The sequence below is a fragment of the Dromiciops gliroides genome, chromosome 4 (assembly GCF_019393635.1).
Source record: "Dromiciops gliroides isolate mDroGli1 chromosome 4, mDroGli1.pri, whole genome shotgun sequence".
NCBI lineage: Eukaryota > Metazoa > Chordata > Mammalia > Microbiotheria > Microbiotheriidae > Dromiciops > Dromiciops gliroides.
The window spans coordinates 214,900,802-215,189,159 of record NC_057864.1 but is presented as its reverse complement, the minus strand read 5'-3'; the positions used below and the strand labels follow the sequence as shown (position 1 = coordinate 215,189,159).

General features: G+C 44.1%; 1 protein-coding gene across 2 annotated transcripts; it reads left to right on the top strand.

The window, feature by feature from the left end:
* Nucleotides 1–83,625: 83,625 nt before the first annotated feature.
* BAHCC1 (BAH domain and coiled-coil containing 1) lies at nt 83,626–237,945 on the top strand. Of its 2 annotated transcripts, XM_043963686.1 has the most exons (27): nt 83,626–83,812; nt 160,356–160,535; nt 183,521–183,643; nt 186,324–188,063; nt 188,690–188,798; nt 191,757–191,965; nt 192,983–193,141; nt 193,911–194,104; nt 194,417–194,783; nt 196,991–197,866; nt 210,186–210,385; nt 210,776–210,912; nt 212,508–212,636; nt 220,657–220,768; nt 224,362–224,626; nt 226,451–226,645; nt 227,154–227,467; nt 227,910–228,017; nt 228,713–228,842; nt 229,300–229,414; nt 230,015–230,090; nt 230,523–230,631; nt 232,709–232,828; nt 233,226–233,399; nt 234,002–235,191; nt 235,776–236,012; nt 236,790–237,945. In XM_043963686.1, the coding sequence occupies exons 1-27, from the start codon at nt 83,626–83,628 to the stop codon at nt 236,994–236,996; spliced, it is 7,962 nt and encodes a 2,653-aa protein (XP_043819621.1). In that variant the 3' UTR covers nt 236,997–237,945. The 2 variants fall into 2 exon arrangements, with proteins under 2 accessions (XP_043819621.1, XP_043819622.1); XM_043963687.1 differs by lacking the exon at nt 192,983–193,141.
* The last annotated feature ends 50,413 nt before the right edge of the window (nt 237,946–288,358 follow it).

Below are 288,358 nucleotides of genomic sequence, written 5' to 3'. Positions count from 1 at the left end.
GTTGGGGTTTTTTGCATTAGATGGGGTGGTAGCTTTAAAGGAAAAAATGGAACTTTAGAAACTTAGAGTCTTTGGGGAGAAGAAAAGGAAGTTGGCTGAGAGGGAATTGGATGGAGAGACCTTAGGATCTATTTGCAGGAGGATGGCCCTGGCCCATCCCACCCGGGAGCCAGAGCAAGGTATCTCTTCAGAAACCCCCAGGCCTATTGTTAAACTTTCTGAGACCAGAGTATTTTTTTTCCAGCAGACTGTGGCAAACAACAACACCACCACCAACAACAGTAAAAATGAGAAACCCAGCGGCTGTAATTCTGGAGAAACAGCTGCTGTCGTTATCAGCCTTGAGGAAAAAACAAGGTCAGGAACACGGAGGGTTTAATTTAACACACACACATTCATAATCACGCTCATTCTCACTCAGCCCCAACATAACAACTTACAATTTTACATGCTCTTTCACACTCATGCTTTTGTAGCCCTAGCTCACACTCCAAACTCTGGAAGCTATGGGCTCCAAGAAGAACAGAAAGACCACGTGGGGGGGGGGGGAGACAGAGACAGAGACAGAGACAGAGAGACAGAGACAGAGACAGAGAGAGACAGAGAGATTGACTGTGGAAAGGGTACGAAGACTTGATCCCCTCCCCCTCTCGTTTTTCCTCTCCACCTCCACACCCCAGAGCCTTCCAGGCGACCTCAAGAATAGGATTGTGCAGAAGGCCCCTGAGGAGCTCAATGACCCAATCTGGGAGACTAGCTGGGGTCGCAGCCGTTTACAAGTGAATCGCAGGAAGCTGAGATCTGAAAATAAAATCCTGGAGGATGAGGGGGGAGGAGGAGCTAGACTGTGGTAGAAGACAGGGGACAGGACTTCGGTAGTTGGGATATGGGAACCGGGGTGAGGGGAGTCGGCAGAAGGACTACATACACTGCCAGGCATATAGGTACAATAGAGATATCCCTGGATTTGGGGTCAGAGGACCTAGATTCGAATTCTGACTTTAGTACTCCGCTTGTATCGCTGTGGCCCATTAACCTCTCTGAGCTTCAGTTTACTTATCCAGTTAAAAAAGCGGGGAGGCACTGAGCGAGATGACTTCTAAAGTCCCTTCTAGCTCTAAATCTACAAAGATCTCGATTTGTCCCCGCGCCCCAATCTCCCTCCAAACCCCCCCCCCTCCGGCTTTCCAGGGTTAAATCTGCCAGCAGCAAGGCACCAAAGAAACGGGAGATGGGGGAGAAGAAAGGGGGGAGGTGAAGCCGCCACTCTCCGAAGAACAGAGGACTATTTTAATGAGAAGCGACAGCCAAGCGCTTCGGTGCGAGCAGCGGGGAGAGGGGGAAGAGGCCTAGGCACCAGGGCCCTCTCCTTTGCCCCCGGTCTTGTCTCATTTTCCGTATTGTCACCGCTCCTCCCTCCGCCTTGAGTTTTGTTTGGTTTCCTGCAGGTAGACTTCCGAAAACCCGACGAATCTGGCCGGGGTCTGTGGCCTCCAGCCCCTTACCTTGCAGGCTCTTTTCCCCCTTACAGACTGAATTTCTGTAAGTGGCAGCGCACGCAGGCTTGTGTGGGTAGCAGAACTAATACGAAAGAGACGGCTGATCCAAAAGACCTCGTACTGAATGCACCGGGGCCTTAGCCGACCCACACCTAGTGGTTCCACCGCTGTCCGATCCATCCCTTGTTGGAGTCTCTCCAAGTCCTCAAGATGAGAAGGCAAAGCTTTCGTCCGGGCGCTCGTGACCAGGATAGATGCCCAGGACCTTGCCGTTAGGGGAGAAGCATATGCGCATAAACCCCAGGGGTTCCAACGTACACCCGCAGAGCCTGCTGGTTTCTACTAGTGTAGAAACTCCTTAGGGGTAGGGACCAAGTGTCGCATTCTGTAGCCTCGCTGCTACTTATTTTGTAGTACAATTTAATCCTTGTTCCTAGACCAAGTGAGAGTTTCTTTGCCTGGAAGGGGATGGGGATGGAGGTAAGCAACTTTGACCACTGAGGCACATCCGGAGAGCTGGCAACTTGCGTATTACCCGGGACACCAACAGCTCCTCTTCCCCTCCCTTTTGGGAAGAAGAGCAACCACCCGGAGATTACGATCCCTCGAACACAGCAAGCACTTAATAAATAAGTATCCGTTGAAGAAAGGAAGGGAGGACGGGGCTCTGGCTTATGTTTTCTCTCTTCGTTTTAGAAATTGGGTCGAGGGGAAATATGAACTACTTGTATCCTGGTGATTTGGGCCTTGGAAGGTGTGTGCTTGGAGACGTGAAGGTTAAGGATTGGGGTGGGGGGAGATTTGAGAAAACGCTACATTTCTACTCGGAACATTAGTGAAGAAAAATACCCCTTTGCCCATTTCTGCCGCATCTGAAGTGGAAGGGGTAGTCTACCCTTAACCATCTCAGTCCATCAGGCAGCAAAGGAAAGAAGGGGTCCAAGACGTGGGATGCTAGGAAGTGAAATAACTGAGTCGGTAGCTCCCCCTCCAAGGGTCAACAAAGGCTCTCTTCTTTCCAACCTACTCCCTGAAATAGAGATTGTACTGGAGAAATCAGGGAGATCTCTCTTTTTTTTTTTCCCTTTTCGCCCTCAACCAAATACATTGGGACAGTTTCCTGCAACTGGGCTGGAATGAAGCCCACGGGGAGCAAGTAAGGGGAGGGGGAGGAGCACTGGTTATAGCTAGTTCCCCAATCCCCAGAAGACCCAGAGCCCTTGCTAATAAAAGAGGGAAGTTCTCTCAATCCCTCCACTTCCTACCCTCCTTTCCTGCCTCCTTAGAAGAGGGGGTGTTCAAATTCCCTAGCCAATCACAAAGATTATTAGCGTTTCCGAAACGGGGGGGGGGAGGGAAGATGAGGAGAGGGAAGGGGGAGAAAAAGAGAGGGTTGAGTCCCTGCTTTATTTTACTTTTAAAATTATATATCTTCACGTCACAATCGTTTTTTGTTAAGACCACAAACATCCAATTTGGCTTGGCATAATAAAATCAGCCGGAGCTCCCTTAAACGGAGCCATTCTGGTGAATTAAGTTGTGAAATCTAATCTATTATATCCATAAAGGAGAATGCTTTCATTGTAAATTCAGGTTATAAAGAAACTATACCTGTGCAGTCAGCCTACCTTTCAGATTCGCTACTTGATGGCTTATCAAATTACTTCAAAATGCTGCCTCCCCTTTCTGTATCTCAATGGAACAAAAATTAAATGTGGCAATATTTTTTTTAACAGCAGGGAAAGGTCAGAAATGGGCACAACATAAGGAGAATAGTTTTAAAAAGAAAGATTCTCCCGTCCTCATTTTTCTTCTTCAGTGCTCTAGTTGGGGGACGGTAAAAGTGATTTTCCTAATTAATTTGCTTAGAAAAATAATAACTGTAAACCTGGCCTAGACTTTAAGACTTCCTCCTCCTGAATAGCTGGAGACAGAGTATGTGTATGGTGGAGGGGGGGCCGTGTGGAAATGTACTAAATGGTCATTTCTAAGGCACCTTCCTTCACTAACATTCTTAGTTTGGAATGTCCAAGTAATACAGAGACATGAGATTTGGTAGCCCTCCAACCTCTTCCTTGTCCATTCTTGTGCTCACAATTAGATAGGCAATATAGACAAGGCAAGATGTATGTATCCCTCTGTGTGTGTGTGTGTGTGTGTGTGTGTGTGTGTGTATACTTGTGCACAATAAGACATACAGAGACATACACAGAAGCACACACAGAGAGACTTGGTCTATTAGCACACCCATCACTCTCCACGCTCAGTCCAGGATATTCATCGAACTGGAAAGCTTTCTCCCTTACATTGAATCCATGCGGGATTCAATGCCTGCCCTCCTCCCCATGAGAAATCACCCTTCTATAAGATTAACAACTTCCCAGGGAAACTGAGTCATGGGGGGTCGTGACCATTGGAGACCTTCTGGGTATAATGGAAAATGGAAAATATTTGTTTAAAAATTGATTACAATTAACTGCTCTCCAGCGCTCTCTCTCCCTCCCTCCCTCCCCATATTTTGGGAAAGAGGAATGGATCTGAAGAGAACCTCAATTCAACTCCGTTTCTCCCCTAAAAGAATTAACTCAAATAACTAATTATTCATTCGAATACCTTTCAGAATACACTTGCTTGAAAAGGACTTAGGGATTGGAGAGATGGCTTAAATTAGGATCGTTGGAAAGCCTTTTCCTTCACCCTCAGAAAAGCTAAAGGTTGGGGCAGAGCTGGTCGATAAGTTTCGAAATTCAAAGGGGATGGGACAGAACATGAAGACAAAAGCCTGGAAAAAGATTTATGAGGCGCCGGGCGAGTGTCCTGGCCCCAGTCTCTCTTTTCAGTCCGCTGTTCTCTCTTCTAATCTTTGATTTCCATCTAATTATTTTTTCCTGCTGCTTCTAACTCACTGTCTTGAAAGCAAAACAAAGGAAGAGGGGTGTGGGGACAAGACAGGCCTCGGGAGAGAGGGAAGCAGGGAGCCTCCCCACCCACTCCTCCCCCCCCCCAAAAGCTCACACACAGAAGGCAGAAATCCCTTCAAACTCCTTTAACAAACCCTAACCCATACTCTAACTTCTCCCCCTCCCGATCTCCCCCCCCCCCGGGAAAAAAGCATTCGGGATTTTGGCTAGGCTAAGAAATTTCGGGCAACAAAAGTAATTGGCTCCAATATGGGATTTTCTGAACAGGATGGTGGGGGAAAGGGAATGTTCTCCCTTCCCTTATTCAGTTCAAGTCGAGTGGGACAAAAGGCGAGGGTCTCGGCCTGATACCACGGGCTGGAAAACTTCGGGCAAGCATGAAGAACGTGGGGCCCAGCCAAAAAGGAACGGGCACAATGGAAAAATCCATCCGAGCCCTAGGAAGAGTTGGAGGGAGCTAAAAGTCAACGCTTAGGAAAAGTGAGGGGGCTACTAGACACATATACCATATACAACTAGACACAGAGAACGGCGATGCCGGGATCGCCAAAGTGTCTTAGCCTGGATGCAGGTGGACGGAAGGGGGAAAGTTTCCAAAGAAGGGAAGGTGCGTGGGGAAATCGTTCTGTCTTCTTCTGTGTAGCCCGAGGACCGGGGGGTAAACCCTTAAACTGTCTAAAAACATTAAAAGTGTAAAGGGCATATGGGATGGGGCTCGATCCCAGAATAAAGCCACTCAATTGCTATTCCTGCGGCGACTCCCGCCCCCCCCCCAAAGTCCTCAAAGCGCACTGCGCGTTTGAATTTTTTTTCATCTATGTTCTTTAAAGAAAAAAAGAAAAAGAAAGCTCCAAATGAAAAATGTTTAAAGTGGTCACCGTCCATAAGTCAACTAAAAATAGGGATAATTAGAGAGTGGGGAATTCGGGGAAACATAAATCTTCGGCGCCTTTTTCCAAAGGAAGCTGACGCTTTCTGGCTGGTTTGGTTTTATTTTGAGGGAGAAATAAATTTTCCTTGGTTTAGGCTGGGGAGTCCAGGGTCGCTGAGTGAGCCTAGACAGCTTGAAGAAGATTTTTTAAGGCGAAAAAAAATTTTGATTGTCTTAAAACACACACACACACACACACAGAGAGAGAGAGAGAGAGAAAGAGAGAGAGAGAGAGAGAGAGAGAGAGAGAGAGAGAGAGAGAGAGAGAGAGAGAGAGAGAGAGAGAGAGAGAGAGATTTCCTGGGACGTTGAAACCGAAACTTGGAGTTCTCCCGCCTCAGAAAAATTCCTTCCCTCCTCTAGGGAAGGCGACGATGGAACTGCTTTCCGGGGAAGGGGGAGGCAAAAGTCCCCCAGAAAAGCAGCCCTGGATCTTCTCTCGGCCTGCCGCGGTCTGGGCTGCTTTCTCTGGCCGGCCAGTCACCGCAGGCAAAGAAGGCGCCAAGGGCAGTACTCAGGCACACAAGCACCATGCAGTCTGCATTAGGGATTTACGTGTTTCTTACACTCACACACGCACACACACCCTCTCCGCTCCACCACGTTAAAAAAAAATGGAGCAAAAATATTACGGAAGGTTGTTGTAGCATCCAGGACGTTTCAGGGGACAAACTTCTTTGGCTCTCTTTTTCCAAATTTGCCTCCATTGGAGGCAATTCCCAACCCTCATTCTATCGCTTCCTCTGCTGGGCTCAGACCCTTTGTTCTGCTTAATTTATGGGACGGATGAAGAAGGAGCCAAAGTCCCCCCCCCCCCCGCATCACCAAATATCCCTCATTTTTCTGTTTAGATATATTCATTTCACCCGAAGGGAACTTACGGGAAGAGAGCTGGGGTTGCAAATTCCCAGCTAAGTAAAGCCTTTCTCCTCTCCTACTTATACCGAACAGAAAATTTTCAAATAAAAGCAAATTGAATGCAAGATTAAATTATTAACTAAGATTAGAAAGTGGAGAAATCTTTTTCCCATCCGTAACTTTGGGAAGAGGAATGGTAAGTTCTCTTTTAAAATAGCTTAACATAAAATGAACTTCCCCTTCTCTTTCTATATTTCGCTTATTTTCAAGAGGTAGCCCTTTCAAAAGATTGTTGGGAAATTTAAACACACACACACACACATACACACACACACACACACACACACCATAATTAAATTTAGGAGATTTCCTTTCTCTTAAAAGAAAAATTGGTGGGGTTTTTGTTGGTAGCGTGTGGGGGAGGGGAAGGCGACTCTGGGGTGGGGAAAGAAAGGATGATTAGCCGCCAGAGAAATACTCCACGAGAGAATGGATGAAGCTAGCTGGGGAGCTGCGCCTTTTCTTTCCACATTGCAATACCAAGTTCCCTGGGATTCAGGGAAGAATTCTCCTCCAACCAGTTTTGACCGAATCTTGGCCGGTTTGGAGAAAGGAAGGGAGATGTGTTTCTCGGAAAAGAAAGCGTGCTAAGTGCACGGGCTTGGAATTTGGGGGAAGTCTGGTCAAGGCAGCAGTTTCTGCCGCTGGAAGCCGGAGGGTACGAGAGGGAGATTCACTCCAAGCGTGGCATCTCTTTCTCTCTCTTTTCTCTCTCTCTCTCTCTCTCTCTCTCTCTCTCTCTCTCTCTCTCTCTCTCTCTCTCTCTCTCTCTCACACACACACACACACACACACACACACACACACACACACACACACACACACAGCCGGAGGGTACGGGAAGGAAATTCATTCCAAGCATGGCATCCCTCTCTCTCATACACACACACACACACACACACACACACACACACACACACACACACCCGCGCCCCCGGCCCCAGCATGCATTTGGAGTTTGAATAAGGTCTGTATCGCGGGGCTGCGAAGCTGGAACCAGCCTATAACTCAGCTCCCACAGTGGCTTAATTGCTTCCGATCCCCAACCCCGAGTAAAGACACGTTTACAAGAAAACCACTTACACACCAGCGGCGATTTTATTCTCCCTTTTCTTTTGGAGAGAAAATTAAAAAAAATAATAATAATAATGAAAACCGCACGTACCTGGCAACTCTCCTGAGCCTCTGACCCTTCTGAGCTTCCGAAAGCTACAGAGAAGGAATTTACGACCCCCACTCCACCCCCATCCCATCTCTCCCCCACGCCAAGCTGCATCCATGCGTTCTGCAACAACCGAGACCATCCCGCTTGTGCTGGTTCTCCTTGGCTGACCTTTTTTTTGGGGGGGGGGGAGGGAATCACATCCTTTTGCCACTGAGGAAAAAAAATCCCCTTCTCATCACTTAAAAAAAAAGCCATAAGGAGGATGTAGAGGGGTGGTCCCGATTCCACACGGCGCTGTCCGCAGGTCAAGCACAGCTTGCCTTGGAGGAGTCTGCTCTAGTCCCGTCTCCCGGGCCTTGCCCGTTCTTTCCTTCAGTTCTCTCCCTCCTTGCTCTGCTTTTGCACCTCTGCTCGACTCCCGGCTCTATTGTACCTCTGGGAAGTCACCAGGTATATAGTCAAAATAGCCCATCCTGCAGCTGCGAGTATAGCTCTAAGGCCTCAGGAAAAGTTGGAGGGGTGGGGATGGGGGTTCTCAGCCAAGGGACTTGGGGAACCCCCAAGAAAGAAATTTGCAAAAAAAAGCTGCCTTTGCCCAGTTCCTCCATCTGCCAGCGGCGAGGTCTGTAGAATCCAGTGACGCAAGAGGGGTGGCCCAGGCACCCCCTTCGCGGTGCCCATAGCCTTCGGGAGTTGCCAGCGTCTTTTCCATGCTCTTCCTAGCCGCAGCCTGCTTTAGGGGCCCAGCAGGTAGCGGCTCCGCACAAATTGGGAGCTGCTGCTTACGCCACCACCACTAGCTCTCTCCGGATCCTACCCGGAGCGGCCGAAATGCAAAGCCCCAGGCGCTGCCTCCTCCGGCAGCTTTCTGCTCCAGGTCTCACCCCCGGGGAAAGAGGAGACGAGAGTAAGAGCAGGCGGAGAAAAGGGGGTGGCGGCGGCCACGGATTCAGTCTGGGAGTACCCCAGGCGAGAGGTAGAAGGGGAGGGGAGGGAGGAAGGCATGGGGGTGGTGGCGGGAGACAAGGGGGGGGGGCGGAGGCGGGAAGGCTGCGGGGTTGGGGGAAGGGAGGGCTCGGCTTCTTCGGTCTCGCCTTTCCCACGCGGGCAAATTTAGTCAATGGAAGTACTTCGCCACGCCTCTTTTAAGGAGGTGGAACCTACCCCCCCCCCCCCCATGACCAAAAAAAAAAAAAATCCCAATTCAATCCATGCAGTTAGTGTCCACCGTCCGCATTGCTTTAGGGACGTTAGCGCATAGTCTCCAGATGTTGTCAGAGCCCTCCATTCACCCCATCCCCCATTGATTAGCCGGTATTGACTAAATAATCTGCAAGCGGTGCTGTTTCTCAGCCTGTAACATGCCAAGAGCCACCTTAAATCTGGCGAAACAAAAAATAAAAACCTCCCTTCCCCCCAAGATGAACAGCACCTCCCCCTCCTCCCCAGCCCAATTTCATTTCTCACACACTCAGGTTCCTCAGCCAATCGGCGGGTAGACCCTGCTCCCTGAAAGTCTCTCCCTTTGTTTGTGCCTGGAGCCCCAGCCTATGAGAACCAGGAAAGATCCAGACCTCGCTACAATCTCCTCCAAGGGGTGGGCCCAATCGCACTGTCTGTGGCGAGAGCTTGTTGCCCATGCAAAGCTTTGGCCACAATTTTGACTTTTTTTCTCCAGCTTCCTCCCATTCGCCGTTTCAGTTTAATACAAGAAGAGCTACAATACGACCATCACACTATATGCGTTGTCTTTCTGCCTGGAGGTTATTTGAACACACCCCCAAGCTGACTCTCTTAGAGTTGAAGGAGGATAGGAAGTAGGGGTGATTCATAGCTTTAATTTTTTTTTCTTTGCCTCAAGGAGGGAGACGGGGGGGGGGGGCCGGGAGGAAACTCACTAAGGAAAAACTGTCTCAGCTTTCTTTCTGGTTTCTAAATTTCCAACTTTCCCATCCGAATTGTAGAAGATTCTTCCAGAAGAGGAGCCAAACTAAAATACCAGAAGGAAAGCTCTTTGTTTATCTCCAACATAAATTAGAATAATTTAATTAATAACACTATCATCTCCCAATCTCACTATCAGAGAATAATTTAATTAAGAACACTATCATCTCTCAATTGATTTGAGATCAATAACTCTATGCCCTGCTTTTTCTACACCACAGTGTCTGTCAATATTTCAAGGATCTCTAGTTTTAATTCTCTTTTTAGTTTTGGATACATAGACATGTATATGTGTTTGTATATTTATATACTTGCCTTCAAGTAAGTAGTGGGATTCTCACAAAGTCAAAAAATTATTAACCTTAGTATTCCAAAAAAGTAGCCAGATGAAAATAGAATTCTAATTAGATGACACCTAAGTTACCCCCAAATCACACCTTTTTTATACTGCTAGGTAGCAGATGGAAACTTGGTGGTGATTCATAGTATATAGGAAAGCAGGAAAATCACTCAATCAGGAGTCAGAAAACTCCCTCCTCCCAGTTCTGTACTATTTAGTTGTGTGATCTTGGGAGAGTCATTTGACCTTTGGGGGCTCTCTTTTTTCATTTGTAGAAAACAAAATAACATTCTAGTATTCTGTAATTAATAATTGATAATAATAATAACTCGTGATTATATAGTGTTTTAATGTTTGCAAGGGACTTTATGAACACTAACTCATTTGATCCTTACAATAACCCTGTGAGATAGGTGCTATCATTGCCCTCGTTAATAAGGATAACTGGTATGGATTGAGAGACTCCCAACTCAATTCACTTTAGCCAGTTCTTTGAAGTTTACATCCAATCCTCCAGAGCAGAAATAGGTCCCTTATCTAGAATAGTTGTCTCCCCACCTCCATACCAAACAATATAAGCTACTTGAGGGATGAGAATGTTTCCTTTTTGTCTTAGTGTTGCTAGCACTTACAACAGTGCCTGGCCTATATAATAATAGGAACTTAAGAAATGCTTATTTTGAGTTATACTGAGATGAAAGAAATGGTTCCAGAGAAATCTGAAAGACTTTGTATGAATTAATACAGAATGAAGAAGCAATTTATACAAAACCATCGATATTGTAAAGACAAGCAACTTTAAACAGACTAGGAACACAACACAATGACCAACCACATTTCCAGAGGACTGGAATGTGAAACATGCTACTCATATGTACAAGTCTCCATGACCTCACTTGGAGCGGTTTGCCATTTCCTTCTCCAGCTCATTTCACAGATGAGGAAACTGAAATAAACAGGGTTACATGACTTGCCCAGGGTTACACAGCTAGTAAGTATCTGATATTTGAACTCATGAAGATAAGTCTTTCCGTTTCCGATTCTGATGCGACCGACCAGTTCCCAGTCCAGTGCTCTATCCACTTCACCACCTGGCTGTCCCACTCACCTCCTGATAGGTGATGAACTCAGAGTACAGACTGAGTCATAATCTTTTCTATATGGCCAATGCAGAAGTTGGTTCTGTTCAACTATCCATGTTTGTAATGGGAGTTTTGTTTTTTCTTGCTTTCTCAATTGGGGGAAGAGAGAGAAGTGGCTATGCACTGAATGCAGATCTGAAAATTTTTTTAATTAAATTTTTAAAAAGAAATTCTTATTGATTGATTTTTAGTGACCTTCCACCTCCAAGTAGCTGGCCAGTAACCCTTTCAAAGTTGTAAGCACTTTGATCAGAAAAGCTCCCTCCCTGGGACAGAATTCCCAACCTCCCATTAGCAACCTAAGTCAGTCTTCACAATTTTAGATGACTGAGTGAAGTTTCTAGATGCCTTCCTCAGAACCCCACTCTTTTTATCCCCCCCCATTTCCACAAATAAAGAATACAGTTTTATTTCTCAGCCCACCAAGCACATTCCCAGCATATTCCAAAGCTCTCACAATTTTGGCCCTGGAAAAATCTTAAGGCTGGCTAGAGAATTCAGTAACTTTTCCAGCATCCCTGGGTTCTTTCATTTCTGTCCAAAAGACATGAAGCCTGGGGGCAGCTAGATGGCACAGTGGATAAGCACCGACCCTGGATTCAGGAGTACCTGAGTTCAAATCCGGCCTCAGACACTTACTAGCTGTGTGACCCTGGGCAAGTCACTTAACCCCAATTGCCTCACTCCCCCCACCAAAAAATAAAAAATAAAATCTAAAGACATGAAGCCTGAATATCCTGAGGGTGGGGGGAAGCAGCCAAGAGGGTGTCCAGTGTTTCCCTCTTCCCTCTTAGGTGAAGGAGGAAAATAGGACTGAAAGCTACTAGATGCAAAGTCCTACCACTCCTTGCCCTGGGGAAACTCTCAAAGACACATTGCTATCCCTTCCTTCTCCCAGAGAGTAGAGACTGAATGTGGATGGAGAAAGATCTTGAACATTCCCATGTATTTGCTTTTCAGGCTTCATCTTCAAACAGGACAGCTCAGATGTCACAGGAGTTTACCTTTTGGCTGCTCCAGCTTCTGTCGAGGAGTTTCAAATATGGCAGCCACTGTCTTTAGGAAGAGAGATTAGGGTAGCTAGGTGGCAAAGTGGATAGAACACCAGCCCTGGAGTCAGGTGGACCTGAGTTCAAATCCGACTTCAGACACTTGACACTTACTAGTTGTGTGACCTTGGGCAAGTCACTTAACCCTCATTGCCCAATGAAAAAAAAATTTAAAGAAAGAAAAGAAAGAGAGATTAGATGTATTTTGGATGGCTCCAAAGTGTAGAACCAGGTCCAGTAAGAAATTTCAGAGACAGATTCTGGGTCTACAAGGATTTCTTTAGAAGGGAGAGGGTTCCCCTTCAAGTGGAAGTAGCCTGTCCAAGTGGACAAGTGTCAGGGATATGAGAGAGGGAATTCCCATTTAGGCATTTTGTTAGACTAGATTAGATCCCTTCCAATAAAGGTGTGTGATTCTGTGAATTATATTCATTAGAATTGAGGCTCATATTTATTACTCAACCCAAAAGTGGGGTGGGGGTAGAGTGGAATGGAAGAGAATCATAGGGAACATCAGGGTCATTTGAAAAACCAAGAGAAAATATATACAAAGAAATGGTCGTCAAGAAAATACCCAGGAGTTTGGCTTTACCAGCAGACTGACTTGTATCCAAATTGCCTCAGGTTAGCCTTCCATCTTCAGGTTTCTCTCTGAATCTTCTCTGGAGCCTGGGAATTCCACAGGAGGCATGTGTGTGTGTGTGTGTGTGTGTGTGTGTGTGTGTGTGTTGGGGTTTGGGGGAGGGTAAAGGAGAGTAGACCAGGAGTCCAAGTGTAAACAGGGTTGAAGGTCAGGAAGAGGGCTGAGTAATGTGCAGGAAGAACAGCTGAAAGCTATTGGAGTAAAGGGATTTTGAGATAAGAATTGCAGAGCAGATGTGGGTCAGTGACCAACAGAGGAAGCCAATCAAGTGAGGCCTGCTTGGGCTGACGGCTGCTTTCTATTACAGAGGGATCCCAGCCACAGGGAAGTTCATTGCTTACTCAGCAAAAATGGGAGCAAAGGGTTCAGGAGTGCATTTGGAGAGAAGGCAAGCTAGAGATTTTCTTTGGGGCACTGCTAACCCAGTCAGGGTGGGATTCTCTCAGAGGGCAATAGGACCCCCAGAGCCCTTGGAGGTCCTGCTCCTCAATTTACCCTTTCTTTACCTTGAAACATGAATAAGAATTTTTGGGATATGAGTAGAGCTCATGAATGGGAATTTTACCTAAGTAGGTAGACTAGATTCTGAGTGATGAAAACAGAACATGGATTCTCAGAGTGTTGGGGTTTTGGAAGGGGTACAGCATATCTAAACACATCAATTAACTAATAAGTTTACTCTTCATCCGCTATTCTACTAAGGACTAAAAATACAGAAATCAAAAAAGAGGAATGATTTTTCCCCTTCAAGGAGCTCATATCTGGGGCAGAAGTGGGTGGGAGACAACACGTAGACAGGCATACAATAAATTATAGTAGGCCACATCAGACTCTTATCTGATCACAATCTGTTGCAACTCTACCTGTCCTTCTGCCCTGCACACACAAACCCTGTTCTTTGTCCTCATGGTAACTTGCAATCCCTTGACCCTATAAGTCTTTCCCAAGCCATCACCCCCTACACTGGCCACACTTTCTTTCTATAGGCTACACCATCCACTTCTCTTGAATTTTTTTGTCTTTTTGTCCTATTGCTGATCTTGCCCTGCCAAGCCTCAGCCCTGAATCACTTCCACCATTGCTACCTTCTCATCTGCTGACAAAGCTAGAGAAAATCAGAAAATGATGCTGACTGCATCGACTACAAATTTAACAATGTAACAATAATATGTTCAACTGGGCCCTCACCACAGTAAGGCAATCCTTTTGTTCCTCCTTACTATCCCACTCACCAAATCAACTTTTCCAAATTTTTTCATCTCTCCTCAAATCTCTTATGACCTCTCTTCCCACCACCTTCTCACCTGAGGATCACATTCATATTTCACTGAAAAAAAAATTTGAGGTCATTTGCCAAGAGCACCCTCTTCTCCCTTTCTCCTCAAATGCCTTCTGCCACAGTCTCCATATTCACTCCTGTTTCACATAAAGAGGTGGCTTTTTTTTTTCTTTGACTAGGGAAACTCTTCTACTTTTATAATGATCACATTCTGTCATGTCTTCTTGAACAGATTACTCCTATCCCTTTCACTTATCACCAATCACTCATTACCTACTGACTACTTCCCTGAGGTCTATAAACATGCCCATATCTCCCCCATCCTTAAAAAACTCTCACTTGATCCATCCATCCCTACCATCTCATATCTTTCCTGCCTTTGGTGGCTAAATTCTTTGAGAAGGTCATCTGTAATAGGTGCCTGCATTTCCTTTCCTCTCACTCTCTTTTTAATTCTCTTAATTCAATAGAAACTGCTTTGCCCAAAATTACTAATGATCTCTTAATTGGCAAATCCAGTGGCCTCTTCTTAATCTGCATCCTTCTTTACCTTTCTGCAGCCTTTGACATTCTTGGTCACCCTCTTCTTGATACTCTCCTCTCTCTAGGTTTTCAGGACACTACTCTTTTTCTGGGTCTCTTCCTATTTGTCCAAATGCTTCTTCTCAATCTTCTTTGTTGGATTTTCCTTCATTCAGGTCATGCCTGATTGTGGGTGTCCCACAGGGCTCTATCATGGGCCCCTGGGCCATCACCAGTCATCTTGATTTATGTCTTTCCATTATACTCAAATGACTCTGGAGGAGAGAGTAAGAATGATGACTTTGCCCATCTCTTCTTTACTTAAATTCAATTCACTCACAAGTCAGGACATCACCCTTGTGATGTCATTGGTTCTCTTTAAGAATGAAGGACAATCTCTTTTTTTTTTGGTGAGGCAGTTTTGGGTTAAGTGACTTGCCCAGGGTCACACAGCTAGTAAGTGTTAAGTGTCTAAGGCCGGATTTGAACTCAGATCCTCCTGAATCCAGGGCCAGTGCTCTATCCACTTTGCCACCTAGCTGCCCCGACAATCTCTACATGTAACTGGAAAATAATAAAATACTTTTATTTTAAAAATTTAAAAAAACAATGAAGGACAAACAATAACAACAATATCATGGACCCATTTCTCTTCTCCCACTATACTATTTCACTTGATAATCTCATCTGCTGCAGTGGATTCAGTTATTATGACCATGCTGATGATCCTCAAATCTACTCATCCAGCCCTAATCTCTCTCCAGACTTACAATATCATATCTCCAAATGCTTACTGGACATTCCAAACTAGATGTCCCATAAACATCTTAAAATCAACATACACTAAACTAAACTAGTTATCTTTTTCCCAAAACCCCTCCCTTCTTCCTAACTTCTCTGTTACTGTCAAGGAGTCCATTATTTTCCCAGGCTGGCAATATAGGTGTCATCTCAAATTCCTCACTGTCTCTCACCTTTCATATCTAATCCATTGCCTATCAATTTTACCTTCATAACATCTCCCATATACATCCCTTTTCCTCCTCTGACACTGCTACCACCCTGATGGAAGAGGAAAGAGGAAGGAATCAAGCATTTATTAAACATCTATTCTGTGCCAAGCACTATACTAAGCACTTTACAAATATTATTTCATTTGTCTCTCAACAACCTTGTGAGGAAGGTGCTATTATGAAGTAGGTTCTATTTTACACTTGAGGAAACTGAGGCAGACAGAGGTTAAGTGACTTGCCCAGAGTTACACAACTAGTAAGTGTCTGAGAATGGATTTGAACCCAGTTCTAATAAAAAAAGATTTGAGGTTTTTTTGATAATCAAAGTAGAACATATACAGGTGATGTTGAAATGAAAAACGTTCTTGCATATTTGTGAGGTAGAGTAGAGGTCATGGGAGTTAAAGAGACTGAGGAATTGGGAGATTAGGATGTTATGAGGGGAGAAAAACATTTATGCTGCTGTCCCCTAGTATGAGAAGTAATTAACTTGAAAGCAGTCCAATAGAAATTTAGGTTTAGACCAGCATCTCACACCATATACTATAATAAGCTCCAAATGAATTGATGACCTAGATATAAAAGGTCATTTTATAACAAAATTAATGGGGGGCAGCCAGGTGGTGCAGTGGATAGAGCACCGGTCCTGGAGTCAGGAGTACCTGAGTTCAAATCTGGCTTCAGACACTTCACACATACTAGCTGTGTGACCCTGGGCAAGTCACTTAACCCCCATTGCCTCACTAAAAAAAATAAAAAACAAAAACAAAAACAAAAACAAAATTAATGGAATTGTTTCCTAGTACCATGTGTGGAATCAGTGACAGGCACATTACTCCATTGCACAGTTTTAACTTCTGCCATTTTCTCAATAGTAAGCTGCCTTTAAGAGACTGAACTTGAATCTTTTGAAATTACCATCTTGCTTCTTGGTGTGTATCACTTTTCACAGTCCATCAACCATCTGTTCTCTTCCCCAGCAGACAAATGAGGCAGAGAAGACTGGTTCAATGAAGCAAGGTTCATATTCACTGCTGGCATACTGTTTAGTAACAGTCCCAAATTTTAGCTATATTGCTATTTGTTTGTAATCCAGTTCACTGAATTTTACGTATTGTACTCACTCTTTTTTTAAGGTATCACCATGGCTTCAGTGTTATGTGATCCTTAGGACAAGGCACCTACATCTACATTAGTCTTTCCTGCCTGGGAGTATATGTTAAAGTCTTGGTTGGCTGGAGTTGTTGTGTGGCTGTAGGAAAACTCCTTAACACATCCTTAATAGCTATCTATCATATTCTAGGTCCTTTGTGACTGAACCATTGGAAGAGAGGAAGGAGAACTGGCTTGGAGACTCCCTTCCTTACACTGGTTACATTCTTGGTCTTTTGTGACTACATTATTTGAAATGGGAAGGGAACTTTCTCCCTTAACTCAAGTGGTGAGCATGGGAAGAGAATTTTAAATGAAGAAAGTGGTAGGGGAAGTAGACCAACTTTGGAGAGAGCATCAAATGATGAGGTAAGAAGCCAGACTGCAGAGAGTTAAAAGAGTGAGAGGCAGAAAAGTGGAAGCCTTGATTGTAGGCAGTCTTCTGACAGAGCTGAGCTAGTAAAGGGAAGAGAGGTATAGATAGAATGATAGCATGGGGATGCATCAGTTGAGCATTTTTTTTAAATATGGGGGAGACATGTATATTTGTAAGCAGCAGAGAAGCAACCAATAGACATGGAGAGATTGCAGATTACTGAGTAGTTATGAGAGAGGGGCTGGAGAAGACATTTATACATATAAATAGATTTGCCTGGCTAAAGAGAAGGGTCACCTCATTATGTGAGATAGGGGTGAAAGAAGAGATAGTTGAGGAAGGCTGAGATGAGATGAGGCAGAAGAAAGAAGAGGGAGCTCTGGAACAATGGTCTCAATTTTTTTCAGTGAGTTTGAGGCAAAGTTCTCAGCTGAGAAGGTGGCAGGTGGGAGAGCCATGGGAGGTTTGAAGAAGGATGAAGAGGTTTGAAAAAGCCACTGTGGTGAGTGGAACAGTAAATTGATTAGGGAGGTATAAAAAGATTACCTTGCCACAATGAGGGCATTATATCGGACCCAATGGGAACTAAAGAACTCTGGGCAAGGCAATGACCAACCATGATACAGCTCTTGAGGACCACGGATGAAATGTACTTCCTATCAAGTGACAGAGAGGTGATGGAATAAAAGTGAAGAATCTGTCGCATTTTTAAACCTAAGGTAATGTGTGGGATTGTTTTGCTACACTACGCTTATTACCTACTAGGGAGGATTTTTTTTTTTAATTTGAGAAGAGGGAATTGAGGAAGAGGGGAGTAAAGATAATGATTAAAGAAAATAAGATCTTCAATGGAGCATTAAAAATGGTACACAGAAGAGGAAAGAAGGAGGTTCAAAGGAAAACACAGATAAGCAAGAGAGTTTTGGAATTCATGTGTTGGATGTATTATAAACTTTTAAAAACAAGCTGCATAGGGGGCAGCTAGGTGGTGCAGTGGATAAAGCACTGGCCCTGGATTCAGGAGGACCTGAGTTCAAATCTGGTCTCGGATACTCGACACTTACAAGCTGTGTGACCCCGGGCAAATCACTTAACCCTCATTGCCCTGCAAAAAAAAAGACATTAAAAAACCCAAGCTGCATAGAATGGTGCTTCACTTTTTAATGTACAATCCTCTTTTTCTATTCTTTGAATGTAAAAATGTTCGTGCCTGTGATTAGTCAAGTTCAGAATAAGAAAAAGTGGATTTTTAAAAGTAAGCATTTATTAAGCATCTACTATGCATCAGTTACTGGCCTAGACCCAGTGTTGTCAGCTCACTTAATCTCTGGGATCCTCAGTTTCTTCAACTGTAAAACTAGGGGGTTAGGCTAAGGCCCCTTCCATCTCCACATTTATAATCCTAAGAGCCCATGAAATGCCAGGCTGAGGAGTTTGTATGAGGATAAAGATGGAGCTAAATGAAAGTCAGTTAACTTTAACCTAATGCAAGTCTGAACAAAGTGAACTGTTTTGGATTTGGGGGCTTTTTTTCAGGGTTGGGCTTTGGAGGGAGGTGGGAAACAATAAGTATATATATATGTATATATATATATATATTTTTTTTTTTTTTTGCGGGGCAATGGGGGTTAAGTGACTTGCCCAGGGTCACACAACTAGTAAGTATCAAGTGTCTGAGGCCGGATTTGAACTCAGGTACTCCTGAATCCAGGGCCAGTGCTCTATCCACTGCGCCACCTAGCTGCCCCAAACAATAAGTATATTAATTGCAAACAGATGCTATTTTGAGTATTCCTCTAGTTTAGTGTTCTTCCTTGTGAGTCACAGAATTGGAGTTGACTGGGACTCAGTGGTAAGGGGGCTGAGGCACTAAGAACCACTGTGTTGCCACAAAACCAAACCAAAGATCAGAGAGGATTCTAGTGAGCTCAGGAGCCTGGAAAACTCTTTACAAACCAGATTCAAGCTCAGAGTTTGGGCTCTAGTTTTGTTGGAGGCAATGACCCAAGTCTCTCCTGGTCACCAAAATATGGGAGGGGTATCTTAAAACGACATCATATTAGAATTGGTGAATTGGCTGGAGAGGGGTAGAGTGGTGTGAAATGGTGCTGTTCTTAGTTTGAGAAAACCTAGGTCCAGATACCAGATTGACATTCAAGCTTTGTATATCACCTAGACAAACCACCTTTCTGAGTCTCAGTTTCTTTACTGGAAAAATAGGAATAATAATATTTGTCTCATCTACCTTATAGGTTGTGAAGGAAGTGTTTTATAAAGCTTTAAGTGGTGGGAGGGAGGGAGAGAATTTGGAACTCAAAAATTTTTTAATGATTGTTAAAAAATGTACATGTAATTGGGAAATGTTTAATGAAATAAATAAAACAATTGATAAAGTTTTGAGTGCTGTAAAAATGTGTATTGTTGTTATCTAGGTGTAAAAAGGAGTATTTCACAGCTCCCAATCCCAATTAATGTAACCAACAAAATGTTCTAAGCCCTAATAACTTTATCAGGTGAAAAAGCCTCTTTGAGTTACAGAATCAATCAATCAAGTGTGTAAATTAGGTGTGAATAATTCCTAGACACCTCTATTCAGTGTACAGATCAAAGGTAAGGTAGGTTTGAAGAATTAAAGTACTTCAAGCCACTGGATGAAATCAAATGACAAAATTTATTGGGATTGATAGAAAGAATTAGACATAGTTATGGGCCAGAAATGGAGATTCCAGCCAGAGCATTCCAATAATCGCTTCAAGAGTAAGCTTTGGAAGGGTTTGGAGGAGCCAGAAGCTTGCATCCATAGCCAGAAGGCAGCAAAGGGGAAGAGGGGTGAACACTCCCTACTCCCACTCCGATTGATCTGTTGTTGGAGAGAATGGACCTGTAACAATCAGTCCATCCATGTGGAAGCTGAGAAAGAGAACAGATGAGACACAAAGAAAAAAGGCATGACGGTCAAGGGAGCAATAAGAATTGCAGTTTTGGGACTCTGCTAGGTACCCTGTGGATCCAACAAAGAGATGCTCCAACCCCACCACCACTACAGAGAGAAACAGAGAGAGACAAAGATTTCATGAGGAGTCCAGGAAGGAAGAAAAGGACTTTTATCCAACCAGAAATTATGAGTTACCACTTTGTCACATATGCTCTCTAAGCTTGAGCCCATTTCCCCCTAGATCCTGTGCCACATGTGTGCTGGTAAATATTTGACAACCAGATTTCTTAGGTGAATGGTACACTGAGCCTGGAGTCAGGAAGAAGTGAGTTCAAATCTGACCTCAGATAAGCTGTGTATCCCTGGGAAAGTCATTAACCCTTTGCCTCAGGAAATGGCTATCTTTGCCAAGTAAACCCCAAATGAGGTCATGAAGAGTCAGACATGACTGAACAACAATTTTTTTTAAAGCACATGCTTTTAAGTTAAATCTACTGTATTAACATGTTCTCCTTCACTTTCTTCAGCCTGCCATCTATACTTGTCCTGATGTATATCTTGCCACTGGACCCAGATGGCTCTGGAAGAAAGAGTGAGGCTGGTGACTTTGCACAGCCCTCCCTCACTTCAATCCAATTCACTGCAGGTCATGGCATCACCTCCCAATGTCTTGGAGAATGAAGGACAAACAACAACAATGTTAACACATTCTCTTCACTTTCTTCAGTCTAGACAATCAACAAAACAATAAATCAATCCTGGATTTGTAGCTTTGGTTACATTTGTAGTGTTACTTAAGTGTGAATGCTTACACTGAAAATTTAGCAGATGCAAGGCTAGAAAGTCCTGTCCTTAGAAGTCAGAGGCCAGAGGTGTCCGAATAGCAGTGTACACTAATGTTTCTGAGTGGACCCCAACCAGATGGAAATGTACGGGGAAGATCTTTAACAAAATAAGTAAAAATATGACAGAACACATATAAAGTTAATATGAGGTTTTCTTAAGCACAGGCAGGGCTTGCAGGGATGCTTATTTAAGGTTTGTGTCCCCCTTTCTATTTGAATTTGACACAGGCCGAGCCCCTTGTTTTGTTTTTGTTTTTTTTTTTAGTGAGGCAATTGGGGTTAAGTGACTTGCCCAGGGTCACACAGCTAGTAAGTGTTAAGTGTCTGAGGCTGGATTTGAACTCAGGTACTCCTGACTCCAGGGCTAGTGCTCTATCCACTGCGCCACCTAGCTGCCCCTTACGAGTCCCTTGTTTTACAGATAAACTAAGACCAGGGAGAGAAGTGAAATGACTTCAAGATTATAAAACCTTGCTGTTGTTGTTCAGTTGTGTCTGATTCTGTGTCCCCAGTTTAGGTTTTTCTTGGCAAAAATACTGGAGAGGTTTGCCATTTCCTTCTCCAGCTCATTTTACAGATGAGGAAAATGAGGCAAACAGGGTTAAGTGATTTGCCCAGGGTCACACAGCTAGTAAGTGTCTGAGGCCAGAATTGAACTCAGGAAGATGAGCCTTCCTGATTCCAGGCCCATTGCTATATCCACTGTACCAACTAGCTGTCCATCATAGCCAGCCAAGAACAAAACTGGGACTAGAGCCCATAGCTCCTGACTTCTAGACCAATGTTCTTTAGACTCAGTTTGGGCAACAGGCCTAATAATTGTTTTCGACTTGGAAAGGGGTCGTCCTGTAGAGAAAGCAGTGGAAGTGCTGGAGTGGAAAGAATGCTAGCTTTGGGAATTTGGGTCAGAACCCAGGTTCTGCCAGTTATTAGTTATATAACCTTGGACAAGTCACTAAACCTATATGGGTCTCTATTTCCTCACCTGTAAAATGGGTAGGTAGGGGGCAGCTAGGTGGCACAGTGGATAGAGCACCAGCCTTGGAATCAGGAGGACCTGAGTTCAAATCCAGCCTCAGACACTTAACACTTAGCTGTGTGACCCTGGGCAAGTCACTTAACCCCAATTGCCTCACTAAAAATAAAATAAATAAAATGGGTGGGGGGAAGTGTGGAGGGAGAAGGATAATGGCCTTAGATGTTTTGTTAAGGTCTCTTCCAGCTCTTCGTCTGTGAAACCTGTGATTCTCTGATCAATCCAGCGGGGAAGTGCTGTGTGCACTCAGGATCATTTGTCTGATGAGTTTGTCAGCACTCCAGTTTATGAAACTCACTTCCTGTTCCAGTTCAATTGCCAACATAACCACAGGCAGGCTAATGGCATGTTCATCATCACACCTGGGGAGGTGGCTCTGGAGAACCTGTCCTCACCTCACCTGAATGAGCTGTCAGAGGAGCCAGACACCTTGACAGGCAGAAAGAGCTAGAGGTGGTTCATCCGCCTGGGAGTTTCAGGAGGCTTCCTTTCGGGAAGTGCCCCTTCAAAACAAGAGTCGAGATGGTGGCAGGTCAGACTCCAAGGTCATGATTATATTGACTGGATAAGGAGGTGCTGGGCTCTGTGATTCTTAGCACCTGTCCAGCTCCTTGGCTTCTCTTTCTGTCTTCACTTCCAGGCATGCGCACATGTACTCCGACTCAGAAATGGCCACACACACATATGCACATACTAGCTCTAGATAATATGATCCATTTTACAAGCCAGGATTTTAAAGCAGGCTGGTTTTTAAAATTGCTTTTGGCGGGGGGGAGGGGGGGAATGGGTAATAATGATAATAACAACTCATATTTACATAGTACTCTGAGGTTTATGATATTTTCTCATTTTTTTTGCCTCATAATAACCCAAGGAGAGAGATTCTATAATTATCCCCATTTTATAGAGAGACACTGAGAAATTAGGTGAATTGCCTGGTGTTTGAGGAAGGATTTGAACTCATGTCTTTTTCTGACTTCAGGTCTTGAACTCTGAGGTTCCTCGGAGCTTTAGTATTTTTATGTTTTTCTCAAGGTGTATAAGGAGTGAGCAAGTCTCACAGATCCGGGACTACTGGGGGCAAGGAGAACAGGGAGGAATAAAGAGTGATGGAAGAAAGAAGACTGGGAATAATACCAACTACTTTCCTTTGAGGCTAGTTCTCTATATGCCCACAAATAGAGTGGAGAAATGGTATGAATAATCCCAATGTCTGTTGTTTGGCTTTGAAATGAATTAGATCCAATTTCTGTACATCAGCTGTCTCCCTCATTATGTTTGGCTCAGGATGATGTTAAGATGAGTTTGCATTTCCTCAAGTATACACCATCTTACTTATGGAGAGGCCAAAAGTGTCCTGACTTATGGTGAGAACTGATACTTTTTACAACCTGTCTGTCTGTGCTTTCCAAAATCCTTCAATATTCCTGTGATCCATCTATGATCTTATTTTTCACTCACCATTTCCCTAGTGAGGTGAGTAGCTAGCTAGGCATTATCACCCCTGTTTTTATAGATGGGGAAATCAGTAAATGAAGAAGGTAAGTGATTTGCCTCCTAAAATGACACACCTAAAATTATAGTTAGACCTGAAATTACAATACAGGTTTCTGAATGCCAGACACAGAATGCTCACTATCAGGACAAACCATCTTCTCTCTCTTTTTTTTTTAAATTCAGCACCTTGTGCCATCAAGTTGGTGCCTTGATCCCCCTATCTGAATTGGAACTGGCAGGTGGCATCCCCAAAGGGGTGGTTACAGACAAAGGGCTGTAGAGGGTGACACTGTAGATTACTGTTCTTAATGTGTAGGAGGGAGGGGCAGCTAAGTGGCTCAGTGGATAAAGCACAGGCCCTGGATTCAGGAGGACCTGAGTTCAAATCCAAACTCAGACACTTGACACTTACTAGCTGTGTGACCCTGGGCAAGTCATTTAACCCTCATTGCCTCACCAAAACCAAAACAAACAAACAATAATGTGTAGGAGGGGAGGGGAAGAGAATTAGCATTTATATAGTATCCAATGTGTGCTAGCCCCTATGATATTTGCTTTTTGCAAATATTATCTCATTTGATCCTCACAACAACTCTTTGAAATAGGTGCTATTATTTTACCCTTTCACAGTTGAGGAAACTGAGGCCAACAGATTAAATGACTTACTCCAGGTCACACAGCTAATAAGTGTCTGAGGCCAAATTTGAACTTGAATCTTCCTGATTCTGGGCCTAACATTCTATCCACTGCATTACCAACTGCCTTTATTGTACATCACAAGCCCCCACTAGTGTCTTTCCAATTAACAATCAGCAAGTAGTCTAAGTTCTTAGCAAAGACATTTATTCAAATGGCCAGTAGTCAAACAAATTTCTCCTCTGCCCCAAAAATCTGGGACACCATTTCAAAAAATATATACATAGAGTCATTCTGTGTGGGGTGGGGGGGGGGAGAGTGGGCACAAACTTGCTGTACAATGGCAGTGAGGAACTTCTGTAGGGAACACAGATAGCCAAAGCAACTCCCAACTCTGGAACAGTAGGGACCTCAATGTCCTTTCTTTCTCCAGAAAATCTTTATGAACTTCACTGTGCAGCATGGCACCAGTGATGGATAAGTCGCTCAATTGCTCAGCTTGGTTGTCTCCTTACAGGGCACAGAGGTCTTTGCTGAATGTGTAGATATATTGGATTGCCTTGGCCTGCTCTTTGATAAGCAGCTTCAGTCTCCAACACCTCTAGCCTCTGGCTCAGCGGGATGCTGCTGTGTTCCTTTTGTTGGAGGAGTTATAGTGCTCTTTTCAGGTGAAGTGCTACTGTGCATTTTCAGAAAGGGCAGTGACTCATAGTTTAGGATTGTCAGAGCCTTTCCTCTCTGACTCCCTCAAGGTCTTAGCTCTGAGGGTTATGACCTCCCAGAAAGGAAGTGGTAGAGGTATAGCTTCTCCTATTTGACAACCTGTTTGACGGCTCTTCCTGGTTCAGAGCTGGGTTATCTCTGTGACAGACTCCCCTCTTTGTTAGGATGACTAGCCGGTTCCATTTCCCAGATTCCTGTTGGGGCCTTATGCAAATAAGTGGCTATGGAGCTAGATCAATGCTCTGGAAGAAGTTCATTGTCCTCACTAGGCTTTTCATAGGACAAATAAATCATTTATTAAAGGAAATACTATGTGCAAAACATAGTGCTGGGACCCCAAATAGAAAAAATAAGACAACTCTTCCCTCAAGGAGCTCACATTCTTTTTTTTTTTTTTTAGTGAGGCAATTGGGGTTAAGTGACTTGCCCAGGGTCACACAGCTAGTAAGTGTTGTAAGTGTTAAGTGTCTGAGGCCAGATTTGAACTCAGGTACTCCTGACTCCAGGGCCGGTGCTCTATCCACTAGGAGCTCACATTCTAACGTGGGAGATGACACATATGGAAGGTTTCAGCTGCAAGTCAGTTGGAAAACCTCCATAGTACTGAGGGGGCAGCAGCAAAGTAGTCATTAATGCCTAGTCTTTATGTCCTGATGTTGAAGCATTTGGTAGTGGGGGCAGCTAGGTGGTGCAGTGGATAAAGCATTGACTCTGAATTCAGGAGGACCTGAGTTCAAATCTGGCCTTAGACACTTGACACTTACTGTGTGACCCTGGGCAAGTCACTTAACCCTCGTTGCCCTGAAAAGGGAAAAAAAGAAGCATTTGGTAGTGCCAAAGACTTTGGTGGTGGTGGTGAGACTTTTTTCTGAGTCTTCAGTAACTGTGACCATAGCTCCTGTAGGAGCAGTTGCCAGGCTGCATCTCTACAGGTACCAGAATGATAACTGAGTGCACTGGGCTAGAAGCATTGCTGTTCCCAAGGCTCCTGGGCTGAGGATCCTGTCCTGTCCCAATCAGAGTGGGAGGGGAGAGATGGTTCAAGTGGTGCCAGTATTGATTCTGACTTGCCTAGCCCCACACCACCCTCTGTCTGTTCCTCTGGGTGCTTCCCTGCTTCAGCTAGGCTGGCTCGATTGTCCTGTTAGTGTCAGTTGGTGGAGATCATTGGCTCCTTCTCCATGGATGTTGCTTCCTTCCCAGTGATGTCTGGGAGAGCTGAGCTGGAATCTAAAATGCTGGTCTGAGACCTGTCCTAAGGCTCTAGCTTTCTTGGTCCCGGGCTGTCCCCATCCAGGTTTAAGGGATTAAATGCAATTAGGATATTCAAAATCTCAGACCCCTTCTAAGGTATGGCATACTTAATTTATACCATAAAGGGCCTTATCTTCACATTTCATTTTTTCTGTCTTTGCCCGTCTAGCCCTTCAACTTTGTTAAAATCTATTAGGGACAGGGGCAGCTAGGTGGTGCAGTGGATAGAGCACCAGCCCTGGAGTCAGGAGGACCTGAGTTCAAATCCGGCCTCAGACACTTAACACTTACTAGCTGTGTGACCCTAGGCAAGTCACTTAACCCCAATTGCCTCACCAAAATAAAAAATCAAATAGGGGCACATACTTTTAGAACATTTAAAGGACCAACAGTCACATGTAAAATACCTTCGGGTTCTAGGCTATTTCTTGAACCCACTCTTAGTTGGTAAAAAAAAAACCACCTAGCATCTGAACAATTTATAACTAACGGGCTTTTTAGCCTGAAGTGGAATTGTACAAATATTGGGGTCCCTCCTTCCAACTTGATTTTATTGAGACCCCTGGCATTGAAAGTGAATTCTCAGAGCTAGATGTAATTCCCAGATAGAAGGGAACTGAAAGTGGCAAGGATAATAAAAAAAATGGAAATAATGTTGGAAGCTAGGTAGCAAAATGGAGAGAGTACTGGGCTTGGAATCAGGAAGACTCAACTTCATGAGTTCAAATCTGGCCTCAGACACTTACTACCTGTGGGACCTGGGGTAAATTGTCAGTTTCGCTCTCTTTTCCAGAGTCATCAAAGTCAGTAGAACCAGGAGAATGATATATGCCAAGACTATAATAATGTGTAATCCCAGTCCAAAGTCCATTGATATGGGGTTCCCCCTTCATTGGTGGAGAGCAATGCCCTGGGCCTGCATCATTTGTCAAGGGAAGTTAGAGCAGAAGAGAGGAGAGGTCTGCTCTCATTCTTGGGAGTCTCTTTAGGTGTCTTCAGCCTTTGGGGCTTCAGGCACCTCTGACTTCTAGCTTGGAGGAAAGAAGATAAAAGATGCCAACCTCACTTTGGGTAGGTGAAGGAAAAGAAGACTCTAACACATCCCTGTGCCCATCTTGCTTCCCTAGAGACTTTAGGATGAAATCCAGGACTTTCTTTCTTGCTTAAGCTGAGTTACATAGCTCCCAATGGGAGAGCTCCTTCACTCTCCATTGGTAGATATTCTTCTGTGTGTACTTTCTCTGACTTCTGTTTTGCTAGCAATTTGGATAAATGGGTTTCTTGGCTAATTGCTATTTGTGTTCACTGTGGGACTGGTATTTGGTGGAAAAGAAGAACTTTGGATATAAAGCTTGGGAGTCTTCCTTCCCTCAGTAGTAAAACAGTGATCTGAAATTAGCATGAACCTGAAAAATCACATCCCCTAGACTAACAATCTTTAAGGGAGCACTTCTGGCCTGGTATCCCCTCCCTCTGAGGAGAGCAGAGAGGTGGTCTCTGACCCCAACGTCCTGCTTTCCCTCCTGGCAGGAATTAGAGAAGGGGGGTGGGGGGCAGAGAAGAGGCTAGAGATGTCTATTCTGCTTTTCTTCCAGTCACACTATGACACTCCGCCATGCCACATGTAGAGGATAGATATGACTACAAATGTAAAGGAAAAACAGCATTAAATATAGAAGCAGAATTCTGATTCTTTTTTAAAAAGAATTCTGATTCTTTGCAATAATGAAACACCTTGTTCCTCTTAGTAGAAGGGTAGGGAGATGAAGAATGTGGGAGACACCATTGGATGAAGTCCCTGGTTGTTTGCTTTAAAAAAAAAAGTTTAACACTTCTGTTGTTGTTACAAGGAAAGTTTTAGGAGTGGTAGCTGGTGGAGTTTCAAGAAAACAAAAAACGACAATAAGACATTTAAAAAAAGTGGAGGTGGGAGAAAAAGGGCATGAAGCCTTAACTTCTTTGGACCTCAGTTTCCTTATCTGTCATAGGAGGGGTCAGATGAGATGACCCTGAGGGTCATCTCAACTCTAAGTCTAGAGTCCTGTTTCCTTCTATCACTGTATCTGAGAACAAAGTGGCTGACTCCTGGCAACATATATCGGGGCTTGAAGTAAACCTCCCTCCTCTGTTCTCTCCTCTTTTTCCCTTTATCCATGGCTACCACAATCCTTTCCTTTACCTCAATAGTTCCTGTTCTTTTTCACTCCTTTCTTCCTCACCCAGCTCACACTCATCATGATCTTCTCCCATTCATCCTCAAGAATGATGTAATAGGATAGGGAACCAGTAGGGCTGGGTCCCAGGCCTTTACTCTACCACTAATTTGCTGTGCAGCTTTGGTCAAATTACTGAAACATCTTTGGACCTCAGTTTCCTCCCCTTCAAAATGAAGATAACAATATGTGCCTTACTCTCTCACAGTCATCCTGGGAATAAAAAAGGAAGGTTGTTGGCATTCATGACTTCTCTGCAGCATTGAACTCTGTTGATCACCTTTTCCCCATGAACTCTCTTTCCTCTCTGAATTTTCATTATACTTCTCCTTCCTGATTTTCCTCCCGTCTGATTGTTCCTTCTCAGTCTCCTTTGTTGGTTCTTTATCTGTCATACACAATAACCATTGGTGTCCCCAACACTCTTTCTTAAGTGAACTCTTTTCTTTCTTTAAAAAAGTATTTAATTTTATATTTAACATCTCTCTTTTTCACTGCCTCCCTTCTCCATATTGAACAATTTTTAAAAATCCTCACAACAAACACAAACAGCAAAACAAATCTCCACACTGGTCATGCCCTAAAATTCATGTCTCATTCTGGATTTTAAATCCATTATCTCTCTGGTAGGAGTTTAGAGGTGTGATTCATACTCATTGGTGGTTTATGATTGCATTATTCAAAGTTCTAAAGTCTCTCAAAGTAGTTTTTCTCTATGATGTTGTTGTCACTGTATAAATTATTCTCTTAGATCTGCTCACTTCATTTTGCATTGTCCCACAGAGGTCTTCCCATTTTCCTTTGGAACTACCTATGTCATCATTTCTAATGGCACAATAACATTCCATTCCATTCATAAACCACAATTGTTTATTCCCCAATAAGTAGATACCCCTTTAGTTTCAACTTTTTTACTTCTACAAAAAGAACTGCTATAAATATACATATTTTTCAACATATTGGTCTTTCCCCTTTTTTCTTTTATCTCTTTGCAGGTATCACCTAATAGTGGTATAGTTGTACCAAAGAATTTCATAACTTTGAGGGCATAATTCCAAATTATTTTCCAGAAGAACTGGACCAACAAACGATTCCACCAACAATACACTAGCGTGCCTGTTTTCTCCCAGCTCCTCCAATACTTGTCATTTTCCTCTGTTGTTATCTTTGTCAATCTGATGATTATGAAGGAATCTCAGGGTTGTTTTAGTTTTAATTTCTCTAATTATTTATGATTTTGAGCCCTTTTTTGTAAAAGTTATTGACAACTTAGATTTCTTCCTTTGAGAACTGCCTTTCATACCCTTTTGGAATCTAATGAGGATCTTGACCTCTCTTTGATAGTGTCACTCATTCTCTTCTCCTTGATACTTCCATCATCCTCAGCTGTCAAAATGATCTTCCCAAAGTCCAGGTTTAACCATGTCACCCTTCCCACTCAAACCCTAATGGCTCCCCATCACTTCCAGGATCAAACATAAAATCCTCTATTTAGCATTCAGAACTTTTCATGACCTGCCCCCTTCCACCTTGCCATCTTTCATCTTTTTTTATTTCTTTCTTTTTTTTGTGGGGCAATGAGGGTTAAATGACTTGCCCAGGGTCACACAGCTAGTAAGTGTCAAGTGTCTGATGCCGGGTTTGAACTCAGGTACTCCTGAATCCAGGGCCCGTGCTTTATTCACTGCGCCACCTAGCTGCCCCTTGCCATCTTTCATCTTACACCTCACAGTACACTCTGATCTCAGGCACTGCACTCCTTTTTGTTTCTAAAAACAAGATAGTCTTCTCCTGACTCTGGGCATTTTCACAGGCTATCCCCTATTCCTGAAATACTCTCTTTCCATATCTCTACTTCCTGGTTTCCCAAAATTTCAGGAAGTCCCAACTAAAATTTCACTTTCTATGGGAAGCCCTTCCCTGCCATGATTATTTCCAATTTATCCTTTATATACCTTGTTTGTACATAGTTGTTAGTATGTTGTCTCCCACATTAGAATGTGAAGTCCTTGAGAGCAGGGACTGACTTTTGCCATTTTTGTGTGTGTGTATCCCCAAGGCTTAGCACAATCCTTGGTACTTAGGAGGCACTTACTAAATGTATATCATAGCATGTAATAATCTCATCAGCACGATGAACCTATAAATCCATGGGTTCAATTATAATTTCTATGCATATAATTGGTAGATTTCTATATCTAGCCCTACTCTCTCTCCTGAGCTATAGCCATGCATTACTGATTTCCTTTAGGACATCTTGAAGTGGCTGTCCTGTAGGCATCCAAAACTCATTATGTCCAAAACAGAACTCACTATCCTTTCTCCTAAATTCTTACTGTTAAGGACACCACCATTCTCTCAGTTACCCAGACTATTCTTGACTCTTCACTTTCATTCATTCCATGCAGCCAATATGTTGCCAAATCTTATTGTTTTGAAGGAAAGAAGGAAGGAAGAAAAGAAGGGGGAAAGGAAGGAAGGAAGATGTGGGAAAAGTGGAAGGAAGGAAGGGAAAGGAAGGGATGGGAAGAAAGAAAGGAAGAATGAAAGAAAAGAAGGAAGGAAGGAAGGAAGAAAAAAGAAAGAAAAAGAAAGAGAAAGAAAGAAGGAAAGAAAGAAAAAGGGAGGGAAAAAGAAGGAAGAAGGAAGGAAGGAGAAAGAGAAAGGAATGAAGAGGTGGGAGGAAGGGAAAGAAGGGAGGAAGAAAGGGAGGAAGGAAAGAAAGAAGGAAGGAAAGAAGGAAGGAAGGAAGGAAGGAAGGAAGGAAGGAAGGAAGGAAGGAAGGAAGGAAGGAAGGAGGATTTATTAAGTATCTACTATGTGCTAGGTACTATGCTAAGTGTTTTACCAATGTTATCTCATTTGATCCTCACAAAACTGAGACAGAGGTTAAGTGCCTTGCTCAGCATCATATAGCTAGTAAGTATCTGAGGTCAGATTTGAACTGAGATATACCTTTCTCCAGACGCAGTACTCTATCCACCTAGCTGCCTCAGATACCTTCACATCTCTTGTACATGGCTCCTTTTCTCCTCTCACCCAGCCAGCACCCTAGCTCAGGCACTGATCTCTTGCCTAGATTATTGCCAGGCCCTTTTGCCTGAATTATTGCAATAGCCTTCTAACTGGTTTCCTTCCCTCTTTAATCCAACCTCCCCTCAGCTTCCAAGGTGTTTTTTTTTCTAAAGGGTAGATTTGATCACATCACTGCTGCTCCTTCTTGCTCCTGATAACCTTCAGGATCAGAGGTAAACTGCTGGGGCATTTAAACCTCTCCACACCTGACCTCTTCCTTCTTTCCCAGGCTTTTATCTTCCCGTTCACATATTCTGTGATCCAGTTACACTGGTCTTGCTTGCTGCTCCTCACATGTGTAACTACTTCCCCCAACTCTGTGTATTTTCACTGACTATCCTCTCCTCCCCAACTCAGAATGTTCCTCTCCAGAGGAGGCTGAGGTAGTTAGATCTCTTAAACTTGAGAATTCCGAGCTGCAGGCAGGGTTTGCAGTTCAGGTACCCACACTAAATTCAGTATCAATATGGGAAGCCCCTGGAAGCAGAAGTCATCAAGCTGCCTGGGAAGGGGCCAACCATTTCAATAAAGAAACAGAACAGGTCAAAACTCTTATCAACACGAGTGGCCCCTTCATTTACAGCGTGGTCAAGATAGGGAGACTCAGTCTTTAAAGGAAGGACAGAGAGGTAAGAGGGAAGTCATCTGACAGTCAGCATCCCCAGGACTAAAAAAGGCCAGGACAGAAGCATCTTTATTATAGAAGCTCAGGGTAAGACAACCCCTGTCTAAGCTATGCAGTGTTCAAGGACTCAGAATTCTGCTTTTCCTTCCCTGTTAAATAAATGCAAGTTTCCTTTCAGGACCCTGAGACTTAAACTCCATTTCAAGAAACATTTATTAAGTACATAAGTGCAAGACACTGTGCTAAAGGCTGGGAATACATAGGAGAAAAAAATCATCTCTGCCTAGAATAGATCAACAAAAATTCATTAGGTCTCTACTTATGTGCCAGGCATTGTATTAGGTGCTGGGGATATAAAGACAAGAATGAAGTCGTTCTTGCCCGCAGTGAGTTTATGTATATAAATAAATATAAACAAGATCAATTTCAGATACTAAGGATAGAGTGTCACACGTGAGGTAGAGTGAGAAAGCTCTCTATTTTTTTCCCCTGAGTACAGAAAGGAGAATAATGTATAATCAGGTTGGAAAGGATTGTCAAAGCACTTTAAAAGCCAAACAGAGGGTTTTGCATTTTGTTCTAGCAGCAATGGGGAACCATTAGAGTTTATTGCTTAGGGGAATGACATGGTCAGACCTACACTTTAGGAAAATCAGTTTGGCAGCAATGTGGAGGATAGATTGGAGAAGGGAAATTTTTGAGGTATGGAGAACTATTAGGAAGCTGTTATAATAGAACAAGCAAGAATGAAGAGACCCTGAATGATGGCTGCATGAGAAGAAAGAAGTGAAGAGACGTGAGAGATTTTTCTGTGGGTAAAAACAATATTTGGCAACTCATTAGACATTCAGGGTGAAGGAGAAAGAACAAAGAGTCGACCATAATGTCAGCATTGTCAACCTGGGTACCTGGAAGGATAGTGGTGATCTTAAGAGGAATAAGACAGTTTCCTAGAGGAGTGGGCTTGGGAGGAAAGATAAATTTGGGGACATTTTGAGTTTGAGGTGCTTATGGAACATCATCCTGTTGGGAATATCCAATGGGCGACTGGAGATGTAGGTCTGGAGCTCAGAAGAAAACCTACAGTCATCTTCACAGTCATAATAAACCCACGGGAGCTTAGGAGACAGCAAGAGAGAGTCTAGAGAGAGAAAAGAAGACGGCTCAACATAGAATGTTGGGGAACACCCACACTTAGGGGCTTATACTACAAAGACTGCATGATAGAGGATCTGGCTTGAAATCCTGGCTCTGTCACTTACCACCTTTCTGATCCTTGGGTAAATCACTTTCCTCTCTGGGCTGTGGCTTCCCTAACTGTAAAAGGAAGGAGTTAGACTAGATATACTCTTAAGACTTTCTCAAGCTTTATAATTCTTAATTGTTGGAGCTATCCAGGAGTGAAGTGGTGACTTCATTTCAAATAACATTTAAAAGCCCTCATAGTAGGTGTTGTGCTAGGTACTGGGAATATAAAGACAAAGACCAAACAGTTCCTTTCTTTCAGGAAGTTTACATTCTATGGGAAGAGCTCATAATTCTATCGGAGCAAATAGTCTATGTCAAAGAAAGGTTGAATGAGCACTTGAGTTTCATTTTTGCAAGAATGTGATTTGAGTATGACTTGCACAGGATGCCTTCTGATTCTGAAAATCTTTGATTCTGTGACTTCTGAGTGAAATGAAAGATTCAATTATTTTTCTCTAGGGAGGCAATATATGAGTTCAAGTCATCTGATCTACAGTGGCCTCCAAACTTTTTTAATCATGCACGTCTATCAGTAAAAAAAAAGTTTTTGAGCATAGATCCCACTAAATGTATGTTTATTTGGAAATTATGTTCATGTGCTAATATTAACATATTACATACATTATAAAACATGCCGCAAACCAGACATTTTAAAGGGTAATATGAACATTAAATTTTTTTAAATGATTAATGATCCAGAAAATTTGCCACCACTAATACTATCTTTATTGATAACAATGTGATTAATTATGCTATATTACTGTTTAAAAATTTGGATTAATGTTTTGTGATACAATGATTCAAAGGTCTGGTTCTAAGTCCAGTTTGTTTTTATTGTTGTTGTTCAATCATTGTTGTTCAATGTTTGTCATAACTGAAAAATATATCTTGCCAATGTATAGATGGCTGCATTTACTAAATCAGGGTACTCATTTTTCAATACCATGCAGAAGTTATGCAAAACTTTTTGTAGAAATTCCACTAGTCGATTTCCATCTTTTCTGATATCAGCCAGTTGGTCTTGCAAACAAATGACAAGGTTGCATTTTTACATTCTAAGCAAATTGGTTAAAAACCCACTGGAGCTCTTCAAAGATTTTTGAACAGGTAAGAAAATTTTATGTACAAATTTTCTAAGGGTACAAGAATAGAATTTAGATGACACATCATTTTAAGCAACTGAAGCTTGGTGTTCAACTATCTCGGTAATTTTGAAAGATCCAAGAACTCTGATCAATGCAACAACCAACCAACATTCCAAGGGACTGAAGACAAATCCTGCTACTAGACTCAAAATGCAGAATGAGACAAATATTTTTGGAAATGACTAAGGTAGAAAGTCATATTGTTTGACTATACATATTTGTCCCAAGGATTTTGTTTTTCTTTTTCTTTTTTCTTAATGGGAGTAGGTGGGGAGGGAAATGTGGAAGGAAGAGAAAATCAATTTGTGTTCATTTAAAAATTCAAGTTAATTTAAGAATAAATTTAGGGGCGGCTAGGTGGCGCAGTGGATAGAGCACCGGCCCTGGAGTCAGGAGTACCTGAGTTCAAATCCCGCCTCAGACACTTAATACTTACTAGCTGTGTGACCCTGGGCAAGTCACTTAACCCCAATTGCCTCACTGAAAAAAAAAAAAAAAAAAAAAAAAGAATAAATTTAATGGGGCAACTAGGTGGTGCAGTGGATAGAGCACCGGCCCTGGAGTCAGGAGTACCTGAGTTCAAATTTGGCCTCAGACACTTAACACTTACTAGCTGTGTGACCCTAGGCAAGTCACTTAACCCCAATTGCCTGACCTAAAAAAAAAAAAAAAGAATAAATTTAACATGACAGTAAAAAAATCTTACTAAATATGATAGCCTCATACTATCATTGGCTAATATTTCCCGGTACAACATATACCTTGGGTGAGGTTCTTTATTAACAATAGGGGATGGAAACTCATATTTCGAATAATCTTGATAATTTCAGATGTTGGGGGCTGACTTCTTGTTAGATTTAGATTAAATTTAGATTAAATTGTCCTTTTGGCCTCATAATGTGACTGATTAAGAGTTTGTAATAAGAATAGGAGAAATGTCAGCCTTGGAATTTTCTTATTGTTTGCTTACTTTTATTTTTTTATATTCACAGGGCTTAGCACAGTGTGGGTCACATAGTGGGTGTTTAATAAGTATTGATTGATTGTTGGTATTATCTTCAATTTCTAGCTTTTCTTTTTTCTCCCTGTCCTTTTAAAAATATTTCAATTTTTTATTCAACATTTTTTTTCAATATTTAGTTTTTTAAAATGACTAAAGATACTCTTTACTAAAGATACTCTGACTCTTTCTTCCTGCTTCTTTTCCGTAACCAGGAGAGCTATGCTAGCAGGAATAGCACCTCCAGTAGGGACAGATCCGCCATTGCCCATGAGACTAACAATGTTTGCATTGAATGAGACCTTTGCAAATAAACTAGGTCAGAAAAGTTCAACATTTACACCTGCTGGTTTTTTTTTTAATGTTTTTTTTTTTTAGTGAGGCAATTGGGGTTAAGTGACTTGCCCAGGGTCACACAGCTAGTAAGTATTAAGTGTCTGAGGCCAGATTTGAACTCAGGTACTCCTGACTCCAAGGCCGGTGCTCTATCCACTGTGCCACCTAGCTGCCCCTACACCTGCTGTTTTAATAAACACCCTAATTTTATTCTCCATGACCAGGATCTGATTGCTTTGAAGGTAGTGGGAGAAGCAGATGCAGGTGAGTTCAGCAGTAGAGATTGTACAGTGAGGCAATTCCTTCTAGCAGTGCTAGTAGTTGGGGTGAGGGTTCACTCCAATTTAACATTAGCTCCAAAAGAAGGAGCCAACATGTTATGATCAACTGAAGAAAGCCTCAGAAATATTTTTTAATAAATGGATGATTAAAGCATTTATGCACTGCCTATTATGTTCAAGCATACACTTGTGCTAAGCACTGGGGGTACAAATAGAAAAGTCAAGACAGTCTCTGCCCTCAAGGAGACCACATTTTAATGGGGAAACCACACAGATGGAAGGTTTTAGGAGCAAGTTAGATGGAAGAGGTCCCATGGTCCTTAGGCTACAAAGACAAAGCAGATGTTAATGCTGTTAATGCCTATTCTTTTCTCTCTTTCTTTTTTCAGGGCAATGAGGGTTAAGTGACTTGCCCAGGGTCACACAGCTAGTAAGTGTGTCAAGTGTCTGAGGGCGAATTTGAACTCAGGTCCTCCTGAATCCAGGGCCGGTGCTTTATCCACTTTCACACCTAGCTGCTGGACTCTAATGCCTATTCTTTAATGCCCTTACCACTGTTGAAATCATATCAGTTTCTGATGTTAAGCCACTTGACAAGAACTTTTGTGGCATAAACTTTCCTTTCTGGGTCTTCAGTAGCTATTACTGGATTATAGTAATGTTATTGCCTAGATTTCTCTCCTGTATCCCCTTTCCTCCTCTTTCCAGAGAAGCATCATTTATAACAAGCAATTTCTTTCTTTCTTTCTTTTTTTGGCAGGGCAATGAGGGTTAAATGACTTGCCCAGGGTCATACAACTAGTAAGTGTCAAGTGTCTGAGGCTGGATTTGAACTCAGGTCCTCCTGACTCCAGGGCCAATGCTCTATCCACTGCACCACCTAGTTGCCCCCAGCAATTTCTTTTAAAAAAGTAAAGAATTGGGGGCAGCTAGGTGGCGCAGTGGATAGAGCACTGGCCCTGGAGTCAAGAGTACCTGAGTTCAAATCCAGCCTCAGACACTTAACACTTACTAGCTGTGTGACCCTGGGCAAGTCACTTAACCCCAAATGCCTCACTAAAAAAAATAAATAAATAAATAAATAAAGTAAAGAATTTCAGCAAAACCTATCAGTACATCAAAAGAAAAAAATCTGACATTTTCTGTGTCATAAGTACCGTGGGTCCACTATCCCTGCAAGGGCTCTAGGTGTTATGGGGGGGTTAGTTAGTGTCCCTCTCTTTTCTAATGCTATCGGTACCAGTTTCTATTCTGTTATGCCATCCCCACATGGTTAGCTGCCAGTGATTAGCACCCCAGTCCCCTTTAACCAATGAACTCCAATTAGATTTTTTTTTTTTGCAGGGCAGTGAGGGTTAAGTGACTTGCCCAGGGTCACACAGCTAGTAAGTGTCAAGTGTCTGAGGCCGGACTTGAACTCAGGTTCTCCTGAGTCCAGGGCTGGTGCTTTATCCACTGCACCACCTAGCTGCCCCTCCAATTAGATCTTACAAAGGGATATAGCAAGACCACAATACAAATATTTCCCCCAAATGCCTGGAGGACACCATTTTCCTCTATATCACCACAGTCTCTGCGGAGAGGGGGCTCAGACCTAACATGATTCCTATATAGCATCGGTCTTACCAAGTTCACATTCAATCACTAGATGAACAATTATTGCTAGATAAGCACCTGTCTCAATTATTGATGGGGAGGGTACTGAAGCTGGTTCCTCCCTCCTGGAGATGTCAGAGCTGTACTGGCTGCAAAGTTAGACAAGGGCTTGACTCCTGATGGTTTGTTGTCCTGATCTTTTCAAACTCATAAGGTGGTAGCAGCCTTATGAGAATAGATACCAAGGCAAAGAACCAAGGTCCATATTCATGGGACTCTCCCCTTATACTACTGGCCCTCCCCTCACTAGAACTCTGATGGATAAGAAGAATTCAGACTAAGAGAAGAGGCAAGTTCTAGTCAACTAATGCCTTTTAAATACACTTCACTTCTAGGTCTAACTGTCACAGCAAATCAAAAGGTCTCATCTTCATTGCATGATAATCAGACCAGAACCAGTTACACGATGTCTATCCCTCCTTCAAAATCCACATGAGAATTATATCAGAGATATTTCTGGATGTGCTCATTGGCCAGTTCCCCATTAGATATTCAAAGTTCTTATGCAGTTTTTGTGGATTAAATAAAGGGATGTGAACTCAGTGATGCTGTAGTTGTGTTGTATTTAGAATTGTTTGGATGATAAGACCCAAAGAATAGGCTTCCCTGACTTCCTTTAAGTCCCAGCTAAAACCTCACCTTTTGTAGGAAGCCTTTCCCAATCCTTCTTAATTCTAGTACCTTTCCTCTGTTGATTATTTCCAATTTAGCTTGTGTAACCTATATCTTATTTGTACATATTTGTTTGCAGATTGTCTCCCCCATGAAACTGTAAGCTTGTTGGGAGCAAAAACTTTTTTACCTTTCTTTGTATCCCCAACACTTAGCTCAGTGCCTGCCAGATAGACTTCTGTGGGAGAATAGTGTTTATAACCATTTATTCCTTAAGGAAGTGTCCACTGATCACCTACTAGGAGGGAAGGAAATAAACACATGTTAAGAGCATACCTACTATGTGCAAGGCACCATGCCAAGCGCTTTACAAATATTATCCCACAACAACACTGGAAGGTAGGTGTCACCATTATCCACATTTTACAGATGAGGAAACTGAAGCAGAAGCCAAGTGTCTTGCCCAGGGTCATACAGCTAATAAGTATCTGAAGTCAGATTCAAACTCGGGTCTTCCTGACTATATATAGGTCCAGCACCCTAACCATTTAGCTGCTATCTACCTACAATATATGAGAAAGATAGCTGGCACATAGTCTTTAATAAATGTGTATTGATTTGACTGACTAACTAAACATGGAGGAAGGTCTCTAGTGGAGTGCCATAGGCACCTACCACCCTGAATTATTTTAATATTTTGTTCAATGAGTTGGATGAAGCTATAGACATCATTCTTTTCAGATTTTCAGATGAAAGAAAACTTACTGGAATGGATAGCATGTTCCAATAGAGTGAAAATTACTGGGACAGCCAGGTGGTGCAGTGGATAAAGCACCGGCCCTGGATTCAGGAGGACCTGAGTTCAAATCCAGCCTTAGACACTTGACACTTACTAGTTGTGTGACCCTGGGAAAGTCACTTAGCCCTCATTGCCCTGCAAAAAAAAACCCAAAATGACACGAAAGAAAGAAAGGAAGGAAGGAAGAAAATTACCTAAAGATTTGTGGAGGCTAAAACAATGGGCTTACTCAAATGATACTGGGCTATCCACCATGGTTCTGCTGCCCTGGCCCCTCTCAGGGACAAGACTTCATTAAGACCGTTCTTTCCTTGTATTTGGAGATAACCTATTGACACTGTGCTTTAAAATCACAAGACACTTACTTCATATTTGCTCCAGCTTACTCATTCCCTAATCTCTAGGACTCAGAGTCCACCTGTTGAGGCAGAGACTCTCTTCTCTTCTTCCATTGCCTGCTATATCCCATTCTCAACCACCCTAAGACTCCTTTTCCCCATTCTCTTTCTTCCTCTTTTCTTTCTTTTTATTGTGCTTTGTGGAATTTCTGCTCTTCCAATTTTCTTGGATTGATGAAAATGAGTCTCTCTTCTGCAACCTTGGCCACCTTCTCTAAGACTCCAACAAAGAACTAGGAAGAAGAGTAAGTATCTTCTTTGATTTTTCACTGCTACTTTAAAATGTGCCCTCTATTGCTATCACTCAGTAACCTCTTTGCTGTTTACTACAACAGTCTCTATCTTCCTGCCCAGATCCTTGTTGTCGCTGTCTACCAGCTTCCAAGCCAATTTCCTTTCTTTGTTGAAAAATTCAACAGCAGCCTCATGACCATCTTTTACACACCAATTACTGTTCTCATATTCTTCCTTAGCCATCAACCATAACAAAGAAGGTATAGATGATGATCCAGGCCTCTGTGATCACGACTTCTTATCATTCCATCTCTCCCTTTGTCTTCTAATCCTTTGTCTTCCTCTGCTTGGTGCCCTCCAGTTCCTCCACCTCTCCTTGTTCTCCCGGTTTATCAGCTCTGCTCTGCCCTCATTTTTCTCCCTCAATAGCCTTGAGCCTAGATTTGACCTCTTCAAGTATACACTGTTTTCTAACCTTGAAACATTTCTGTTTTTATCCTGTGATCGCAAATGACTTACTAAACTTGAACCCTGGGTTATACCATTCAACTTCCCCACTCCTGTTTGTGTGCCTCTGAATAACACAAGAGTCATTGCATACTTTACATGCAAGTCCACTGGATTTCAGACCCACAATATTGATGCAAACCAGTTAGGACTACCTGGCCTCTCCCCGAATGCCCACCAAACATTATCATAGAAACAGTGGAGGACTATAGTGCATAGAAACTTTCTGGAGTAGACTGTGCATGGGTCCATAGAAAAACTCCAGGTTTCTAGGTCTGGGGGTAGTTTTTTTTGCAGGGCAGTGAGGGTTAAGTGACCTGCCCAGCATCACACAATTAGTAAGTCAAGTGTCTGAGGACGGATTTGAACTCAGGTCCTCCTGAATCCAGCATTGGTGCTTTATCCACTACACCACCTAGCTGCCCCAGTCTGGGGGTATTGAAAACAATTTTCACCTGTGGTTTTGGGGACCATTTTTCAGCAAGATGGAGAAAGGGAGTAAAAGAGAACCACTATGGCATTCTGTGCTTGACTCACTGTGCAGCAAGGAATGAAGTAGGGTGTCCTGCCCTGCCTGACCCTATGAGCAGGGAAAATTTGTAATAAGCACAAGACAAGAGTTTAGTGTGAACTGGGAGTGGATTATAATCAGGTGGAGGAAGCAGATTGTAGGTGAGGCCAGTAGAGAAGCAAGGTCCTGATTGGACTGCTGGATAAAGTGGAGGGCATCCCAAGCCTAGGACCTGATCAGGACAAGCCTATGGCACCAGGTAAGACTGAATGAAGTCCAGCTCCCAACTCATTTCCTTCTTGTTTCCTACAGCGCAATGCTGGGGCAATTTCCAAGCAACATTTGAATTTCAACCAGACTGACTGGAAGAGGGGATGGGGAAAGAGTGGAGATTCAACCCCAACTGCAAACCTGTTGTATCCTGCATTGCATTAATGATTATCTGTGCAATTAAGTTAACCCACCATTAATATTGATTTGACTAATCTTGTGAGTTTGGGGGTTGGATTTGGGAGAGAGGAGCTAGTCCATGGGGAAATGGGAGCTCAGTCCAATTAAAGAGAGTGAGAATTTTTTGTATTTTGGTTATTTTTGTGTGAACTCCAGAGTATACCAGCTAGACTGCCTTTGAATTCAGACAGAGAGGGATAACAAGCCTAAAGTCTATGGTAGGGTAGTAGCACAGTTGTCCCTGAGTTCACATTCTGGCATGCTTTCTAGTCTAGAGTCAGATGACACCCTGTTAGCACCCCCAATCCTGATACATCATTGAGGTTCATCTTGTATCTGAGACCCTGATTTCCAATGTACACCAAAACCTTAATCCCTATTGGGTGCCCCATACATCTTTGGGGCTCATCTGAGTTTGATTTTTTTTACTATCCTGCTTGTTCTTAGTGTGACTACATTGGATCTACATTTGGTATACCCTATGTATTCAGAGGTCCACCAGGAAAGTTTTGGGCACCCAATGGGCTTTGAAGACTTACGGGAAGATATATTGCGGATATCCTGAATAGCTCCACTTGGGATCTGAGGACATGGGTCAAGATCCAGGTTCTGATATTTACCACCTGTGTGACTTTGACTAAGTTACTTTTCATCTTTGATCATCAGTCTCCTCATCTGAAAAATGAAGGGAAATTTGTAAGATGCCTCTAACTTTCCTTCTAGCCCTAAAATACGATCCTATCATACAGATTCAGTACAGAAGTATGTTAATGAATTAAAAGTCATTTTTAGTCAGCACATAAACTCTATGTCAATGGAGACTGGAAAGGTGCTTGAAATTTGGTGTCTTTGAAAGATGACTGGATTTGCAGTCAGAAGACCTGGTTCAAATCCTGACTCACCACTGGGCAAAAAACCCTGACAATGAAGATGTTGGCTGGTGGCAAAGACCCAAGAATTTGGAGTTCTTCCTAGCTTGAGAAGAGAGGAAACAAATTCAAGATCAGTCCTCAGAAGGGAAAGCATATGTTTTTCACCTACAGGCTTTAGCAGGGGTTTTGCAGAATACAGAAGAAAGAAAGAAGAAAAGAGAAGGAAGAGGTGCAATCAATCATACCATCAAAATGTTAAGCCAAGGTCTAGCACATTTGTGGTTCCCTTCCTTGAGACCATGAGAAACCTCTACCTTAATGAACAAGGAGAGAGGTGTGTGACTAAGTTGTTTTTATTCTAGAATACCAAGTATATCAGTATTCATTTGAAAGGAACCAGCTATCCCTATCTCACTCCTGCCATATTTCTGCTCAATTGCGTTTTTAAAAAATTCTGTAAAAGAATACATTTCTTAGATGTAACATTATTTCTCTTAAACCCCCATGGGTGGCCCTATCCTTAAATTATCTGATCTCCTTTTGGAATATGAGAGCAAAAATGGAAACCACACAGAAAGGTGGCCTTTCTACCCCAGGGCCAATAGCTCAATTAACTCAGCTAACTACCTCTCTTTCTTTGGGCATCAAGGTAGCTCCATGGATAGAGAGCCAGGCCTAGAGTAAGGAAGACTCATCTTCATGAGTTCAAATCTGGCCTCAGATACTTCCTAGATATGTGACTCTGGGTGAGTCACTTCACCCTGTTTGCCTCAGTTTCCTCATCTGTAAAATGAGCTGGTGAAAGAAATCACTCCCTAGGATCTTTGCCAACAAAATCCACACAGCTGAAATGACTTAACAACAACAAACTAGTCATTTCCTACCTACACTTTTTTTTTTTTTGCGGGGCAATGGGGGTTAAGTGACTTGCCCAGGGTCACACAGCTAGTAAGTGTCAAGTGTCTCAGGCTGGATTTGAACTCAGGTACTCCTGAATCCAGGGCCGGTGCTTTATCCACTGTGCCACCTAGCTGCCCCCTACCTACACTTTTAAGTGCAGAATTGTTACAAACATGGGCCAATTTTTCTAAATCTGCCCCATAGACAGGAGCCTACACATGCCTATGTATGACCATAAGCAACTCACTGAACCTCTCTGAGCCTCTATTTCCTTATACATAAAATGAAAGCATTGGATTAGATAATGAGTAAGGTGCCTTCTACCTCCATGTGTATGCTCCTAAATGATTGGAGCTAGGGATATAAAAATAATAAATAATATAGTCTCTACCTTCAAATAGTTCATTGTCTAATAAAATGAAGAGATTATTTCTGCTTTTAGGGAAAATCTTCTTTCATTCTTTTAAAAAATGTTAAATTTTATTTGTGATATATAATTATATTTTATACATATATCAAACATAGATATAATATACACAAAGACACATATATGACATATGTAATATAAATTCTCTACATTATTACATTTAGATATACCTAGATATATTCTAATATATATAACTTAGTATTTTAATTCCTTAAATAACTGTTTTATAAATAACAAATACATATCAATTTATATAAATAATTTATATGACAAATCTGTTTAAATATATTTATTATATAAATAATACCTAAATAACTCATAAATTCACAACATATATATGTGTGTGTATGTTTGTATAAATACATATATACCTCCTGTGCCCCTCCCCAACCTTTCCTCTCATTCTTGTTCAAGCTAATAATTTGCTTACAAAATCTTTCTTCAAGAATTAAACTTCATGGGGCAGCTAGGTGGTGCAGTGGATAAAGCACCAACCCTGGATTCAGGAGGACCTGAGTTCAAATACGGCCTCAGACACTTGACACTTACTAGCTGTGTGACCCTGAGTAAGTCACTTAACCCTCATTGCTCTGCAAAAAATAACTAAAATCCCCCAAAAAACCAAAAAATGAAACAAGAATGAAACTTCAGCTACTGGTTCAAATTTGTTTCGAATTCCACATTACTAAGCACTAAATTAAATGAGATTTTAAGTGACTTAGATCTTTATTTTATACCCATTAGAGTCAGGACCTCTGGGTTCCTTTCCCACTTATAAAGACAAAAATAGGTGACCTTATCTAAAACACCTTATTTCTCTGCTTTATCACCCATTTTTCAGCCTCTACCAGTTCTTTTTCTGGATGTGGAGAGCATTTTCTAACAGGAATTCTTTGGAATTGTCTTGAATCATTGTATTGCTGAGAAGAGCTAAGTCATTCATAATTGATCATTACATAATGTTGCTGATACTGTTTTCACTAAATTTTCACTGAAATTTAGCATTTCCTTTCCTTAAGAATGTATACAGGGGCAGTTAGGTGGCACAGTGGATAGAGCACCGGCCCTGGAGTCAGGAGGACCTGAGTTCAAATCCGGCCCCAGACACTTAACACTTACTAGCTCTGTGACCTTAAGCAAGTCACTTAACTCCAATTGCCTCATCAAAAAAAAAAAAAAAGAATGTATGCAGGACTCTGAGTTACCACCCGAAACCTATCAGATTAGCTAATATGACAAAGAAGGAAAATAATAAATGTTGGAGAAGCTGTGGAAAAATTGGAACACTAATGCATTGTTGGTGGAGCTGTGAACTGATCCAACCATTCTGGAGAGCAATTTGGAATTATGCCCAAAGGGCTATAAAGCTGTGCATACCCTTTGAACCAGCAATACCACTTTTGGGTCTTTTCCCCAAAGAGATCATGGAAAGGGGAGAGGGACCCACATGTACAAAAATATTTATAGCTGCTCTTTTTGTGGTGACAAGGAATTGGATAAAGCACTGGCCCTGGATTCAGGAGTACCTGAGTTCAAATCCGGCCTCAGACACTTGACACTTGCTAGCTGTGTGACCCTGGGCAAGTCACTTGACCCCCATTGCCCCGCCAAAAGAAAAAGTTTAAAAAAAAGAAAGAAACGATGAGCAGGAGGAGTTCAGAGAAACCTGGAGGGTCTTACGTGGGCTGATGATGAGTGAGATGAGCAGAACCAGAAGAACATTGTACACAGTATCATCAACATTGTGTGTTGATCTACTGTGATGGACTATATTCTTCTCACCAGTGCAACGATACAGAAGAGTTCCAGGGAACTCATGATAGAAGAGGATCTCCAAATCCAGGAAAAAAAACACTGGAGTATAGATGCTGAATGAATGGTGCTGTTGTTTTTCTATTTTGAGGTTTTTCATCATTGCTCTGATTTTTCTCTTATAATATGACTAATGCAGAAATATGTTTAATGTTATTATACACACACACACACGCACACACACACATACACACACACACACACACACACACACACACATATATATATATATATAAAACATATCAGATTACCTGCTGTCTAGGGGAGGGGGGGAGGGGAGGAGGGAGAAAATCTGAAATTGGAAAGCTTGTATAAACAAAAGTTGAGAACTATCTTTACATGTAACAGGAAAAAAATAAAATACTTTATTTAAAAAAAAAGAATGTATGCAGGGGGGCAGCTAGATGGCGCAGTGGTAAAGCACCAGCCCTGAATTCAGGAGGACTTGAGTTCAAATCCGGCCTCAGATACTTGATACTTACTAGCTGTGTGACCCTGGGCAAGTCACTTAACCCTCATTGCCCTGCAAAAAAAAAAAAAAAAAAAAAAGAATGCATGCAGGGGGGCAGCTAGGTGGCACAGTGGATAAAGCACTGGCCCTGGATTCAAGAGGACTTGAGTTCAAGTCCGGCATCAGACACTTAACACTAGCTGTGTGGCCTTGGGCAAGTCACTTAACCCTCATTGCCCCACCAAAAAAAAAAAAAAGAAAGAAAAAATAATAATGTGTGCAACAAAACTTATTCTGAAAAGGTTCTATCAACTTCTCCAGATTGCTAAAAGAGGCCTCACAAAAAAAAAAAAAGGTTATGAATCCCTCATTGATAGAGATTGAGGGGATCTCTCTCCAGAAATAGTTTTCTCAAAGTCTCTGGAAGTCTCATGATTCTTTGACTCACAAACTTTGACTAAAAACAGACTATAGGAACTGAGCTGTCTCATTGTCATAAAAAAATGCAGCAGACTCTGGCTCAGAGTCTGTCCTTATAGCACCATAGACTCATAGACTGGGAAGAGGAAGAGTCTAGTCTCTTCATTGTATAGATGAGGAAAATGAGGCCTTGACTTACCTGAGATCGCACAGTTCTTAAGTGTCTGGGGCCAGATTTGAACCCAGCTCTTTTTACTCCAATTCCAGTGCTCTGTCTAATACACTGCCGTGTTGCCCCCTCATTGCTGAGGAGCCTGTGATGACCACTGAGAAGACACAAAAAATGCTCATAGGAAGGAGGGATCTTGTACAGAGATCTATGCCCAAGTATGCAGCACACACATTATGTGTGGAGACTGGGGAACCTCAGCCATATATATATATATATATATATATGTATGTATGTGTGTATGTGTGTATGTATGTATGTATGTATATACACACACCTATACAATACACATAATATATATATATGTATGTATGTGTGTATATGTGTGTGTGTGCATAAATTCATGGGCAGACCCAAGTGTATTGTACATACTAAGGGTTCCTATGTGGATTTGGGTACCTAAATGAACAGGTGATATCTCTAAGACTTTGAGTTTCAGAGTAAGGAGTTTCCTTATCAGGTAGCTCATTATGCCATTGAAATCACAGCTTAGTTCTCTGCCCCCAAAAATGTGTGTTTGTGGGTATGTATATGTATATATGCATGTGTGCACACACATACACACACACATATATATACATACACATGCACATACATATATGTGTATGTATGTATTCAACAAACTAATTCAACATTTATTAGGTATCTCCAGTGGACAAGATTCTTTATTAAGGATTCTTAACCTAGGATCAGGTCTATGAAATTATTTTTTAAAAATATTTTGATAACTGTATTTTAACATTGGTTTCCTTTGAAATCCTTTATATTTTATTTTCTACATTTAAAAACATTATTCTAAGAAAGGATCTGTAGGTTTCATCAAATTGTCAAATGGGTCCATGACATAAAAAAAGATTAAGAATCCAGGTTTATGCACAAGATATGTATGTGTGTGTACCTGTGTGTGAGTGCTTATGCATGTAGGTGTGTACCTGATGGGGACTGAAGGAAGGAGGAAAGAAATATTTATGTACATACATATAAGCATTGACAATGGACAGGATAGTCTCTATAGAACCTCTGGACTCTCCATAGCAGCTGAGGTTTAAAATATATTGTTAACAGGAAACCTTGACTGTGCACGTGTGTGTATGCATGTGTCTGTGTGTGTGTGGGAAACCAACCCCTCCTCCCCACTGCCCTTTCCCTAAAGTACAGTGATTGATTTTGATAATTCTTTCCTTCTCCAGCCCAGGGCTGAAGGAATTATCTTGCCTTTCCATAGACATCCCACTTAAACCTTTGAACTTTGTACTTGGGTTTTTATTAATAATGTAAATCACCAAACAAAAGGGAGAGAGGTAAGCAGGGGAGCAAGGCTACAGGAGCTCTGCCTGCTTTGGAGTTGGGGTTGGGTGTGGAGATGGGAGTGGAGTAGTTGGGATGAAAGGGGTGGGGAAGGGACCTTTCTCCAGTCTTGCCATTCACTGCACATCCTCACTCTATTCTATTGGGTTCCCTTTACCCCATTTATTCTTCAAGGATCTTGAGCATGTATATAGAGGATTACATATGAATAGAAAAAAATCATTTCTCCTATTTTATTCTTTCCCCCATTAACCTCCATTCTACACAATCCTCAGCTAATTTTTTTTCTACTCACTTCCCATCCTTGCTCTCTGTCTCTTCATGCATAGTGCAGTGTCTTTCACATGGTGGGTACTTAAAAATTTGGTTTAAAGATAAAAAATGGAATTCTTCACTCCTACCTTCTGGAAGGTATTCAAAGTTCAGCATGGCTTCTAAGACAGTAATTTAACTTGGGGTCCGTGAACTTTTTTTTAACATTCTGATAGCTATATTTCAATATAATTGGTTTCCTTTTAAGTCCTTTGTATTTTATTTTGTGAATTTAAGGGATCCAACAGATTTCACCAGAATGCCAAAGGGGTCCGTGATACAAAAAGTTCAAGAACCCCTCTTCTAAGACCTAAAGGGGACCTCAAGTTAATACCTCACTTTGTCAGGCATTTAATAAGTGGGGGGTAGAGTTTAATAAAGCCAGCTAGAGTGATGATCCTGGAACAATACACATGATTTCTGATTTTCCTGCCCCCTCCCCAGCTTACCAGTTGTAAGCTGGGCCATCACCAGTCATCTTGATTTCTGCCTTGGCAAGCCACTAGACTCCAATGACTGGAAGACAGAGGCTGATGACTTTGGGCAACTTAATCCAATTCAATCTCAAATCAAGACAAAACCCTGGTGATGTAATTAGTCCTCTTAGGGAAAAAAGAATAAACAACAACAAGCAATTGTGAATCTAGATAGAACAAATCCTGGGGTGCAGGGAAGCCAGGTCTGGGGCATCCCTGAAGTTTACTTCTATAGATTCCCCAAAAGAATCCATAATTTCACTCCAATTGACTTTAGAATTGAAGTAAGGGACTCAAAATAAGTAGGCAAGGGGCAGCTAGGTGGCACAGTGGATAAAGTACCGGCCCTGGATTCAGGAGTACCTGAGTTCAAATCCCGATCCAGACACTTGACACTTACTAGCTGTGTGACCCTGGGGAAGTCACTTAACCCTCATTGCCCCACTTAAAATTAAAAAAAAAATTTTTTTAAAAGTAGGCAAATCATTGCAGTCCTAGACCCTGGGACAAAGTTTCCAGGGCTGAGTGCCCTGTCACGTTCCTCAAACTCAATCACCTCCATTTCCCCATCCCCTAGGTTTGTATGACAAGCACCTGCCAGAAAATTGTATAAAGTCACATTATAGACAGTTCATGGACAAATGCTGAAGTGCTTCCTGGGGGTCAGTTTGTGCATACAGTCATCTATGTCCCAGGTTTTTTGGGATACTCCTAATTTTATTAAAAATTTTCATATAAACAAATTAAAAACAATTAACCTTAGATCATGTTTATATGCAATAGTCTGAAAATATGGTCATCTAGTTCCCCTTCTTTACACAGATGTCCAGAGAAGGGATCCGGTCAAACTGCTGCCTAACCCCTTTTGAGTGCTGCTAGTTCAGAATGGGTCCTAATGAGGGTGTGGCCAGTGGAGAGCTTCATTAGCTAAATCTACTGATGAAACAAACTAGACCTGGAGATTGAGGTAGAGAAAAGGAAAAGGAAGACAGGATCTTAAGGCTTAACGCTACAAGGGACATTTAGAGCCCATGTAGTTCAGCCTCCTTATTTTACAAATGAGGAAACTGAGGCTTAGAGAAATTAATTTATTTATCTATATTCACACAGATATAGGACAGTTAGTCAGCACAGTGGAAAGAGCACCAACCCTGGAGTCAGGAGGACCTGAGTTCAAATTTGACCTTAAATACTTACTACCTGTGTGATCCTAGGCAAGTCACTTAACCCTAATTGCCTCCTCCCTTCACCCCCCAATAAATAAATAAATTTACAAAGGTAGCAGGTAGCAAAGCTGGGGTTCAAATTCAGATCTTTGGACTCCAAATTCAGTTTCTTTTCAAGGAGTTTACAACCTCATAAGAGAGTGAGGCATGTTGAAACACAAACCTTCCCCAATATCTAATACTTCCCAAAACATGAAAAGTGCTTCCTTCCCATATACTATGCTCACCCCCACCTTAACTCACACTGTATCCCCGTTGAATTTCTATTTTACCTTCTACTTCTAGAATATCAGGACAATTTTCCCTGACAATTTCCTGGAAGATGAGGTCTAAGCTCTTTCCTTGATCATGGTTTTCAGGTAGTCTAATAATTTTCAAATTATCTCTCCTGGATCTATTTTCCAGGTCAGCTGTTTTTCCAAAGAGATATTTCACATTTCCTTCTATTTTTTTTATTCATTTGGATTTGTTTTATTGTGTTTTGATTTCTCATGAAGTCATTAACTTCTATTTGCTCAATCCTAATTTTTAAGCAATTATTTTCTTCAGAGAGGTTTTGTACCTCCTTTTCCATTTGGCCAATTTGGCTTTTTAAGCTGTTGACTTTTTTTTTCATGACCCTCCTATATCACTCTCATTTCTCTTTCCGTTTTTCCTCTACCTCTCTTTTTTTATTTTTTATTTTTTTTTATTTTTAATGTATAAGGTATTTTATTTTTTCCGTTACATGTAAAGATAGTTCTCAACTTTTGTTTATACAAGCTTTACAATTTCAGATTTTTCTCCCTCCCTCCCCTCCCTCCCCCCCTCCCCTAGACAGCAGGTAATCTGATATAGGTTATATCTATATATCTCTATACATATAGATATAGATATAGATATAGATATATACACATAATAACATTAATCCTATTTCTGCATTAATCCTGTTACAAGAGAAAAAATCAGAGCAGTGATGCAAAACCTCAAAATAGGAAAAAAAACACAACAGCACCCAAAACAAAAGAAATAATATGGTTCAATCAGCATCTATACTCCACAGTTCTTTCTTTCTTTTTTTTTCTTGGATTTGGAGATCCTCTTCTATCATGAGTTCCCTGGAACTCTTCTGTACCATTGCATTGGTGAGAAGAATATAGTCCATCACAGTAGATCAACACTCAATGTTGATGATACTGTGTACAATGTTCTTCTGGTTCTGCTCATCTCACTCATCATCAGCTCATGTAAGACCCTCCAGGTTTCTCTGAACTCTTCCTGCTCATCATTTCTTACAGCACAATAGTATTCCATTGTATTCATATACCACAACTTGTCCAGCCATTCTCCAATTGATGGGCACCCCCTCAACTTCCAATTCCTTGCTACCACGTCCTCTACCTCTCTTATTTATCTTCAAATTCTTTTGTGAGTGCCTCTATGGCCTGAGACCAATTCATATTTTTCTTGGAAACTTTGGATGTAGGAGCCCTAAGGTTGCTATCCTCTTCTGAGGGTACACCTCGATCTGCCTTGTCACTAAAGAAACTTTCTATGGTCCTCACCTTTCTCTGCCTGCTCATCTTGCCTATCTTTTATTTGACTTTTAATTCCTTAGAGTGGGGCACTGTTTCCAGGCTTCACTGTCCCAAGCTTCAGGGGGTCCCAAGTAGTATGATTTAAGGAGGGGCAGATTCTTCATTTGCCTGGCCTGTTCCCTGGTCTGTAGATAACCCTAGGCCAACTTACTAATTAACCAGACAACAAAACTTTGTGTGCTGTGGTTGTTAGCTCTGACAGGAGCCTGTACTCTTCCCCACCTGGGCCACCACCACTCAAGCCTATTTCCTGGTTCCCAGCAGGGGTGAAAAACCCAAGCTCTGCCTCAGTGACAGCAGAGACCCCTGTAATCTCCCCCTGCCAACTGCTCAACCCTCTCGCTAGACTGTGAGCTTAGTTCCAGATGACTGGTGCTGTAGCTGATTCAGAGGCTCTGGGGGTCTCTTTCCCTGGCTCGGCCTTCCTGGGACTGGATCTGTGTCAGTGTGACCATGGGGTTGGGCTCCACTTCTGCCCCAGCACAGCAGCATCCACATGCCAGCCTTCTAAGCCGTCTTTGGCTGGAAAATTATCTCAGCACGTTCTTTTGTGGGTTTTGCTGCTCCAGGAATTGTCCTATAACATTATTTGGAGGATTTTTTGGAGCAATAATGTTGTGAGTTCTGAAAGCTTACTGCCTTTCCTACACCATCCACACTGTATTCCCTTACCTGTAATGCCCATACTTCTTTACATTTATCCAAAGGTTATTATAGTTTAATCAATGGTTCAGTCTATGTTTACTGTGAAGCCTTTCCTTCCAGATAACTATGGATCGAACTCCTTTTGTATAGTGGAATAGGACACCTAAGGATCTAGAAGGGTTTTTGTCTCCTAAGAAGTTAAATAATAGGAGATATAACTTTTCTAGGTAGACAATTGGGTTGGCTTTTAGTTGTAGAAACTGTTTGTTGACTGAAAGCTGGACTAGGAGTCATGCCACTCTCTAGGTATGTGACCATTGGCAAGTTATTTCTTCCTTATAGTCTTCGGCTTCCTTACCAGTGTATTATTACCATCAGTACTCTATCCCCCAATCTGAGCTAACACTGGTACTGTCAGACTAGATCCTCACCCAGTAGGCTATAACTTTGAATTCTGGGGTTTACCCTGTGGGTGACTCTTGTCTCAAAGTGTGCTTTCCCATTAACAATCAGCCAGTAGGACCAATTAACTTTTTTTTTCTTTTGCAGGGCAATGGGGGTTAAGTGACTTGCTCAAGGTCACGCAGGTAGTAAGTGTCAAATGTCTGAGGCTGGATTTGAACTCAGGTCTTCCTGAATCCAGGGTGAGTGATTTGTCCACTGCTACCTAGCTGCCCCCCAGTTAACTTTTTATTAAAAAAAACACATTTACTCACATAGTATAGCAACAGCAGCAGTTGCAATTCAACTCCCCGAAAACTTGGGGTACACTGTCCCACAAATTGTAGGGGTTTTTATTTCATTTTTGAAGAGGACCAATGACATCACACTGGTGCTATCTTGACTTGCATGTGAATTGGATTTAAGTAAGACAGAATTGCACAAAGTTGTCAGCCTCACTCTCTCTTCCTGAGTCATCAAAGTTCAGTGGCAGGCCAAAAGTCAAGATGACTGCTAATGGCCCTGGATGCAGTGGATGCCTTTGGCATCTTAGATGTCTGACCAAGCTCTAAAGAGCTCCATAGCACCTGCTTCAGCTGCTTTCATGGCCATTGGAACAAATTGTTCTCATCTACCCATTCTACTGGGGGGCAAGTGTTTGTATGCTTGAAGTAGACATCTCCCTAACTCACCTGTCAGTTGCCCTCAACCTGATTTAGTACATTTACTGAGATGGTCTTACTTGAGTGTGGCCACTGCTTATGCTACAGTGAGTCTAATGGGGTACAAATTAAAAGTATAAGGGGGCAGCTAGGTGGTGCAGTGGATAGAGCACCGGCTCTGGAGTCAGGAGGACCTGAGTTCAAATCTAGCCTCAGACACTTGACACTTACTAGCTGTGTGATCCTGGGCAAGTCACTTAATCCCAATTGCCTCACCGAAAAAAGAAGAAAAAAAGTACAAGGAACACTGGTAGGCATGCCAACTCAACACAGGGAAAGAAAGTACTATATGACCTTTCTTTGTAGAATCCTCAAAACATTCACTGTGGGGCAACAAAAATCTCAGCTGTAGGGTCTACCATTTCCCGGAGCAAAAAGCTTGGTCTTCTGTTGCCAACTCAAATCCTCATATACATTTATTCCTCTGGATGCCAGCATATAAGCAGAAGTCATTTACAATAGAGAGTGGACATTTTTTAAAAATCCTTTCCCTCCTTGATCCTTGTGGACTCAAGGAAAAAGGAGGGGATAGAATTCAGCAGCTGAATCCTTCCTCCAAAGCTGCATGACTTAGATTAGATCCAGCTTGCTTTTTATCTAGGAACCTGGATGCTCTTTTTAGCCAATCATTCAAAATTCCCCATATTAGTCAGTCACTTTCATCCAATGGTCAACTCTCTGTAATGTCATCAGGTTGATTAAGAGTTTTTTTTTCACATGTTGTTATTGGTTGTTTAGGTCAGTGGTATCAAATTCATCTAGAAAGGGGGGTCCCAAGGAAATCCATAGGGATCCCTGCAGGCTGAATATTGACTTAATTTTAAAATGTGATATTATCTATGGCTTATTATATTTTTATTTATTTTGTTAAACATTTCTCAATAACATTTTAGTCTGATTTAGGCTACAGTTGGAGTGTTGTGGATTGCATGTCCTGGGGGTACTTGTGTCTGACACTTCTGGTTTAAATGAACTCCTTTGTGAACCATATGAGATTATTTAGGAAACTCTTCAATTTAATCAGTGATTGCTCTACCTCCTTTCAAATCCTTTACATTTGTCCCAAGAAAAGGTTCATAATTGAGGAAGGGAGATGCTACATCCAGAAAGGACTGTGATATAAAAACAAAAGAAAATTAACTAAAAACCCCAGATCTTTTTCATACAAACTGTACTTAAGCCAATTCTCCCCCAGCCTGTACTGGTGCAGTTATTATTTTTTTTAGTGAGGCAATTGGGGTTAAGTGACTTGCCCAGGGTCACACAGCTAGTAAGTGTTAAGTGTCTGAGGCCGGATTTGAACTCAGGTACCCCTGACTCCAGGGCCGGTGCTGTTTTTATTTTTTTAAAAGCTAAATTCAAGACCTTTCTTTTATTCTCTTTAAATTCTACCTGATTTCAGTCTATTAGACTGCTAACCTATTTTTGAGAGTAACTTTTCTGACACTTCCTGCTTAAAACCCCACAGGTTACCGTGGGTATTGGACCTCAATTTTACAGTACATATTCATCTAGCTAGGTGGCACAGCAGATAGAGTGCCAGACCTGAAGTCAGGAAGACTCAAATCTGGCCTCAGATATTTACTAGCTGTGTAACCCTGAGCAAGTCACTTCACCCTGTTTGCCTCAGTTTCCCCATCTGTAAAATGAGCTGGAGAAGGAAATGGCAAACCAATCAAGTAGCTTTGCCAAGAAAATCCCAAATGGGCTCATGAAGAGTTGGATATGACTCAACAACAACACCTTTGAGTGACCCATCTTAGTTAGGCAAATTGAACTGATTGAGTCAGGAATTCTCATTTTTCTTTCTTCTCTTAGCTATAGTATCTAGTTACCTTCAATCCCCACCCCCTTTCAGTGATCTCTTTCCTCCTTCTTATGACTCTTACCAAGTCTGACTAACCAATATGTGAACGGTCCCATGGTAAAGTAGAAGGAGGATTAGATTTGAAATCAAAAGAATTCATTTCAAACCCCACCTCTGTCACTTTCTACCCATTTGACGATAGGCAAGTCATTTAGCCTGATGACCCAATGGATAGAGCAGTAGACCTGGAGTCAGGAACAACTGAATTCAAATACAGTCTTTTTTTTTTTTTTTTAGTGAGGCAATTAGGGTTAAGTGACTTGCCCAGGGTCATACAGCTAGTAAATGTTAAGTGTCTGAGGCCAGATTAGAACTCAGGTACTCCTGACTCCAGGGCCAGTGCTCTATCCACTGCGCCATCTAGCTGCCCCCAAATCCAGTCTTAAACACTCACTAACTCTCTGACCTTGGACAAATCACTTAAATTCTCTCTTCCTCAACTCCCTCATCTGTAAAATGGGAATAATATTAGCACCTGCCTCCCAGAGTTGTTATGAGGATCAAATGAAACTTTTCAAACAAAGTGCTATGTAAATGCTAGTTATTCTAATTGTTAATAATAAATTGAGGGGTTTGGACCAGATGGCTTCTAAGGTCCTTATCAATCTAAAATTGTGAACTTTGCTGAGAGGTAATTTTGTTTTGTTTTGTTATTTAACCCAGAGAAGGAGTTGGTTGCTGCACTGAGGAATATGAAGTTTCTTATAAATATCACAGCTAAACTAGAGGTAGGAAAATTGTCCAGTGGGTGATAGCACTAGTTCTGTAACTAGAAGACTTTGGTTCTCTACTGCCTCTCCTATCTACTCTTTGACCTTTGGACAAGACATTATGCAACTCTAATGGTCTCAGTTTCCTTATCTGTAAAATGAGAGCACTAGACCAAATTATTCTCCAAGATTTCTTCCTCACAGAGCTATAGCTAGCTATAATTGAACTTAGATGAAGAGAAACCTTTGGGAGTTAGTTGTCTGGCCTGGAAACTTTAAAACTAATCATAACAATAAAGGCCAATATGCAAAACGAAATGAAGAACTCATTTTTCCCTGCCTCTGGATTTCAGGCCTGGGTTGCTATGAAATGTTTAAAAATAAGCTAGACTTAAAATAGGCTCCATCTTTCTTCTGGTTTAATAGGGGGATGAAGCATGTAATCCCAGGCGACCACATGATGAAGCATGGAATGGCGGTCACTTGGGGGAGACCCAGAAGGTAAAAGGTTTTGTACAAGGTTAAGTCAAGAAATCTGTTGCATTTTTTGGATATCTTTAATTGTTGGTTTTTCCTTATAACTGGCCTGTCTTCATATATAGATCCTGTTTATTGGTCTATGCTTTATCTACCATACAGGATAAATCTAATCCTTCTTTTGATGGACACCTCTTTAAATATTTGAAGAAAGCTTTCATGACCCCCTCTCCCTATGTCCTACTCTTAAGTTTTCTCTGGATTAAACCTTTCCAGTTCTTTCAAATTTTCCTTTATTACCATCTAATGATTTCTTTTTTAAAAATCATAAAAGTATTTTATTATTTTCCAGTTATATGTAGAAAGAGTTTTCAACATTTGTTTATAAGATTTCTAGTTCCAAATTTTTCTCCCTCCCCCCTCCCCAAGACAGCAAGCAATCTGATATAGGTTATATATGTACAATCACATTAAACATATTTCTGCATTAGTCATGCTGTGAAAGAAGAATCAGAACAAAAGAGAACAACCTCAAAAAGGAAAAACAAAAAAAGTACAAACAGTATGGTTCAATTTGTATCTAGGTTGCACAGTTGTTTTATTCAGTATTTGGAGAGCATTTTCCATCATGAGTCCTTTGGAATTATCTTGGACCATTGTATTACTGAGAAGAGTCAAATCTATCACAGTTGATCGACACACAATGTTATTGATACTGTGTACAATGTTCTCCTGGTTCTGCTCATCTCACTCAGCATCAGTTCATGTAAGTCCTTCCAGGTTTCTCTGAAATCTGCCTGCTCATTGTTTCTTACAACACAATAGTATTCCATGACATTCATACACCATAACTTGTTCAGTCATTAGCCAGTTGATGGGTATCCCCTCAATTTCCAATTCCTTGCCACCACAAAAAGAGTAGGTATAAATATTTTTGTACATGTGGGTCCTTTTCCCTTTTTTATAATCTCTTTGGAATAAAGACCTAATAGTGGTATTGCTGGGTCAAGTTCACTGCTCCACCAACAATGCATTAGTATTCCAATTTTCCACAGCTTCTTCAACATCTATTATTTTCCTTTTTTGTCATATTAGCCAATTTGATAGGTGTCAGGTGGTACCTCAGAGTTGTTTTAATTTGCATTTCTCTAATCAATAGTGATTTAGAGCATGTCTTCATATGGCAATATATAGCTTTGATTTCTTCATCTGAAAACTGCCTGTTCATATCCTTTGACCATTTCTCAATCAGGGAATGACTTTCCTTCTTATAAATTTGATTTAGTTCCCTATTTATTTTAGAAATGACACCTTTAACAGAATTGTCTCCCAGCTTTCTGCCTCCCTTCTAATTTTGGCTGCATTGCTTCTGTTTGTACAAAACCTTTTTAATTTAATGTAATCAAAATAATCCATTTTGCATTTCATAATATTCTCTATCTCTTGTTTGGTCATAAACTGTTCTCCTTTCCATAAATCTGAGAGGTAAATTATTCCTTCCTCTCTTAATTTACCTATGGTATCACATTTTCTGTCTAAATCATGTACCCATTTTGATCTTATTTTAGTATAAGGTGTAAGATGTTGGTCTATGCCTAGTCCCTGACACATCATCTTCCAGTTTTCCCAGCAGTTTTTGTCAAATACTGAGTTCCTATCCCAGAAGCTGGAGTCTTTGGGTTTATCAAACAAATACTATACTTACTATAGTCATTTACTACTGTGTCTCCTGTGCCTAACCTATTCTATAGATCAACTACTCTATTTCTTAGCCAGTACCAAATAGTTTTGATGACTGCTGCTTTATAGTAAAGCTTCAGATTTGGTATGGCTAGCCCACCTTCCTGTGCATTGTTTCATTAGTTCCCTTGATATTCATGACCTTTTGTTCTTACAAATGAATTTTGTTATTATTTTTTCTAGCTCTATAATTTCTTAATTGCCCAGTCTAATGGTCTTTTTCTTCCCAGTTCTCATCCTTCTTGACCACCATCCTCTCAAACTTGATGCTTCATTCTCTCACCCTGACTCCTCACCCATACCTAATCTGTGGCCTTTGACACTGTTGATCAGTCTCTTCTCCTTGATATTCTCTTCTCTTTAGGTTTCCATGACAATGTTCTACTCCTCTTCCAGCTTTGCCTGACCCTTCCTACTCAGTCTTCTTTGATGGATCTTCATCCAAATTACTGCCAATAAAAACTGGATGCCAATCCTAGTAAATGGTAGTTGGTGGAGTTGTGAACTGATCCAACCATTTTGGAGAGTAATGGAACTATGTCCAAAGGGCTATCAAACTGTGCAAACCCTCTGATCCAGCAATACCATTGCTAGATTTATATCCCAAAGGCATCCCCCCAAAAGAAAAAAAAAGATCTATTTATACAAAATTATTTATAGCAGTTCTTTTTGTGGTGTCTAAGAACTGGAAATCAAAGGAATACCCATCAATTGGGGAATGGCTAAACAAGCTGTGGTATATGATGGTGATGGAATATTATTGTGCTATAAGAAATGACAAGCAGGATGAGTTCAGAAAGGCCTGGAAAGGCTTGTATGAACTGATGTATAGTGAAGTGAGCAGCATCAGGAGAATGTTGAGCACAGTGACAGCAATATTGTTTGATGAAGAACTGTGAATGACAATTATTCTCAGTAATACAATGATCCAAGATAATCCCAAAGCACTAAAGATAAAGCATAGAATCCAGCTCCAAAGAAGGAACTGATAATGATTAAACACGGACTGAAACATGCTATTTTTCACTTTCTTTCATTTTTTTCTTTTATTCAAATTTTCTTATGCAAAAATACTAATCATGTTTTAAATAATTGCATATGTATAACCTATATCTGATTGCTTACTACCTCCGGGAGGAGGGAGTAGGAGTGGGAAGGAGAGATAAAATTTAGAATTCAAAACTTTAAATAAAAATGTTTATTATTTAAAAAAAAAGAAAGAAAAAAAAACGCAAATTGCACCCAGTAACTGTGGATGTCCCATAGAGCTCTATCCTGGTCCCAGAAGATATTGATTCAATTACTTATCCAGCCCTAACCTCTCTTCTTCTTCTTCTTTTTTTTAGTGAGGCAATTGGGGTTAAATGACTTGCCCAGGGTCACACAGCTAGTAAGTGTTAAGTGTCTGAGGCTGTATTTGAACTCAGGTACTCCTGACTCCAGGGCCAGTGCTCTATCCACTGCGCCACCTAGCTGCCCCACTAGCCTCTCTTCTAACCTCCAGTTTTCTCATCTCCAATTGCCTATTGGTCATCTGAAACTGGATGTCATATAGAAATCTTAAATTTAACATATCCAAAACTAAACTCATTATCTCCTTCTCCTGCCACCAACCCTTCCAAACTTTGCTATTACTTTTCAGCTAACCACCATCCTCTCAAACTTGAAACCTAGGTATCGTCCTGGATGCTTCATTCTCTCACCCTGCCTCCTCACCCATACCCAATCTGTGGCCAAGGTCCCTTTCTCTCCAGTGACACTACCAATCATCATGACGCAGGCCTTCATCTCTTCATGCCTGAACTTTTGGTTGGCTACCCTAACTAGTCTTTTTCTACTCCAGTCCACCTTCCACTTAGGTATCAAACTGATCTTCCTAAAGTGTAAATCTGACCATGTCACCTCATCTATTCAATCAACTCCAGTGGCTCCCTATTACCTCAAGGATACCTATTTGGCATTCTGAGCCCTTCACAACCAGCTCTCCTGCCACTTTTTTCTGGGTTTATTACACTTTACTGACTCCCATGTCTTTTATGATGCTGGGACTTTGGACTCCTTGCTTCTTCTCAAACAAAACATCTCCAGACTCAATGGCATTTTTACTGGCTGTCTCTTGTCTGGAATTCTCTCACTCCTCATCTCTGCCTCCTCTCTTCCCTGGCTGCCTTCAAATCTCAGCTAAAACCCAACCTTCTATAAGAAGCCTTTTCTGATCCCCCTTAATACTTAATGCTTTTCTAATCCCTCTTAATTCTTAATCCCCCTTCCTTCTGTTCATTATATCCAATTTATTCTGTATATATTTTCTTTGTACATAGTTGTTTTCATGTTGTCTCCCCATTAGACTGTGAGCTCTTTGAGGGCAGGAACTGTGCCTTTCTTTGGATCCCTAGCATTTAGCACAGTACCTGGAACATAGGAACTCAATGACTGACCATTTTTACTTTCCTCTGCAGGAATTCTAGATTGTAAGTGATTCAAGCTTAAAACAGAGTAGGGCAAAAAACCAAAAACCAAAAAACCAAAAAAAAAAAAAAACAGAGTAGGGCTACAACCATGCTTGGCCAGCATTCTGTACTTGCAGATTAGCTTTTTCATGTCACACTAATGTTTCATATTGAGGTTATGATCACCTGAAAAACCCATTTTTTAAAAACGAAAAAGACCTCCTCTGCCCTATCCTAGTGCAATTGATTTTTAAAAACTAAATCCAGGACCTTACATTTATTCCCTTTAAATTTCATATTGTTTCAGCCTGCCAACATATTTCTGAATATTGATTCTGTCATTCAAAGTATTAGCTCTTCCTTTCAGCTTTGTGTAAACTACCAATTTCATAAGAATATTTCATACATCTTCATAAAAGTATGATAAAACTGTTGAACAGAACAGCGGTATAAGATAGAAGAAAGAGTATAGGACCAGGAGTTAGGATATCTCAGCTCTAGTCTTGGAATCTTTATTTACAAGAGTCTCAATTTCTTCATCTGTAAAATCAGATAATACCTTTGGGAGAATCAAATGAGATAATATTTGAAAAAGCATGCTAAATAAATGAAGCCAATGACAGAGTCCTGTAGCATTCCACTAAAGGATATGGGTAAAGTGGTTCAACCATCCAAGATTCCCAAATCTATTATCCAAACCACAATTTGTCATTGTCCATGGAATTCATAAAGAGCCTCTGTCAAATGCTCTCCTAGAAATCAGTAGACATATGATCTCTAATATTTTCCTTAATTTATCCATTTTAGTAACCCTTTCTAGAAAGGAAATGAGGTGATTTTGGTGTGGCTAGATATTAGTGAACCCATGCTAGTTCCTAAGTGATTGCCTCTTTTCTTTTTAAGTTGACAAAAGAAAAAAAATCTAATGATATACCCTAGTGCATACTTTTACTCAGAATCAAAATCAAACTTATATGATTGTAGTTTCCTGAATATATCTTTTTTTCCCTTTTTGAAATCTGGATACCAATTTCGACTAAAAGTACACCTTTGTCTGAAACAGTCAAATAGCCAAAGAAAAGGTTTTGTGACTTTTCATTGTCGTCGTCCTCATTATTACTCAGATTGTCAACGTGAGATGGAAAGTCAGGCCTGGATATTGAAATAACTTTAATTTATCTCTTGCGTCAGTGCTCTGCCGAACCCTGGTCCTGAGGGAAAAGAGACTTGATGGAGATCAGGAGAAGAAGAGGAAGAGGAAATTTTAGCAAGCTCAGTGAGATCACGGCCGAGAGCTCATGAGGGGGTGTGTGTGTGTGTGTGTGTGTGTGTGTGTGTGTGTGTGTGTGTGTGTGTGTGTGTGTGTTTGAACGCGCGCGCCCGTCGGTATCCCGCCCTAGTGAAGGACCGCTGGGTCCTGCGTCTCCTTCCCGGGCTCAGCGGTCTCCAGGCAGTGACCTTTCTGGCAACGAGGACAAAAGACTACTGGAGGGAGGCGGTGGGGAGGAGATAATGGAGGGAGGCAGAGACTGCGAGGGCCACAGCGGCGTGGCGCCTTTAAGAAAGTAAGACGGCGAACTCCAAGCTACGCCGGCTCTCTTGTCCCTGGTTCTGTGCCAGGAACCGCCGGGTGCAAAACGGGGAAGCGCCGTATAGTGATGTGCTGCCAGGCGAAGGTAAAGCAAGTCGGGTCGCGGGGCAGTAAAGCGCTGCTGCTGTTTGGCAAGCACTTCCAAGAGTGTCTCGTGTGGTCATTTTATCTATCATCCATCTATCCATCTATCTCTTTATTCTTGCAAGACAAGGATTTTGGGGGCAGGGCGGAGGGGACTTTTTGGGATGTTCTGGAGCCTCTGGGTCTCCGCCCCTGGCCCGATATGCGGGAATATGCGGAGTTCTCTGCAAAACCGAGTTTCCTCCAGGTACTGGAAGTTTTTTAGGGGGTTCCTGCTCTTCTACCCCATTCTCAAGCTTCTAGTCCTGAAGATTCGGGCAGGGGCCACTCGGTGCCGGAAAGCGTCCGTGCAATCAAAAGGGGATTGGGGGAAAGGCGGATCATTCCCTAGGGCTGGACTGGGGGTTGGGATAGTGGAAGGGAAAGAGGAGAGGGGGGCGGGATGCAATGGCTGCAGTTGGGCACGACACAGATAGCCGTTGTCTCTTTCTTCTTCGCCACATCTCTCCCGCGGCCCCCCCCCCCCCCAGCCCTAGGCTTTTTCTATAGGGTAGAGTGCTCTTCCCCACTTCTACGCTCTCACGTCCTCCACATTTCTCTTGGAATGGGTAGCGCGAAAAGGGAGCTGCAATTCCGCTTGAAAATATACGGAGAGATCATATGACGGCCACTTGGGGGCTAAAGCAAGGCGCACCCCTCCCCCCTTTTCTCCTGCCCCGCACCTCCCTTGAAAGGAAAAATGAATTAAGAAGGAATAACCTTGTGCTGCGAACTCAGCGATGTCTCTCTTCCTTCCCAGCTCCCCTCCCCCTAACTAACCCCCCACCAGAAAACGCAAGAAGAAATGGCGTAGAGGTGGAAAAGAGATTAGATTTCGCTTCTCTCTCATCAATTTTCTGTTTAATGTCACCGGGCCCCATTGTGGGAGAGGGAAGCACGTCACCCATGCCATAAATTTGTGGTTATGGAGCGCCTGGCCGCCTCCCCGCTCTAATGGAATGGGATTTACTCGGCGCTAGCAGGTAGGGGACGCAGGAGCCGCAGCCTCGGGAGGATTGAAATAAAAATAAAATAAAATCTCACATCTCGATTAAAAAAAAGTTATCTTTTCAAACCTCCAAATTCCCTGCTCGAGAGGAGATCCAGAGCAACTCCCACTTTACTTGGGAGAGGGGGTGGATCCTCCCTCCAGGACAAGTCTTCGAGGTGTTTGGTGCTGTGCAGCACCCCCTCCCCCCCGCCCCGACCCCGGATTCGGGTCCGGAGAGGCCATCTCCCCCGGGAGATTCCGCCAGGACCTTGATCCTCTGAGTGGACCGCCAATCCCGGTAGGTGGCTTTGATTTGAATTGGGGCGGCTTGGCATTTCTTCTTTCGTTCTCTGCCGCGTGGCCGCTCCTGCGATGTAGGGGGTTTTCCTTATGGAGATTGGGAGGGGGGGGTCTCCCCTCCGAGCTTTCTTCCCTCTCCACCACCTTCAACGTTCCTCCTCTCCAAGCCCTTCTCGCCCGAAGAAATACACACGGCCTTTCTTCCCCCTACCTCTGGGAAGACTGAAGCTGCATGGAACGCGGCGGTGGGGACCCGGAGCAGGGTTTCAGGCTCAGTTTTACACATACCCACAACCGGTTCAATGCAGGCGGAGATTGGCTCGCTTATTCTGAGCCTACTTTTAACTTTTCTCAAACCCCTTTCACCAGATCGAGTCCCTTCCAGAAAAAAAAAAGAAAAAAAAAAGATCACGCCCTCCATCTTCTCCCCCCCCCTCCACTTTCCTGCTCTTCTCCACCCCACCCTCCGATCTCGCTCCTGAAATTTTTTTTTACAGCCCAGCCCACGGACTTTATCCATCCTTCAGGGCTAGACTGTTCAGCTATCAAAGAGTTTTTCTTTTCACTAAACATGTTTGCTCCCTTCACACACTCTGGGTTTTGTTTTTGTTTTTATATAATATTACTGCCTTAGTTGTGCCTGTGGTTGTTTTTTATTTGTTTGGGGTTTTGCCCTCCTAACTCGTAAGTCCTTTGCTATAAAATATATATATATATATATATATATATATACATATATAAAGAGTATATATATGATATGCATATATATGTATAAAATATTTTCAGCTACTACATCCCAAGGGATGGAGAAATCCTCCAAATTTGTGCCTGGGCATCAGAAAGGTTTGGGGAATTAGTTCCTTGACCTAGTAAAGATTTTCCGTCTTTGCATTTCACACATTATAAATAATAATAACAATAAAGACAAAAAATGCGGGGTGAATAGACTTCGTGAGCTCTTTTCTCCTCCTGCCCCTCTCTTGCTTGCGGGCCTTGGATTGAAGGAAAGCTTTAAAATAATCTAGACTAGAAATTGGATCCATTTTCCTTCTATTTTAAACATGAAACCTTGGTCCCAAGGAATCGCAGCTTGACCTTACAGGTTCCTCGGTTCCTCTGCAATTTGGACCGGTGTCTGGACCAGATCTGGGTATATCTGTATATCTGTATATCAGAAACAAAACCAACCAGCGACGATTGAAACTGGGAATCCCGGTTCGTACCTTTCCTCCACCGCAGCCAAGCTGCACCATCCTCCCCTCCCCCCCTTCACCCCCTATGTCCTGCGGATTGCACGGGAGAGGGAAGGTTATGGGGGAATATCCTTTGGGGGGGGGAGTTTTCGCCCCGAGGGTAAATCTCTGCCCTCCTATCCCCACTGCTTAAAAAGAATTGCATTCATTTGGCAGCAAAGCTTGCTGAATTCGTATTGAGTGGAAAGTATATTTGCACTAGAGGAAGAAAATTCATTAAATGATTTTGAAGGTATCGACTTGGCTGTTTGCAAAAGAAGTCGTGACTGCCCTTCTTTGCCAGCTCCAAGGTTTCGGCTCAGAGGGGAAGAAGCCGGAGGTTTGCACTTACAGGCCCCAGTGGCCGCGCCAGCTCTGGCCCTGTCCTCTTTATCTGGGGGACTGAGAAAAAAAAAAGAGGCTGGGGGATGGGGTGGGAAGGTAGATAGGATGAGGGGTCCCCCGTATCCCATTCTCCCGGAGTAAAATAAATAGGTTTAAAATATGCAGCTGTTTCGCTAGTTCCGGTACCTACTGCTTATCAATTCTCCCCTTTCCCCTAGAGTTAGTTGGGTAGAAAACGCAAAAAAGAGGCTCAGAGATGAAGCGGGTTTGTCACTTAGTTGCTTTGGTTCAATCCAGTTATTAGTGCATTAGTTCTTAAAGGGGATAAAGGGAGAGGGGGCATTCTTCGCCATTCCATTCTCACACTCCCACACCCCCACCCCCGTCTCCAGAAGTTCAAAGGGCAGTTGGAGGTATTGGAAAATTGGGATATGAGGGGGAAAGAAAATCCTCCCCAAGCGGGACTGGCTCCGCGTCTGAAGTCTGATGTAAGAAAGGAGCGAGAGAGAGAGAGAGAGAGAGAGAGAGAGAGAGAGAGAGAGAGAGAGAGAGAGAGAGAGAGAGAGAGAGAGAGAGAGAGAGAGAGAGTGTGTATTTGCCGCCTGGAGCTCCGCAGCCAGGGAGGGGATGCAGCGAGATCCCGGGCTTGGCCTGGAAGCTCGCGCGCTGCTGCTAACTGGGCCCCCGGGGGTGGCTGCTTTTGCCCTCGCCGCGATACTTCCCCCACCGGAGCGGGAGTCCACAGGCGCCTGAGTTTCACAGCATGGCGGGGGTGGAAGGTGGAGGGTCCGCGTCTGGGGAGGCAGAATTCGGGGAGTCCGTGGGCGGGTGACGATTTTACAGAGAGGAAAGGAAAAAGGAAAAGTGTGTGTGTGTGTGTGTGCGTGTGTGTGTGTGCGTGTGTGTGTGAGTGTGCGTGCGTGCGTGCGTGCTGGCAGAGATAAGGAGCATGCTCGGCATGTGTTTGCTCGTGTGTCACATTTTGTGTATCAGAATCAAAAGTAAGGAACTCGCAGCGGACTTTTCTTTCTCTGGCCCAGAGCTCCAGTATTCTCTCCTCCCCGCCCCCGCCCCCGCAGTCCAATTCCCCCAGCTTTGCCCTCCGGGGTCGGGGTTGGCGAAGAGGCTGGGTCAGGTTGGGGAGAGACTGCGGCCAGGCTGGCTCCTCACGGTGGGGGATCCCGAGGGGGAGGGAACTTTTCCAATTCCTGGAAAAGGCGGGGGGTGGGGGTGTGATACGATGGAGTAGGAGGGGAAAAAGAAGTTTGCAGTGAGTTCTTCCAAATCTTGGAGGAAAGGAAAGAAGGAAGTGATGGGAGAGGGTGATATCTGGCACTTTCCTTTTTCTGCATTTCTCTTTCCTTCTCTGGGAGATTTAATCATCTTTTCCCCTTCACCTGATTGACAAAATGCGGGGCAGGGAGGGGGCCGGGACGGGGGGAAGGGGGGTGTAGCCGACAAGGAAGTGGTGCCAGGCAGGTATCTCTAGGGTCTGGGAATTGCTTGCTTTCCCTCTTCGATTCTTTCTTTTTCTTTCTCCCTTCTCCCTTTTTCTTTTCTTTTCTTTTTTTCTTTTCTGGGGCGGGATTCCCTGCTGTGACTCTTGTGTCACAGTGGTGTTGTGCAAGGAGAAGCTCTAACATAGCCCCAAGTACAACTTTCACCTATCAGTTCTGATATGGCCCTGGCTAAGAGGGAGGACTAGGCCTGGAGACCACTGGAAAAACAAAAACAAAAACAAAAAACAACGGAGACGTAACTCTACCAGGAAGCCAGAGGAAGCATGTTCCCTCTCTTTCCTAGCCAGTGATCAGTCATGTAGGTAGGTTTCTGAACCCTTAGGTGTAATATTAGAAAATCCTTGGGGGGAAATAATTTTGGCTCCTCCCCAAGGCCACCCTTCCCACCCCCACCCCCTTTTCCTAATTCCAGACACACGCTGACAGTGATACATAGTTTTACAAATAAGCTCCTAGTAAAGGGAGTGAAGCCTGCTGTCTTACTTGCCTCTAGTGTAGTTCTTTAACTGGGGATGAGGTTTACTAGAGAATTCAGGGAATGCCATTCTACTTTTCTTCTGGAAGATCTGAGACTTCTCTCTTTGGTAGCTTTGCCTAAAAATGGTTTTGTGTGGGGCAGCTTAGGTGACGCAGCGGATAAAACACCGGCCCTGGATTCAGGAGTACCAGAGTTGAAATCCGGCCTCAGACACTTGACACTAGCTGTGTGACCCCGGGCAAGTCACTTAACCCCCATCGCCCCGCAAAAAAAAAAAAAAATGGTTTTGTGTCTGTGGCTAACTGTCCTACTTCCTTATTTCGGCAACTGAAAATATTTAAAAGTCATGCCCTTCCCCTCAACAACACTCGTGGACCTATCAGTGGAATCAATGAAATCAAAGGAATATTTACAAAGTTAGCCGGCCTATTGCCTACCCTTTCTCAATTTGGGCAAGGAAACTAGGGATCAGTTACTGTTTTCTTCTTGAATCCACATTGGGTAAAAAAGCTTTAATTTTGCTCCTGTGGGAGGGGGATTAAGAAGGAATGGACCAATGCTTTTATAGGTACAGGGTCCTTTAGGTGTGGAAATTCCCGCTATTGTGTACAAAATCAGCAACTCTGAAGAGACTAAATGATTAGCCTATGGTCATACATATATCAGAGACTGGACTAGAACCCAGATCTTTCCAATTGTCATGATGCCACAATGCCTGTTAGTGAAAAGTGCATCTGTATTTTATATATATATATATATATATATATATATCCTGAGCAACTTTTTTTTTCTGCTGATGCAGGACATCTTTAATATTAGAGAGCTCCATCTTGTCCAGGATCACACAGCCATTATGTAAAAGAGGGGGGCTCGAACCCTATTCTTTCTGACAAGGAGGCCAGCTCTCTACTATTCTAGCATATGTGTGTGCACTCATGCACACATATGTCACACACACATATACCCTCCATTCTGTACATCCTACATACTGAATCTCAACTGGCCCCACTGGGGAAGAGAAGGCAAGGCAATGAGCCTATATTAAGTGCCATATATGTGCCAAGCACTGTGCTTATAAGTGCTTTACAAATATTATCTCCACAGCTGCATCGTCCCTTCAAAAAATACTTTTGCAGCTTCTAAGACTCTTTATTGATCTCTTGAAAACCTACTCTTCTACCCACCTCTAACCTCATCTTACCAGATACCACAGAGGACCAAGCCTTCTAAATTGGAGCAGGGATTGGCCCCTGAGGTTGTGGGAGACTATATGTTGGGGGCAGGGAGAGTGGAGTTATATCTGCCAGGACCAAGCATTGATTTCTTCTTTCCATTAGTGACCTCATTTGGATTGTACAAATTTGGATTGTACAATCTTCTTCTTCTTCCCCTTGGGAAGAAAGGGGAAATTTAACTGAGGGCCCTGGCTAGAATTGGGATGAAGGGGCAGTTTAGAGGGAATGAAGGTGGGAGGGGTGTTCCAGACCACCAGATTTTAATTTCTGCAGTCCCCAGCAGTCTGGACTCTGAAATTCTCTTCTCTTACTATCTTCCCACTTACCTTAATGCTTCTGTTAGTCTCCCTATGGTCCCTTTTCTTCCCCTTAATAACAACAATAACAATCATAATGACCCTAATTTTTTTTTTTGAAAAAAGTCAGTGTGGTACTGGAATGGATTTGTCTGTTTATTAAAATCACTTGAATTTAATCCAGATGGGTTTTCTCATTGATAACCTCCCACAACAAGCATACTGAATTATGCTGTCCCTGTGAATACACTGGGATGTATTTAGCTACAAATTAGGACCCCACATTTAACAAAGCATTATTCACTGAGCTGGGGAGGTGGAGAAAGCAGGCTTTTGATTTGGTTGGAGTGAACTAACAATAAAAATTAAAATTATGCATAATCCTTAGGGGGGAAAAAGGAGAAAATATACTTATCTGACTCCAAGTCTCCATCTCAATGCTATTCCTACAATTCCACCTCACCTCACAATCTTCTGTTTACACTGCCTTGATATGTATGCACAGTGTGTCTGTATTTATGTGTATATGGATCTGATTCTGTAAACCTTCAAAAGTATATCCTATATAAGTGTGTGTACAGGTCATGGGATGAATCCAACCCTGTTTCTCTCCTTCATCCTTAGCAGAGACCCCCGCTTTCAAGAGAAATGGAGCTTTTGATCCTAGAGAACCAATGCAGGGCTCTGGTGGTTGGGTAAGGAACCTCAGATAGAAAGTATAGCAGAAAGCCAGGTTCTAACCCAAGAACTTTCAGATTGAATGGAGGGAGTAAGGTAGAGGGAGGGCATTAACTGTGTTCTGTGTGAGGCTATAAATATGTGGGTTGGCACCCTTTTGGACTGATCCAAACTCCCTTGGTCGTCCCACAGCAACGTTCGTTTTTATTCTGTTCCTTGAGTCTATATTCCTCCCTGTTCTGTTGCCAGCAATTTCTCTCCCAGTCTAGCTTGTAACTCAAGTCTTGAGCAAGGGGCGAAAGACTGCAGAGAAACTCTCATCTCAGAGAAACCTCACTGAAGAGGTCTGTGGAGGCCTTAAGGCCTCTGCCTAAGGGCCTATCTTACCCTGGCAAGTAATGAAAGGATGAAGCTTCAGGCTCCGATCTATATGGAGTTGGATTGTTCATTAGGGCAACTGGAAGCTGAGATGTTTCCCTGGGGCAATTCATGAAAGGGACAGTTTCTCTTTTCTTTTGGCCTGTTGTAGCCTGCTACCTCAAGGGCAGGCAAGGGTCAAGGGTCACACTCTCCCTTCAGGGGCTTCTACTGATGGCATAGCTGAGATTTTTACCCCCTTTCTCTCCTCTGTTTTGGATAAACATGCTAAAACAGAATTTAAGCTATGTTGAGAACACTCGGGCGCGCGCGCGCACACACACACACACACACACACACACACACACACACACATCTACGACAGTTTGGAAAGAACCCTAGGAATTTACTGGGGACTTTTCACCTCTTCTCTCATAGGTGTGGCCTTAGATTCCTGAAGTTGTTCGTGGGCAGCACCTGAAACACGGACCTACCAAACCTTATCCTACCTGCCACATCCCCTCCAAACCTTTAGATATCTGGGAAAGCTTCATCTTTACTCATTGGGGTTCTCTGCTCTCTTTCTGCATAGTCTGCCCAGGCCTAAGCTTCTCTTTCCTTGGCAGTTCTACTTAGTACATATCAGAGAGATGATGGTCTGATGAATTATTGGAGACCTGGCCTCCAGCACACAGTTCTTACAACCCTGGTGAAAAGAGTAATATAATAAAAATGTATCCCAGGCATCAACAAGTTCACTGAGGATCTCTTCCTCACAAAACTTGGTTCCCTGTTGATTTCTGGTAGTGTCGGGAGAGGAAAGGCCTAGAACATGGGGGTGGGGGGAGAAGGGAGGCAGTATTACCAAAGGCTAAGTTCTGGGGATCCAAATTCTGTAGGTTGCCATTGGGCATTCGTTCAGGATTGTATTTCCTTTTTCCTTTTTTGTTTCTTTGTCCTTGTCCTATTTCACCTTGAAAGAATGCAAACTTCCAGAATCGTTCTTGGGGAAATTGTCCCTGATGGTTTCAGAAGAGCTATGGGTACCTGAGTTTCTCCTATCAGGGTCTAAGGAACAAGAAATGTCTGCTCCATCTCCTTCCTTGGATCTCTGCCCAACCAAAGCCCAAACCACAAGTCAAGTGTGTATATGGGGGGGGGGGAGTTCCTTTTCCCTTACCTTACTCCTTTCAAATTTGGGTTCATTGAATGCTTGTTGAAATGAGGTACTCCCAGGTGGCTGCGGAAGAGATAAGCGAAAGACCAGCAATGGCTTCTTTCTCTCGTCATCTAGCCTTCCCTAAGAAGAATTGAGTCATTTTTCGTAGTCAAGAAATTGTTTCTAATTTGCTCTTTGACTAATGGCTCTCTGAACAATGGAGAGGCACCAACAATCGCATTAGTCAAAGACACCCAACATACAATTACCCGAGCGTAGATTTGCATCTATCCGGCTCTATTAGGCGCTTATTTAGTGCATTGGGTTAATTCACAATTTTGTGTAACTCACAGGACACCCCCACCACCAACCATCCTTAGTGGTTGGTTTTGTCGGATATTATTTACTTCGTGTTCTCTAATGGCATGAGCATGCTTATGTGGCGGCCAGGCGCTCGCGGGGACTCCAGGGACTCGACAAAGAATCTCAGACTCGAGTGGAATGGATTGCACTCTTCTCAGACTCGATCTCCACTTCCCCTTCCTACTGGGGAACTCTCTCGAGTTCTGCCCCTTCCCATACTTCCATTCCCTCCTCACCCAACAAACCCTCTGGTAGTCTTTCCCCTACCCCGCTCCCCCCCCCTCACTCGTCGGGTGCTTCTCGAGTGGGAAGATGCTGGTGACCGGGCACACGTTCTCAAAGCGGAGCTCTACGCTTAGACTACCCAACAGTAGGGAATGTAGAGAGAAGTTGGAAGTTGTGTGTGTATGTCGGGAGTGGGGGACGGGGGTGGGGGGTGGGGGGGAGGTGTTGAAAGGGATGAATGCAGACAGTAGGTGGAGAACACTTGTGCTACCCCGCGGATTTCTTAGGGGAATGCATCAGTTACTGTGTCCTAGACGGAGGGAGGGCGTCTAACACGACTCTGAGTGGGACACTGTGGGTGGGTAAGGTGTTTGTGACTCAAGTAGTGTGTGTGACACTGTATGTGACAGTATTCATGAGCTCGTGTGTGCATGGAAAGTGTGCATGGCAGAGCCTGCACCAATGGGTTGTGAGGATGGATCGGTATGGCTGTGTATATCTGTCTGAGTGCATGACCGTTAATGTGAAGCGGTGAGGGGTTATCTGGCTCCTTTTCCCCGATCCATCTCCAGAACTGGAGGATGTAAGAAGACGGGACCCAATCGCAGGCCAATTCAGGGGAAAGAGAAGTTTTATATATCATGCGTCGATTTCCAGTTATATTAAGGAGGTTTGGGGGCATTAGGGTCGGCCTAGCTTTCACCGGGCTTCTGCTACCAGGGCCTTAAAAAAATAGCCGGACATCTAGCGAGCCTTGAGATATAAGGAACTCTTGAGCGTGTTCAGTCTGGTAGAGTATCGGATGTGAATGAGGTAGAAGAGAGGAAAAGAATAAAAGAGAGGAAAGAAGGCCCCAATAGAAGAGGAAGGTAGGATAAAGAGAGAAACGCATTTATATAGTTGCTTCTCTGGGTTTTCCGGGTTGGGAAGAATCGAACCTGCCCAGGCTTCTCTAGTAGCTGGAGCTGAACTGGGGAGAGGGGCTCCAGGAGTTGAATGCGGAAGGAGACTTCTCGGCGCCTTCCCTTTCATTTGTAAAAATGAGGGAGATAGCTCAGACCCAGACTCTCAAGTGTAAATATTTACCTCCCCTTATTATCTGCACCCTTTTCTTCCAATCCTTTTCCCCTACCTCCCCCATACACCTTTCTCTATAGAAGGCGAGAGTCTACAGATATCAACATCGTGTTCCTGTAAAATTAATAGCATTTGTTAGATTTGGACAGCAGAAGGGAGAAGGGGGAGGGGGGAGAAGAAAACAGGAAGGTTATCCCGATGCTGATAATATGACGGTCCAAACATATTCCTACCCAGAGCTTTTCTGGGCTAGCCCGACCCTAGCATCTCTCTGAGAGCGGAATAAAGTGATCTTATTTTGGTAGTACAGTGTACGGACCGCTTCTTCTGGGCTGGGCATCTGCCAGCAACCTCGCTGTATACAACAGGCCCTGTCTCCAGCTATTTGCTGTAACAACTGTTTTGAAACAATTTTTTTTAATCCCAGTTTTTTTTTTTAAGTGAGCAGAAGAGTTGGTGGAGGAGGAGGAAAAGAGGCGGAGGAAGAAAAGGAAGACAAGGGAGATAGAAGGGCTTGCAGTAAAGGGAAAAAAAATTAAAAGGCAGCAAGATCAATACAGGTTTTTCATCCTTTTCCCCATCCATGTCCATAAGCATTTCCCTTGAAGATTGGGAAGGAAAGAAACAAGTTTTTGTTTATTCGAAATGTATATGTGGGTGGGGAGGGGGTCTGGGGTTGGGGTAGTAGGAAAGAAAACCTGCTGTGTGTGTGTGTGTGTGTGTGTGTGTGTGTGTGTTTAAGGAGTTGGTCCTCCCCTGCCCCCAAGTAACTCTACAATTAAATTGGCTAGTATTGATCTTGCACTATATTCAAGAAGCGATCCCTTGAATTTTGGAGGGAACCCACAAATCCTATGGAAGCAGAATATTACCCGTGTGTATATCTTAGCCTTTGCAGGCCTCCGTGCCCCACCCCCCATGAGGTTTTCCCACTGCCCCTCGGGTCCTCAACCTCCTCCCCATCATCTCTTTTCCTTTGTGCTGTGTTTTCATTCCTCAATCCTCCTCCTTTGGTAGTTGGGGGCATTTTCTGGCCCCCTTATAGTCTTAAACCCGTGACTGGGGCACCGCTGGGTGGGGGCAGGGTCCATCAGCCACGCTCCAGGGCTCCTGGACAATTCTTTAAGCGCCCAGGCCCCTTCCCCCTAATTCCTAGGGGGCTGAGGGCTCCAAGAGCTCCTCCTGGCCCTTGGATGCTTTGCCTGTTCCAGGACCAAGGGGAGGGTCAGTTAGGCACCGGAAAAGCGAGGGGTTCCCAACCCCTCCCCTCCCTTCAAACAAAGGGCAGCAAAGAGAGGGACAGAGGCTTGAGCCCCACTTCCGGGAGCAAGCAAGGCCCAAAGTTCTTTTTCTTATAAGATTTTGATAATTTACTGAATTTTCTTAGCAGACAACACTAAAAACCCATCAGACTGGATTTCCCTCCCCCCCCCTCCCCACCACGGTTGTATTAGGTGGAGTTATTTTGTATGTCTTTCCGTTATGCTCCTCTCCTTTTAAAAAATTTAGTTTTATTTTAAAAAAATCAGACAACTTAACCTCAGTGATGGGGGGGGGGGAGAGGATGGATACGTTAACAAGAGCGGACTGAGTGGGAACTTGGATAATTAGGCTAGGAGAATAAGAGCAATAAAAAGGAGGGGGAAAGCAGATGTTTTAAGAAAAGGTCGAGTCCTTTCCGATCCTCAGTTCTGTGTCTCTCTTTACTAAAAAAAAAAAGACTAATTTGCGTGTGAAGTGCACATTGCCTAAAAGATGTTTGCTTTTAGAGCTGAGCAGCACCCATTTTTCTTCTGTTTCTAAAACCGAATGGGCATCTTTGGGATCGGATTCCTGATTTAGGTTTTCTGGTGGGGAGAGGAAGGCAGAAAGAGAAAAGAGAGGTGAAAAGCTCATGGAAAAGAGGAAAGGAGTATGGGATAAATTAGAAGGTTGGACTAGAGATGCAATACAATCTCACTACAGGGGCAGTTTCGGGTCTAGGACCCTAAACCCCGAGAAATCAGTGTATTGTGTAAAAAGATATTAGGTACATTTAGGGACCGGGTCCTGGAACTTCGATTCCTTCTCTGATTTCCTTTTTCACTGCAACAGTTTACATGGAATTTTTCCTGAACGACTTCGTGGACACGGATGGCCCTATGTGTGAAGAGAATCCGTTTGCAAACTGGAAAATGCAGGGGGTGGGGGGAGGGTAGTAGGATTGGGGATCTCTAGTTTTGCTCCGGAGACTTGATCAAGGTATTTAATGTATTTGTTCCCAGTCCTTCCAGGTTTTCTCTTGTCACTTTCTATAAAAGCATCTCTCCATGCTGCCTTGGCTGGAAGCAAGTTGCACGACTCTTTCCTCTCTCTAATCTCTCTCCGCTGCACCCGGGTCTGTAGCCTAGACAGACCCAGCCTAAGGGTGCAAAGCAGGCAAGGGGAGGGGGAGGAGAAGGAGGGAGTTGTCTCCAGCCTCTGATGCATTGATGTCAGTGAACCGAGCAACACCAAATCTCGGCCAGGGACCCGGGAATCAGGGCTTTATGAATGAACCTTTCCTGGATATTTCCGGGAACTGAGTGTGTGAGGCTATTCCCCACCCCCCACCCCCACCCCCGTCCACAGAAAAATACACTCGTTTGCAGATATGAATTTCTGGATACTCCATGAAATATTGAGATTTAGGGCAAGAGAATATTGCATTAAGACGGGGACATTGGTTGTCCCCTCCCCTCCCCCAACGTTCAATCCTTTAGGGTATGTCTTCTTTCTTCCACTTATTTCCTTTCGAATTTGAAATCCTCACCCTTCTTCCAAATTTCCATGTTTTGAGGCCAATTCACCCCTCCCCGAACCCCCGTGTTTTCTCGGGCTTGGCCTGGATTTTGCAGCTTCCTCTACCCTGGGGTCTCGGGCCTCGGTGCTCATCCCGTTACCCCGGTTAGACTGTGCCTTGCAGGACCTCATTCAATCATCTCCCAACCTAATGAATAGCCGTACGCTAATCGGATCTCGTGGGCGCTTTATGGGGATTTATTTATTCCGCATTTCCAATCCATCAGGCGATTTAGCACAAACACACAATAGCAAACACTACCCCCCGTCAAAAAAACCCCAAACAAACATATATTTAATCTGAAAGAGCCAAACTCTCCTGCCACTCGCGTTCAGAATTGCCAGTCCCGCGACCCACGGGCTACCTGGGGTTTTCCCTCTAATTTCTTCCCCTTCTCAGTCGCCGGAGCCGGGACTTTCTTAAACGCTAGTAAAACCCTCCGGCCATGAGGCGACCGCTTTGCTCTTGTGCGCTCTCTCCCTTTCTCCCTTTGCCCCAGCTCTATTGCCTCGGCTGGTATCCTTGACCGCCAGGGCATGAGGGGAGAGGTTGGGAGTGCTCGGTTGTCTCCTCTTGGAGTCCAGGTCTCCTATCTCATGCGCAACCCATCTTCCCCGCTCCCTGTCTCCCTTGGGATGTAGGAGAGGACCCACTCGATTGCAGTTCCTACTCTCCTTTCCAGTGTGTCCTACAACCCTTTCCCCACATTCTTCAGGGCTGGCAGAGGACAAATTTCGCTCCAATCCCCCTCCATCGCTGTACTCTTCTGGGTTTACTTCCCCGCCCCAGGGCTAGTTCGAACCCCTCGGGTTTAGCGTCCTGGGGGAGGGGGTAGACCCTGAAGCCGATGGGCTGAGATCTCCACTCACTGCATCCCAGTCTCCTTATATCCTCTCCTCTTCTTCCGAAGCCCCCGCATCCCCTGGGACTCCAGAGGGAAGGGGGAGGTTAAGCAGCAACCCCGCCATCCTGGATTTCTCCTTTCCCCAGTTTGGAAACTTCACCCCCTCCCGGTCCAGTCCTAGTCTCACGATTGAGGGGGAGTCCCCGGAGTCCCAGCCCGTACCCCAAGCCCTGGGCCCTCCCACATGGTTCTTCCTGCCCCCCCCCCAATTTTACGCGCTTAATAAAATAAATAAATATATAGAAATCAGTTTGTGGCGTTCAGCCTGCTTCCCCTTTCTGTCTCTGGATTCTCTTTGATCCGCTCGCTCTCTACTCCTCGGCTCTGGGGCCGGTGGGGGTCGACCCTCGGGGATCCTGGAAACCGTCCCTAACTTATCTCCTTTTATCCAGCGGCAAAGGGCCGCCTTGAAACCGCCGGGCCAGTAATTGCTTTTTTCAGGCAGCCCAGTGCGGACTGGACAACAGCCAATCAGCGCCCTGTTTACACTTGGTGATTGACAGCGGGCTGGCACATTGCCAACCAATCCCAAGCGTCCCAGAGGAGAAGGGAGGGGAGGAAAAGGAGCTAGGGACTGGGCGGGGGAGGGGGGGAGTAGGGTTGGAGAAGAAATCTGGAGAAGAAGAAAAAAAAAACCCTTGTGATTAACCCTTTTGTATCCAGACCTAATGAAAACTATTGGGACTTTCTATTGCGTGTGGGTGTATGTTGTCTAGCTTCTAATTTAAAAAAAAAATAATTTTTTTTTCCAGAGGGGGGAGCAGAGATTCTCAAGCAGAGAGAAGAGGAAATAATCCAGCTCTGTAAACTACTATTACCATTACTCCTCGAGAATCAACAGTGGGACTGGGAACCAAATACTAATTACTGTGCACCGTCCCAAAAGTCTTAGTGCGTTGCATTAATTTCAGGGGATATGAAGAAAGTTGTTTCTGATTAGGATAAAAAGAATTGTTCTGTAGGTTTTTTCCTGGGCATTTAGAAACACAATGCATGGTTTTTGCACATTAACAAAAGACCCCTCAAATTATCATAACACATTTTAGATCTTAATATTTTGGTTCTAGTTGAGAAAAGCATGATTTTCCCTCTTGGCAATTGCCAATTGCCTTGCGTTCTAAGAATTAGACTGGGGGTGGGGGGCAAATCTACCATCTGCCCGAAAAGGAATAAAATAATCTTATGTATGATCCAGGGGGGGTATAACCCTTTGGAGGCGGAGGTCCTCTATGGGAAAACTGGAGAGGAATGTAGGCCACATCGGACATAGGGCAAGGATGGAGGAGGAGAGGGAGTCAAGTGCAGGTCCTGCTTCTCAGTCTAGGGGTTAGCGTCCCTGGACGTGTGCCAGTACCTTCTTGGTAGAGAGAAGCTACCCTTCTGCAGTTGTTTCTTGCGTGACAGCCTTGGAACACAGCTCTGCTTTTAGTCCAGGCCTATCAATTCGCTGATTCACCAAAACAGCTTTACCTACTACACTCGCGCGCAAACACACACACACACACACACACACACACACACACACACACACACACGATTGCAAAGTTTGCATCTGTCTTAAAAGATGGTGTGGTTTCTTCTTTGAGTTTCCCATAGACCACCAGTTCAATATTTCGGCCGCCGTAAAAATGTGAAGACAAAAAAAAAATTTCAGGGTCCCTAGCCGCCTCCACGCTCACACATTTCCACCTCCTCCCTCTCGCTACTCCACATTCTCATTCAGCCAAGTACTGATCTGCGCAAAGAAGCTGCGCAGTTGCACCGCTTGAATTAGGCGCCATTGGGCTCAGTAGTAGCCCTGCTGCTCTCTGATTGGCAGCTCCTTGGCCTGGCGCCAGCCTATTGGGAGGCCTGTTTACGCCGAGTGAGTGGCACGAGCTTATTACAGTGGAGGGCTGCACAACCAATCAGCTAGCTGGCCCATCTTGGGTGAGTGGCACGAGCTTATTAGTATGCAGGGAGAGTTGCTTTCAGGACTGAGCTGCAGGGTTTGAGAGCCGCTCTGGATGGGCTTGCTCTATAGTCGTTGTTGTGGAAGCGGCGCATTTACAGTGCGACAGTCAGCACATTGAAAATACCAATAGGAATACAAAACAAAGTCACATTTACTGATTTAATTGTATTGCATTCAATTGTATCCAGGGAACAACCTTCAGTAAGTAATTGAAATTGCTTTCATTTTTAAAATTTTTTGTCTTTTTATTATTATTTTTCTTTGGGAATTAAATATTTTTTAAAAAAGGAGAAAGCCAGGGTTGTGATTTTAAAATATTTTCTTTTAAAATAATTCGTTATAATGTCGAACAGTTTTTTTATCGAGATGGAAGAAATATATTACATAATATATACACGTGTGTATATGTATATATAATATCGACAGCAAGCGATTTTTTTTTCCTCTCAAAAATCGTATCGATTTGTTTAAAATTCCCCCCACCCTGTACTGCGTCCTTGCTTTACTCCGAGCGATTGTTGCCTCGTTATACACCTTGAATTAAAAATAAAAAATAAAGAAAAAGGACAGTGTTTCGTTAGGCCACCGATGGTCCAGGGATAGAAGGCCGGGCTTATTTTTAATACCGACAGTAAATGGACCCCCAGATACCCTGGAAATTTGTGCCCACTATTAGTTGAACGAAAAAAAAATACCCTCCCTCCACCCCAACTTCTCTCTCCCTCCCCTCTTGCCACCTCCTCCCCACCCCCCACCCCCAGCAATCTCATCTTTTTGTGTTTTGCTGGCTACTACGATTACTAGGAAAAAGGTTCATTTTAAGACCTTTGCGGGCGAGGAAGGTGATTGTGAGGACTCTTAAGCTGCACTGTCTGGGGGAAGGCGAAGAGGGAACCACTGCTTCTCTTGGTAGCCGGTGCCTTATTTCTGAAGAAAGATTTCCATAGGAAGAGGGGGGGAAACTGCAGGAAAACTAGAAATGTACATTTCTACCATTGAGCGGGAAAAGGGAAGGGGTCAGGTTGGTTTTTATTTTTTAATTTTGGAGGAGGGGGTGGTCATTTTGTAATTTTTACTTTTCACTTGAGAAAGTCTGTAGGGCATTGTAAGTGATGCGAGGGGGAAGGTGCCGAACTCGAGCTGTGTTTTGGGGCTGAAATCTACACAGCTTTTAAATTATATCAGTTCTCCCCCCACCCTCCCTCCCCGTCTGAAACTGCAGCTGAAGCCTGGTAGCGCGAGCCCACGGCCTGGGGGTTTTCAAGCTGAGGATCCTAGGGAGAGAGGGGACGACTCGGCCTGCTGTGGTGATGGGGGGGGGGGGTCTATTTCTTGAGAAGGAAAGGAAAGCAGAGGGATAGTCTGTCTTTGCGTTTTTCATATTCTTTTGTTTTCTCTGGCTGCCTGCAGCTCCCGGGCTCCAAAGCCCCGCGCAGGGAGAAGATAGGGCGGCCGAGCTGCTTTTGCAATTCGCTGTGAGCGGGTTCTGGAGACTTGGATTCGCTCGGCCTCGGGGCTTTTAGGATAGGGGGAGTAGGACAGGAGGAGACCCGGGGAACAGCTTCTCCACACCAGGACAGGGGAAGTGCAGAAGACAGAACAAAGCATGCACCTACTTGGTGGCCTGGCCTCTTCTCCCGGGCGGTCGAGTGGTAGGTAGTGCAGGTAGCGGCCTGCTGCTCTGTCGGGCTGCCTCCACCAGCCCCACGTTAACTCTCCCTCTGCTGCTCTGCTTGCCTAGTATTCTGCGACCTTAAGAGCGGGCAGTTCAGGGCCGGGGACCCAAGTTGGGTGCACTCTTGGAGAAAGAAGCGGAGACACGCGAGAAGAATGGTCTTAATGAACCGGAGAAAGTGGTTTTTGGTTGCAAAAAATATATTTTTTTCTAATTTAAGCAACTATGTGTTTATTTTTTAAAAATCACAACCCGTGTTCTTAACTACAACCAGGCGCTGCTTGGTGACTTACAAGAAGGGAGTCGGGTTGTGACTCACAGATCAGCTAGGACCCGAGGGGCCCCTGAATGCTTCTCCGGAGCTCAGACACCAAACAACCATCACCTCTGGCGGCTGCTTGAGCCAAGCTCGGCTGGGCCCACGTTTTTCCGCTCTGCAGCCGCCAGACTCAGCCTTTGTGTTTTGTTTAATTTTTTTTCACTTTTAATCCATTTTTGGTGGCTTACTTAAGATATATTTTCTCATTTTGCTCTCCTTACAAAGACCCTTTCACAGAAATAGCTCATGCGCTTTCCTTTCTATTTCTTTTACAACCCCTTCGGGTTTTTATTCTCCCGTTTCTTTCTCGATTCACTCCAACCCGCTTGTCTGGAAAGTGTTACTGGGTTTGCTTCTTAATCGAGGTACTGCTCGCTCAATTCAAAGCTCTCAAGTCACCTTTCTCCGAATTTAGTAGAGACGGTTAGAAAGTAGGTGGCGGAAGGGAAGAACCCCTGGTTGGGCGCAGCTTAGGGTGGTGGATGGGCCGGAGACGCCAGCGCGGGCTTTTACCTCCGGAGCGAGGCCGGTTGCAGGCTTCTGGATTCGGGCGGGTGATAGAGTCGCTACGGCCTTGTGTCGGCCATCCCGGGGATCGGGGCCGCGGCTGCTAGTGTTGTTCTCCGTATCCTGCCCCAGGGGGAACCTGAAGTACCCTGGGGTTGAATGACTTTGAGCCTTAGCTCCCGGAAAGAATCCAAGGCTGGGGAAAGCGGCATCGTCTCGGGTAGGAAAAAATAAAAATGCGTAACGAAGTAATCTTAAACTTAAAGGTATTTACCCTCGATTTGCTTTAAGAAGGGAGTAACAGAACGGGAAAGAAGTGATCAACTCAGGTCACCAGACTCTCAATATTCCTGTACTTCTCTCCGATTTTTTTAGTCTGCCTGTCTCTCTCTCTGTGTGGGCTATACCATCTCTGCAACCTCTTCCATTCCAGTCTCGGATGTTTTGAAACTAGCGCTTTTCCTTTCTCACTCGATTTCTGCCTCTTGCTCACTCCAGGGTCTGCCCTGCAGCGGCCCCTCATCCTTCACTTCCTGCGTGGACATTTCGCTCCTAAGTCTCTGCAAGTAGGCCTACTCGCTTGGAGAGCCTCACTTCTCCAATTAGGGTTTTCAGATGTTCTTTTCCTTCTCTCTCCCCGCCTCCCCACTCCCAACCCCTTCCCCCCTACAAGCGCCTCGGAGGACTAGGAAATATTTGTTAGATCGAGGGAGATACCTCGGGCTCTCCACCGGGTAGGGGGAGGGGGGAGGGGAGCCCCTAGCCCCTTTGTGTGAAGTTGTTAAGACAAGAGAACTCATTGTGTAGTCCCCTTGTATTTACAATGCAAAAGCTCCTCGTGTAAATATGAAAAAGCTTATCAGCTGAGTAAATATGTATTCACTTAATACATTAAGTTTTCGGTTATAGATTAAATCAGACACAAAATTGCTTGCAAATAAGACATTGTAGAACTCAGAGCATTAAATATAGCGATTTTAAATGGTATTCACGAAATGAAAAACATCTTAATCACTTTGTTGTCACGGTGGGGTGGTAAAAAATACACACACACAACACCCCAAACCCATAAGGTTTTCTGTTATATTCACTATGAAGAATGTTGAGTTTATTATTGTCTCCTTTTGTTAGATGTGGTATTAAATATTAACACAATGCGATGAAGAAAGAAAAAATATACAAAAATGAACGAGTACTGAGAAAGAAAGCCTAGGAGGCGGGAATTTAACTTCCACATATAAATATATAATAATATGCATGTGTGTACACAATATAGCTTGTCTCTTCTCTTTGCCTCATCCGGGCTTCGGTAATCGATTCAGATTTTGTCTTAATGGGAGTGACTACGGTTCAACTTGAAAAGATGGAGGGGAGGAGGTGGAATAGAGAGGTTTGGGTTTTAAGAAAAAAAAAGATGGTGGTAGAGTAATTATTATACACTCCTCCTTAGACTTGAAATCAGGAGCAAGTGGCAGGAGAGAGGGGCCGGCTTGGCCCTAGACCCCTCTTTTCCCAGGTGTGGAAGGAAAGATTTGTTGTTGGTCTGGCGATGTGAAAAGTGGGCAGGAGCCAAAGGCCGGTGTGTGAGCTGCAGCGCCTGCAGCTTACATAACTGTTTGGTCTGAGTCTGGGTGCTCAACGCTCGTAGTGGGAATCCCCAGCCGAAATGCTAAGAGAAACGGCAAAGGCCGCTGGCTAAGGATTTTTTCTTTCCCCTTCATCTGTCTCTGGAAGGACCAAGACATTCCAGAAAAGAGATGCAGTTTTAACCTTCTCACCCAGCCCCACGCCGACTCTCACAGCTAGGGATTTTGAAGGGAGAAATTCAGTTGCTGGATGGTTCCTTCAAAAAGGCCAGTATCTGGTCCTTGGAACACTGCCCCCTCCCCCAATCCTCTGCTCCCCTAGATTCTTTTGGGGGAGAGAGACAACCTTTTATTTATTTAGTAGGAAAAAAATGAATTAAAATCATTTGCACTCAGATACACCCCAGCCTTTCACTAGGTCTCTGGGTCGTGGGCCCCTAGGTGCCAGAAAGAAAGGAGGTAGTTTGAGATGGATTGATCACTGCAGTTCTCACTAGGTAACCAGTGGGGGGTGGGGAGCAGGGAACGAATTTTGAGATTTGAGGGCTTTGGAAGCTTCACAGTTCAGGTGGGGTTACCAAAGGTGAGAGTATGGGGGGGGGAGAGAAGTAGGGGAGGTGACTGAGGGTATTCCTGGTTCAAAAGAATGGGGTACAAATCTGTTACGGTTGGGGAGTAGGCAGATGGAAGAAAAAGAGTCGGTTATTTTTTTAAGCAACCTCTTGAGTTACAATCAATAAAATTACTCGCTTAATTAGCATGGTTATTCGGTTAAGAGGGATGCAGTAAAAGTAGGACCTCTGAGAGAGGGGGGGGCTAAAAAACAAGTGTGAACAGAATTCCATTTTACTGGAGACACCTGGGGGGGGGGAGAGAGAGAGAGAGAGAGAGAGAGAGAGAGAGAGAGAGAGAGAGAGAGAGAGAGAGAGAGAGAGAGAGAGAGAGAGAGAGAGAGAGAGAGAATGGAGAAGAGAAGAAAGAAACAGCTTCATGGATTTGGGTTTTTATTGTCCAAGTGAGAAACATCTTCGAACCAGGGACGAGGAACCCAGGCTAGAGTGAGAAGGGAAAAAGAAAGGAGGAGGGGGTTGGAGAGAGGGATGACATTGTAGGATTTCATTAATTTATGAGAGAGTGTGTGTGTTCATTATCTGTATGATCTTTGTGTGGGTGTATGTCCCTGTGTGTCTGTGGGTCTGTGTGTCTCGATGGGCCACCTATATTGGTGTTTTCGTGTGTCCATCCATAGGAGTGATTCAGTGTCTGTCTCAGTGACTTTGTGTGTATGCACCTCGCCTCTCCCCACTAACTCCTCCCTCCATTCGGGTACCTCGATGCCCTGGACATCCAGTCTGACTGTCGGGTCACTTTGAAAAAGCCCGGGTTGGGAGGGGGCGCGGGGGCACCGCGGGAGGACCCCGGAGCCGGAATCACGGTGTCTTTCTCCTTCACTCCACAGGACTATGAGCCCCGATCGCAGGAACTGCACCTGGCCAGCCCGGGGAAGACCCCAGCCGGCTGACCCGCTGAAGGATTTAACCCCTAACTCCGGATCTCTTCTCCCGCTGCTTTGCCCGTTATTGTTATCATTTAATTATCAGTTTTGTTTGGTTTGGATTATTTTTAAAAAACAAGCCATTACTCTCACCGGGATCATCATTCCCTCTTCTCCCAGACACCGTTTCATCTCGGCTTCGGATTTAGTTTCTTTTTGCCCCTCTGCCTCTTCCCCCGGCGCTCCCGGCTGGCTGCAGCTGCAGCTGAAGCTGCGGCTCCGGGCTACTGCTCCCGCCGCTTAGATCTCGGCGGCCCGCGGAGGAGCCTTAGCGGCAGTGGGGGGAGGAGGAGGCGGAGCGGGGAGGGCGGCGGCGGCGGCGGCTGGCTAGGGGCCGGAGTCGCCGCTGCCGGGCTCCCGGCATGGATGGCGCGGACTTCGCTCCGCCGTCGCATCTGCTCTCGGAGCGCGGGAGCCTGGGCCACCGCAGCGCCGCCGCCGCCGCCGCCGCCTCGCGCCTAGCCCCGGCAGGCCCCGCAGTCCAGCACCCGGCTCACTTCCCTCCCGGCAAGTACTTCCAGTCGCCGCTGCCCATGGCCACGCACACAGGTCAGTGTCTTTCCTGCCTACCCAACCCCAGCCTCGGTGCAGGAGAGTAGGGAGAGGTCCTTCTTCCAGGTACTGGCACTCTGGGGAACTCCCGGACAGGAGGCCAAGGAGGCTGCCGGGGACCTCTGCCTGGAGGCTGCCACTGTGCCAGGGAGCTGGCTGCCCTGGATTCCTGGGTTCTCTCTCTCTCTCTTTCACGGAGAGTCTCTAAGGGATGTTTGGAGGAGCAAATAAAACCCGAAGGGTGGGTTTCGGGATGATCTAAATCATTTCTTCTTCTTTTTTTAATCTAGAAGACTGGTTTTATTTGATTTTATTTTTCCTATTTCGAGGATTTTATAGTTTGGGATTTGTCAACAAATGGCCGGCGGTTTCGGTGGCCTCCGCATTTTTTGGTCCAGCCGAATCTTGCTCTGTGCTCCACTGGCCCTGTTATCTGATTCTTCTCCCTACTATTACCAAGAAGAATAGAGTAGCCCTTTAGAGTCCGGGTACACTTGGGACTCAGAGGAGCAGCCGCAGAAGGAGCTAAAAATAAAGATTCCCTCCTACTTCTCCTCCTCCAAAAGAAAATAAATTCCGTTGAAACCTCTTTTCTGCATTAACATCTTTAAGATATTCTGGTGCTGGGACAAGGAGGCGCTTTCTGGTGGAACAAAACGGCTGTTCTTGGTTGGGGAAGGGGGGGGGAGGAGCAGCGTCGAACTCAGAGTGGCCTTTTCAGATTAGGGGCAGTTGTGTGCACAGGGTTAGTGTTAATAGGGGCTGCTGGTGTAAGACTAGAAAATCCTGTTTCTATATAAAGCCTTGAAGTGTCAGGGTGAGAATGGGTTTGCAGGGGATGCATTAGCTTTAACAAGTGCCTCTGGTATCCTGCTAAAGACATACAAAGCGTGGCTAGCAAAAGGGCCCGGGGAACTCACAGGCACCCTTTCAAAAAAAAAAAATCTGTTAGTTAAAGGGGTTTGGGGTTGCATGGGTTGGGAGGTGGGGGTAGAGGGAGGAGAGCATGACCCTCAGCGTCTAGGGATCTGTGGGGTCGTTGTGGCCCCAAAGACAGCTGGTTGGAGTGCGGTTATTCTGAGTGTGCTTCTGAGTGAAGACCTCTGCATTTAGTACTTTGGCAGAGTGTCGTGAATTTGTTAGAAAAGGGAGAAAACAGAGCTTTCCACTGGTTTTGGCTTTTGCTGTAAAGCTGGGTGTCGGTCCCTTGAGAATGTTAAAGGGAAGAAGGAGGAAGGGTGGGGGAGAAACTTGAAAACTTTGATTGGAAAAAAAAAATCAGAAGGCTTGATTTGATGAGCCTTGTGGAGTTCCTGAATTCACCTTCATCTACATTTGTGTGTGGCCCCTATGACTATTTTATTCCTGTCCTTGGGAAAGTAATCTCCGGACTAGTGAAGCTGGAGCTTCCTCCCTCTCCCCATGACTTATATTTAATTAAAAAAAAATAATGTCGAGGTAGAAAAAAAAGTGGTGGGAAAGTTTTGCTGTGGAGTTGTCATTATCTAACTATATATGTTGAAGACAGGGAATTAGATTACTGATGTGTCACCTCTTGTTGGGAAGAGATGCCTGTGGATCTGTAATCAGGTGGTTCAGCTCTTGGATCATGCAGGTTGGCTGGGCTTTGTTTACAGTTTGCTTTAAATATGACTCGTTCCCCCACCCCAGTTTTTAAAATTCGGCAGTAACAGTTATTATTGCTAGCTTGATGAACTGTGAATACTAATAAAATTATATCTGCTTTAATGGGATTACAATTAGTATGTGGATTAAAAAGGATAGCACAGACAAAGCTGGAAGGAAAGTTGTCAATTGGGAGTGCACTCAAAAAGAAGACTATACATTTCCTAAGAAGAAAAAACATACACACAAAATTGCATAATTACCAATGGGCTTTTAGCATTTATAACATGGTGAGATCCCCAAAAGTGCCCCTAACAAACACAGTGATCTTGACACTTTCAAACATGCTGTTTTATATAATTACAACCTATATCTACAGCCTTTTTCCATTCAAGTATTTCCCAATCCAAATTTGACCTCTTTTCTCTGATTTTTTCTTTTTTTTTTCTTTTCCCCTTTCCCTCCCTTTCTTTAAATGTAAACTGAGGAAGAGGAGGAAAAAAATTGGTCGTGCAAATTGTTGGTTTTATATCTTTTCCTCCATCTCTATTTTATTAAATGTCTCCCTACTCCCTTAATTCAAAATGCTCCTTAGGGGATCCTTAGGATTCGGTCAGCACACAGAAAGCAGCAGAACTTTGATCTCTAAACCTTTTCTGAACAGTTCTCTCTGAGCAGAGACCCCTCAAGCCCTAGGTGTCTAGGCCTCCCCAAACATTCTAGGTGACTAGAATTCCTCCCCAAACATTCCAGTGCCCTTTAGCCTGGGCAGGTAAAATTGAATTAGAAATGAGTGTTAAATAAATTATGGTTGGGATCTTGACACTGAGTATTTAATTATAATACAGAGACAGGCTGGGGACTGACCACAAGCTTAACAGCCTTCCCCTACAGATGAGGCTATGTGGGGATGGTGCCAATTTTTGAATGAGATCAGGTGATTAATGCCTCCCCAACTCCCTCTCACCTCCCATTCCCCTTCATATTCAATATCTCACAGCTTCCACTGGGTCTATGCTCAGCTTGAAACTCATCTTTTTGGTTCATTCAGAGCTGTAGAAAAATCTCCCAGGAAGATGAGAGCCAAGGGGTGGAGTGCGTTGGAAATTGAGCCTGCACCTTAGGTAACTGTGTATCTATTTCAGTGTACTAAATGTTTACCATTTGGTTATTTCCAAGCGCTCATTTTGAGTATAGACAGCAAAAGGATATTAAGAATGGGACAAGTCTAGGCTCTGCACTGCCCTAGCTATTTTGCTTTTTTTTACCCCACATGTTCTACTCTCTCTGTCCCCTCCCCCAACAAAAATCACCCCTCCCCATACATCTGGTTCCAGTGGAGCCAACCCAAGAGGTTTCCTCAGGGATAAGTTGAAGGCTTCAGAAAAGACCAAGAACCCATTTGATCTGAATTTTTGTCCTGGCCCTCCCTACTCATCCAGTCATCTCTTCTTTCCCTCACTAGCCCAATGGAAGGTTTCAGAGGGACAAAAACAACTAGAAGATATTTGTCTATTTAGAATTTTTGTGACAGGAAACATTGTCTGGTAAAAACCCTGAGCCTATGGAAACTGCAAACTGCCAGTATAGACAATTCCATTTTAAAGTGGTTGAAGACCATTATTTTAGTGTTAGATGAAAGTGAAAGTCATTATATCAGGTAGATAAACTTTTTAATAATCTAGACACATTACATTTGGAATAAAAAATAAAACCAATGAATCAATGTAAATGCCTCGGACTATTTCTAACAATGCAAGCAAGGTTGTCTGGATTTTTTTTTAAAAGAAAAAGGCATTTTCTCTTAAAAAACCCAACAACTATGCACTTTAATGGTAACATTTCTATAGCACTTTAAATGCAACTCTCTCATTTGATGCTCACTGCCACCCTTTCTGAATCAGGCAAGGCAAATGTTTATATTTTACCCCATCTTATTAACGAAGAAGCTGAAGGCCAATAGGGGAGTTGACTTGCCTCAGGTCAAGCCAAGGTAAGTAAGTAGCAGAACTGGGATAGAGGTATGTTAACTCCCAGTCACCCCTGTTCTTTCCACCATACTATCAAGGCCTCCAAAAACTCACTTGGTTGTTTTTCTTCTTTTTTTAGTTGATTGTTTGGATAATCCATTCTACAGACCTGTCCTTAGTATAGATCCTTTTTCTCTTTTCCTTCCACCAAATAAGAATGCCTGATAAATGAGAACAAGGCAAATTATACTATTCCTCTCCCTCATCCCCATTTATCCATTTGTAAGATGGGCATTAAGATCCATCTGAGGGAGATAGATTCTAGAGATCCTTCAAGAGAGCTGTATTTTCACAGCTGCCATTGTGTCCTGGTCAGTCAGTTAGATTCTGTCAAGCACTTGATTGGGTTCTTATTCTGTTTTGGAATTCTCTTGCTGTGGATTTCTCTCCCTAAGGAGAGAGCTGGTCTCTCTTTTGCATACAGTTTTTGGGTTGTTGTTGTTTTTTTTTAAATCAGCTGCCGGAGACCTTGATGGGGAAGTCAGGCTCAGAATGCTTTCCAATTGTTTTTTTTTCCTTAAAATGAAAGTGCTGATAGTTTTTATAATCGAGCTGTAGGATTTTATGGTAAAGTGCTGTTATAGTAACCTTGTCACAAAAAGGTTGCAATTAAAATGTATTGGTATCATTATTTTTAGTGCAGTGTTAGAATTTGTCTCTAATACAGATGGTCCGGAGTCAAAGCTGTGAAAGCAAGGCGGGTGGGGGGAGGGTGGGGGAAGAAAGAGAATCAACAATGAACCAACCCAAGATTTTTCATCAGCCCACTCTGCCTCAAGCAATTGGGATTTCCACATCATGCTGGATTATTTAGTCCAGAGAGATAGTTATATCTTAGGTAAAACTCCAAATATAAACATATACATTTACGTATACATATATATGTGTATTCCTTTATGGCCCTGTGGTTTATCTCTTCTGTCTTCCTTTCTGTCTACTTTTGTCTTCTCTTTCCTTCTTGGCTGAGGCCTAGGTTTTGGGCTTGTTTGGGAGCAGGAAGTGAGAACTTGGTAAGGATCTCAGAGGTTACCTAGTGTTACTACTAGTCAACACTTGAATGTTACCTACAATCTAGGGCAAGGAGTTCATCTCCACTTTGATTTCTATATTACAGATAGATGACTTTCTGATTCCTCCTCTTCCTCTCTCTTCCCTCCCCTTATCCTCCAGTCTCTTTTCTTTTTCGTTTCCTTTGGGTATAAATGACAATGGACGGGGAAGCCGGAAGCTTCCAAAGCTTGGGAGGGGGCTGGTGTCAGTGATTGGATCTCACACCAAAAGTCAAAATGTGGCATTCCTTTCCCCCCACCCTCCTGGGTTCTTTTTGGGGTAAACCAGGGTGGGAGAGATCCCTGAATGGTGAGAGAAATGGAAACTTCTCAAGTGCTAATAGAGCTTTCAGTAGATTGCGGTTCTCATAAAATTCTGTAAGAAAGATCATTTCCTGGTGTGAAAAGACCCTCATAGAGGCCCGCCCCTCTCTTCTTATGTGTTTTTTTAAGGAAAAAAAATAACATTTTAGTAAATACCTCATTAACTCTCTGACACGGAGGAGTGTTTCTGCAACAGTTACCAACATTAAATAGGTGTGAAAAGAGTTACTTTTCCAAAGGCTGCTTTCCCATAAGAATCCAACCATCTTTCTTTCTCAATGACAAGGAGCAAGAGACATCAAAGCAAATGCAGGGAAAACAGCAGGAACTGCCAGCCAGGAGCTCCGTGCCCTGAACTGCCAGGCAGAACATTGTTATGCAAGGCTTCGGTGGGTGTTCTCTCTCTCTCTGAAATCAAAGCTCATTTTTGAATGTGGTTTTTACCAGTGGGGATCGCACTGCCATCATATCTATTATTTCTATAAGGAGATGCCGAATTTTTTCTATAGGAATATCCAGGTCACGTGAATAATAAGGCAAATTAGGGAGAGAGGCTGAGAGAATCGCTGAGCAAATAGCACATCTCCCCTGGAAAAAAAAAAAAAGGTACACCAGTTATTCTTAGAAATCTCCTTCATCTTGCTGCGAGACAGGGGACAACACAACCAGCATAGGCAGGATGAAATGCATAGGAGGCTGTTAGAATAACATGTATTAAGCTAAAAATACCCCTCAGAAACACACATAAAAAAGCCAAATCCAACAACAGAATGAGCTAAAAATATTCCAGGCTTTGGCAAAGAGCACGGAGTTAAATAAATTAAGGAGTTAAAGAACCATTCATGGGAGTAAGTTGACTTCTCTCTTACTGGAACTTGGTTCAAGCTAATAAAATAATAATTTACTAGCCACCGAGCTTTTCATGAGTTTTTAAATTTACTTGGTGGGGTTTCTGGAGTTTGTCATTTCTTAGAGATTAGTAGGTTTGCGTTGGGTGTTGGGGTGGAAACAGAACACCACTTGGGGCCTGATTGAGAATCAGAATCCATTGTTAGTAGTTTCCCCTGGAACCAGGACAGCAGATTTTCCCCTCACCCCTCCATTTTGTGGGTGCCTGGGGTTGAAGGAGTAGAGGGGCTGGCCATAGAGGTAGAAGTAGCTTAAAGGTGAAGTTTTGGGGGAGGGAAGGAAGGAAAAGAAAGAATAAAAAGTAAAATGATTATTTTAATTTGATAAATGATGATGCACCTTTAAAAAAGTTTTAGCAAGTAAGATACACTTCAGCAAGTTGATAGCATGTACACTGTCAACTAACATGTCACTGGAGCAGCCCAGTAAACATAACTATGTGAATGTATGGTACTTTGGATTATCTCTCCCTGAAACCCCAGCATTTAATAGCTCTTTGCCCCTTTGAACAGGCTGGGCTAGTGGGGCAATGGGCCACTTCCCCAGTATTCATCATTCTTTCTCCTGCTTGACTTCCTTCTTTGATCCTCCCCCCACCCCATGCACACACCTTGGCTTCCAGAGAAAGGTTACAGTGATAGTGGCAGTAGAGGAAATGTGGCATTCCCCCCTCTCCAACCATACAGTTTATAGAATGTGATAGAAATGTGATGTTAGAAGGAGTTTAGTGATAATGATGGTCTGTCTGTGAGGAGTTCTCTGGGGTATGGTCACCCAACCAAATAAAAGCCATTGGTATGTGTGCCTACAATAAATGACCAATGCCATGCACTTAAACTCCTGTCCTGAGTTCTATGATCTCATGATTGGATGGCGTGTTTTGTTTTTTGGTTTTTTGGTCAGGCAAGAACACATCTTTTATAATTTTATTTTGTCCAAGAAAAGTCTTCGGTTAATATTTTTCAGCTAGTTCTCAGGGATTCTTAAATGCTCAGAGATCCTTAGACCCAAAGAGGTCTGTTCTGGCTAATCCTGCTGGATTTCTGCTTTGTCTTCTCATCTTGGTGTCTGTCCTACTCAGCAGCCTTTCAGAAAAGCCACTGAGGTTTCTGGGAATCTCCAAAAACAATAAAAACTACAGTTCCAGAATGCCTGTACTTGAACTCCAAGGTCCTGATGGGGATGGGATGGGGGTGCAGGGAGAGTTCATATTCCTTGGACTAGAAATGCCTAGTTAAAGAGTCCAGCTAGTGCCACCAGGGAAAACTGTTTGCTCTGAGCAAGGTGGTACTGATTGCTTTGTCTCAAGACTGTAGGATTCTTTCTATCCAATCCACTTGTACTAGCTGGATAGGCCATTTTGACTCTAGAACCACTTAATAACAACTTCAGTACCATATATTAATAGAAGCCACCATCAAATACAAAATGCTCCTTCCATCTCAGTATTTAAAGTAGTAATTGGAGACGACCCTTTCATACTCTTTATTTCTGTCCCCTAAGATACAACTACACAGTAACAAACATATAATGTATCTATATTTTATATATGTATATGTGTATGTGTGTATATATCTGTATATCTATATACACACACACACCCCCACATCTTCCAGTACTTACATATCCAAATGATGTGTTGTATTCTTCAAAGTAGTTGCCTTGGGAGGCTAGACACATCCCAAAGATGAAGGCTTTTGCTCAGATATTCATTGAATTCCTCCATGATAATTTCCTTTTGAGCCAGGTTTATAAGCCACCTTAGAAAAGCAGCTTCATTGCTTTATACTCACATCTCATTTCTGACTCAAATGCTATCACTCCATTTTGATAACTCCACTTAATTCACCAGACTTGACTCCCTATGATTTCTGGCTGTTTCCAAAATCAAATCTACCAAAATGAATTAAGAGTTTTCACCATAGAGGATATTCAAAAGGATGTGCCCTGGACTCAAGGCATTTCCCAGAGTGAAGTTCCAGACATGTGCTGAACAATGGCAGCATCCATGGAATAAGGTTCTAGGGTGACTACTTTGAAGGAAATAGTTCTCAGGTGGAGAGCTAAGGTGTATGATTAAATTTTTTTTAAAAATCTCATGATGGCCACATTGTAGAAAAGCTTCAATATGCAGATGAATCACCCTTTCCAAGCAAATGTAGTATTTACCTAGAACCCCATGTATCAAAGGAACATTTCCCCCCAAGACTTCCCTTGCCACCATTAACATCTCTGAACCTCATCTCTCCCAGTAAAAATGTGACATTAAAAACAAAAACACAACTGGAATAAATGTGTAGAAATAAAATAAAGCCTGGAGCTCAGCCTCTGAAAAGCTCCTGCAAGCGGGGGTCTGCTTACAAGCGCACGACTTCATGCTTAGCTCTAACTTTCTACCACTCTGACATTTTTATGAGATAATATACCATTTAGATGATGCAAGAATATTTGTCAGTGCATGGGGCCCCTCTCTTTGTTGTAATACATAATAATACTTTCTACCTTCCATTGCCCTGTAAGTAAACTGCTCTGGAAAATGTGTGCGTAAGGAGCTGATTGGAGCTGATCAGCCTGTACCTCTCATTGGTGGTGTAAGATAGTTCAGAGCCTCAGTCCCCCAGTTATTGTGGTAAATGCCGCACTGCAATCAAGCTTCTGGCCTATGAGAGTTTAGCCTTTAGTGTCAACTTGTGATGTGGACTCACATCAGTTGGCTATTGCTGCAGCTGTCCTGAAGGATTAAATTCCAGATTGGGATCAGCAGGAAGCATTTTTCATTCTGGCCTAGGGGAGGGTGGGGAGGAAGGGATAGACAGGTGGGTTGGTTTCCTCCCTGCCCCCCTTCCCCCTCCTTAGTCCTTCTGCCTATTTAATAAAGAGCCCATACTGTTTTCTTTACATTCTTAAGACACTTTACACTGGGGTTACCTCCCTCCCCCATGGCCAAAATGTTTCAGTCCCTTAATACTTAAGACTACATAAGCAGCCCATTTCATTTAACCTGGTGGGGGTGGGGGGGTGGGGGGGTGTTATGCAGGGGAGGTAGAGGATCAAGAGGCATGCAGTTAATTTGATTCATTCCTAAGTATTGATTGCATTTGACATCCAGTGCTAAGCAATGCAAAATGTCAGCTAGTCAATAAAGGTCAATCAAACTAATCAATAAACATTTGTTAAGCACCTACTATGTGCCTGGCTCTGTGTTAAGTTCTGGGAATGCAAAGAGGCAAAATAAAATTCCTACTCTTATAATTTTTTTCTAAGTGAGGCAGTTGGGGTTAAGTGACTTGCCCAGGGTCACACAGCTAGTAAGTGTCAGGTGTCTGAGACCGGATTTGAACTCAGGTACTCCTGACTCCAGGGCTGGTGCTCTATCTACTGCACCACCTAGCTGCCCCACAATCCCTATTCTTAAGGAACTCCTAGGAGAGACAAAATAAAAACAACTATGTACAAACAAGGTGTCTAAAGGATAAATCGAAGACAACCAATAGAAGGAAATTAGAATTAAGAGGGATCAGGAAAGGCTTCTTGTAGAAGGTGGGATTTTGGCTGGGACTTGAAGGAAGTCAGAAGGCAGAAATGAGGGAGTATAGTATTGTAGGCATGGGAGACAGCCAGTAAAAATGCATAGAGACAAGAGACAGTATCTTGTGTGAGGCACAGGAAAGAGACCAGTGTCACTGATCAAAGAATACATGGTGGGGAGAATAAGGTGTAATAAGCTTCTAAAGGTTTCTGGGAAAGGGGAGGAGAGGGTGACAAGTTGTAAATGACTTTGAATGCCAAATAGAAGATTTTATATTTTATCCTGGAGGTGATAGGATGTCACTGGAGTTTATTGAATAGTGGGTGATGAGGAAAGAGAATCCACCTCTGTTCTAGCACTTATCCTAAATTGCTTTTGTGGTTAATTAAATTGCCGTATGTATAAGTCTCAGCCCTCCAAGTAGAATGTAAGCTTTTCTAGGGCAGGCACCCATCTTCCATGGACCTGCCAGCACCCAGAATAGTGCCTCAGGGATATATGTTTGTTGAAGGAATTAACACATGTAGAAACTACATAGAAGGGCCTTATTGGACAGAGGAGATAAAAGATTAGAAAGATTAGAGATGGAAAGCATTAGGAGGAAGCAATGAATGAAGGCCTGGCAGAAGAACCTAAATTTGATCCAACAGGCAAAGAAAGTCACTGAAGGTCAATGAAAGCAGCATTTGAGGTTGATGATTTAAGCAGCCTTCTCCCAATTCATTTGTAGCAAGAAGGTACCAGAATCAGGGGAATCAGTTAGAGGGCTGTTGAAATGATCTGATCATGAGATGATGGGAGCCTAGAATATGGTAGTGCTAGTGAAATGTCAAGAAATGCAATGAATGAAGAGGTTGGATTTGGAAGACAAAAGGAACTGAAAATAAGGGCGAGATGGTGGGCTTTTTTACTAAATGGAGACCTTGTTTAGGTGAGGAGACAGTTCAGTTTCATATAAATCGATACATTTATTTAATAATGTGTAATTACTCAAATATGCCATCATATGAGAAGAGTGTGGGTGTATAAAATAACACCCCTACTGGACTTACCAGCAGCATGGATTGTGCTTTGACCATGTAAATGTAAAAACAATACATGCGTGTAAATATATGCACCCATGAAAACCATCTTATTATGGTTGTGCCATTGTGTATACATGCATACAGCTATATGGGCATGCATGTATGTATGAGCTTTGGATTGTTTTCTAGTAGTTAAGCTGGGTTTTGTTGATCCATCCTAAAACAAACTAGGGCAAAGTCAGGCTGGTCCAGTGATTCAGGTTTGGGGGTTAAAATGCAACATGCCACTTGTGGACCATAAAGAAAACTTTACTAACAATAGAAAATGAAAAGAATCCAACTTCTAAAAAGGATATATTCTCTTCCTGTCACCATGGCAATGAGTCTAGCTAAGTCATGAACTCAGGTATGTCCTCTGGTACCAATTTTCATTTGTCTGAGTCTTTTTATACTTCCGGTGGCAAGGAAGCCAAATGGATGCCCCTTCTCCTTAAGCTAACAGCCCAGACTCACAGGTCACTGGGTAGAGCTGCCAAAGAAAGACAGGGAGAAAGGGAGTAGGAATGAAAGGAAAAAGAAGAAAAAGTCTGGCCACACCAGCTCCTTCCCAAGGGCCCATCATCCATTTCCCTAGTCTAGCAGATATCAAAATATCTATCACCTGCTACTCTCTTTTCATTTCCATTGCCTTATCTTCTCATACTTATACTATGAAAAAAACTTTTACTGATACTTTTGATTTTTACATCACATTTTTAGACATGCCCCTCCTCTTTCCCCCTCCTAATTAAACCTTCCATTATATCAAAGAAAAACAGTTAAGCACCAACAATGGGTACAGAGACCATTTCTGACAGTATATTCAACATTCTTCCCTTGTAGTCCCCTACCTCTCTGACAAAATAATTGTAATCACCTTTTAGCTATTCTCTGCTTGTTAGTCTTTTTGCTCTCTGCAATCCTCCCAATATGCTGCCACCACTTTAATCTTCCTAAAGTATTGCTCTAGTTACATCATTCCATTCCTTAAAACCCTCCAACTCATTTAACTCCATTCCCCTCCCCCTGCTGTTACCTACTAAATAATATTCAAATTCATTAACCTGGAATTCAAAGCCATCTAAACTAAGTTTCAAAACTATCTAATATCATGACCTCCCACTACTCCTCTGCTGAACTCTCAGCTCTAACCAAACTGATCTAGTCATTGTACCCTGAAACTCGATCTCTACAGGTTCCTTCTAGGAGTAAAATTCAACGACATTTTCATCTTCCCTGCTCCTTGTGCTTTTGCTTCCAATCTTTCTTCTACCTGGAACATCTTACCCTTTATCTTCACCTATGGAAATCCTACCTACAATTGTATATTGTGGGAGCATTCATTTGGGACCATGATGCGTCAAAACAATTTATCAATAAAAACTGAAAAAGCAATTCCAACCACTTGAGGCCCAACCTAAATCTTTTTCAGAGCCCTTCTTAGATAGATTGGTTGTTGAATCACTTGTTGCTTTATGAGAAAGGTCATAGCCAATCACCTATCATCAGCTGCTGATTCTTCTTCAGTGCTGAAACCAAAGTCTAACCACAATTCTGCTCTCCCAAGGTGGCATTTATAAGTTTCTTCTCAAGATATCTTCTTTGCAGAATAAGAGTTAAACTCATTCTTCTCAAATGTTTCTTCAGACTATCTTTCTCCATGATGATTAACTCACTTCATCCTTGAAGAAAGGACCTTCTCCTTGTGCCTCATATAGAATCTCTCAGTTATGACAGTTAACTATTTCTACAGGAGAGTTAAGCTAACTGCCCAATGTTATATTTTCTCTTAAAGACACAATAACGGCATCTACATTTTTTTGTAGGGAAGGCCATTTACACTGGGGTTACCTCCCTCCCCCATGGCCAAAATGTTTCAGTCCCTTAAAAATCACTCAGTTTCATAGTCAACATTAATATGTATAATAAACACATTACAGTACAAATCATTACTAAGATATACATATATACAAACAGTGTAATACATATACATGTTTCAACAGTACATGCAAAAAGAAAAATGCAGCAGTAGCAATAATAATAAGTATATACAATAATGCATGGCATGTATTGATGTGACAAACTATAGAAATAAGTCATTGAAGAATAGGCAAGCCATACAAAAAACATAACAACATTAGTTGCAATGACAAAGCAACATTAGATATACTGCATCTTTTTGACATTTTATCTGTAATATGAGGGGCTTGGTCAGGTGACCTCTAAGGTTCTTTCCAGGTCTATTTCCTATGGTACTACAGTTATTCTATCCCATAAAACTAGGTTGTTTTGAAATGTAAAAAAAAAGATATTTACTCCTTTCTTTTTTCTCAAACCCTCTGGTCTCATAGGCTTCAATAACATTGAAGTTGCTGGCTTTACAATTTATTAACAAGGTAAAAAATATACAACAATATTTAAATATTTTAACATATCAGCTATGACACAAGACATATCACAGCCTTTAACTATTATCTGCAACTGCTAACTCCACAGACACTGAAACCAAGGTTCAAGAATTTAGGTCGCTCAGGATGGTAAATTCTCTTCAGGATATCCTCTTTACAGCATATCTTCTCCACAGCCCAGGTTAAACTTGGTTCTCTAAAAAGCCCTCTTCAGATTCACTCAGTCTCTTGGGCTTTTTCCTGGTGCCTTAGACCATTTCTCTCAAGCCATAATAATTAGGTCCTTTCACAATGACAATTAAACTTTCTCTCCCCTTAGAGTCTGCTCCCTTTTAAAGAAAAGTAACCATATTCATAATCTCTGTGGGAGGCAGTTGAAGCTGGGGGGTCTTATTTTTTCCCTGTGACCAATAATTTTTCAGTCCCTGAAAAATCATTTGGGGTGTATGTCAAATACATAGTAATAGTATATCCCCAAATATGTCAATACTTGGACTGTGTGCAAAGAGGGAGGGAAAGCATTGCAATATTAGTAGGAATAACATAGATATATAATAACAATACATGTATAATAGCATATGGGAATAAAAAACTATGTATTTATAAAATAGAAACAATAACCCATTGCATGATGAAACATGTAATTTATACAAATACATAAGAACATAGGTTGCAATTACATAGAAACATTAAATATAATTCATCAGGAACTACTTCTGGCTGTGTGACTAATCACCATTTCTCCTGCAACATTTTAAATTAGTTTAATCAGAGGTCAGATGGTTCTAGGTTTTTTTTTAACCTACTTACATTTTTGTATATATACCTGAACTTGTTGATGTTATAGACTATCATCTCTAAGTTTTATGGACTGTCTGTTTTCCCCAAGGGTCTCTATAGATAAGGTTCTACACAGGAAAGGTGTTTCTGGGCTTAGTTCCCACCCCCCACACCTCCTTTGTCTTAAATGGATCCTCTTCATTCATTTCTAGGCAACATTACTGGGGCTGGTAAAATGCTCAGCTTTTGGAGACTTCTATCACCAAATAGTTTATTGCCCACCAGGAGATGGATTTTATTTTTTTTGGGGGGGGACATCCACATCAGTTTTTGAAGCACTGTTATAGAGATGTGAATGGGTTTTGATCTGCAAAGTTAAGATAAAATCATAGACCTTTGGAAATATTTGCCAGACCCTGGGAGAAATTAGACCAGGAAGAAAGAGGAAAAAAGAATGGTAGAGTGGAAAGCTTGTCATATCTGGGGTCAAATCCTTGTTCTTCCACTTACAACCTGTGTGACTTTGGGAAGTGTTTTTACCTCTTTCCTGATATGTAAAAGGAGAAGGCTAAATTAAATGACTTCTAAGGTACTTTACATTTCTAAATTTATAATTTTATAACCTTGCATCAGAATCATGCTTCCTCTTCCTCAGTCCCCCTTTCATCTACAAACTCCTGTCTTTAAAATAAGGGCCATGACTTAACGTCTATTGCAAGCCCAGAGTCCCACTTAATTCTCCTGAAACCAATAGCACTGAGCTTCCCAGAGGACCCAGACTTGGGGCAAGTTTGTCCTTGCTATATTCTCTGCACATTCTGGTCATAACTAGGTGGCAGTTGCCTGACAAAATGTACAAATGCAGTCTTTCCTCTCCTCTCCTGGAAGTACTTTTAGGGGGTAGGGGATTGGAGAAACAATGGATCATAAAATTTCAAAGTGGAAGCAATCTTAAAGATTCTGTAGTCCAAACCTTTCATTTTACAGAGACGGGACATAAGACCCAGAAAGGTGAAGGATCTTGCATGCTGTAATATAGGTAATAAGCAGGAGACCCTAGATTAAAATTCAAGTTTTCTGGCTCCAGTTTCCCCCCCCATTAATCATACTATCTCAGGTCTCTTCCTTTCCTCAGAGCTGCTACTGGATAGATTATGAAAATGGCTTGTGGGGGGAAGGAGGATGTGGAGAAGCCTGGGATATCTCGTGATGTGGGTGGAGCAGGGAAGAGCAGGAAGGATGGAGCAGCATTCTTACTTGGTTTGATGAGAGCCAGAAAAGAGAGGCTGGAGAAGGGGGTGTGAGAGGAGGGAGTTTCCCATCCTCTTACTGCAAGAGGACCCCCCTCCACTCCACACCCCGCCAATGACTCTCTGTGTGGTTTTACCTGCTCAGCATCTCTGTCATTTCCAGAAGTCATAAGGTTGTGCATAGTTAGGGCTGTGTGTGACACACAGCTTGAGGCTGAGAATGAAGTTTACATTTTTGTATTAAACAATAAATAGGAAATGATAGTACACATCGAGAAAGTTACTAGTGAATAAGTGGTTGAGAGGGGGAAAGAGAAGCCAGAGGGAGAGAATTCAGCATCACTTCTCTTTCCTCCTCCAGTGAGAGCTACACTGGGATTTCCTCTGCTGGAAGAGCTTCCAGTGCAGCCTGTATAGAACCTGTTTGGGACCAAAAAGCTTTTTCATTACTAGAGCACAATGTCACCCAGCCAGGCCAGAGCTTCACCAAATACTATTCCATCCCACATGGTGACTTTTTCTCCTAGACGTCAATGCTCTAAGGAGTTTCTTTGTTGAGATTTGGGCTTCTGGAGGCTTAAGGTTTTTGCTTCACTCAGCATAAAACCCAAGGGCAGAGGAGCTTAGCAAGGATCTGGCACATTCCTATTTTAGCATTCATTCATTAACTCATTCATTCATTCATTTGTCAAAGATTTATTGCACATTCACTTTTGGCAAAGCACTGTGGAAAATACAAAGGTATTTAAGTCTCATCTTCAAGGAATTTACGATCTGCTAAGGACAATAAGACAGGTATACAAATAAGGACTAAGATGTCCTGAGAGGGGTACAAAGTGCTAAAAGGTTTGGGGGGGTGGGGGAGGGCTCATTTCTTGCTAGGGTAATGAGAGGGACTTTATGGAGGACATGACAATTGGAACTGGAATTTGAAGGATGAGTAGCATTTTTACAGGTGAAGACAGAGGGCTCACACCAAAGACTCAGAGATGGGGATGGGTAGCTATACTTATGAGGTATGGGTAAGGGAGTGGTAGAAGATAAAGTTGGAAATATAGATTGGGGCAAAAGGTTGAGGGTCTTGAATGCCAACCCCCCCAAAACTTGAACTTTCCCCCCCGGTAATATTTTATTCTGTAGGAGGAAAAGGGAATAGATCAAGAGGAGAAGAATTCAAGGATGGAGGCAAATTTAACCCAAAGAAGAGTAAAAGGTACCAATTTAGGACAGACAGGAAATGGTCAAAGATGTAGGAGAACAGCTAGGAGGATGTCTGGAAAAGCAAAGGGGAAATTTTTTTAAGAAGGAAGGGGTTGTTGTCAGTGTCAAAAGCTGCAAGGAGGTTCTGGAGAATGACGACTGAGAAAATCCATTGGATTTGTTAATTAAGAGGTCACTGGTGACCTTAGAGCAATTTCAGTAGAGTGATGAGGACAGAAACCAGATTTCAAGGAATGAGTGGGAGGTGATAAAAGGGAGGTAGTGAGTGTAAATTATTCTTTGTTGAAGTTTGACAGTGAAAAGAAAAAGGAAAGATTGGATGGTAGTCTGAAGATGTAAGGAAAAAATATTTTTTTTGTTTTCTTTTTTCCTTCCTTCCCCTTTTCCTTTCTCCCTCTCTCTTTTCCTTCCTTCCTTCCTTCTTTAGAGGCATGAGCATGTTGTGAGTTGAGGGAAAGGCGCCTGTATGAGAGAAAGTTAACAAGTAAGAAAGAGGGGATATCTATATTCCCTAACACAATACATAGTAAGAAAAAAAAGCTTGATATATCTTTGTCAGATTAATATGGAAATGATGGAGAAAGGTCCAGGTGGACATCCAAGATTTGCTATTTATTTAGCACTTTAAAGACCACCAGTGTGGTATATGCATTTTCTCTTTACAACAACCACATGAAGTAGGTGCCACAGGCACTATTATCCTCATTTTACATATGAGGAAACTGAGATTCAATTAATTTAAGTGACTTCCCATCATGACACAACTAGTGTCAAAAAAATCACAATCCAGATAGACTTAGTATTTAAACCTAGGTCTCTTCTGACTCTAAGTATATATTCTTTCCACTGTACTCTTTTTCCTAAGTCAGGATTTCCTAAGTCAGTGGAAAAAATATTGGATTTGGAGTCTTAAGGGCCTGGGTTCAAATTCTGTCTTTGATGCTATGTGATCTTGGACAAGTCACTTAACTTCTGGGTTTTAGTTTTCTTATCTATAAAATGTTGTGGGGAAAAACAAGCACCACTGGTGCTGAATCTGTAAATGGGTATGACCATTCTGAAAAGCAATTTGAAATTATGCAAAAAGAGGGTTAAATAGTCCATGCGCTTTGACCTAGTTACATCACTGCTAACACTATACCCAGAAGAGATCAAAGAAATAGGAAAAGGTCATATATATACAAAAATATTTATAGCAGTGGTGTGTGTGTTGACCAAAAAAAAAAATGGAAACTAAATGGATGATCCCAAAATTAAGAAATGGTTAAATAAATTGTAGCTTTATGAATGTGATAAAATACTATTATGCTGGAGGAAATGAGGAAGGTAGGTGATTTAAAAAAGAAATGAAAAAAAAAAAGAAATGAAAAGGGGTAGCTAGGTGGTGCAGTGGATAGGGCAACGGCCCTGCATTCAGGAGGACCTGAGTTCAAATCCGGCCTCAGACACTTGACACTTATAGCTGTGTGACCTTGGGCAAGTCACTTAACCCTCATTGCCCTGCAAAAACAAAAAAACAAACAAAAAAACCCAAAAAGAAATGGAAAGACTTAAATGAACTGATACAGTGTGAAGTGAACAGAACCAGAAGGATAATTTATAAGATCAATATAATACAAGTAAATTATTTTGAAGACTTTTATAAACTAATGAAGAATGAAATGAGCATAACCAGGAGGATTCTTTATACAACAACAACAACAAAGAGCTTTGGAAACTGTGAACAGTATAATCAATGAAATGACCACCCATGATTCCAAATAACCAATGATAAAACTTGCTATCTGTTTCCTGGTAGAGAGGTGATGGATTTAAAATCCAGAATGACCTGTATGTATATTTGTATACAGCCAGGGAAGGAATTTGTTTTGCTTGATTATATATATTTGCTATAAGAAATTTGGTTTTTCTTTTTTTCTTTTTCAGTGGGGAAGGCAGTGAGTAGGATGTGGGGGGTAGGCAGTGAGTATGATGTTAGGGGTAGGCAGTGGGTAGGATGTGGGGGGAGTAGGCAGTGGGTAGGATGTGGGGGGAGTAGGCAGTGGGTAGGAAGGGGAGAAAATAGACTTAGATTCATTAAAAACACTTTAAAAAATAGAGAGAGTAGGGAGGGGCTACAGATATAGAATGTTGAATGTACTTTCAGAAGAGGTCACGAGTGTCAGTTTTGCTTAATTCTACTCTGTTATAAGAGATATGTGGGAATAATCTGGAAATGTTTGCAACATAAAAACAAAGCACATCAATAAAAATTTAAAAAATAAAACAAGGAGATGGCTCTCTATGACCTTTAAGGTCCCTTATGGCCCAAATGATGATACAGACCTCAGAAACCCTTCTTCCTTTTGAGCCTCAGAGAGGCACCAGGGCCTAGTTGACAGTGTGCTGGTTTTGCAAGACTTAGGAAGATGAGGTGGATTTGCACTTCAGACACCAGCTATGTGACCCTAGGGAAGTCACTGAAACCTTTCAGGACATCAGTTTCCTGATCTATAAAATGAGGGGGTTGGACTTCATGACCCCTAAAGTCCCTTCCAGATCTAAATTTATGATCCTAATCAAGAGGATGGTTAGAGAAATAAGCTTTGTAAAGAAAGAGAGGCACTTCTTCCTAAGTCAGGAGAATCATAGACTCAGAAAGAAAGCCAGAGGATTTAGAGCTGACAAGGGCTTTAGAGACCACTTTAGAGACCAACCCTATCTTTTTACAGAGGTACAAACTGAGGGCCAGAGAAGGGGAAATGACTTGCCCAAAGTCACATGTAGCTAGGGAAGAGAGGACAAGTAAAGATATCATTATATACCTATGAGTGTATACTCTCCTCATACACACAAATACTGGGCATCCCAAAAGTCCTAGTGTAGTTTTAACTTTTTACTAGATTACATATACGAATATGTAAGCTTTAAACTTTAACATACACATTTGTAAATTTTAAAAATTAATGCGCTTTGTCTTTACATCACAGTTATTTCTGGAAACAAACAAACCCAAAAAAACCCAACCCTTCTGGCTATAGATCAAACCCTCCCTTGTAACAAGAAAAACAATGAAACCCAAAACCAAAAAACCACTCATTATAGAACTGCATTTGACAATGTATACAACACTGTGCCCTAGTAACACCCCACTTCTCTACTATAAGGGAAGCTGTATGCCTCATTATCTGTTTTTCAGCACCATCACTGTTTTTTCAGTTACTCAGAATCTGGCTTCTTTTTAGTGATCTTTTCACTTACATCTTTTAATCATTATCTATTTTCATTATGCTTATTTCTCTATGCAAAAGTTCATGTCTTCCAAAATTTCTGTTTTTGTTGTTGTTGTTCAGTCATTTCAGTTGTGTCCAATTCTTTGTGACCCAATTTGAGGTTTTCTTGGCATTTATTAGAGTGGTTTGCCATTTCCTTCTCCAGTTTGTTTTACAGATGAGGAAACTGAGGCAAATGGGGCTAAGTGAGTTGCCCAGGATCACTCAGCTAGTATGTTTCTGAGGCCTGATTTGAATTCAGGTCTTCTTGACTTCAGTCCCAGTGCTTTGTCCTTTCTTTTTGCTGTGTAATAATTTTCTTTTATGTTTATACAATACATTTCTTTCAGCCATTTCCCAATCAATAGACACCCACTTTATTCCTAGATATAGAGACATTTGAGGTAGAGAGTAAATGTTATTTCTAATATCATAGGATCATACATTTGGAGCTGGTTGAGGTTGTAGGAATCATCTTAATCCAACTCCCCTCATTTTACAGATGAAGAAACTTGAGAACCATTGAAAAGAAATGCTTTGTCTAAGGTCTTATTGAATTTAAATGTAGGTCTTATGATTTCAAAGTCAGTACTTTTCTTAGTAAAAATTGGAGGTGAGATAAATAATTCAACTAAAAATGAACAACAAGGAGGGCCCCACATGGGTTAGATAGTACGACCTTGGGTTCACTCAGTGTTGTCACACTGTCACTCCCCATTTTTGTTCAGCAGCCTGGGGTCATGAGTAGGGGATGGTGAGTTTAATTCATTCTGAAGATTGCCTGGAACATATTGGAGTTCAGGGCAGCTAAGTGGCACAGTGGATAGAATGTTAGGCCTGAAATCAGGAAGACTTATCTTTGTAAGTTCAAATCTGGCCTCAGACACTTACTAGCTGGGTGACCCTGGGCAAGTCATTTAAGCCTGTTTGCCTCAGTTTCTCATCTCTGAAATGAGCTGGAGAAGGAAATGACAAACCACTCTATTTTCTCTGCCAAGAAAATCCCAAATGGGGTCACAGAGAGTTGGACACAACTCAAAAATGGCTAAACAACAAACAACAACATAGGGACTCAAGGGGAAGAACTTTAAGGAGTACAGTGTTAAAATGACTGACCATGGGAGATAGTCTAGTAGAGAGATAAATGAAGCCTGAAGGAAGTTGATGGACCAGGAGAATAGAGAGAGGCAGAAGGCCCCATCCTGCCTACTCTTTGGCAGAGTAGGAGCTGTAAGAGTGAGCATGTGGAGAAGCTTAAAGATCATAGAAATCATAGTTCATAGGTACAGAGCAGGAAGGAAACTTCAAGATTATCCAGAACACTTTCTCATTTTATAAACGAGGAAACTGAGGCTCAGGAAGTTCACATGACTTACCTAATATCACGCAGCTCTGATATCAAACAATGCTTCTTCCACAATTTGATACCATCTTCTACAGGAATATAGATTTAGAACTAGAAGGCAGCTTTGAGGTTCTCTAGACCAGCTGATTAATTTTATAAAGTAACTTGGGGCCAATCAAGTTCAATGAGTTCCTCCAAGAACCCAAGTAGCAAGTGGCGCAGAGCTGGGGTTTGAACACAGGTCCTCTGACCACAATTCCAGGACTCTCTCTTTTGCTCCACTCAGTGTTAAGACAGTTCGTTTCAATTCAAGAAATATTTATTTATTACATGCCAGATGTTGTCCTATGTATGGGAGATACAGCTGTGCCATCCCAGCAAAGGACTATGTTTTGTCCTTCAGCAAGGGACCCAGATACATGCCAGCTTCTTAGGAAGTTCTCCCTTTCTTTTTTTTTTTTTTTAATCTTATTTTATTTTGTACTTAAAAATCACCAAATAAAATGAGCATTTCCACATATGAAGTAGAAGAGAAAAAGGATTGTACATGAAATTGCAAATCTTTATTATGTACAGATTGTTTTTCCTTTTAATGAAATAATAAATTCAACATGTAACTTTTAAAGTTGTCTGCTTGTCTGTTTCCTTCTGGCCTTCTTTCTGTACTGTGTGTTTTTAAAAATACTTCAATGACCCTCCCTTCTTCAACTTTTTTTTCATCGATGACCCTATTTCCATCTTCCCTCTCTCTTCTACCTCCTCCCATTGAAAAAATGAAAAAGAAAACCTAAATTAGGAAAAAAAATACACACGCACACACACACACACACACACACACACACACACACATACGTAGTCAAGCAAAACAAATTCCCACTTTATCCTCACCTGAAAATGTATTTGTTACTCTGCACTCTGTGCTGGAACTGTGGTTGGGCTTTATATTGGTCAAAGTTCTTAGGTCTTTCAAAATTGTTCTTTATTATTATTATTGTTGTTGTTATTATTAAATACATTTTCTCTTTCTGCTCATTTCACTATGCACTAGTTCATGCAAATCTTTCCAGGTTTCTCTAAAACCATCCCCTTCAACATTTTTTGTGTCAAAATAAGATTTTGCTCCATTACTATATCCTAACTTGTTTAGCCATCTCTCAATTGATTGGATGTGCTCCTTTCTGACAAAGGCCTGTGCCCTGTAATTTCTTTTTTTTTCTTTTTTTGGGGGAGCAGTGAGGGTTAAGTGACTTTCCCAGGGTCACACAGCTAGTAAGTGTCAAGTGTCTGAGGCCACATTTGAACTCAGGTCCTCCTGAATTCAGGGCCAGTGCTTTATCCACTGTGCCACCTAGCTGCCCTGTACCCTGTAATTTCATCAAGAGGATTGGGGGACTCAACCGATGAAGGATTCCCTTGATCAACTCTGATATACATGTGTGTATACATACGTATATATGTACATACATATATACACACATATACATGTACATAGCATGTGTATGTATATATGTGTGTATATATTTATTTGTGTTAGTTACCTATATATCTTGGATATCATATCCTTATTAGAGATATTTGATAGAAAAGTATTTTCCTCAATAGAAGCATCAAACGGCAATAACTTCTAACATTTGTATAGTGTTTTTAAGACTTGCAAAGTGCTTTATACACATCATCTCATTTGATAATCAACAATTGTGTTCTTTTCCTAGCTGTGTTCATTTTGTGCAAAAGTTGTACATAGTATTTGCCTATAATCCCATCTATTGGGAAGACTGGGCTGGTGGATTTCTTGAGCTCAGGAGTTATGAGATACAATGGGCTAATTGATTTAGTGTCTTCACTAAGTCTTGAACCAAAATACAGTGAACATTCAGGACATTTCTTGCCCCACCCCCTCCACTGGGTTGACTTATGAGAGATAAGCTAGCCCAGTTCAGAAACAGAGCAAGTCAGAGCTCCTGTGCCAGTTAGCAGTGGAATAGAACCCATGAATAGCTGTTGTACTTCCAGCCCAATCAATTTAGGGAAACCCGGTCTTAAAAGTTTTTCAATTTTATGTAATTCTAATTATCTATTTTATCTGTTGTAATTGCCTCTTTCCCTTATTTGGTCAAGAATTCTTCCATTATTTATAGTTAAAGCTTCCTGATCTGATTCTCTTCAAATGTTTTTAAGTGGTGTGAACTTTATTATTGAAATTGAGGATTCACTTTGAGTTTATTGTGGTGGGTGGTATAAGATACTGTTCAAAGCCTAATTTCTGCCAAACTTCTTTGTCGTTTTTTAAACAGTTCTTGTCAAGCATTTGATGTTTTCCAGTTTTTCAGACAGTGGCTGATTGAGTTCATTTGACGCAGTTAAATGGTATAGTAAATAGAATTCTGAGTTTGAATCCTGCCTCAAACTTTTATAGCTGTGTGGGCCTGGGTTAAATCAATTTCTTTCAGTCATAGTTTCCTTATCTGTAAATGGGGATAACAATAACTCACAGGGTTTTTGTAAAGATCAAATGAGCTCATTATTGTAAAGAGCTTTATAAACATTAAGGTATTATATATATGTTATTATTGTTGTTATAACTAATAATAGTAATTTCTTTTGATTCTTCTTCAGTTTATTCCATTGATTAGCTTTTCTACTTTTAGACAATCACCAAATAGTTTTGATGATGAATTCTGGAACTGCTATTCCCTTTCCATTCCCACTTTCCCCCCCCCCATTATTTCCTTTGAGATTCTAGATATTTTGTGCCTTCTTAAGAATTTTGTTATTATTTGTGTAGTATTATAAAGTATTCCCTTGGTAATTTGGCCTAGCACTAAATTTGCCAATTAATTTAAGTATTATTATTATTTTTATTATATTGGCACACACAGACCAGTCATTAACAGGGGTCTCAATTTAAGCTTTTTTCTTTTTTTTATAGTTTTGAGATACATATTTTATTTATAGGGGACAGCTAGGTGGCACAATGGATAAATCACCAGCCCTGAATTCAGGAGGACCTGAGTTCAAATGCGGCCTCAGACACTTGACACTTACTAGCTGTGTGACCCTGGGCAAGTCACTTAACTCTCATTGCCCTGCAAAAAAACCAAAACAAAACATTTTATTTACAACAGAATGAAAAGTTTTGCTACAAAGTCCAATGGAAGTAGTTGCTTACTGCACGTTGTGGGCAGGGGGCGCAGCAGCAGTCCATGACCATTAAAAAAAATTTTTTTAAAGGGTCACTTGGGGGCAGCTAGGTGGTGCAGTGGATAAAGAACTGGCCCTGGATTCAGGAGGACCTGAGTTCAAATCTGGCCTCAGACACTTGACACTTACTAGCTATGTGACCCTGGGCAAGTCACTTAACCTTCATTGCCCTGCCCCCCCCCCCAAAAGGGTCACTTGATTTCTTCCTGGATCAATCATAAAACTGAGAACCAAAATAAAAATCATTTTCCTGTACTTTCCAATCTCCAGTCCAATGTGTATATGTAGTTTACATTGCATAAACCTTAGTGACAGATCCTGCTCCCTAGGAAAACAATATTTACCTAATACTTACCCAGAGGACCTGCACAGGGAGGGAATAGAGAGACCCCAGTCCTTAAGTGTTTGGATTTGTGGCTTTTCTGTCTCCTGCTTAGCCTGCTGCTCCTTCTTTTCTTTCAGGTTTTCCTCAATAAGACACTTGCTGGAGGGGAGTGTCACAGTTTTTCTCCATGTCTTTTTTTTTCTAGGAAGTCCACATTTTCTCCTGAGACAACAATAAATGAACAAACATTTATTAAGTTCTTATTATGTGCCAGGCTGTGCACTAAGAGCCGTTGGATACAAAGGAGAAGCCAAAACTTGAGGGCAGAGAACTGCCCTCTAATTAGGAAGACAACACATATAAATCAGAACAGGCAATATACATACAGGGAAGGTGGAAGGTAACTTTAGAAGGGATGGCACTAGCAGTTGTTTTGGGGGGGGGGATTAGGAAGTCTCCTGGAAGAGGGAGCACTTGAGCTGGGTCTTAAAGGAGGACTGGGATGGGATGAGCATTCCAGGCATGAGGAAAAACAAAAACCAATTTGAAGGCACAGAGCCTGGAAATGGAGTTGGAAATATACGAAATCTACAAATGTATTTTCTAGTCTTTAAAAGGGAAATATACAAAGAGGCTAATATGGCTAGATCATGGAATATATGGAGGGTAGTACAATGTAAGAGCATTTCAGAAGGTAGAAAGGGGTCAGGTTGTGAAGAGCTTTAAATGCCAAAGGAATTTATTTTTGAGCCTGGAAGCAATAGGGAGCCAATAGAGTTTATTGGGTAGGAGCATGATGTGGTCAGAAATTCACTTGAGGAAAATTATTTTGGCCATTCTGGAGGTGGGATTGGAGTGAGGGGAGCATTGAAGCAAGGATCACAATTGGAATGCTATTAGAGTCGTCCAGGTGAGAGGTTATGAGGGCTTGAACCTGCGCAAACATGGTTGAGAGGTGTTTATAGAGAAATGTTACAAGATTCAGCAACTGGATATTTGGAGTGAGAGAAAGGAGTTGAGGATGGTGTTGAAAATTTGAATGTAAATGATCAGAAGGATGGTGGTGACCTCCGCAGAAACAGAGAAGTTTGGAAGAGAGGTGAGTTTTTTTGTGAGGGAAAGGTGAGTTCTGTTTTAGACGTGTTGAGTTTGAGATGCCTATGGGACATCCAGTTTGAGATATCTAACAGACAGTCAGTGATGTGGGACTGGGGTTCAGGAGATAAACTAGGGCTATATAAATAAATCTGAGAAATATCTTCATAGAAATGAACCATGAGAGCTTATGAGATCAATAAGTGAGATAGTATAGAAGAAGAGAAGATGACCCAGGTTAGAGCCTTGGAGGAAACCTGAGATTAATGTGCATGACATGATTGAAGATCCAGCAAAAGAGAATGAGAAAGAGCGGCCAGACACGGCTAGAACCAAGAAAACAAACGTCACGAAAACCTGGAGAAGAGAGAATATCCAGGAGGAGGAGATCAAGAGCGAGAGCTACAAAGAGGATCAGGAAGCTAGAAAGAGGATTGAGAAAAGGCTAAGAGATTTGGCAATCGAGAGATCGTTGGTAACTTTGGAGAAAGCAGTTTCAGTTGAATGATAAAGGCAGATTGCAGAGAGAGTTTAAAGGAGAGGAAGTGGAGGTATCTAGAGTAGACAGCTTTCTCAAAGAATGTATCTGAGAAGGGGAGGAGAGGTATAGAATGATAGCTATCAAGCAGGGATTTCTCAAGGATGAGAGCGGCATGGTGTGCTCATACACAGCAGTGAAAGGGACAGTAGACAGGGACAGACTGGAGAGTAGAGAGAGATTGGGGGAAAGATTGAGAGATTGGGTAGGCTCAAGCTTCTGGAGAAGGTGGGAGGAGAAGGGATCAAGTGTACATGTTGAGCAGGAGTTCTTAAACTTTTTGCCTGTTCTGTACCCCTTTGGCAGTCTGGTGAATCCTATGGAACCAGAGTCAAAAAACAGTATAATATTTTTAAATAAAAAAAAAATACATGGCGTTACATAGGAAACCAAAGACCAGTGAAAATAAAGGCATTATATTAGATTATAGTAATTACTTTTATTATATTAATTATATTTTCCCATCTTAAGTTGACAAACCTGAAATCTACCCACAGATCCTATAGATAACATTTTAAGAACTCCACCATAGAAGCTTTGGCCTTGGTAAACTGAAGGGCAACCTTATCATCAGACAATAGACTGAAGGAAGAGAGAGTAAAGGACAATGTCAGGGTGATGTGAGATGAGGATGAGGAGAGAAGAGGGAACTCTTGGCCGATAACCTCTATGTTTTCAATGAACTACAAGACAAGGACAGACCTCAGTAGGGATGGTGAGCGGAGAGGTGGGTCTTCTTTTGGGAGGCTTCAGGAAAGAAGAACAGGTTTGGAATAGCTTGTGTGGTGAGTGGGATAGGGACTCAATTAAGGAGGAGGAGTAACATTACTGTGTTGTAGTGAAAGCCTAGTTGAAATTAGCTAACATAAATTTGTAGCGGATCCAGACAGCAGTTTCATCATTTCCTCCAGTTTCATTCAGCAGCAGGTGAATAGGAGTAAAGGAAGCAGATGGTTAGAGTAACCCAGGATTGAGGTTTGGTGGGGCCATGATTGGTGATAGGACAAGGGAACAAGGGATTGAAGAGTAGAGGACTGTGTCAAGTTTGCAAATGTTTATACCTTTAATTATTTTCTCTTGTCCTATACTTGTACCACTAGTTCTTTGTAAACGAAAATTGGGAAAATGTGTCATCTTTGCTTTATATTTATTGAGAAAGTTTCTAGTATTTCTCCATTGCATATAATGCTAAAAGAGAAAAATTATGAGCCAGGTTTTGAAGTCATCAAGCAAGTGGGAAGTATGTTCCCCTAAAATACCCCAATCCAATCTTATAGGCATTTAAAAATTTTTAACTTTATTGATTTTTTCACTTTACTTTTATTTTCTAATTTAGTTTGCCACCACTCCCAGAGAGCCATCCCTTGTAACAAAGTAAAGAGTTCAGCAAAACTAACCAATGTATCAACCAGTTCTGTCCTTATATGCAGCTTGTGTTCCAAACCTATAGTTCCCCACTCCCTCTGTGAAGAAAGCAGGAAGGTGTATTCTCTTTTGTCTTCTTTGGGGCCACATTTAGTTTTCATAATTTCATAGAATTCAGTTTTGATTTTATTGTTGCTGTTTTTTCCATTTATATTCCCATAAGCATTTACTGAGTGCCTGCTGTGTTCTATGTACATGTGCTAGGGATATAAAGGGAAAAAAAAAGATGGCACCTTTTCCATCTGACTTGTAGCTGAAATCTTCCACAGTTGTGCTCACCTCCATGAGCTCCTTGAGAAGTATTGTCTTTTTCTACCTTTATCCGAACTACTTTGCACACAAGGGTTAACAAACTCTCACTAAATGTTCAATTCATAGGGGCAGCTAGATGGTGCAGTGGTTAAAGCACCGGCCCTGGATTCAGGATTACCTGAGTTCAAATCCGACCTCAGACACTTGACACATACTAGCTGTGTGACCCTGGGCAAGTCACTTAACCCCCATTGCCAGAAAAAAACACAACACAATAAATGTTCAATTCATTACTTCATTCAGCAACAAGCAACAACAATCAGGGGGTTGGGCTTCTATTATCTCTGCTTTGCCTCCCAGCCCTTACATTATATGATCTGTGACTCAGTCCATGGCATCCATCAATTAGTCCATAAAAGACACTTCTCAAGAACCTAGTTGTTGTGCAGCAAGGACACTGGATTTGGGAATTAGAGGTCTTGGATTTGCAACTTGGGGCAAGTCCCTTAACCTCTTTAGGTCCAATTTCCATTCAGTGGAGTTTCCTAATCAACCTCCTTACATATAAAAATGTTGGGTTAGACTTACTCATCTCTAAGATCCTTCCTTCTGAGCTCCAAAACCCATGATCCTACTATATGCTTAGCACACAGTCGGGGACTTGGAGACAAAACTGGTACACATCAAATACAATTTACTGTGTGGTATAGGGCTTGCTTTGGAAAAGCAAAATATGGGGGGGGCAGCTAGGTGGCGCAGTGGATAAAGCGCTGGTCCTGGATTCAGGGGGACCTGAGTTCAAATCCAGCCTCAGGCACTTGATACTTACTAGCTGTGTGACCCTGGGCAAGTCACTTATTCCTCATTGCCCCCACAAAAACAAAAAAAGAGAGAAATATGGATCTGGGATGGGAGGCCTCATGAAGGAGATATGATTTAGAAGATAATAGACTGGGCATTGAGGAAATCTTAGAGATCATAAGGTTGAATGGTCTCATTTTAAGTCCTAGAAGCTGAGGGCCCAATGACTTGCTCAGGTCCCACAGTGGCCGATCCTTATTCTTTGATGGACAGCTGGGGTTTATATAAGGAAAGGAAGGAGATTGGGCATGAATTGGGTGGGAAGAACTGAGGCAAGAAGGCAAGTTGGAGCATGAGGGCACAAGAGCAACAGGTAGGCCTGACAGTAAAGTGAGTAGATGTGGCTGATGGCAAGAGTGGGAGAGAATTTCTGGAGGCTAGAAGAGAATACTTGCCCCACTGGCATTATCTCCCTGATTCCCAAAATACTTAGTGGAAAAGAGAAGCTGGGATAACACAGTGAGTCAGTGAGTAAACACTGTGGATGGAGTGCTAATCCTACCCAGTAATGTGGCTTCTCAAAAATAAAAACAAAAAACTCTACAGATTGGATTTTGTAAATCTATATACTCCTATTGACTTAATTATTATTGTAAGATGAGGCGCTTTATCTCAGGTGACTCTAGGATGCTTCTCTTGAGATACCACTGCCCTCTTCACCCCCAGTTTATGTAAGAAATCACTACACACTTTCTCTCCCATTTATTAAGCTGTTTGTAAACCAGCATTTAAATATTCTAAGGGAAAAGTGAATTCCTTTATAATGATCACTCCCTAAGTTATCTATCTTGAATGTTAAGATTTTCAAGTTGAACATTATGGCATTTTGACCTTAGCACAGTATCTGACCTGACTATGGAGAAAGATATACATTCTAGTTGTTATAGCTGAAAGACTACTGGATTGGAGTCAGAAGACCACAGAATTAAGGCCAGAGGGGATTATAGAGGCCATAGCGTCCAACCCCTTCATTTCACAAATTTGGAAACTGAGGATCGCCCAGGATCACAAAGCTTGAAAGGAATCTGAGAATGGATTTGAACCCTGACTTCAAGTCCAGCATTATCTGAGTTCAGATTCTAGGTCAGATATTTTCTCAGTTGTAAAATGGAGACGATAATATACTATGTATCTCACAAGTTTGTAGTAAGCAAAGAGCTTTGAAAATTTAGAAACCTGAACTATTATTATTGTCATCTGTTTTTCTCAACATGCCTTGGCAGTCCTAGGAAAGAAAGGGAGTTAGCTAAATTGTGCATTTGGTAAGAAGCTTGCACTTATTCTCTCTCTCTCTCTCTCTGTCTCTCTCTGTCTCTCTCTCCCTCTCTCTCCCTCCCTCCCTCCATCTGAGATGATTCAATTAAATTCAGTAAACATTTATTTAGCAGCCTTCTAGGTACTCTGCTAGGTCCTGGGCATACAAAGATTTTTTTTTTTTTAATTAACTATCCTAGGGGCAGCTAGGTGGCCCAGTAGATAGAGCACGGGCCCTGGAGTCAGGAGGACCTGAGTTCAAATGTGGCCTCAGACACTTGACACTTACTAGCTGTGTGACCCTGGGCAAGTCACTTATCCTCAATTGCCACACACACACACAAAATACACACAAACAATTAACTATCCTAAAGGATTAAAGAGGGAAGGGGAGATCTGGTCAATGTGGTTTAGAAAAAAATTAAGGCGGAAATAATTGCTTTTGTCTGGGAATCTTCACGGGAAGGCTGCATGGAATTGGCGGTGCTTGGGGTAGCACTTAAAGAAAGGACAAAATTTCCACAAGCATTTATGAGGAGGGAATCTATTCTAGGCATGGAGTGCAGAGAGAACAGAACAAGCCAGGCAATAGCAAGCTGCTAGTAAAATCTGGCCAGCTATAAAGGAGAGAAGTATTATAATAATAGAAGGCTAGAATGATGCTGATCATGGTGATGGACCAGACACAGGGGAGTTAAAAGGACAGATCCTGGTGGACTAAAAGATGGCATAACTTTCAGATTTGGCCAGTGGTTGGTTTTGCTGACTTGCTCCCCCCTTTGATTCTTTATTACAAGTTATGGGGGGGCAGCTAGGTGGCGCAATGGATAAGGCACTAGCCTTGGATTCAGGAGGAACTGAGTTCAAACCCAGCCTCAGACACTTACTAGCTGTGTGACCCTGGGCAAGTCACTTAAACCCCATTGCCCTGCAAAAAAAAAAAAAAACAAAAACAAAAAAACAAAAAAACACACAAGTTATGGCTTTTTTTTTGGAGGGGGGGGGGGGCCAGGGCAGTGAGGGTTAAGTGACTTGCCCAGGGTCACACAGCTAGTAAGTGTCAAGTGTATGAGGCCGGATTTGAACTCAGGTCCTCCTGAATCCAGGGCCAGTGTTTTATCCACTGCGCCACCTAGCTTCCCCTAAATTATGGCTTTTTGGGTAAGGAACGGAGAAGGTACATATTTTGAAATGAAGGTTGTGTTAAAGTAAAAGATATCAATAGAGTGTTTAAATACCACCCCCCCCCAATAGATACCAGAAAGCAATGAAATAATTCATAAGATTCCAGACCTAGAGCCTTAGAAATCTTCTAGTCCAGGGGTAAATACCCTTTTACCCATGGCCCCTTTAGCAGTAAGTGTGGTGAAACCTAGGGACTCCTCAGGGGGGAAAAAAAACATTTTTAAACGCATAAAATAAAATACAACGGATTGTAAAGGAAACAAACTATATTGAAATACAGTTATCAATAATTTATTAAAAGTTTATAGACCCCAGATTAAGAGCTCCTGCTCTAAACCAACCATTGCACTTTCTAGATGGAGAAGTTGGAGCTCATAGAGGGGAAGTGATGTGTCCATAGTCACACAGGCCATAATTGGAGTAGATAGAAACCTGGTCTCTCGACCACCTGGCTCTAGACCCTGCTTGGGATTGATGTCCTGGGTCGTGAACCAGGCAGACTGTCAGAAGAGTGTACCATATTTATGAGGGCCTTAGGGCCTGAGTTTATTTGGCAGGTGGTCAGAACATTTATACTACCCATACATTCTGCTTTATTGCTTCTGGGGTTTGGGGAGACTTTGGATCTAGGTCTCTGACCCTGCTAGAAAGCAAAGGGTGGAAGAGTCATACCAACAGTTTGGGAGGGAGGTGGAGATCATTTGGGGAGAGGTGGTTAAGAGAGTTGAGAGGAAACAATGATAGGGTTAAGGGAGGGAGGAAATTGAATGTAAAGTTCTCTGAAAGTAGAAACTGTTTCCTTTTTTGTCCTTTGTATTCCTACTGCCTACCCTGGCATATAACAGACATTCAATAAAAGCATGTTGAGTTGAATTAAATGGTTGAAATATGGGTGATCAGTAGAATTATATATGGTTAGGTAAAGCCACTAATATCTACCCTGATAGCCCCCAAATCCCATGTCTGTCTTCCAACCCTTATTGTTTGGAACAGAAGGAGTGATGTCATTGGTGGAAGAGATATTGGAAGGATTAAGTAGACTTCCCTGTCTACCATGCCCTTGAAAGTGCACCTTATACAAATCATGGTGAACCTCAGTCTCTTTATCTGCAAAGTGGATGGGATGAGTACTTTCTAACCCCTCCCCACTGGAAGGAAAGTGATCACCTTCCCTGTCTCCCCTCAACTCCAAATGGCCTTTGTTTATAAGTCTTATGACATTTAACTTCATTCTGCCTTTTACTGTGGTTATTTATACATTCTTATCTCACCTACTAGACCATAAGATCCTTGAGGGTACAAAACATATGAGATAATATTTGAAAAGCGCCTTAGCACAGTGCCCGTCACATAGCAGACAATCAACGGATGCTTGTTCCCTTTCCTTTACCTCTTCCTATTCCCCTCATAACATGCCACCTGTTGTCTAGTGCAGGCCAGTAACCGATAAATATCAGTTGAATGGAATTGAACCGAATTGGGAGAATCGAGTTGATTAGTCAGCTCTCCCCACATTGGCTTGTCTTAAAAAAAAAAAAAATGCCCTGGTCAATTCAACCCAAAAGGCATTCATGGGCAAGGAAACCGAGTGAAACTATTTCCTAGGCCAACTTCTCTGTGCCCTCAAGCAGACTTTACAGCTTCTTTCAGTCAGTGATTCTTCAGTGAATGCAAACTCATTTTCATATCAGTCTAAGGAAAACAAAATTGGGAAGCTGAATTTGCATCAAAAGAAATCACAGCCAAGCCAAATAGAAAAGAAATTTTGGATTACACATGGGTTTGGATCATCTACCACTGTTCCCTTTCTAAGGCATAGAGTTAACAGGGAACAATACTATGACTCGGTTCTGTTTGGGTTTGTGGGGAATAAAAGCAACACTCTTTCCCCTCCACAAACACCCTCTCCAGAGGTCAAAGCAATCTAAATGTTAATGGATTTTAGATATGCTAATGTTTGACTGAGAAGGCAGTTAGTCCTAGGAGTATTAACTGGAACTCATCGCTAATCATTGCTAAAGGAAACCTAACATCTGAATGACCAAAATGGGTGGTAGAGTAATCTGGAGAACAAGGGAGAGTAGCAAGGGGTATTATCTTTCTTTCTCTTATGCTTGCCTAGATCTCACCTTTTACATTCTTTATCTTATTTGGCCTCTATAGCTATCCATCGAGGTCTCTCAGCTTTGAAGAATGAGGAAACTGAGACTCAGAAAGTTAGGTGACTTCACCAAGGGCTCCAAAGCAGTACGTGATGGAAATAGGACTTTAGCTCAGGTTTCCTGACTCAGTGTTCTTTCTCCTATACTGTGCCTTTAGTCAATTAGGAGAATTGGAGAAGCAGAATTGTAAAGAAACTACAGTATCTGGTTCAGAAAGCATGAATAGGACTAAGTAAAACAGTGGGAGATGGGAAGCTTCACTTGAACCTTTACTTTGGTCCTGATTTTAGAAAGGAAATATCTAGTTCAGAGAAGTTCTTCATGCAGAGACAGAAAGGGGTATGGGGGAAGAAGATCATCCTTGTAAGGGTCTGGGTGACTTAGAGGAGACAATTTGAGGATCTGAGATGCAAACATAAAAGATCTTCTACAGTGATTAGGAGGATTCTGGTTTGGTTTGGGGTGGAAGGCTACTACCTCAACCTGCATTTCTACTTGTGCCAGATGGATGGATGGTACCTTACATATAAGGTAGCTGAAGCCCTTGGAGGTTAAATGACTTACCAAAGGTCACACAGGTAGCAAGTATGTTTGTCTAGAATTTGTATATTTAGGCTATACTGGTAGGTCTCCACACATCTGAAAAGATGTATGGATTTAAACCCTAAATCATTCCATCAACAAGTTTTTATTAAATGTCCACTATCTGTCAGGCACTGTGCTAGATTCTGAGGTTACAAACATAAAAGTAAGACAGTCCTTGGACCCCAAGGAATTTTCTATTCTAATGGGGAAGTTTACAACACTGTGAGTCAGTGGTGTGGGTGGGGGAAAGTTTTTTGGTCTAGTAGTCACAGGGATTGTGAGTGGAGTCATAGAGAGGAGACTTTCACAACCTTCCCAGAAGCAGTGGCAGTATTGACTTTAAATATTTTACTTAGAGCAATAACAAGAAGTGGAAGGGTGGGGGAGAGTAAAGAATAGGGCAGGTAGGCCCTGATATCCTGGTGTATGGCTAGATGGGAGGCCAAGCACAGTCTGAGGCAAGCTAGATACAGTGGAGTAGTTGTGTGTGCCCTCACACATCCACCAGTCAGTACTGTACAGCCCTGAGGAGGACTGTGTGTTCCTGGATTGGGCTTGAGGTGGGAGATGGAGAGATCTGGCAGCAAGATGTCCCAGGGCACTGGCTTCTTTGAATCAAAGGTCCCCCAAGGGAGCTTTCTCATTGTGCATTGACCTGGGTCCTGTTGCTTCACCAGGTTTCTTGATTTTGAAAATGCCCAAGTGTCAGTTCACGGGAGGAGGTGTCATGCAGAGATCAGTGCCAGGAAGAAGGAGGAGGGGCAGTGTAGGTGAATGGGCAGGGAATCTGATTTGAAAAGGTTCACCTGGGACAGGTTCATTCCTCAAAAGCAGGAAAGTGCCTTGTCTTGTTATTGTTGTCTTGTGGAGGTAGGGTAGTGAGTCACCAAGCCAAGGTGATATCTCAAGATGAAATGGATACAGGGCTAAATTTTAAGTCTCGAGGAATGGATTCAAATCTTAGTGCTGCCGTTTATTACATTTGGGTCCATGGGCAAGTCACTTAACCTCTCTTCCATAAAAATAAAAGTGAGGGGACTTGACTGGATTACATTAAAGCTCTCTTTTCTCTCTAGATTTGATCCTCCCTGAGGCCTGTAGTCATTGCTACTAGCCAGGCAGAAGTTAGTGAATAGTTTGAGTTTGGTTCAGGCCTATGGTACGGCTAAAGCCTATCAAGTGTTCCCACCAAGTCTGGCCCCTGGGAGTGGGGGGGGGGGGAGAGGTGAACCGTCCCAGCTCAGAAATGGAGCAGGTCAAAGTTTCTGTGCTGATCAGCAGTGGGGTAAGGCTATGAGTGGCCACAACACAGTCTGGGCTAGACAGGAAGACCTGGCCTCAAAATCATTCCACCAGTCAATGATCTTATGATCGTCAAGATCTCTTCATAAATCTTGGGAGAGGACCCCCTTCATTCTGCACAGGAATTTTTGTGTTGGGATCAGTTCACCCCTTCTATATAATGAAGTTGTTGGACTATACCCTTCTTTAAAATGACACATACAGGGGCAGCTAGGTGGCGCAGGGGATAGAGCACCGGCCCTGGAATCAGGAGGACCTGAGTTCAAATCCGGCCTCAGACACTTAACACTTACTAGCTGTGTGACCCTGGGCAAGTCACTTAACCCCAATTGCCTCACTAAAAAAATAAAACAAAACAAAACAAAATGACACATACAAAAGGGGAAGGGGGAGCAGCCCATGGGATCATAGATTTAGAGCTGGAGAGGAACTTAAAAGTTATATAGCCCACCCCACCCCCTTTTTTTATACAGAGAAAGAAACTGAAGCCTAGAGAAGTTAAATCACTTGCCCAAGGTCGCACAAGTAGTGAGTAGGTGAGTCAGGATTCTAACCCAGGGCCTCTGACTCCAAATTCAATCCTTTTTCCCCTGTACCATAAAACTTCTTCCCCTTTGTGCTCACCCTGCCAGGTTCTGAAGCCATTCATGGAAGGACTGAGGTAGGAGGGAATCCAGAATAAGCATGGAGGAGTGAGCTTAATATCAAAGCTAAACTGAGATGAACTTTGAGTTCATTAGTTCATTCAGTGTGTTTTGGGGCAATGAGGGTTAAGTGACTTGTCCAGGGTCACACAGCTAGTAAGTGCCTGAGGCCAGATTTGAACTCAGGTCCTCCTGAATCCAGGGCCAGTGCTTTATCTACTGCCACCTAGGTGCCCCCCACCTTATACTTCTTTTTTTAAAAAATTGTTTGTTTATTTGTTTTTGAGGACAATGAGGGTTAAGTGACTTGTCCAGGGTCACACAGCTAGTAAGTGTCAAGTGTCTGAAGCCAGATTTGAACTCAGGTCCTCCTGACTCCAGGGCCAGTGCTTTATCCACTGCACCATCTAGCTGCCCCCCTTTGTACTTCTAAAAATTATCAAGAACCTCCTCGAGGAACTTTTGTTTATGTGGATTAGATCAATATTTACTGTATTAGAAATTAAGATGTATTAGTGTGATTATGAACAAAGTTTTGACCCTACAGATCACCTGAAAGAGCCTTGGGAACCCCCAGATCACATTCTAAGAACCATGTTTCCTGATTGGAAATAGGAAACGAAATGGTCCCGATTTTCAGAAAGTGGGAAAAGCTAGACAGCAATTCTAGATCTACTCATTAGAAATTTTATGATCACTTGGCAGGAGAAGCGGCGATCACTAGAAGCCATCGTGGGTTAAGAACATATCATGCCCAATTAACCTCATTTCCTTTTCCTATTGGGTTGCTAGAGGAATGACATTTCTGGCCCTGAAGGAACTTACATTCTAACGTGGGAGACAACATATCTAAATCAGTGCTGCCAAGATAAATATAGAAAAACTGGAAGGCAGCTTTAAAAGGGAAGCAACCAGTAGTAGTGAGCTCCTGTCACTGGAAATAGTCACACTGAGCATGGCTGACCATTGTAGAGGATATTTCTTCACGGGCTAGAAATTTGCAGTCGATTACCAGGTGGTATCTAACTCTGATTTTACAGGCGGGATGATACAGGGCACCAAGTGGGAGGGAGTGGATCTATCTGCATTCTATATATATATATTTTTTGCTGGGCAATGGGGGTTAAGTGACTTGCCCAGGGTCACACAGCTAGTAAGTCAAGTGTCTGAGGCCAGATTTGAACTCAGGTACTCCTGAATCCAAGGCTGGTTCTTTATCCACTGCGCCACCTAGCCGCCCCTATCTGCATTCTATCTTGCCTTCTGTCCTGCTGATGCTGGTGCTCTTGTGACATTATTGCATTATCCAGTGTTAGTAACTCATACTTTTAGGCAGTGTACTTTCCTCTGAACAACTCTGTGAGGTAGACAATATCTGTGTATGTGTCCTTATTCTCATCTTGTCCACAAGGAAGCCAGGAGGATTAATTGACTTGCCCATGGTCAGACAGCTCATAAATGGATTTGAACCCAGGCTTTCTGACTCCTCCAAGTTCAGTTCACTTTCATTAAGGGACAGGGAAGTAGACATAACTGGTCAGTTGTGGTTTTCTTAATACCATGATCAAATAAGGAAATAGCTCCTAGAGATAGTCTCTCCTTTCATTCCCTACCTGACTGCATCACTATTTTCCTCATCCCTTCTCTCCCCTTCTCTAGCTCACCACCATTACACAGAAAGTAAGATTTTTTTTCTTTTTCTTTAAATTTTTTTAAGCAGGGCAGTGAGGGTTAAGTGACTTGCCCAGGGTCACACAGCCAGTGTCAAGTGTCTGAGGCCAGATTTGAACTCAGGTCCTCCTGAATCCAGGGCTGGTGCTTTATCCACTGTGCCACCTAGCTGCTAGGGAGTAAGATCTTTTAGTCTTGGCTGGCCACTACTTTGAGATTAGAGGCTGAGGGAATGAACCAACCAATGAACAAGCATTTAGCAAATGCCTTCTATCAGAGGCAGTGTGCTGGAGTTGATAGAATGCTGGAGTTGGAGCCAAGAAGACCTGGGTTCAATGCCTGCCCTTGATGAGTATTGGCTGGGTGACCCTGGAGAAATGACATAACCTCTCTGACCTTTAGTTTCCTTGTGTATAAAATGAAAGGGTTGGATAAATAGCCTGTACTGCCCCTTCCAGCTCAAAATATTTGATTCTTATGAACCTTTCATATTGGGCTACTTCCTGGAGATACAAAGACAAGAAATAAAAGTCTTTCTCACAAAAAGCTCACATTTAAAGAGGTAAGAAATAACCCCTGAGCTCAAGGAGCTTATACTCTAATGGAGGAGACTACATGCAAATAAATCTATGCAATATGGAAAAAAATTCCATTCCTTGTACATAAATATGTTCGGAATAAATGTAGATAGAATGAATGGATAACTACAAGGAAGGAAGAACTTTGGAAACTGAGAGGGACCAGGAAAAGATCTGGGGAGAAGATAGTACTTGCATCTAGAAGGAAGTCAGGGATTTTATAATGTGGAAGTGCAGAGGAAGAATATTCTAGGCATGGAGGATGACCAGTACAAAAGCATGGAGATCAGATAGGAAGTGCTGTTTGTGAAGACCAGAGAGAAGGCCAGTTTGGCTGGAAGGGCACTAAGGAGTAAGAAAGATAGAGCGGGACCATTTTGTGAAAGTCTTTGTAAGCCAAACAGGAGTTTATGTTTTATCCCAGAAGCAGTAGAGTGTCTGGGAGTTTATCAAGTTGGGAAGTAGTGATATAGTCAGGTCTGCACTTAAGGAAAATCACTTCAGCAGTCATGTGGAGGATGGATTGATGTGGGGAACAGACTTGAAGCAGGATAAACAATTAGAAGGCCATTGCAGTAGTCCAGGAGGGAGGTGATGACGACCTGATGTAAGATAGTGGCCATGTGAGTAGAAAGGGTTTGGATTCCAGAGATGGTGTGGGGGGGATGGCAAGATTTGGCAACTGATTGGATATATGGAGTAAGGGAGAGTGGGGAGTAGAGTGTAACACATTGTAGACCTGGGAAGACTGGAAGAATGGTGGTGGAAGGGGTTTATGATGGATGAATGGATGGATGGATGGATGGATGGATGGATGGATGGATGGATGGATGGATGGACAGATGGGTTAATGAATGAAACTTTCCTTCAGCATTTACTAAACACTGGTGAATCAAATACAGAGAAAAGCAAGATAGTCTTTGCCCTCCAGAAGCTTACAGTCTAATAAAATTCTAAGGTATATGAAAGGTTTCAGCTGTAAGTCAGATGGAAAGGTCCCATGGTCCTTAGGGTGCAGAGACAAAGCAGATGGTAATGCCTCTTCTTTAACATCTTCTCCACTGATAAAATAATATCATTTTTTGACACTGAACTATTTGACAATGTCAAGGACTCTGAGGCAGAACCCTGGGCCTTCAGGAGCTGGGGCTGGGGCACCTACAAAAGTAGTGGCTAGCCTACATCTCCCCAGGGGATGCTTCCCAGGGCACTGTGCAGGAAGCATTGCTATTCCCAAAGCTCTGGGGTTCAGGGTCCTGGGCTGTCTGCATTGGGATCCAAGGGGAGATGGTGGCCAAAGTGTTGGTGGTGGTGTGACTTGCCTGACCCATACTGCCTCTTGTTTCTCCCTCAGGGTACCTTGCTGCTTCCAAAAGGCTAACTTAGGGGGGCAGCTAGGTGGCACAGTGGATAAAGCACTAACCCTGGATTCAGGAGGACCTGAGTTCAAATCCGACCATAGACACTTGACACTTACTAGCTGTGTGACCCTGGGCAAGTCACTTAACCCCCATTGCCCCGAAAAACAAAACAAAACAAAACAAAAGGCTAACTTGCCTGCCTAGCATAAAGTGTGACTGACACTGAGTAACTGGGCACCACTACTTGATGTTTTAAGTAGTGCTGAGATTGCAGTGGAACAGAATTAGGGGAGTTGGAGGTAGAAGATAAAGGATGGGAATGTGTAGGTATCTTTGAGACTCTTTCCTGCCTTGTCCTTGGTAGAAAGGACATTTACTTACTGCTTTTGGGCAGGTGCCGGTGACCTGCGCTGTTTGAATTTTCCTGGGGGCTAGACAAGGAGAGGGAGGAGAGGGAGCCCTGAAAAAGCAAAAAAGGAATAGGATCAAGTACAGTCTGTGGGCTTGCACTACGAGGACTTGTCTTCTGTGGTCATGGCTGGGCCCTTATTAGGCAGACTTTCTCCCCTCTTTCCCAGAGAAGTCTGAGGACAGAGGCCCAGCCTAGTGCAAGACAGGAGTGAAGGAATGGGGATTGACCTAACGTGTGGAAATGAGTGTGTTTCTTTGTGTGTCTGTGTAATCAGGCCAAGCTGATGGTAGGAGTTGGGGACAGAGGTGGCTCTCCCAACTTGGTTTTCTGAAAAAAGTCTGAAGCTCATGTTCACACAATATACCCAGTGGCAGGGTGGTGAACAAAAGTCAGCTTGGGATCTAGGAACTTCAAGGTCATCTACTCCCACCACTTCATTTTACACATTTGGAAACTAAGGCCCAGGGAAGTTGTGACTAACCCAAGGTCACCCAGGTTATACATGGTGAACCAGGATCTGAACCAAGGGGTTCAAATCCAGCATTCTTTCCCCTGTGATTTATAAGGTCCCTTTCAACTCTAGTATTCTATTCATTCATTCAAAGAACATTTGTTGTTATAGGATTTTGTCAAGCCCCCATTAAATCCCCCAACTATCACCAAAACAAGGAGTTGTCCTTGCTTTTTTTTTTTTTTTACATATAAGGTATTTTATTTTTTCCGTTACATGTAAAGATAGTTCTCAACTTTTGTTTATACAAGCTTTACAATTTCAGATTTTTCTCCCTCCCTCCCCCCTCCCCTAGGCAGCCGGTAATCTGATATAGGTTATATCTATATATCTATATACATATACATATAGATATATAGATATACACACACTTATATATATATACACGTAATAACATTAATCCTATTTCTGCATTAATCCTGTTACAAGAGAAAAAATCAGAGCAGTGATGCAAAACCTCAAAATAGAAAAAAAAAACCCAACAGCACCCAAAACAAAAGAAATAGTATGGTTCAATCAGCATCTATACTCCACAGTTCTTTTTTTTTTTTCTTGGATTTGGAGATCCTCCTCTATCATGAGTTCCCTGGAACTCTTCTGTACCATTGCATTGGTGAGAAGAATATAGTCCATTACAGTAGGTCAACACTCAATGTTGATGATACTGTGTATAATGTTCTTTGGGTTCTGTTCATCTCACTCATCATCAGCCCACGTAAGAACCTCCAGGTTTCTCTGAACTTGTCCTTGCTTTTTACACTTTTCCCCAGTGCTTCATGTTGCTCTTAAGAGGGCTTCTTTTTCCCATTAAGAGCTGAACTTAGATGTTCATTTATCCTAATTTCATTTGTATAAAAGTGATGTTTGGGGCAGCTAGATGGCGCAGTGGATAGAGTACCGGCCCTGGAGTCAGGAGTACCTGAGTTTAAATCCGGCCTCAGACACTTAACACTTACTACCTGTGTGACCCTGGGCAAGTCACTTAACCCCAATTGCCTCACTTAAAAAAAAAAAAAGTGATGTTTGGGTAGGGGATGCAGATGAAACAGGGATGGGCTGTGAGCACGATGGGATTTGCCCCAGCCTGTGCCCTTAAACTGGCCCTCATCTCTGGCATTGCCCTAGGAATGAGAGAAAGAGATTGATGATTGATTGATCGATTGATTGATTATGTGTCCATGGCTTCACCAAGTTGGTTTTATATATTGGTGAGTTGTGTATATATTTGGGAGGCAGTGGGAATGAGTCTCCGTTTGTGGGAAAGAGTGTTTCTAGGCATGTGTTTGCAAGTGTGTATGTTTCTTTGTGAGTGTGTGGGTGTGTTCGAGAGTCTGCGTGTGTCCTTATCTCTCTCTCTTGTTCAAATGTTTGTTTCTTTTCTCTGGTGTTTATTTTGGAAGATCTCGGTCCAGCCCTCCCAGAACTCTGCTGCTGAGCTGGCTCAGCTCCCGGCGGCTGGTGCCCTCACTCCTCAGCAGCTTGATCTCAGCTCAGGCTTGGAGTGGAACTGGAGCACAGGGTGGATAGGTGACAAATCTCACTTATTGCCCTCTAAACCACGAATGTTAGTCTAGGATTTTTCCCCCCTGATAACATCTCCCTCTTTCCCCCACCCCCTCACTCTCAGTCTGGCAACTTAGCCCTCCATTCCTTACTTCCTGGCCATCTGCTCTTGATAATTGGGTCTTACCCAGAAATGTGCTGTAATTGTTTAACAATCAGCTTTCCTTTAAATAAAAATTTTTTTAAGGAAAAAAAAAAGCATGACACCTTTAAGTTTAATCTCCATTTATTACCATTTTCTCCATCATTTTAAAGTCTAAACAATCAAACAATAAATCAAACCTTGATTCATAATGTGATTTCCGAGGTGGAAATACCCACTGAAAATTAAACAATGGACTCCCTAGTCAGGGCTGCCTCCTGTACAGCCCTGGTATTACTCGTTTTTTTATTGTCTATAGATGCAGCACACTGTACGGTATGAGGCTCTTTGAAAACCCAATGGATGGGTGAATAAGCCTAGAACAGCTAAGATCCCACTTTCTCCAGAAGTCTTTCCCTATACCCCTTGATGCTAGTGCATTTTTACTCCGTTGATTATCTTTGGTTTATGTTGTATACAAATTGTTTGTAGAATTGTGTGCATGTCATTTCTCCCATCAGACTGTGTGAACTCCTTGATATCAGGGACAGTTTGGGGTTTTGTTGCCTTGTTTTATTTTTATTTTCATTTTTATTTTTTGGCTTTCTTTGCGTCCCAGCACTTAGCATAATGCCTGGCACATAGTGGGCATTTAATAAATGCCTGTTAACTTGAACTGAGGTGGAAGGAGGTGTCTTCGAGTTGAGAGTGAGTGGTTAGACTTCCCCAAAGAAAATTGGGATGAATATTCTGAGGTCTGGGTAATGAACTGGCACTGTTTGTATTTCTCTTTGACAGGAGGTTAGGAAAGTAAGGGATTGCAGTTTCTTGGACTTCCTGGAGGTTGCCTCTCTACCTACCACAAAGAAGTTTTTCTATCTCTGGGTTGATTCGTAGTATTCAATCTTTGGGGTCTCAGTGAATTTTCCTTTGCAGAACCCTAGATGCAGTGGAAGATACTAAAGTAAGAGATATGCCTCTGCCCATGGGAAGCTTACATAGATGAGACCTGTGACATAGTGTAGCTGGAAGTAGTAGTCACTAGGTGCAGGGAAGGAGGGGATGGGTACAGTGGAGAAGTTAAGTGACATGCCACTGTTGAGTCAAAGGGTACATACACTGTTTTGTAAGTCTCTGGGTATAATTCCAGATCACTCTCCCAAATGGTTGGATTGGTCCACAGTTTCACCAACAGTGTATTAGCATCCCAAGAAGTTGTGTTTGTTATAAGGGTGAGGAGCCAAATCTAGCCTTGGGTGAAGCAAGAGTGGGATGGGAGTTCAGTTAGGCCAAGTGCAGCTTGGTAGGCTAGAGGGTTATGATTGAAAAGAAAAAGCATTGGACTGGGAAGAGGAAGACCAGGATTCTAAACCATGATGTGCCCAGTGTCACCCTGGCCATCGCGAGGCCCGTTGGGGGACTCAGTTTCCTGGTGGGGGGAGGTAGGGTTAGAATATATTTGTAACAACATTCTTTGTGGTAGCAAAAACCTGGAACTGGTGCCTATATATTGGGAATGGCCAAATAAATTTTACAAGGGAATAGCATTATGTCCCAAGAAACAATGAATATGAGGGATTCAGTACGAAGTGGGGCAAAGTGAAGCAGAACCAAGAAAACAATATAGAAAATGATTATAATAATATAAAGTATGACAAAGTATAAAAACCAAACTCTGATAAATTATAATGAATCATCTCAAGCCTAGAGAACTGATTTTTAAAAATGCTACCATATCTACCACCTTTCAGAGAGCAGGCAAATAGTGATGTGGAATTCAGTACACGCCGGAGAGGAGGACAATATGTCAGCTTTGCTTAAATATTTTTCTTTGTTGTGAGGAAGGGTTCAATGGTGGAAGGAAGGTACTATGATGGAAAGTGATTGTGGTATAAAAACAAAAGCGTGCGCATGCACATACACACGCATATTGATCTATCATCTATATCTCATACATATACATATACATGTTTTTGTTTATATGTATTTGTTTTATATATACATATTTAATGAGGGGTGAGACTAGATGATCTCTAAAAATTCCTTTTAAGATTCTTTTAAAAATATTTAACTGGGGGGCAGCTAGGTGGCACAGTGGATAAAGCACTGGCCTTGGATTCAGGAGGACCTGAATTCAAATCCAGCCTCAGACACTTGACACTTACTAGCTGTGTGACCCTGGGCAAGTCACTTAACCCCCATTGCCCCGCAAAAAAAAATATATATATATATATATATTTAACTGGGGGGCAGCTAGGTGGCACAGTGGATAAAGCACTGGCCTTGGATTCAGAAGGACCTGAATTCAAATCCAGCCTCAGACACTTGACACTTACTAGCTGTGTGACCCTGGGCAAGTCACTTAACCCTCATTGCCCTGCATTAAAAAAATATATTTAACTGGACTTAAGACTTCATCGTTATAGTAAACTCTTATTGAAGAGACATCCTTTACTAATTCAGGGAAGCACCTTCCTCAATTAAAAATCTTAGAGCTGAGGTCCTTAATCTTTTTGGGGTATCACAGACCCCTTTTACAGCCTGGTGAAGCATATGGAGTCCTTCTTAGGAAAACGTTTTTAAAGAATTGCAGCAGATGCTAAATTTCAGTAAGGAGTTAGGATAAACAAAGGTTTTCATAGTACTTTATGTGTATTATCTCATTTGATCCTCACAAACAAGTCTGTAGGGTAGGTATTACATATGATTATGTCCATTTTACAAATGAAGAAACTGAGACCCAGAGAAGCTACAGGACTTGCCATGGATAAGGTTTGGGAGTTTCTCCAGGATGATTCACTCCTCTCCCGATTTTCTTCCCCTGCCTTCTTTCAAGGTGACATGATTTCTCCTCTGTTGGCTTCTTCCTTGATGCACAATTGCCCCCTTCCTGCATGTTTTTGTCTAAGTCCTAATAATATCAACTTGCTTAATTTAGGTTTGCAATTCACCTTCCTCATAACAACTTTGTGAGGTAGGGAGTATAATCATCATTCAGTCCCATTTCTACAGATGAGCAAACTGAGACTCAGAGAAGGTGACTGGCTGAATGTCATTCAGTCAGTAAAGGTCTAAGAGGATACTTGCATTGATAGGCCTCACAGGTTGACTGCTTCCACTACACCGTGATGAGAGCTGATGAAAAGGAGGTGGAAGGAAGATGACAAGGTTTGGCTGCTGATTGATTGGATAAGGAAAATGAGGGCAGCGGAAGAGTTAAGGATATCATGTCAATAATGAGGAACATACAAAATAGACCCAGAATTTTTTGTTGTTCAGTCATGCCTGACTCTCTGTGACCCCACTTGGGGTTTTCTTAGCAAAGATACTGAAGTGGTTTGCCATTTCGTTCTTCAGCTCATTTCACAGATGAGGAAACTGAGGCAAATACGGTTAAGTGACTTACCCAGGGTCACACAGCTAGTAAGTATCTGAGGCCAGGTTTGAGCTCAGGAAGATGAGTCTTCCTGACTTCAGGCCAGACGATCTATCCACTGCACTACATAGCTTCCCCTATACACAGACTAGTCGGAAACTAATTTAAAAGTTGCATGACATTAGCAACTGGGGGAGAAGGAGGGAAGAGACACAGAAAGTTCTCTTGCAGAAGGTGGCCTTTAAGCTGAACCACAAAGGAAGTTAAGGCGATATAGGCATAAGGGACATTAAAGGAGCAGAGACAAGAGATGGGAGTCCTGTTTGAGCAACAGAAAGTAGGCTAATGATACTGGGTTGTAGTAGCACAGGGGAAGGTGTTACAAGACTGGAAAGGTTAGAAGGGGCCGGGTTATTGGACCAAGGACTCTATTTGTAGAGCTCCTTGAGCAGGGGGTGACATAGAGCTCCTTGGCAATTGAGCGGAGGATAGATCGGAGGGAAGAGAGACTTGCAGAAGGGGAAGAAGGCTACTGCTGGGTATGAGGCGCCAAGTGTGATACCCAGGTGGGAGTGTTCATCAGATAGTTGGTGATTTGAGACTAGAGTTCAAGAAAGAGACTAAGACTGGATTTATAGATCCGGGAGTCATTTGCATAGAGATGATAATTAAACCCATGGGAGCTGATGAGATCATCAAGGATGAGAAATGCAGGGAGTGAAAAGGACCCAGAACAGAGCCTTGGAAACTATCTGTGCAAGATATGGATGAGGTAACTGACTGAATGTGGGAAATGAGGGTTAGGGAAGAGGCAGGAGCCCCGCAGCTGTGAACTGGAACTAGGTGACTGGGAGGAAGGTGGGGTCCTCAACAGAAAGAGTAACTTTTGGAGCAATCCAGCAAATCAGATGGGGGAGCGGGATGTGGAATGGAGAGAGAGAAAGCAGCGCATCCTTGTAGGCAAGGGAGAATATGGGAGAAGGGGATGGGCAGCAGTGTCAAGAGCTGAGGCGGGATGGCCAATAGGCTGAGGTGTGGGAAGGGGTCCACAGATTTGGGAGTCAGGAGATCACTAGTACCTTTGCTGAATGATGGGAGCAGAAATCACATCTCAAGGGGTTGCAAGAGGAGATGGGAGGCAAGAGGGGGTAGACAACTCCTTTTTGGGAAGAGAGATGTGGGGATGTAGCTTTTTATTTTTATTTTTTTGGTGAGTCAATTGGAGTTAAGTGACTTGCCCAGGGTCACACAGCTAGTAAGTGTTAAGTATCTGAGGCCGGATTTGAACTCAGGTACTCCTGACTCCAGGGCCAGTGCTCTATCCACTGCGCCACCTAGCTGCCCCGATATAGCTTGTTATTTAAAAAGGGAAGCCTGGACTGGGATGTGAGGGGGCCTCATTCTGGTTTTTTGAGCTCCATCTCATTCTGTGTGTCATTAGAAAAGTCACTCACCCTCTCTGTGCCTTAATGACTCCAACTATAAAATGAGGTGGGGGAGCGGGGAGTTATTCTGGCATTCTCCTCTTGACCAGAACAATCTGGACAAGAAAGCTATGGAACTTCTAGGACGTGGAGGATGAATTGCAGAAACCGCCATCTTTACAGTTAAGAGACACTGTCGCCGGCAGACTCTGCCTTGGGGAGTTCTTGAGTGTGGATTTGGGGGAGGGGGAGGAGAGTGTGTCCCTGGGGCCCTGTACCCAGGGCTATTCAGCTTTGGTCCAGGGTTTCTGCTCTCTTTCCCCCCTCAGGGTGATGCAATCTCGCTGAAAAATAAACAGCATTTTAAGTTAATTGGATCCCTGTATTTTCTCCATTTCCCTCCATCCCTGCCTGTCATATCTCATTTCCCACAAAACATTTACTGCCTTTTACATGTTCATTACAATTTATTTTCTCTTCCCAAGTCCCCATGTTGCTGTGCGTGCGCTTCTCTTGGGGTCTCTGTTACTTACTCTCCAGGGCGTGCTCTCTCGTCTTGTCTCTCCTTCAGTCTCTCTGGGTTTGTCTCTCCCTTGATCTCTCTCTCTCTGGTTATGTTTCTCCCCTCATTCTTTCTAGGTCTCTCTCTTCTGGGCTTGCTTCCCTCTCAGTGTCTAGTTTTGTCTCTTCCTCACATTCTCCGGGTTTGTCTTTCTCTCGTTCTCTCCATGTTCATCTTTTCCTAAGTCTTTCTGGGTTTTTGTCCACCTTTACCCTTGATGCTACAACAGTTTCCCCTAATGACAAGACGGGATGGAGGTGCTTCATTTGCATAAATGCTTAAGGGGCTCAAGGAACTGATTATATTCGAGCATATCTTGGCTGGGATATTTCATGGACGAATTGAAGACAAAACCAGATGGGACTCGGGTCTTAGCGGGGTAGACCCAAGGTCCCTTAGTTGTTGAGATTGGGAACTCTGGGCTTGCTTTCCATCAGGGAAGAAGCAGACAGACAAATATGGGGGCTGGGCCTTGGAAAAAAAAACTGGATGGCATCGACTGAAACTCTCCCTAGAATCTTTACTCATCCCTTGTTTCACATTATTCCTATCTCAGTTTCTATCCCCACTTTGTCTCAAGTGTTCTGATGCTATCACTTCATTTTGTCTCTGGCTCTCCTCTTTGCCATTTCTCAGACTGTTTTTCTCCATCCCAGACTCCCCTCTCCTCTCCCTTCCCCTTCTCTCTCTCTCTCTTCCCTCCCCTCCCCTCCCCTTCTCTCCCCTTCTCTCCCATCCTCTCCTCATCACCATGTGCCTCTATCTTATTTTCCCTCTTCATATTCATCCTTTCTTCTGGTACCGTGATGGTTCATTATAGTCTTGTGCCAGTTAGTTCAGCCGTTCCCCAATTAACAGACAGTTGCCTCGTTTCCAGTTTTTGCTACCACAAAAAAGTGTTGCAAAGACTATTTTGGCTTGTGTGGGACTTTCCCTCTCTATCTTTGATTTCTTTAGGGTCAATGCCCAGCTGTGCTATCACTGGGTCAAAGGGTATGCAGAGTTTAGTAACTTTTCTAGCATAGTTCCAGATTGTTTTCCTATCTCCCTCCTTCAATCTCGGATTCTCCCCCTCACACACATACAAATGTCCCTCTTCCCGCTTGGTTGCCTCTGTTTTTTCTCTTTGCTGGTTCCCAGAGTAGCCCTCTTGTCCTGTTTTCTTTCTCAACTGTATCCTTAACCCTCTTTGGAGGCTAATGTTCTGTCCTGGATCACTCCCACTTAGCCTCAGCATCCTGTCAGAGCCAGAGGGACACAGGCTAGGCCTGAGCCAATGACCCAGGAGCGTGAGGAGAGTGGGCATGTTGGGGAGTGCTAGGTAAGAATGAGAAGGCAAGGCATGGGGGTGGGCAGAGAGAAGGGAACAGGGACCTTGTCCAGGCCTCAAAGTGGAAACCAAGGTCTGAACTGATTGATTCTTTATGGCCTGGAATGACTCACACTGTTCACTTTGTCCAGAATTACTGGCTTCACAAACATTCTCTTTTTCTGGAAGCCCTGGTTAGGCCCCAAGAGCCAAATTGGTGATGTCGGAATAATACAGTTTAGAGAACTACTTGTTTCCCTTCCTTCCTAAGCCCCCTCCTCAAATTCTTGTAGTTTCCCCATACAAGATAACGCTGTCAAGGGCAGGAACTGTTTCCTTTTCCCTTGTTATTTGGGGAGGGGGTCCAGCACAATGCTTTTTGAACATACATACTTATTGCTCATTGGTGGAATGCTTCCCATCTTTTGTTTGGGCGCTGGGTCTTCAAAGGGACATCTCATATGCTGACAAATACGGCAATCTCCATATTGGAAAACTCCCTGCCCCACCCCCACCTCTGAGTCAAAGAACCAGGTTATTGCAGAAAGTTCTGGTTTTACTGATCTTAAAAGGGGATTTTATTATTCCAGGGGCAAGGAAGAGGAGAGTTAAAAAATAATAAACTTAACTTTGAGCTTGGCAACTGAGACAAACTACTAGGTGGAAATTTGGGTCAAAGGGAAGGCATTATGTTAGAGCCAATGAGAGAGGGAGAGGGAGAGGGAGAGGGAGAGGGAGAGAGAGAGAGAGAGAGAGAGAGAGAGAGAGAGAAAGAGAGAGAGATATTCCTGGATTTGGAAACAAAAGGAAGGGAAGGAGCATTAATTAAACATCCACTATGTGCCAGGCACTGAGCTAAGTGCTTTACAAATATGATCTCTTCTGATCCTCACAACAACCTTGGGGAGTAGGTGCTATTATTATCCCCATTTTACAGACGAGGAAACTGAGGCATAGAGAGGTTAAATGACCTGCCTAAGGTCACACAGTTAAGTATCTGAGGCAGGGTTTGAAGTTAGCTCTTCCTGACTTCCAGACCTAGTGTTCTATTAATTCAATTCAATAAACATTTATTAAGTGCCTACTATGTGCCTGGGCATGATGGGGATACAAAAAAGAAGCAAAAGGGGCAGCTAGGTGGCACAGTGGATAAAGCACTGGCCCTGGATTCAGGAGTACCTGAGTTAAAATCTGGCCTCAGACACTTGCTACTTACTAGCTGTGTGACCCTGGGCAAGTCACTTAACCTTCATTGCCCGGCCAAAACCAAAAAAAAAAACAAAACAAAAGAAAACAAAAAGAAGCAAAAGACAGTCCCTTTCCTTAAGGAAATTACAATCTACTGGGAAAGACAAAATGCAAACAAATGTATACACAAATATACAAAGCAAGCTATGTACAAGATAAATAGGAATTAATTAAAAGAGGGAAAGAACTGGAATTAAGAGGGGTTAGGAAAGGCTTCCGGTAGAAGGTTGGATTTTAGTTTGGGACTTCAAGGAGGCCAGAGAGGATAGTGGTAGAAGCAGAGGAGAGAGAGCATTCCAGGCATGAGGGACAATCAGAGACAATGCCTGGAGCACAGACAGAGATGGATGGAGTGTCTTGTTTCTTTTTCTTTTCTTTTTCTTTTTCTTTTTTTTTTTTTTTTGCGGGTCAGTGGAGGTTAAGTGACTTGCTCAGGGTCACACAGCTAGTGTCAAGTGTCTGAGGCTGGATTTGAACTCAGGTACTCCCGGATCCAGGACCAGTGCTTTATCCACTGAGTGTCTTGTTCATGGAATGAATAGCCAGGAGGCCAGTTTCACTGGATCAAACAGTACATGTCAAAGGAGTAAGGTAGACTGGAAGGGTAAGAAGGAGCTAGGCGGGGCAGCTAGGTGGCGCAGTGGATAGAGCACTGGCCCTGGTGCTCTATATTAGGAAGACCTGAGTTCAAATCTGGCCTCAGACACTTAACATTTACTAGCTGTGTGACCCTGGGCAAGTCACTTAACCCCAATTGCCTCACTAAAAAATAAATTAATTAATTAAATTAAAAAAAAAAAAAAGAAGGAGCTAGGCCACGGAGGGCTCCGGATGCCCAAACAGAGCATTTTGTATTTGCTCCCGGAGGCAATAAGAGGCCACTGGAATTTACTGAGTAGGAAGGTGATGTGATCAGACCTGCATTTTAGGAAAATCACTTTAGTGGCTGAACGGAGGATGGATTGGAGTGGGGAGAGAGTTGAGGCAGGCAGATCCACCAGCCTATTGCAGTCATCCAGGCGTGAAGTGCTGAGGACCTGCACTAGAGCGGTGGCAGTGTCAGAGAGAAGGAGCCATATACAAGAGATGCTGAAATTGACAGGTCTTGGCAATAGCTTGGATTTGGGGGGTGGAGAGATTTGGGGGGTCAGAGGTAGTGAGGAATCCACCCATCTGGTGCCACCTGGGCTCAAGCCCCGGCTTTGACGTCTCCCAGAGTTAGCATGGGAAATTCACTTAATTTCTCTAAGCCTCGTGGGAGTAATACTTGCATCACCTATCTCAGAGGGTTATTGTGAGGATCAAGGGAAATAATGTCTGTAAAATAAATCATAAGGCACTACTTAGTGTAATGGAAAGGTTGCTAAATTTGGAGACAAGAATATTTGGGCTTAAAGCCTGGTTCAGATATTTCCTACCTCTATGACCTTGGTCCAGACATTTAATAACTCTGGGCCTCACTTTCTTTTTCTGTAAAATGAGTGAGTGGTCTGGACTAGATCACCTCCTGGGCGTGCTGGTAAATGTTTAACAACCAACTTTGGTGTAGGGGGTGGGGATATACACAAGACACTCTTGAAAGTTTAATCTTCATTCTTAACATTTTCTTAAGTCTAGACCATCGACAAAACAATAAATCAAGCTCTGATTTGCAGCCGAGGTGCAAATGCTCACACAGAATTTTACAAGTTGCTCAAGAGCCAGCTGGTCAGAGCTGGCTTCAGCATACCCCTGCTACCAGTTTTAAAGCTATCATCCTATAAAAGAGCTATGAGTCTTGGGTCATGGAGAGTGGTTGAAAATTGCTGATGGGGGAAGTACCAAAGAGGAATAACTAATGTCTGGGGCTGAGGGGAATTGACAGTGAAATTGACCCCTCCACATATGGTATTAGTGAGTAGGCTCTATCTACTAGCAAGCAGAGTCTAGCATCTGGACCAAGAAAAATCAGGTGGGCAGAGAACCCAGAGACCAGTGGGGCCACCAAACAGGCTTATCCTAAGTGTGACATGTGTCATTCTTTGGCATGGGAAAATCAGTGGTTGAGTTGTTTTGTTTTTTTTTTTTCTTATAGCAAGGGTAGCTTTGCCCTTAGCCTTTTGTAACTTTTTGGTCAGTTTCCCTCCCCCCATTCTGTTCTTTCCCCCTGTGTTCAGTAGAGCGTAGGGGTTGGCTGTGGAACAAGAAAAGGGAACATTGGGAAAAGAGACAGTGGGATCCACTTGGAAGACTGAGAGCTACCACATCCTGAGCCCCATCCTGTTTTTGACAGGGTCATTGTTGGCTCAGCTTCTTTATCCTCATCAGCCATCTTATCTAGGAGTGTGTTCTAGTCTCGAAACTTTAGATTCTGAATTAACCACCTCCTTCTTCCCTTCCTTTGCCTCTTTCCTACCCAGACCAGTTCTCTAAGGGTGATGAGGAGAGAGGTCATTGATGAGAAAGCTGAGGCAATGGGGCAGCTAGATGGCGCAGTGGATAGAGCACTGGCCCTGGAGTCAGGACTACCTGGGTTCAAATCCGGCCTCAGACACTTAACACTTACTAGCTGTGTGACCCTGGGCAAGTCACTTAACCCAAATTGCCTCACTAAAAAAAAAAAAAAAAAAAAGCTGAGGCAATGAGAGGCTTTGAGCTTGGGGTGAGGGAGCAAAAGCCTTATGACAAAGGAGCAAAGAACTCCCCCCACATACCCCAAGTCACAGGGGAAAAAAAGCCCAAACCAACAACAATAGTAACCAGAGGCAGAGAAATGGAGAGTCATGTACCTTAACCCCTATTTGTCAAAGAAACTAATAGGAATTGTTGTCACTGTTAGGTGGTCTGGGGGAATCAACCTTCTCCATCCAGAAGTATGAAGCATTATGAATATGTTTGTGCTTCCCCTCCCTCTTGGGGGTTGGAGTGGGGAAAGGAATTGTACCCATTCTGGTATATGGGGCTATGAAATTTGGTTGGGCTTTGGTGATATGTCACAGTACCACATGTGTCTCTCTGATGGGTGTGGCTATCCCTGGCCACAGCTGTTTTAATATACTGAGTCTCCTGTCTGTAAGGCAGTGAATACATGTAGTATGGTAACAGGACCATATTTTCCAAACCGAAACAAAAATTCCAGGCACAATGTCTGACAAGGGGTATTTCTTTTGCAAAGCCTTAATGAAACCGTGCTCTCTTTTCTGTGAATCAGGGTGATCCCAGCAAATCTGGACTGTAAGAGTAATTTAGAATCATAGATCGTATTCCAGGGGACTCATGACAAAACATGCTACCCACCTCCAGATTGAGAGCTGATGGACTCAGGGTGCAGATCATGTCATGGTTTTTTGTACATTTGTTTTGCTTGACTGTAGATATTTGTAATGGGTTGATCTGTCTTGTCTATCTATATTCTCTTTTTTGCTTTCCCAGTGGAAAAAGGCAGGAGGAAGAGATTTGGGAGCTGAAAAGAAAAGAAAGTTGACTTAAAAAATTAGAAGATTTATATATATACAACACATTATTTTTAAAGAGAGAAAAAAGAAGCATATATTTCTAGCTAGGAGGGATCTCAGAGCCCATCTACTCCAGCCTCTCATTTTACAGATGAGGAAACTGAGGCCCGGAGAGGTTAAGTCACTTGCCCACAGTCACACAAGTTGTGAGTGGCAGAGCCGAGGTCCTAACTCAGGCTTTCTGGCCACAAATCCAATGTCCTTTCCCTTTTACTATACTGCCTCTGTTCAGGTACAGTAGAAAGAAAGCAGGCTTCGGTCAGGCAGGCAACCCAGTTCTAGCTAAAGCTTGGCCACTGGTTCTTTTTGTCACCAGAGGCAAACCACTTTCTCCCTCTGAGCCTTGGTGTCCTCCTCTGTGAAAGATCAAGTTCCAACTGGAAGATTGCTTCCAACCATGACACTGGATAACAGCTGCTTCAGTGCTGGCTATGTCCAGGAGCTTGCATTTCTGGGTTCTCTAGCATATGTTACAATTAATTTTCATTCCACTGAGGGTGCTGACCAAAATGGAGGCTAGCCAAGAAGAAAAAAGAAATGAGAGCCTTAGATTCCACCTTGGATAGGAAAGGGGGACTGGACAATGACTTAAGCGTGCAGGTATGCAGCTAAACAGGTGGTAGCCCAGGCTGCATCTGAGAGTGAAGCTCCCAAGAGGGATCTGTCTACCAGATGATCCCTTCTGCACAGCCGTGCAGATTTGCACTCACAAGCCTTTCCTTCCCAGACTAGATTAGCTGAAGGTAACTCATCTGATGACCACTTCAGCTCCATCCTAAGATGCCATCCACTCCTGGCTGGATGACCACTTGTCTGTTGCAGCAGGGAATATTTTTCAGGTATGAGTTGGACTAGCTGACCACTGAGGTCCTTTCCATCTCTAAAATGTTTGGATACTCTGATCCTACAATACTCCTCTCTTTCTTCTGTGGGGTGAAGGAAGGGAATTGAGTCCTAGGGGAAGGGAGACTCTCAGAGCTATGCCAATGTTTTCCAAAACCCAGTTCTATTTACATCTCCCATCCCACCTCGAGGTCCTGCTGCTCCAAAGTGATGGACCCCAACATTACCCCCACCATAGTGATTCTCCTTTTGTGTGTTCTAGCTGTTGCAGTCAGGGAATAATAATCTCTCTCAAGTAATCCAGAGGGGGAAATAATTTGGTTTGGCAAAGGGCACTTCCTAAGGTAAACTGTCTAAGAAGCTCTAGTGCTCTTTCCTGTCCCCCAGCTCCCCTCTCTCCCTCACTTCTGTCTCCTGCTTCCATGGTCTCCTGGTATAAAGGAGATAAACTTGTATGTTGTGGCTTCCCCTGGCCAGGGTCTGGATAGGGAGGGTGAGGATTGTCCAGCTCAATTTGTGTGCCTTGTGCCTGAGGGGTCCAGAGCCCCCTGTGAAAGTGATTGGGGTTAGGAGTATTCTTGGGCAGATCCAGGGTCACACCCCAGATACTAGTCCAAACCCCTGACTATTCCTAGTTCGTGGGTCACCTGGCTTCCTTGGATCTTCTAGCCAGTTCCCCAGCCCCTGTTCTAAGGGAAAGCCACAGAATAGACAACGTGGTCTAGTGGACAGAGTGCTGGAAGTCAGGGATCTGTCTCCAACACAAGCTAGTCACCTGACCCCTCTGAGCCTCAGTATGCTCATCTGTTTAAAAAAAAATACTTGTGGAACTTAGCTCACAAGGTTGTTGTGATCCTATAAGTAGAGCTCTTTGCAAACTTTAAATTGCTATATAAATGCAGTTTTTATTATTTGATGTGAGGCCTTCCTGGTTCCTCTGGCCTCTCCCTCTCTTGCCTTTCTCCTCCCTATAGTTTTTATTCTTCACCTCTTTCTGCCTTGCATCCTTCCAGGCAGTCATCCCTATGGGTTCCCGCTCTCCCCCAACCCCCAGAGAGAGGACTCTTGACTCTGACTCACCCTGCCCCAGCTAATCCCATGGCCTGCCTCAGCTGCCCTACCCCAGCTGCCCTAGCCACAGGGCTAAATTTACCCTTTTAATAGAAACCAGATTTATATCCGAATTTTTCTTTTCTTTTATTAGTTTTTGGGTTGTTGGTTGTTGAGTCCTAGGGTGGGGTTGGGGGGGGGGGGAAGGGGGCCAGCATTGAATCCCGAATGTTTCCATATTTGTTTTGTCTGATGGCCCAGTGTCCAAATATTTTTCCTATTATGGGTAGAGAGGAACTGGCCTTTTGGGTTGTCTGTGGCTTTTGGGGAGGTTTTCACACAAGCTTACTGTGTGGGGTTCCTAGGCAAGTCTTTAAGAGGTTTTTGAGATTTAATGGCTAATATTTTCAGGCAAGACTCCTCCCCTGCCCCCCCCCAGTCCCAGCCCCACACCCACCTCCCATCGTGTTCAAGAGTGGAGACACCCCTTCTCAGAATTCTCTGACTCATTCTTCTTCTTTCATCTTGGATCCTCTTCTTTCTCCCTCCCAGCTCTTTCTCAGTCACTGCTCTCCCTTTCTCCAACCTCATCCTCTTCCCCATCCCATCCTTCTGTCCCATTCATTGACTTTTCCCACTCTCTTTTGTCTGCATGTTGGGTAGGAAGCATGAGAATGACTGTCCAAGGATGGTGGTGATCTGATGATGCCATTGGGAATAAGTGCCCAGAATGCTCCCAAGTATCTCTTATCTGTTGCCTCTATTCTCACTGACACCAATAGGTCTTCATTAACCCCGACCTGGACTACTTAGTGAAGTAATCTGATAGATTTCCCAAATTCCAATCTTTCTTCCAGCTACATGCTGATATGCATCCTTCATTTTATTTCTTCTCTCACCTGTAGCATGATGGAAACCCATGCCAGTCCATCCTCCATACAGCTACCAAAGAGACTTCCCAACCGTGTCACTCCCTCACTGAATGAAGTCCAGTGGTTCCCAATTGCCTCCAGGATAAAGTATAAAACTCCTCTGTTTGGCTTCTAAAGACCTTCACAATCTGGCCCCAACCTACCTTTCCAGCCTCATTACACATTGTTCCCCTTCCCATACTTTAGGACCCAGCCAAATTGGCCTCCTTTCTGTTTCTCACACATAGCTCTCCATCTTCTAAGTCCATGCCCTGGCTAGCCACCCCTCCTCCCTCCCACCCCCTTCCTGGAATACACTCTTTCCTCCCTTCTACTTCATGGAATCCTTATAGCTCAAGCACCACCTTCTGCTCCTTTCTCAATCCTTCCAATTCCTAATGTTCTCCCTCCATAGCTGCCTCATCTATAGACCGGACACTCCTTGGGAGTGGGAACTGTTTGTTTCACTTTGGGCTTGGATCTCCAGCCCCCTAGAACAGTGCCTGACACATAGTAGGTGCTTTAGCTCATGCTGGGCTGGTTGAGTGATTGGTTGACTGCCAGTATTCTTTTATTATATTTCTGTATGTAATCTGCAGCATTCACAGAATCACAGAGTTGGGAGGGACCTCAGAAGCTATCTGGGCCAACCATTCCCCGAATAAGAATTCTCTCTACAACATAACCAATGAATGGTCACCCAACGTTTGCATGGAGAAGGCAGCTGTGGCGGCCCCTTTGCATGGAAATGACACCTGAGCCCAGCTCTTCCTGACTTCCAGCACGATGCCCCACTGCCCAAAGCAGATTAAAACTCCCTAGTCCCTTCCACTGAGCTTCTGGTCATTCTCTTCTGTATGTTTTCCACCTTATCAATATCTCCCTGAAACATGGTTCCCAGAACTGAACATAGCACTTCCGATGTGTCCAAACTAGACTTCAAATGCTGCTTCTGACCACCCACTAGCTGTGTGATCAGAGAAGGGTACTCATCCTCTCCTCCACCCCAGCCCCAATCTTCTCATCTACAAAAAGGGAGCAACATTTGTTATATATTTACTATCTTTCAACCTGCCTGTCCAACTGTCAATCCCCAAGACACACCCTGTGGCCTCCTGTTTCCTCCATGATGACTTTGTTCACATTGTTAGTATACCTGGATTTTCTTCTCTTCCTCCTCTTCATTTATTAAATTCCTATCCATCCAACTCAACAGAAATGTTACTTCCTCCTTGAATCCTTCCTTGATCCCCCCTGCATTTCATTTCACACCTTTCTAGTATACTTATCACGTAATATTGTGTATTATAGTTGTTCATATTTATGTCCTTCCTTCCTACCATACTAGAAATTCTGTGATATGTGACATGTTTTATAGAATGTTAGCTCAAGGGCAAGAACCTCATTTTTGTCATTATATCCCAAGCAACATAGTAGGGGCCTAATAAATATTTGTTAAATTGAATTGTATTTCCCTCAATGCCTAGCAAAGAGTAGGAGCTTAAAAATATGTTTGGAATGAATGCATGGATAAATGAATGAGAAAGTCCTTGGTAGGTGAGGGTCTTGTGTATGTGTTAGGGGAGGCAGATGGAGGGGAAGTGGTGAGAGAGACAGTCATATAGTAAGCTGGGCCATTAGGGAAGGAACCCTGGAGTTTCCTTCCCAAGAGGTGACTTTAAAAGGTGGGTAATGCTGGGGGCAAAGCAATACCTGGTAACAGTTGACTCAGAGGCTCACAGTAATTGGTTTGGGTGGGACTCTCACTCAGCATCTTTTTTCTGTTGGTAGGAATGTCAGGCAAAATCTGAGGGATCTTCGTGTCTTGGGAAGTTCTTGGTGAGGGAGGAATAAGAATGATTCTCATGTAAGATTCTAGGATGGGGAAAGGTATGGAGAGAAAGATCTGAAACATCTTGTCCTAGTTTATTTAGCTTCAGCTTTGCCTTCCAGAAAGACAGAATCCTCAGCCTTTTAATTTATGTATATGTATATATTTTTTAATTTTTAAATTATTATGAACTTTACATACATTAATAACCATGAGCCTTTCATTATAAAAAGAACAGAAAAAGATTGTATATGGCATCCTGAATCTCTGTTAGAACTTATTTTTAAGTATATATTAAATTTAACATGGTAGTAAGATGGAACTTGCTTATCTGTATCCCCTTCTTTCTACTCCTCATGTCTGTATTTTTAGACACAGATGCTCTTTGCTTTATTTTCCTAATATTTTTTAATCACCACCCTCCATAAAATGCCCTTCCTCCCAATTAAAACCTCTCACAAGGACTAAATACTGTCTGAAAATATATAGCTCATTCCGTACTTCTAGTCCATCACTTCTTTGTGAAGAGGTGCAAAACATGATTCATCATCGGTCCTGTGGAGTGGTGATTAGTTATTGTTTAGTACCTAAGTTTTTCCACAGTTCTCCTTTAAAATGTTCTAGTCATTGATGATAGTCATTGTTCTACTCTGATTCTGCTCACTTCACTCTGCATCAGTTCATACAAATCTTCCCAGGTTCTGCTGAATTTGTCCCGTTCATCCCTTCTTAAGGCACAAGGATGTGCTATTATATGATATAATTTGTTTAGCCTTTCTACAATTAATGGACATTTGTTGCCAGTTCTTTTCTAAAATAAGGATCCTTACTTTCCTTCTTTCTTTTATCTCTGGGTAGGATTTAATTTCTAGTTTTAACACCTCTAGAGAGCAGCATTCAGTTCTGGGAACCATATGTCAGGAGGATATTGATAAGCTAGAAATCCCTAGCAATGAGCCCATCCCTGATGGTCCCAAAGAACCCTAATGGGACCTCTGGATTTCCAGAGCTTGCAAGGTCACCTAGGCACTTCCTTCTGGAATTTTTATTCACTTAAGATGAGAATACAAAGGAGAAAGGCGTGTTGCCCTCCAATTCTTCCCCTTCCCTCCAAGAGACAGCTTTCAATGTAGCTTCCCTCTTCAGAGAGAGACACACACGGAGCTAGAGACAGAGAGATTAATGGGCAGTACATGTAATTCAGGCTCAGCAAACCCTGAGCCATTACTTCTACAGGATCTGCAGCCAATTAGAGAACTTTAATACTGGAGTTCTTGAGAGTCCATTAGTGTTCTTCCCATTGCACAGTAGAAACCCCTGAGTCATCATGGCTACTAGTAAATCATTTCTCTGCAAGCTTCTGCATGGTTGCTTGTACCTGCACCCAGGCAAGGAATCTGTTCATGCTCCATGGACTGACCTTCCCCCATCTTCTTACCCCATTACATCGGTATTAATTGTTCTTTAAAAGTTTTGATCAAATTCTTCTGAAAATTCATCTGGATCCAAGTCCTTCCCATCTTTGCTGATTCTTTTACAGTTATTTTTATTTCCTTCGCAGATTATTTAGATCTCTATTTGGTGTTTTGTTAGTTTGTATATTTTGTATATTTGTAAGTTATCCTCTGGACAGCTAGGTAGCACAATGATTAGAGTACTGGGCCTGAAGTCAGGAAGATTCATCTTTCTGAGTTCAAATCCAGCCCCAGACACTTCGTAACTGTGTTACCCTGAGCAAGTCACTTAACCCTGTTTGCTTCACTTTCCTCATGTGTAAAATGAACTGGAGAAGGAAATGACAAAACACTCCAGTATCTTTGTCAAGAAAACCCAAAATGGGATCACAGAGAGACAGGCACAACTAAACAATGAAAATAATCCTCTATTTCTTTATAATTCTCAGTTTTGATAACATAAATGTGTGTGGCAGATCTTGATAATTCCCTTTATTTATTCTCTGTTATGATTTAAACCTGTTCATTGTTTATTTTGTCCATTTGATTTTCTTCTATCTTCTTTTTACTCAGTTTAGCTATAAAGGTTTATCATTTTTGTTATAGTTTTCCCAAAGAACCAGCTTTTAGTTTTGTCTGTCAGTTCTTTAGTCTTATACTCTAATTTCTCTATTTCTTCTTTAATTTTCAAGATTTTGTGTTTATTTTAGATTTGTTTATTTTGTAATCTTTTAAATTGCATTCAGTTTATTGATACTCCTTTTGCTATTTTTAAAATCCATATTCTCAGGGTTATAATTTTTTTTTCTACAGAATGATTTGTGTACCACAGATTTTGGTCTGTTACCTCATCTTTTTTTCATTCTCTTTCACAGTCATTAATTGTTCCTATGATTTGTTCTTTGACCCACTCATTATTCAAAGTTAAAATAAATAAATAATTCTTCTTTTAGATCTGTATCTTTTGTTCATGCTTCTGGTGTTTATTATTTTTAGCATTATGATCTGTAAAGTATGTGCTTAGTATTTTAAAAAAAATATTCTTATAATTTCTCTGTCCTAGTGAATGGTCTATTTTTTTTAAGGTGCCATGTGGTGCTAAGAAATATGTATGTGTTCATAAGTCATTCAGCTCTAAATTCTCCAACAATTATCCATTCTATCACTCTTTCATTTTATTGGGTTGTTTAATCCTTTTACATTTAAAATTATGATAGTTAGGCTTCTGTTTTCCTACATTTGTTTCTTTACCATTGCTTTTTAAAAATCCCCTTCCTTTTCAATCAGTACTTTGTTTAAACCATTTTGATTACCTTTTATGCCAATATACTCTTCTTTTCCTCTATTGTATCTTACTTACCAATTCCTTAGTTTTTGAATTTTACTTAAATTGATACTTTTTCTTTTCTTTCTTTATTTTTCCCTCCTCTTTTGTCTTTTCCCTTTCCCCACTCAGCTAAGTGGTAAGTTCAAGGTTTTCCCTTCCTTTTTTCTTCCCATTCAGCTTCTTGTTTTTATTAATTTTCTTTTACCGTCCCTTTCTCTGAGAAGTTTGTCTTTGCTTTGTTCTCTTCATTATTTTTCTTCCAGTCTATTCTTAATGTTATTTTCTGATTCCTGGGCTATACCTTTATTTGTTCCTTTTTTATTCTTTCTGTGTCCCTCATGGGGTTAAAGCTTCTGAAGTGCCAGGTTTGAGCTCTATCTTCTAATCAATTTTTGTGTTATTACTTTTATAGATCTTGCCCCATCCTCCTTTTTTTTCTGCTGTGTTTCACTCTTGGAAATATCCATTTGTGAGGGAAGCAATTTGGATAGAAGAAGCACCTCACAGGGTGAAATTGCTGTGCCCTAAATCCTGTGGCCTAACAACCTCCTGTCCTGATTGTGATCAGTCTGCTTCCCAAAGGCCATGACATCTCATCTTTGGCTCCCACCCCACTCCCTTTATTCCCCATCATTCTGGGTGCCAGCTGCCCCTAAAACTTCATACACTTCTTCCCTTTTTCTAAGGCTGGATGTTACCCATTGAGGCACAATACTCTCAGGGAGGTATCTACTCACTCTTCAGAGGCACCACTAAACCAATCATCCCATGAAACAAATACCCTAAATCTCCACCATGGAAACTTTAGGACTAGTCCCGTCTGCTGTTCAGTCATTTGAATTCAACAGACATTTATCAGTCACACTCACTACATGCAGGCATTGTGAATACAAATATGAAATACAGACCAGGTCTGTGCCCTCAAGGTTGGATCGTTACACCTTTGGAACCTGCTTCTGCAGACTGCTCATGACATCAATACAAGCCCCATTTTGGTGGGTTCACAATTGCTAACCTCTACTAAGGCAGGAGCTTCTGGCACAGAAGGATTGATGATGTACACCACCACCTGCCCCACCCAACACAGAAGGCCTTGCCTACTGTTTGTCTAAGCCTGATTCTGATCTCCTGAACACCATCAACCCAGTAACTGGGAAAGTGAGCACAGAAAGACTAAACCTAACATATTTTTTTTTAAAGTAAAAATAGGACAGCTAGGTGGCGCAGTGGATAGAGCACCAGCCCTGGAGTCGGGAGTACCTGAGTTCAAATCCAGCCTCAGACACTTAACACTTACTAGCTGTGTGACCCTGGGCAAGTCACTTAACCCCAATTGCCTCACTTAAAAAAAAAAATAAAAATAGTATGGTCACAGTTTCCCTAGACCTGAAGAAATATACTTTTATGATAGCCTTCTGATTGATCTGTCTGCCTTTCATCTCTCCCCACTGCAATCTATCCTTCACACAGCTGCTCAAGTGCTTTTCTTAAAAGCTTGGGTCTGACTTTTACCCTTCCCCTCTCATTCAGTAAACTTCAACTGCTCCCTATTACCGCTGTTTCCCCCATTAGAATGTGAGCTCTTTGAGGGTAGCAGCAGTGTATTTGCCTTTCTTTGCATCCCCGGAACTTAGCACAATGGTTAATAAACGCTTACTGATTGACCGACTGACCACACTGGAAGATTCTAAGGGCCAGCTGTGAAATTCACTCCAAGGAGTTAAATGGTCCCAGTTTCAGAGCCAGGCTGCAATGAGAAATTAATTATTCATCTCCCTGGAAGTGTGGGCCAGGGGATGTGACAGCAGGAGGCCCCCAGCCCCAGCCACACAGCAGCTTCTTGTCTGCCTGATCCCACAGCTGTGGTGCTAGGGGTGGGATAATGAGGAGAGGGATCATGGCTGGTCTCCTCCCTCCTACCCCACCCCACCTAATTCTGCTCCCTTCCTGTTCCCCTTCAGTCTCCTACTTCAACCAACACCACCTTCCTTAGAGCTCTCAAGGATGAGGGGCTTTGCACCTAGGGCTAATGTGGACCCTCTCATCTCCCCTCTCTCCTCTCCTCTCTTTGGTAGAATTTAAAAATTTTAGGGTGGAATTGAGGATTTTCACCTTTTTAAAGGCATCTTACACCCACGGATCTCACGTTATTTGTGACTATGTCTCTTGTCTCCCTGGGGCCGTGCCTGATGCTCTGGAGGTAGCTTTGAAAGGCTGGGACTTCCCCCCAGAGGCTTCCCCAGGCTGAGGTGTGTCTCCTGCTGCCTCTAGGGGCTCTCTGGGAATGAAAGGGGAGCTCGAGAGGGAAACTTCCTCTTCCTCTTCCTCTTCCTCTTCCTCTTCCTCTTCCTCTTCCTCTTCCTCCTCCTCCCTCTCTTCTTTCTCCCTCCTCCCCCCCTCCCCCTTCCCTTCCTCCCTCTCCCGCTCCTCTTCTTTCCTCTCCTCCTCCTCCTCCTCCCTCTCTGTTCTCTCCTCCAACTGTGAGAGCCTTGGGCTCTGGCAGGTTGAGCACTTTGGGAGAAGGAAAAATAGAAGTCTTGGGACAGGAAACAAGGCTATTGGCTGTGGGGAGGAGAGAAAGAGGGTGTGTGTGTGTGTGTGTGTTTCAGCTGCCAGACTTGAAGCCTGGGGAGTGTGTGTTCAGAGCCTGAGGAAGGAAAGGGCTCTGTTCTCAGGGAGCCTGAAGCCAGGAATCGCAAAGAGACTTTTTTTAACAACCCATTTCACAGCTTCCAGAAAAGGAGGATGCTCTCTCAGTGGTTCACTTTAACTCAAAACAAATGTTTGTTTCCACCGTTTCTTTTCCCAACTCCTGCTCACTCTCCCCCAGCCCTCCTCCCACGTTCTCTCCTTCCTTTTCCCTGTATGTTCCTCCTTCCAGCTCCTTCCCTCATCCTGTGTGACTGTGGGACCAGACCTTCCTTCACCTAATTTCCCCCCTCCCTAGGGAGCTTGTTAATGCCTCTCTCTGATGGAGTGGAGATGGGGACAGAAGAAGCTGGAGAGCTGCTGAAACTTTGGAACAGAATCCCCAGAAGCCAGACTTGGGCTCTGTAGTAGCTTTCACTTCAGTTTGGGGGGATCATTAAAAGGCTGGAGCAGAGGATGTTCAGAGATATTGCTAAAAAGCTAGTCAGTCCAATGCCACCTTGAGCCTAGGATTCAACTGATGTCAGTTTCAGGACTGCTGATTCCATTCATTGATTGTCCAGTTGGCTTCTTCCCTGCTCTCAGGTCTCCTTGATTTTCCCAGTCTCAGATCAACTTGAGGGCTTATCCTAGTGCCTACTTTACCAGTTAACAGGTAACTTAATTAGGGTTATCTAAGCACTACCTGTCACCTTCATGGAACAATCATAGTATCTTTCTGAGAAGCCCAGGTAGGAGAAGTCCCTTGGAATGAGGTGAGTAGAGTTGAGATTAGGAAATAGGCCACTGGTGAGACTGGCAGGTATCCCTGGCACTAAGCCAGTCTTTCCTTTCACCTGGGCAGGCACAGTGACCACAACCTGAACAAGAAAGATGTGCCTGGAGGGCACCTGATGAACCTGAAGGTTCAAGGGACTAGAAAGGGAAATAGTAGCCATAGATTGGGCTCAATTCAAACATTTATCAAGCTTCTACTCTGAGCAAGGCACTATGTATTTAGCCCCTGATTAATAATAATAATAATAATAATAATAGCTAATTTTATATAGTGCTTTAAAGTTTACGACTAAGTAGAATGTAAAGCTTGAAAGCCAGGACTTTTTTTTCATTTTGTCTTTGTCTTCCCTAGTTCTGAGCATACTGCCTTGTTGTTGAATGAACTGAGGCCTTTTTACATATGTTTACATATGTTAACTGATCCGACCCTAACCCCAACCATGTGAGGTGTTGTTATTATCCCCATTATGTGGTAAGTATAAGTAAGCTGAGGCTATGAGTCGTTTAGTGATTTGCCCGTTGTCATACTAGTAAGTGTCAAAAAGGATTCTAAGGGGCAGCTAGGTGGTGTAGTGGATAGAGCACTGGCCCTGGATTCAGGAGGACCTGAGTTCAAATCCAGCATCAGCCACTTAACACTTACTAACTGTGTGACCCTGGGCAAGTCACTTAACCTTAATTGCCTCACCAAAAAATAAAAAAATAAACGATTCCAAGCCAAGGTCTCTCTTAATGACACATCCTGTACTTTTTGCATTGTTCCACAGCCTTTGAAAAAAACAATAATTCCCTTCCTTATCTAAACCTGAGTCCCTCCATGCTTCTCTATGGTAAGCCTTTTCTTGTGACAGATTGTTACTTTTTATTAAAATTAAAATGACTACTTTTTATTAAAAGTTCATTAAAACAGACAGATGGGACAGCTAGGTGGCGCAGTGGATAGAGCGCCGGCCCTGGATTCAGGAGGACCGGAGTTCAAATCCGGCCTCAGACACATAACACTTACTAGCTGTGTGACCGTGGGCAAGTGACTTAACCCCAATTGCCTCACCAAAAAAAAACACCCCAAAAAACCAAACCAGACAGATGGAGCAACTGCATCTAACAGTTTATGCAGTATTCCTTACCTACAGTCTCTCCCTCTCTCTCTATACTAACTCTTGATAGACCAAACTTTCGAGACTATGATAAGTATAAGGTGTTATATTAAAAAACCAAATCCTAAGGCTTCCATAATGGAGTCAGGTTGATGGATGTAGACACCTGGGCCACTGAAGTTGGCCTTCTCTTAATTATTGAGGGGCTTCCTTCCCCTAAAGCTTGTCTCCAGATAGAGATATCAGGAACAATACTCATACCTTGATGCCAGGCCAAGGCAAACCCTTCTTCCATTCTATTTCGTAATAGAGCTTTGGGGCACATGGACTCGGAACCCTCTGAATCTCACAAACCACTGCAATGTACAGAAAGCCTGTGGTTAGAGTGATGGGTAAAGGGGCTTCTTTTTGTTTTAGAGGGGAATTAGGGACATATTTTATATCTCAGTTTCCTCATTTGTAAAATAGAGATAATAATGGCACCTACCTCCCAAAGTTGTGAGGTTAAAATGAGATATTTGTAAAAGTCTTTGCAAACTTTAAAGCCCTTTATAAATATGATATTGTTATTTACATATCAAAATTTACTTTTTCAAAGGGCTTTCATCTTTGTAAGCACATCTGTCATCGCTAAACCTCTTGATTGTTGGAAAGCTAATTTTCCCATCTCTGATGTTGTTCAGTCATTTTTCAGTCATGTCTAATTCTTCATGACCCCATTTGGGGTTTTCTTGGCAAAGGTACTGTAGTAGTTTGCCATTTCCTTCTCCAGCTCATTTTACAGCTGAGGAAACCGAGGCAAACAGGGTTAAATGACTTGCCTAGGGTCACACAGCTAGTAAGCGTCTGAGGCCAGATTTGAACTCGGGAAAACTCATCTTCTTGACTCTGGGCCAGGCACTCTATCCTCTGCACCACCCAGCCGCCCCATCTCTGATAATTGGTCACAATTTGTGTAGCCCTCTACAACTTACAAGGCACATTTCTCTAAACTCTAACATTGAGAGATGTGTTAGGAGTATCATTACCCACATTTTACAGATGATAAAACCAAGGCTCTCAAAGCAGGTAAATTACTTGCCCAGTTACAAGTGGCAGAGCTAGGATTTGAACCCAGGTTTTCCAATTTCCAACTTAGTGCCCTTTCTCTTATATAAGACTACCTCTCGCTCCCTACCTTACAACATGGTTGAGGCGAGGACCGTGAGATAAAGAATATAAAAGTGCTTTGAATAGCATATGGCACCATATAGATGTAAGTTATCATTATTTAGGGCAGGCATTATTTTCATTTACCGATGAGGAAACCAATGTACAGGGAGGATAAATGACTTCACCTAATCACCTAAATTGGTTAGCTCCAGAGTCCTTGACTCGTCCTGTGGCTTAGCTTGGCAGACCATTTCTCTCTGACAGCACTGGGACATTCTCTCTCACCTGCTTACCCTCAATACTTTTAATTCTGCATCTCTCTCCCTGTCTAAGGGCCTTTGCTTAGTTCTCTTCTGTGTTGCTAACCACAGTGCAAAGCAGAACATGGATGGTGCCAAGTGGGAAGAAGCCGGAAGCCAAGTTCCCGGCTCTGCTTGGCCCGGGAAAAGCTCTGTCTCTGACTCTGGCTCTGCTCCTGGGTCTGATTCCTCCAGCTTTCAAGAAGAGCTGGGGAAAGTCACTGTTTGGCTTTTGGTGTGACTGGCAGGATGGGGGATAGAGAAAGCGTTGGAGGCTGGAGTGCCTGTCCCACAGCTTTGCCAGGAGCCAAGCTGGGCACTGGGCCTTACAGCCTGCTCTCCCCTCTGCTTGAGGTGACAATTAGGAGCTGGTGATGCTCTCTGTCAGTTCTAACAGTTGCTGGACCTTTTTTCCTGGCAGCTCAGACTCTCTGAGGAGATTCCTCCCTATGACCAATGGAGTTTGTGGGGATTACATGGGAGCATGTGAGACAAACAAGCTGGGAATGGGTTAATCAAACCTAAGGAGGCTTCAGGTCAGGAGTTTTTAACCTGGGGTCCATAGATACTCCCCACCCCCACCCCAAGTGTAGAAGGACATCTTTATTTTCACTAACTTCCAACTAAAATGTAGCATTTCCTTGAATTATGAGTTTTTAAAAAATATGATTTTGAGAAGGCTTCGCCAGACTGCAAAAGGGGTCCATGATCAAATGAGCTAACATATGTACAGAGCTCTGCAAACCTTAAAGTGTTATCTAAATGCTAGCTGCTATGGTGATGGCACAAAACAAAGATTAAGGACCCCTGCTGGAGGTAGAAGCCAGCTAGATTCTGCCTCTCTCAGACTTTGTCCTACTACCTCTGCTGATTCTATGGATCTATGCTTTGGTTACCTCTGAATTACCGATTAATCAAAGGATATTCTGAGTCAAAACTAGGAACTGAGCAGGCCAGGAATAAGGGGAGTGTGGAGATAAACACAATCCCCCTCCTTGTCTTTCCTCCCTCATACCCCTGACTGTTCCCTCCATTCTGGACTGCGTTTCTCCTGGGCTTTGGGTTTCTCCCCTTTTTGATGGCTTCTGGGAAACAGGCTGTTGGAAGGGGGTCCCCAAGGACTGCAAGAAAGTTAGACCAGACTGTTTGGGGGCAGATGCTGGTGGCAGGAAAGGGGCTGTGCTGATAGAGAGCCGCTTTTAGTCAAGTTCCAAATTCCTGTGGTGAGAGCATGAGTCGGAGGCTAATGTGTTTGCCAGGATTTGGGGACTCACAGGCTGAGGTCAGGCGGCTGTAGGGTCTCTCTCTCCTGGGCATCACCTTTTCTTTGGGTTTTGAAAGGGTTTTTTGAGGCAGGGACTAGGGATGATACTTGGAAAGGTCGCTTCCCTAGAGCAACTTTGCTGAGCTAACAGTCTTACTAGTGGGTTCTCCAATACCTGGATTTGGAAGGAGGGATTTATAGAATACTCTCCTCCTAACAGTGTGAGATGGATAGTACCAGAAGCATTGTACCCATTTAGCAGGAGGAGGAAAATGAGGTACAGAGAATTTATGATTTAGCTAGTGTTGCATGGGTAACAACTGTCAAATCCAGAATTTGAACCCAGCTGCCTCTAACTCAAAAGTCCAACATTTTCCCACTGTACAATCCTACTGCTTTTGAATGGCCTCTTTTGGCCAAGACATCGGACACTCCCATTTGCCACCCCAGAGAAAGATACAACCTTTTCTCAGTCGGTCAATAAGCATTTATTAAGCACCTATTATACTCCAGATAGTGTGCTAATGAGCTCAGGGGATATAAAGAAAGGTAAAAGTCCCTGCTCTCAAGAAGCTTACCTGCTAATGGGGGAGAGACAACATGCAAACAACTATGTATGCAAGAGAGAGGCTGGGAGAAAGAGAAGGAAAATGAGAGAAAGAGAGGGAAAATGAGAGGGGGGGAATGAGAAAGAGAAGAAATGAGAGAGAGGGAGAGAGAGTATATATATACACGTACATACGTATGTATGTGTATGTATATATTATGTATATATGTATATACACACAGACATGTACATTAGTACACATTAGGTATACTATATATCATGTATATACCATGTATACATGATATTTCTATATTATATGTTTAAAATGTATGTATATGTGTTGTACACAAGTATCATTTACGTATACTATGCACACATAAGATTTGTATGTGTATTTATACATGTATACTGTGTGTACACTATCACACATTATGGTACTTATAGGCACAATGTATACTATGTATCACACATGCACACACGATTGTGTGTACAAAGCATACACATATGATACATAGTATTCATTGTGTGTACATATATCATTATAAACACACATAGAATCTTGTATGTACAGTTATAGCTAATATACACATATATAACAATGTGTATAGATAATCTTGTGTGTGCATATTTGTGATTCATAGTGTACCAAGTTTGTACACAGTATACCTATCAATGCATATGAAAAATTGGAGACAATCAGCAGAGGGAAAGGCCTCTGAGCACCTTGTCTCCCTTGCTGAGCATGGTGGCCAGGTGCTAGATTTGGGCTCACTGTCCAGCTACCTAGAAACGTCAGCATTTCTAGCCAGGGCACTGCTATTTCTGTTTGAGGATCTAATCTGGCCCTTTTCAGATAAGGAAGACTTCATTGAAGTCTCACATGTTACCGCAATTCACCTCCTGACTGAGCAGTGGGCTTTTGATTTTTTTTTTTTTTTAAGTCTTTGGTTTAGTCTGATCTGGTCTCCCTGGTCTGCCCTTGTGCTTCCATGTGTTAGATACTGTTCTGGAAAGATCCCTTAATTATACTGGATACTGAGTGTTTCTGTTTCCATAGCAGTGTATCTTTCCCTTCCTCCTTTCCTCCATCTCTTCCTTCCTTCCTTCCATTTATTAAGTGCCTACTATGTGTCAGGAATTGTGAAAAGTGCTACAAAAAGAAGCAAAAGACAGTCTTTGAGGGGCAGCTAGGTGGCACAGTGGATAGAGCACCGGCCCTGGAGTCAGGAGTACCTGAGTTCAAATCCGGCCTCAGACACTTAACACTTACTAGCTGTGTGACCCTGGGCAAGTCACTTAACCCCAGTTGCCTCACTAAAAAAAAAAAAAAAAAGACAGTCTTTGCCCTTAAGGAGTTTACAATCTGATGGGAGAGACAACATGCAAACAAATATATACAGAGAAAACTATATATAAGATCAAGAGGAAATCATCAACAGAGGAAAGGCACTGGAATTGAGAGGAGTTAGAAGGCTTCTGGTAGAAGATTGAGTTTTAGTGGAGACTTAAAGGAAGCTGGGGAGGTCAGTAGTCAGAGTGGAGGAGGGGGAGTGTCCCAGGCATGGAAGGCAACCAGAAAAAATGCCTGGAGCTGAGACATTCCATCCTTGGGGTCCATTCCTTCCTTCCATTTTTATTGATATCTTTTGTCTTTCTATCACCTAGGTTTCCCCCTGTATATTTCCCCTTCTCCCCTCCCAGAGAGCCCCCAGGGTGAGTATTTCTAATAGTCTGAAAAGTGCTTTGAACACCCCCCACACACACACACCCCAGGCTCCCTGCCCGAAGCCCTGCTGGTGTCACATCCTTAAGCCTCTCAGCCAACTGAACTGTCTCTCCATCTTGAGCCAGAGGCCCGGTCTCAGAGGCCTGGAGCTGGACTCCCACGTGTGGGAGAGCATAAGGTGTTGGGTTCTCAGGGCTGAACTCTTGAGAAAAAAAAATCCTCTATCCATTCCCAACTTTTGGACTTCTGGTGCTTCCCACCAAGATTCAAGCCCTTCTGTTTGCCTCTGGGTGGAAAAGGGGTGGGAAGGGACTGCCCTGGGAGGGATGAGGGGGTGGATCTGCCCCTGGGATTTAGGGCCCAGCCCCAGTTGATGAAGCAGGAAGCTTGTGAGTTTCTATCCCTGACACTCATCCCACAGGCATCCCTATGGAGGAAGTTGCTAGGGAGCAGGGGCCAAGGTTTTCTCTTTATTTCCCTCCCTTCGTGTCCCCCCCCCACCCCTACCCCCAACACAGCTTGTCTCTGCAGAGCCTGAGGAAGCTGATACTTTTTTCTCTCTCCAATCCTTCACCCACGGCTGGAAACACATGTGGTCTGGGCGTGTATACAGCGTGAGCCATCTCTACCCTAAGGAATCCCTGGGATCTCCCAGCAAGATTCCTCAGGATGCCCCCAGGTCTTGAGTAGCCACTTCCTCGACTTTCTTCCCAGACCTCTTCATCTCCATTTCACTCACACACACACACACACACACACACACACACACACACACACACACACACACACACACGCCTTTCACCTTCACCCTCCAGCACATGAACTGTCCCACAGACTCCTCCCTCCCCACACCCTGTCTGACACTCTCTCCCTGACAACCTCATGATATTCCCACACTCCCAGGCCAGCTCACACACACTTTCCCTTTGCTCACAGTCTCACAGTCAATACTAACCTCAGGAAGCTGGAATGTTTAACTCTCTCTCTCTCTCTCTCTCTCTCTCTCACACACACACACACACAATTTTTATTCTGTAACCAGTGTCAGTAAGAGGCCTCGGGGACTCTAGGGCGAAGCTCCTCCTCCCTTACCGCAGCCCCCATCCCTCCCTGCACACATGGGATAGACATTAGATCTTGCCATACGATGCTCCACCTTCCCACTCCTCCACAAATGAGAATACACCATCTCAAAGCCTTTCTCAGGCCCTTGGTCTCACATTCTCTTGGCTCTCACATGCCGTGGCTCTCTGGGAGTCTCACAGCCTTACCTTCCACCCTTCCAAATGTTTGTGCTTTCCTCCCATCCTCCTGAGGAGCTAGAGTTGAGTCACCCTTCTGTCTGAAAAGCTCCTGAGGTCTCAGGGCTGGACCCAGATGAGACATCATAAATTCCCCACCCCCAGGCAATGGAATGACTTCCCTGACTCACCTTGGCCGGTGCAGCTGGATTATGGGAGGTCAGCCTGAATTTTGCTGGAAGAATCCCCTTAACTGTATCGTGCTAGGCTGGTGGTACCTCTCCTCTCTCTAACACCCCAGTCTCTCTGCCTCAACTTGACCACTGACCTTCACATCCCCTCCAATGTTACCCAACATGGTCTCCAACCCACCCCCTATCTCTCCTCCTTCTCTTTCTGTAGCCTGGACCCTTCTAGCAATATGCCCCTTGTCTACACCTTACGGCAGCTTCCAGTTTAGCACCCAGCTTGCCCTTAGTTCAACACTAAAGTGATAGAAGCCAACCAGATTTATAATTCTGAGAAAATGATCAATCTTCTGGGAAAAGCTAGGCCGGGGGTTGGGCTCATTCTCTGACTATTAGTTATCTTCTTCAAGAGTAGAAGCTCCCCTTACCTGTGTGAGAAAATAATTATTAATAATGGATTTCTGAGAAAATGATCAAGGAATCCATTGACTCAGGTTGTTTCTCGTAGAACAGGGACTGGAGGGACTTTAGAGATCATCTGGTACCACCTCCTTTATTTTACATTTTACATTTTACATTTGGGGAAACTGAGGCTAAGAGAGGTTAAAACAATTTCCCCAAGGTCATAGAATTAATAATAACTTGCACAGAGCCAATATTCAGACTTGGTCTTCTAAGAATACTCTTAGAGTAAGGGCAACTAGGGGGTGCAGTGGATAAACCACTGGCCCTGGATTCAGGAGGACCTGAGTTCAAGTCCAGCCTCAGACACTTGACACTTACTAGCTGTGTGGCCTCGGGCAAGTCACTTAACCCTCATTGCCCCGCCAAAAATAAAATTAAATTAAAAAAAAAAAAAGAATACTCTTAGAGAAGCAAATTAAGAGAAGGCCTCTATTTTTTTTTCAATAGAGGATCCTTGGTATCATAGTAATAGAAAGGGAGGGGGGGGAGGGGAGAAGGACCTAGCCCTAAAGTTAAACTGGTCTGCTGGGTTTAAGGCAGGGCAGAGCAGTTTCAGGGAAAGCCTAGATCATCTAAACTAGGCCAGAGCTGAAAGGGATTTGAGAGAACATGGATTCTAACCCACTGCCTTGGGTAAACAAATTGCTAAGGGGGAGGTGACTTGCTCAAGGCTATAGAGGTAGAAAGTGTCAGTACCAAGACTAGAATCCAGATCTCCTGATTCCAGGCCTATCACACTTTGGCCCAGCATAGCTCTAGCTTTTCAAGAACAAGGAAGTGAGGGAACAAAACCCACACACATATATGCAGCAGAGCCCTGTGGCATAAAACAGACACAGTCACACAGAGATAACTGGGCATAGGAGAGGGGCAGGGCAGGGAAGGGAGCAGAGATTAGACTTGTAATTTTACTGGCACAGAGAATTCCCAGGCAAAGAGATTCCCACTGACACTGCAAGTTTCTTCCTTCTCTGCTGCTTCTAGTTTTCAAGAGTTGTCTAGAGTACTGAGAGGTTAAGGGATTTGCCCAGGGCTAGAGTTATAATCCTGCTACTGAAATCTTCAATATAATTTCCTTTTAGAAATTATTATGGGGGCAGCTAGGCGGTGCAGTGGATAGAGCACCGGCCCTGGAGTCAGGAGGACCTGAGTTCAAATCTGGCCTCAGACACTTAACACTTACTAGCTGTGTGACCCTGGGCAAGTCACTTAACCCCAATTGCCTCACTAAAAAAAAAAAAAAAAAAAGGAAAAAAAAAAGAAATTATTATGTGTCAAGGGCAGGGTTTGAGCTCAGATCTTCCTGAGTCCAGCTCTTTATCCACTATGCTATGCTGTGTGTATATCAATCTTTATCTCCATCTCTATCTCCATCTCTATATCTATATCTCCATCCCCATCCATCCATCCATCTATCTATATGTTATACACACACACACACACACAAATACCACAAGTTTAGAGAGATGGGCTAGGGCCTTCAGTCAGAAGTTGATAAGATAGTCTGCAACTAGACCTTTGCAATCAATCTCTTCAGGACTGGGAGACAGGGAGGACAGCAAGCCTGATACTTCCAGTAGGGGTATAGAGGAGAGCCATACCCCTCATCTCCATCCCTAAAGGTCAGAGGACGGTGCTGCCATATTCTAAAGGAAACTGGAGGGGGCAGCTAGGTGGTGCAGTGGATAAAGCACCAGCCCTGGAGTCAAGAGGACCTGAGTTCAATTCTGGCTTTAGATACTTGACACTTACTAGATGTGTGACCCTGGAAAAGTCACTTAACCCTCATTGCCCCACACAAAAACAAAAAAACAAAGGAAAATGGAGACTTGTATGTTGCTGCCTCCAAGAAAGCTGTGACTCCAAAAGTCATAAAAATAAAGAAAAAGAATCCCTACAAGTTGTATTTAAACGAAGTAATAGAGCGTGACATATGTGAAACATTGAAGATACTGTTAAACAGATCAGTCGAATCACATGCTACATATTCAGTTGAGATATTCTTTTCCTGCTGTTTTCTCTCTCTCTCTCTCCCCCCTTGCCTTTCTCCTTCCCTACCTCTCTCTTACTCCTTCCTTTCTTGCCTTTTTCCCCCCATACACATGCATAATTGCAAATGTACCACTTCCCACCCCAGACCCAAGGACTCCATAAACAGGCCCCCAGAGTTAGACCCCAATGGTCCACACTCCCTATTGACAAAGCCCCTCCTTCCTGGAGAAGACACACTCCTCATTCTAGCCTGTTCAGTCATAGGTATCAGACTGGAACCGGCCCCAAGGGGCACTATCTCTGTTCTGCCAAAGTAATGAGGCCAAACCTGCCAAGCCAATCAGTAGAGTCCAGTTGGTCTGGGAGGCATTAAGGCTTCCTGTGCATTTGCTCTTGGGAATCCGATACCTTCTCACTTAGAGACAGAGAGCTTCTGGCAAGCTTATGGGCCATCCCACTCACTGGAATGATACTTCTGATATCTATTAGGGTAGTTGGTGTGAAGAGCCCTCTGTGATCCCCTTTACCTGGCTAGACTGTCCCCAGAAGCCTCTCTCTCCTGAGACTCCAGCGTTTAGGACTTGGCTGAGTGGTGTCCACTGAGATGATCAAGATAATGGCTTGGTGGCCCCACGCCAGCTATTCTGGGAGTAGGGCAGTGGGTGTGGGGAAAGCTCGAGGACGGTTCACGGCCATGGTTTCTTCTCCACCAGAGAGGGCCTGAGCCCTGGGGAGCCGCTAATGGTAACGCTAGCAGAACCATGTCCATCCTTCATTCTTGCTCTTCTTTGCCGATACACACGTAGATTAGTTGGGTACCCAAGTGAGATCCAACTGTCATAGAGTCCCCATGTCCTTCTCTTGAGTGAGCACGTCACACATGTATGAGTTTGCTCCTTGGAATGTGCCCACACACAGCTGCACATTGCTGGTAGGGACACTGTTTTCAGCTGCACTGAAAAGATGCCCCACTGTGTTCTCCCCAGGGGAGGTAGCAGTTAGTTCCATGGCACAGCGTGTTGGCCCTATGGTGATCTCTAAACACCTGTGGACATTTGCATATAATATTTTCCTAAAGGAAACTGGGAACTAGCTGATGTCAGTCAATCAACAGATATTTATTATGCACTTATTATATGCCAGACACTGTGCTAAACATCGGGAATACAAAGACAGGCAAAAAAATAGTCTCTGCCCTCAAGGAGCCCACAATCTAGTTGGAGAAATGGTGTGCAGACAATTATGTACTTGAGTAACTTGGTGGACTCTCACTGGAGTCTCTCAGGGGCAGGCCTATTGCGTTTTACCACCCCTCCCCCACCTCCCACATAACTCCTCTAGCCTCTTCTCCTGGTGGCTTCTCCTTTTCTACCCAAGAATAGATCTTATGGGGCTGCAGACTGAGTAGATAATGAGAGCTGAAAAATCCCAATCTAGATACAGCAGAGCAGAATGGCCTGAGAAACATGACCCAAGTTGGTCAAGGGCATCAGGCCATAGAGATGCAATGTTCAACCCAGAGGAGATTTCAGAGATCATCAGATACAACCCTTTTTATTTTACAGATAAGAGAGCTAAGGCCCAGAGAGGGTGAATACATTGCCCAATCACACAGCTCACTGGTACCAAAATCAAGACTAGTCCCCACATCCCACTCACTCCTCGTCCAGTGCATTTTCCACCATGGTGAACTGGGTGGGAATGTGGTGGTGAGTGCCTGCATAAGATCAGAAAATGGATGAATAAATAGAGTTGGAGTCGGGATAGGGGCCCCTGTGGACCATGTTAAGCATGTCTGGGTTGCTTTTTGGTTGTTTTTTGGTTGTTGTTTTTTGGTGAGGCAGTTGGGATTAAGTGACTTGCCCAGGGTCACACAGCTAGTAAGTGTTAAGTGTCTGAGGCCGGATTTGAACTCAGGTCCTCCTGACTCCAAGGCTGGTGCTCTATCCACTGTGCCACCTAGCTGCCCCCTGGATTGTTCTTTAGGATCAGACATTTAGAACTGGAAGGGAGCCTTAGAGGTCATCCGGTCCAGCTCCCTTGGTTTACTAAGTATGAGAAAATCGAGGCCCAGGAAGTGGGTCTCAAGGGACTTTCCCAAAGAGCATAGAGGTAAGATGGTGGAGGAAAGTCAGTAAGCTCTCAGGGCTCCCAACACAATTACCCCCAAAAACCTCCAAGAGCATAGAGGCAGTAAATGACAGTGCTAAGATTTGAACTCAGGCCCTTTGATTCCTTTGACTCTGTTCCACGTGACATAAACACTGAAGTAAACAGAATAGAGAAGTCCCCATTGGGGTGAATGCATCTGTTTCTCTGTTTCAAATGTGAATGAATATAAACTTCTATCTCATCCTTCCCTGTACTTAGCATAGTGCTCTGCATACAACAGGTGTTCGAGGAATTTTGAATGAATGAATGAACGAATGAATGAATTCATATCCATATTGTGGAGGGGGGTGACCCCAGACAGAGCTATTGACCGCCTACTCACCTCTTTCCTCCCTTTCTTTGTCCACAGCCAGCAGCCGCCTGATGGGGAACCCTCCAGCCTCCTCCTTCATGGGCAGTTTCCTCACCAGCAGCCTGGGATCCACTGCCCCTGCACACCCCAGTGGTCCCACTTCCTCCCCCTCTGATCAGGCCTATCGGGGCCCCCACTCGGGTACCTCCCAGATCTGGTTCTCCCATTCCCATGAAGGTAAGGCATTCTAGAGTTTCCCCTTCCCCCACCCAGTCTCAGCTGTACTGATGAGGGAGGGAGAAGAAGGGGCTGTCTCCTCTGTACTTAGTTTTGTGGGGTGAAGGGCCCTGGATTGGACCTCTTCTGACCTTTACAACTAGCAAGAATAAGCCCTACTTATAGGGGGCACACAGTATAGGACCACAATGGGAAGAGTTGAACATAGCATGAGACAGACTTCAAGTATTTCTCAGTGGGAACCTCTCCCTATTCAGGTGGGTCAAATGAGTTCTCGGCCTAGGAGCCAAGCCTTTCTCATCATCCTCTTCCCTCTGAAGCTTCTGACTTGGAAGGAGAAAGAAGGAGATAGATGAACAATTGTTTTATCCAGATGTGCAGAGAGGCAGAAAAGGTCAGGGTGGGGTGGGGGTGGGGGGTGTAAAAGAAAGAGGTAAAGTTAGTTGCTAGGGAAATGTGTTTCACATCTGGGTTGAGACTCCACTGTGGGATGATCATCCCACGAGATGTGACAAGGTCATTTGGTAACCCCATTTGGAAGAATGCTCACCAGATGTGCCAGCCTGGGAGTGGGAGGGGGTAGAAAGCTTTCTTCATGAGAGGAGCCTGCCACCCCTTAACAATCCGTGCCTCAGGGAGGCTGTAACAAGCCCACCTAGTCATCCCCTGCCTAGCATAGCCCTAGCCTCATAATAAGGGACTCAGTGAATTCTTGTTGATTAACCTGTGCTCCAGAGATTCTGTAGCTGTTGAGAGGTAGAAGGAGATGAGCCCCAGAATACACTCTCTTCTCTAGATTTGGGACGTTCTACTTTACACCTAGCTAGATGTCTATCCTCTCTCCTTTCATATTACCCATCTTCCTCAGCTGCTTCCTCCCACATGACATGGAAAGAGTTAAGCCCTTATTGCCGGCTGGCAGACAGAGAGGTAATTGCAGTTGGCATCAAGCATAGAGGGCTTTCCGCTCCTGGCACCCAGCTCCCGCCGTAACTCAATGACTCTGATGAGCGAATGTCGTGTTTACTGACGATCCGTCGTACTCACACTGTACACCTCGTGTTCCAACAAGGGAGATTAGCTCCCAGCTTGGGGGTGGGGATAGGGAGAAAAACAGAGAGAGAGACAGAGAGACAGAGACAGGGAGTGAGGGAGGGAGTGAGGGAGAGGAAAGGAGAAGAGAGAAATAGGGAGAAGGGTTTGTTTTCTGTACAAGACAGGTGAAGAATGAGCAACAGTTGTTAAAATCATATCTGTTTTAAGCTTCAGAGCAGAGGTCACATTTTGGGAGAGACAAAGAACAACCCTCTCATCCACAATTCAGGAAGCTGGGAGTTGGGTAGGGGCTGGGGTGGCATTTGGCTTCCAAGGAGAAAGAAAGTACCTTCTGCCCTTAACCTCTCCCCCACTCTTTAAATTCCATTTCCCCTAAGATAATAAGAATATCTCACATTTATACAGCAACTTAAGGTTTGAAAAACCGTTTTCTATGTTATCTCATTTGATCCCCACAACAACCTTGGGAGGTAGGTCCTATCATTTTCCTCATTTTACAGATGAAGAAACCATGGCAAACAAAGGTTGTGCGTCTTGTCCAGAGTCCCACATTGTCTGAGACAGGGCTTCCTGACTCCGGGTCCCACATACAGGATTCACTGTACTGCCTAGGGTCTCTCAGCAGCACCTGTTTGTTGCCACAGCTGGGAAGGGGGAGACAGAGAAGGGCTCACTGGCAGAGACCAGGGACAAGCGCCATCAGGAAAAATGATGAAAACTCCTCCAGACCCCTGCTTGGGAAATTGAACCCCCTTCTTTCCAAAGCCTCGGGTCTGCTCCTCATTTCCCCCAGCGCTGCTCTACTCATCTGTACCCTACTTAGAACTCTCCAAACAAAACGATGCCCTTGTTCCCACCCCATTGAAGTCTCTGATGCCCCCTAGTCTAGACTCAGAAAGGAATGGATGGTGGGAGTGTATGTGTGTGTCGGGGAAGATGGCATGAGTAGGCCGATGGGGCCCATAAGAAGCCCATAAGAAGCTACCCTAACACAGCCTGTCTGCTCTAGTCACTCCTTCCTCTGTCAGTCCCAGGTGCACGTTAGGGGTGGGGGGCGCGATGGTGGGGGCTCAAGCAAAGCTGGGTGAGGGAAAATGAACTGATCTTTCATTTTCTCATAAGGGTCCCAAGGATTTGGGAAGCAGAGAACAGCCTAGCCCTGTGCTTCGTACTGGGCTCGAGCCACTCCTGAGATGAAAAAGGCTACTGGGGTGATCTTTTATCCCTCAGAGCCCCTCCCCTCCTTCCAGCCACAACAGGGACTATACTCCTCCACACACCCCGCCCCACATGGCTCTGGGAATCTTGCCAGCAGAAGGCGGCGGTTTGTGGGCAACACCACCTGCTGGGGCCCGGAGAAAAGGGGTCCGTCCCTCTGTCTAGCCCAGCCCGACCATAAGGAGCTGAGCTGGGGGAGGGGGAGGGAAGAAGAGCTGTCCTTGAGGGCGGTGACAGGTTGCTAGACCCCACCCCCATCCCCTAACTTAGACCTAAAGCCTCCCTCCTCACGTCCTGAGTCCAACCGCCCCCAACTACCCACTTCCCCCTCTACCAACGGCTGCCGAAGGACAGTTTCGTCTCAGCATCTCCACCGATATTCCTCCTGTGGGTCCCCTGTCATCTCCCTTTAAGGATTCCTTTCCTTGCCAGAATTAGACTGAATTAAATGAGACCTTGGGATATGATTTTGCTCTGAGGAGGGCAGGAGGGAACCATAAGCTGATTCCCCACTCCTCTGCCCTAAAAGCCAGGGGCTCCCTAAAACGAGCCCTGGGGCAGGGCCTGGCTTTGCAGTGGAATGACAAGCTAACAGAGAAGGGAAGTTTGGTAAATTTGCCACAGAGCTTACTCACTCACCACCCTTTCTGCCCTCAACCCCCTACTTGGTACCATCTCTGGGAGCCCCTTCAGTGTTAACTCCCTTCTTTTCCTTATCCCACTCTCTCTGCTTCCTGTCTCTGGCTCAAGAGGGAATTCGCCTCTTTAACCTAGACTGTATCATGAATTAAGGTTAAGGAAGAAAGAACTCATCGGATCCAGTCGGTTTTCCTTGACCACCCTTTCCTCACCTATCTTTGAGTTGCAGCTGCTTCAGGAGGGAAATGGGTGGATGGAGAGGATTTTTATGTTCATCAATGTTCTTCATGAAGATAATTTTCCTATCTGTACTTATTTGAGTTTCACAACCTGGTGAGGGAGTGTTGTTTGAAGAGGAAACTGAGGTACAACTGTTATTTAGTCGTTTTTCAGTCCTGTCAGACTCTTTGGGGTTTTCTTGGCAGAGATACTGGAGTGGTTTGCCATTTCCTTCTCCAGCTCATTTGACAGATGAGGAAACTGAGGCAAACAGGTTAAGTGATTTGCCAAGGGTCACACAGTTAGTAAGTGTCTGAGGCCAGATTTGAATTTAGAAGAAGAGTCTCCCTGACTTCAGACATGGTGCTGTATCCACTCCTCCACCTAGCTGCCCCTGAAGTAAAATAGTTGGGATAATATACTGAATTGATAGCAGAAATAGGACTAGAACAGGTCTCCTGAGCTCCTAGCACTTGACTCAGGAGGAAGAGAACTTGACCTCTGGCTAAAGACCAAGAACCCAACCATGACAAGATCAGTATTTCACCAAAAGGCCTTTATCTTTTGCTCAGAGCTGCACCATCCCAAACCTCTACCAACTCTCAAAGTGTTTATGCCTTCTACAAAATGCCCCTACTTCTAAGTTTACAGCTAAGGGGCCAAATCAGGATCCCATAAGCCCCCAGTGATAGGGAGGCGTAGGTGGCGAGCCAAGCACAAAGATCCTCTGGGTCATGGAGAGTCTGGGGGAAGAAGGTTGGGTTTCAGTGGTGGATAAGAGAGGAGAGGACAGCCAGGGAGGGTTCTTGGCTAGCTCGGTCAGCTGGCTGGGGGACAGACAGACTCTACCCAAGAGAATGTTCGCACGTACCTTTTGTGTAGCTGTCTTTATATGCGTATGTCCTTTTAGGGACATCCTTAAATGAGAACTTAAGTTTGTTTATGAATGAATTGTTATAAGTTCGACCCACCCACTGTGTCCACCTGGGAAAATCACTGTGCTGAGTTTCCGGTAGAAAGCCTCATGAGGAGGTGGGACTCTTGGACCCTAGTCCCAGTTCTGCTCCTTCTTCATTAGGTGACCCAGAACTAGTACCTTTTCTTCCTCTGCCTCAGTTTTCCCAACTCATCTCCACCCTTCCTCCCTTCCCACTTCTTAGCCTTGGGATTTCCTCTTCCCCTTGAATTTAGGAGACTAGAGAACCAGTGAGGAGGAAAGGAGAGGAGGAGGAGGAGGAGGAGGAGGAGAGAGAGAGAGAGAGAGAGAGAGAGAGAGAGAGAGAGAGAGAGAGAGGTGGTATTGGCAACCTGCCCTGGCATCATGCCTGGCTGCTAGTTTGGATGGGTGCCAGCTGGCTTCTGGCATGCTCAGGCCTGTTCCTTTGCTTTGTGTGTTCAGGGGAGGGGGGGGAGCCGGGTGGGGGCACACGACAAGGCCAAGGAGGCAGAAGGGAGTGAGGTAGGAATGGGGTGGACCCAGGCACAGGGTGGAACTTGGGAGTCTTTCCACCGTGAAATTGCACTCAAAGTGGCCAACCCAGGCTCCCCTCCCCCATTTCCCTTCATGTCCTGGAAGAACGGAAACCAGATCACCACCTACTAGCACCCTTTCCCTCCCTCCCCAACTATCACAAGGCATGTAAGGGTTAGATCCCGCAAATGAAAGCAGCTAGGATTGTGGCAGGCAAAGTTTTTAATTTTGTTTTTGTTTTTTGTTTGTTTTGGGTGGGACAATGAGGGTTAAGTGACTTGCCCAGGGTCACACTGCTAGTAAGTGTCAAGTGTCTGAGGCCAGATTTTAACTCAGGTCCTCCTGAATCCAGGGCCGGTATTTTACCCACTGTGCCACCTAGCTGCTCCTGAGGCAAAATTTTGGAAAGGGTGGTGGGCAACTGGACAGGATAGAAGCAGGGGGTGAGGAAGGCTCTGAAACTGAAACAGGCAGAGAAGAGTCCAACTCTTGGCCTTTTCCACATTTCCGAGTTGGGTCCCTCCTCATCCAGCAGGCGCTTCCCTCCCTGGCCTGCTATAGCATCTGCTGTCCAGCAAAGTCCTTTGGTAGGGGAAGCATGAACTTCCTGATGCTCCCACCAGCCTAGAATCTATGTTTGAGCCCCAGAGCATCAGTTTTCTGAGAGTTCTTTGGGTGGGACATGGGGAGGCTCCCACAGAGCCAGGCAGAGAAGTCAAATTGGGTCTGGAGCTGATGAGCCGGTCATGAAGTAACATCTGGTGACAAGACAGAGCCAAGGGCAGCTGCTGCCCCCTTATCCTTCGAACTCCAGGCCTTCCCAGGAGGCCTGTTCCTAGTAGGGGAAGATGGATTCATCTTCTGGTTAGAGGTTGTGGCCAGTGGGATGGGTCAGAGAGGACTTAGGACCTCTCTTCCACTGAGGTAAGCCAAGCATCCCGGCCCACCCTGTTCTGGGTGGGTCAGAAGAGGGGTGGGTGGTGCTGGTGGGGTTCAGTGCAGCTGGTCCTATTGTCAGGGAATTCCTGCCCCCTCCTTCCCCACCCCACCCCCCAGCTGTTGAGGCTGGGACCACCCACAGGGCCGATGAAAGGAGATGCTGTTTGATGGGGGCCTGTGCTGGGGAGGGAAATGGGGAACAGGCTGGAGGTGGGGGGCAAGGAAAGCAGAGCAGAGACTTCTGAAACTTATTTCACTTGTGGTCTCTTGTCTCTGGAGGGGGAGGAAAACTTCTGAAATAAGCCAGGCACATAGACCCACTTCTTACCCTAACATTAACCCCTTATCCTTCTGTTTTCTAAAGCCCCAGACGGACAAAATCTACTGATCCCAAACTCCCATACATCGATTCTACTGAGGTCTTAAGTTAAAGGTTTGGCCTCAAGACAAAGAATCTGGCTGGGGCAGAGAGGATCCTGACAGATCCCAGACCCTCTCGGGTCTCAAAGAATCAACATCTTGCTATCATCTCCCCTTTCCCATTATCCTCAGCATTTCATGTAATATCTTATGTTTGGGGATTCAGCTTAGTCTTAGGAGAAAAGAAGCAAAATTTCTTATTTTCATAGGAGGTTCCCTGAAAAAAACAGAAATATCTATGGACACTATTGAAACCCTAACTCTGGCATCTATTTCTTCTTAATGGGACCCAGGATAGACTTCAGTTGCCCCCACATGAACTTAAAAACCCTGTTTTGGTCAGGAAATAGCTCCAGAGGAGGTCTTCTTAGGTTTGGGAAAACATTTATTACTCTCGAAGGTGGTCCTTCCAGCCCAACTGATTTTTTTTCTTTTTTCCCTACTGTATCTCTGATCAAGGACACTTTCTAAGAAATGAATTGCCTTTGAAGAAGGGATTCTTAAGATCTGCCTCCCAACCTCCCCCCTCCCACCCCGACCCTGTGGTCCAGCACCATCAAAAAGAGGTAGAAGTGATTGGAGCCCAATCATCCTTGCCTTTCACCCTCACATTGAGGACGAGTCTCCTTCCAAGCCAAGTTAAAACACATAGTCCATCTTCACTACCAGCCAAAGTGTCACAGTTAGAGGTGCTTTTAACGGCCATGTAATGGTGCTCAAGGCACTGGCTAAGGAGTCTAGACAGGATGGGGATAGAAGTGACAGGTTGGGATAGTGCCCATCTTGAAGTCAAGAGGATCTGGGTTCAAATCCTCCCTTGAGCAGTTGCATGATCATTAACAAGTCCTTAAACTTTTTAACCTCACAGAGCCTCAGCTTCCTCAGCTATAAAATGGGGGTAATAATAATAATTATACATATATATTAGTAATACCTCACAGGGTTGTTGTGATGCTCAAATTTGATAATTGCATAAAGTACTTGCAAAATTTTAATGTAATGTGTAAATGTGTGTTATTAGTATTAAATATTGGTATTAGTATTAGTACTAGTATTGGTATTAGTATTCATATTAGTATTATGAGAGCAAGCCCCTTCTAAGATGGTCCTGAAGCTCAGGACCTTTCTAGGATGGTCTGGAACGAGGGATGATAATAAAAATTATAATCAATCTCAACTCACCCTCATGTGGCACATTTAAGTTTGAGAAATGCTTTCCTCACAACAACCCTGTGGGGTAGGAGTAAGTATTATTGCCTCCATTTAATTCATGAGGGAACTGAGGTTCTGAGATTGAGTGACATTATCATCATCATCATCATTTTTGTTAATAATAAGTTAGCCTCGGGGCAGCTAGATGGCGCAGTGGATAGAGCACTGGCCCTGGAGTCAGGAGGACCTGAGTTCAAATCCAGGCTCAGACACTTAACACTTACTAGCTGTGTGACCCTGGGCAAGTCACTTAACCCCAATTGCCTCACCAAAAAAAAAAAATAATAATAATAATAGTAAGTTAGCCTTTATATAGTGCTTTAAGGTTTGCAAAGCAGTTCATTTTATCCTCACAACAACCCTGGAAGGTAGATGTTACTATTCCTCCCATTTTCCAGAAGAGGAAACTGAGGCACAGAGAGGTTCAGTGACTTGCCCCAGATCACACAGCTAAGTGTCTGAGGCTGGGTGTGAACTAAGGGCTCCTTGACTCCTGCTCTAGCACTCTCTTCACTGCACCACCTCACCGTTGAGAAGATATATATTCAGACACAGGTTTTCTGACTCCAAGCCCATATAATTAATTCTCACATATATTTTAAATCAGGCAAAAACTAGATTAATAGGATAGCCTTGAAATGGGGGGGTTGATTTTTTAAAAAGAATTAAAACATTAAGGAGAATTAGAGGGGATATGTGTAGAAGGGGTCAAGGGAATGGGGCTTACTGTCATAGTGTTAGGAGCTAGCTATATAGATATGAGCCCCCTAGTTCTTTTTGTTTGTTTGTTCTTTTATAATGTAATTGAGATAACTCTTCAATACTATCCTATGTGGCACAATGGCTAGAGTGCCAGGCCTGGAGTCAGAAAGACCTGAGTTCAAATCTGGTCTCAGAAACTTACTATCAGTATTATCCTAGACAAGTCACTTAACCTCTGTTTGCCTTAATCCACTGGAGAAGGAAATGGCAAACCATTCCAGTATCTTTACCAAGAAAACCCCAAATGGGGTCACAAAGAGTCAGACTCAGCTGAAACAACTGAACAACAACCCCCTCATTGCCTCTACTGCCCAGCCAGAAACTGCCTGGTTTCTGAAGACATATAGAACCTTGGAAAGAAGGACCAAAGTCTAATTCCACGTGGCTCAGGTACTGGTGAGAAAAAGAAGTTGAATCTGTCCAGTTAGGTAGCAGCTCCGAATCCCTGAATCTTGTCAGGCTTCTGGCTCCAGGTCACTCAGTGGGAAGAAACTTTCCAGTATATGGTTTCCTTTACCTATCCTAAGACCCTAGGTGAAGGGACAATAGCGCCTGGGACATTAACCAGATGGAGGGGCAGTAGTGCTTGGGACACTAGGTGAGCGACACCAGTTCCCTATAAGATAGGTGCTAGCATTATTGTTCCCATTTTACCAATGAGGAAACTGAGACTCAAACAAATTAAGTGACTTGCCCAAAGCCACACATCTAAGTGTCTCAGGCAGGATTTGAACTTGTATTTTCCTAAACACCAATTCAGGCACTACCTATTCTACCACCTAGTTCCCTATAACCAGCCAGATGTGCTCATTTCCATGCAAGGTATACATGTGCTTCTGGGTTCCCATGTCTATATGTCTAGAGAAAAGTCACTGGTGGCTTTCTCACCTGGGGAGATAGACCTCCCAGGGCCAAAGCAAGGAAGGCACTCTGTCAACCTTAAAGCCCCATAGAAATGTGAGCTAAAATTATTAGCACCTTTGTTATTATTAGATATAGATGTCTCCTGGCACGAGCCCAGGGGTTTCTAAACTACTGCAGTCTGAGGCTATATCCTTAGAAGTATAAATGATGGTGAAATAGGCCATTATCAAGGGTAGTCTCATTCTGGAAGCCACACCTTAAGAGACAAGGGTTGTTTTGTTTTCATCTTTGAGGCCTTGGGACAGAACCCGATGGCCTGCACATAGTAGGCATGCTTTAAATGCTTGTGGATTGATGGATTGTTTACAGGTAGACAGAGTTAAGAGGGTCTCCATGGGGAGAATGGCTGGGCTAGCAAGGGCTGTTATAAGGAAGAGGAACCAGATCTTTTTTCTTGCATGAGAGGGTAGAATGAGAACCAAAGGGCCCAAGTTATGGGGAGAGGGGCAAAGATATTGGCTCAGTATTGCAAAGAACAGACTGCCTGATGGGGGGTGGGGAGCTTCCTGTCTCTGGAAGTGTTCAAGAGAAGTTCAACAGATCACTTGTCCAGTATATCAAAGATGTTTAAGGCATTGAAGGGATTTGTGCTATGATCCCAGAGGTCCTTTCTAACTAGGAGACTCCAGGATTCTGGGAGTCCCAGGATCCCATGTGTCTGTACACCTGCTCTCCCCATACCCAGGCTAGAAGCCTGCCTGGCTTCCTGCCCCTCCCCCCCACCCCACCACCCCTGAGGGCTGGACTCCCTTTTGGAAGGGTTCCCTCTCGAGCTTGGGTTACAGTGGAATACCTCTCCTCCCTTTGAAGTATGTGCCAAGGGTGCTGGGAGTTCCCAGGGCTCCGGGGCAGACTGCCCACTCATGTTGTTCCAAAGGAACCTGACCACTGTTGCCCGGGCTTTTGACATCTCCCCTCAGATGAAAGAAGTCACAGCTTCCGCCCCTTGGGCAGAGCCAAACTAAGACATCTGGGCAAAGTTTGAAGACTGTACCTCCTGAGGGTCCCACGGAGGCTCTGAATCCGAGCTTGAGATTTCACTGTGGCATTTACACCTTTTTGTGTGTGTGATTTAGCTATAATTTTAAAAAACAATATTTTAGGGGGCAGCTAGGTAGAGCAGTGGATAAAGCACTGGTCCCAGATTCGGGAGGACCTGAGTTCAAATCTGGCCTCAGACACTTGACATTTACTAGCTGTGTGACCCTGGGCAAATCACTTAAATTGCCCGGTAAAAAAAAACCAACAACAACAACAAAACAAACAAAAACAATAAAATGATATTTTATTTTTTCCCACTTATGTAGCTCGTACATCTTGATATCATCATATAAATACATGGATGCCCTAAAGAGTGGGATCTTCTGTCACTAAAATGTATTTGTGTTTTCAGAAAATACTATTGAAAAGGGGTAGTGGATGGTTACCTGGGAATCACAGTAACCTGGGTTCAAATCCACCTATGATACACACTAACTGTGTGATCCTGGCCATATCACTTAACGTCTCAGTGGTCCTGGCAACTCTTAAAGACCCTTAAAGTTGCAAGTAGCTACTTAACTGCATTCGGCACAAGGAATTTTCTCATCTACAACAATAAAATCACAGGTTTCTCTTACACCAAACTCTTATCTTCTTCCCCTAGCTCTTCCCAATGCCTAGAATCCACTCCCTCCTCAACCCTGTATCCTGACCTCTCTAGCATCCTTCAAGACTCAAACCAAGTCTTGCTTTCTGCAAAAGTACCACCCTCTCTCCCCTCCAACCCTTCCATCTGATCTGTAGATCTCTCGTTTGTGCATAGTGTTTTGCCTGTTGTCTCTTCTGTTAAAAAATGAGCATGTGATGGGAACAGCTAGGTGGTGCAGTGGATAAAGCACTGGCCCTGGATTCAGGAGGACCTAAGTTCAAATCCAGTCTCAGACATTTGACACTTACTAGCTGTGTGCCCCTGGGCAAGTCACTTAACCCTCATTGCCCCCCCCCCCAAAAAAAAAGAGTACGTGAGAGCAGGGCTGATGTATCCGCCTTTCTTACTATCTTCAGTGCCACAGAAGAGTGCTGCATAAATGAGTCGGCTTTACCAAATGTTTGTTGACTGTCTATCTCTATAGTTTAAAATATTCTTTGTACCCTTCCTCCCATTGGGACAGCCACCAAGCATTCTAGGAGATATGGAGCCTGGGGTGGGGGGATTCCTGGGACAGCAGGGGCAGTAGACTCTAGGGAATATGTCATCCGGGTCATTGTACCTAGGGGACTTGAGAAGCTGCTGAGAGTAGGGTAAGGCTAATGACAAAAGCTACTGTTTATATAGCATTTCACAAAGCACAGCACTTTCTTTTTATAGCATACATTTATGTATGTGATGCAAGTATTATCGCCATTTTATAGGTGATCAGCTAAGTCAGAAAAATAAACTGATCTGTCTATGAACAGATAATAATAATAATAATAATAATAATAGCATTTATGTAGCTCTGTAAGGTTTGCAAAGAGGTTTATGTATGTTAACTCATCTGATCCTCACAGCAATCTTGGAGGGAGGTGTTACTGTTATTCCCATTTTTACAGATGAGAAAACTGAGTCATAGGGTTAAGTGGGTCACATAGCTCGGAAATGTTTGCGGCAGGATCAGAGCTCAGGTCTTCCCGCCTCCTGAATCCTGAATACTCTCTCCACTATACCACTTAGCAGTGACTTTGTGACTTGTAGATCTGAAGTAAAATTAGAACCCAGATCTTTTTTTAAAATGAATTTTCAAATGTTGAACATGAACAAAACTAGAAAAAGAAGACTGCTTTTAGGATCACGTCTGTATGAGTCAGATATTTTGGGATATATTTAATTTTAATATGGCGGTTCTATCACTGCCGTGCTTGGCTGTATCTCACTTCTGAACTCCCTTCTGCTCTCTTCTCTTTATTTTTAAGAATTCATTATGATTCTTTTCTCCCTGCTTCCTTTCCCCCCTCACACACACACACACACACACACACACACACACACACACACACACACACACACTGTCACCAACCCCTTATTCACTCCAACCCTCACTCCCCACCCTGCCCCCCCCACCCCAAGTAAAAGTTCTTGTGACAAGTAAAAAAAAACAACAAATCTATACATGGGTTGTGTCCAAAGATGGAGGACTCATTCTGCCCTTCTGATTCATATTCTAATTGGTCACTGAACTGATCAAAGTTCTGGTCTTTCACAGTTGTTTTCCTTTACAATGTTGTAGTCATTTGTACAACATGGGTCAAAAGTCACAAAGGGGTTTCAATATTGAATAACTTCTTTCTTTTTTTGTTTTTAATTTACAAGACCATAGCATTATATACAGTATATATAGGAAATGAAGTTACATCACTTATGAAAAATCAAATCTTGCAATTGGCAAAACATAAAGAAAAAATCATTTTTAAGATATTATATTAATAAAATTTAAAAAAATAAAATAAAAAAGATATTATATTAAAACCTTGTGACTTTTGGCCCACCCTCTATAAATTATTCTCCTAACTCTGCTCACTTTCAGACATTTTTTTTTTAAGTGAGGCAATTGGGGTTAAGTGACTTGCCCAGGGTCACACAGCTAGTAAGTGTTAAGTGTCTGAGGCCGGATTTGAACTCAGGTCCTCCTGACTCCAGGGCCAGTGCTCTATCCACTGTGCCACCTAGCTGCCCCAACTCTGCTCACTTTCATCTTCATCAGTTCACACATAGCCTCCCAGGTTTTTCTGAATCCTTCTCTCTTGTCATTTCTTATGGCTCAATAATATAATATGATAATCCATCATTTTGGTATACTATAATTTGTCCAGCTATTTCCCATTCGATAGGCATGCAGTTTGTTTCTTTGTGACAGTGAAAAAGGCTGCTATAAATATTTGTGTCCATAAGGATCCTTTTCCCTTAATCTCTCTGGGACAGATCTTGTTCCCAGGTCAAATATTCTTTTCATCATGCCATGTAGACAGTGAGACAGGATTTTAGCTCTAAGATCCAGCTAAATCTGGTGACTCATGAACTTGTCATTGTCAAAACCTTAGCCCTCAAACGTTTTCCAAGGAAAACCCATGGAAACCTGTCTCTCTTTGGCCTTTTTCGGATAGCCTCTATCTTCAGAAAGTGGACCCATGATTTCATTTGCATCGATGTGGAAACTCCTTCTTCCAAGTACAGGTTGGCCCTTCTCTACAGATTGCTTGGAGAATGGCCCAGTGCAGTGTGACCTACCCAAAGTCACACAGTTAGTGTGTGTCAGGAGTGGAATTTGCACTCAAGTCCCGACTCCACAGCTGGCTCTTTCTATCCACTGCAACACATACTCTTTGACCCATTTTAGCTTTTGTATATTATCATATTAAAAATTCTTCTAATTTAGTAATTGTGTTGTTTAGTTGTTTCAGTTGTGTCCAACTCTTTGTGGTCCCATTTGGGGTTTTCTTTTTTTGTTTTGTTTTGTTTTGTTTTGTTTTGTTTTTGCAAGGCAGTGAGGGTTAAGTGACTTGCCCAGGGTCACACAGCTAGTAAATGTCAAGTGTCTGCAGCCGGATTTGAATTCAGGCCCTCCTGAATCCAAGGCCGGTGCTTTAACCACTGTGCCACCTAGCTGCCCCCCATTTGGGGTTTTCTTGGCAAAGATACTGAAGTGGTTTGCTATTTCCTTCTCAGATGAGGATACTGAGGCAAACAGGATTAAGTGACTTGCCCAGGGTCACACGTCTAGTAAGTATCTGAGGCCAGATTCGAACTCAGGAAAATAAGTCTTTCTGACTCCTGGCACTCTATCCACTTCACCATCTAACAATTAAGGCACTATCAAACCAAGGGAGCTAGCTCATGACTAAATCTGCATTTACCATACTCTTTTTTTTTTTTTTTTTTTAGTGAGGCAATTGGGGTTAAGTGACTTGCCCAGGGTCACACAGCTAGTTAAGTATTAAGTGTCTGAGGCCGGATCCGAACTCTGGAACTCCTGACTCCAGGGCCGGTGCTCTATCCACTGCGCCATATAGCTGCCCCTACCATACTCTTTTTATTGTGACCCTGCCCTAGTGAACAGGTGAGCTTCTTAGAGTTTTATGGTGGAAGTCAAGGAAAAAATCAACCAGTTTGTAGGCATAAGGGCCAGGTGGGCCAACTCTTTCCCTTACCCTTCCCATGGCTGTACATTCCTATCATACCCCTGCCTTTCTTCTTAATCATGGAAGATAGTTGGGGAACAGGTGAGGGCCCTAAAAAAGCATGGTGAGTGAGAACTAACACCAATTACTTCTCCCCCTCAACTCCCTCCTGTATCCCCACTCCCACCCTCCCACCCCCTGGACAGTAGGGAGAGAAGGGAGCTAGAAGCTGAGCCTGGGAGACAGACCCTGCTGCTTTTGTGCCTTTGAGAAAATGGTCTTATTGTCTCAAGACAATGATGGGGGGGAAGGAAGGGAGAGGGGAGGCTGGAGAGGCCGCTTTCCATAGAAATACTCCTGGCTTGAAGAGAAAGGGAGTTATAGAGGAGGCCCAGGGCTGGCTGGCAGGGGAAGCATTGGAGTCCTTTAAAACCCTCCCTAGGCCTGTTAAATCCCAAACAGAGCCGGGCTTTCAGAGCAAGGGGGTTGGGGGTGGGGAATGCCCTAGGAGCCTAGGTCTGTACTGGCAAATGTCATCCCTCAACTGTGGGCCAGAGGAGGGCAGGGGGCTGCTACTTGAGCCTGAGAAGAGGAATTTGAACACACCGTTCTCCCCCCTCTTCCTTCCCCAAGTTCCAGTCAGTTCCCATAACTGAAGTCTTGTTTCCCCATTCCCCACCTCCAACCCCCAACACCACCAGCCACTTCCTCCTGGAGAGTGACCAAATGGGAAATAGTCTGGGAGAAGAAAGAGGAAAGGAAAAGAGAAGGGGAGGATCCTGATTCTGGGAGTGGGAACGATGTCTAAGTCTGAGGAAGCCAAATCTAGGAAACGTCAGCTGTGAAAGCGGGGCTTCACAGAGACCATTTTGGTTGTTGTTAACACTGTCCATGTGGCTAAGGAAGGTGACTTTTGTCCCTAATGTCCTCCCTATTTGTGTGATGATGTGAAAAAAGACTGTCATTTAAAGGATAACTGCAGGGCCCTCCTCCTCTTCTCTAGCCTGAAGTACAAGGAAAGCCTGAGTAGCTTCTGGGGGGTCCTCTTAATGACAAAAAGAAAAGGAAAAAAAACAACGCATGACACACATACACCCCCTTCTCTTTTCCCCAAAGCTCAACTAGGCTAGAATTACTGTAGTCTGAGTAGGAAGAGAATGAGCTGGAGGTTTGCTCTCAGGCTTGGATATGCAGCAGAGATTGGAACTCAGGACTCTCCCTGGATAATTGACATCAGCTGGCTGGCATAGTGGAAAGAGTACTGAATTTAGAATCAAAGGTCCTGGGTTTGAATCTTAGCTCTATCACTTAATACTTGGATGGCCTTCCTTTCAGTTCTGGGTCCATGATTCATGAACCTTTGTCCTGGCTTCCCTACTTTCTTTCAAGTCTCAGTTAAAATCTCTTCTTCTTTCTTCTTCTTCTTCGGCAATTGGGGTTAAGTGACTTGGCCAGGGTCACACGACTAGTAAGTGTCAACTGTCTGAGGCTGGATTTGAACTCAGATTCTCCTGATTCCAGGTCCAGTGCTTTATCCACTGTGCCACCTTGCTGCCTCCTAAAATCCCATCTTCTGCAAGAAGCCTTTCCTTCCTTCCATCTAGTGCCATAGCTCAGAGATAATCTCTCATTTACCCTGTGTGTATCTTGGATCATAGTTGTTTGCCTGTTGTCTTTCCCATTAGAATGTGAGTCCCTTGAAGGCAGGGACTGGTGTTTTTGTTTGTTTGTTTTTGCCTTTCCTTGTATCCCCAAGCTAGAACAGTCCCTGGCACATCAGAAAGATGTGATAAATGCTTGTTGACTTGGCATGACTTTGGGACGTTGGGCAATTCCCTTGACCTCTTGGGGCTTTCATTTCATCTATTATAAAATGAAGGACTAGAGAGGCTCTTAGGCTTCTTCTAGCTCTAAACAGAATTTTCTGGTGTTTGGGGACACCCTGAAGCCCAGTTTGCTGGGGCTTTAACTCTCCCTTAACTCTTCCTGGCAATTATCCAACGTTATTACAAGAAACTCCACTTTATCTCTATTGCTTTTTTCACTCTCTCTGCCCCATCCTCTTGTGAACCTTTCTTGCTCTTGGGCCCAGCCTTTAAAATAGAGTCTACACAGATCTTCTCAATGAGAACCAGGCGAAGGTCCAAACCCAACTCACTTCCTCTGTCCTTAATGCTGAGCACATCAGCCCCATGTGTATTTTCTGAAAGCATTCTTATTTCGGCAAAAGAAACTAACACTTTTAAAGAAAGGCTTTACAAAGGAAAGATCTTTTTAACCTTAGATTTGGGTGCTGGATGGGGATCTTAGGAGTTCAACCTCAGATAAGAAAATTGAGGATAGGGGCAGTTAGGTGGTGCAGGGGATAAAGCACCAGCCCTGGATTCAGGAGGACCTGAGTTCAAATGGGGCCTCAGACACTTGACACTTACTAGCTGTGTGACCCTGGGCAAGTCACTTAACACTCATTGCCCCACAAAAAACAAAAACTGAGGCTCAGTGATTTGCCCAGGGTCACATAGCTAGCAAGTGTCTGAGGAGAAATTTGAACCCAGGCCTTCTTGACTCTGAGTCTAGCACTGCTACATTGCTTTTCTTTGTCAGGCATGTGACCTTTTATATTCATAAAATATGGTCACTGTATCTATGGCCCTAGCCCTGTGCTCTTGGGAAATCAGAGACAGAGAAAGAAGCAGGGTCTTCAACCCCACCCTCTCTACCTTATCATTCTGCCCTGCCTTCCCATGGATTCCCTCAAGCAAATACCCCTGACCTTCTTGGATCTGGTAGATAGAGGAGCCCCAGAGGCACCGGCAGAGGCAGAAGTTTGGAAGATTTAATTAAAGTTGGAACAATAACCTTGCCTCACTCTAGCCCAAGGACCTAGCAGGACCATGTGGTTTTTCTCTGCCTCCCACCCCACCCCCCACCCATCCCTACAATTGGCTTATAGTGAGACCAAATGACTTCCCCTAGCTTTATTACACATCATTAGGTGCTGATTGCTCCCTGATTCCGACTATCCCCTGTCTAATTGTTGCCATTTATATTAATAGGATTTTTGTCAAAAAAAAAAAATACAAAGCCTCTTGGGTCTCCATGGCAATTCACTTCTGCTAAGGATTGGGGCAAGGGGCACCATTAACAGTACAGGGTCCCCTTGTGGTCCCCCTGTGGACTTCCCACAACCCTACGCGGGCAGTAGTCAGATGCTCCAGAACAGAACAGAGCAAGTTAGCTGAAGGGGAGAAGAAAGGGCAGGTTGTGTGCTGGGTCCCCTTCCCTCCTGGGAATGCTTGGGGGAGGGTCCTCAGGTAGGGGGCTCTCTCTCTTCTGTGCCAGACTCCAAAGGCTAAGGTTTAGAAGATAGCATTTCACTGACCTGGATAAAACACTGGCCTGCTCTTCTGAAGTCCTCTCTTGCTCTTCACTTTTTTTTTGGGGGGGTGTATTTTCCTTTTCTACAAGTCTTTCTACACCCCACACCACCCTCTCCCTTCTTTCCTTCCCTGCCATCCCAGAATAATACCAGCCCCACCCCCAACCATCTTCTTTTCCGAGACACATCCCAAAGTACCTTCTCCTCTTTCCTAGGACCATTTGTCCTTGACCTGTTTCTTCATCTTCCCTTTGTCCCTTCAGCATCTCTCCCTGACCCTCCTGTATAATGGAATTCAGTCTCAAGACTTTCTCCCAAGGACTGGTGTCAACCAACCCCTAAGCGATGAGTCTGGAAGAGTGGACCTCTGGGTCCAGCAATCGGCTATTCCCCTATGACCTATCTCCTCCCCCTCCCAACCTCCTCCCCCCAACACATCCTCTCCCCCCCCCCACCTCTACACCCCGCCCCCCAGCAGGCTAGCTCAGCAAAGAGCCTCTGCCGAGCCCAAGGCACATTCCTTGAGCACAGCTGCAGGCAGAGCCCAGCCCCAGTCCCTGAAAGAATCCCAGTGTTTTCCCCAACTCGGGCAATAAACAGAAACCAAACTGGTCCAAGAACAGCTGCTCTGATTCATAAAAATCATTTTTTTAATTTTCTTCAATTCAGAGGGTTCTATCTTGTTGGAAGGAAGAAAGAAGTCCTTTATCATGGCATTGGGCAGCCCTGTCAGAGTCTGAGAGGGTCTAGTTTCCCATCCTCTCTGTCTCCTGTCTTTCATTTGTTTCTCTCACAGTCAGAATCTCCGTGGCCCATCCTTCCTTCCTTCCTTCCTTCCTTCTAACTTTCCTCCTTTCTTCCCATTTTTTGTTCTTTCTCCCCTTCCTTCCTTCCCCCCTCCCCTTTATTTCCTCTCAGACTCACACATGCCCCCCCAATTCATTATTCTCTCATCCTCTCTTTTCTCTCTCTCTTGTTTCTTCTTTGCTTTGCCTCTCCCACGCTGTTTTCTCCCAGTGGTCTTCTCTTTTTCTTCTTCCTCCCACTCATCCCCCCTCCCTTCTTCCATGTCCTCATTCTCATCAGCGCCTCTTGCACTTTTCCTTTATGCATCTCTTTCTCTAGGGTCAGAGCCTCAGTGTTGGCAGAGGCATTTTCCAGAGCTGAGCCTTTCCTGCCGCCCCCAAAGCCTCCCTCTGCTCCCACAGCTGGCCAGGGAGCCAAAGAATGGAGCCAGTGGTCCTCAGAGCAGCCCAGGGCTGCTGGGGGTCTGCCTAATTGGCACTGTGATCTTGCTCAGTGCTCCTGACAGACACAGGCAGATTTCCTCCATTGTGCCTGCCACCTCCCTCTGCCCCCCAACAGCCACTCCTGTCGTTTCCGAGACACTCCTAGCAGCTGCTGTCTGCCTATCTTTGGTCCAGTTTAAAGTTCAGGAGGCTGCTCCTGGCAGAATAAGCAAACTCTTGGTTATAGGGTCTCATTTGGGTGGAGAACATGTGGCCGTAAGTCGTCCACTCCCACCAGCACCAGCCTTTGCCTCCTGTGAACCTCTTCTCCTGTTTCCCCCAACAGAGAGAAAGAGTAATTTCTCTGGCATTCAGTGGGGTTAGTGTTCCACCCTCCTGTCCCCAGACTAGGAGGGAAGGGAGCAGTAGAAGACTGGGTGGGGAGGGCATCCCCACCCTGAGATGCCTTTTCAGTTGCCAGCTGTTTTGGATGGGCTCCTCCCAATGGAGAAACAAGAAGCAAAGGACCTCCTGAGGGCTTGCAGGGGGGTTCTCTGCCTGGGAAACTGGCATCTGGGATAGAGGAATTTACAGACTTCTGTTTACCAAAACGAGGGCCAGTAAAAGTTTTAACAACAGCCAATTAAAAGAAAACAGCTGCAGTGATTTAACCAATCTGTCCCTTCCCCTGGCTTTGAGTAGCAGAGAAGCAGTAACCTCCCATCACCACTGCTTCCACCCTTGCCCCTCCCAACCCTCCACCCCTGTTTTCCCCACCCTCCCAGCTTCTCTCCAAAATGTTTTCCAGCAGCTGAGGTTAATCTAGCAAACATCTGTTCCAGATGTGCCTCGGCACAAACCAGACAGAGGCCAAGTCTACCCATTCCTCTCAAACTTTGAGTCTGCATCCTCATGGAGGAAGGCAGCAGCAGCGGGGATCAGGCACGGTCCCTTTGTCCTTTTCTCTGGATCTTTGTCCTCCCTTCTATCTGAGATGAGGGCAGCCCTGTGCCCACAGCAAGACTTACTGACCAGCCATTTTTCCAGTGCTCCTGATGGGACAAGCAAGGATGAGAAGCTTTTCTTAGGACTGCATGAAGAATTGGCATAAGGCGTGGGACGAGGGGTCTACCCAGACCAGCAGTTGGAGTCAGAGGGAAAAGGGGATGCTAAGGTCTTGCCTTCTTTCTTTCGATTTTCAGTTGTTATAGACTGGGAACTGTAAAGCCTCTTTCCCCTATCCACCTAAGACATGTCTGCTCTGGGCTCAGCAAAAGGCCAGAGATTCAACCCTGGGGTTTTACTCTCTAAACTGAGGCTAGAACATCCCCCATTAATAACAACAATAAGAGCTGACATTTATATAGAGCTTACTATGTTCCAGGCATTGAGCTAAGTGCTTTACAATTATTATCTCATTTGATCCTCCTGACAGCCCTGGGAGATAGGTGCTATTAAGATCCCCAATTTATAGTTGAGGAAACTGAGGCAGAAGGAGGTTAAGTAAGTGACTTGCCTGGGTTTACACAGGTAGTTAAAGTGTTTGAGGGCAAATTTGAACTCAGATCTTCTTTACTCCAAGCCCCATGCTTTATCCACTGCACCACCTTGCTTCCTTTAGATGATTGAACTGTTTTTATTCAGAAGCAACTCTGTGCCTCAATAGATCCTAAGAATCACACTAGGAATGGCCATGGGGTTTAAATAAGGGGTGGACGCCAAGATTGGGTACCTCCCAACTGGAAAGTCTGACTTACAACTCTGCATCCCTATCTCTGGTTTGTAACTACTGATTCAGGGGACCCTCGGTCCTGGTACATCTGTCGGCCCCATACCTCTTGAGGTTCCCTACCATCTTTCCTCCTGTGTAAGGCCTCTCTTTTGGAAGTTATTGAGGGTCAGAAGTCCCTTCTCACAGATGAAAATGAGATTGCCATTGGATGAAAAGCTACTCAAGTGAAATGGAGCATCTTTGAAGAAGGATGAAGGGGCCAAGAGCTCCTATTTGCTAGGTGGATTCCCCCACCCCAAGACCCCATGCCTGCCCTGTAGTCCAGCCTTCTAACTTCTCAAACCCTATTCTGTTGCTCAGCCTCAGGTTAGGCGAGCATTTGGGGCCATCTCTAGAGAGCTGGGCTTCTGGGATGCTACTAAGAATCTCTGGTTATTCTTGAGGTCGACCAGAAGAAGTCCAAGGGCAGTTCCATACTCATGGATCTCCTTAACACAAGCAGGACAACAGCAAACCGGCCAGACTTTGTAAGGCCAGGCTGTTTGGTTCAAGCTCCTGCTTGCTTCCTTCACTTCATCCCTCCTGCCCTTGTCTCCTTGTCCTTGTCAGGAGGAGTTATTTGCTATTGAACCCTATGGAGTGATTAAAAAAAAAAGAACCAAAATAGGGGAATGGGGTCAGGATGGGGTGGAGGGAAGGGTCTGTGGGAGAAGCAGGCTGGGGAACACATGTCCCTGGCACTTGGGTGGAGCTGATTTTAACTTTGAACCCTACCCCCACAGCCATGGGAAGGCTGCCTTGCTTCTCCAGTTCTCTGACCACAAGGAAGAATCCTACCCTTGATACCAGCCCATGAGTTCTAAGTTTTCATACCCATCCCTGTCTCATGGGCTGTAGTGGGGTGGTGGTAGGATCTCTTTCCTTTAGCCCTTTCTTAGGACTCAAGATCATTTTACCTTTTTACCAAGTTACCTCTGCTTTCTGAGCCTAGGCCTCTTCCCTTTTTTTTTTTTGGTGAGGCCATGGGGGTTAAGTGACTTGCTCAGGGTCACACAGCTAGTAAGTATTAAGTTTCTGAGGCCGGATTTAAACTCAGGTCCTCCTGACTCCAGGGCCAGTGCTCTATCCACTGTGCCACCTAGCTGCCCCTGTCTCTTCCTTTTAAACAGAGAGAATCATTGGAGGGTAAGGAAAAAAAGACTAGACTTGAAAACAGACCAGCATCCCTTCCCCTGTCCTTCTACCCCAGCCTCAAGGAAGGAAGGCATCTTCCCAAGTAGGGAGCGGGCGTGCTTGACCGCTGAGCTCAGCATTTGGGACTGAGGAGCTTGGGGAGATGGAGGTATCACGGCCTCCTTTTGGAACCTTGATTCCCTTTGAGGAAGAGTTAGATCAAAAGGAAGACCTGGTCTAGTTGGGAGAATGGCACCTATGTTATTCAGCATGCATTTATGTGGTCACTGAACAGATAGCATGTACCCCCTGAGGAAACATTTACTTTGGCCATGTAATCTCTGGGACTCCATAAGACTCCAAGACATATCAGCCTCCTTTCTATGCCTCTCACACAGCTGCCCTATCCTCACGTGCGTGACCTGTGGGTAGGTTACCAATGGAATGTAAGCTCTTTGAGGGCAGGGGCACCTGACAACAGGGCCCTACACATAGATGGTGCTGAATGCATGCTTGCTGGATCATATTGGATTAGATTTGGACCAAATCAGATCCTTGGGATACTTCTGAGAAGTTCTATGCGGGGGTATTCCTGAGGTGGTAGAAGGCTCGATCCTTATTTCCTACCCTTCTGTCCAGTTAGCCATTTCTATCAAATGGAAATAACCATACCTGTTAGACCTGTCTCACCAGGATGATCCTGGGGCTCAAATGAGATCATGTATGTAACATGCCTTACAAATTGTAAATCATTAGGTCAATATTAGTAAATTTTATCCCTTCTGCTTCTCATCCCCCTTGCTAAGGGTAGGAAGCATTTTCCAACTGACCTATGAAGGGAATCAGGAGAAATCCAAAAAAATACAGTTGAAAAGCTCTCTGCCCTACTCTCCACCACCGAGTCCTGGGCCACACTGTCCATACTGTCTTTGCAACAATTGGAAAAGGCCTTCCTTGTGCCCAAGGCCACCTCTCGCTGAGAGATCCAGAACTCCAAGCAGGAGAAACTTGGAGCCGCACCCTTTTCTTCCTGATCAGCTAGAAAAAGCAGCTCCTGCCGCCCCCTCCCCAGTCGATGAGGTGATCCATTGCCATTCATTTCTCCCTTCACCTCTCCTGAGAGGTTTCTCAAAAACTCCTCTCTTGCTGCCATCCCTCTGAGCGCTTCTCACCATGGTGGCTGTGGTCGTGAAAGGAAAATCAAAGTGGGTCCCTCCCCTCCTTCCTTCCCCTCTCCACTCCCTCCATCCCATCAGCAATTCAATTTGTACAGCACCGGAGGGATGGTATTAGTCAAGTCAGAGTTAATATGATGTATTGATGGTTTGATTTCCCACTGGTGTGCTATATGGAGTTCTATAGGGTATCTATACAGAGCTGGACAGTATCTCACTACCTTGGTGTCTGGGTTGGGGCTGGAAGGTTCCCAGGGGGCCAGTGGTTCTGCCTCTCCAGCCTGTCTCTCTGTTTCTCTAGCTCCAGGGTACCCCAGATTTTCGGGGAGCCTGGCATCTACCTTCCTACCCATGAGCCACTTAGATCACCATGGAAACAGCAACGTTCTCTACGGGCAACACCGTTTCTATGAAACCCAAAAAGGCAAGTACCAGTGGCAATGGGATCTAGCTGTAGTTAGCATTGCCATGGGAGCGGGTGGGAACATTGAGGGGTTCAAGCTCAAGCAGGGGAAGGTGACAGAGCCTTGATGTTCCCTGTGGGTGGGGGGGTGGCATGATACCAAATCCTGACAAAATGGAGTGGCTTGGGGTGTAAAGCCTTCTGCAAGAGCAGGGTACCCACTTGAGACACTAAATAAGGACCTGCTCAGGAGGAGACAACCGGCCACCTAATGAAGGAAAACACCCTGATGAGTCAAGTGATGTTCCAGAAGGTTTGGTCTGTCTAGCAGCATTTATGAGACATTTACTAATGTGCCAGGCACTGTGCTAACTGCAGAAAATACAAAGGTAAAAGTAGACCCTGTTTAAAGGAACTCACATTCTGATGGGGGAGATGACACAAAGATAACCACATTCATACGTGATAGATCCAGAGTCAACTAACAGGCTTAGAGAGGAAGGCCCAGCTGTGAATTCAGAGCCGGGGGATGGGGCAGGGGGATGAGTGGGGGAAGCATGAGGTGAAAACCCAAGACTACAGCCCTGCCCCAGCCTCAGCCCCAGCCCCAGCCCCAGCCCCAGCCCCAGCCAGGCTGGATCCTCAGGGCCTTTCAATCCCTCCTTCTCTAGCTCCATTGACAGGGCCTCACCCCAAGGGTTCAGAAAAAAAAAGATGCTGCACCTTCTATTTATTGCCTCTGAAGTCCAGGCCAGAGCACCCCAGAAATCTTCTCTGTTTTCAGTCTTTGGAGACCAGACTGTCCTCTCCTCAATTCCTTCCACTGTGGTGCTCAATGCCCAGTGAGGCTGGCTTAGCTTCTCCTCTTCCCATCCCTGTCACCTGTGACTCTTCCACAGGACAGTAGGACATGTGCCCAGTGGTCTTGCTCTTTTCTGCCTCTAAGTGGAGCAAGGGGAAGAAAACTGGGGGCTTGGCATCCTGGAGATTCCCTGGGCTTGCTTTGAAGGAGGTTGCTATTGTACTCTGCCAAAAGAGAGAGAGAGTCCCCCCACTTGTCATGTGTACATTTGTGTGTGTGTGTGTATGTGTGTGTGTGTGTGTGTGTGTGTGTGTGTGTGTGAGAGAGAGAGAGAGAGAGAGAGAGAGAGAGAGAGAGAGAGAGAGCGTGTGGGATTCCTCCCCCACCACCCTAAATTAATCTCCCTCCCAGCAGAGCTATTTTGACAGCATTTGTCACAAGCAGGCAGGTGGCTTGTCCCAGGCCCAAGAAACCTGACCCCTCCCTCCCTTACAAACCAGAGCCCCTGGGGAGTTCCTGGGGTGCTGCCTCTGGCAGGCAGGTTTCAACAGGAGGCTGCCTAGTGGGCCTCTCAGCTTTCATAATATTGTGTCGGGAGCCTAATCCAAGAACATTATTTGGTTTTGGAAATTGAGCTAATTAGGTTTCACCCCCCCCTCCTCCTCCCTCTATCCCCACCCCCCTCCTTCTTCCACTCTCCCCCTTGTTTTTAATTAGCAGGAAATTGACAGAGGAATTTACATGACTGAGGACAGTTTTACAAGTTCCAAATGTTTCTTTTGTTTCACCCTCGCACCAGTAGGCTTTCGGCTCTCAGCCCTCAGCTCCCAGCCCCGGCTGGCCTGGTCTGCTACCCTAACGCTAGTCAATTGGGGCAACCCCAGGGAGGGCAGGTCAGGGCCCTCCCTCCTCCTCTGGGGTTCCTCAGTGACCCCCAGGGTTTAGAGGCTTGTTTCCACCGGGGGCATTCAGGGCAGGTCCCGAGGCTGCATCTTTGCCGAAGCAAAGAAGGGGGAATATGGCCAGGGAATACGAGGTTCTAGTGGGGATTCTCTCTACCTGAGGCCCCATTCCTCTCTGGGCCTTGGGCTGCCCAGCTGGGACTCCACAGGGATGGGCATAGCCGTCTGGCAGATGAGAAACAGATGAGGGAGAAAGAGACAGGGCTGCCAAGGGAAGCCTGAGATTCAGGTAGAAACCCCTGAACAGTCTCCCCACCCAGCTCCAGAGACCCAGCCCCAGCGACCCTCTCCCCTCCTCTCCAGGTCCAACTGGAGAAGCTAAAGCATGGACTATGTCCACCTACTTTCTCTGTCTCTCCCTCCCCTCCTCCCCCTTTTCCCTCTTCTCTCCCTCCTTCCTCCCCCTATCTTTTCCCCCTTCTCTCTCTCTCCCCCTCCCTCTCTCTTTCTCTCCCCCTCTCCTTCCCTCCCTCTCTTTTCCTCTCTCCCTCCCCTATCTCTTCCTCCCTCCCTTACTTCTCTCTGTCTCTCTTTCTCTCTGTCCTTCTTCCCTTCTCTCCCTCCCTTCCCTACCTCTCTCGCTCTCTCACTCTCTTCTTCCACCATCTCTTTCTCTCTCTCTCTTTCCTTCCCTCCTTCCCCCCCTCTTTCTCTCCCTATCACTCTTTCTGGCTCACTTCGCTGTCTTATGCTCTCATAAGCTCTTTAAGGGTAAGGAGAGTTTTCATTTTTGTCTTTTTGTTACCCACTCCTCACTCAGTGCCTGGCACATAGTAAGGATTTCATAAATGCTTGTCGACTGAATGAATGTGAAGAAGCAACCTCTGTTTGGTTAGGGGCCTATCCGTGGACAATAATGCTGAGATATTGAACTGTTTGGATCTCAAACTACTTCTATCCAGCACTTCTCCTCCTGACCTGTTCGTTTGTGTTCCAGATAACTTCTATCTACGCAACCTTCCCGCCCAGCCCACGCTTCTACCTCCCAATCACAACTTCCCCAGCATTGCCCGAGCAGCCCCAGGTCACCCCATTGGCTCTTGCAGCCGAGATCGGGAGGCAGGCCCCCTCCAGAAGGGCCCTAAGGAGTTTGACCGATTCCTGATGAACAAAGAACCGGGCAAGGAAAAGGCAGGCAAGGGAGAGGGCAAAGATCGGCCAGTAGAAGACGATGTGAAGGAGCGGCACAAGCTGGTAATGCCCATGACCCCTGAAGGGCACTGCAAAGAGAGTACCCATCCTCGAAGTACCTGTGAGAACCGAACCAAGCACCTCAACCCCTGTTTCCTGAGTACCAAGGTGCTCAATGGTGAGGTGGGCAAAGCCGTCCTGGCCAGCTGTACAGGGGGTGTGCTGCCTCGACATGGGGCAGGGGTGGTGCCCAGCCGCTGTGCCAAGGACGCGGGACGGCCTGAGCGGGAGCGGGAGTTGGGCCACCATGAGCCAAACCAACCATACAGTGAATGTCTGGAGCGGAGGCAGATGCTTCACCATTCAGTTTCCTACACGGTGCCCTCCAGCTTGCCAGCCGTGCCACCCCCACTTAGCACCAGCTCTGGGACATTTCCTTGCTTACAGCTTCACTCCAATCCAGACATGTTGTGTCCCCTGCAAGACAAAGCCACCCGAGACCTGAAACTCAGTGGGCCCACCTTTGTGCCTTCTGTGGGGCACCTGCCTGACAAGAGCCGGTCATTCCAGGTAGCATCGGAGCCTTGCCTGGCAGGAGAGGGGAAGGATCGGCACCACGAGGTGGGTGCTGACCACCCAGCGCCCTATGGAGCCTCCTACACCCACCTAAAGGCCGAGGGTAAGGGAGAGCGGAGGCTTGGCTTTGAGGCAGCCCTCAACCCGAGGCTGAAGGGACTGGAATATCTCAATAGCACTGGATCCGAAGGCCCCTTTCCCAATCTCCCCCACGCACCCTCCAAAGGTGGCCTCGAGAAAGGAAGCTACTTTGAGATGCCCCCTCCCTCTCAGGACTGCTCCCGCTCTGGCCACCAGGACCCCTTGTGTGTGAAAATCAGCCAAACCTGCTGCACTTTAGACAAGGGTGCCAAAGAGGCCCCAGGCCCCAGTGCCCAAAAGGTTGCTAGGATACGGCATCAGCAGCACCTGTTACCTGAGATGGAACAGACGGGAAATGGGGCTGAAGCCCAGAGGAAGTCCATTGAGTTGGCATCCCTGGGCTACAACGGGCCCCACCTGCCGCCGTGGACGGTCCATGGGGGTCAGGGCCCCCCCATCTCCATCAGTGAGGAGAGGAAGGGCTCCTACCTCGACCCCTTCAGCAACAGCCTGCAGCAGGCGGCCCTCATGTCCCAAGAGCTGCCAGCCCCGCCGGATGAGGTATCCGCCATGAAGAACCTGCTCAAATATAGCAACCAAGCACTTATCGTCGGCCAGAAGCCCCCCTTTGTGGGTCTGGGAAATATCAAAGCCAGCTGTGTCCAACAGGAAGTGAAGTTCCAGTCAGGCAAGGGTCAAGGGGAGCTCGAGAGGCCCGACTGTGCCCGGAGCCGGGAGCATGAGGCCCCCCATAGTGATGGGGAGGTGAGGCAGCCCCCTGTGGGCATTGCTGTGGCTGTGGCCCGCCAGAAGGACACTCTGAGTCGCCCAGAACCTTCCTATGGCACTAATTCTAGCCGGCAGGGCCGGGCGGTGCCTGGGTTCAAAGGTACAGGACCTAAGGGGAATAAGGGGTGGGGGAGGGAAGAATCGGGGTGATGTCACCAGAACTCGGGCTCCAAGCTGGGGTGGGGGGCGGAGTCGAGAATGGGCCTACTAACCCCATCTGGTTCTCATTGCCTGACCTCAAGCTCACCCACAGGGCCCCAAGGCCTTCTAGAGTTCACAGCTCGCTTTCAGGAGGGGCAGCAGGGGGAAAATGGAGGCAGTCTGATCCCCAGGAAGGAGGCAGGCCAATCCCCTCATTCCTCCACCTCCCCACCCCATTGTGGCTGGAGAGAGGGTGCCCTGATTACCCAGCCCTATTTGTACTCTCTGCTCTCCCTCCTTCCCACCCCTTCTCTTACCATCTGAGTTTTCTTCTGCCATCCCCGTGAATATACCATGCCCCATAACCCCATCAAACTTTCACCCATCACTTGTAGTGCCAGTCCCTGGTATGGGCATGCTGTGCCCCGGTGGATCCCGAGTTGGAGCCCCATCCAGTCCACTTCACACATTAGCCCTTAGTCTACCTTCCCAACATTGTAGAACCAAGGATCTCCTGAGCCTTAAATCTCTGGGTTGGTACCCGCTCCACTTACTGTTGTTTCTTCTCTCTTGGCCTCTGTGCAGCAGGCCCCAACCGCTCCATGCATGTCATCGATCTGGAAGCCGATGAGGAGAGGAGCCGACTCTGTGGTGATGAACGGCTGGGCCTCACAAGCCGGGAGCTGCTTCTCCAGTAAGGACCCGGGGCCCCCAGGCAGGGGTTGGGGGTGGAATCGGAGACACACACACACACACACACACACACACACACATGTACGGTCTCTCCTGATACACAGAATGGTGATGTGGAAAGAACACTGAGCTAACAGTCAAGGGATCCTGGATTCTCTTCCTCCCTGTCCTCTTAAGCCAATCACTTAACCTGACTAGGGAAGAGCTTTTCCTTCACCAAAATGGGTCATGGTAATCCCTACCCTTTCAAGGTTGTCATTCAGATAAATTGAAATCATTGAATGGAATGAAACATAACGTCTCTTTACCAGTTCTGTCCTTCTGAGGAAAGTGCCTTGTAAGCGTTTTTTTTGTTCTTTTTATTATTTTTTCAAATGGACCTGTGATTTCATTTTATGTAGAGCATTTCCATCGAGGAGGAGGTAGCAGTAGGAGGAGTAGTAGCAGCAGCGGTGGTGGCAGCTAGCATTTATCGCATGCTTTAAGGTTTACATTACAAAACGCTTTACAGATATTCTCTCATTTTGTCCTCAAAAGAACCCTGGGAGAGGTAAGGCTATTATTATCCCCATTTTGCAGGTGAGGAAATTGAGGCCCAGAGCTATTAAGCAACTTTCCCAGGGTCACACAGCTAAGCATCTAAGATCAGATCTGAACTGAGGACTGCCTGCCAGACTTCAGGTCCAGCACTCTAACCACTGCACCACCTCACTGGGTCAGGCCAAAGGAAGTTCCCTCTGGCAATGCATATCGACAGCTGTTCTGCAACACGGAGTCTTACTTAGAGGGTTGCCCAGGACTCTGAGAGGTTATAGGACTTGCCTGGGGTGGGGGTGGGGGGGGGTGGATACAGCCAGTAAGTGTCAGAAGCAAGCATTTTAACCCCTACACCTCACTGCCTCTCTTGGAATCTAGCTACTTTTTCATTGCTTTGAGAGATCTGTGATTTTACCTGTGTGAGCATTCCTTCCTTCCACCAACATAAGATCATAGCCTTCCCTATATCGGAGGAGCTGCCTGGATGAGTTTCCGTAACCCAGTGAATTCACCCAGTCTGGTCCTCAGACCACAGACACATACATAATCTGTCTCAAAGCGGTATTTTCAGCTTAGTAGAATATCCCAGAACCTACGCTTAGGCGGCATAGCCAGTAAGATTCAACTGAACAGAATTTTAATGGACATTGTAAAGCCGTTAAGAACACTATATAAATGGATGCCATTATTAGTAATGATGGCTACAATGATGATGAACTTGGGCCTCCATCCACCCCAATATCCCCATTGCTTCTGAAGGCCTTAGATCATAGAGCTGACCCAATCTTCATATTTCCACCTTATCTCGGGTGTGGAAAGCTCTGTTACTGCAGTAGATTTGCGATCTCATCCACAGGGATCTCCCCCCTACCATCCCATCCATCCATGCTTTCTCATCACAGGTCCATATTCTTCCAGAGATCCTCCATCTATAGGATCTGGCCAACATGCTGGAGGCTTTCCTCCAGGCCAGGGCTTTTTAACTTCTTTGGGGTTTTGGATTCCTTGAGAAGTCTAGTGACACATGGACCCCTTCTCATAAGATATTTTTAAATGCATCAAATGAAACAAATTGCATTTTTATAAAGGAAACTGATTATATTAAAATAAAGATATAATTTTTTCCCACCTCCTCTGAAATCTAACTATGGATTCCAGGTTAAGAACTCCTCTTCTTCAGGACTTTTATGGCATTTTGAGGGTGTCGTTGGTGCACTTGAGTTGTCCATCTGTTATCCCTAACTATAGGAATAAAAATGTTATTTCCCTCCCTCATGATAGTATCTCTCTAGAGGCAGGCTGTGTACTGACAAGGACCTGGCTTTTGAGCAGAGTAAGAAGGAAGGGAGAAGAGCCCTAGGGCACTGGACTGGGAATAAAGCCTGGGTTCCATTCTAAACTCTTCCAACTATTGTCCGTATGACCCTTGGGCAAGTCACTTTACCTCTCAGACTCAGCTGCATCTGGGATTCCAGTTTGTTAGGTCCCTTGGTACCTTATTGGACTCCTGTTGGAAGTGCTCCCATAGAGGCATATCCTTATGAAAGAAGATGAGGCCTGGGGAATGAGGAAGGGTGGGGGGGTGAAGTGAATTGAATTGAATTTCTAAGCTCCCTTCTCTCTCTCTCTCTCTCTCTCTCTCTCTCTCTCTCTCTCTCTCTCTTTCTCTCTCTCTCCTCTCTTCTCTCTCTCGCCCTTCCTTTCTCTTTCTCCTCTTGCCTTCCCTCTCCTTTTCTCCTTCTTCCTATTCTTCCCCTCTCTCCTCTTCTCTCTTCCTTCTCCTTCTTCTTCCTCTCTTTCTCCTCCCTCTCCCTCCTCTTCCCCTCTTAACCTCCCCCTCCCCTTTATCTCCTTATCTTGCCCCAGCTGGAATTACCACAGACACTCATGGATCCAATCCCACCACTGATCAGCACAGGAGCTATTTATTTCCAGCCTGAGCCAGTTTGTTTTTCCTTAGGCAGCCAGATGCCCGCCCCCTCCCCAACCCTGGAGATTCACCATTTTGGTGCTGGACTAAGCATGGACACCCAGTTGGCTTTCACCCTACAGTGGGAGCCCCTAAGCTCGGGCTCCCAGCAGGCTTGGCCTCTCTTGGAGCAGGGATTGCAGACATGTATTGCCATGCCTAGCCCTGCTGACTCTAAAAATCTGTAATTGTAGGGCAAGCATTCTTAACCTTTTCTCTTGGTGCCGTGGACCCCTTTGGCAGCCCAGGGAAGCCTATGTTCTCTTCTCAGAATAATTTTGTTAAATGAGTAAAATAAATAGCATTACCAAGGAAACCAGTTCCATTGAAATAATAAAATAATTTTAAAAATAAGTTTGTGCACCCCCAGGTTGATATTCCCTGTTCTAAGGTGAAGGGACTAGGGTATGAGTGGAACTCCTAGACCCTACTCCATCCTTATTGTCTTTTCAGGGATAACAAAGACCTTGTTGAGTTTGCCCGAATTCACCCATCCAGTGGCTGCCCTGGAGATGTGACCTCTCACCTCATGATTGCTGGAGGATCATCTCTGCAAACCAGCCAGCTTGGGGGTGATCCTACCACCCACGCCCATCCAGCTCACCCCCCCTGGCTGCCCCGAACCCGCAGTCCCTCCATTTGGATGGGAGGACATTCCTACGGTCAGTATTCAGGGGTAAGATGGGGATGGACACAGGAGATGGGAGAAGTGGGATTGAGGTAGCTCATTGGCTTTTTCCTTCTTTTGGTGTCCAGATGTTGATGAGAATCACTGGGCACTGGGTGCCCTACACCCCCATCCAAAGCCCTAGCCCTTCCTACATATCCCTTGCTAGCTTACATTCAGATTGGGACATCTTCCCCAAAGCAGGCTGGGCAATACTCCAGGATGCTAAGTCTTTAGGCCAGTGCTTTACAACATTTGTCCCTTTCGATTTTTTTCCTGGCCCACAAAATTTTTATAATCAAAGATCTTTACTTTTTAAAACTTATAAACAAAAACCTGATTCTCCCATTCTGCATCTCCCATTCTGGTCCCCTCTCCACTGGCTCACACTCCCTAATCCTAAAGCCACTGGAAACTGCTCTGCTGTGCCCACAGGGAGTAAAAACATCCATGGTAGAGAATATAAATATTTTACTGGTCTCTGATCTATTTTTGAGCTCGGAAACACTTCTAGTAAAGAAAGTGTCCAAGGTGATTAGGCCACCATTGCTCTTTGCTCCTCCTAAGATAAAAAGGACAAACCACTTGGGGTCCTCCCTGGGCCCCTGGCTCCATGCCCTATTGCTTCCTGGGAACACCATCTATCTATTCCTCTCCTGTTTGTCTTCATGTAGCTTTGGCAGTCCTTCCCACTCCCCAGCTATGCCCGTGCCTCTACCGGGCTTAGATGGAGGCCCTGGAAGGAGCCTAAGAACCGGCAAAATCATTTCCTTTGGTGCTGAACTCCAGTTTGGCCTCCAGACCTCTAGTGTGCCTCCCATTGGAGCCCCCTAAGTCACTATGGGATCCAACTGCACTGGCTATATAGCCAGCAGCTCTGGTTGTCGTAATATTCTCTTAGCCCTGGCTTTTTAGCATGCCTGCCTCAGTGCCGCCTGCCTTCCTTGAAAGCCAGTGGTACCCTCTGCTTCCACCATTTTGCACTGACCACTGTGTACCTGCTCTTCTGCAGGGCTTGGCCACCCGGCTCTCCACCAGAACCTGCCACCTGGCTTCCCAGCCACCATGCCCAGCACAATGCAGCCCATGTTTCCCCTGTCCCAGGACCCCCCTGCCCAGCTGGTCATCTTGCCCACCGAGCCTACACCCCATGCTGCTCCCCATTCACTTGGTAAGGGAAAGCCTAGGGACCTGGGGAGGATTCTATTGCCATCCCCTTTGGGGTATTGGAAAGGGCCCGAGGCCCAGGAAGCACTAGACCGTATTTCTTGCCAGTTCTTCCTCAAAACCATTCTGCTGCAAGCCCCCACCCAAATCCAGCCCCATCTGGAACCAGAGGGAAGAAGAGAAGGAGATAAAGAGGGCTGAGATGGGAGAGACACAAAGGAGGGAGAGAAACAAAAAGGAAGGGGGTGGAGGAAAAGGGAGAGGGAAGAGGAGTGAGGGAAGTGCCAGGAGAGAGAAGACAAGGAAAGAAGATAAGGGGAAACGGAGGAGAGAAGGGCTGGGGCATAGGAAAGGGCAGAAAGAAAATCGTTCTCCCCTACCCCATGCCATGCCCATCAGAACGTAGACTCTCTGAGAGCAGGGATCATCTCCTTTCTGTCTTGTGTCCCTGGTGCCTTGCTCAGCATCTATTAGTCGCTGGATAAAATGAAAGTCAAAAGGGGAGAGGGGAGATTGGAGAAGACAAGAAGAAGGGAGATGGGAAACCTAACATCATAAACCACTTTGGATCCTACCTGGGAAGAGCCATTTTGTTCCTGGACGGTCTAAGCTGTCACCATGGATGGATTCGGGATAGTCATTGCAGCCCCTGGGAATTAGGGGTGGGCTGAGAGCGGGCCCCAGTCTGAAGTGCAGCCCACCCCCACACCGCTTGTCTAACATTCTCTGTGACTTTGGTCTCCTTCCTTCTTCCTTGTCCGACCCTCTTGCAGCCGACGTCATGGACCAGGCTTCGTTGTGGCCACCCATGTACCCGGGACGTGGGCCTGCCCCCCACATGCAGCACCCTGGCCAGCTTCCCGTCTATTCCCGTTCCCAGTTTCTGCGGCAGCAAGAGCTCTATGCCCTCCAGCAGCAGCAGAGAGCAGCCCAGGCACTAGAAATGCAGCGGAAATCCCAGATTCAGGTACCAGGTTCCATCCTCCTCCAGTTCCCCATAGGCACAACCTGCTTCCTCCTCTGCTGTCCCCCAAAGGACCCACCATCCTGCCAAACAGCTCCCCTTCTCCTTCTACCAGGAGGCTAGGAAACCCTCCCTCACCCCTTCTGGAGGTCCTGTGCCCTAGGATCCCCTTCTCATGACTATGCTAACTAAAGACCCTCTTCCCTGCCCCTTATGCTAGACTCCCAGGGTGATAGAGCTCCTCACGTGATCCCCTTTGCTGCTGGCCTGTCATGGTGATGGGGGGGTGACCATTCTCTGTGTCCACTTCCCCAGAGGAAACCTGAGGATTTCCATGCAGAGTTTGAAGAAGCAGTCCCCGAGAAGACCCTGAAGTCCTCTCATAAACCAGTTGCCTTAACCCCCCTATCCAAGGGCGCCTCTTCACCGGCTGCTGCTCCATGCCCTGCCAAACTTTCACCTTGCTGCCATTCCCCTGCCCTGCGGCACCCCTCCAAATGCACCACGCCACTCTCCACTGCCCCGTGCACTTTACCCCTCTGCCCCACTGCCAGCTCTGCTGTGGTGCCCCGCTCCCCAGCCACCAGTCCTGGCCCTGCTCAGAGCTCCAAGGGTGCCGAAGTGGAAGACAAGAGAGGAGAGGGCCAGCCCCCACAAGACTATCCCAAATCACTAGAACCAGGTAAGACTTATGGGGGGGTGCTGCCTGGGGATTGGGTTGGATGGAAAGCATACTGGATTTAGAGTCAAAGAACCTGGATCCAAATCCTGGCTCTGCCTCATAATATCTGCTGTGTAACCTTGGGCAATTTTCCTCGCCTCAGTTTCCTTATCTGTGAAGGGAAACGGTTGGACTAGAAGGCTTCTTTAAGATGGCTTTCAGCTCCAAATCTATGATGCTAGGACTGGCTGGAGAGAGAACATTTAACATCTCCCATCTTAGGGGGCTAGAGGGGCAAAAGTGGGTCTACATCATAGCTAGCATTAGGCTGAGATATTCGGTCTTATTGACTTCCAGGGTCTGCTTTAAGGAGAGCAAAGTCCTAGCCCAAATGGAAGCTTTGGGAAGACAACCGTTTTTCTAGCCCTGACTTTTAGGAAGGGCCAACAACGTCTGACTTCTTTTCTTAGATGTCTTCCTTCTGACAAGGCACGCTGGCCCACATACCCCATCCCTGATCAGGCTGGACCTCTAGAGAGGTCCTTCTTTTTCTCTTCCCCCACCCGCATCTTCTCAGGTCCCAGGCCAGGGTGATCGGGACGGGGATGGGCAAGGTCTTAGCTATTTCCTTCACCAATCCCTGGGCAGAGGAGTAGAAGGGGATAGCAGTATCATTCATCCCATTGAAGCCATCTACTGAGCAGAGACCTTAGAAGCAACAATTTGTGGCAGTGCCACTACTTCAGGGAACAACCAACTATAGAGAGGTTCTGGAGGTAAAGGAGACAAGAGGATGGGGTCATCTCTAGCTACTAACTCTCTGGACTTTTGTGGTCTCAGAATAGCAAGGGATTGGGGGCAAAAAAAAGAGATTGGGATGGGGATATTGAGGGAATTAACCCCTAGAGGAAGAAAAGTTATTACAGCTCCTGTTGGAGACCCAGACCAAGGCCCTTGCCTCACCTCCTGCCTGCCCACCCCCCTTTGCCACAGAAGCCACCTCTTCCTGAGTGCCAGTACCAGCCACGCCAGCCAGCTCTCGGTGCCAGCTCCCCGACAAGGCTATTTAATTCTCTCTGAATTAGGCTGAGTGTTTACATTGGAAATCCGTGTGGCGAACATAAAACCGGTCCCAGTTTCACAATAAGGAGACAGAGCCAACAGGGTTTTTTTTTTTTTTAAGTTTTTTTTTTTTTATTACAGTTAATGGGGCGTAATGCCTCCGACATGCAGCCGGCTCGTTCTGGTTCAGGGAAAGCCCTGATTCAAGCATCATGGCTTAAAAAAAATCCCCCTTCTCTGGTTAGCCTGTCCTTCAGACCAACCAAAGGGCATATATCCATGAGGTGGGGACACAGCAGACAGTGGGAGTAGGACTGCAGGCTAGGGGGGAAATGTCAGAGCTATTTCAGCATGGCTCTCCATCTTCTCAATCTCTGACACCCCGAATATTCCTTATCCCTACTCCTAGGCCCCAGAACAGATCTCACTCAGATTCCTTGTTACAGGGAGGGAGGTGGTCACCCCATCCTCATGCACTAGAGGAGTTGATGCACTTGCCCTTTGATTAAGAGTCACTGAGTCAGAGCAGCTAGGTGGCTCAGTGGATAGAGCACCGGCCCTGGAGTCAGGAGGACCTGAGTTCAAATCCAGCCTCAGACACTTAACACTTGCTAGCTGTGTGACCCTGGGCAAGTCACTTAACCCCAATTGCCTCACCAAAAAAAAAAAAAAAAAGATTCACTGAGTCCTAGAAGCAGATCTCAGGGTCCTTCCTCCCAGCTTAGCCCTATATCCTTCCTCCCATTCTCCTGGCTCTGGTGTTCCAGGGACTGGGAGAAGAGGAAAGAGGAAAGGCTGGGGTCATCCAGCTTTTCGTGGTCAGAAAAGTCGAGATCTACCTCTATCCTTTTCATCTTGGAGCTGGTAACCATGTAGAATTTAAAGTGTCCACGGGTGCAGGTCAGGGGATTCCAGCACTCAATTGATGTTTAGTTCCTAGAGAACCGGGTTGGGGATGCCCTCCTCAGTGGGGCTCAAGAGCAACCTTTTAGTCTCCTCACCAGTCTAATAAGCTTCTTCTTCTTCTTCTTCTTCTTCTTCTTCTTCTTCTTCTTCTTCTTCTTCTTCTTCTTCTTCTTCTCTCTCTCTCTCTCTCTCTCTCTCTCTCTCTCTCTCTCTCTCTCTCTCTCTCTCTCTCTCTCTCTCTCTCTCTCTCTCTTACACAGACCTGCCCCCAGGATACACCTACCCTGCGGTCAGCATGGGCTACTCTTCCCCCCTCCCCCATGACATGCACTCGGCTGATCCCGCAGACCCTGAAACTATGCAAACTGTCTCGACTGCAGCTGAACCTGAGCAGTCCAGGACATTTCCACCCTCAGAAAGGCCTCACTGTGATCCCAATGCTCTGGAGGAGGCCAGCCTGGTAGAGGGAGCAGGTGGCCAGGTGGAGGGCACCGAGCCAAGGGCCCTGGAGCTGGAGGGCCAGCCACACGGTCGTGGGCATCCACACCCCATGGAGCTGGGGGCCCCCAGTGAGGCAGCCGCTCCCAGTGAGTTGGGGGAGCTTCAGGAACTCCCCTATGGTGCCCTCATGGAAGGAGGAGGCCCTGAGACAAGGAGCTGCATAGATTCTACTCAGGAAGGGGCAGAAGAGGAGAGGACTGAGGAGGGAGACGGTGGAGGGCTGCAGGCAAGGTCCTCCCCCATGGCCTCTGAGGAGGGAGTGCTAAGCCCACGTCCTCTGGAAGAGGAAGAGGTGGGGGAGGGGCCTGACCCACAGGAGGAGGAGGAGGAAGGAGAGGAGGAAGACAGAGAGGAGGAGGAGGAAGAAGAAGAAGAAGGAGAAGAGACCTGGGACATGATTCAGGAGGAAGACCCCCTGCCCAGATCATTGCCAGGTTTGGATGCCTTGGTAGCGGCCACCATTGACCTGGGAGACCTGCCCTCCCTGAGCCCACCCGGCGCTCAACCTTTGGCCCCACAGCAACTTCCAAGCGCGCCTGCCCTTCCAGATAGCTCAGGAATCCATGGCATTGCCCTTCTTAGCGAACTGGCTGACTTGGAGTTCCAGCGGCAGAAGTGTGAACAAGTCACGGAAGGTAAGGACTCCGGGGTCTACCTTTGCTCCTTTCTGCTTAACCCTCATGCCTGGGGCTCACCTTCCCACCACCTCTTTGTGATACCCAGGGCCAAGGAAGCAAATAGAAGTTTCCCTCTGAACCCACGTCAACCTATGATGAACTGGGTTCATAGGCTTGGGAGCAGAAAGGGACCTTCGACATCATTTAGTCCAATCCTCTCATTTTACATATGAGAAAATGAGGTCCAGAAAATGAACTGACCTGCCCAGTGGCATATAGTAGCATTCAGAATTTGAACTCAGAACCTGATTCCAATTCACACACACAAACACACACACACACACACACACACACACACACACACACACACACACACACCTGGAAGCATCAGGGCATATTTCTCTATTCCACCTCTCTCCTTTTGAGATTAAGAGCTGGATGTCTCAAAGGATGAGGATTTCTTCCAGGGATTCCCTGGGGTCGGGGACATCCTTTCTCTTTACCCATCCCATTTGACCCCAGCTGATGGCCCAGAAAAGCTGGCACAGGGAACTACATGGAAACCTGGCAGGAACTCTACCCCTCCTCCCCCAACTCTACCCTACCCTACTGTCTTTGACCTGCCATCATTAATAAGCTATGGTCGTAAGGAGCCACTTTCTTTGGAGCCAAAGCTTTCGGGATGAGCAGCATCCAAGTCTGGGGGGAGGCTTGTTCTGCACCTAGCACTTAGCCACGGGCACATCGCCTGCCTTAGCAAGCTCTGCTTAATTCCCCAGACTTATTTCTCAGCACATCCTCCCTCCTGCCTTTCAGTTAGAGCTCTGTAGTGCTGATAGAGCTCAGGATCTTAGGATTTAAAACAGTCCTTCAGGGAGAGCTGGAGGGGTAGAAATATTGGGGGAGGAGCCCTTCCTTCCCAGGGAGAAGAGGGTTAAGTAACCAGATGACCCCACTTTCTCCAGATGGTACAGTTGGGGGTGGAAGGCTGGTGCAGACTCTTGACATATACCACTCCCTTCCCTACACACACACACACACACACACACACACACACACACACACACACATGCACACACTCTTCCTCCAAGCACCTGGAATGAGACACCAGAGGAAACCCATCCTCACTCACCATCCTTTACCCTCCCCTGGTTGGGGGCAGGGGTGTGGGGTAGAGAATCACACCTCCCAAGTCCACATATTACGTTTCATTGATATTTATAGAAAGAAAATAGCACAATCCTCATGGCTCAGCCTGCATTTGTTTTCCCAACACATAAAACCCGCCAGCCAGCACTGGCTGCCAACATTCTTCAGAGTCTTTGTGTAGGGCTGAGATAAAGCGAATGTTCTTGTAAAGTTAATTTCCCCAAAGGCCTGTATGTCACTCCCTCTCCTCTGGCTGCGGCTTGCCTTGGCCGTTGGATGGAGCTGCAGTCAAGGCCAGGGAGGGAGGGTGAAGGAGGAAGGGAGGATGTTGGAGCCACCCACCAGCAGGGAGAGGACTGTGTCAGCCCTGGAGGAGGATCTCAGGAAAAGACATCGAGGCTGTCAACCTCATGGGCCCCTTGATTCTCAGCAGAATTGGAGGCTAGACACCTCCCTACCCCCAATCTTCCTTTCTTCAGTTTCCCTATCCCTCATCCTTCACTGCTGCTGAGACATTGGACTGTATGGCCAGAGAGAAGAGATTCCTTCTCTTGGTGGATTAGTGTCCCTAAGGAATTCCTAACATTCGAACTCTCCCATTAATCTAGTCCTCCAGTACCTGCCTACCAGGGGCATCCAGTTGAGTGGGGCAGCCCCTTCTGGGAGATATTAAGGAGAAGCCAGGGTTTGTGGGGCTCCAAAAGCTGCCTACAGTGGGTGGTAGGGATGTCTGCTGTCTAGACAAGCCCTAGGGCAAGTGACTCTGAGAGTGTATGCCCAGAGAAGTTTGTGTGTTTGAAATGGAGGTACTTCACCTCTTCCCAGTGTGCATGAGACAGAAGTGGGGTGCCCCAGAGAAAGCACTGGACTTGGAGTAAGAGGGCCTATATTCAAATCTTTCCTCTGCGACCATCATAGAGTAACATTCCCTTTGCTCCTGGGGCCTCAGTTTCCTGCTGTGTAAAATGATGACCTTTAAGGTCTCCTGTAGCTCTGAATCTGTGATTCTATCACCTCATTAGGCAAAGCACCTGGGTTACAGAGGGGTGTCATTGAAATTGTGTGTGTGAGCACCCCTGTGAACCTGTGTGTTTTGTCTGAATGTAAGCAGGTGAGTGGTGTGAGCCATCTAAAGTGGGGGGGGGGGTTGTCCATGCCTCACATGTCACAGGACTTTGAGTATGACTTAGCATGTGTCTGCATTGCTAGATCCCAGGATCCACAGAGGAGTGAACTTTAACCCACTGCAACTTGGGGGATAGGTGGTACAGAGAATTGCTTCCTTTAGATCGACTCCTCTCCCCCGCAACCCCTGTACTTGCTTGCCCTAGCTCCAGCCCTGGCACCATGCCCCAGTGACCACAGCAGCCCTAGGAGCATGGCACTCTCTTCAATAGGCAAGTGGTGGGTACAGGGACACATTCTTCCTGGGTTAATCAGGCGGACCCCTATAATCATTTGAATCCAAAGTTCTTTCCCTGATTGCGAATGCAGTGACAACTTTTTCAGATGTTCAGTAAGAAATCTGATACAATCACCAGGTGATTTTTTTCCTCTCTAATGAACAGAAAGATTTGCAGTGGAACAGTAGAGGAAGACAGGAGCCAAGTGCAACAAAGAGGTTAGACGCAAAGAACAGAGCTCAGTCTAGAACACCATGGCCACAGCTTCTACCCCTGATCTTTCAGTTAGTCTTCTTCTCCTTACTAGCCAGTCCTACTGACCAAGGGTGACACACACACACACCAGGACAGATAGATTTTCACCCAATGAAATGGAGACTACATCTTTCACCCAAGACGCTACTTAGGTTCATGCTAGGGACAGCTGGACTGAAACTGAGATTCCTGGTACTGAATCTCCATTCTGTTACAAGCCAAATACTTTTCTCTCTGGGCTTAGAGGAAAAGTGACACTCTCTTCTAATATAATTAGCATTTGTATAGTGCTTTGAGGTTTATCTCTTTGGATCCTCACAACAACAACTACGCTGTGAGGGAGATGCTATTATTATTCCCATTTTACAGAAGAGTAAAGTGAGGCAGGCAAGCAGTTAAGTGACTTGCCCAGTGTCATACAGCTAGGAAGTGAATTAGGGCCTTTCTAACTACAGGTCCAACATTCTATCCCCTGTACCACCTAGCTGCCTGTGCAATATAAGATGTAGGACTGCAAAGTGACAGTCTTTGGAGATGTTCTTGATCAGTTAAAGTCACATAAAGATTTCTGGCTAAGATGGTGGCATACTAGGACTTGGAGGAGCCCAGATCCTCCACAAACACCTACATGAAAACACTTAAAAATGCACCATAAAGAAGAGCAATGAAGCAATGAAGACTGCTCAAGAATGCTGCTAGAGGGGCAGCTAGGTGGTGCAGTGGATAGAGCACCGGCCCTGGAGTCAGGAGTACCTGAGTTCAAATCCGGCCTCAGACACTTAACACTTAACTAGCTGTGTGACCCTGGGCAAGTCACTTAACCCCAATTGCCTCACTAAAAAAAAAAAAAAAAAAAGAATGCTGCTAGAAACCTATCAAGGCTCTGAGTAGAGACAAGAGGACAAGAGAGGATAGGTGGGAGGTGTAGCATGGAAGCAGCTGGGACCCACAAAAGGAGGTAGGGGCTAGACTAATAATACTAGCTAACCATTGTGCCACAAAGCTGTCCCAGACTAGCACACAGGCAGCCTGTTCCCAACCCAGAGGCCATATAGCCCATTCCTGAACCACAGCAGGAGATAGGACCAGTCTAGCACCCAGGCAACTCATGGCCAAGCCCATGGCAAGAGAAAAAGAGAGGGCAGTTCCCCCCAAAACAGTACATCTGGGGTCTTGCAGGAGCTCTGCTACCAGTATAGTCAATAACATCTAGGTATAACCTATCAGTGTCACAGCAGGGCTAGAGCTAACTTCAGGTATGAAACTATGCAAAGAGAAAATAGAAGAGGATCCAAGGGTCCAAGTCAAGATGCTAGGAGACAAAGCCCAAACCCAGGAATTATCAAAGAGGGCAGGGCCACCAGGCCCTCCATGCAGGACTAAGAAGAGCCTGCCCACCCTATCCAAGAGTATTGGAGGGAGCAGAATCTGGTCTGAGCATAGAGCCCCCATCCAGAACTATTGACTGTGGTTATAAGTAAACAGAAGAAAATGCCAAACACAATGAAGAAATACTGTAGATTGAGAGGAGTCCAAGAGGTAAACCCATATAGAGAATGTAACTCTATTACAAGTCCAGGTAGAAGCTCAGAGGAAAAAATGACCTTGCCACAAGGACTACAGGAGTACCTGGAAGAAATGAAGCAAGAGATATAAAATGTAATGGGAAAGAGAATTAATAGCATAGAACAGCAGGTGGTAAACTTTACCCAAGAACTGAACTTGAAAATTAGAATAGACCAAATGAAAAGGAAGGACTTCCTGAGATAACAGGAGATATCAGAACAAAAATCAGAAGGCTGAAAAAAAAGAATAAAATAAAAAAAAATTGGTATGGAAAACAGGTCAAGGAGATTGAATCAAGAATTATCAGAACATCTGAAAATCATGATTTCCTTCTCCTCCCCAAAAGTCTAGATATCATGTTTCAAGAAATCATAAATAAAAACTGTCAAGATCTATTAAAATCCAAGGGTAAAGTAAAAAAAATAGAAAGAAGCCATTAGTCACCTCCTGAAAGAAGCCTCCAAATGAAAATTCTTAGGAACATCATAGCCAACATTCAGAGCTTCCAAGTCAAAGAAAAAGTACTTCAAGTGGTCAAAAAGAATGAGTTTAATTACCAAGAGGGTCATGGTCAGGATGACACAAGACTTGGCAGCTAAGACTTTAAAGTAAAGGAGAGCCTGATAAGATATTCCAAAGGGCAAAAGATAAAAGCTTACAACCAGAGTAAAGATCTTTGGATAGAGTCAGAATAATAAGAGCTTTGCTTTTACCACCTTCCTTCAACTCTCTCCATTTCACAAGATCATCCATTTTGATCTGGCTATGCAGCTACAGAATATAGACCTCCAGCCCCATTTTCATTTAACCTTCAGGGTTTGTCTCCATTTTCTATTTCCTTCCAGCATAAGAGAAACTTGAGACAAACTCTTCAGTGTGGAAGGTGGCCCAAGCAACTCTTCCATTCTTGATTTGGATTGTCTGCCACGTTATTAGTTAATTGATGTTCACAGACTCTAGGTCCTTTTGCCTGCTTAGGGGAGGTATCCATTTAGGAAATACTGATTTCTTGAAATGTATATAGGACTGGGTGAAGGAGGGTTGAGGAAATGGAGAGAAAGACTTTGTGTCTCCTATTCTTGGCATGTGAAACATTAAAGCCTTTCCCTCCCCAGAAGAGATTTCCCTCTTACAAAACCAGCCCAGAAGTCTAGGCATCCTCTCCACTCCCAAATCCAACTTATTGAAATCCGTAGCATGAGTAGAATTTTAATTGCTGCCTTCTATTCTTTTTGCCCTTTGTTGGTGGCAATTGAATGTCTGACCCAGATTCTTCCTCCCCCTTCATAGTCCATTCCAAGGCACCTCCCCCTTACATTCTTCCCACCCCCCCCAAAAAATATATTCCCAATCCCAAACCATTTCACTGTCTTCAAAACTTTCAGGCAACTTCAGAAAAAGCATATTGGTGTAGTAGGTAGGATGCCGTATATGGAATCAGGAAGACAGGAAGACCTAGGTTCAAATCTAACCTTGAACATTAGTCTTTGTGGCCCTTAGCAAGCCATATGGTCACTCTCTGGACTTCTGTTTCCTCATCTGTAAAATGAGGAAAGTCGACACTTAAAGGACTTTAAGGGACTTCTAGCTCTAAAACTATCATCTAGGACAAGCCAGTAGCTCATTCCAGGACTCCTCAAGCTCAGAGATCTGAAATGGGTTCAGAACAGAGCCATCCCTCTTTACTCAGACAGCTTCTGCAGTCCACTTTCCCCTGAATCTCCCAAACTTCACAGTGGATATAGAGCACTGTGTGTGGAGTCAGAAAGGCCTGAATTCAAATCCAGCCTCATACACTTACTAGTCATGTGACCCTGGGCAAGTCACTACACTGTTGTTTGCCTCAGTTTCCTCAACTGTAAAATGGGGATAATAATGACAGGGTTATTGTGAAGATAAAATGAACTGATATTTGTAAAGTGTTTTGCAAACCTTAAAGCATTATTTAAATGATAATTGTCATCATCGTCATTATCTCTAGTGAAGCCTTCTAGGTTGTTAGAATAAATTGGTGCTGATCTCAGAGGGAAGGTACTGTATTTTAACTGAGCCTTGAAGGAAGCTAGGAGATGAGGATGCAGACATTTATATGTTCTGGGAAATGTGTATGTATATGCAGACATCATGCAGAGGTCTGTACAATTTTGGAAGTCTGACCCATTACTGTGCCAACTGACCACTCTGTACCTGAGACATTTCCTCTTTTATTCAGAAAACCCTGTCCCAGGACACCAAGGCTTGGAAACCTACGTCCTAGAACTCAAGTATCATTTTTTCAACTTAGTCCCCCTTCCTTCTCCCAGGCTTTGGGGTTGGGAATCAAAATTGAATTAGGCCTGAGTGGATATTGGCACCAGGGACTAAGCTCTTCCTGTGCCTCCCTCCCTCCACTAAAGGAAGGAGCCCCTCCTAGCCTCAGCATTCTGCAGGTGTTTCCTCTCCTTATTTCTGGTTATCTCCCAGCAGCCCTTCCTGGAAATACAGAGAGAGAGAGAGAGAGAGAGAGAGAGAGAGAGAGAGAGAGAGAGAAAGGGGGGGGGGAGGGAGACAGAGACAGAGAGACAGAGACAAAGAGAGGCTGGAAGGGACAGCAGAAGGTGAACTAAGACATCCTCCTGACTCCATACATGGCCTGTCTGTCTTTCTTTCTTTCTTTCTTTCTTTCTTTCTTTCTTTCTTTCTTTCTTTCTTTCTTTCTTTCTTTCTTTCTTTCTTTCTTTCTCTTTCTTTCTTTCTTTCTCTTCTGTCCTTCCTTCCTTTTTCTTTCTTTCTCTCCTTTCTTTCTTTTTCTCCCTTTCTTTCTCTCTTCCTTTCTTTCTCTTTCTCTCTTTTTCTTTCTCCCTTTCTCTTTCTCTCTCTTTCTTTCTCTTTCTCCCTTTTTCTCCCTTTCTCTCTTTCTTTCTTTCTCTTCCTTTCTCTCTCTTCCTTTCTCACTCTTCCTTTTTCTCTTTCTTCCTTTTTCTTTCTCTCTTTCTCTCTTTTTCTAACTCTTTCTCCTTTTCTCTTCCTTCCTTCATTCCTTTCTTTCTTTCTTCCTTTACCCTAAACCACCTCTAGACAGAGAAGAATCTATTCTGTTTTCATTGCCTTCCCCGCCCCTCCCCATAAGGAGCTAAGTGACTTCTGTAACTCAGGCAGGTCAAACCATTCCACTAGATAAGATGTGTGTGGTGGGGACAAAGGGAAAGAGAGAGGATCTAACCTCAGAAGTGGGTACTAGATGGGAGGTGGTGCTAAATACAAGTTGGAAATTAGGGAGAGAAAGTCTTAGGATCATTAGAGCCGTTTTCAAGTTTGGGAGATGGTTTCAAGAGAGGGGGAGATCCCCATGTAATTTCCACAATAAATAATGAGACGGGAGGGTCCATCCCATCCATGTGGCCTTCTCACTGCTCAGGAGGAGGAGGGCTGGATTCCTGGGAAGGCCCAGCCACCCCTTCCCAGCCTTTCTCACACCATCAGTTCTATCCCTGCACAACCTCCCCAGGGTGCCCCTCTCTGACTCCAAACTGCCTCCTTCCATGGGCTGGCTGGACTGCTGTGGCGGCTGTCAACACCATGGCCTGGCACAAGCTCCAGTGAAGAGGTCTTTAGTATCCCTGTCAAACTTTCCCCCTTCCCCCACCCTACCCGTAATGTATTTTAGAAGCAAACAGATGTATGAGTGGAGAGGGATGGGGGTGGTTTGGGTCTAGGCCCACCCTTGTTTTTATTTTTAACCCCTGGGTGTCTGGGCCTCCCCATCCCCCAAGTATAAAACAAAAACTCATTCTTGAGCCTTAAGCAGACCCACTGTGAACCTTTGAGCTTAGTATGGGGGCTTTCTCCAAGAGCAGAGAAGGTTTAAATGACTTGGGATCTCAACACTTTTCAGGCCCCACCCCCTTTCATTTTACAAGGGGCTAAGGCTCTAGAAGAATAGCATCTTGTCTCTAAATGGGTTAGCAGTGAACTGGATAGGAAGAATGAAAGCAGGGAATTGAAACCCTCCCCTAGCAAAAGACCCCAGCCTTATCCCCACCCCTTACCACCACCTCTGCATGACAGTGGGCAGAATCCAGCTGTGGCTCCCCCCAGAACAGCAAACAGCTAGGCAAGGAGGAGACCAGGGACGGAGGAGCCAGGATGGCAAAGCTTTTGGCACCTACTGCCACAGGAACAGGAAGGAGCCCAGATTCCCACGCCCTGGGCCTGCAGCAGTCACCCACAGTAGACCCCAGTAGAAGGGAAAAGGGATCTCTGAGCCCTCCACCCTCTTGCCCCACCCACCTCTCCACCTGGGACAAAAACCTGCAGAGCAGAGTTCTCTGCCAAGAAGGGGTTTCTGCTCTATTTCTTCAACCTCCTGACTGCGGGTGGATCGGAAAGGAATCCAACAAAGAAACCATCTCATGTCCTGGCACTGCTACCCAAGAACCTGGAGTCCTGGGAAAATTAGAGAGGGGTAGAGAAGAAAGTTTTGGAAAAGGGAATCAACACAGGTCAAATCAGGACTGGGGGTAGACAAAGGAAGCTGCTGTAAGAGATACGATATAAGAAACACACTTTCATTCATATACGTGTATCTATATTATATATGTGTATACACATATATATATAAACCAAGTATATATAGCATATATTTTATGAGTCACATTTATTTTTTTTTTTGGTGAGGCAATTGGGGTTAAGTGACTTGCGCAGGGTCACACAGCTAGTAAGTGTCAAGTGTCTGAGACCGGATTTGAACTCAGGTCCTCCTGAATCCAGGGCCAGTGCTCTATCCATTGCGCCACCTAGCTGCCCCTGAGTCACATATTTTTGATGACCAAAAAAAATGTCCCACTCTCCGTAGCAGGCATTTGTTTCAAGATAAGCTGAATCCCAGGCAGCATGATGAGGTAGAAAGATAGATGGATTTGGAATCAAGAAGATCAAGCTTCATAATCTCACTTCATTGTGCCTCAGTTTCCCTGTCTGTAAAATGAAGAGCATTTAGGTGGCCTCTAAGATCTCTTTATGGTTTCTAAGTCTGTGATCAAAGGTTAGACAAGGGGTGACATATCTTTTGGCTGAAACAATTTTTAAAGCCGCTATTAAGTGGCAAGGGTATTGTGGTCTGACTTGGTGGAGGGAGCACCCACCATGATGAAATCATAGATCCTTGAAATATCAAAGTAATGCTTGCAATATGTGTTCCATGAAGGCTCCCAGGAGGAAGAATGGCACACATGAGAGTATGTGCATGCACATGTGCGCATGTACACACACACAGACACACAGTGGAGCAGGCTCCTCAAACCTTACTTGACTGAGACTTACACTGTATTTAAAAATGGACAAAGGACTTGTCCCAGCTTGGAACACAGGCCTCTGTAGGGGCAGGGGCTTAATAAGGAACATTCTCTCTGGACACATCCTTCTGTGTGTTATTGAGATTATTACTTTGTTATTGTTGTTGTCATTGAGGTTTAAGGGACTTGCCTATGGGTCACACAGCTTAGTACTATTCTTTTTTTTTTCTTTTCTTTTTTTTTTTGTGAGGCAGTTGGGGTTAAGTGACTTGCCCAGGGTCACACAGCTAGTAAGTGTCAAGTGTCTGAGGTCAGATTTGAACTCAGGTCCTCCTGAATCCAGTACCAGTGCGCTATCCACTGTGCCACCTAACTGCCCCTGGTCACACAGCTTAGTAAGTGTTTGAGTCTTGATTTGAACTCAGGTCCTCTTGACTTCAGGGCCAATACTCTATTTACTGCATCACCCACTGCTGCCCCAAGAAACTACTAATATTAGCGGCTTTAAAAATTGTTTCAGCCAAAAGATATGTCACCCCTTGTCTAACCTTTGATCACAGACTTAGAAACCATAAAGAGATCTTAGAGGCCACCTAAATGCTCTTCATTTTACAGACAGGGAAACTGAGGCACAATGAAGTGAGATTATGAAGCTTGATCTTCTTGATTACTGATACTAATACATCTCAATAGAACCAAACTAGTCTTTTTTTTTTCTACCCAGATTGCCCTGCCTTCTGCCCCTTCCCCTCTGCCCCAAGTACGACAGAATGGTAATCATTGGATCCATACCTCCTACTGGCACCATAGTATAAGGCAGGCAAAGACCTTTATTGGTGTCCAGGTTCTGCCACTTACTAGCAAAATCACTTAACTTCCATGCCCCAAAGTTTCCTCTTCTATAAAATGGGCATGACTACAATAGGTACTCCCTACTTCATAGTGTTGTTGTGAGGATCACATGAGACAATGGATGTAAAATACTTGGGAAACTCTAAGGCCATAGGGACTAGATGTGTGACTACCCACACCTGTAGTTTCTCTACACCTCTGCTATACAAGACTCCTAGATGAGGAGAATCCCTCCACCAGTTCAGGGTGACCCCTTCTCTTACATGTAGGCCTTCAGAGCAAAGGTTCTTAACCCTTTTTGTGCCATGAATCTTTTGGGCAGTCAGGTAAAGCCTACATACCCCTTTGTAGAATAATGTTTTTAAATATATAAAATATAATATCCAGGATTACAAAGGAAACCGGTTAGAATAACATATACTTATCACAGGCCCTAGGTTAAGAATTGCTGGTTTTAGAGAGTTACCTAGAATAATGATGTTAAGTGATGTGACTACATCCACATATCCAGTATGCATCAGAAGTATGATTTGAACACAGATCTTCCTGTCTCAGAGTCTGGCTCTCTATCTTATGTCACATTGCCCCTTTGTTTCTAGATTGTCTTAGCAGGTAACCTGGGGGTGCAGTGGTTAGAACACTGGACCTGGAAGACCTAAGTTCAAATCCAGCCTGAGATACTAGCTTTGCTGCTTCAGGCAAGTCACTTAACCTGTCTGCCTCAGTTTCCTCATCTGTAAAATGGAGATAATAGTATCTGCCTCCCAAGATTATTGTGAGGAGAAAATGAAATAATATTTGTAAAGTGCTTTGTAAATCTTAAAGTGTTGTATAAAAATTAGCTACTGTTATTAATTCTATAAATTTCAAATAGTATTAATATCAGCAAGAAATCAAATCCAGCTAATAGGCTCTTGTATATGCATGAAATTTATGGTGGTCCCAAGTTCAGGCTCCCCATTTTTTTTGCCTCAGTGTTCTCTTTGGCTTCATCTCTTTGCCTTCCCTCCCTCTCTGGCAATAAGATTAGCTTTTTTTTTTTTTTTCGGTGAGGCAATTGGGATTAAGTGACTTGTCCACGGTCACACAGCTAATAAGTATCAAGTGTTTGAGTCTGGATTTGAACTCAGGTCCTCCTGAATCCAGGGCCAGTGCTCTATCCACTACACCACCTAGCTGCCCCAATAAGATTAGCTTTTGACAGGTGAGCATCTCAAACCCTTGGAGGCAAGAAAGAAATCACCATGGCACTGATCGACCAAGCTTTGAAATTCAAGGCAACTCAAAATTGCCTGCTTAAATAGCCATTTCTGTGGGCGGAGATGAACCAAGGAGAAGGAGGGAGAGAAGGAAGTAATAAGCATTTATTTCTACAGTTGATTCAGTGCCCAGTACTGTGTTCAACTCCACAAATACACAAATATTTCATACAACCCTCACAACAACCTTGCAAAGTAGGTCCATGCTATCCTTGATTTACAGTTGGAAAAACTGAGGCCAACAGGTTAAATGACTTTCCCAGAGTCAAAGGGACAGAGCAAGGCCTGGAATGTGCAACATAGTCATAATGCATGGAGTAAACTTCAATGGTTCACACACCTAGTACCTCTAATCTGGTATTTGAGATAAGGAACCTCTCAAATGAAGGAGGGAATAAAACAAAAACTGGGATTTATATATTGTTTTAATCTTTGCAAATCACTCTAAATCAATTATGTCATTTGATTCTTGAAACACCCCTGTGAGATAAGCAATACAGGCATTACTGTGCCCATTTTGGAGATGAGGAAACCAAGGCTCACCCCCTCCCCCATATACATTAACCCTCTTCCCATCCAGTTGAAGAGAAAGATTTGATGGACTTCAACCTGCAACATCTGGCTACCCTGGCCGCTGCCTGGTCTCTAGTGGAGGCTGCCAGCCTGGAGACGGGACCTCCTGCAGCTGGGCTTCCTATTCCTGGCCCCTGCTGCTCCACCCTCACGCCTCGAATGCAAATCCTCCGGCGCAAATACACATGGACTCCAAAAACCAAACCTGTGAGTACAAGATTCTCCCAAATCTCCCTGGGGCAACCCATGGCAGGAGAATGGTAAAAGAGAAACAGTTGGGGGGAAAGGGTGTGGGGAGGTGGGGGGGGTAGTACATGACTTAATTCTAGAGAAGTTTTGACCCCAGTGTTGGACTGATGAAGGTCCACTATGATCCCAAGAAGAGCTTCCTTCAGTTCTCTCCCCTCCCCTTCCTAAACAGGAAAGAGGTTGTTTTCTTCCTTTGGGGATGTCCATACCAGTGCCTGAGAGACCCATGGATCCCTAGACCTTACCTATAGCCAGAACTGACTGGCTATTCCCTCCTCATCCCTCAGTTACACATGACATGTGTTCCCCTGACTCCTACTAAGAGGCTCCCATGTCCCTGCTCACCAGGTGTGCCCTCTCAAAGCTGCCATTGACCAGCTAGGCACAAAGGAGGTGGAGATGAGGATGCGGCTGGTAGACCTGCAGCGGCGGTACAAGGAGAAGCAGCGAGAACTAGCCAAGCTACAACGGCGGCATGACCATGAGTAAGTCTGTAGGAAGCCTGGAGGCTGAGGCAGGCCCTTCAAGGCATAAAGCTAGAACATGAGGAGACAGTGGGATAGCAGGAACTGGGACCAGCATTGAAAAGGGGAAAGAGGACAATCTGGCCAGTAACCCTGAGGCAGTTCTGCCCCTTCCCTGTGCCCCACCAGCTGCTGGATCATCTCATCTTTGTGACCCAACCCTCTCTTTCTTTGGTGTCAGACCCCTAAGAGCATAACCAAATCTAGTGCTAATAAAACATATGAAAAGAGATAATATAGACTTAAGTGGGTTAGGAATGTAGGCAGGGGGCAGCTAGGTGGCACAGTGGATAGAGCACCAGCCCTGGAATCAGGAGGACCTGAGTTCAAATCTGGCCTCAGATACTTGACACTTACTAGCTGTGTGACCGTGAGCAAGTCACTTAACCCTCATTGCCCCCCAAAAACAAACAAACAAAAAATACACAAGAAATGTGGGGGGAAATTAAAAATAATAAATCAACAAACATGGATTAAGTAGCTACTATGTTCAGAATACTGTGCTAGGTGCTAAGGAATATACAAAGTTTAGATAAGATATGAGCCCTGTCCTCGTGGAATTTACAGTCTAGTTTTGGGGAGAGACTCCAATTTAGCTATAATATACAGTATTACAGAAGTGTACCAGGGAGTTGATTAATGAAGTGCCATGTGTAATCCAAAGAGGATAGTCATTACCAACAAGGTGGGATCAGGGGAAAATTTGTGGACAAAATCAACTTTTGAGTTGGTTATGCTTTAAAGGATGGGTAGGAATTCGCCAAAAAAGGATGGAAAAGGAGCAACTATATGGCACAGTGGATAGAGCACTGGCCCTGGATTCAGGAGGACCTGAGTTCAAACCTGGACTCAGCCACTTGACACTTACTAGCTGTGTGACCCTGGGCAAATCACTTAACCCCCATTGCCTCCCCACACACACACACCAAAAAAAAAAGATGGGAAAGGAGGACATTATAGATCTAGAGAATAGGGGAAAGTTCAGGGCATGTTTTGGGGCAAGGGGGGAAGAGTGTAGTTCAATTTGGCTAGAACATGTAATGTGTGGAGGGATGGAATAATAGGAGACAAGACTGGAAAAGTGGGGGGAAGGGACGCTGCATTTTGGGTGGCCTTGAATGCCAGTCAAAAAGGAGTTTGAACTTAATTCAGTAGAGATGGGGAGTCACTGAAGATTCTTGAGTAGAAGAGTAATGTGAACAGATCTATGCATGAGGAAAGTTACTCCAGAAGCAGTATGAAAGATGAATCTTAAAATCCCAGTTTCCCACTACTGCCTTTAATTCAGACCTCTGGGTGGGTCACTCAGCTGCAAATAATCTGCTCCTTCTCATCTTCATTTCCTATCATGGGTATCTAGAGAATAAAAGATTTTATGCCCCGAGTAGGAAGGTCACTTAAATAAAGTTATAGAGTCATAATGAAGGTTAGGGTTAGAAGGGACCTTCAAGGCCATCTGATCTGATCGCCTGCCCAGTACAGGAGGGAAGGCCATCCTCAACATCCCTGATGGATGCTCCTCTGGCCTCTCACTCCACTCTTGCCCTCCCATCCAGGAGAGACGAGCGCTCCAGGAGCCCAGCTCGGAGAGGGCCGGGGCGACCGAGGAAACGGAAGCACTCCGGCATCCTGCCGACCCTCCGGCAGGGCAGTCACCTTCCCAAGTGTGACAGCAAGAAAGTCAAGTGAGTCTTCCCTTGGGGGTCTAAAACCCAGAGGGAGGGAGTGGGTGCCAAGGCTGGCAGTCCCTCCAGTCTGTCTGCCCAGAGGGCTCAGGGTGCCCTTGGTGCCAGCCTGGTTATTTGGATGGCCCATGGCAGGGCTGATCGACCACTCTACCTTGGATCATCCCCCCTGCTACCTCTGCCTCCATCAGTGTGTGCCTTGCTCTTTTCCCACTGCTCAGAGTTGTTGCTCTGACTCACATGAGGTCTCTTCAGCTCTCTGTATTTCTAAGTGGTCTCTGTGTGGCATCTTCCTGTTGGTTCATCTGAAATTAGAACTGCTACTTGAGGGGTTCCCTGCTGGGTCCCCATGAGAGGTGGGTACCTTTATGTCCCTCCTCTTGGATAGCAACTGACCTTCCCCTCCTAGTCCTGCCCCCAGAAGACAGCTTCCCCACCCCCCCATCTCCCCCACCCCCGTGACTGGGCCAGGCAGGGCAGCATCCTCCCCCCATGGCTTTGGGGAGCTGGAATGATAGAACTTTCGTCTCCTGGCTCCAATGCTCAGTCACTAAAACTCCCTGGATCCAGCTCCCCCTATTGGTCGGTGCCTCCGCACAGACACCAGGGGGGCCGAGATGTTGATCACCTAGTTTTGGAGCCAACATATTCCCCCCCCTCCCCCCCCCCCCGCCCTGTGGCCTCCCCCCTCTGAAGTGTGAGGCCGCGTTGCATAAAAGCCTCTTTATCTGTTCTGTATAAAGTCGTTGGTCACGCTGCAATGGTGTTCATTGCTGCCGGCGCTTTGTTATTATCCATTACCCGCCCGGCGCAGTCATTCTCGCACTCCCGGGCCCTCTATAATTGTCCTTCTCTGCTACAAATTGCCTCTCCCGGCAGGCCCATTTGCATAAATCCTCCAAGCTCTTCCAAACATGATTGGAGTGAGTGTGTGTGCACTGCATCAATCCTGATGATTTGGTAATAATAGTTAAATCTGCACTAAATGGTTCCTTCAATTAAGACAGAGAAAAAAAATTAATCTCTGGGTTTTATGTCACAAAACATTAGCAAATGTAGTGAAGGTTAGAGGAGGGGGGGGGAGAAGTTAGTGTTGGCTTCAGGTTGTCTCAGGGCCCTACCATATGGCTGGGGGGGATGTTCTCTGAGCTGTCCCAAGCAGCTTCTCCCAAAGCCCCCTCCCCCATCCCCAAGAGCATAGTGTACCAGTCCAGGGGACCTTCGCTTCTCCTCCCAGCCATCCCTCATGCTTGCTTTAGGGGAGCTGCTAGAACCCAAAGGAGAAAGTCTAACTTGAAGCATGGTCCCACTGTGTACTTCCCACCCAGGAAGGCCCAGGCAGGAGCTGCCACACTGAGCCAGTCTCCCAGCCCGAGCTGGAAAGGAGGTTCAAGATGGACTGGGATGGAAATTAGAACCCTTGGACCAGTGGCAGGGCATTAACTAGCTGGGTTGGCTCCTTTCCCCTGACAAGCAGGAACAAGCACCATTTTCCCTCCCTCAGTAAATCAGCAAGCGTTCATTAGGCACCTAATATGTGCCAGGCACTCTGCCAAGTGCAGGGGGTGCAAAGAAAGGCAAAGGACAGTTCCTTCCCTCAAGGACCTTGCAGTCTAATGGAGAGGCGACATGCAGACAAGCTAGATCAGGATTAAGTGGACAGAAAGAGGAGAAGAGCAAAGTGTAAGAGAACTGGAGAGTAAGAAAGGGGGCAGGTTATGAAGAGTTTTAAAAGCCAAATGGAGGATTTTCTATTTGATCCTGGGGTACTAGGGAGCCACTGCTGTTTAGTGAATAGTGGTCACACTAGAACTTTAGGACAATTATTCTGACGGCTAAATGTTAATTGGACTGCATTGAGGAGAGCCTTGAGACAGGGAAACCAACCCAGAATTATGAGAAGTGAGTAAATAAATGGATGGGTGTCCAGAATGCAGGGATGGCTCCTCACCCCTCCTCAATCAGAGGGGAAGGTCAGGCATGGAAGGGACTCTGAGGTGGTCCCGGAAGGGCAAACTAGGGGCCGGCATAGTGTCTATTGAGGACTAGTCCCAGACACTACAGCACCAGACTGGCTCTTTCGGGTCTATGGTTAGACCCAGAGGGTGTCAGAAGCAGTGACTACCTGCCAGCAGGAACTTCAGCGTGTTCTGTCATTCATTGCTGGTAGAAAATCTTGCCCTCCCTATAAACAGGCTCATGGTTCCTATGACAGATGAGAAACCGATATGATTTATGGGGGACACTGTGCCACCCTGGGCTTAGAGTGTGAATCAGCAGCAGCTCCCTAGTGACTGAGAAGGAGGGGAAGGGGAGGAGGGGGTCCTTGTTTCACCCTCCCCCATGGGTTTCAGGAAGCATATTCTCTGTTCTGCCTCCCCAGTCACTAGAGAGACCCCAGGCAGTTCCTCATCTGAAATCTTGTCACTTACTAGTTTTGTGACCCTCTGTTTCCTCTGATAAAAATGAGTGAATTGTACTCCCTAGCCCATATCTACGACCTATGGTTGTTTGCACAGAGCTGGCATCCACGAACTTAAGGGGTGTGTGTGTGTGTATGTATGTGTATGTGTGTTGCATATACTTGTGCTTATGGTACATATATGTGCATGTGTGTTCTGTTGTATGGTATGTGTTGTGTGTATTCTGTGTATGGTATGTACATGTGGTATTTATGTGAATGGTATGTGTTTATGGGTGTGGTTTGTATGTGTTTGGTGTGTATGTGGGTGTGAGAGAGAAAAGAAGAGATAGAGAGAGAGAGAAACAGACAAGACAGAAATAGGGGGAGAGAGAGAGAGAGAGAAGGAACTGGACAGGAGAAAAGCTATACACTCCAATAGAGAGGTCTCCAGTTTACTGAGGGCCTCCCTCCTCCCCCTTTTTTTTTCCTCCCCCTCCCCCTCTTCCTCCTCCTCCTCTTCCTCCCCTTCTTCCCTGCTCTCCACCCCCCTATCCTCTTCTGTCTTTTGACTTGGTGCTTGGAGCCCACTAATGATGGAGCCTCCTCCTAGCAACAGCCTTTCCCCTTAATCTTTAGCCCTATTGTTTCTTCCCCTCTCCAGAGGCCAAGGATCAAGGAAGGAGCCAGATTTGAGAGGGAAACTCGGGCCCCATCCTGCCTGGTAAATCCCAGTTAGGTTTGTTCTCTGAGGTTGGGAGTTGGGGTTAGTGTGCAAGAAGGGTCAGATGGTGGAATTTAGCCATTTCCTTTGCTGGTCTCCAGCGTAAGCAAGGACCTTTCCAACTAGAGCAAGGGAAGGATGAATGGGCACCTGGATCCCTTTGAAAGCGACAAAGCTTGGGGGAAGTCTGGGTACCCTTGGCCAATTCTAACCTGGAAATGATAGCCCAAGCAGTGGTGTGTAGCAAGGAAGCTGTCTGCCTGTGACAATATGTGTGGCCCAAGACCCAGGCCTAGCAAATGACTCTGATCTCATAGCCCTTCAAGGGAAGTAAGTCACTCTGTTAGACACAGAGTCCCAGGACCTGGGAAGCCAGCCTTAGCAAGGGACTTTCTTTGAATGGTGTCTGCTTTAGAGAACAGGTGGGCCAAGTGGTGTCCCTGATACCTGGAACCTGGAGAGGGGGGAAGGACATATTGGCTGGGCCCAGTATGTATAGAATAGCCACAGTTTCAGGTACTTCTTGGCTTTGAAAAATTTAAGTGAGGCCTTTCCTGTTGATAGCTCTATGTAGGTGAGCCCCAGCGCTCACCCATCTCTAACATACCTGTGGTTATACCATAACAAACGGAACATTTCCCCTTTTGTTTATTTACACCGATTTATTAACTTTCCTTCCCACTTCTCCCCATATTGAAACTTTTAAAAAAAAGCCTTCATAACATATACACAGCCCAGCAAAACAAATTCCCACTTTGGCCATATCCAAAATTCTATGTCTCATTCTGTATTTGAAGTCAATCACTTCTCTGACTAGAAATGTCTAGTGTGCTTCATCTTTAGATACCTCTGGCATCGTGAATTGTCATTGCATTGATCAGAGTTCTCAAGTCTTTCAAAGTTTGTTGTTCTGTTTGTGTGCTTTTTTTTATAATACTGCCTACCATTCTTTTGTGTCCCTTCCCATCCAGCCCCAGAACTGAGCAGGGGGCCGCGGTGCTAGGGGATGAGGAGAGAAAGTAGCAGCATGATGTTCCTGCGTGGGTAGGGGGTGAATGGGAGCTTGGTCTGAAATGTGGAGGATGCCACATTAGTACCCTCCATCTTCCAGGCCGCTCGATACTCGGTGGAAAACTTTCTCCAGTGACTCATTGGTGGTAGACTAAGGCCTGGATTTGGGAGATAAACGTTAGGGGACGCAGAATTCCCTAGGCATGATCCTTGCACACAGGCCCTCCCCTTTCTCCCCTCCCCCAAGCTGAAGCTGTAGCAATAGCCAAAGCCCAGGCTCTCTGAGAATGTGGCAGAGGAGTGTGAGTGACCTACTCCTGATCCTTGGAGAGAGTCCAGAGGAGGAGCCAGAAGCAAATATTTGAAGGCCTGTCATGTACAATTGGGATTAGCCTTGTTCTTAGCCCTAGAGGGCAGAGCTAGGAGCAATGGGTGGACACTACAGCGAGGCAGATTTATGCTCAGTATAAAAAAAAAACCCAACCCATCAATTAGAGCTCTCCCAAAATAGAATTAGTTGCCTTGTAAGGCAGTAGATTCCCCTTCATTAGGGATCTTTAGGCAAAGTATGGATGGCCACTTTCTGGGGGTGTTATAGAGACAATTCCTGGTCGGGTCTGAGTTGGGTCGGATGGCATCTGAGGTCCCTTCCAAAATCCTGTGATCTTGGATTGCAGCTCCCAGGAGAGACCATCTTTCTGTTTCCTGGCTTGAAGGCTCTCCCAGGTCATCAAAGTTGGTGTCTCTTAGAAGAAATTGGCCCCAAGAAGTGTTCTGCTGAATTAATCCATATATCAATAAGCATTTATTGTATATCTATTATGCATCAGGCACTGAACCAGGTGTTGGGGATACAAAAACAAAAATCAAACAATACAAACCCTCAAGGAACTTAGCTGTATCAGAGAAAACCTGTATATGAGCATATGTATGTATGTAGGAGTCAGAGTCCCTTAGGCAGTTGGATGTTGGACATCACATCCCTCTGTCAACTCCTGCGGCGGCACTGGTGCCGAACTGTATTGGCTCTGCCTCTCCTTTGGATCTACCAATGTCGTGGAGAGGGAAAATCTGCTGCATGGGCAACAGCTTGTTTTCCATATTGATCCGCCCAGGCCAGCGCCCTGGAGAGGACACTCCAGCTACTCCTCATGGGGTAGATACAACACGGGATGCGGTAGTTACCGGTTATAAGTCAGGAGCTGCGGCTCCCGTATCAGACTGCACAGCCACACTGTGGCCTGTGGCTCTTCAAGGCACTGATCCATGGTCGTCCGTGACTGGTGGAGGCCTACTAACAAAATAGATATATGGTGGTTTTAAAGCAGGAAGTTGTTGGTAGCTGGGTGTTGAGCTAAGTATTGAAAGAAACTGGGATGGAAGAAGCAGAGGTGAGGGTTGGGTGGACTGCAAAGGGAGTGTGTGAAGAGTGAGCCATGTGTAATAAGGCCAGAAAGCTCATTTGGACCAGGTTGTGAAGGGCGTATCACTTTGGCAGCTATGTAGAAGAAGTATGGAATGGGGAGAGAGGTGAGACAAGTATGCTACAAGAGGCTGTTCCCACTACTTTAAAAGAGAGGGGATCAAGGCTGTGAGTGGAGAGAAGGGATCATCTAGGGAGAGTCTATGAAGGAACAAACAAGAAGACTTGGGGACAGATTGGATATGTGTGTGAGGAAGAGTGAGGAATCGAGTGTGACACCAAGTCAGTGACAAAGGATGGTAGTGCTGAGTTTTGAAGAAAAGATAATGACTTCTGCTTTTGGCCATATTGAGTTTGAGTTGCCTGCAGGAAGGACATCCAGTTTGAAAGGTCCAAAAAAGAAGTTGGTGATACAGGGTGGGAGCTCAGGAGAGGGACTGGGGCTGCATCAGGGAAAACATGTGCCTAGGGATAGTAATTGAACCCCATGGAATCTAATGAGGTCATCAAAGGAGAAAAGAAGAGGATCTATTTTCCCATTCCATCAAGCTCTTTAGTCTTTAGACAAGAGTCCTACCCAACAGCTCTGCTTCCTGGCTGTGTGTGGGTCTACAGGGAAAGACATTCAATTTAGGGCTAGAAGAAGTGATCTTAACCTTTATTGTGTCACGGACCCCTTGGCAGTCTGGTGAAACCTATGGACCTCTTCCCAGAATAATGTTTTCAAATGCATAAAATAAATTTCATAGTATTGCAAAGGAAATCAATTATATTGAAATATGGTTATTTTTTCCAAAGGTCACAAGCCCAAGGTTATGAACCTGTGAGCCAGAAGGAACCTTAGTCATCATTTACTTACTTTGTTCATTTTTTAAATGAGGCTATCTCTTTTTTATTCTTTTTTTTTAATTCTAAATTCTCTCCCTCTCTTCCCTTCCCTACCCAAAGAGAAGGCAAGAAATACAACATCTATTGCAAATACATATAGTCATGTAAAATAAATTTCTGCATTAGCCATGTTCCTCCCCATCCCCCCCTCCAAAAAAAGAGCAAGAGAAAGAAAGTAAAAAATGCTTCCATCTGCATTTTGAGTCCATCCATTTTAACTAAGGCTATCTTTAGAGGCCAAGGGTCCATTCTATCTTTTCACATATACCCACTGGCACCTAACCTCAGCCTCCTGTGATAAGTCAGACAATCCCCTTAAAAGAGAACATCCTTAGCTACTTGGATATACCCTCCCAGTGCCTATCTCCAGATACAAAGTTTATTGTATCCTGGCATGATGATCTGAAGAGAATCTAGGTGATCTACTTGGGAGCTACATCACCTCCATCTAAAGGAAACAATGTCAATTTCCAGCAATACTTTTAAGAGCAGATGATATGGGGAACTACTCAACTAGTTTTCAGAAGGGCCCCTTTCAAAGACTGGCCTAAAAGGACCATAACGTTGTCTTAGCAGAAACCTTAAATATTCAGTCAACATTTAGTAAGCTTCTGTTATGTGCAAAGCTCTGTGTTCAGTGGTCTGGGATAGCCAAAGATAAAAGAGCAGCTGCTCTCAAGGAGGTAGGGAAGGCTTAGATATACAGCCTACCTTATTTTGTAAACTGTGTGTATGCATATGTGTGAGCATGCATGTATATATGTACGCATGTTTATCTGTATATAAGCATATGTATATATACATCTATGTGTGTATATGTATTTATAATACATCCGTTATTATTCCTGTTTCAGTACTAAATCTGGCACATTTTTTCCCCTGATTAATTTTTGTGACAGTGAGACATTACTGTCTTTTTCTCTAGTCTCCTTTTTTGCGTCTCTCCTGGGTTTTCTTTTTCCTCTCTCTGAGATCCCTTTTCCTTTTCTTTGTTATATTAGCATCCAGTCTTCTTAGCCATCCCTCCCACCCTTGCTCATTTCTTTGCTCTTTCTTCTCTCCTCTTCTCACAGCCTATATCTCAATCTTTCCATTTCATTTTCTTTCCCCTGTTATCTCCTTTTCCCCTCTATCTCTGTTCCATCTCTATTCACTGTGGAGTTTTTCCCTCTTTCCATTCCCCTGTTTCTTCCATATGCTTTCTCTCTCTCCAATTGTTTTACCACCCTTACATTCTGTTGATCTTTGGGGGATGTTTGAGTGAGCATGTTCTTTGCCGTTTCATCCATAATGGCTTCTGGTGTTGACCTTGGTTATGATGAAGTTAGATATAAGCATCAACTTTTAGATCTCAAAGCCATCTTAGATAGCATCTAATCTAACTTCCCCATTTTACAGATAAGAAAACTGAGTCCCAGAAGAGGCACATGACTTATCCTTGCTTCTGGGTAGCTTGTCAGTCAAGGCTAGAGCCCCCAATCGAGTTTCTGACCCACTTTCCAGTGCTCTTTCTACCAAGCCAAGATGCTTCCTGTGGGACTTAATCATTCTTTGCTCCTTCTCCATGTCTCAGATCTGTGAAGGCCAGCCTAAGCATCCTGTGTGCTGAGTTACGGAGTGAAGGGGAGCCCAAGAAAAAGAGAAGCAAATTAGATAAAGGCGTCTACAGCAGCCTCAACTCCCAGGTAAGTCCTCACCCAATATCCCCACTCAGTCTGTTTTCCATGCTCTACTCCCACCATTTCCCCCCTTTGGTATCCCTGGTTTACTCGGGGGTGATCCCATTTTATTTCAGCCTTGCAGCCATGGAAGAAATGTGTTCCCTTTTCCCTTTTCTACCATCTTTCTGTCTGTAAGGTTTTAGGTGATTATTGTTGGCCAAAGGTTTTTAAATTGTTGTTAATGGACCTCTTACCAGTCATGGGTATGTTGCCAACTACTCACTAACCTAGAATTCCAGAGACTCTGGCATGAGTGCCTTTGGGAGCTGCAGTCCTTAAGTCTTTCCAACCTAGTCAGTGAGTACCATGTACCGAGCATCTTCCCTGTACAGAATCCTGTATCCTGTAGGTTATCCAGTCATCAACAGCTTATGGATCTTGGCCACTCCCCGATTAAGCTTCCAGCTGGCTATGTTATCACCCCAACATACATGCACATGCACATGCACATGCACACATAGGGAAAGTAGGAGGCCAGCAGCAGCATTCCCATCTCCTTCCTTGCTTTTCCCCTTCTCTCAGTAATTATATTATCAACAACCCTCGCCCTGCCCCTAGGCTAAAGCTTTGGTGAATCAAGAGTAGCATCTCTCCAGAAAAAGAACCTCTTTTGGGAGGTAAAGGGATATAAGAGAAATAGATATAGTCTCTGCCCTTGAGAAGCTTAAAATCTAATTTGAGCAGCTAGGTGGCTTGGTGGATAGAGCAATGGGTCTGGAATCAGGAAGACCTGAGTTCAAAAACTTACTCCAGAACTTACTAGCTTTGTGGCCCTGGGCAAGTCACTTAACTAACCTTTGCCTCAGTTCCTCAACTATAAAATCTTGTAAAACCCGCACAGGGTTGTTGAGAAGATCAAATAAGATAATAATTGTAAAGCATTTTGCATAGTGCCTGGCACATAGTAGGTGCTATATAAATGTTAGCTATTATTATTAGTTGTAGAAACAGATCATATAGATATAAGAACTGAAGCTGTTTAAGAAAGCAAGTTATCAGGCAATAAAGAAATATTTATTGAGAAACTTGCCATTCATTTATTCATTCAGCAAATATTTGAATATTTCATTAATGTACAAAGCACTGTATGAGGCAATGAGGCTTAAAAAAGAAAGATTCAAAACATGGTACTTTCCTCCAAGTTACCAACAGCCTACTGGAAAAAGTCCTAGATGGGGAGTCAGAGGACCCAAGTTCAAATCCTCTCTATGCCACTTGCTACTTTTGTGACCTAGGGTAAAACACTTTACCTATAGGCCTCATTTTCCTCATCTATAAAACAAGGGGTTGGACTAGAAGACTTCTAAGGTCTTTTCCATCTCTAGATCTATGAAAAAATGAGAAATGGTATCAATACATGTGGTGTAATAAGAAATTCACAGGTGGGACAGGGTGGTGCAGGCCTGTAGTTGCTGTTAAAGGATCCTTGAGCACAAGAGTTCTGAGCTGTAGTAGGTCTGAAGCCAATCAGGTGCCTGCAACAAGTCCAGTACTAGTATGGTAACGCAGTCCAGGAATGGGATTGGGCGTCCAGCCCACCTCAGGAGGCCAGAACCAACCCAGGTTGGAAAGTGAACAACAGGTCCAAGCTTCTGAGCTCTTAGATGGGGAGGTTGGGCCTGTGAGTGAGTGAAATAGAGGGGGCCCATTCTCAGAAAGAGAGAGAGGGAAGAGGGGGAGAAAGAGCTGGGGCGAGTGACAGAGGCCCCAAGTTTGAATGCTTACTCTGCTACTTGCTATCTTTGTGGCCTTCGATACTCACTTAACTTTTCTAAGCCTGAGTTTCCTAATCTATTATTTTTATTATTTATAATAATCCTAAAATGATTTAGATCATCTCCAAGTTCCCTTCTGGCTCCGAATTCTTTAATTACCCAGAGTAAAAAATAATACTTGTAGGTATGTCACTTAACCTTTCTGTGCCTCAGTGGCATCATCTGGAAAATAAGGGGCTAATACTTGATGGCTTCTGAGGTCCCTCCCAGCTAGCTCTATCTATGACTCCATACATTTCACTTTAAACAAACCCAACATAAGAAAATCCAGATTTCTAATGTGGTTAAAATCCTGAGTGAGTCGCCTTGCAGAGAGATCCCTTTAAAAAACAAACTCTTCCAGGACACTTTAAAATATGGTTCAGTTTACAGAAAAAGAACATCTCAGGGACACATCTAGTATGTTAAGCAAGACCCACCCATAGCACAAATTAAGTATTAACTAGTAGCAAGGAGATGCGGGGTCAAGGTGACAAATCCTCACTCTTACTCCCAGGGTAAGAATCATCTGAAAATTTTGTCATCAGAGAAGTGAAGACCCAGATGGAGTCTATGGCCAACATTCAGAGACCCAAAGATCTTTTTTTTTTAGTAATAAACATTTTTTATTTATAATTTTGAGTTCCAATTTTTATCCCTCTTTCCCTCCTTTCCCTCCCCCTTCCCTAAGGGGGTAAGCAATCAGATTTGGGTTATACATGTACAATTATGTAAAGCATGACCATATTAGTCATTTTGTACAAGAAAACTTGAATAAAAGAAAAAAATGAAAGTGAAAAATAGTATGCTTCAGTCTCTATTCCATCAATATTAGGAGAACCAAAGATCTTAAAGGGCCTATTCCCCTCTGCCCATTTCCCCAACACAACAGAGCCAGCCCCTCGTCCCATACTCCCTGCAGCCTCCCCAAGGCCAGTCTAGCCTAGAGCTAATCTCTCTAATGCACTCACACCATTTCAGTGACCTTTTCCCCATCCCCATCTGAAGATGCAAGGCTAAACTGCTCTCCACAGGCAATTCAGTGTGTCAGAAATGTGCCCTCCCCTCCCTTTTTTTTTCCCTTTTGCTTTACAAAAACCAACTCTCGCCAGACACTTTGGTAAACTGCAGTGGCCACAGTGCCCACAACTTTCTGGGTGTCCTTGGCCCCTCTGGCCACCCACATGGAATCCAGAACGGGCCAGGGTAGGGGAAATGGGATCGCAGTGGTCTAGCACCAATCTTCAGCTTGTCATCATGGAACCAGACACGGTCGGATTCGGGAAGGCCCAAACAAATCGGCACCATTTCCACCCAGTCCCAGACTTTGCCTTGGCTGCTTTGAGGCTTGAGGCTCCAGTGGAGTTGGCACAGTCTAATCAGGGCACTCAGCTAAAGGGAAACTGAGAAAAAAGTCCATACATCCTTCTCTCATCCCATTCTACCAATAACAGACAGACAAAGTTTGGCCTTCCCCTCAACATGAGTACTAGACCTATTACCCCCCACCCATTTTTAGCTTTTGGTGAGATTTGTTGCAGCTTGGCAATTCTGCCAGAGGCCAGTGGGCTTTTAGGATGATTTGCTGCTTCTGTGCTTTTCCCAAGAGGGGAGGTGAAGTGTGAACAGAGCCAGCGGCCCAAGCCACCAAAAAACTTGGCCCAGTAATTCAGCATCACGGGAATTTGCCCGGTCTGCTTGGGGATGGGGACCTCAAGCTAGAACACCCTGCCCCCCACCGGCCATATAGATGCAAACAAGGACCAAGCACTGAGCAGTTTCCCTATTTGGGTTGTTCCACAGGAGAAGGTCCGGTGCAAAAAGAGTGGATCCCAGAGCAAAGTGGCCCAGCTGAAACCGAAGGTCAGAAACAAAGGTTTGCCAGCTGGCATCAGCCCCTTCCGGCGGAAAGAGGCCAATCCTGGTGGGCGCATCCAAAAGAAGCTTTCTCGAGCCAAGAGCACCAAGGTGGCCTTGGCAGTCAAGCACCCACAGCCAGAAAGCGATGGCAAGGACAGCCCCAAGTTCACAGCCAAGCCCACAGCCACAGCAGGGGGAACTGAGGCAGGCAAGTATTCCCGGGCCCACTTTTCATTTCCAGGGAGAGGTGGACAGGGACCTCGTGCTGCCAAACTCAGGTGGGAACAGTTTGACAGAGCATTCTGGACCCAGTTTCTTCCTCTGAGTGTCTGGAAGATAGAAGCAGAAAGGAGGAGAAGGGAGGGACCCTTCACTGGTGGAAAAATCAGATTAGGCTGGGGGTCTACAGAGCATAAAATGAGATGTGATTAATGTATGTCCTCTGTTTCCGGACCTCAGCAGCTGACCTTTCTCACTAAGATAAGGGCACGGGGTGGGGGGTTGGGGGCAGGGAGTGAAGGTGAAAGAGATCTCAAAGAGGGGATGGAAAGCAGGGATCTCCATTGGGAGACCATTCTTGATCGTTCTCACTGAGGACTGACTCCCTCCCTCCTCCTGCTTCCCCATCCCAGAACCCAACAAGTGGCCCTGGAAAGCATCTTGGAAAATGGAATTTTAAAATAGCCCTGGCTTTCTTCCTGTGAATCTCCAGCCCAGGATTTGACCTGGGAGCCTGCAGGATGTGTTATCAGGCTCCAGAAAAACAACACATGCACACACAAGAAACACAGCCCTGAACAAATAGATATTTCCTCCCCATTTTCCCTTACTCCCCCTTCTTCCTCCTTCCCCTGACCTATTCACCACACACACACACACACACACACACACACACACACACACACACACACACACACACGCCAAAAAAAAAAAAAAAGAAGGGTGACAAGAGCCTCTCATTGGAAAGAACAAAGCAAAGTTCTGAGGGCTGGAAGAGGGAAAAGGAAGCAGGAAATAGAGAGCAGGAAGAACTCTCTGGATAGGAGGTATTCCCTGGGAGCAGCTGGCTAGGCCAAGAGATAAGATCGGAAAGCCAGGAGGGATCTTGCTGAGTGAATTAGGAAAGCTCTGTACCCTAGGTCCTGGGGCACGCCCCAGCGGGTCAGGCCCTGCAAAGAGATGGTGATCTCGGCCTCCCAGACTTGCGGTGAAGATAAATTGAAATGATGGGTATTGCCTTCCACAGACATAAGGTGGAGTGGGTTGATAGCTGCTCAGGAGATGATGGGTGTCAACCCCATTCATCATCTCCTCACCCCTGTTGGCCCAAACAAGACTCAGAGCAGGTCACGCTATTTCTTAGGCTCTGAGCTTTCTCATCCACCAAATGACTAGATGATCTCTGAGGCCCCTTCAAGCTCATTTTACGGGTTCCAAGCCCACCTTATTTTGTTGCCCTCATCCTTTTTTAACCTCTCCCACTCCCTTACCTTTAACTAATTTCCAAGGCAAGGTTGGGGTGAGGTGTGAACAAAAGTTAAAGAGATGAGCAGTACCCCTGAATCCCTGCCCCATCCCCCATTTGCAGAGAACTTCATTCTATACCCATTAAAGATGCTGCCATTCCAAATCTGGTGAACTGAGGACAAGGCTATGGATGCTCCAAAGTAGGGGTCTTTAACTTTTTGGGTGTCATGGACTCCTTTGACAGTCCGGCAGAGCCCATTCTCAAAATAGAGGGGGAACAAAGCCCTTCTCACAATAATGTTTTTAAATGCATAAAAATAAAATACATAGGATTATAAAAGAAACCAGTTATATCGAAATGCAATTATCAAAATATTTTTTAAAAAAATAAAACCAAGTTCACAGATCACAGGTTAAGAACCTCTGCTCTGAAGAGAAGGCCTCTCCCCTTGGCAGAAATCCCAGGAGAGACAGTGATTGGCAAAGCATAGATGCTCAGGGGAAGGTGAACTGAGAACCTGGGCCAGGGCCAGCTAGAAGTATTTTCACTCCTCTCTTCTTGCAGGTGGAAACCAGGATGGGGACTATGACAGTGAGGACTGTGAGGGACTTGCAGGAGATGAACTTCCAACCAAGGACCTCGGCCCTCCCCTCCATACAGGGGCCAATCCTACAACACTGGGTCCCTCGCCATCCTCAGTGGTGAAAATGGAAGCAAACCAGAAGGCCAAAAAGAAGAAGGAGAGGCAGGGCTTGCTAGGTAACTAGGGGAGGGAATGATGGATGGCAGAGAGATAGAGGAAAAGGAGGAGTGACTGCTAACAGGACTGCCCCCCCACCCCCATGCTGAGGGCACATGCCAATGAGGGTGTGGAGGGCAACTCCCTCCACTACCACCCTCAAACTCGGTCCCTGTTAGTGATGGTTTGACGGCCTGGCAGCTGAGGGACTCAGGGAACATTCAGAGAGCAACCTATCAGCAGAACTCTTTTTTTTTTTTTCAAATAACTTTTTGTTGATATTTTCTGTTTCTCCTATCACCATAGCATCCCATGTATCCCTGCCCCTCTACCTCCCAGAGGGCCATCCCATATGCAGAGCCTATTTTTAGCCTTGGTTTTTGTCAGCCTTTCTCACACTCATCGCCCAGGACAGAGGGCACCAGATACATGCCCCCCTGCTAGCTCCAGCCTTTGTGGGTACCAACATATTGGCACTCAGAGCTCCAATAACCCTCAGCATTTTTGTCTCTCATTTTCCCCCCTAAGGGTCCTGCCGAATAACCAGCCCCGAGGGTGAGGTCAAAATTAAAAGACGGGCAGTAAAGCCTGGAGCCGAGACTCGAAAACTAGAGCGGGCCCCAGTGCGCAGGCGGCCAGGAGTCTGCGATGGAGAGGGCAAGAAGAAATTGAAAGCAAAGCCCAAAGACAGCCTGCGCCCGGAGCCTGGAGCTACACCCAGTGGGGATGATCTCTACAGCCAAGCCAGGGCCTTCTCTTCTCGGGAAGAGGGTGGGAAGCTGGCCAGTGAGCGACTAAAGAAAGCCACAAGGAAGAGCAAAGTGTTACAGTCAGCTCTGAGGGTGAGAGGGCTGAGTTGAATCCAGGGAGTTTCCAGAGGGAGAAAGAACAGTGGGAAATGATAGCCCTCACTGTTTCTGTGAGGCTGAGATGGTACCCCTGAGCATTGTAGCTCAGGAGGGGAGACAGCAAGGCATGGGGGCTGGGGCAGCCAAAGCCAGGAAGAGACTCCCTTTCCCCTCCACACAGCCCCCCGATTATGGCACTTCCCTATGCCTACATCCTTCTCTCTCTCAGGGCAGCTTCTAAGGTCATTGATCTATTCCATATTGAGAAAGAGCCAACATGCCCTCCATGATAGGCATTATTAGCCTCATGGAAAATTGGGCAGGCTATGGAAATACGGCCAAAACAGAATCCACCACATCTGACACCAGTCAAGCAAGGGTCCGTCAATGAGTACAGTCTCTGACATCTTCTCTCTATCTTGTTCCCCCCCAACAGCGGAAGAATGGGGCCTTGTCTATCGCCTTGTCACCCCGAAATGCCAAGAACATCTTGAGCAAGGGCAAGAAGCTAAGCAAGGTGAAGAGTAAGGCTGTCAGCAAGCAGGTAGGTTCTTTCCTTGCTTCCTTCTCTTCCTTCCTTCCTTCCTTCTCTTCCTTCCTTCCTTCCCTCCCTCCCTTCATTCCTTCCTTCTCTTTTCTGCTTCCTTCCTTTTCTTTCCTTTCTTCCTTCTCTTCCTTCCTTCCATTCTCTTCCTTCTCTTCCTTCCTTCCCTCCCTCCCTTCATTCCTTCCTTCTCTTCTCTGCTTCCTTCCTTTTCTTTCCTTTCTTCCTTCTCTTCCTTCCATTCCCTTCCTTCCTTCTCTTCCTTCTTTCCTTCCTTCCCTCCCTCCCTTCATTCCTTCCTTCTCTTCTCTGCTTCCTTCCTTCCTTCCTTCCTTCCTTCCTTTCACTCTTTCTTGGAGGAAGAGGGAGGGTAAAGTCAGAGCTTTGAGGGAAAGAACCAACCCTTGCCTGTCCCTGGGGACTGAGGCAAAGTGGGGCTGGCTTGGGACTCAAGCAACTACATAGAAGCCCACTGGAATTGCCCACTTGTCTCCATCCACAACCTGCTAAAAGGACCAATAGTCCAAGAAAGAAGTTGAATGAGACTCTTCTGAGCAGGACTATCAGAAGACCTGGGTTGGGGATGGGGGAGACCAGTGAAGATGTCCCTTGGGTCTTCCAAGAGGTGGAAGCTCAGCACCCATGGGTAACACATAGGGAGTGCCCATGGGTCTGACCACGTGTCGCCCTCCTAGGGTAAGGGCCGAGCAGTGAGCCGGCTGCTGGAGAGCTTTGCAGTAGAGGATGACTTCGATTTTGATGATAACAGTAGCTTCTCTGAGGAGGAGAACGGCACCCTGAGTGGAGACCAGGGCATAGCTCATGGTGAGTTGATCCATCCCAGCTCAGTGGCACACACTAAGACCTCCCCTCCTCCCAGTGCATGTAGTACTGGCTTGTAGGCATTTGGGAAAGGTAGGTGGTGGTGGGTGATGGTGGGTGGTGGATGGGTGGGGTCACAGAATAGGAATGGGGAGGAGAGCAAGCCCTGGCCCTCATCCACACAGAACATCCCAGGGTCTCCTCTGGAGGCCAGAAGTTTACAGGTCAGACAGAAGTTTGGTAGGGGCAGAGCCTTGAACTGCCCTCACTGGACTGGCAAGTTTCCTGAAGGCCACACCAGCTTTCTTCTTAGGGGCTACCTAAGACCACACAGCTTTCCACCCTAGATGGGTTCCCCTCTATGTTGGGAATCTATACTTGTGAGACCTGAATCCTGAAGGGTGGTGATGAGTAGTGGGAAGCTGATGGGAGTGTGCCTAATGCCCCAATTGCCCTTCAGTCCAGTCATGTACCATCCACAAAGAAGACCTCCAGGACGGGCTACATGTGCTCATCCCCAAGGAGGACAGCCTGCTGTATGCTGGTAGCGTGAAAACCCTGCAGCCTCCGGACATGTAAGGATGGCCACCCCTCCCCCCTCTCTCAAAAAGATCTGTGGGGGGAGGGGGTGGTGTCAGTTTGAGAGATTAACCAGGAATAGATAACAGAATGTGTGTAGGAGAGGCTGCCCCACTGAGGAGGGCTGGGAATAGCTGTCGTGGAGAAGGAATCTTAGCGGGCATCTAGTCCAACCACCTCATTTTACAGAGAAGGAAACTGAGGCTCAGTGAGATTAAATGACTTTTGGAGTTCAAAGTCAGGTCTTATTTCTCCAAGTTTAATGCTTATAATAGAGAAGGGGAACCTCTTGCCCACCTCCCCTAGCAGTTTTCTTCTAGTAGCTCCTTTCCTTCTTGGCTAAAGGTGGGAGGGACCCTGCTCTCTTCCCTCATCTACTATGTGGCTGGAGGTTGGTACGGGGCTTCCCAGGGTGACTTCATTGGGCTGCATTAGACCAAGTGTTCTGTTTTTTTTTTAAAAGCATCTCTTCTCCTCAACATCTCCCTTACATTCACTCACTCATACCCTGGTGAGGACGGTGCAGTTTCAGGGGAGTGGAGGGTCTCCATCCCAGGACTCCTTTTCATTGGCTCCTTCCAACCTCTGCTTTTCAGCTACAGTATCGTGATTGAGGGCGAGAGAGGAAACAGACAAAGGATCTACTCCCTGGAGCAACTGTTGCAGGAAGCTGTGAGTTCAGTGTCTTAAACGATAACCTTTCACTTTGAGATGACCCATTCCCTGGCGGGGAGGCCCTGTGCTCCTCCTTCTGTCAGCCCCAAAAGCCCTCCCCCCTCTAAGTCAGAATGTAGGAATAGCTCCCAGCCAGAGGCCCCAGGGGCTGGAAGGACTTTTCCTCTTTATTTATTCCTGGAAGAAGCCCTTTATCTCGGCTCTACCGTCAGCCCAGGGCCTGACACATAAACACTTCCCTTCACCAGCTCCTTCCCCAAGGGCAGGTTATGTGGAAGCTTGAATCCAGCTGGGTGTTCTTAGTTCATATTGGGCAGGTCCCTCCAGAGACCCCAGACTCCCTGCCTGCCACCCTGTCCCATAATGCTTTCTGGGGATCTCGCCTAACCCAGTTCTTCTATTTCCCCCTCACACCTTGTTCCCATTCAGGTCCTTGACATCCGGCCCCAGTCAAGTCGCTACCTCCCACCAGGCACCCGGGTCTGTGCCTACTGGAGTCAAAAGTCTCGCTGCCTGTACCCAGGCAATGTGGTCCAAGGTGAGAGAAGGGATACAGGGGTCAAGAAGAGAAAGGCCATGGGGTGAGAGGCAAAATGCACACTGGAGGAGTGTTTCTGCTTCTCCCCAACCCTTCATCTTGCTCCCCTGCTTCTGTCCTCTCCCCCACCCCCACCGTGGATGGTGAATAATGCTGTGACTAATGCCCTGGGCCACCATCGTTAGGTGCCAACAGAAGATGCTTCTTTCAGTGCTGGGAGGAGACGACAGGCAGGCTGACATAAGGATACAGTCGGAGAATTTTAGAGCTGAGAGGAACCTTAGGGGTAATCTAGACCAATTCCCTCATGAGGAAACAAGCTCACAGAGAGGAGATGAGTCAGGACTAGAGCCCAGTGCTAGTGTCCCTTCTCCTCTATGGCACTGCCTCCCAAGAGTTGCCTTTCCTCAGCATCCCACACCTAGAAACTCTACCCTCTTGGCATCCCCCAATCTACCCTGTCCAAATTCTAGCCACCTTCAACCCAGGGGCAGCTAGGTGGTACAGTGGATAAAGCACTGAACCTGGATCAGGAGGACCTGGGTTCAAATCTCACCTCAGACACTTACTAGCTGTATGACCCTGGACAAGTCACTTAACCCCAGTTGCCTTAAACATAAGGGGCCATCTCTAATCATCCTGAGATATGTATATATATATAGATATATAGATATAGATATAGATATAGATAGATATATATACACATATATATCTTGCCACTGGACCCAGATGGCTCTGGAGGAGAGAGTGAGGTTGGTGGCTTTGCACAGCCCTCCCTCACTTAAATCCAATTCACTGCAAGTTATGACATTGTCACCCCGATGTCATGGTCCTCTTTGAGAATGAAGGACAAATGACAATCTTCAATCCAATCTCCCCAGTATCACATCTCTTCTAGTATTCCTTGAACATTCTCTCTCCTCTGTCTCCTTCCACTTCCCCATAGTAACCATACTTCCAAAGGCCCACTGCCACTCCTTACACCTATACCTCTGTTCCTTAGTCTCACCCCCTGGCAGTATCCTGAGCTGGGACTGGTCTAACTGAAGACCTGAGAGGAGGAGGAGAGAGAGAGAGCCAAGGAGTTTCTTGGCTGGCAGTGACATATTCCTGCTTATACAGAAGCAAGATAATAGAATCTGCTCTGAATGTCACCATTGGAGTAAGGAGTAGCAGCCTTAGGGAGGGGCTGTGAGTGGGTGAAGGAAGGGAGGAGCTCTTGCTGCTGCTGCTGCTGCTGCTACTGCTGCTGCTGAGCTAAGCAAAAAGAGTCATTATCACCCAATGAGCCCTCAGCCTGCAGCCATTGAGAAAACATTTAAATGGGAATTAGCTCTCCGTTAGGGTGACCCATTCCAGCCCAAACCTGGGAATGAGGGAGTGGGGGAAGGGGCGTGAGGAATGGCTAGGTCGGCAAAGAGGCCCTTTGGAGGGGGAAACTCGTATCCTCAGCTGGGTCTGTCCGACCTCAGCCTTGTGGATCTCAGGGTGTTGGGTCTCTGCAGAGCTGGGTGGGAGGCCTGAATTCTGTGTGTGCGTAGCACTCCACATGGGTCTCTCATCTGGCGAGTACATTGGAAGGGAAAGGAGCATGATGAATGGTAATAATATTGCAATGAGAGCAGAGTGGCTGTTAGGAGTGAGAAGAGATGAAAGCCATCCGTTACCCAGGGCTGGGGGTGGGGAACTCCAAGGTCGAATGTGATCTGGGAGCTGAATTTTCTCAGTGTCATTTGTCAGCGGCCCCTCTGGGAGCCCTCTCCCTTCATCAATCCCCATCTGATTGCACAAGGCGGACCCCTGCCTCACTCTGCCTCACCTCCAGGGCCCCCAGACACACCCCAACTCTCCACAGAGCCCCTTCCTCATGTGCTTTTCCATCTAGTATTTACCATCTACAGGTGCTTAGAGAGATAGTCGCTCCATGTGTTCCCACTCAAGGCAGGATGAAGAGTGGGCAGGGTGAAGGCTGTCTTGATAATGTGGGGTCCTAGCTCCTGCCCTTTGGCATCATTTCTGGGCAGTCTCTCCTGCCTCTGCCCCCAGGGCTTAACCTTCTGACCTCTACCACCTGCAGGTGCCTCCAGTGATGAAGAAGAAGACCTAGATTCAGTGGTAGTTGAGTTTGATGACGGTGACACGGGCCACATCTCTGTATCCAATATTCGATTATTACCTCCAGACTTCAAGATCCAGTGTGAGTCCACTTGGGGGGCTAGACAGTGCCCTTGCAACTTATAGGGGAGAGGGAGGTTCATCTAGTTCAATCATCAATCACCTGAGATCATTTCTACCCTTAGGTCCCCCACCCCCACCCCTTAGTTTACTTGACTCCCATCTCTGTTTAGAATGCTCTCCTGCTCAAGGATGAGTTCTTTCTGAAACCCCAGCATGAAATTGGGGTCTAAGTTCCTTCTTGCTGTAACAAAGAACCATCCTGAGGGGGCAGGGATGAGTAGAGTGTCCCTTCTGCCCTGCCTCCAGCCCTCCCCAACCTCCCATCCTGTAGTCACAGAACTATCATTCTGGGTGAAGAACGAACAAGGGTGGGGTGAACAAGAAGGGATGAAGAGATGGCTGGCTCTGAATTGCAGGCACAGAACCCTCCCCAGCCCTGCTCGTGTCCAGCACTTGTCGAAGAAACAAAAGATCTTCTAATGATGCTCCCCCACCCAGTGAAACAGCACCCAGTCTGTCTCCTGAGGGACGGGATATCCCTGAACCCTCAAAGAACTTGGGGAAGAAGGCTGTCAGCAAAGAAAAAGCAGGTACTGAAAGGGGGTGCTTAGGAAGATGCTAGAAGAGGGGGAGCCTCAGACTGCATTTCCTAGAGGGACAGATAAAGCATTGGGCTCATGTGAAAGGGGAAGGCAGTGTGGCTTTGAGATAGGGAGAAAGGTACCTCTGTTGATGTAGAGGGTACAGAGATAAAGGGGCACTGATACTGCTGGGACCCCACAGGTAGGAAGGACAGGCAGCCACCTGTTACCTAAGATATTGCAGTACCCGCAGACAACACTTTTGAAACATAAATTGTTAAAAATAAATGTGTATATTTTTATGCTAAGAAATCACCCTCTCCATGACACCGTAGTATTTCTTTTGTGATAAGTCAGAGTCCCTTATGTTAATGATGAAGGATCAGAGCTTTCCACAGACCCACAAGGTGCTATTTTCAGATCTTGCTGAAAGCACACAAGAGCCTCGTCCCCACTTGGACGAGCTTTAGTGAAAGACTAGAGGGATGATGGGATGGGATGTGAGGAGTGGAGGCCAATGTCAGCAGTGTTCTGGGAGGTAGTTGGGGGTAAGAGGGAACAAGGAAAGAGCACTAGGACCTCTCTGATTCTACTTCCATTTCATCCCACAGGCAAAGCTGATGTCTTAACGCCAGTGGCCAAGACACCAGTGGTAGCAGCAGAGCACTTCCTGGGCCGAAGAGGCAGCCCAATGCTGAGCTGGTCTTCAGTGGCACAGACTAAGAGGAAGGCAACGGCGGTGGCAGGAGGAGGAGGAGGGGGAGGAGGAGGAGGAGGAGGCAGCAGCGGCAGCAAAAGCACAGGTGTTCTCCAGAACCTCTTCCAGCTCAATGGCAGTGCCAAGAAGCTGAGGGCCCGAGAGGCCTTATTCCCCATGCACAGCATGGCCACCCCCGTCTTTGGCAATGGCTTTGGGGCAGACTCCTTCAGCAGCATAGCCAACTCTTATGCCCCGTTTGCAAGTGGGGCAGGGCTGGCCCTGCCTGGGGGTGCCCACAAGCTGCTTCGGGCAAAGAAGGCAGAGCGGCTGGAGGCCGAGAAGAGCGGACGTCGGAAAGTTGGCGGGGAGTTCCTGGTCAAGCTGGATCATGAAGGGGTGACCTCACCCAAGAACAAGAACTGTAAGGCCCTGCTCATGGGCGACAAAGACGACGGACCCAAGCTGGGGAGGCCCTTGCCCACCCCAGGCTATGTCCACCCAGCTCTAGTCGGCAAGGAAAAAAAAGGGCGGGCTCCCGTCCACCCATTGCCCATGGGGCTGGCGCTTCGTAAATATGCAGGCCAGGCTGATTGCTCACTGCACTGTGACAGCGACTGCCACAGCTCCTACTCGGATGAGGATGAGGATGGGCTGGCAGGCAATGTCCCCTCTCGGTTTCTCACCCGCCTCTCTGTCTCTTCCTCTTCCTCCGGTTCCTCCACATCTTCATCCTCAGGCTCCATTTCCACATCCAGCCTCTGCTCCTCAGATAACGAGGACTCATCCTACAGCTCGGATGATGAGGACTCAACTTTGCTGCTCCAGACTTGTCTCACCCACCCTGTGCCCGCCCTTCTGGCGCAGCCTGAGGCCCTGCGCTCGAAGGGGGGTGGCCCCCACCCTCATCCCCAGCGCTGCTTCCTCGCCAAAGCCACTGCAGCCGGTGGCAAGACCAAGATGAAGCGGAAGGAGGCCCTGAGCTTCTCCAAAGCCAAAGAGTTTTCCCGAAGGCAGAGGCTGCCCTCCGTGGAAAATCGGCCAAAGATCTCAGCCTTCCTGCCAGCCCGGCAGCTGTGGAAGTGGTCTGGGAATCCCACTCAGGTAAGGGCTGGGAGTTGTTGGACCCCAGAAGGCAGGGAATCCCAGTCATCTCCCTCAGAGGGTCCCAAGGAGGGAAAGTTGGTGTGGGATTTGGTAGAGAGAGACTACTGGAAAGCTTCAGAGATTTACAAGTAATAATGTTCTCCATTTTTCTCTCTCTCTCTCTCTCTCTCTCTCTCTGTTTCTTTGTGTGCGTGCTTCTGTCTCTGTATGTTTCTCTCCCCCACTCTTTATTTCTCTTTCTCTCTCCCCTATCTCTCTATTTCTCTCCCTCTCCCTCTCCCCTTTTTCTCTCTGTCTCTTCCTCTCACACCCCCCCTTTCCTCCCTCCTCTCTGACCCCTTCACCCATCTCTCCTCATGTTCAGATATCCTAGCTTTCCCCAACTGTCTATCTTCTTCCTTGTTTCCTCACTGGCTACATTCCTGTTACATGTTTCACAGCATTTCCAGCATAGTCTTGCCTGCCGGCACGCACACACACACTCCTCTCCCACCTTCCCAATTCCAGCCCTTCATTCCTAGCACTTTCCTTCCCTCCAGAGAATTCTTGTCCCTCAAAGCCTTTCTTCGGTCTCTCTGCAGAGGCGGGGAATGAAAGGGAAGGCCAGAAAGCTGTTCTACAAGGCAATCGTTCGGGGGAAGGAGACGCTCCGCATTGGGGATTGCGCTGTCTTCTTGTCAGCAGGCCGGCCCAACCTACCCTATATCGGACGCATCGAAAGCATGTGGGAGTCCTGGGGCAGCAACATGGTGGTGAAGGTGAAATGGTTCTACCACCCAGAAGAGACCAAGTTGGGCAAACGACAAAGTGACGGGAAGGTGAGCCTCTTGAGAAGGTCTGGGAGCTCACTGGGGGAGGTGGCTTCCTGGGGGCTGACCTCAAGGAAGCAAGCTGACTGCTGATTTGATGCTTTGAAGCATGAGAACTAGGGTGCCCTTCTGCTAGGCTGGGTCTTCTTCATACTCCCACAGAGTTCTTCTGTCCTTAAAGGGGATTGTGCTATCTTCTAGCTACCAGAATCCTACCTCCTGCCTAGGAATTGAGTTGATTTGCATTATAACAGCCAATATGCCTTGAGGCTCACCCTTGGTTCTCAAAAGATCCAATTCTCCGGGTAGCTGCTGTGGATAGAGCTCTGGCCCTGGAGTCAGGAGTACCTGACTTCAAATCCGGCCTCAGACACTTAACGCTTACTAGCTGTGTGACCCTGGGCAAGTCACTTAACCCCAATTGCCTCACTTAAAAAAAAAACCCAAAGATCCAATTCCCATTAGAAGTTCACCTCTCCTTCAGAATCAGTGATGTTGGGTGGGTGCTAGTCAAGGAGAGGTATCACAAACAGTGGGAGCAAGGACCTTCATTGCATCTCTTTTCTGTCCTGGGATAAGCTACAAAGAAGCTTAGAAGTCATTTAATGCAACCCTTTATTTTACAAAGATGGAAAGTCACTTTCCCCAGAGAGGAGAAGTGACTTATCCAAGAAGGTTACATGGGAGTGAATGTTGGCACCTGGGGACACCCCCAGGGAATAGAAGCCAACAGTGACTTAGCTGTTGATCCAACCAACTCTTTCTATCCTCCCCCCCCCCTCACAGAATGCCCTGTACCAGTCATGCCATGAGGATGAAAATGATGTTCAGACCATCTCACACAAGTGCCAGGTTGTGGGGAGAGAACAATACGAACAGATGACACGGAGTAAGAAATACCAGGACCGACAGGACCTCTACTACCTGGCAGGGACCTATGACCCCACCACAGGACGCCTAGTGACAGCTGACGGTGTGCCCATCCTGTGCTGATCCGGGCAGTACCACTGGAACTCACCACTGCTTTGCATGAGGGGGTGCACTGAACAGCTCTCCCCAAACCCCACCCCAGGGCAGTGACCTCCCCAATCATCGGAAACTTGAAAACTGTTTCATCCTCCTCCACCCTGAGCCTCCCCCTACCTACCCCCACCCACTCAGATGGCCTCTGCTTCCCGGAGCAGTTTCCTCCCCAGGGATGAGGAGGAGTGTGGATCACGGAAGAGGAGCCAGGCCTGATGACTGGCAACGTCGGGGGTCTTCCATCCAAACCCCAATCAGGACCCTCCCTGCCTAACAACACAGCTTTAAGGCAGGCCCCACATGGCGCTCCAAAATGGAGAGTCTGAGTAAATATGCAAAACCCATCACAGCAAGATTCAGGCTTTTTAAATTATTATTATTATTGTTATTATTATTAATATTAATTATTTTCCCTGGAAAGAGAAAGCTCTCTGGCTTCAGAAACCAATTCCCCATCTGACTCTGATCCTGCTAGGCCCCGAGGTCTCTTTCCTGGGACCTGGACTGAGGGCCACATTCCCCTCAGTTGATTACACACACACAGACCCGTGGATTTCCACCTCTGTTTTTCTCCCCAGCATTGGCAGTTCACAAGAGATTAGAATTCAAGCCATATTTTCCCTAGTACCTCTGACTGTCTCCCACCAGGGAAAGCAGAAATCAGGTGTATTGTCTATTTATTTCTCTATGTAAATATTGTATTTCTTCGGGGAAGTTTTATGGAAAAAAAAACAAATAGAAAAAAAGAAGGTTTTTGTGAGTGTGAGTGTGTGTGTGTATGTGTGTGTGTGTGTGTGTGTGCGCGTGCACATATGTGCGTGTGTTGGGAGGGATTTGGGTTTGGGAATTTTCTTTGAAAATGCACTGTTTTTTCTCAGCCTGGCTGAGCTCCAGGACTGGGCTAATCTGTAAATATAGAGGCAGCATTTGGGTGGGCGGGTAGGGGGTGTTAAGGGCCAGGAGAGCAACTGGGGTCACTCCAGTGAAGTGTTCTTAATGAGAGATATCCCACTTTAATTCACTAATCTCCTTGTGGAACTGTGTTGATAGAAATCACACCCAGGTCTCTTTCCTTTTATACATCCATCCTTCTCTCTCTCACACACACACACACACACACACACATAGGCTATTGGGGGGGTTGGGGAGAGTGGCATGAGGGTCCCCTCCTAAGAAAAGATTATAACTTATTCTCAAAATCAGTATCAACTGTGTCCCTCATCCCTCGGGGGCAGGAGCTGGGGGTGGGGGACAACAGCCATATTTATCTTACCTCTATTTTTAAAAAGGAAATCTACAAAATGGGAAAAGTTAAATGAGGTTAAAAAGCGAGAGAAAGTAAGAAAAGGTCATCTTTTCATTTTATTCATTCTGTATATTGCAAGTTCTTTCCTAGTTCAGTTTGCCATGGTTGACGCCATGTCCCCTTGTCCCTACTAGCCCAAGAGAAACTAGGTACCTGCTGTCCATCCAAGACAATGGAGGCTCAGGCCTCCTCCTCCCCCACCAACTTTAGTGTCCCTTCCTATTCATTTGTCAATATCCATACAAGGAACACCAAAAACAAAACAAAACAAAAAAGACCCCTACACTGGCTTAGGCAGGACTGTAATCCCCTCCTCAACCTAGCGCCTCAATTTTATTTTTCAAGTCAAAAACCCTGCAAACAAACAGTGATGATGTATGAAAATTATACCTCAGTTCTCAGAAACTCAGGCAGAGATAGATCTACCTTTTCCTTCTTTCTAGCTCTCTTGTGATAGCCCTTCCTCCATTTAAGGGTAATGAAGCAGATTCCCCCTTTATCAGGTCCCTTCCTTTCATTCTCAGCCCCCTGGTTGAGCTGCAGCAGCATAGAAAACTGGGACAGATTTGCTTTTTTTCCAATGTGCAGAATAAGAGTAAGAAGGAAGGAAGGAAACTCCCGTCTAACCTCATCCCCCATGTACTCACCCCTACCATTTCCCCAGAATCATGCTGTATGACTTTTCTGGCTTTCTTGGTGGGCAGCATGGCCACAGGACCACATGGCTGCTTCTCTCTCTCTCTCTCTCTCTCTCTCTCTCTCTCTCTCTCTCTCTCTCTCTCTCTACTATCTCTCTCTCTTCTATCTCTCTCTCTCCCTGCCTCACATCTAAAGTCAGATTGAATGACTTTCCATGAAAACATCCGACAATAAAAGAGCAAACCAAAGCAGAGAAAATGCCCTCCCCATCACCTTGCCACTTTCTTTCCCCCCTGCCCCCAATGCCCTCTCTGACCTCCTGGCCTTTTGGTGGCTAGGAAGCCCTCTCTGTGACACCCCTGGGCAGGTGTGATGAATACTGTCCGCCTCTGACCTAGATGGGGCCCATGTGGAGGACAATCAAACACAGCTCTCTGGAGCACATTCTTTTCGTGAGGAAATCAAGTCCCATCCTTCCCCTCCCAGCCTTCTCCCCTTGGTGCATGGGCTTTGGGTATTGATTGCCTTCTTTGATTACCTGTTTTTGGATTTTTCCCCCGTGATGATTTTTTTTTATTTCCCTTTTGCTGGTTGGGTGGAGATGGAGATGGAAGTAGATGCTGTCGGCTAAGTCACCCCTGGCCATGAGATGATTGGTTGCATCGTGTCGGCCCCTGGTCTCCCAGAGCCTTCATCATGTAGTCTGGCCAGGACCAGTGAGAGCATTTGCCAAAGAAGGAATGCATGCCTTCCAGATTGGACCATTGTTATACAGTTCAAATTGTTGTGGCCTTGTTGTGTGGTATTTCGCTTTCTTCTCTAAGATTCACTCAACATGGATACCTAATGCCCTTTCTTAACTTTTTCTCCTCTTAACTTAAAAAATCAGTTCATCCCTTGAGCCCCAGAGTATTAATAGGACAACAAAGAAGCGATATTAATGTAATGGGTGGCACAGTAACTCCAAAGACTGAGGCTGTCCAGAACTGTCTGAGAACTGAACAGCAATATTCTTTTAGGAAAAATCATAATAGACTGTCAGAACTGGAAGAGATATTGGGGATCATCTAATCCAAAAATCTTTATTTTCTAGTTGACCAATTGAGTTGGGCCTGAGTTGAAAATATGAGTTCTTTTAGAGCATACTACATATTACTCTACTGGTCTCAGACTGATAGTACAAACTCCCTGGGCTTCTATGCCTCCTAAGGTGGCAATTATTAAATGGTTGGAACAGAGGGGAGAAGCAACAGGGGCCAGGTGAGAGGGCCCCAGATTGGTCGACCACCTTTTAGAGCATCCCTTCCTGCCCTCGCCTTTATATGAACCATTGGGTTCTATCACTAAACAGTTTTACTTTTCTTAGGATGAGCCCTCTTACAGAAATCCTTTGGTAATAACAGGTACAAAATATCTGAAACTAGTAGATGCCACAGTCAAATATACTTTTGAACTTTACTCCTAAAGGTGACATTCATGAGATTTCTGTGTCAGGGCTCAGGTCTTCCATCTCACTGACTCCTATCTAACCACTGCTGATCTCCCTCTCTCCATCCCACCTATACCCCCATCCCTCACTTCTTAGCCTTCCTTTCCTTAGAAGAATGAGGAACAAATCAATGGTGTCCCAAGAGGCAGCCTGACCCATGTCTATGCCTTATGGCTTCCAGTTTCCAGGCAATGTGACCCTGGATCAGAGGACAATGGCAGAAAGTTTGGGGGAGAAAGGGCCTTTTATTTATTTGGGGGTATCCCCCAATGCCTCAGTCTTCTGTCTCTTGGCATGAGTGCAATATTTGCTATCTATGGTTTTCTCCTTTGGTCGCTAAAGTCAAAGGCAGCAACCTCCTCCAGGCCCAGGGGCTGAGGATCCTTTTTTTGAGCTGAGGAAACTGATGGGATTCCATCAAAGACTAGCTCACCCCTTCACCCCACACCCCCATTGAAAGTTCCACTTTTGGTCTGAAAATATACAAGGATATTGAGTGAAGAAAAAGTGATTAAGTGACAAGAGAAAGTGAGGACAATGTTGTTGGCTGAAATTAGAATCTAAAGCTATTTTAAACCCCAAGTACAGAAGAACGGAGAGAGTGAAAGGGGAAAAAAAAAGACCTTTTTTTTTGTCCCTCTTGTTGAAGTTTCTTTTCCTCCTTGTGTTGGGTTTTCTGTTGTCTTTCTTTCTTACTTTCTTTTGTATAAATAACGTGAATTCCCCTCCCTTTCTAACCGTGGTTAAATGTTGTGAAAGCCGGTATTATTGTAAATGTGTAAAGTATGATGATGGTTGGAATTTTTTTTCAATGTAAACACTAAAAATACAAAAACAAAACAAAGGTTTTATGAACAACAAACTCTATGTAAAGGCATTTTAGTATTAATTTTTTATTGATAACTTGGCTTATGAATAAATATATGAAACATTGTTCAGGTCATCTGGTGTGCATGCATATAAAACTAGCTATGTGTACTCACAAGCATTCTCAGGGACACACATGGGCATGAACCTTGTTTCTTTGAACTGTGTTTTTTGCCAAATGCATCAAAATGACCAGCCTGAGCTTGGATGACAGAATTAATCATGTCTGGCTCAGCCTAATCTTTCAGGGCCAGTGCAAATGGGAGTGTCACCAGCTGGATTGCTGAATGGGGATCACCCCTCAGTCGTAGCACCACTGTTTCCCCCTTCCCCTCACCTTAGTTTGCTAATTCAGTTGCCCATTTGTTTGTTCTAATTGGACTATCTGGGCACTGGGACTTAGAGAAAGTGAGGAGCAAATAAGTGGGAGGGTGTGCTTCTAAGAGTAGACTTGTTTGACTATCAAGAAACCTCTACCTAGCATGGTTGCAGCTCAGAGACAACTCCAGGAGTCTCAATATTTGGGTCCACTAACGTTTATTAAGCACCTTTTATGCACAAGACATTGTATTTGGGGGAGTCAGCTGTGGTGATACAAACCAGAAAGCTTTGCTACTGGGGGAGGCTGAGGCTGGTGGATCACTTGAGTTCAGGGGTTCATAGTTGATTGGGTATCTATACTATGTCTGACATCAATATGATAAACCCTCAGGAGTGGGGGGGGGGGAGGTGGGGAGGGCCACCAGACTGCCCAAAGAGGAGCAAATTGACCCCAGTCAGAGCAGGATACGATTTCTGTACTGATTAATAGTGGGGCAACTGGGTGGTGCAGTGGATAGAACACTAGGCCTGAAGTCAGAAAAACTCATCTTCCTGAGTTCCAATCTGGCCTCAGACACTTACTAGCTGTGTGACCCTAGGTGAGTCACTTCACCCTGTTGGCTTCAGTTTCCTCATTCTGGAAAATGAGCTGGAAAAGGAGATGGTAAACCACTCTAGTATCTATGCCAAGAAATCCCCAAATGGGGTCATGGAGTGAGAAACAACTGAACAACAAAACTGATTAGTTAGTGGGATCAGGTCTGTGAGTGGCCACTGTACTTCCACTTTCATCTCGGGAAGAGAGAGACATGCATGCAGAGATATGAAGACAAAGAACCGTAACACAACCCTTACCCTCAAGAAGCTTATACTCCAGGGAAAAGGCACTAGATCTTAAGTCAGAAGACAGGCTCTACTTAACTTTCTTTCTTTCTTTCTTTTTTTTTAAGTGAGGCAATTGGGGTTAAGTGACTTGCCCAGGGTCACACAGCTAGTAAGTGTTAAGTGTCTGAGGCCCGATTTGAACTCAGGTATTCCCAACTCCAGGGCCGGTGCTCTATCCACTGCATCATCTAGCTGCCCCTCTACTTAACTTTCTTGGGCCTCAATTTCCTTATCTTTAAAATGGAGGAGTTGAACTCAATGATCATAGCTCTAAAGCTGGGAGGCATCTAGTCAACCATTCCCCTCATTTTATTGGTGAAATTAAGACTCAGAGAGATCATGATTTGCCCAAGGTCAGTCACACAGGTATCTAGAAGGGAACTCAGAGGTCCCTTCCAACTCTTCATTTATGATTCTTCATTCTAGCAGGTCCTTCTTTCTCCCTTTTCTCGAGCTGATTTACAGGAAGGAGAATGTGTCAACAGGAGGGGTTGACACATCCCTCCCTATGAGTGCTGAGATCAGTGTCAGTAAACAAGGGGAAACTGAGGCCTGAATATACTTAATCATGATGTAGTTACTTGGGGAGATTAATTTGATAATGAAAAACTGTGATGGAGCAAACCACTACCCTGGACTGAGAAAGGACTGAAGCAACCGATGAAGCTCTGGATTTAGTGCCAAGTGCATCAGGGAGGAAAAGGTATGCACTAGAATGGCTTCAGCCTCTATAAAGGTATGGGCAGCATCAATTGCCCTGGGCTCTCTGGGCATACAGGTATGGATGAGAGCTATAAATTACTGCAAGCTGACTTTACAGAGAACTCTTCTTGGCTCTTGTTCAGCCATATCATTGTCTTCCTTCCTGACCCAGTCGCTTTGCCCTTGAATCTGTTACCCAATGCCAGTTCCCAATAGGCAGACCCTACTCCCTATGGTTCTTAATACAGTCCTCTTCTTTTTCTTCTTTGTCTTTTTTTTCTACTCCTCCTTCTTTTCTAGAAATGAGTACAATATGAAGGCAGTGCCAACGTGAGATCTTCGCCCTGCCTCTTCTTCCTGACGTGGTGTGAAGTCCACCAAGATTGAAATTAATGAGGGATGGATTGAGGGTTGAAACCATGGAGAGGTCATGAGGAAAAAAGCTTGGAAAAACACTCCTCTTCTATCATTCATAGTTCCATCAGCTTCCTTAAAGTTAGAGTAAGAAGAAGCCTCCCTACTAAATCAGGAAAGGAAATTTGGAAGCTACTTGGAGGCCAGGATTATATGTCTTCTCTAGTCTATTTCCTATAGTCCTTTTCTTAGAATCTGGTTGTACCCAATGGGCATCCAGGAAACACACTGTACTCACTAGTAGAGGGTAATATGAATGTTCCAACAAGAGGCACAGTTAATCATTGCCATCCATGTGCTCTGGGCCAGTTTACAAAGTACTGTCCTTGAAAGAGTTTGAAAGCTCTCTGTTCCTTCTACCAGCCCAATATCTACCCCTAGAGTCTGGCAGATAGAACATGGATAGAGAGATTAGGAAAAAATGTGAAGAAGACTAGAGCCTAAAGGGAGGAAATGTAGCAAAAGCAACAAGTGAGTAGAACTTTTGAGAAAACACAGTGAGGCAGCAATTAAAACTATAACTAGGGTGTGAAGGCAAGAGCTTACTGAAAAAGCCTTTTCACTCCTTCAACATAGTAGAAACGAAGCTTAGCACCTAGATTGCAAAAAGAATCAGCTAAAATAGGACACTTCCACTGAAGTTCCTCTCCTTATGGCTGTACACCAGGTGAACTTCTCCTCAACCTCCAACTCCAATTGCCTCTCAGTACTGGATGTGTCAGACCACAGGGGTATCCTGGTTTAAAATGTGGATTCAAGGGCATGCTTCTTGCCACTCACCTTGGCACAGTTTATGCCGCCCCAGGCACAAAAATTGCTAGTTATAACAAGGTTCCCTCACTCCCTTTCTGCCTGAAAGGACACAATGGCATAAAATGGGAGCAAATGAGAGAAATTCTCCAGTTCTTTTAAGCTTTGAATCTTATTGAGATGTGAAACCTCAAGAAGGCCAGTGACTCACCCAAGGTCACATAGCAAGGAAGTGCCAAAGTCAACAGCACAGACCCCTTCCTTCTTTCCTCATGAGGTCTCACTCTGCTATGAAATACTGCAAAGTGCTGAAGGCCGAAACCCATCTGATGTGCTTTGTAGTGGAAAAGACAGGGCCTTCTGCCCCATACAAACACCCATTTTCCCAGTGACATCTGCTTTCCCTCCAGCTATTCCCACCATTACTGGACTCAGGTTTGCCCTTCAATGTCCTACAAGACTCCTTGTATTCCAATCCTTCTGTCTTCTTTGCCTCTTTCCTCTCCTCCCGTCTGCTGTTCTTCTTCCCCTCCAGCTCAAACTTTCTCCAAGGGACCTTATCCACTTCTAGTAACCACCAATCCCATTCTCAGGGGATGCTACAGAGAGAAGGGGCTTGATGAAGGGTAGAGATGTGCAATTCAGGGGATAGGCCAGCCTTAAAGTAGAAATTAGTTTGGAGCCCAAGGGGTTAAAAATATAAGACTACACTTTGATCAAGACAAATGAACCATTATGTGGAATGCTGAAACAAGATAAATGATAGCTGGGTGAGTGAGATCAATAAAAGTGATGTTTTATCAGGTAGAAATGACAAGCAGGGCTGATCGCAATTAGTTTTTAATACCACAAACCAATTGGGGACAAGGGAGCTTTAATTGTTCATTCCACTGGCCTGGGCAGCAATCCCAAATGAAGGTGTGTATGTGTGTTTCGGGGCGGGGGGGGGGGGGGCGGGGGGGGGGGGAGGATGGATGGAGAACAGGGAAGAGACTAGATCTAGAGAAAACTCTAGACTTAAGCTCGCCCACCAAAAGAGGGGAGAAGAGACCCAAGGAGTGCAGGAGGAGTAGAGAGGAGAAAGGAGAAGAGCAACAGGGTAAGAAGAAAATGCTTCGATGCTGACAGAGCCCCTCTCAGCCTGAGATGCCATACCTCCATCTGCATGCTCGTGCCCACTGGGCATATGGGAAAACAGAGACACCAGAAGGGGAAATGACTTGCTCTGAACTACACCCAGCCAATTGGAGGGAAAGTTGGCAACAGAACTGGATCCCTTGCTGTTTCCATTAGACACGGCTTCTGTGAGGGACAAATGAAGAAGTGAAGAGCCATCCAGCTCAGGGACTAGGCTATATCTTATAGATGAAGACCCTTCTCCCATTCCCTAAGCTCTCCTCACCCTCCATCCCAGCCCCTTTTTCAGCAGCTGGCTCACCTCTGACATCCAAAGAAACAGAGTCCAGCCCCAGACCAAGTCTTGGCTCTCATTGGTGAAAAAGTCTAGGCTTGAGGACCTAATTCATTTCCACCTGGAGCCAGGATCAGCCCAAATTAAGAATCTAGGGCAGACGGGAACGTGACTGTGTACACACTGTGTACAAAAATCGCTACTACCAATGACATATTTCTTCCTGTGCAAACATTCTGAATGGACCCACAAATGGAATCCAGAGTTTTCATACTGTGCTATTACTTATTTACTGTCCAATTAAAATAAATAATGATGATGACAATGATGAGTTTTTAAAGATCAAGATCCCTTTCCTTTTCCAGTCATGGCTAAGGAGATTTGCTTTATTATCTCAGGTCTGATTCTGCATGGCTTTGAATAAGCCCCTGCCTCTTCCCATGCCTCAGTTTCCTTACCCTCAAAACAGGAAGGACAATCCTTTCCTTTGACCTATTTCACAGAGGTGTGGTGAAGATAAATGAGATAATGTCTGCAAAGTCTCCAAGTTTCTCCGAGACAAACTCCAGATAAATAAAAATCATCATTACTAAAGGCTTGTGTTCTCCCCATTCCTTACTCTCCGGTGATTAGAATGCAGCCAGCATGATGAATCTCGCAGCCAGAGTGACCCAGGACCTCCTCTTCCTGCACCAGCCTTCAAGGAAGAACATGATGGATGTGGGCCCAGAACAAGCTCCCCTTGTTCATTGTACAGAGACAAGGTAAGGTAGGAGGCCTGTGATTCAGCGTGGCTGGCCTAGCTATGCAAGAAGAAGGCCAGTGACATTGGGGAAAAGGGCCATAGGAGGCTAAGAGAGCAGGACCAAGTAGAGAAAAGAGTGAGCAGGAAGCAATTGTAGTTAGTCAAAATGGACTACAAAACTAACATCCCACAACAGCCCAGGGACCCCCTTTTCCAGTAACTAGTCCAGTCTAACTCATACCCTAAAAAATCACTAGACAAGACGTCAGGAGACCTAGAAGGAAAAGGAGAGCTACCAAAAGAGACTAATGTGGATGTGCAGCTCTGACTCACTTAAATCCACCTGCATGTCATTGGTCCTCACAGAAAACAAAAGGCAAACAACAACAACAATATGGATGCACAGGAAACTTATTAATAAGCTCAAATTTTTAAAAGGTATGTATAGGATAGAGAGGGCAGCTCAGTGGTACAGTGGATAGAGTGCCAGGCTTGGAGTCAGGAGTTCAAATCCAGCCTCAGAAATTTACTAGATGTGTAACCATGGGCAAGTTATTTAATCCTGTTTGCCTCAGTTTCCTCATCTGTAAAATGAGCTGGAGAAGGAAATGGCAAACCACTACAGTATGTTTACCAAGAAAACACCAAATGGAGTCACAGAGAGTCAGACACAACTGAAATGACTCAACAACAACACAGGAGAGAGAAACAAAGGAGGAAGAGGATGAGGAAGAGGAGGGAAACTGAACACAAGAGAGTAGTACTATCAGAAAGAATAATATTAGTATATCCTAAACAAGTTAGAGGAAAATTGAATTGAAATCTCTTTCACAACTGTGAATGGGGGAGAATTCTTAACCAAACAGGGAGATAAAGGGGAGCATAACAGATAAAATAATTTTGATTACATAAAACTAAAAAGATTTTGCACAAACAAGTTCAAAACCACTAATGAGAGAATTTGGAAACTAACAATTTTGGGGAAAAAGAAGTCTGCTACCCCAGAAAATGTACTCTATTTGATAAAACTGCTAGGAAAACTGGAAAGCAACCTGGCAGAAATTAGGCTTAGACCAACACCTTCCACCATATTTCACAATAAATTCCAAACAAATTCATGACTTTAACATTAAAGATCATAACACACACAAAAAAATAGACAAGAAGCAGATCATATACATTTCATAGCTATGGGTTAGGAAATTTATCTTAACTAAAGAAGAGATAGAGGTAATTATAAAAGATAAAATAGATAACTTTCATCACATAAAACTGAAAATCTGCACAAATAAAATCAATGCATATAAGATAAGAAAGGAAGCAGCCAAATGGTGAAACACAAACCTTGTATCAGGTTTCTCAAATAAGGATTTTGTATCTAAAATATGGAGACAATGAACAGGTACATATATGCACATATGTATGTGTGTATGTTTATATACACATATATATGTATACATATATGGATATATTACCAAAAACCATTCCCCAATAAATGTCAAAGAATATGCACAAATGCTCTTCTTGCAAACTATTAACAACCATATGAAAGAATGCTCCAAATCAGTAATAATAAGAGAAATTAAAATTTTTTAAATCCTGAAGTTTTATCCTACATTGTACAAAATATCAAAAATGACAAGAGATAGCAATAGTTAATGTTAAAGGGTTAGGGATAAGATAAGTACACTGATACATTGTTGGTAGAGCTGTGAATTAGTAAAACCATTTTGGAAAGCTATTTGGAATTAGTCAAATAAAGTGACTAAGATGTCCATACCTTAAGATGTCCATAACTAGGTTTATAGCCCAAGGAAGCCATTGATAAAAAAGTCTCCATATACAGCAAAATATTTATAGCACCAGTTTTTAATAGCAAAAACCTGAAAACAAAGTAGATGCACATTAATAGCTAGTGTAACAGAATATTACTGTGCTGTAAGAAATGACAAATATAATGAATGCAGAAAAACATGGAAAGACATGATTTTGATGCAAAAGTAGGTAGAACCAATAATACAATAAACACAATGACTACAACAATGTAAATGGAAAGAACAACCACTACAAAGGTGGAGAAGGGGGAAGGGGAAGGGGGAGGAAATAAGCATTAAGCACCTACTATGTGCCAGACACTGCTAAGCACTTTACAGATATCTCATTTGATCTTCACAACAACAGTTAATAAGTTTCTGAGGCCCTATTTGAATTCAGATCTTCTTGATTCTTTTTTCTATCCACTATGCCACTAGCTGCCTCTAATAAAGCAATTGGGAAGGAATGTTGAAAAATTACAAATAATAAGCATGGTCCCAAAGAAAAGAAATGAGAAGACAACCCCATCTCTATTCCTTTACAGAAACGGAAGGTTCATCTGTGTAGAACATTGTATATGTTTACAGAGTTTTTTCAGTATATTGATCAGCTTTGCTGCTTTTCCCTCCTTCTTTTTAATTTTTCTTTAAAAATGTTATTTGTTATATGTATGGGATGGCTTTCTGGGAGAAAGAGGAAAACTAGGAGAAAACAATCTGTTTATGTAAATAAAAGATATCAATAAATTAATTTTAAGTGTCTGCTATCTATGTAGGGAAATAACTATATAGTTAAATACCTATTTGTGTAAATGTGTATTTAGCAGAAATAAACATATATGACCAAAGAGTCATTTCCTCAGTAAATAAGTGACCAAATGATGACTAATTAGTTTTTTAAAGAATTGCAAACTAACAATGACATATGAAAACATCCTCCAAATTGCTAATGAAGAGAGAAGTGTAAATTAAAATAAATCTAAAGTTTTGCCTCATTCTCAGTAAATTGGTGGGGGCAGCTAGGTGGCACAGTGGATAAAGCACTGGCCTTGGATTCAGGAGGACCTGAGTTCAAATCAAGCCTCAGACACATGACACTTACTAGCTGTGTGACCCTGAGCAAGTCACTTAACCCTCATTGCCCCACGCAAAAAACCAAAAACCAAAAACCAAAAACCAAAACTCAGTAAATTGGCAAAAATAACACAAGATCAAATTTGTGCAGGAAGACAGGAACACATACACTATTGGTGGAACAATGAACTGGCCCAATCATTTCTGGAAAACAATTAAAACTGTTCCCCAGAGATTTCACTCTTTTGTTTGTCCTTCGTTTTTGAAGAGGACCAATGATATAATGGGTTGATGTCTTGACTCATACTTGAACTGGATTTAAGTGAGGCAGAGTTACACAGCCTTACTGTCTCTTTAACTAAATCATTGAAGTTCAATGGCAGGACAAAAGTCAAGATGACTGGGCATGGCCCAGGATACAATGTGTGACCTTGATGCCTTTGATGCCTGACCATGCTCTAAGCACTCCACAGCACCTACTTCAGCTGCCCTCATGGCTGATGGAACCAATTGCCCTCATTCACCCATTCTGCCAGGGGGAAGTCTTCACATTCTTGGGGTAGACAACTCACTAACTAACCAATGTGGTATTTGAATGCAATGGAATAGATATGTGCCATAAACAAATAAAATAAAACCCAGGAGATTGCTGTAGTATATAGTGGTTTGCTAGGAAGCCAGTCTAAGAGTTAGGAAGACCTGGGTTCACATCCTGCCTTTGATACATATTGCTTGAGTGACCCTTTGCAATTCATTCAACCTCTCATTGACCTGCATTAGACTAGAAGTTGCAGAACTGTTGTATATCTCCTTGGTAAAAGGAATTCACTCACCAGGCGTTCCCTATACCAATGAAAGCACAGTTTGGGATGAAAACAAAAGAAATAAGAAATATGACTTTCTCCTGATTTTGCCAGCCTGTCCCAGCTACCTTCATACCCTAGAAGATCCTTCCCTCTCTCCATCCCCCCATCCCTTCCCTGTGGCCTTCCTACCCTGTAAGATCCCTCCACCCCTGCAGCCCCCTTCTCCCATTGGCCAGCTCTTTACAGAACCTCCATTTTGAGGAAGGACTCAGGCCAACCATCTTTCAATCTACTTCTGACACTGCCCACGCTTCCCACAAACATTGTCTTCCCCAATTAGATTACAGCCTTCTTGAGGGCAGGAACTGTCTTCTCACTTGTATTTGTATCCATAGAATTTAATGCCTTTCCTATAGTAAGTAATTAATAAATGTTTGTTGATCTTTCCTTGGGGCCCATGGTTTATCATTTTGTTGATCAGAGCTCTAAAGTCTTTCAAAGTTGTTTTTCTCTATAATGTTATCATTGTATAAATTGTTCTGGTCCTGTTCACTTCACTCTGCGTCAGTTCATGGAGGTCTTAGTTTCTTCTGAAACTGTCCATTTAGTTATTTCAATGGTATGAGAAAATCCCATCTCATTCATATACCACCGTTTGTTTAGCCATTCTCTAATAGGAGGATGCACTCTTAGTTTCCAATTTTTGGCTACCACAAAAAGAGCTACTTTTAATGTTCTTGTACCCATGTGGCATTTTCCTCCTTCTCTGATCTCTTTGGGCCATCACTGGATCAAAGGGTAAATTTAGTAACTGGTTCCAAGTTGTTTTTCAGTATGGCTAGGTCAATGCAGAGTGCCACCAACAAAGTGCTAATGTATTTATTTTCCCAGCCTCCCTCCAACAGCTGCCCTTTTCCTCTTTTTTCATCTTTGCTAGTCTGGTAGGTGTGAGGTGGAACCTCAGAATTGCTTTAATTTGCATTTCTCCAATTATTAGTTATTTAGAGCCTTTCTTCATATGATTTTTGATAACTTGTATCTCTTCCCTTTGAAAACTGCCTGTTCATACCCACATCTATTGTGAAATGGCTCTTGTTCTTATAAATTTGAATCAATTTGTTATACATCTTGGATGTGAGAACATTATCAGAGAAACATTGTGCAAAGATTTTCCCCAGTTACCTGTTTCTCTTTTAATTATATTAGCTTTTGCAAAAACTTTTTAATATTATATAATCAAAATTGTTCATTTCATCTTCTGCAATGCTCTCTATCACTTGTTTGGTCCTGAATTCTTCCCTAATCCATAGATCTGAAAGGCAATTTCTTTCTTGCTCCTCTAATTTGTTTATGATGTGACCTTTTATATCTAGATCATATATCCATGGGAGCTTTTCTTGACATATAGTATTGGGTATTGGTCTAAACCTAATTTCTGTCAGGCCACTTTCCAGTTTTCAAAACAGTTTTTGTCAGATCATGAGACCCTCCCCCAGGAACTGGGGTCTTGGGGTTTATCAAGCTCCATGGTGATTTACAAATAAGTTTATATTCTAAAATAAAGTAGTCTTTGGCTGCCCTATCTCTCTGCTTGGCAAGGAAATCAAGTTTTTGCTGGCTAAAGTGACTTCTGCACTGGCTAAAGTGACTGGCCTCCTTATTTTGGCAAAATTTTTTGCATTAATTAATCTTTTGCAGCAAATGGTGAAAATCAAGGTCAATATAGTCACCTTTTTCCATTTCCTTTTTTTTAAAGATCAGTGGCTTATTTGAATAGGTCAGGTTTAAGCCACTTCAATTGTTCAAAGCATCTTGTCTCACCTTTAACCTTTCTTCATCTCTAAAGTTGATTTTGACCTTTGCTCTAAATAGTTAATGGACTGACTGAACAGATAGTTGATACTAATAGGACTTGCACATCAATAAACAGTTGTTTCCTGTGTGTTAAAAATTGTTTTTTTTGTGTGTGGCGATAGTGCTCAACACATCCAACACCTTCCAATGATCTTCTGGAGGAAAGTATTCATCAAATATAGGTATACAGTTTTGTAATAGTGTGTGAACCTTTGGTGGCTTTTATTTCTTAAAAAATGATTCCTATTTTCCAGTGTATTTTTGTCAACTTTGTTTCAACTTTACACTAATGACGAAATCATGTTAACTTGATTTCTTTGATCTTATCAAATTCTTCTCTACCTTTTCATCTTTTGCCACAGATTTTGGCACATACACTATAATTATCTTCATGGTTCACCAGGAATGCAAGAGTTAACAGGGATAAATGAAAAATTCTATACTCAGGTTCAATAAATTCATTCACCAATACAGGGTAGAGGAAACATAGCTAAATAATGGTTCATATGAAAAAGACCTCTGATAGAGAGACAGCATAGAGAGCTGGCTACAGATTCAGGAAGCTCTGGGTTAAGGTCCTGTGCCTGGCACATAATGGCTTCATTACCTTGGGCAAATCCCAATCACTCTGGAGGAGAGATTGGGAGTGATCACTTTACTTAAATCTAATTCACTCACGAGTCAGGACATCACCCTTGTGATGTCATTGGTCCTCTTTGAGAATGAAGGCTCAACAATAATCTGTGAGTAGTAGTAGCTGCCCCCTGGAGACCCAACTGGACAATCCAAGCTGTTTGATGCTTCTTCTTTTCTTCCTTCTCCTCCTTTTCCTCCTCTTTCTGTCTCTGTCCATGTGGGGAGTCATACACTTACATATGAGTGCTCAGTCCAAAGGAATATAAATTTTGATTGCTAATACTTCACAAGGTATCTTGGAGTTTGGGGGATAGATTCCCACCACCCCCCATCTATTTATTTATCATTAGACTCTAAATTGCAGATTAGATTCTGATGTGAATTGGTAGAAGGAGTTTCCTTAGTGGGAGGTCCTTACACCAATGAAATCACAGGTCTGGAAAGTAAATTTGAAAAGAGCCAGGCAGAGTTTTAGGTGATGGTGTGATAGGAATCGGCAGTGTATAATGGAGGCCAAAAAGGCTAATTAAATTTTTGGCTGCATTAATACAAGCACATCATCCAGAATGTGCCGATAGTCTTACTCTGTCTGGGTCAGGCCACATCCAGAACAGTGGTTTTTAAAGGTTTTGGTCTCGTGTCCTTTTACTCTCTCTCTCTTTTTTCTTTTTTTTTGGTGAGGCAATTGAGGTTGTGACTTGCCCAGGGTCACACAGCTAGTAAGTTTCAAGTGTCTGAGGCCAGATTTGAACTCAGGTCCTCCTGACTCCAGGGCCTGCGCTCTATCTACTGTGCCACCTAGCTGCCCCCCTCTTACTCTCTTAAAAAATAATTAAGAGGGGGTAGCTAGGTGGCACAGTGGATAAGGCACTAGCGTTGGATTCAGGAGGACCTGAGTTCAAACTCAGCCTCAGACACTTACTAGCTGTGTGACCCTGGGCAAGTCACTTAAACCCCATTGCCCTAAAAAAAACCCAAAAAAACAAATAAAAAAATAAAGAACCCCCCAAAGCTTCTATTTACATGGGTTTTATCTATTGATATTTACCATATTAGAAGTTAAAGGGGATACACTTTTTAACATCCTTTTATTAATTTATTTAAAATAACAATAACCCTTTACATGCATAGCTAGAGTTGCTCGCTACATGTAGCATGGGGATATCATTGTGTGGCTTGAAGAGAGACAGAATAAACATCTCTAGCCTCTTCTCCCCAACTCTTCTCCAAGGGAAATTTTATTTCCTGCCAGGAGGGGAAGCAGAAGGCTGGGACTCTGCTTTCCTCAGAGAAAGGGAGGTACTAGAATAGAATTCTATCTATTGCTCCCATAATTATTGGGGGGGGGTGTTTGTTTTGTTTTGGGGGAGCAATGAGGGCTGAGTGACTTGCCCAGGGTCACACAGCTAGTAAGTGTCAAGTGTCTGAGGCCATATTTGAATTCAGGTCCTCCCGAATCCAGGGCTGGTGCTTTATCCACTGCGCCACCTAGCTGCCCCCCATAATTATTGTAAGTGGAGAGGAGGTGGTTTTCAGGCTCTATCTAACTTCTGATTGCTGTTCCTTAATTGGGGTGGCAGGCCCCCAAACTCTATATCCAAGACTTGACTCCCTTCCCACCAAATACCAGTTTCACGATGAACATGCATAGTAGATAGCAAAGAAATCCATTTATCCAAGTCCATGCAAACAGAAATTAGAGAAAGAACACATTGAAGACTATATGTCAGAGACTACAAAATGAAAGAGCTCTCCCATTGGGTTCAAAATAACTCTTCAACCAAGAGAGTCAGTCCTAGATGGTTCCTCAAAATTTCTAGAGTAGCAAGTTGGAGACTGCCAGCTTCTCTCGTGTCAGCTTCTTCCCAGAGTCTTATTTTCCTTCAGCAACCTAAAGTGGGGGTGAGCATCTTCCATCTTTCTCTTCCAAAGCTTGAAGGAAGAAGTATCCAAAACCCAAAGACACTGAAGTGACCTCAAGAGGCTTGAAGAGAATCCCAAGAGCAAACAGAGTGAACCTCTCCTCTGTCCCAGTCTCACCAACTCCACCCCTCCCCTCACACAGGCTCAGGGCATTGACCTCCACCCATCAGAAGAGAATCCCATGCCAGTGGGCTTTGGGTTATACATGTTAATATAAATATATTTTTATGAAAAAATAACTATATTTTCTTTTTTAAATTTTATTTTATTGTTAACTTATGGAATCAAACAAGGATTTCCATAATATAGTATAATTAAAAGGTGATTGCACATGAAACTGCAAATCTATTATGTACAACTTGCTATTCCTTTTGAATATATAATGATTACATTAAGTTATTTTATTACATTTATTAAAGTAATTAAGTAATTAAAATAAAATAGTGTCAAGATAAATAAAATTAATTAATTGAAATATTAGTATTTTAGAGATATAACAAATATAATTCCTTTCAAATATATAATAAAGTTATCATTTTTTTCTCCCCCCTCACTTCTTCCTAGAGATGTCTGTCATTAGACACAAACAGGTATGTATATAAAATTATTCAATACAAATATACATATGTATTTATCAGTTCTTTCTCTAGATGAAGATAGCATCTTTCTTCATATGTCCTTTATTTTTAATTTGTGTATTTATAATGGTCAAAATGACTGGAGTTCAAAGTTGTTCTCAAAACAATATTGTTATAAATTAAAAAAAAAATTTTTTTGATGAGGGAAGCTAGGTGGTACAGTGGATAAAGCACCAGCCCTGGATTCAGGAGGACCTGAGTTCAAATCTGGCTTCAGACACTTGACCCTTACTAGCTGTGTGACCCTGGGCAAGTCACTTAACCCCTATCTCCCCCCCCCAAAAAAAAAGAATTGCTCATCTAGAATATTGTATTCGGATCTGGCTGTTATATGAGAAAAGATATTGACAAACTAGTGTATATAAAGAAGTGGATTGCTAAAATGCTGAAGAAACTCACACAGCCATCACCCGAAGCCAGCTTCTTATCAGCTATTATAATAGTCCATTAATTAGGTCTCTGTGCTTCCAAGCTTTCCTGTCTAAACCATTATTCATACAGCTGCCAAAATAAGCTCCTTGAGGTCCTGTACTCTGTAGTATCATTTGTAGGATGATAATAACTCCATTGTCTTTTTTTCTTTATTTTGGGGGGGGTGGCAGTGAGGGTTAAGTGACTTGCCCAAGGTCACACAGCTAGTACGTGTCAAGTGTCTGAGGCCCCATTTGAACTCAGGTCCTCCTGAAACCAGGGATGGTGCTTTATCCACTGCGCCACCTAGCCGCCCCCCAGGATAATACTAACTCCTCTGCTGGAAGCAGACTTTTTATAATCTCATTTCATGTTATTGTCCTTCACAAACTCAGTGGTTCAACCAGGCTGGACCGCTTGCTGTTTCCAAAATGAAACATCCCATCTCCTACCGCTGCTCATTTTGGGCCTTACTCATGCCTGGAATGCACTTCCTCCTCATCTTAATTCAAGGTTATAAGCTCAAGTGCTATATCTTCTGTGAGGCCTTCCTTGATACCCCATCAAATTACTTCACATTTATTTCTCCAGTATTGAGTAGAATCCCCAGTATCCCAAATAGAGAGAGTCCTTGAGGGCAGAGACTTTTTTTTTTTCATTTTTAGCATTGAATTTCCAATGGTTAGCATAGTGCCTTCCTCAAAATGGGAATTTAATAAATGTTTGCTGAACTGAATAATAGCTGTGTCCTAGTATTATTACATGGAAGAAGGAATCACAATTATTCTGCTTGGCCTTGAAAGGGAAGGGGAAGCATTTATTAAGAATCTACTATGTCCCAGGCACTGTGCTAAGCACTTTATGGATATTGACCTATCTGGAGGGAAGAACTAGTATCAAGGGGTGGAAATTGAAGAGAGGTAGCTTTCTCTTCAAAGAAAAGGCTGCCCAAAAGTAGAATGGAATGTTTCATTAGCTAGTGAGTTCCCAATCACTAGAGGTTTGTTTTTAAAAAAAAAACAAACAGAAAAAACAACTGGATGACCACCTGATAGGATATCATAGAAAGGGTTCTGAGGTGACCTCTAAAGTTTCTTCCAATTCTGAATTTCAATGACTAGATGATCTCCCATGTGCCTTCTGCTTTTACGTTCTGAAACTCTCCCTTATTCCCAAATCCAAGGCATATCAAGCTACCTTAAATATTCACCTAGGGATTTTGAGGCTGCCCCTGAGCTGAGACAGAAAGGGAATACTCTAGAGCATAGCTGGGGAAGAAATCTGAAAGGGAATAGTCCTATAGCCTGTTATAAAGCATAGTCCATCAAGTTTCAGAATGTCCTCTATATCATATTCAACTATAGTCATCTAGCCTGTGCTGGAAGAACCCTGAGAAAGAGGAACACAGCCCCTGCAGAGGCAGCCCCTTTTGGACAGTTCCAACTCCTTTTTTTCATGACAAATCTAAATTTCCCTCTTTATAACTTCCACACATTTCTATGGGTTCTGCCCTTCAAGGCCAAACAGAAGAAGTCTAATGCTTCTCTTATATGTTTTGTTTTGGTTTTTTGTTTGTTTGTTTGTTTGTTTTTTGTGGGGCAATGGGGTTAAGTGACATGCCCAGGGTCACACAGCTAGTAAGTGTCTAGTACCTGAGGCCAGATTTTAACTCAGGTCCTCCTGAATCCAGGGCCGGTGCTTTATCCACTGTGCCACCTAGCTGCCCCCATACCTCTCTCATATGACAGACATTTTCCAAATACTATGAACTATCATCCCTCCCCCACCCTCTGAGTCTTTTTTTCTCCAGGCTAAACAACCATAGATCCTGCAACCAGTTCTCTCATGCAATGATCTTAAGGCCATTCTTTATCCTGATTACCTTCTCCTAGAGACTCTATAGCTTATCAAGGGCATTCCTAAATTGTGGTGTCAGTCAGTCAATAAGCATTTATTAAGCACATGCCAGGCAACATGCTAAGCTCTAGGGATTCAAATAAAGGCAAAAGACAGTGCCTTCTCTTAAGGAGCTTACAGTCTGATGGGGGAAGAGGGAAGAAACAATATGAAGGCAACTATTTACAAACAAGTTATATACAGGATAAATTAGATAATTAAGAGAGGGAAGTCACTGGCATACTTGGGAGTCATGTCCAGTACTAAACAAAATACTAAAGACAATGTGATTTGACCAGGGCAGAGTATAGAGGGACTATCTTTCTCCTTCCTTATTCCTGGAATCTATGCCAAGATCATATTAGCTTTTTTAGGCTGTCACTCAACACTGCTAATTCATTGAATGTGCAGTCCACTAAAACTCCCAGATCTTTTTCAAAGTGCTGCCAATACATTCCTTCTCCCACTGTGTCCTTATGAAGTTGACTTTTTGAACCCAAGTATAAGACTTTACGTTATCTCTTGAATTTCATCTCAAGGCTCTAGTCTGTCAAGATATTTTAGACTTATCCAGTGTGACAGCTATATCTACAGATTTTGTTATCAGTGGATTGGGGGTCATACGTGCCTTTATCCTAATCATTAATTTAAAAATATTGAGGGGGCAGCAGCTAGGTGGTACAGTAGATAAAGTACCGGCCCTGGAATCAGGAGGACCTGAGTTCAAATCCAGCCTTAGACACTTGACACTTACTAGCTGTGTGACCCTCAGCAAGTTACTTAACCCCCATTACCCCCCCACACTATATATATATATATATATATATATATATATATATATACACACACACACACATATAGATATAGAAAAGTACAGGACTAAGTGTAGCTCTCTGGCAGACTCCACTGGAGAACTTCTAACAAGTTGACGATGAATTCTAAAGGATTATTCTTTGAGCCTGACCTTTTAACTAGTTCTTCTATCCATCTAATTGTATTATTTATCTATTTAATAATTATTAATTAATTGTTTTAATCTAATTAATTTCCCAATCTACATCTCCCCATCTTATCCACAAGAACAGCATATCTACAACTTTCCCTGATCTACAAATTTAGTGGGAATAAGGCCTGGCCCTGTGATTTCATTGGTAGAGGGAATTCCCAGGTGAGGAAATTTCCTTTACAATGAAGGATTGTATTTTCTCTGCTGCATATAGTCTTTTTTTTTTTTTAGTGAGGCAATTGGGGTTAAGTGACTTGCCCAGGGTCACACAGCTAGTAAGTGTTAAGTGTCTGAGGCCAGATTTGAACTCAGGTACTCCTGACTCCAGGGCCAGTGCTCTATCCACTGCGCCACCTAGCTGCCCTGCATATAGTCTTAGAGAGCTGCCTGGAGCACTGAGAGCTTACTTACTCAGGATCATACAGCCAATTTGTGTTAGAGGTGGACCTTGAAATCAGATCTTTCAGGTTTTGAGGCCAGTTCTCTATCCGCTGCCCAACACAGCCTCTCTATTAGTTTAGTAAAGCTGTCAAAAACGAAAATAAGGTTTTGGCATGACCTGTTCTTGATGCACTCATACCGGCTCTTTATCATCAATGCTTTCCTCTCTAGATAGTCACTGTCTCTTTAATGACCCCAGAATCATTTCTCATCCCAGAAGTCCTAGAATTTGCAGAGCAATAAAAGACAAGGTCACTGATCTATACTAGTAAGATTTTATTGTCTTCTCTTAAAAAAAAAAGGGACAAATTTGTTCTTCTTCAGTCCCGTTCTACCTCTTCCACTTACCCACCACATCAGCCTCTGATGTTCATTCTCAGTTACCTGCTTTTGCTGCTATTAGGCAGACAGATAGATGATAGATAGATAGATAGATAGATAGATAGATAGATAGATAGATAGATAGATAGATAGATAGATAGAAAGATTGATAATAGATTGATAGATGATTGATAGATAATTGATAATAGATAGATAGATAGATAGATAGATAGATAGATAGATAGATAGATAGATAGATAGATAGATAGATGGATGGATGGATGGATGGATGGATGGATGGATGGATGGATGGATGGATGGATGGATGGATGGATGGATGGATGGATGGATAGATATGGTAGAAAGCACTTGAATGAAGATCAATAGAAGAAGAAACAGAAGTAATTTTGTCACTGGAATATATTATAGACCACCAGGACAGAAAGAGGACATATATGAGTTCACAGAAAAATAGATAAAGATACATATAGATTCATAGATATATGTATATATCTATCTAAATCCTTATAGTGAGTTCCACATCTCTTCAGACAACCCCTATTTTTCTTCCTCATTAGAGTTGTTTTCTTTGTTTTTTCAGAATTGCATTCTTGAGAGTTCCCCATCAGTCCTGGGCTGAATCCCCTGTAGGATTCTAATGCATGCAAACCTATCTTCTCTACCTCTGAACACTTGGAAATCATCTTGCCAGCAATTTCCCTCTTTAGCGAGAATCTGATCCAGAATAAGGTTTCCTCTTATTGATTTTTCCACCTTTTGAAGAATGGGATTATTACGATAAGTGAAAAGTTATTAGCCATTCTGCTTTTTGGCAGAGAAAGAATTCCAGTGAGGGTCTGGACTGTTGAAATCTTCCAGTGTTACCACATAACAGCTCTGTGCCAGACTTGTGATCTGTTTCTGTGAACTCCTCATGTGTTTCCTCTTTCTGTCCAGGTAGTCAGGAATATACTCTGATGACAAAATTACTTGTGTTTCTCCTTCTACTGATCTTCACCACCGTTCTTCCCTCCTAGATTTCCTCACATGAATATAGCTTATTATATCTTGCTGCCCTGACTCTTTTACTTAACCTGTTTCTTTTATATTATTCCCTTCTACTACCATATTTCAGTCATGGCTTCATCCCATTAAGTCTTAGGGATAACTACCTCCCAATCTCTGAGCTGCAGAAATCACAGGTCTTCCTGATCTATCTAATGGAATAAGAAGAGCATTTACCCTGGCTGTAGAGGGAGCACTTGACTTCTAGATGTGCCTCATTTCTCACAATTTTGATGTACTTTAGATAGAAAGCTGGTTTTGGAACCAGAAAGACCTGATTTAAAGTCCCACCTTTGAGAGCTACTGGTTGTATGACCCTGGGCATGTCACTTGATCTCCAGAACCCCAGGCAATTTTCTTAGACTCAGAGTTTCAGATTTGGTGCTGATTTCAATTGGTTGAGGAAACTACCTTTCAGCAAGCTGCCTACACTAATGAAATCATAGGCTTGGTAAATGTACACATACATACAAACACACACACACACACACACACACACATATATACATATCCTTGAGCATATATCCTTGTTCTCTTCTCATTATTCCATTATCAATGAGATTGCACAGGAGAAAGGAAAAACCTTAAATATGTTAGAAGAGACACATATACATATATGTTATACATACACATGCGTACACATATATCTATGAAGCAGGGTATGGAGGTATGCAGGGATGTCCGGTGACATATGCATGTGTTTTATACACATACGTGTGTGTCGTACATATACACATGTGTGTACATGTGAGTATGCATAGATCCATTAAACATTACATGGAGGTATGTAAAGATGCCTGGTGACATACATACACATGTGTATACACATATGTACAAATATATTTATGAAGCAGAGTATGGAGACATGCAGGGATATCTGATGACTAGAAACAATGCTAAAAGGTAAACTCAGGGGCAACTACACCATTCCTAGCAGTTAGCATAGTGCCTGACACATGGTAGGTGCTTAATAAATGTTTATTGATGGACTGATTGATCCTTCAAGACCTTGTTAACTTAACACCTGGATTTCAAAGGTAATCTAGGGGGCAGCTAGGTGGCGCAGTGGATAAAGCACCGGCCCTGGAGTCAGGAGGACCTGAGTTCAAATCTGGCCTCAGACACTTGACACTTACTAGCTGTGTGACCCTGGGCAAGTCACTTAACCCCCATTGCCCCACCAAAAACAAAAAACAAAAAACAACCCAACAACATCAAAGGTAATCTAGTAGGTAAATGTTGATATATACTATGCATTCCATATTCTGATATAATGTGCCAGCCACTAAGTCCAAGCCTCATGAGCATTCAGAGTGCCACTGATGTCCAGGACTGTTGTAATGATATCAGTATCTTGTACTGGAGGGGATGTGGAAAAATAGCTATGTTAATGAACTATTGGTAGAGTTATGAATTGGCCCAACCATTCTGGACAATAATTTGGAACTATATCCAAAGGGCTATGAAACTCTGCATACCCTTTGACCCAGTAATACCACTACTAAGTTTGTATCCCAAAGAGATAAAAGGAAAAGGAAAAGGACCTATATGTACAAAAACATTTTAGCAACTCTTTTTGTGGTGACAAAGAATTGGAAACTGAGGAGATGCTCATTAATTGGGGAATGGCTAAAAAAGTTGTAGTGTGTGATTGTAATGGAATACTCTCGTGCTATTAGAAATGATGAATAGGGATGGGTTTCCGAAAAACCTGGGAAGACTTACATGAACTGATGCAGAATGAAGTGAGTAGAACCAGGATAACATTGTACACCATAATAGCAATATTGTAATGATGATCAACTGTTAGAGACTTGGCTCCTCTGATCAGTACAATGATCCAAGATGATTCCAAAGGACTCATAATGAAAAGTGCTATCCACCTCCAGAAAAAGAACTGATGAACTCTGAATGTAGATTGAATCATTTTACAAATTTTACAAATTTTAATTTTTCTTCCTTTTTTTCAATATGACTAATATGGAAATATATTTTGCATGTTTTCATATGGATCCTGGGTATCATATTACTTTCCAAATTGCTCAATGAGTGGGGGAAGAGTGAAAGGGAAGGAGAGACTTTGGAACACAAAATTTTAAAATGAATGTTAAAGGGGGCAGCTAGGTAGAACAGCAGATAAAGCACCAGCCTTGGATTCAGAAGGACCTGAGTTCAAATCCGACCTCAGACACTTAACAATTACTAGCTGTGTGACCCTGGGCAAGTCACTTAACCCCAATTGCCTCACACAAAAAAAAAAGAAAAAGAAAAAAAAGAATGTTAAAAATATAAAAATAAAATCGCTTTAAAAAAGTATCTTGGCAAGACTTTGGAACACATGTAGACATTCTGTAACTTTTTCCTGACTGCTAGCCATACGTTGAAGGAGTTATGAGCTTGAGATGAATCATTCACAAGGTACTACCTGTGCTTCTCTTAATTGGACTGCTCTTTGAATGCCTTCTTCCTTGCTGAAAGTGTCCAGTGAAACAATGCTGTAAGGGAAGGCCACAGGCCCAAGGCTGACATTTGGCTGGTATATATGGACCTTGATTCTTTGTCTAAGTGTTTGTTCTTTCATTTTAGGTGAAGGACATTATTATGGAAGGTACAATCATTTTGAGTTTTGAAAGGTCAAAAAAATGAGTCACTCAAGGTCCTGGAGTTGAGGGTTTTTCATCCAGTCCAACAGCAATGTTAGAGTAAAAAATTACCTTAAAGACCAGTCCAGGGTACTCAGCTGGCAGCAATACCACATTTGGACATTAACTTGGTGGGACCAATGCTGTGTAGAAGTTTTGTTAAGTCAGCCCATTCTCCTCAGACACCAAAGTGCTATAAGGGAGAATGTGACCCTTAAGATGTTGGGGAAAAATGAATATACTTCTGCTCTTGTTTGATCTTCAGAAGCAAGAATCCTTTTGTAAAAGTTAATTGATGTTAAGTGGTTAAATGGAACTGAGGCACTAGTCACTGGTGACTAATAGTGAAATGAAAACACCCAGAATGGAGACTCAAGTTAATAGCATTAAAAAAAGAAAATCCTAATCCCTCAGGGGTACCCCTAGGAACCTAAAGGGGAGCTATGTAGTCAGTCTCATTTCTCTTTCCATTTTTTCCTCCACCTCTCTTACTTTGTCTTAAAAGTCCTTTTTGAGTACCTCTATGGCCTGAGACCAATTCATATTTTTCTTGGAAGCTTTGGATGTAGGAACCCTGACATTGCTATCCTCTTTGGAGGGTGCCCCTCAATCTTCCTTGTCACTAAAGAAATTTTATATGGTTCTCAACTTTCTCTGCTTGCTCATCTTGCCTGTCTTTTACTTGAGTTTTAAATCCCTCTTACAGTGGGGCCCTACTTCCAAGCTATACTGTCTCAAGCTTCAGAGGGTCCCAGGTGTTTCAGTTTAAGGAAGGGCAGGTTTTTCACTGGCCTGGCTTGTTCTCTGGTCCGAAAATAACCTCAAGCCAACTTGCTAATTAACCAGGCAGCAAAACTTTGTGTGCTGTGGTTGTTAGCTCCAATGAACCTGTGCCCCTCCCCAACCTGGGCCTCCTACTGTTCAAGGTTTCTTCCTGGTTCCCTGTTGGGTTAGGACTACCGAATTCCTCCTTAAGTCCTGAAGACACCCCTGTATCCCCCACTCTCCACTGCCCAGCCATTCAGCCCTCTCACCCAACCATAAACTTAGTTCCAGAAGACGCCACTGCTGCAACTGATTTGGAGGCTCAGGGTAAGTTTCTCTGGCGCAGCCTGCCTGGGGCTGGATCTGTGTTGGTGCGATTGGGGGTTGGACTCCACTCCTAGCCATCTTGGCTTTGCCCTCTATGTAATCAGTCTCATTCTGGTTGAGTGAAGTCAAAGAATACTCACTATACTGGGATGTGTTCAGAAATTATCAAAAAATGGAAAACGTTCTCTCTCCAATTGGCACTTTTTCTTGATGTATTGACTTCCTCCTTCAATTCTGAACCCCCAAACTCTGAGGATTAGACAAATCATCGTTAATGGCCTTGTAATTTATTAGCTGTATCAGGTAACAGAAAACACAAACCAGACATTACAACAATGCCTAGGAAGCTGTAATAATGTGGCTGCTTGAGATGATTTATTTCCCTTTCCTTCCCTCACCCTTCATCCCCATCAGATGGAGAGGGAATGGGAAGAAAAGTGGTTGGGAGGGTAAAAGAATTAGGAATTTCCCCATTACAACACTCTGGTGGAAGAGGGCTGGGGAGAGGCAGAGCAAAAAACTATAAATTGGACTTCATTTTCCACCATCAACCGCTCATCCTCTCCTTTAACTTAATCTACTAGAAAGCCTCCTCTGATTAGCGTCAGTTGGCCCCAGTGCCCACCTGCTCTAGACCACATGCCTCCTACAAGCACTCAGCAAAGAAGAGCTCACTATCAGTTTGCTTTCTCCTGCTTTTATTTGCTCATGTACAATGCACATGTGTACTATGATGATGTCTCTAAATTTATGTATCTCACCTTTCTTTTGAGCTACTACAGTTCTGCCTCACTTATAGTGAACAGCATCTTTGATGCAGGCATGCCATGCTGGGCAGTCTGTGCCAATGTCTCCCATGTCTCACAATCAATTCCATAGTTCTTTAGAGAGACCTTGAGAGTGTCCTTGTATTACTTCTTTCAACTTCCAGGTGAGTGCTTACCCTGTATGAGTTCTCCATAAAATAGTCTTTTAGATAAACATACATTTGGCATTTGAACAACATGGCCAGTGCATTGGAGTTGTTCTCTCTGCAGTAGAGTCTGAATGTTTGGCAATTTAGCTGGAGAAAGGACCTCAGTGTTTGGTACCTTAATTTTGGCAAATGATCTTCAGAATCTTCCTAAGACAATTCAAATGGAAAAAAGTTTCCTGGCATAGGGCTAGTAGACTATCCAGGTATCACAGTCACACAACAAGGAGCAACAAAATGAGTAGGAACAATAAAATAGGCCTATATAGTAATAACACATTCATAAGCATCGGAATATATGCAAATAAAGAAACTGCAGAACAATGCATAGTTAATACATATAGTTACAGTATATAAATGATACAAGTATACAAGTAAAGATAAATAGCAAAATAATGAAACAGAAATGGAACTCAGAAACAGTGCTATAATTCATACATGTATATAATATGCAAAAAGCCTGTAAAGGTGTTTGCGGGGTGGCACAGATTATGAAGGGCTTTGAATGCCAGAAGATTTTCTATTTGATCCTGGAGGTGACAGGGATCCAATTATGGAGTAGGAGGGGTGACTGTCAGTCCTGCACTTTAGGAAGATCACTTTGACAGCTGAGTGGAGGATGGACTGGAACAGGGAGACAAACCAACAAGTCATTACAATAGTCCAGGAGTGAAGATATCCTGGACAGAGGTGGTTGGTAGTATCAGAGGAAAGAAGGGGGAAGTGTGCAAGAGATGTTATGAAGGTAAAATCATCAAGCCTTGGCAATAGATTTGATATGGGGGTAAGGAGTAGAGAGAGAGTGAGAAGTCAAGGATAACACATTGGTTTCAAGCCTAAGAAACTAGAAGAAGAGCAGTATCGTCAACATTAATGGAGAAGGGGCAGCTAGGTGGCACAGTGGATAGAGCACCGGCCCTGGATTCAGGAGGACCTGAGTTCAAATTCAGCCTCAGACACTTGACACTTACTAGCTATGTGACCCTGGGCAAGTCACTTAACCCCAATTGCCTCACCAAAACATTAATGGAGAAGGTAGGAACAAGGAAAGATTAGCGGGGCCGGGGGGAGAATAATAACAGTTTTGGACATCTTGAATTTAATATGTCTGCTGGTCATCTGGTTTGTGATGTATAATAGGCAACTGGAGATGTGAGGCTGAGTCAAAGATGTTGACAAAGGATGATCACTCAATTCACTAATTCATACCCTTTGACCATTGTTCTTTTGGGGAATGACTCTTTTTCTTATGTGTTCTAATCAGTTCTCTATATATCCTGAATATTAGACCTTTATCTGAGAAATCTCTTGCAAAGATTTTTTTCCAATTAACTATTTCCTTTCTAATTCTAATTGCATTGATTTTGTTTGTGCAAAAGCTTTTCAATTCTTTGTAATCAAAAGTGTCCATTTAATGTCCTTTGATTCTCTCTGTTCCTTTTTGGTCAAAACCATGTCTCCTTAGGGCAGCTAGGTGGCACAGTGGATAGAGCACCGGTCCTGGAGTCAGGAGAACCTGAGTTCAAATCTGGCCTCAGGTACTAGACACTTACTAGCTGTGTGACCCTGGGCAAGTCACTTAACCCCAATTGCCCCACAAAAACAAACAAATAAACAAAAAAAATGTTTCCTATCCATAGTTGTGAAAGTTAATGCCTTCCCTGCTGCTCTAAATTATTTATGATGTGGCCTCTTTTATTTCAATCATGTCCATTTGGAACTTATTGCAATATTTCATGTGAAGTTCTGGTATAAACTTTTCTACCAAACTACAGTTTTCCCAGATGATTTTTTTTTTTTTGGTGAGGCAGTTGGGGTTAAGTGACTTGCCCGGGGTCACACAGCTAGTAAGTGTTAAGTGTCTGAGGCCGGATTTGAACTCAGGTACTCCTGACTCCAGGGCCGGTGCTCTGTCCACTGCGCTATCTAGCTGCCCCCCCCCCCAGATGATTTTTAAAAAATCAAATATTGAGTCCTTACTTGTACTTCTTAGGTTTATTAAATAATGTGCTAGCTACTATGTTCAATATCTTCTGAGCCTTTTCTACCTAATCTGTCCCACCGGTCAACATTTTTTAAACCAGTATCAAATATTTTTGATGATTATTACTTTGGAATCTATTTTGAGATCCAGATCAGTTAGGTCCCCCTTTTAACCAAAAAAAATTTTTTTAATTATTTCTCATGAGATTTTTTAAACTTTTGTTCCTCTAAATGAATTTTATTGTTATTTTTAGTATCAAAAGTAATCCAAGGGGCAGCTAGATGGCACAGTGGATAGAGCACCGGCCCTGGAGTCAGGAGTACCTGAGTTCAAATCCGGCCTCAGACACTTAACACTTACTAGCTGTGTGACCCTGGGCAAGTCACTTAACCCCAATTGCCTCACTAAAAAAAAAAAAAAAAAAAAAAAGTAATCCTTTGTTGGTTTAATTGGTATGATACTGAATAAGTAAATTAATTTAGTTAGAGTAGTATTGTAATTGCAATTATATAGACATTACTTTTCAGAAATCCTTTCAATGATTTCACAATGTTCTTATTTTTACACTCAGGGTTACTCCAAATATCAAGAGACTGCTATGTGTCTCTATAGCCATTACATGAGATAATACATTTCAAACATCACTCTCCATTTCTTCAAGTGTTTGTAATATTATGCTTATATTCAGCAAACCAATACTACTAAATTGGGCAGTCAAATAGTAAAATAATATAGGAATAACACAATGAACTGGTAGCTGCATACAATTAACATGTTGCCCATAAGGTGGCACAGTGTACCACCAGAGTACCAGACCTAGAGTCAGGAAGACTCATCTTCTTGAGTTCAAATGTGGCCTCAGACATTTACTAGCTGTGTGACCCTGGGCAAGTCACTTAACCCTGTTTGCCTCAGTTCCTCATCTATAAAATGAGCTGGAGAAGGAAATGGCAAACCACTCCAGTATCTTTGCTAAGAAAACCCCAAATGGGATCATGGAGAGTTGGGCACAGCTGGAAAATGATTCAACAACAACAACTGGAAACAAAGTGGGTGGCCATCCATTAAGGAATGGCTGAATAAATAATAATATATGAACATAATGACATGTTAATGCACCATTTTAAATGATAGAAGGAGATATTCAAAGAAACCTGGGAGAATTTGTATGAAGTGATACAAAGTGACATGAGCAGAGCCAGAAGAACAATTTACTACAACATTGTAAAAGAAAAAAATTATGAAAGGCTTAAGAATATGATCAATGCAATGACCAATCAGGTCTCTATATGATTAATAATGAGAGAAGGGGAAAGGAATAAGTATTTATATAGCCCCTACTAGATGTTGGGCATTTTTTTCACAATTATCTCATTTGATCCTCACAATAACCCTATGAGGTAGGTGCTATTATTATTCCTACTTTACATTTGAAGAAACTGAGGCAAGCAATGACTTGTTTAGGGTCACACAGCTAGTAAGTATTGGAAGCTGGATTTAAACTCAGTTCTTCTGACTCTAGCTCCAGCTACCAATTCCCTCTGTAATGAATCATGTTTCCAACCTCTTGGAAGAGGAGCAATGGACTATGGGTATAGACTGAGACAGATTTTCAGATATGACCAATGCATGGCATTGTTTTATGCACATATGTGTTACAAGGGAAGACTTATTTTGGGGATGAGGAGGAGAAGAAGAACAAGAATAAGAGGAGAAAGGGGAGCAGATAGGGAAGTAAAGTATGGTGATAGTAATACTTTTTTTTTAAAAAAAAAAGGAAGAAAAGAAAACCAATTAATCATTAAAAATATACAGATAAAAGTAGATGGAAATGAATGTTGAAAAGTACCCTTACATGTAACTGGAAAATAAAATAAATGTTTGTTGCTGAAAAAAAAAGTAGATGGAAATTCAGAATGGAACCCAACCATGTTAAATGTCAAATACTTTTTAAGAACCCACAAATTGTATGTAGCAGAGATTGACAATTTTATATGCAGCTTTCTTTTTCTTTCTTTGTGTATTCTATGTTTTTTTGATGTTTGTCAGGTTCATAATTCTAGAAAGGAATTTTAAAAAGAGTAAGGCAGACAAGCCATCAGTGGCCTTGCAAAAATGACATGCCCAGCTTCCAGTAAAGGACACTATTATAACTGTGCCCACATACTCACAATTAGCATATAAGTAAGCAATCAATATCCACTAAAACAGTACTCCACACGCAGGTGAATCTATCATAACATAGGGCTGAATGTATTTCTCAGCAGCAATAACCATCTCTTTGTATTAATAATAGTGCTATCAATACAGTGTATCCATCACTGAGAGATGGCATACTCATGGGAGAAAAAGCCCCAAAACACAAAGTCAAAAGACTTAGAAGCTAAGATTTTACAAAATCCAGGACTTAAAAAAAGTAAAAGAACAAACAATACATTTCAAAAATGTGTGTTTTATTAGTTCCCTAAGAAAAAATCCCCAGGACTAGATGAATTTACAAGCAAATTCTACCAAACATTTAAAGATCAATTAACTCCAACACTATGTAAATTTTTTTTTAATAATCTGGTTTTGGTACCTAAACCAGGAAGAGCAAAAACAGAGAAAGAAAATTATAGACCAATTTCCCTAATGAATATTGATGTAAAAATTGTAAATAAAATATTAGCAAGGAGACTAATCAATATATTATAAAGATCATACACTATGACTAGGTGGAATTTATATCAGGAAAGCAGGGCTGGTTCAATATTAGGAAAACTATAAGTATAATCAACCATATCAATAACAAAAGCAACAGAAATCATATCAGTCTATGCAGAAAAGGCTTTTGACAAAATGTAACACCTAATCTTATTAAAAACATTCATAAGAATAGGAAGAAATTCAGCTTGTCTTAAAATGATAAGTAGTATCTATCTAAAATGAAGAACAAGTATTATTTGTAATGGGGATAAAATAGAAGCTTTTCTGATAAAATCAGGGGTGAAGCAAGGATGTCCATTATGTCCATTATTATTCAACATCATACTAGAAATTCTAGCTATAGCATTAACACAAGAAATAGAAATTTAAAGAATGAGAATAGGCAATGAGGAAACAAAATTATCACTTTTTTGTAGATGAGCAAACCTTAGAGAATCAACTAAAAACTAGTTGAAACAATTAACTTTAACAAAGTTTCGGGGATATAAAATAAAACCACACAAATCATATCAGCATCTCTGTATATTGCCAACAAAAATCAAAAGGAAGAGATAAAAAGAGAAATTTCATTTAAAATAACTGTAGGCAATATAAAATATTCAAGGGTACCTTCTATGACACATATAGGAACTACATAAACACAATTACAAAGCACTTCACACAAATGCAGCTCTAAATAATTAAAGGAACACTAATTTCTCTTACATAGGCCAAGCCAATATAATAAAAATGACAATTCTACTCAAATAAATACCAAACTACCAAAGAATTATTTTATAGTGCTAGAAAAAAATAATAAAATTCAACTAGAAGAACAAAAGGTCAAGAATATAAAGGGAATCATTTAAAAAAGTGAAGGAAGGCACTTTACGAGTAGCAGATTTCCAACTATATTTCAAAGCAATAATCATCAAAATAATCTGGTACTGGTAAGAAATAGGGTCATGGGTCAGTGGAATAGATTAGGAACACAGTATACAAAAGTAAATGACTATAGTAATCTAACATTTGATAAACCCAAAGATTGAAGTTTTGGGGGCAAGAACTCACTATTTGACAAAAACAACTGTGAAAACTGGAAAACAGTCTAGCAGAAACTAGACACAGATCAACATCTCACATCATTTACCAAGATGAGGTCAAGATGGATACATGGCTTAGATAAGGAACCGAGCCAAATTTATTAAAAATGAAAGCCATTCTCCAATTGATAAATGGCCAAAGGCTATGAACAAGTAGTTTTCAGAAGAAATCAAAGCTATCAATAGTCACATGAAAAAAATGCTCCAAAATACTATTGAGGGGGCAACGAGGTGGCACAGTGGATAGAGCGCCAGCCCTAGATTCAGGAGGACCTGAGTTCAAATCTGACTTCAGACACTTGATACTTAATTTCTTTACACTAGCTGTGTGACCCTGGGCAAGTCACTTAACCCTCATTGCCCCACCAAAAAAAAACCCAAACAAACAACCTCCCCCCCCAAAAAACCCACTATTGATGAGAGAAATACAAATTAAAACAACTAAGGTATCACCTCAAACCTATCAGATGAGCTAACATGACAAAAAAGGAAAATAACAAATGCTAAAAGGGATGGGAGGAAATAGACACATGAATACATATTGGTGGAGTTGTGAACTGATCCAACAATTCTGGAGAGCAGTTTGGAACTATACCCAAAGGGCTATAAAACTGTGCATGCCTTTTTTTTTTTTTTTTTTAGTGAGGCAATTGGGGTTAAGTGACTTGCCTAGGGTCACACAGCTAGTAAGTGTTAAGTGTCTGAGGCCGGATTTGAACTCAGGTCCTCCTGACTCCAGGGCCGGTGCTCTATCCACTGTGCCATCTAGCTGCCCCTGTGCATGCCTTTTGACCCAGCAATAGCACTACTAGGTTTATACCCCCAAAGAGATCAAAGAAAAAGGAAAAAGACCTATATGTGCAAAAAAAACCTTATAGCAGCTCTTTTTGTGGTAACAAAGAATTGAAATTGAGGAAACATCCATTGATTGGGGAATGGCTAAACAAATTGTGGTAGAGCAAAACCCACAGAAAAAAATGTGCTGAAATCATCGTCTAACCAACAATGGCTTCGAAGGTCAGAAGGAGGGAGCTGCTGTGCTAAGACAGGAGTGGAGCACAACCCCACAGTCCCTATGACACAGATCCAGTCCCAGGAAGGCCTCACCAGAGAAGGAGACCCCCAGAGCCAGCTGAAGTGCCACTGTCATCTGGAACTAAGCTCACAGTCTGGTGAGAGGGCTAAGCCCTTGGCAGGGGGAAGACTACAGGGGTCTATGCTGGTGCTAAGGCTGAACTTGGGTTTTTCACCCTTGCTGGTAACCACCAGGTAGGCTTGAGTAGCAGGGGCCCAGGTGGGGGAGGGGCACAGGCTCGTTGGAGATGACAACCACAACACACAAAGCTAGTTGATTAGCAAGTTGGTCTGGAGTCATCTATGGACCAGGGAACAGACCAGGCAAGTGAAGAACCTGATCCTCCTTAAATCATACCACCTGGGACTTCTTAAACTTGGGATAGTGCATCCTGGAAACAGTGCCCCACTTTAAGGAGCTAAAAGTCAAGTAAAAGAAAGGCAAGATGAGCAGCCAGAGAAAGGTGAGGACCATAGAAAGTTTCTTCAGTGACAAGGAAGATCAAGGTGCACCCTCAGAGGAAGATGTCAATGTCAGGGCTCCTATATCTAAAGCTTCCAAGAAAAATATTAATTGGTCTCAGGCCATAGAGGCGCTCAAAAAGGACTTTGAAGATAAAGTTAGAGAGGTAGAGGAAAAAATGGGAAGAGAAATGAGGGTGATGCAGGAAAAATATGAGAAAAAAGTCAACAGCTTGAAAAGTCAAATTGGCCAAATGGAAAAGGAGGTACAAAAGCTCTCTGATGAAAATAATTGCCTAAGAATGAGGATTGAACAAATGGAAGCTAGTGACTTTATGAGAAACCAAGACACAATAAAGCAAATCCAAATGAATTTAAAAAATAGAGGGAGGGGGCAGCTAGGTGGTGCAGTGGATAGAGCACCGGCCCTGGAGTCAGGAGTACCTGGGTTCAAATCCGGCCTCAGACACTTAACACTTACTAGCTGTGTGACACTGGGCAAGTCACTTAGCCCCAATTGCCTCACTAAAAAAAAAAAAATAGAGGGCAATGTGAAATATCTTCTGGGAAAAACTACTGACCTGGAAAATAGGTCTAAGAGAGATAATTTTAAAATTATTGGTCCACTTGAAAACCATGATCAAGGAAAGAGTTTACACATCATCTTCCAAGATATTCTCAGGGAAAATTGTCCTGATATTCTAGAAGCAGAAGATAAAATAGAAATTGAAAGAATCCACCAATCACCTCCAGAAAGAGATCCCAAAATGAAAACTCCTAGGAATATTATAGCCAAATTCCAGGGCTCCCAGGACAAGGAGAAAATACTGCAAGTTGCCAAAAAGAAAGAATTGAAGTACTGTGGAGCCCCAGTCAGGATAGCACAAGATCTAGCAGTTTTTACATTAAAAGACCAGAGGGGGGAAAAAAAAGACCAGAGGGCATGGAATATGATATTCCAGAGGGCAAAGGAATTGGGATTACAACCAAGAATCACCTACCCAGCAAAACTGATCATAATCTTTCAGAGGAAAAAGTGGGACTTTAATAAAAAAGAGGACTTTCAGATATTCATGATGAAAAGACCTGCACTGAATGGCAAATTTGACTTTCAAATACAAGACTCTAGAGAACCATAAACAATTGGAGTTGAGGGACATACCTGGGGTAACTGTCTTATGTCTGAGGCAGGGTTTTGGCTGGGATCCCCCTGGGTCCAGGGTGGATGCTTTGTCCCCTCTGTCACCTAGCCGCCCCATGATGACATCTTTAGGGTTAAATTGAGGGGTGAGGGGAATGCACTGGGGGAGGGGGAAGGGCAGAGGTGAAATCCTACATGAAAGAAACAGGAAAAAGCTTAGGGGGGGGCAGCTAGATGGCGCAGTGGATAGAGCACTGGTCCTGGATTCAGGAGTATCTGAGTTCAAATCTGGCCTCAGACACTTAACACTTACTATCTGTGTGACCCTAGGCAAGTCATTTAACCCCAGTTGCCTTACTTAAAAAAAAAAAGCTTATGGGGGCGGGGAAGAGATAGGGGTAGTAAATGAATTTTACAGTCATCAGAAAAGGCTCAAAGACCTTAAACTCACCAGAGTTGCCTCAAGGAGGGATTAACACACACACACACACACAACTGGGTGGAGTAATCTATTTAATCTGGGCAGTAAATGAGCCTAACACTCATCAGAATTGGCTCAAAGACCTCAATCTCATCAGAATTAGCTCAAGGAGGGAATAACATACACATTCAATTGGGTGGAGTAATCTCTCTAACCCTGCAGGAAAATAGGAGGGGAAGGGGATAAAGAGAGAGGGGCAAAAGAAGGAAAGGCAGATTGGTGGAGGGGACTGACAGAAGCAAATCCCCTTTGAAGAGGGATAGGATGAAAGAAGATGGGTAATAGGATAAATATCATGGGGAAAGGAATAAGATGGAAGGGAAACAGTTAACAATAATAATGAAAAAGAGAAAAGGGGGAAAAATTGTACAAAAAATATTTATAGCAACTCTTTGTGGTGGCTAAGAATTGAGAACCAAGGGAATGTCCATCAATTGAGGAATGACAGAAGAAGCTGTGGTATATGGATTGTGGTGGAATGGTCTTGTGCTATAGGAAATGACAAACAGTATGATCCCAGAAAAACCTGGAAAGACTCATGAACTGATGTATACTGAAGTGAGCAGAGGTGGGAGGACATTGGGCATAGTAACAGTAGTATTGTTCAATGAGCAATTGTGAATGACAACTACTCTCAGCAATGCAACGATCCAAGACAATCCCAAGGGACTAATGATGAAGCTTACTATCCACCCCCATAGAAAGAACTGATAAAAAGAGCACTTATGGATTGTACATATATAACCTGGTTGCTATCTTGTGGAGGGGGGAGGAAAGGGAGGGAGGGAGGGAGAAAAATTTGGAACTCTAAATCATATGAAAATGAATGTTGAAAACTACCCTTACATGTAACTGGAAAAAATAAAATAAATGTTTGTTGCAAAGTGGTTCATGATAAAAAACAAACAAACAAAAAACAAGTTGTGGTATATGATTGAGATGGAATACTATTGTGCAATAAGAAATTATTAATAGTGATAGATTCAGAAAAACTTAGGAAGACATATAACCTGCTTCCAAGTGAAGTGAGCAGAACCAGGATAACACTGTGCATAGGTAATAGCAATATTGTAATGATGATCAACTAAAAGAGACTTGGCTGCTCTGATCAGTACAACGATCCAAGACAATTCCAAAGAACTTATGATGAAAATGTTATCCAGCTCCAGAGAGAGATCTGTTGAACTCTGAGTGCAGACTGAAACATTTTTTCACTTTATTTTTCTTGCTTTTTTTGCAACATGGCTTATATGGAAATATTTTGCATGACTTCACATATATAACAAGTATCATATTGCTTGCCTTCTCAATGGGTAGGGGAATAAATGAAGAAAAGAAGAGAATTTGGAACTCAAAATTTAAAAATGAAAGTTTAAAAAGTGTGCATTTGGGCACAGTGGATAAAGCACTGGCCCTGGATTCAGGAGTACCTGAGTTCAAATCCAGCCTCAGACACTTGACACTAGCTGTGTGACCCTGGGCAAGTCACTTACCCCCCATTGCCCTGCAAAAACAAACAAACAAAAGGTGTGCATTTGGAGAAAAGAAAGGGTAAAAAGAGATAAAATATTCTATCAGGAAACAAGAATACTGAACCAAACTTCAATTTGAAACTCAAATAACTCCTGTTTCAATGAGATGAGCCTGCTCAAAAAGAAGGGTGAGAAATAAAAGAGAAAAAATTGCTTCCCCTCCCAATAGGAAAAAAATGTCAAATTCTCAGATGAGCCCCAACATGTAGCCAGCTGGGGGTTGGTTGGGTACTAAGTGCAGGATATGTGATTACCTGAAGAAACACACCAGCCTTCAGTTCTTATTGTTGTTGGCTCATTTTCCTATTAAATCTTTCTCTGGGTTCAAAGCAGTCTGAGTTTTAAATACCTCAGAGATTATCAAAATCACAGAAATTCCCTCTTGAATCATTTCACCTTCATGTCAGACTGAACTGAGAAAAATCCCCACTATCTTTTAGGTTAATTTCCCCTCTCTTAATCTCCAACTGTACACATAGTCAGGTGTGGACAGGGGATGCTCTAGGATCTCATCAGTGCTGTCCAGGCTGCTACCGAGGCTCCTAAACAGACCCCCAAAGCCTCTGTACCAGGTGGAGGACCATATGGATGAATTTAGACCTTGAACATCTTGCTCACTTGCCTTCATCAGCAGAGTGCCTTTCATCCATTGATACTCTGCCTAGAATCATTCCCAAATGGTAGCAAAATCCCACCCTCTCTTATTCCCTCAAACCCTGTGATACTGAATCTCTGTCTGCTAAAGAGCACACCTCCCTCCTCGACCCCCGATGCCCACTTTATCATCCTCATCCACCTCAGCACTATTGCCCCCCAACATCCTATTCCAAATCAGCCCATCCCTCCACTACACCCTCTGGAACCTCCTCTCTTTAATTACACACTTCCCTTCCTTTGAGACCACTTCCTCTCATGTCCCTTCCATTTTCTGGCACTCAGTGAAAACTGGCCTCCTTCTCTCCCCACCCCAATGATACTGCATCCCCGGAGATCCTTTCGATGTTGGTTACATCATCTTTCATACTGCCTGATTCATTGATCTCAGAGAAGGAGATGGAACACTCCTTGCTTCCCACTCCTGCTTCCAGAATCCCTCTACTGTCATCACTCAGCAACTTCTCCTCTTTTGAAGTTCATTATATCCAAATTTATCACCCAATCTTGAACCTGGCGACTGTTATATACCCACCCCTATGACATTCCCCTTCCTTTCTCAGTGAATCCAATACCTAGAGCCTTTTGTCTCCACAATAACTCCTGCCCTCCCTCTAGGGGATTTCGACTTTTACATGTTGATGTTCCCTTCATAACCTTCCATTAATCAGTCAATCAATAAACATTTATTTAAAGTATATTATGAGCAAAAAAAAATTAAAATATATTATGTGCCAGGCACTGTGCTAATGTTTTGTTCTTCAGTCCTGTCGAGATTCTTCATGACCTCATTTAGGATTTTCTTGGCAAAGATACTGAAGTGTTTTACCATTTCTTTATCCAACTCATTTTATAGATGAGGAAACTGAGGCAAACAGGGTGAAGTGACTTGCCCGGGGTCACACAGCTATTAAGTGTCTGAGGCCAGATTTGAGCTCAGGAAGATGGGTCTCTAAGCCCGGAGCTCTATCCACTGTACCACTTAGCTGCCAAATCTACTGTGCTAATCTACTCAAATCCTATGTTCCACTCTTCTACTCCATTAGGGCTCTAAACCCAAATCTAGGGTTCAAAATAATCACAAGTTAAGTCACCCTTTCATGTGACCATTGCCTGTAATAGTTGCACTTCAGTAATCTAAACCTCTGAAATTCCTTTGTTGGATCACAATCGCCTATATTATCATTCCATCTCTGTCTATGTCTTGCTCCTTCTCAACCTATTTTTCAGCCCCACTGTGATTTTCAACCTTCGGTACTTCCCCATATGATCATTCTCATTCTGACTACACTCCCTTCCTTTCCCAATCTCAATTCCTTAGTGACCCAGTTCAATTCTCTATTCTTGTACCTTTTTTTTCCTTATTGCCATTCACACCATGCCAAGCCCCAACCTTGAGTTACTCCTACCATCTGCCTCCTTCATTTCCACTGATGTGCTGGGAAGGGAGATGTGGGAATTCACAAAGTCATGCTGAGTGGTTCCACCACAAATTGATGTTACCTAATCCCGACTGGACCCTTACTTCAGTGAGGAGATCCTTTAACTCCTCCCCAAATGGTTCTCTAGCCACATCAGCACAGCAACTTTTCCAAACGTCTCTCCTCAGCATCCCCTCAGCATCCCCTCCCCCACTCTCTCAGCTGAAAACCTGCTTTACTGAGAAAACTGAAGCCATTTACCATAAGTGCCCTCTTCCCCTCTCATTCTCATCTCACAAACCTTCCCAAATCCCCCATGATTTCCTCCTTTCCTCCAGTCTCTGATGAGAAGGTGGCCCTTCTCCTTTCGCTGGCCATACTTGACCCCATCCCCTCCTGTCTCCTTTAGCAAATGACCCCCACTGTCATCCCCTCTCCAATCTTCAATTTCTCCTTATCTACTGGTTCCTTCTCTGATGCCTAAAAACACGAAAATCTCCCCTTCTATTGAGAGTAAAAAATTCTCAATGGAATCCTACCATTATTTCAACTTATATTTCTTTTCTTTTTCTCAGCCATTTGTTGTTGTTCAGTCACATCCCACTCATTGTGACCCCATTTGGAGTTTCCCTGGCAAAGATACTGGAGTGGTTTGCCATTTCCTTCTCCAGCTCATTTGACAGATGAAGAAACTGAGGCAAACAGGGCTGGTACCTATCTACTGTGCCACCTACCTTCCCCAACTTCCTCTAAAAAAAAAAATCGGGGGCAGCTAGGTGGCGCAGTGGATAAAGCACTGGTCCTGGATTCAGGAGTACCTGAGTTCAAATCCAGCCTCAGACACTTGACACTGTGTGACCCCGGGCAAGTCACTTAACCCCCATGGCCCTGCAAAAAAAAAAAAATCTACACTTGGGGACTCCACTTAGGATCATGACTAGAAAGGACCTGAAGCCACCTAGTCCAACCTCCTCATTTCATAAATAAGGAAACTTGCCCAAGGTCACAAAGGTAGTAAGCATTAAGGTGGGATTTGAACAGAGGGCCTCTGACTCCAGCACCAGCTCCATTGAATCTTGCTACCTTCCCTCTCCCTCAACTGAGATTGCTTTCTCCAAAGTTCCCTCTACTCTCCTATTTTTGAGGAGGAGTAAGAGTATGATTGAGGAAGCCGGGTGGTACAGTGGATAAAACACGGGGATTAGAGTCATCTTCCGGAATCCAAATCTGACCTCAGACACTTCCTAGTTGTGTGACCCTGGGAAAGTCACTTAACCCTATTTGCTTCAGTTTCCTCATCTGTAAAATTAGCTGGAGAAAGAAATGGCAAACCATTCCAGTATCTTTCCCAAGAAAACCCCACATGGGGTCACAAAGAGTCAGACACAACTAAAAAACATCTGAACAACAAGAGTGGGGGAAGGGATGTTTCTACCCTCCCCCTTGCCTCAAATTAATATAATCATAGAAGGCCCAGAATTTAATCAGAAAGAGTAAAGTAGGTGTTAAGGAATTTTCCTACAGAAACACAACGATTTAGTCACATATGATGAGCTTTCTAATGTGTAAATAAGATTGATGTCCTGGTCACTTTATCAGGTGCAAACTCCTCTATAATTGGGTCAAGAATGAAATAATGTGACTGGTTGAGAGAATCAGTCATGCCCTTTATGTCTATATATAAAAAGCAGCAATTTATGAAGCTGTTCAGGGATTCAGGAATTCAGGCTCAGGAGCACTTTGTGAAGACAGACCCCTTGGCCTATACCAGAGGACAGCAAGTAGGAAGAGAATTTCTCACTTTTCCACCTCTACCTGTGGGCCATGTTATCAGAGATATTGGACAAGGAAGAGACAATGCATCCAGCCAGGAACAGAGACATGCATTGAGTTGTTGTTCATCCTTCATTTTCAAAGAGGTTCAAAGACATGAGACAAGGTTGCACAAAGTCATCAGCCTCACCCTCTCTTCCAGAGTCATCGAAGTCCAATGGAAAAGCAAAAGTCTGAATGATTGGCAATGGCCCAGGATTCAGTGAATGACCTTGGCATTTTTGAGCAGGCTCTAAGAGCTCCACAGAGCCTGCTTCAGCCACCTTTGTGGCCAGTGGAACAAACTGTTCTCATCTACCCATTTCACCAAGGGAAGTCTTCACATGCTTAGGGTGGACATCCCCCTAACTCAATAGTGGGTTTGAGGCCTGTTAGTTGCCCTCAACCTGGTTTAGCCCATCTGCCAAGATGGTTTTACCAGGGTATGGGCTCTTTTCATGCTACAGCTTCTCAGAGCCACAGGTAAGAGCTGGGTAACTCGGCGTTCACTAAAGGTGGATGAGCAGCCCTCACACCAGAGGCACTAGGCATCCTGAATACCCCATACATATATGCCACTTGAGTAAATTTCCAGCTCCTTTCTCTCTAGAATTAGCCATCTCCCTGCCAACAGTCTCCTCACCCTGGAGATATCTCTGCCTTGTAGCCTTCTCTTCAAGTTGGTGAGTTTCTGACTCCACCATTTCATGAGGCTCACTTCACTCTTACTTCTATTCCTCACTTTCTAGACTTCTCTCCAATATGTCCCCTTCTTCCCTCTGACACTTGCCATCACCCTGGTCCAGACCCGAATCACCTCATGCCTAGACTATTGTAGTAGCTTGCTGGTTAGTCTCCTTGCTTCAAGTCTCTCCTCACTCCAGGCCATTAAGTTCATCCTCCTGCAGAATGATCAGGTCCAACCATGTCACCCTCCTCTTCAGGAAACTCCAGTAACTCCCTCCAGGATCAAATATAAAAGTCCCGTTTAGCTTTTAAAGTCATTTATAACCTGGACTGTTTCTAACTTGCCACCGTCTTATCCCTTACTCCCTTCCTTGTACTCTGAAATCCAGTAACACTGGCCTTCTTGCTAGTCTTTGCACATGCTGCTCCTCCCAGCTCCAGGCATTTTTACTGGCTGACCTCAGTGCCTGGAACTCTTTCCTTCCCCATCTGTTTCCTGGCTACCCCTGCTTCCTTTAAGTGTCAGTTAAAGACATACCTTCTACAAGAAGTTTTCCCAACCCCCTCTTGACACGAATGCTTTCCCTCTGATAGTATCTCCAATTTATCTTGTATAAATCTTGTTTGTACATAGTTGGTTGCATGTTTCTCCCATTGGACAGTGAGTTCCTTGAGAACAGGGACTGGTTTTTGCCTTTTTTTCTTTTATATCTTTAGCACTTAACACAGTGCCTGACACATAGTAGATTCTTTTTTGTGAGGCAATGAGGGTTAAGTGACTTTCCCAGGGTCACACAGCTAGCGTCAAGTGTGTGAGGCCAGATTTTAACTCAGGTCCTCCTGAATCCAGGGCCAGTGCTTTATCCACTGTGCCACCTAGCTGCCCCCCACATAGTAGGTTCTTAATAAATGCTTGTTGACTTGTCTTCCCACATTAGAATATAATTTCCTTGAGGTTAGAGACTGTATTTTTGCTTATATTTGTATCCCCAGAGCTTGGCACAGTGCCTGGCATATTGTTGTTGTTGTTTGTCCATCATTCTCCAAGAGGACCATGACATTGGGGTGATGTCATGACTTGCACTGGACTGGATTTAAGTGAGGCAGGGGTATGCAAGGTCACCAACCTCACTCTCTCCTCCAGAGTCATCTGGGTCCAGTGGCAGGATGACAGGAGATGGCCCTGGATGTTTAAGGTAATTGGGGTTAAGTGACTTGCCCAGGGTCACACAGCTAGTAAGTGTCTGAGATTAGATTTGAACTCAGGTCCTCCTGACTCCATGGCCAGTGCTTTATCCACTACACCACCAAATAGAAAGCCCTTCAATGCTCTACTCTGTGTGTGTGTGTGTGTGTGTGTGTGTGTGTGTGTGTGTGTGTGTGTGTGTGTGTGTGGTGAGGAAGGGCTCCAGGACCAGGAATTCTGAGTTCCTTCAATCAATGTAACTATTTCATCCGAGACTGAATTTCACATTACACATCCTGAAAACTGACTCTCACATTCATCACCCTCAGCAGAAACCATCCGGCAAACCTCTCTTGTGCTTGGAGGAGGGAGATTCTCCAAAGTTTCCAAAGGAGCAAGTTCTCACATGGAAGCCCAAGGAACATGGGAGAACCCTGTTCCCCATCTCTTTGTCTACCAACGCAGCTCCTGAGTTCATCAACTGGGGTTTGCAGGGTAAAAGACCGAGTGTAAATGGTGGTCACTTGACACAAGCTCCTTCTGAGGAAAGAGGAAATGGGGTGTCCTGCAACCATGGAGTTTGGCAAGGGGAGATGACAGAGAATACCAGTTGCTATGCCCAATTGCTGAGGGCACCATCATTAGGGTGGACATCTACCATGCCTCCAAACCTCACAGAGATAGATGTAGATGGAACAACCGAGATTCACTATGTCCTTGATGCCAACACCCACCTTCGAGGCATGTTTCAGGCTGATACCCAAACTAACATAACTATCATAACAGGAACCAGTCCACAACATTATCCTCACCATCACCAACACCATAAGGGCTCGAGACTATGCCCTCTTCATCTGCATAGTCACCAGCAGTAATCACACTGACATCTAGGTTATCAACATTAGTCTCTCAGAACCTTCTCCCCTACCAAAAAAAAAAGGTTTAAGAATTGTGAATGTCACCCATTACTCTGTATTCTTGACATGGAAAGTAACCTTTATTGGGGGTCTGTGTTTGGTTATTTGGCACTGGAGATGACAGGGTACCTACCTATACATGGATGTTTCTCACTTCAAGCCACAGCCATCACCCTCTATTATTTTCTGTGGTAACCACCAATGTCCTGGGAGATGGCATCCTTGACTATCAAGGAACCCAGCTCCCATTGACCACAGAGAAAGCTGTGAAAGAACTATCTGGGAAGACAGAAGACCAACCCCCTCTAGAACCTGAATTCTCTCAGAGGTTCCTGTTCTTATGCCCTTTGCCCTGGGGGTTCTGCTGCTCCTCTCTAATGCCTCCTATATAGGGTATCCTCTGAGGGTAGAAACATCATGGGCCACCATAGAGGAAGCCCAAGAGGAAAAAAATAAGGAGGGAGTCAGAGACTTTGGGAAAGAAAGTAAATTCAACATCAGGGTCAAGCCAAACACTATGAAAAGTTCAGCAGAGACTGAACACTATTGCGGCATGAGTCCATAAAGGACTTCAGCACCTGGCTCCCCCCAACCCCTGAAGAAGAACCCCACTAGATATGAAGAGATGATAGGTCCTGGACCCCTGTAGAAAGAAGGTTCCTCCTGTCTGAGGTCCACTACAAGGAAGTGTAGATAGAAACCTATCAACACAGATAAATGGACACAAGGGAAGTATGGGAAGCCAGTGAGGATTTATGGTTTGGTGGAAGAAGACCTGACTGGGGGGGGATGAGAACTACATGCCCTTCAGCTGAGAGGGAAACTAGTGTGATGTTGGCCAAAGGCCCAATAATTGTAAAATGTTAATCTTGTCCTCCAGTTGACACTACTGAGAGGAATCAATACTGTGGGCCAGTGGTTATGTCTGAAAACTCCAACTGTCTTTTCACTTTGCAGACTAAGCTCGTATAATAAAGGGTACCAAGAAAAAATGTTTTCTCTCTCTCTCCATCCCTCTCTCCCTCCATCCTCTCCCTCCCTGCCTCCCTTTCTCTATCCCCTACCACCCTCATTATACTCCTTCCCCTCCCCCAGTCTCTGCCTACAAAGGCATCTTAGTGGTACTTGGGTCTGGGATCAGGAATACCTGAATTCAAATCCAGCCTTATACACTCACTAAGCTATGTGACCCTAGGCAGGTCATTTCATTTCTGTTTGTCTCAGTTTCCTTAACTGGAAAAGGGGAATAATAACCACACTTACATCAGGGTAACCATGAGGAGCAAATGAAATAATAGCTGTAAAGCATCACACATTGCCTGACACATAGTAGGTACTTAATTAATATTTGTTTCCTTCCCCTCCCCCTCCTGTGGAGATAGAAAATTAGATAATGATCTAAATGCCTTTGTCAAAAGCTAATTAAGTATACTGACTGATTGTTAATGAGAAGCACATTGGTGGGAACTTGTGAGCTACAGTGTTAGAAGTACCACTCCCCAAGGTTAACCCAAGGCCGCAGCCACTCTTTGGGAGAACATAAGTAATGCGGTGCATCTGGAAGTGATGTTACATTGTAGGGACTTTGTCTAGGATATATATTTTTTTCATAAGACATATATTCATAAGACAAGCACATATTTAGAGCTGCAAGAGATTTTTAGGGGCCATTGTATAGATGATGAAAACTGAGTCAGACAAAGGTTATAAGTGACTTGTCTGAGGCAGATTTGAACTCAGGGCTTCCATCATGCTCTATGTACTATACCACCTAGAATTCCTCTGCTTAATTAATGCTCATGAAGTTCCTTTTTATTGTCGTAATCTTGACAAACACCAATGAACATGAACATTTCCTTATAAAAAGAACAGAAATAGGGGATAGCATATGCCAGTGTCAATTTCTATTATATACAGCCTGGGTTTTAAATTTTTAATAGGGTATTTATAACAGTGTCCTACTTGACTATGTTCCCTTTTGAACTACCTTCTGCTCTCAAGTATATTTTTTAAAATGTTTCCTTGACAAACCTTTTTCTTTTGTTTTTGGCATCACTATAATAAGCACTTAAATGCTTTTTCATTCACCCTATCACTTCCCCCTCCTCACTACCACCAAGATAATTAAAGCCCTGACTCGGACCAATCCATTGGTTCAGGTATGGGCCTGGAATAAGACACTTGGTTTATTTAGCCATAGCATGGAAAGGACATTCGTCAAGGACACAGCATTGATTCAGTTGAGTAAAGCTTCCTGCCTCTGTGGTCGGCCACCCAGAAGCATGTGTCAAGCCTCAGGGAGGAGCTAGTGACTCCTCTTGTCCTGGCTTTGGTACTGAGGCCAGCAGGAAGCTATTTCAGTGGCTGGAGCCTTAATCTTCTGGGCCAATTAAGTTTCAAGGACAAGTTTCAGCACTTTTCTAGGAAAAAAATAAGGCGAGGGGTATGCTGGTAAATGCTTACTTTCTAAAAACCTGCAGGACAACTCATTTAAGCTTCAGCTCTATTAACATTTTCTCCATCACTTTCTTAAGTCTTGACAATCAACAAAACAATCAATCCCCCCCCCATTTGTACTATTTGCCAATTTCTGAGGCACAAATGTTCATCCTTTAAATTTAACAATCAGCTTTCCCAGCTGAGCTGCCTCCAGCACACTCCCTGTGTCCTCACTGTGTTTCAAGCAGTTATCCTAATCCCAACTGCTTGGCAATAATTCTACCATTATTCGTTTTGAAATTTGCACCAGGGAAAGGATAAACCATGAACACACTGGACGTAGGCTTTCCCTTAACTTTCCCTACCTCAGGGCCAAAGTAACTGCTTTGTTGTGGTGGTTTGGTTTTTTGTTGTTTTTTTTTTTTTTAGTGAGGCAATTGGGGTTAAGTGACTTGCCCAGGGTCACACAGCTAGTAAGTATTAAGTGTCTGAGGCCGGATTTGAACTCAGGTACTCCTGACTCCAGGGACGGTGCTCTATCCACTGTGCCACCTAGTTGCCCCTACTGCTGTGTTGTTAACATCTCCTGAACAATGTATTACTCCACCATGGAGTCTCAACCATTGGTCAGAGGGTCCTAGTAACCCTAAGAACCTGCCCAAAGCTTTACACAGTTGTGTTGCTCTAGCTGAGAGACAGCTCAACTAGAAACCTATTTTCTGACCTCTGGGCTAAGATTCCACTGTTCACAGAACTCAAGGTAACCTCAATATGTCCTGACCACCAGGCCAGGGAGGTGCCTGTGCCAGGAAACCACCCCCACTACTCCCACCACTATCCTCCCAGTCAACTGGCAAAGGCACATACACAAAGCCAGTTCTACAACTATCTGAAACTGGCCACAGTTACAGAACAGCATCAACCTGACCACTAGTTCAGAGCTCCAGCTTTTTTTTTTTTTCATTTTTTATTTTTAGTGAGGCAATTGGGGTTAAGTGACTTGCTCAGGGTCACACAGCTAGTAAGTGTTAAGTGTCTGAGACCAGATTTGAACTCAGGTACTCCTGACTCCAGGGCCAGTGCTCTATCCACTGCACCACCTAGCTGCCCCATAAGAGCTCCAGCTTTTTAAAAATTTGTTTTATTTTTAATTTATGAAATTAAACAAGCATTTCCATAACATAGTGTGATAAAAAAGATGATTGCACATGAAAACTACAAAGCTATTATGCACAACTTGCTATTCCTTTCCAATATACAACACAATTCCATGTAAATTTCTTTTTTCCCCCCCGCCTCTTTTTCTTCCCTGCCCCAGACAGGGTCATCACTTACAAATAGGGGTGTGTGTGTGTGTGTGTGTGTGCTCCAGCTTTGAGAATATTGGATGTTGACCATGGATTCAAGCCTCAAAACCTGGAAAACAAGTTCTGACCTCCAGCCTAAGGCAACAGCTTCAATGTGGGGATGCCCTGATCATCAATACAGTTCCCCAGTCACAGCACCAGGGACACAACTGGTTAGCAGCCCCACAGTTGTGCTATTTCTGGGTTTGAAAGACCAAGCTGTGGAAGTCATTCTACAATCACCAGGCTTCAAATTCTTGGCCAGAAGGATAAATTGATTCTTCACCAATTACTGGGTCAAAGCTCGCTCTGACCACATGGCAAATCCTCCTAAAGAACTGTTGATAAGGCCAAGGATATTTCTGGATTGTCACGAAGATAAAAGCCAAACCAAATCTTCACCTAACCCTGACTTCTAGGACAAAAAATCCTATCAAAAACCAAAAGTCAAACAAAAACTAAATAGAAAAGTCACACTTAAACTGCTTCCCTCACACAAGCTAGCAGTTGTACTAGGAGGACTATTGCCAACACACTTTGACTCAGCTAAAGGCACAAAACAGAGATTGTGATGGGCCCTAAAAGCCAGATATTTTGACTATCAGGCTGAGGAAATAGCTAGGCTTTGCTCTCCAAACCTAACATCCACTAGGTCTTAAGCACCAAGCTGAGGTTCTACTGGTTCTGAAACCCTTGACCATAGTTTCTTCTTCTTCTTCTTCTTCTTCTTCTTCTTCTTCTTCTTCTTCTTCTTCTTCTTCTTCTTCTTCTTCTTCTTCTTCTTCTTGGCAATTAGGGTTAAGTGACTTGCCCAGGGTCACACAGCTGGTAAGTGTTAAGTGTCTGAGGCCAGATTTGAACTTAGGTACTCCTGACTCCAGGGCTGGTGCTCTATCCACTGCGCCACCTAGCTGCCCTGATCATAGTTCCAATGCAGCTAAACTGCCTGGCATTCTGAACTTCAGGCCATCCTTCTTCCTGGATTACCAGGCCAGGATTCTCCAGAAACGACCAAACCACCACGATGTTAACCTTGTCCTACCTCCCCACCCTTCCATTAGGCATGGGCCAGAGGGCTATACTTTCAATGAATCCTGAATATTAGACTGGGGTTTTAAAGAATTCCCTAGGGGCAGCTAGGTGATACAGTGGATAAAGCACCAGCCCTGGATTCAGGAGGATCTGAGTTCAGATCCGACCTCAGACACTTGACACTTACTAGCTGTGTGACCCTGGGCAAGTCACTTAACCCTGCATTTCCCTGCAAAAAAAAAAGAATCCCCTAATCACAGGCAGCACCTCCAATGGGCATACAATTTACTCAGCCTTTTCCCTAAGGCCACAACTCCATTAAGCCATACTTATACAGATGAACCTGCATCACACCTCAACCGATAGGCTATATACCTGTCAAATTGGGCTAAACCACCCAATCACAAGGCATTATTTGGGCCTCAGTCTACTGTATCACCTCAACCTTACCCTGGCTAGTGGGCTACACATTTACCCAGTCCTGACCACTAGGCCCAGCCTGTGCCATACCCCAAAACTTAGGCTAGGACTCCACTTATTCATCATTCAATATGCCTTTAGGTACCTACTATGCATTAGGCATTGAAAATACAAAGACAAAAATAAGATAGCCCCTTTTTCTCAAGGAGCTTACATTCATTTGAGGATGGAGGAAGAGGGGAATAACTTGTACAAAGATAAGTAAACACAAACTATGTTTTCCCCAAAAAAATACAGTAAGTCAGCTCACAATCCTAGTATTCTAGTGTCTGACAGCTTAGAAGAGAGCAGGTCTGAGAGGGAATCACTTGAAGGATGGAGAAAGAAGAGAAGGGCTTCTGTCTCCTCCCTCCTCCTTCCTTGACCAAAGTTGACCTTGTGAACTTCCACTGGGGAGGGGAGGCTTCTGAGATTTTGACCTTCTCATCAGTATTCTAACAGTATCCCAGAAACAGTCATAAGCAGGGGCAGTTCCTGTATCAGGAGCCACCTTGAGGAAAGACAGCTTCAGTACTCTTCAAGGAGCCCAGCAGAAGCTGCCATGCCTGAGGGGAATTTTATGAGTGCTTTGTGAAGGGGGGAAAGGAATTTCTGGCAACCAGAAACTGAGAGTTACCCTTTTGCTACTTTTAAGTAATGCCTGTTCATATCTACTGACCATTTATTTATTGTGGAATGGCTCTTGTTCTTATGCATTTGTATCAATTCCCTATGTGTCTTGGATGTTGGACCCTTATCAGAGAAATGTGCTGCAAAGATTTTTCCCTAATTAACA

What these genes read in the sequence shown, in the direction of transcription:
- BAHCC1 (XM_043963686.1), top strand. Translation starts at nt 83,626, where the DNA reads ATGGATGGCGCGGACTTCGCTCCGCCGTCGCATCTGCTCTCGGAGCGC. An exon ending in TCCCAAATCACTAGAACCAG is followed by an intron (nt 194,784 to 196,990) that starts GTAAGACTTATG and finishes TCTCTTACACAG; the next exon opens with ACCTGCCCCCAGGATACACC. An exon ending in AGCAGGGGGAACTGAGGCAG is followed by an intron (nt 224,627 to 226,450) that starts GCAAGTATTCCC and finishes CTCTTCTTGCAG; the next exon opens with GTGGAAACCAGGATGGGGAC.